The sequence below is a fragment of the Acomys russatus genome, chromosome 1 (assembly GCF_903995435.1).
Source record: "Acomys russatus chromosome 1, mAcoRus1.1, whole genome shotgun sequence".
In the NCBI taxonomy this organism is placed as follows: domain Eukaryota; kingdom Metazoa; phylum Chordata; class Mammalia; order Rodentia; family Muridae; genus Acomys; species Acomys russatus.
Window position 1 is genome coordinate 80,614,124 of NC_067137.1, and position 231,100 is coordinate 80,845,223.

Here is a 231,100-nt window from a genome sequence, read left to right on the forward strand (position 1 = left end):
CCTGAAGGAACAGCATGCACATCAGCCCGTTCCATGAGAATGGCCAACTCTGACAACAGAAGAAATTATGACTCGTGTCTGGTACATCCATAGTTAACAGATCTGAGGGTAGGCATGCCATAGGGTTTCATCTTCCTGGAGGCTGGTGTGTCTTTCGGCAGGTGTCAAGACTCTGCCCTGCCCTGCAGAGTGCTGCTGGCACTTCTCCCTTGGAGGTTCTGGGTCTTCGGCATGTGTGATGTCTCTCGTGCTACCTGTTCCATGCTGTGTGAAGGGCAAGGCAGTCTTGTCTTCCAGCTGCAGGAAAAATAAGAAGGACTGCAGGTGTCTGCTCATGTTAGGTTGAGCAGCTAACGAAGGACAAGATTTAGAACCACAGAAAAGGAACAAAGAAAAATAGGAGCCGGGCGTGGTGGCGCACGCCTTTAATCCCAGCACTCGGAAGGCAGAGGCAGGCGGATCACTGTGAGTTCGAGGCCAGCCTGGTCTACAGAGTGAGTCCAGGATGGCCAAGGCTACACAGAGAAACCCTGTCTCGAAAAAAAAAAAAAAGAAAGAAAGAAAAATAGGTGGAAGAGGGTTGCTACACTACAGGTGTACACACTCTCTGACTTATGATAATTTATGATTTTTTTCAACATTATGATGGTAGGAAACAATAGGGACAGAGTAAAGATTATATTCCAGATCTTGAACTTGGATCTTTTCCCAGACTACTGATGCTGTAGGGGTCTGTTTTGGGATGCCAGGCTGCAGTGAGCCACAGCGCTGAGTCAGCTGATAACAACTGGTATAGAACATCTGTTCTAAAGAAGACAGCCCGATGGCCATCTTATCAGCCTCCTAAAAGTATGTCTTTCTTTTCATTTTTAAATGGAAAGAAATTTTACATCATGCGTGTGTGCATGTACATGCATGTGTGTATGAATGCATGCCTGTGTGGCATGACCTTCAGGGCAAGGAAAACTTGTAGGAGTCGGTTCTCTCTTTCTACCATGCTATCCTGAGGGGTTGAATTCAGGTTCCACTGAACCCCAGTAGCCTAAATATGTAAGACAGATTCAAAAAACAATAATTCATGAATCTGGAGGGCCAGAGCCAATGTGTTTAGCAAATATTCAATATACGTTAACTACAAGTATTGGCTTCTAACTCTCTCATCAAAAACAGATAAAAAATATTGATTAAAGTGTCCTTAATTCTACAAAGGATCATTTTCACTGTGTTACAGACAAACTTTTCTGACCATGTCCTATTTTGACTTTCTCATAAGAAACCTTGCTGCAAACTTAAAAGTGTCAAGCTTCAGAAAAGCTGCATTTGATCTAAAAATATACCATAAAGCCATATCTGGTGAGTCTTTCCATTTGTAAGCATTTAAGTGATCTGCATGGTCCAGACTTTAAAATAATACATAGCCCTCACAACTCATTACATCGTGTTGGTAAGGCTTGTGAGACAGCTTTGAGTCATCTCTGCCCGTGAAAAGGTTTTGATCATATATCCTTTCTGAGAAAGGCTGTTCACTGGGGAGCACTCGGATCTCTACCTTCTGCTTTGACTCTCAGAGTTCCACATTAGTCTTTGCTGTGAAAACCAGCCAGGTTCAACCCAATGCATACTAGCCCATGTGTCTGCACAGCTGAGCCAGTGCTATGCTTCTCTTTCTTTGCCTTGGGGAAAAAAATGGCAGTAAAAACTTTTGATAGGAAATACAGCCTTCTAACAAAGTTGGAAGTGCACAGTGCAGTACTGCGAAGCAAAGGCATGGCCGTGGGCTGCGGAGCTCATGATCCTAGCTAGAGCAGGATAGTCTGACTCATGGAAAGCATCTCCATGTGCCCTCTTCATCCAAGCATGGACAAGCATCAACCGCTCTATTTCTAGGACTTCGTCTGTTTTAGTCAGATATACCTTAGACTTATGTAATATTTCTCCTTCTGTGGCTGGCTTATTTCACTAGCAAAACACCTTCATGATTCAACCATATTTTTGCATATGGCAGGACTTCCTTTTTTAAGGATGAATGATAGCTTATGTAGGCATATATATGATATATGTACTGCATTTCTTTTTACATCTGTATAGTTACATTTCCTCATTGTCATGACAAATACCAGATAAAAGCAACCCAAGGAAGGGTTTTCTTCAGCTCACAGTTTGAAGGGATACAGTACTTTTAGGCAAGGCAATGGGAATGTGAGGTAGGTAGCTGGTCATGTGGACTCAGCCGCGAGGAAGAACGCAGAGAGATGAAGGCTGCTGCTTTACTGGCTTCCTCACTTGTCTCAGCTAAATCTCTCTGGAACCATGCTCATAGACACATGCCATGGTGTGTCTCCTGGGTGACTTCAAATGCAGCTACATTGACAGTGAAGATTAACTATCACAACATTCCTTCACCAATGGACATTTAGGTTGCTTCATCATCTTAATTATGAGCAATACTACAGTGATCATGGGAGTACAGATATCTTTCAGATTATCCTCTCAACATTAGAAAATAATACTCAGAAGTAGTAGAGTCCTGTGTTTGTTTTTGAGGCCCCTCCATACTGCCCCCCATAGTATGTATAATGGGTCACCATTTTACACCTCAGTCAACAATGTCAAGTTGTTCCAGCTTCTCTACATCCTTTCCAAAATGTGTTATGAATCTTTGTACCCTTCTATTGATCTATTTGATGATTTTTATGATCATCCTACGAGTTGTAAAGTGATATGATCTTACCATGTAATCCCAGCTGGTCTAAAACTTGTGTTCTTCTCACCTCAGCCTCTTGGGTGTTAGAATCACAGCCTAGTTTATTACGATTTTGATTTGCATTTTCCTTTTTTATTTTCACTTTCCTAATGATGAGTGATGTTGAGCATCCCATCACATACCTGCTGAGCGTTTGTGCATCTTTTATGTGTCTTCTTCTTCTTCTTCTTCTTCTTCTTCTTCTTCTTCTTCTTCTTCTTCTTCTTCTTCTTCTTCTTCTTCTTCTTGAAACAGAGTTGGAGTTTATTAAGAGACTCTTAATGTACATTTTATGCACTAGGGTAAAGAGAAAGGACAGTAAAAATAGAAATAAAAATAAAAAAAGAGAAAGGACAGTATTCAAGGAAGCAGTAAGACATACCTGAGAACATGGGTGTGGACCTCTCACAGGAGAGCCATGTTGGTTTTTAATTGAGATGTTTGTATATGTTGGATATTAATTTCCATCAGATGTATGATGCAAACTCCATTCTCCACTCAGTGTGCTTTCTTCCTATTTGATTAATTGTCTTTGCTGTGTGAAAGCCTTTTATTTCCTTTCCCTTCCCTCCCCTTTTCCTCCCTCCATCTCTCCCTTCCTCCTTTCTTTCCTGCCCCCTTTTCTCTCTCTCCTCCACTTTCACTGAAATATTCACCAATGTCCTCCAGATATAGATGTAGGTATTGGAGTCTCCTTTGTGGTCACAGAACAACACCAACGAGAGATGTCTGTGTCGTCTTTAAACTCCACCCCATGCAGGGAGAACTCACACCTTCTCTCCGTGTTCTGAATGTGTTCATCTCTACTTTTGGTAATTGAAGTTATGGCTTTCCATAAGGCTGTGTTTAGAAACCTCATACCCGTTTTGCTTGGTAATGCCCTAAATACAAACAATAGCAGTCATTGGTGAGAAAATGGAGAAACTGGAAGCTTTGTTCCTTATTGGTAAGAATGCAAAATGAGCAGCTGCTATCGAAACAGCATTACAATTGGGGGGAAAAAGTTGAAAACAAAATTACTCAGTAGCCCAGCAATTCCACTTCTGGGTAGAATTTTGAAACAATCAAAAGTATAATCTTAAAGAGATATGTGTAAATCTATGACTTCAGCAGCATTATTCATAATAGGTAAAAGGCAGAAGTAATCCAAGGATCCAGAAAAATATGGTATGTGCACATGGTGAAATAGTATTTAGGTCTAAAAAGAAATGCAATTCTGATGACACATGCCGTACTGTGCACGGAGCTTGCATACGTTATACTCAGTGAAGTAAGCCAGATGCAAGGGCCAAGTGTTGTATCTTCTTCTACAAGTATCAAATGTGGCCAACCTAATATAAACAGAAAATATTAACATAACAAATGAGAGTTGACAGGGTCTGGTAGTAGGAATGGTAAGTTATTGTTTAATGTATGTAGAATTTTAGTTTGAGAAGATGAAAAGTTCCTGAGTATGGTCACACAAAAATGTAAACATCCTTAAACATCACAGAAATATACATTTAGCAATGGTTAAGGCAACGGCTCTCAGTCTGTGCTACAACTAAAAATTTAGGGCCGGAGAGATGGCTCAGAGGTTAAAAGCATTGGCTGCTCTTCCAAATGTTCTGAGTTCAATCCCCAGCAACCACATGGTAGCTCACAACCATCTATAGTGAGATCTGGTGTGCAGAAGTACATGCAGGCAGAACACTGTATACATAATAAATAAATATATAAAAATAAATAAACAAAAAAATTTTAAAACAAGCCAGGTATGGTGGCGCATGCCTGTAACCCCAGCACTCAGGGAGGTAGAGGCCTACCTCAAAGATGATGAGCATCCAAGAACCTCCTTATGGAGATGGCTTCAAATGTGGCAAACCAACCACTGAGCAAAATGTCCTCATTTCTGCTACAGATAGAATTCTGCCTTAAAATGGGCAAGCTTGGATCCAGGTAGAGTCGACAGCCAAACTCTGTCATGACAGGGTAAGCAAATCCTCAATAGCTCCTGCCTTGCAAATATGTCTGTCAGATATATTGGACCAGAAGGCTGAAGATGATGCTCCAATGCTATAGAGAGTTTTGGGTGACCATTCAGGCAGCAAACTGTCATTTTTTAGTTTGGAAGCTGCTAACCTGCACTCCTGGTATACTCAGGTAATTAAAATTTATTCCTTCTCAAGGTTCTGATGGGGTTGAAGACCAGATAGTTTAGTCTTACAATTAAGCTTAGTTGTTTAAGGGTTAAGATGTTTTTAGGTCTAGATAGATATTTTAAGTTGATAGAGATGAGATATGATAGATATTGAGTTACATTCAGAATTTTAGACTCACCAATATAGGAAATATGTTTTCTTCAAGTTTGCCAAATACAAACAGCCAAATCACTATGAACAGCCGGGCGTGGTGGCGCACGCCTTTAATCCCAGCACTCGAGAGGCAGAGGCAGGCGGATCGCTGTGAGTTCGAGGCCATCCTGGTCTACAAAGTGAGTCCAGGATGGCCAAGGCTACACAGAGAAACCCTGTCTCGAAAAACCAAAAAAAAAAAAAAAAAAAATCACTATGAACATAACATTTATATAATTCCTGATTGTTTTGTTGTTCTTCTTGCTATATGTAGTTTATTTTATTTATGTGTAGTAATATAAATATGTGTAAAAAAATAAATATAATAAAAAATTTAGAAAGAGGATAAGCCAGGTATGGTGGTGCACATCTGTAATCCCAGCACTCAAGGAGGCAGAGGCAGACTATCTCTGTGAGTTCGAGACCAGCCTGGTCCAGGACAGCCAAGGCTACACAGAGAAACACCATCTCAAAAAAACAAACCAACCAAACAGATAAACAAAACATGTTTGCAAAGCCTACTCTCACTCTGCTTCTCATTGAAATAGTCTTATCTTGTAGTTACGAGTTTTGTAATGTTTTCCCCCTAGAAGACACCAATGTATGTCATTCAGTCATTGGTTTTTAGACAGGGTTCCTCTGTGTTGCCTTGGCTGTCCTGGACTTGTTTTGTAGACCAGGCTATCTCTGAACTCACAGAGACCCTCCTGCCTCTGCCTCCCTGAGTGCTGGGATCAATGGCCTGCACCACCACACCAGGCTCAGTGTGCATTTATTACTAGCAGACACGGGGTGAACACTAACACATCGTTTCCCTTATCTCACACAGCGAGCACAGGAGGCGGGTCCAGTTATGATCTGCATATCAGAGATGAGTGATAATGACCTTAAAAGCCCAGCTAGCAAAGCTGATAGTTTCCTGTGCACTCTTAAAGAGAGACACAGTTTGTAGCAGAAAAGACTGGGCTATGTGATAGAGATATGGTCCATCTGCTTCTAGACATCTAAGAGTTTTAGAGTAAATGGGCCACAGGATGGCTGTGTCTTATTCCCTCCTTAGAAAACCATGGATGGGCACAGTTCTCCTCTCGTGTGGTATGGGCGCTATAAGTTTGCCCCAGAACCTGGAATCATCTCGTCCTGAGGGCTGAGAGCTGCATGTGAAGAAATGCATAGAATTCCTGCTTTATATCCAAACACAAGGTCTGAGGCCCACTAGAAAAACCCCTGCTCAACTTTTGCCACTTGGATCTGTGCTTGATACTCACTCTGTGGAAGCCTTCCTGTTAGCTCCCTGACCTTGATGACTCTACCTCTTTTATGACAACTCAGTTTGAAGGACATATAATAGTAGAATCCACACTTCAAATATTTGTTTTGGCCAGAGAGACAAAATAACTATGGACGGTCCTGTTGCTTTACAAGTCTACCTAGAGGGCCCGCCAAGCCATTGGCAAGAGACTCGGGTCTTGCCGGCTCCTGAGAGTTGAGAGGTGTCCTCATCTTAGCAATTAACTTGAGCTCTTGAATCTGGAAAAGCACTAGATGGTGTTATCAGGTGAGCAATGGTTTGTTGATGGTAAACAAGTTCAATTATTTCCATAGTGGATTATTCTGGTACTCAACAGCAATATGCTGGTTGGTGTGGTGTGGTGTGTGTGTGTGTGTGTGTGTGTGTGTGTGTGTGTGTCTGTGTGTGTCTGTGTGTCTGCAGGTACATGTAAATGTGGAGGCCAGAAGACATCTTCTGATGTCATCCCCCTTGAGTTTTGTTGACCCACCAATTGTGCTAGACTAGGTGGCAAGGAGCCCCAGGGATCGCCCTATCCCTGCCTTCCCGGCATTGATCAAAAGCTCATGCTAGCATGGCCAGCGTTTTTCTGTAGGTCCTAGGGATTGAACTTTGACCCTCATGCTGTGAGGCAAGCACTGTACCTACTGAGCCATCTCCCTGGCCCTGCAATATGCTCATTTGATTTGAAGAGCATGGTACAATTGTCAGTTTTGTTTTACTGCCTCCTAGGGAAGATCTGTGTCCTGTTCTTCCCTCTCCATCCCAGTGTACAGCTCAGAGTCTTGGCAGCGAGTAGGCAGAGCTGATTGCCTGAGTGAGTGCATGCTCTGTTCAAAGATGTGTCAGTTCTGTGATGAAGCCTGCTCCTGTTGGCAGAGAGCACACTGCCAGGGCGAATCCCCAGATGCCCCTTTTCAGTAACATGGGGTCCCACCTACCTGTGCCTCTCTGTTTTCTATACTTCATACTCTGATGAAGTATAGCTCTGAACATGGTGATCTAGACTGCCCAGGTATAGACTATCTTGCAAGAGAAACCTGTGAAGATCACCAAAGGACAAAGGGCCACCACCTTGGGTCCCAAAGGTGGCCTATCACCATCAAGGATGGGGATTTTGGTGGCACACACGTAGAATCTCAGAGCTTGGGGGAATGAGGGGGAGATTGTGTGTTCCAGGCCAGCAAGCTACAGAGGGAGATCTTATTTCACAAGCAAGACAGAAGAGGGAGGGCAGGGGAGTCTGTGCTAAAACCCTTTGTGTGACTCCAAAGTTGACCTGTAATGCCGTCTTGGGAAGAGGAGTGTGAAAACCCTCCTCAGTCCTTCAGGAGTCAATTGTTCCCCTTTCGTTCCTTCATATATACTCAAGCTTATCGTTGTATGGAAGAAGACATGGAGGACCAAGTTAGCAAAGCTGTATCTTAGTTATGAAGTTAGTTTAGGCCTAGAATGGATACCTAGGCTCTTGACTCTACGTGACCACATCAACCTCCACTCACAAGCCCCCTTCCTCACAGTCCCCTTCCTGGAGGCCCTCACTCTTATTTTAACTACAATTTATAGACCCCTTACCTCCCAGGTACGGTGCCCTCCCACGTCTCTTATTTAATCCCAGCAGCTTTATGAAGCCAATACAATTATCGTCAGTACATCACAGGAGACTCAACTAAAGTTCAGAGAGGCCAAACAGCCGATGGCCTATAACTGGCTCTAGGTTCAGTATCCCACACTTTTCCACATGGCCCAGCATCCCCACAACTGCCTCGCTTCCCCCATAGTTCCCATTCCTCGGCAGAATACATGTTACAGGGCTTGCATTTTAACCTACTGACAACAGATTAAAAATCAAACACAAAAACTCTGAGTATTAGCCTAAGCATCACAGGTTAGGTGCTTAAATGCCAGTTTATTTTCATTTGATTCTGGAGTCTAGATGTCTGAGGTTGCAGGGTCCTTGCGTGTAGCTTTTCCTACCCTCTACACGGCTTTCTCGTCCCTGAGTCCCTTAATACAGCTTGTAACCTCATCTTTTCTTCTTCTGAGGGTATCAGCCATATGGAGTTAAGGCCTAATTGTGTTTAATTTAGTTGCATCTTTAGAAACTCATCTCCAAATATCATCAAATTCTAGGTATTAGGCATGTGAACTGGGGTTGGGGTGGACCTCGGCCCATAGTGGCCTGATATGTTGCCTTTCCTCTTAGCCTTTTTATTTCTACAGAGGTCTTTTAGATGCTGAGTCCTAAAGGATTGGTCTGCTGTGGTATGTTGCACACTGAGTTGCTGGGGTAGGTGCCGTTGATCGGATGTGGGAAGAGATGGGTTGAATGAGGGTTTTCTCAGGAAGACCCTATCGTTCTGTTTATAAATCCTCTTTTGTCATAAAACCCAGAGCCAGAGAGCCTCCAGTTGCACTCTGGAAGTTTCCTGGAATGAAGTAAGGTCCAGGCCAGGATCTAGACACAGTCCGTATGAGTGGGCGTTAAGTGCTCACCACCTGGAGCACACAGTGTGAGGAGTCCATGAGGAGCTGAGGAGGAAGCCTGTGGGCTACAAAGCCACTTGGGTTTCTCTGCTTCTGGGTAATGTGGCATTTTACACAGTGGCCCCATTGTTCCAAACAGAATGGGAGCCAAACTCCTGTCCCAAGGAAGAATGGGTACCTCTCCCTTATCCTTAACTTTCTGGCTCTGTCCCCTTCTCTGCCTACCTTGGCATTTGAACCTGCTCTTCAGGTGAAATGAGTTGGTGCAGATAGTGTGTCTTACTTGATGTGCTCCTGGGTCAGACAGGTGTCTGCTCAGGGATGGATGTAAACGACGCCTGGTGTTTCCCTTTCTCCTCACCACAACTAATCACCCACAAAGCCCCGCCTGTAATCTCTCTTGAAGAAGATCTGGGTTAAAGCTATTACTTCTTGTTTATGCCAAAATCTAAGAGGGCAAAACATTGAAGATGACGATGTTCCTCTCCAACTTTCGTATCTCACCCCAGCCGCCCTGCTGGATTTGCAAGACTCATCCAAGGAGCTTGATGTGGCTGAACCCTAACATTCTTCCTTCTGTAGAGTCAGGGCTAGTCTTACATGTAGCACTGGCTGTGAGTCTTGCATGGAAATATTCTTGACATGATGCAGCTGATCTGGCGCGGCTGCCTCTCTCCTGCATGACGGACTGCTGGGTGTCTTGTCTCTTGAGACAATGAGGTGTGGAAGCCTGTGGTTGCCATGCACTGGGTGCAGGACTCTCTTCAAAGGAGCCCTCTTGGAGCAAGTCTAGGCTTTATTCAGAGAGCTTAACTGCTCCTGAAAGCAGGTCAGAGCTTGAGTGAGAGGGTGGGTCCAAGAAGGGAGGCTCCACACATTTGTTTTTGATCTTCAGAACACACCAGATGGACTTGCGATATCTTGGGATCTGTTAGTGAGTGTTCTTATCAGGAGGCCAGAGGATGGTGCCAGAACCTTGTGTGCTGGGTTGTGCTGAAGAGAGAGGTTTTCTTCTGTGGCTTGGGAGACTGGGGCCTGCTTTCTACTCTGAGCAAGGCCCATGTACACAGAGGCAGAGGGTTACATTGGTCTGTGAGTCCTGCTATTTCCTTCATAGGTCTTAGGCCCCATAGCTAGCTAAGAATCTATCTAATGTTGTCTCTTCTCCCTTCCTTCCTTCCTTCCCTTTTCTCTTCCTCTCTTCCAAAGAGAGAGTGACAGAGAGAGTTCCCTTTCTCTTCTCAAAGACGTAACAAAAAAAAAAAAAAGACACTTCTAAATGAAAAGATGAGACCACAGTGAGCCTTATGGCCTACCTCATGTGACACCCTTTTCTGTGCGGCATTTTGGAGATCCAAAAACCCTTTGTTGGGTCATGAATTTAATACATTACTAATTCAGGACACCTTGGGAGAATAAACACTATATCATTTTCACATACTTGAGCTATAAATTTTACATTCTAGAACTTTCTCAGGCACACATACAATACCAAATACATTACTAGCTTTTAATTAACCTGAACTATTTATTCATGGAACCAAGAAGAATTTTTTTTACATGATTCACAGCCATCTGGTTTCATGCAGGAAATGAGATATTTGGCAAATATCTTTCGTTTCATTTGCCAATAAATTCTACCCCTCTCCCTGCACTAAGAAATTAGACATGTGCTCAGTGGCCTCTGACCCATGAGATCTTACATAGTTATCATCTGTAGCCTTGTGGTATCCGTGTTGCCACAACCACTAAACACAGCTGCCTGTGTTAATGACTCGGAGCCATCTGTGCAGGGTTGTGTGTCTGACACCCATGCCACAGGCCTGTGGACAAGCCATTGTAGCGCTTGACTTACAAAATAGCATCCTGTTCAGCAGAGTGACTTTCCAGGTAGAAGTGACTTCCCACCCTTCTGGACAGTAAAACTTAGGTGAGTCATGAGATCCTGCATTGGGGGAGTCTCTAGACCCAGTGAGTCATCCAGCCAGTGTGACAAGGTGGACATTGACGTGTGATTTGGCAAGTCACAGGAGCCTTACTAATCACTTAGCCTGAACCATTTCTCTTGTGTGTTGACCCAATGTCCTGCCGGAAATGTGCAAGGTGAACTTTTATGTATCCCTCTAGTAAAAACCCAGGAACATGGAGCATCCGGGAAGGAGATAGGTGCTTTGTCTTATGCTGTGACTCTCCCTTGATTATTCTATGTGAGCTGTCACAGAGGTTGGCTTGGGGCCTCAAGATCTGGACAGTGAGGAGCTACAAGGATATCAAAGATAGTACTTTCTGTATCAGAAGAGTCTCAAGCACGGATCCAGGCAGCCTGCCCAAGAAGGCATAGACAAAGCTAGACAAAGCTCCGCATACATAAATCAGGAAGGACTCTTCAGGGAAAAAGATACCTTCAAATAGAGGACCTGAGTGCCCACTTGGCCCAGAGAGAGTTGCAAGTTATAGGGTACAACTGCGGCCCCTCATTATGGGCATTATAGTGTGAAAGAGAAGTCAAAATCAAGAAGTAACTCCACGTAACCTCCCTGTGAGCCCAAATACACACACACACACACACACACACACACACACACACACACACACACACACACAGAGGCAGGTCTATTATCTAGAGCTCCAAACAAGTGACTGGAAATTTCCCAGAGTCTGAAAATTCTTGTGAAGTGTATGATGTGTGTGGTGGATAGCAAGGATGGTTTGTGGGGGAGAAAATGCCTTTTACCTAGAAATCCTTCTTCTCCTGTCTTCAAAAAAAAAGGAGCCTAGGGCCAATGGGATAGCTTACCTGATAAAGGGACCTGCCATCAAGGCTGATGACCGGAGCTCAGTTTCCCATCCCCACACGATGGAAGGAGATTACTGGCTCCTGAAAGTTGTCCCCTGACCTCCACATGCTTGCCATGGCACACGAGTACCCCCTCATACACACACTCATAAAAATCAATTAAGATATAATATAGTAGATTGTATTTTGTACTTGATGTGTTAGTGATGGTCCTCTGAGGGATTACTGGCAGTTAGCGGTTGTTGGGGATGCAGTGTGATTTTCCGCATTGGTGTAGCCATTGATATGTTCCCTTGACTTCAGCAAATAACTTCCTACCCATTCTCAGGCAAGAAACTCAAATTAAATTCACTGGGTCACGCACAAAAGGAAGTCGTGAAAGTAGAGGGGGATTTGCCAAGAATATGAGTGTCATAGGACAGGGAGGGCAACATGGAGGGTGGGAGTAAAAATGGCTAAAATTCATTCTATAAATGCATAAAAGTGTTTCTAAAAATTTTGAGTATGGAGTCATGGAGAGTTTAGACACAAGAGGATTCGGTATTTCTTTCCCCCTAAGATAAAAAGGGAAATGTCATTAGGACAAAGTGTGTGTGTTTCAACTTGGACACATTATAAAATTCTAAAGATAGAATTCTCCCTTGGTTTTAAAGCCGATTAGGCACATATCTTAAAGACCATTCACTTAAAGCTTTAATCCATTTCCTTGGTTTGGTCATGGGGAAGTGGATATGTGTTAAAATTATCAGGGCCTTCAGTTTAACTCTGCCCCATTCATATTCCTGGGGGAGGCTGGTGTTCATTGTGCAATACCCAAGAAAATAGCCATGTGCTTTAGCCAAGAAAACTGCCTTTCTTCAGTTCTGTACTTGGAGGCAGAATGTTCCCAGCAACTTATGGTTATGCATAAAAATGGTGGATGTGCATAATAACAAATTTTCAAAGAAAATTCCCCAATCATCTTCATTAATATGAATATTAAGCATATTAATATACTAACTGCCAATTAAAATGGGCAACAAACTTTGTATGTGTGCATATATAGTACGCATTTAAATATCAGGAGAGGTGTTTTTATAAAAGGGTCTGAAGAAACTCTGATAACTTGTCTTTTGAACAGAATCACACTGATCATTCCTATTTATTACCTTTGTAGTTTCAGACAATTGTTCTGTTGTGTGCTCTGGAAGCATGTATGATGGAAGACTGGGAATTGGACTCTCCACCAGGAATGGTAAATACATAATGTGCTAACTGGTCTCTGGGTTTTCTTGGGTCAGAACCATCCTTCCTGCTGCAGCCAGAGCCTCCAAGACCTAGGTTTGCTCACCCTCTGTCTCAGAAAAATCTCAGTTTATAGACTAGTGCCCAAGTTCTCAGAGCAGCTTCTAAGTCTCTCCATGATCTGGCCCCAGCCCAATCTTCAGATCTGTTTCCCACACACTTCTTTGTCCCTGCCCTAGAAGGCACACCCTAGACTTGCAGGGAGCTGCTCTTTCCGCCAAGGGCCAAGCTCTTGCCCTTCACACCTACAGTGCTTATATGCTGTCTTCTTCCTGACCCAGCCCCAACCTTATCTCTACTTTTAGAATTGCTGCTCTTTTCTTCACTTGTGGTATCTGGGGGCTTTTTTGTGCCTTCTGCCTTCCACAACATCCCAGCAGCTCTTCTTTTTCCCATACGTTGGTCGATTCTGGCAATCACATATATCCCCCCATGCTGTTGTGCCAGGCTCTTTCAGGGAAAGGCTGCAGGGCATTCATCTTTCATCTCTCTCTTTTATTTTTAAAGATTTATTTATATATTTATTTATTGTATATGAGTGCTTTATCTGCAGAAGAGGGCATCAGATCACATCAAAGGTGGTTGTGAGCCACCATGTGGTTGCTCGGAATTGAACTCAGGACCTCTGGAAGAGCAGGCGGCGCTCTTAACCTCTAAGCCATCTCTCCAGCCCCCATCTTTCACCTCTTGAAATGACATGAAAACATAGGTTGAATATCCCTTGTCAGAAATGCCTGGGTCCAGAACTGTTTCAGAGCTCACTTTCCCACCCCCAGATTTTGGAAAATTGTCATATAAGTAATGAACTACCTTGAGGATGGGACTCTGGTCAAATCACAAATTTTATTTCTGTTTACTATATAACTTCTGCCCAGTCTTAATGGAGGTATACAATACATTTTCATGCATGAGTATTCTGACAAAACATGTCATGTGACGTCGTGTGTCTCACTTGTGGCGTCACATCAAAGCTCACAGTTTTGATTTTGGAGCAACGTAGCTTTAATTTTTTTGTTTTGTTTTGTTTTGGTTTAGTTTGGTTTTAGTTTTTGTTTAGAAATGCTCAGCTGTAGTTGGTACATAATAAATGTTAAATTGTTATTTGCTGCCATCGGCATGTGCTAAATATTTCAAGAGCCTCATAATGCCTGGGAAAACGCACTAGACTAGATTAAGTTCAAGATTCTGGTCTGACTTGGAAAAAATATCTGATCATCAAAGAGTAGTTTACAAAAGGCAACATTATTATTTTTGAGTGTGAGCCATGTCTGAGCCAGGCTGTCACATATTGCCCTTCCTATAATTGGTCCCAATGAGTGACTAGAACTCACTACATCACAATAGCCTCTCCAGGGATCCTCTGTGCTTCCAATCAGCCAAGTTACCAATACAAACGCAGCTGCTACTAAAGCCTCTACCTAAGGAAATAGTTTATTTACTGTTTTGATTCCAATTTTTACTAAATTTGGATGATAAACCTTATCCTAGCTATTGTCAAACTGGTGGAACTGAGATAAGTAAAGGGAGATGCTCCAACACAGCCAGGCAAGTGTGGCGGACGGTGAAGGACCCACTATTCTCCCATTGCAAACCATTTGTATCTTGGACAGCTTTCAAAGTTTTTCAGTATGGTAGCACTTATGCTCCATTTCAAAACTGCTGGCACAAACAAAACTGCTGGCACACCTAACAGTAAAATGAAAAAAAAAAAAAAAAGTGATCTTTCGAGTAAAGGTGTAAGTGAGCAGTTGCTGTAATTTTTTTTTCCCCACATTAGGTAGTGAGCAGAGCTTAGACATTTACAGAAGCTGGCTCATGTGAGATGCATAAAACACATGCCTACCTTTTGTGCTTATACAAATACTGCCGGTAGCAGCTAACATTCAATAAATGTCTACTGTGTGCTTGGCAGGCTTCTAACTATTCTGTATTTATTAAATCATTCCATTTGATAATGTAATTCATCTCCTATTAAAATTTAAATGCTATGGAATTACCATTTTTGTTTTAAATATGAAGTGACAGGTACATAAAAGTTGAGTGACCTGCCTGTAGCCACGCAGCTGTTAGGTGACAGAGCCACAATGCAGTATAGATGAACAACAGAGACTGAGTGAGGTACAGTGAAAACCCTGTGGCCTGGTGACACTGTGGACTAATAAAGGAATGAGATACGTGAACAAAATTCTTGAGGGTACAAGTGACGGGAAACCGGAAATGGATGCAAATGAAGGCAGCAAAAGCTCTTCAGGAAGAAGTAGCTGCTGGCTCATGGGTTGAAGAACACTGCATGACGAACACACCCCCCCCCCCCCCCCCCCCCCCCCCCCCCCTCCCGGCTCCATCCCCAGCACTGCTGCTAGGTAAATTGAAACAGGCCCAAGAAGGAACCGCAGGTCTGGAAGGAATAGGACAGGTGGTGGGACTGGCAAGGGAGGAACCAGGCAGGTGGCACTATAGCAGTGAACCATGGCCTTTTGGGAACGACCTTGGTTCTGTAATTCTGTGCCACATTGCCATTCTCATGTGTGACAATTTACCTTCTTTGGAGTAAGAACATGGGCTATGGCCTCTTGAGAAGTACGAAGGTATAGAGCTGAGCCTCACACATGCCAAATGGGTGCTCAGTTACTGCCAGAGAAATGAGCATCTATTCTACAGTTAACCCAGGGGCCCCAGAAGGAGGTGCAAGGATCAGTATTTTCAGAAGTCATTCTGAAAGGTCCCCGAAGGCAATTTCCAAGAAAAACACCAAGTTCAGTTGTCATATCACATCCTCAGTTAAGCTTGAATGTTGACTCAGTTAAGTTCAAGTCAAGTCAACACTCTGGGCCCCAGGGGTTACAGGATGACATGTCTGTCCTTTGAAAGGAGAAGGAAATAAGAACTCATAACATTGGTCAGTGCCCTCACCCAATTTTGACAAGGCCTCAGGCACGATCTCAGATGGCCTGGGCCCTCCATTCTGAACTTTTCACACTTGAACAGGCTTTCAGAACTTAAGTCTATCCCTTGACTCTTCTGGCATGAATGGCTGAAGAGAATGGGCCTTTCCAGTTGTCCATGACAGCTTTAGTGAAACTGAGACTTGCAATAGTTTACTGGTATTCACTATCAACCATGTGACTTAATAGGTTGCGGTTTTTTTTGTTTTGTTTTGTTTTGTTTCTTTTCAATTCAACCTCCCCAGTCTTTCTATAACTTGCAATCTATTTGTAGAGGGACTAAGAACTCTTTGGTACTTTGTTGGTGTATGCATTGCTTCATTAAGTTCTCTAATTACAGCAAACCTGCAGCAGTACAAATAGGTCTGGGAACAAACACAGCTGATTCTTGGTGAGTGCAAAGCTTAGCTCGTGGGAGTGTGTGGGTTAACATCTGGAAGGTGAGTACTCATCATGACACTGTCAAACAAGTGCATGGAAAAGATGCAGAGTTAGTTGACCCAGAGGCCACCGAAGCATCCTAGGGTTTTTTTTTTTTTAACCTCTAAAGAGCTTCCTCTATACAGTAATTTATTGGACCAATTTCCCATGTTGGACATCTAAGCACCCCATGTCTACCTCATTGTTAAAGTAACATAGCATTCAGTACCCATGCAGGTAAATCATCAGGCACCTTCGTAATTATTCTCAGTCTTGGAGTGACAGGATAAAATTATATACATTTTAAAAGACATTTTCAAATTGCTCTCCAGAAAGGTTTCCCTGGGCTTGGTATTTTAAAACACAATTTAAAATAACAAGAGGCCTTTTTGAATAGGCAGTCTAATTAAACAGCCAACTCCATTTTTCCTGCATGTGGTAAGAATTTAAGTTCACCCACCCACCCAACAGTGATTTCACCTCTTTTTAGGCATGGTTGGAAAACACCTCCCTTTTGTTTTCTGTGACAATAGCAACAGTTCCCACAGAATTTATTTTTTCATCTAGTAATTCAATCCATTTGGTTTTAGGATGTGGCTAGGAAAAATGAGCCAAAAATTCAAGAGGAAGGCAACTTGCTTCTTATGCCGTGTATGTGGTCCAACTTTGGGTTTGGCCACTGCAGTTGCCATGGTTTACGAGGTTGTGTTGTAGCAACAAGGTCCTCAAGCATCAGTGTGTGAAATGTGAGGTCCCTCTGTGAGGAACATTCTGATCTCTGTGAGGGAAAGGCTCAGGTCAGATGGTGTCCTGGACCCGCTCTCAGGAATGCCCATTCTACTCCAAGCTCCAGCCAAGAGCAAAACAGTCATCCATTTCTCTGAAGAGTTTTTCCATCATTTGGAACTTCCCGGGGTGGGAGTTCAATGTGCTAAGGTTGACAGGGTGTGGATGAGGGACACTTGGACACAGAGTTTAAAGTAAAGTGAAATCACAGGATCTTGATGGATTTGGAGCAACTGCGTCCCTCTGCCTTCTTCCTGCCTATTTGGGATGAAAAGGAAAGTGCCTGTAGGAGCTGACCTTATGCCCTTTGGCAGCCATCAGGACTTGAAATGGCTACAGGGAGAAGGACGATGGAGGGAGTGCTGGAAACGGTACTGAAATCTCGACTTCCCCCAGGCTACACATCTGGGCAGCTGGAGCAAAAGAGAAAAGCCACCTGACTGGGACAAAAATGAAGGAATCAGAGACACCAGGAAAGTCCCTGAGCAATAGAATGAGGTCCAGGTAAACTCGGGCAAGATGGCACAGCCTGACCTTGTCTGTGTAGGTGAATCCTGCTCATTAAAAACAAAAAACAAAACAAAACAAAAACTGGGGTGAAATGAGATGTTCTGATTTAAAGAGGGCATCCAAAGGTGACAATGGGACATACAGATTTTTTTGTTCCTAAAAAAAAAATTGTTCAAGTCTTAGAGAAGTGAGAGCAGTTGGGGTCAAAAAATGTCTGGCTAGGCAACCTACTCTTTCTGCCCACGGGGAGAGGACAGGAAGGATGCGGGGACCCTATCCCATGTCTCTCCAAAATGCTAAGAGGGACTTGATATTCCCCAGAAGAAATTCACTTTGGGGAAGAGCACATGATCATGTGAAAACTTTTTCAAAATCGAAGTTACACAATAACCAAATATATGTTTATAAAACCAACACTGAGACCATCCAGTTGTGTTAAGAAAAGCTATTTATCATCATGTATGAAGTTCTGAGGTCTTCATTGTTGCCCTGACTCCAGTGTCGGTCAAGATCTAGTTGTTCATTAGTGTTTCACTTTATTGTTAAAGCTTTGTCCTCTAGGGAAAGGTCTTGCTACTTAACTAAGAGTGACCACAGTCTTAGCATCTTCCTGCCTTAGCCATCTGAGTCCTAGGATCACAGGTGTGCCCACCTGGTCCATAAGCACTTAAATTTTATTTTAAAGATTGATTTATTATTATATGTGTGAGTGGTTTGCCTGCATGTGTGTGCACCATGTGCACGCAGTGCCTGCAGAGGGCGGTGAAGACACAGGAACTGGAGTTACAGACCATTATGAGCCAATGTGTGAGTGCTGGGAACTGAACCCAGGTCCTTTTGTAACTGCTGAGCCATGTATTGTTCCAGCCCTAAGAAGCACTAAATCTTAACAGAGCTGATATTTACCATTATTTTCTTTGTGGTTTGGGCTTTTATTTCTTACTTGAAAGTAATTTTCTTTTTGTTGTTGTTTTTTGTTTGTTTGTTTGTTTTGTTTGTTTTTTGGTTTTTTTGAGACAGGGTTTCTCTGTGTAGCCTTGGATGTACTGGACTCACTTTGTAGACCAGGCTGACCTTGAACTCACAGTGATCTTCCTGCCTCTGCCTCCCGAGTGCTGGGATTAAAAGTGTGCACCAAAAGTAATTTTCTAATGATTATCCCTAATTTATTTATTTCTTTAAATGTCACACTTCATTTCCCCCTTAAGTTTTTAATCTATCAGAATTAAGTTTTATGTAAGTCCTTAAGTAGAGAAAACATTTCATTTGTTTTCTTTATGGACAGCCAATTGTCCCACTGCCATTTTTCTTTTCACACATGTGCAGGTGTGTGTGTGTGTGTGTGTGTGTGTGTGTGTGTGTGTTGTATGGGTGTTGAAATGAGGGCCTTGAATGTTCTGGACAGCTATATTGACACTGAGCTATGTCCCCAGGCCCTTCAGCAAAGTTTTTAAAAGTTCGTTCTTTGCTGTCAAAGTGTCCTCTCTGCCACAACCCACATAGATGCTCTCTGTTCTGTTCATCCCAGAACTACACACCAGTGGTTAAGGCAACACGCTAGATAGTAAAATTCTCTACAACCACTGAGATGAATCCTGGCTCAGCAATTCAGGATTACCCTTACTCCTTCCCCAGGCATTGTAAATACAGCATGGCTGATTATGTACACACACCAAGGTGGAAATGGGGGAGGGGAAAACCTCTTTCAATTTCAATTTGCATTGTGTTGAGTTCATCAACTCTAGGAGACATTGCCCTTTACAACTTTGAGTGAACTAATCCATAGCAAAACCTAGCTGCACATGCACTTGTTTATTTTTTGTAATGGAATGTCATTTTCCCTATGAAATCCATGTACATTTTTCTCAAATATATTGCTTTTATTTTTTCTTTAATCTCCTTTTGGAACATTTTCTCAGAGCTGTTTCTGACTGTGTGTGTAGATGGGAGTTAAGGCTAGAGGACGTCGGCTATCATCCCCCAGGTGACAGCCATTTTTACTTCAGAGGCAGGGCCTCTCACTGGCCTGGAATTTACCTAGTAGTTTAAACTGACTGTCTGACTGAGGCCCAGGGATCTACCTACTCCTTCATTCATTCATTCGTTCATTCATTCCTAGAAAGGATCTCTCACAGGCCTAGAACTCTTCAAGTAGGCTTACTACCTGCCTGTTGCTCCCTCCTTAACTCTGGAATAGTTACACAAACTCTGCCACCACACTCAGCTTTGTTTTGTTGCCTTTTTGTCTGTTGGTTGGTTAATGGGTGTCAATTGTCTTTTTAAGCTAACATAGGTTCCAGGGATTGAACCCAGGTCCTTGAGCTTGCCGTACACTCTACTGACTGAGCTTTCTCCTTCCGTCTTCCTCAGTGGTTATTTCTTTAATATTTTCCCTTTTTTCTTTACTGTTCTTAAGGCTTGGGTTTCTATGAGTCTGCCTTTTAGACTATTTTATACAGCTTTTGACTTCTCTTGTAAAGTTTCTGTATACCATATTGTAGGTTATTTCCGATCTCTCAATATACTACTTCTCTTTTTAGCTCTTTCAAACCATTGGCATAGTTATGTTTCTATCTCTCGCTTTTTCTCATTGCAATCCTTTTATAGTTTCTTGTGGGACTTAGAAACTGGGGGGAGGGTGAGGGGGTAAATGGTGATGGATCCCACACAGACTCCAGGGAATCAGACTCAGAGATGCAGTGTATATGCCTTTAAAAGGGCCAATCAGACCAATGCTAGCCTCAAGCATCAATAGCAATCAATCAGGTTGGTGTAGCTAGGAGGAAATGTGAGTGGGGTGGGGCAGGGGATGGGGGCGGGGAAGGGGGGTAAGGAAGCAAGGTCACCTCAGGAGACTTTCGTAAAGAAGGGGAAGCAATCACCACCCTAGCCTTGGATCCATTTTGAGACTTCACTGGTGTGCTAGGGGGGCCCTAGCAGACCAACACTGTGTGCAGTGGCTCAGGGTAGGTCGAGGAGCCTTGGGAGCCGCTGATGCTTTACTTGCCTTTCTCTGTGGGCCTCTAAAAGGCTTATCTCAACACTCCCCACAGTTTCTTCCTTGTAATCCTTTCATCGTCTTCTGCTCATATTTTCAAAGAACAATCTTTTATGTCTTTGAATTACAAAGTTTGTGTGTGTGTGTGTGTGTGTGTGTGTGTGTGTGTGTGTGTACAATAATTGCATTATCTAAGTATCATCACTACTTTTTAGTCTTCTTTCTTATGACTTTACTGGAGGCCGTTATACTATTTGGCGAGATGTTTTTCAATACGAGCTCCTATTTGGTAAGTTTTTTAAAGATTCATTTTTGTTATTTTGAATTATGTGTGTATGCCTACATGTGTGGGTATGCACACGTGTGTTGGAGTGCTGGTAGAAGCCGGAGCTGGACTCACAGGTGGCTGTGAGTCACCAGCTGCAAGAGAGCAATATACGCTCTTAGCCACTGAGCCACCTCTCCTATATTTGGAAAGGTTTTAATGGTTTCAAACATAGAGAACATTGTTTGTTCTTGCTGGGTTACCAGGTTACTAAAAACCTCAAATATTTTAAACCACGTATTCCCATTGAGAGCCTTAGGTAGCAAAAAGTCACACAAATTGTAACCGATGGTTAAGAAACCAAGAGAATATTTTCCCGACTGTCCTCACAGCTGCCGAGAGGTTTACATTCCACAGGGAAAGACGTAGGCTTCTGGCCCCTCAGGAGGCCTGGAGCCCTTGTAAGCTGTTATGGGGACCTCTCTCTAGCCTTCTGTCCGGGTGTTTCCTTCCTGTGCACTCAGTAGTCAGGAAGCTCCCAGTTCCACCCCACTTGCAAGCTAACCCAGTGCTTCCTACTCTGCCCAACTCTTGTCTTATTAGCTCTGTTTGCTTCAGAGCACGTCTTAGCTTCTAAACAGCTAGTTTAGCTGCAAACCAGAAAAGACACCGAGAAAATGTTTCAGTCAGGATATCCCATCAGTTAGAACAATCTCTAGCTCATTGTTTGGGGAAATGAGTATCAAATTCACTCCTTTAACTTAGGCTTCGGTCCTGGTTAAGAGGCAGATGCTGAGGCTTGTGTGCGGTCATGAAGCAGCGCGCCTTCCAGCGTGATCTTAAGACAATCTCAGAGAAAGTCAGCTGCGTGTTGTCAGTGCCAGCCAGCCAGCCAAGTAACCAACGTGGGTCCCTCTCTCTAACTTCGTAACTTCAAATCTCAGAGGAAGGGAGGGAGGGAGGATTTGTATTAAGCATTCCAAATGGAGAGGCGTGTTTTGCCAAATCATTGTCTGTCCCTTATGCTTTTGTATGCATTTATTTCAGGTACTTTTCTGAACTAAAACTTTCTAACACCAAAGACTTAAGAACCCACGGTATCTAGAGGAAAAAAGTTTTCAGATGACGGCAAACAAACAAACAAAGGCTTTCCTGAGTCCTGCAGTTGGAGATGCTTCCTCCATTCTTATCTTCACCCCTTCTTTAGTCTGTCTCAATAAGGTTTACATTGTATTACTACTGGGTCTTCTGGTGACTATGCAAAAAAATTATATACGTGTGAGTATATACTATACATATATTATAATGAATTGATTATTCTGTATATGTTAATACAGGAAATTATTATGGCAGCAGTTTTCTTTAACCAGCTAGTTTCCCAATGATTGACACAGAGAGACTATGATTTATTATTAAGCTGTAAGCACTATGCTGGGCAGATTCTGAGCCATTCTAATCCTACTACCTTTAAAACCCACATATAAGCCAATCACTTGCCAATCTGATGACTCCCGGGGCTGCTTCTGCTCTGTCAGTCTGTCCTCACGGCACATGTCCCTTGACCTCATGCTTCTAGCCCATCCCATCCAGCCGAGGAGCTACCTTCCTCCTTCTCTTCCCTCTCCTTTCCATCTCCTCATGGTCTCCTGACTCCAAGCCTTGGAATCTAAAGTCCACTTACCTCTCTTTTGCCTAGTCACAGGCTTCAGCATCTTTATTAACCAATCAGGGACATTGGGGAGCATCAGTTCAACATACATAACAATGCCCATGGCAGGGCAACAACCAGATCTCAGAGCACTGAAATCAGCATCTGAAAACACAATGAACAAGACTCTCATTTGTGTGTGTGTGTGTGTGTGTGTGTGTGTGTGTGTGTGTGTGTGTGTGAGAGAGAGAGAGAGAGAGAGAGAGAGAGAGAGAGAGAGAGAGAGAGAGAGTGATTAGCCCTTTAGTCTCTTACAGAGAAACCTGGGATCCTTAAAAGGGTTAAATGATTAAATGTCTTCTACATAGGTTAAAATTTAAAAAGAAAACTTTATAGAAATATGCTTGAACATAATTCTAATTATTCTGACAGGATGTAGTCTTTAAAATTGCTTTATTAGCTTAAAGATTTGCATATTTTAAAACTTTCTGTCCTATATAAAAATAATTTTATTATCCTTTTCATAAAAGTCAAATCTGCATGTGCTAAATGTTGAATATGGGAAGATATGATCAAAAGGTTTAAGAAGAAATTAACCCCAAGGCCATCATCACTCTGAGAAAACTGTGGTCAAACATGTCCATATAGACCATGTGGGCATATAATTATATCTTTATGTGCAATATCATTTTCTTTTTGCAAACATTGTCTTGCAAAAGCAGGAGTATTTGTTCATGTTGTCTTTAGGTTATCATCACAGTTAGCTATGCTTCTATTTCTACCCTTGTAAACGCAATTCTAGAAATTATCTCACACAGCACCAGCTACTAGTTGGTTGGTTCCTTATTCTTTCAACAAATGTTTCTCATCCATCTTGTCTTGCCTGTGACCACCCTCTTAAGAAGTCAACCATTGACTTTCCAGAAAGGGTAGCCATTAAAACATTCATGTTTTCACCATTAGACTCCCCGCCTCCTTTCTCTAACATCTTCTGGGTAAGGAGTAAGATGAAGTCCCAAAGCAGCCAGCATGTGGCCTGGCAACTGCAGTAAGTCAATATACAATAAAGACAGAGAGAGCTCAGAAAGTTCCATCTCAAAGAATTTGAAGCCTGTCGTGGTAGTACACACCTTCAATGCCAACACTCAAGAGGCAGAGGCAAGCAGATCTCTATGAGTTCAAGGCCAGCCTGGTCTACAGAACAAGTTCCAGAACAGCCAGAGCTACAGAGAGAAACCCTGTCTCAGAAGAGAAAAAAATAATCAGAAATACTCAGATAAAAAGACAGCAGCAGGTGCCAAACTGAAAAGTCTTTTGATGGTGCAAGACCACAGAAGCTACAGAGGACCAAGTCTACAGCACATTCACAAAAGGAACATCCAATAGAAGGATAAGACAAGGAGAGAGGGAACTGTGGTGGAATCTATGATGATGGAGGGATGCAGGAAGAAGCAATTGGTAGGAAGCAGCTGAGTTAGGCTGTGCTAGAGCAGAGGACGGAATCCAGACACTCAGTCTGCTGGCCCCTCCCTTGAGTCACCTTCCTCTTGGATTGGGAATGACCCACTTCTGCCATCTCCGTAAATAATCTGTGTATCTTATGATGCTATGTAATTCATCTACTCATAGTTTAAGTGACTCTTCACTTCCCCAAGCCTGAAGAACCAAAATAGCACAATTATTTGATTGTTTAGACTTGAGTTACTTAAAGTATGTGTGTGTGTGTGTGTGTGTGTGTGTGTGTGTGTGTGTGTGTGTGTGTGTTGGTTTTAGCTATATAGGTGATTTTTGTGTATATGGAAACTTTTTGTTTAAGTTTCTTATTTGTAATTTCATTGCAACATGACTAGGAAGAGTGACCTACACTAGTTGCAGTGTTTGGAATCTGAGGGGTTTTTGTAGCTATGAATAGTGGAGACCTCCACACACCAAAAAAAAAAAAAAAAGGATTCTCAGTGTAAAGGCAGGCCATTTCATGGTGTTAATAATATATTAAGTAGTATTGTGTAAATGTATCTTTATTTTTGGCTTCCTAGTCCACTAGGAATTAAGAAGTGGCCTAGAGAAGTCCCCTCAGATCATCCACTTTCCTATGCTTCGAGTCATTTCTTCATATAGTTTGATATGATTCATTTTTGAAAGTGTTACTTTTCAGGGGCTGGAGAGATGGCCCAGAGGTTAAGAGCATTGGCTGCTCTTCCAAAGGTCCTGAGTTCAATTCCCAGCAACCACATGGCAGCTCACAACCATCTATAATGAAATCTGGTACCCTCTTCTGTCGTGCAGGTGTACATGTAGGCAAAACACTGTACACATAATAAATACATCTATTTTAAAAGTGTTAATTTTCTATCTAATGTCAATCAATTGCCTTGACAGCCTGTATGTAATGCTAATATAGCCACCTGCTTTCTTTTTGTGTGTCTTTTATGTCTTTAGTCATCCTTTTATTTTTAACTGTTCTGAATTATATACATGTACACACAAACACACATCTGTCTTGGTTGGTGGTAGGCATTAAATCTAGGGCTGTATACATGTAACGCAAGTATAAAGATTTTTGTGAATATTTATGTTTGAGCCCGTGTCAACGTTTCTGGGATTAGTAGACCCAATTCTGTCATCATCTTGCCATCTCCAAGGTTTTCTTCCTGTTTCCTGTGCTGTTGCTGCATGTGGCTGAGTGGTTTCCTGTTTTGTTAGATGTGGCCACAAGATTCCCTTCCTTTGTAATCAGGTGTGCTCCGGTCCTGAGTTCTCGCTAATAGGATGTGGCGAGAGTCAACTTTGTCATTTCCTACATGCTCCCATTTGCTCTTTTCAGATGGTGTGCCAATGCCCAGGGAGCCTTGGAAATCACAGGCGAAGGCAGAGCTCATCAATCTGAACTACCATGAGAAGTGGAGCTAATGATTGCGTTAGATGAGAGAGAGACTCAAGCAGTGTTGCTTGCTAACCAGCAGCTACTCTGCTGTCATTTGAGTCAGTACAAGACAAGTCAGGAAAAGAGAGTCCTGGATAATAACAACAACAAAAACAACAAACTACACTCCTAGCAGCTGGGGGCCTGGGCAGCCAGGAGACTGATGCTGAAGAGCGAGGGACGACAGCCCATTATCTGTAGGCACAAAATGGGGAACCTGTTACCAGGGACCTTTTCATGGTGGAAAGAATGCTTACTGTGCTCTGGTTCTCTGGGGAGAGTAGGACGGAAGAAGGTTTATACTGCACGTGGGCGGACAGGCCTGTGTTTGGCAAGGTGTTAGGAAGAGCTATAGCTGGAACTGTCTGGCTCAAAAGCAGAAATGAAACAAAACAGAATCCAAAACTTCGGAGCTCAGGCAGCTGGGAAGCTGACTAGCCCCAGTGCCCAAGCAACTGGAAAGTGGGGTTGGGGAGAATTGAGCAGTCGAGGCCTTCGAGACTCTGTTCCCAAGCACAACACTCATTATGGGTGTGACCTTCTTGCCCAGGCTGCTCAATGACCACTGACCAGTTTAAAGGGAACAAAAGGGACTGAGTGGGGGAAAAAAGAGAATTAGACTCAAGAATTATGTCTAGGGGAAAAAAAAATAGGGTATAGCTCAGGGCACAGGAATTTTCTGGAAGCTATCAAGGGTTTGGAGAGAACTGTGCATCTGAGGACTTTGTTGCTATTGGAAACCTCTCTGACCTTAAACCTTTTGGACACATGTGACACCACATTGTGTCATGATACAGCAATCTGGGAAGAATGGCTGAAGACATTCCTGCTACATTCTTGGCAGGGTTGTTGCATGAAAGGTCAAGCTCTGAGTATCATTTGCCTAAACACCTGGAGGACCCCACAGCATGGGGTAGCTTACTCTCACAGGCTTCTCTTGGATCCCAGCTGTGTGGTTGTCTGACTTTTAGTAGGGAGACATAAACATTTGTACATTTGTACAACTCAAATAGGGTACAAGTAGCTAATCAAAGAAACTACTCTATCCATGTCTGCTTTAGTGGACCTGTGAGTTTCCTGGGGTCACTTGTGGGCATGTGTGAGGGTTGTTTACGACATTGATGACTCAAAGGCAGTGGCATCACTGAGACGCCCATCCAAGCATAGATGACAAATCCAAAAGCTGTGACCCTGAAGTTCCTCCCACAACGTACAGGCAGCTTGACAGGTCAGGTTGGGAGTTTCCTTTCCCCAGTAGTCTTAACTGCTTCTTCAACTTTGGATGGGAAGGGGTGGGGCTTGCAAGGCTTGTAAATTCAGGCACTTCCTGAGACTTGGGAGTTGTTCCTTGCTGAGTTTTAAGGAGCCTATCTCTGAGCTAGAAAGTTTCAATTCAGAGGAAGTGGCTAACCACATGAGAAGTTTCTGAACAGTGAGGCTGATCTGCAACAAGAAAGAGGTGCCAGGGTAACAGCTTCTCAATCATGTCGCTCTCTTTAACCCCAAACCTTACCCCTTCAAACTTGGCAGTACTGCTAAAGTTCCTAAGATACCCCCTGGCTTCTTATTTGAAGACCTGGTCTTGCTGTGTAGTCCTGGGTGGCTTGGAACTTGCAGCAATCCCCCTGCTTCTGCCTCGTTGAGTGTTGGGGTTACATACATGCCCACCATGCCCAGCCTCCCCTTACTTTTCGAAGAAATATCTACATTTTATGGACATCATTTAGGCATCGTAATATAATTTACTCATTTTGGTTCTACATGATCATCACAAAGCTGAAATTGTTTCCTGAATTAATTCAAGGTCTGCTGACATGCATAGCTCTGTTTGTTGTTTTACTAAGTGGCCTTTGAAGCTGTTTTCCCTCACTCATCATTAGCATCAGCTGCAGTGATTTATTGAGCACTCATTATGTTATATGCCAAGGATGGCAAGTGCTATTTAGGGAGTTATATTTACACTCCTTCCTTCTATCTCCTATGCTATACTTAGAACAAAACTTAACATAGTATCTATTAAAATTCATAAATGAAGTACATAGAAAAATCAATGGATATAAATAATGACAAAGTCTATGAAGTGAGAGAGGACAGGAAGAGTCCACTCAATTAAAGTGGTCTGGGAAGAATTGCCCCAGGGCAGCTTACATCGAGCCAGTTGTTGCAATAAAATAGAGTTGTGAGAGTAAAAAAAGGGGGGGGTACCATGAGGCCTCCCCTTTTCTGAGGAGAAAGGGAGGACAGAGGATTGTGGGTAAGGGAGGTAGGTATGCGAGAGGGACTGGGAGGAGAAAAGGGAGGGGAAATTTCAATTGGGATGTAAAGTAAATAAACAGTAGAAAGAAAGGAGACGAAGGGTGTTCCATGTGTGACTCTTTTCATCTCATATTTTGGCAGTATTTTCAGAGGTATGAAATTGAGCAGGTTTTCAACCATAGTGCTTGGTAGCTCAACATCTCTGGAAAGAACAGTCACCCCATGGAGTAAGTGGGCATTAACATAATACAAGCATTTTCTTCTGGGCTCCTAATGGACATTCCCCTGGTCTTTTAAAGTTGGGCACAGCCACATGGTTTGCCCCGTCCAAGAAGATATGAGCAGAAGTGTATGGGCCATTTCTTGGGACATGGTTTAAGGGCAAGTGCACAGTTCCCACACTTTCCCCGCCCCCCTCTGGCATACACACTCAGAAGGTCAGGATGAGATGACATCTTTGTCAGCCTGTCCCTGAGCAGGATGGCCAGCAGAATTGTGTGCCAACCTGCTTTGGATGAACCTTGGACCTCTGTTGCTCAAGGCCACTGGCGTTCTGGGGTTGCTGCACTTCTTCCTGGCTTAGCATACAAGTCTCCGGATAGAGAGACTTGCAGGATGAAGATCAGTGGTCTCTAAGGTGGACCACCTCCTTCCTACATCATCAGTAAGTCTCCAGTCTTCCAGTTCCCACAGGCTGTTTCCACGGCTGGAGTGCGTGGCTGTGGTAGGGTGAAAGAGCCCTGAGCCAGCATGGTCCCCACCATGGAGGGGGCGTCACTTACCTCTGGTGTAGCATCTCTCACATGTGGCCTTTGAGATGTGCACTCTTCTGTGTGGAGAGTTAAACTAGGCTCAGCAGCCTCTGCCTGGTGGAGGGGCTGAGCTCCTGATATTACCTACTTCTCTTTGTACTTCAACATTCCATCATCTCTGCTTCACAGACAACTAACCCTGCCCCACCACTTCTCACTGCCACCACTGCCCAGGTTGATATACTCCTGTCTCTAGACTTCTTGCTGTGTCCCCGAACTCACGATGGCTCAGAGATTAGCTTTCCCCCATCTCACTGGACCAAGCAGGATTCTGAGTATCCTTGCTTTACTGCCTCAGCTTTTTCACCTGTTTCCTGTTTATCTTAGTTTTTTCTTCTCTCATCATTCTTACTAGACAGTTCTGAAGGGTTTAATAAGAAGGTTGCATACATCTGGAGAGCTGGCCTGTTCTGTGTAAATACATATCTAGCACTCTCCTGAGACTTGATATCAGAACGTTATAAAAAAATATATAATAAAATATGGGCTGGAGAAATAGCTCAGTCATAAACCTCTTGCCTCGTAGCCACAAAGACCTGAGTTCAGTTCCCAGAAGGCATGCAAAAACAAAGTCAAGTGTGCTTTGGTTCACATGCCTGACTGTGGTAGGAGTACAAAGCCAGCAGAACGAAGTGGATCCCTGGGACTGGCTGGCCAATCAGCTTGGCAACCAAGTGACTTCCAGTTGGTTAAGAGACCCTGCCTCAAAAAACAATGGGCAGCACCTCAGGAATGACATCAAGGTTGTCTTCTGGCCTCCATGTGTACATTTGCATGCACATGTACCCACAAGCACACACACACACGTACAGAGTGTAAAATATGTAATCTTTGAGTAGAAAGGGCTTAAATATCCTTAGAGAAAGAGCTTGCATATGTGAACTAATGAGTAGCGGCATACTATATATAGCATTATGTTTATAATGATAAATTCTATGCCAAGTGATTCAGACAGTTATAAAGTCAGGAGTAGCAGAGTTCAACCCATAGAGTACCTAATATTTGATAAGCTTTATAGCCGTTTTGGAGGAAAAGGTGGCGGTGTTCCCTTTCTCATATTATAGTATATGAGAGAGCAATGGCCAAGCCGCACAGAAGAACTATGAAAATAGACTTATCTCCGATGTTGGGCAGATGAGCCTCCTGCACATGCAGATGCAGACAAAGTATTGAGTGAGGCTGGGCCCCTCTGCTTCTGTAAGACTCCTTAAGAGCAGGAGTGCACAAGGGAAAGAACCAATTATCTCATGTCCCGAATCTGTATTACTGGAGAAGAGGCTCTTGGGTCCCATGGAGCTCCAGTTAAGAGGCAGATATAGGTGGGTTGATGTGAGTACTGGGAACTGAACTTTGGTCCTCTGCAAGAGCAGTGTGTGATCTTAACTGCTAAGAGCAGGAAAGGAGAGAGGCTCTTAAGACTGCAGATGCCCTGGGAATCCCAGGATGTGCATCAGACTTTGCCTCTGCGTGGCGACCCAAATACACTGAGGAAATGGCCTCACCTTCAAGGCTATGTGACTTGGGGTGCACAGTCTTCTTCAGGCTGCACTGCAGAGCCACACCCCCGCACACTTCCCTGTGGTTTGATCGTCTAGGCAGCGGTTCTCAACTTTCCTAATGCTGCAAAGCTTTAATACACTTCCCCAACCATAAAAGTATTTCCATCGCTACCTCATAACTGTAATTTTGCTACTGTTATGAGTCATGATATACATACCTGTGTTTCCCAACGGTCTCAGATGACCCCTGTGAAAGGGTCATTTGACCCTCCGAGGGGTTGTGACCCACAGGTTGAGAACCACTGGCCTGGGCTGTTTCGAAGAGGAATGTCTGCTTCTCCTTCTTGCAGAGTTGGTGTGTGTTATGCTATTCTTTAGGAACAACTAAGCGTGCTTATAAGAAAAGACTGTGCTCCAGATCCTAGATCCAGAAAGAAGCAAGTGAGAAAGGACAGCTTTCACCACACAACTGGCCTCTCTGAGCTGTTAAGGTAGCTGTAGATTTCCACACAACTCCCTTCCATACCTGTTCTCTGGTCACTCCTGGGAGAACCAAAGGCCAGCATTTCCTGTGGACATGTGGCACATGTCAGCTTGGCAGGACTAGTTTTTGGTTTGGTTTGGTTTTGTTCGGTTGGTTGTTGGTTTTTCAAGACAGGGTCTCTCTGTGTAGCCCTGGCTGTCCTGGACTCACTTTGTAGACCAGGCTGGCTTTGTACTCACAGAGATCTGCCTGCCTCTGCCTTCCAAGTGCTGGGATTAAAGGTGTGCACCACCATGCCCGGCTGGCAGGACTAGTGCTCCTTAGCTGCTAGGGCATTTTTTTTCTGTGGCTCTACCCTTTGTCCTCACTGGAGGGGAGCTCGGTGCTTCTGTCTGATCTTATTCCAGGCTCTGGTCTCAATCCTTCTCTTATTACCTCAGGTTTTTCCAGCTCTTTAACGTCCATCACCTGGATCCTGCTCCTCGGCTCGTGAGTTGGAACCCCTGAGGGGTCCCAGGATTAATTTTTCACACCAGAATTCCCTGTTTCTTTCAGGTTTCTGTGCCCTGTGTGCCCATATATTGTCCATTCCTCCTTTTGGCTAGTCGGTTGCATATTTTTTCCCCATCCCTTCGATGCAGGCTCATGTCCTATGCTCCTATCTTCCTTGCATATCATCCTGATAGCTCCTGGTACACACTGGCCCCTCATCTATAGTATGTCCCAAACTCATCTCTCTTTTTCCTGGCTCTGATTCCATCTTCACTCCTCTTTCAGGCCTCAAGGTCTTTGTCGTGTATCTTAGTGATGCATGGATTCACAAGTGATACATGGAAGCGCATAGCCACTAAAGGAGGTAAGGTACATGAGTAGAAAAGGCATGCCAGGCACTGGGAAGTATGGAATTAAACAAGTAAAAATATAGGGTTTAGAATCACTGTAGGCTCCTGCCAGTGAAGGCTTGCCTAGTCAGAGCTTCTATTACCTTCCTCTTTGGACCCTCGACTATCAATGAAGACCTTAGCTGCAAGGCCAGTGTCAAGAAGGATGGGGTTCAATATGCAGTTTTATGTCCTCCTGTTTTATTTCACTGTCTTTATCTTAGAGCTGACAGCAAAATTAGAGAGATCAACGTGACCACAAGAAAACTGAGTCTTGAAAATTTGGATCTGGATTGTGTTTAGCCCACTGAAGTATGGAATAATTACCACTTCTTTTTTGCGGGGGGGTCAACTTTCTTCTCTTCCTGGATATTAAGGCCTAAGTTACTACTCAAATTATAAAATGACATTTTTATTAGGAAGGTTAAAATAGTTGCTTTCTAAGACCTGGCTGGTATGTATCTTTTTTTCCCTTGGGGCTGAGAATCTTTCATAACAGTGCTTATAGCGGCATGGAAAATAAGCTTACCTCACGGGCTAGAACCAGTTTGGTTTCCTAGGACCTATAACACTGAAGTCAAATGTCCTGATTTATGAATAAAGCAACAGATGCTGGAGGGGAGAGTAAGACTTGTGTGTTCTTTGATTTGATCAGGGTATGGTTATCAGGCCCTTTGCTAAGCACTGGGGAAAATGGATCCAGAAAAGAAAGGAACAACTTGGCTCCATGTATCTAATACTTATGTGAAGAAGAAAGAGATTAATTGCAAAGATAGGGTGAGTCTTAGGATAGGGGAGGTACTAAGCATACCAGGACTGGGCCATGAAAGAGAAGAGAACACAACCCTACAAAGTGATATTTTTTTTTTATCTCCATTCTTATTTGTGCACAAAATAAGACTTAGAAAACTAATTTGTCCAGGATCCCACAGCGGAAGAAGAACAAAATTTGCAGAATTAGAATTCTTCCCTGAGATAGTCCTACTTCAGGTCTCCTGATCCTGCACTGTGACGCTGAATCAGACATTAGCACACACCAGCCAACAGTGTGCACAAGTCAGCACGTGGCTAACTCAGAAGGGGTCAGCTGGTGGCTCCAACCTTGGCTGTATATGTGGGGAGCCAGGTAACGTGTGCCCAACTGTAATTGAGAACCATTGTGAGCAAATGACTCTTGGACCTCCACCACGCCCTCTCCTAGTTCTGAATTCCTGCATCTGTCTACCAACATCCATTCATCTCAAACTGCCCATTACATGTCAGATACCCAGGGCTGGGAGCTTGAGTAAGCAGCTCCTTAGGTTGTAAAATCTCTGACTTAGGGGCTCTATTGAAGACTCCTACCTTAATTAGTGAACGTTATTATCACTGTGATATGCACCTGCCAGAGGCAACTGAGGGGAGATGTGTACTCGGCTCACACTCTCAGAGACAGAGAACAGGGTCTGTCACAGAAGTGAGGAGACTTAGGGACTGACATAGCTTGGTCAGTAGCAGTGAGGACTTGTGGTGATGGCTTCTCAGGAAGCAAAGAGGGCTAGACAGGGACTTGGGGTGACCTATGGCCCTCAAAAGCCTGCCTCTAGTTAGTAGTCAAGGTCTGCCAGCAAGGCCTCTAGCTTGAATTCCAGGTGCCAAGCCTATATCTTTGTAACAACCATACAAACATATCACCCATCGAGGACCAAGTGTTTAAACACCAGGGCCCATGGGGACCATTTCACATCCAAACCACAGTGCTAGCAAATGGCTCTCCTCTGCCCTAACACTTGATATAACACTCAAGACCCTGGGCCTCCAGTCACCGTCTGTTGGTGTAATGCATCAGTCCCCAACCTGTGAGTCAAGACCCTAAAGGGATATTTACATTACAATTTGTAACAGTAGAAAATTTATAGTTATGAGGTAGCAATGAAAAGAATGTTATGCTAGAGGCCACCACAACATGAAGAACTGTATTAGCGGGTTGCAGCGTCAGGAAGGTTGAGACCCACTCTTGTAGTAAGATGAAGTGTGTGGGATTGTGGGACAGTAGTGGGGGATAAATATTAGTGGTTAGAAGATGCACTGTGGTGGATTAATGATGGCCACAAATTCTTTGGTGACTCTGTCACTAAGAGGTGGGACTTTGGTCTCTTCCTTGGAGATCTAGAAAATCCGATATTAGCCAGTGGAGAACTGCCAGGTGCAACAGTGGGACAACGGGGGGCTTCCCTAAAAGGAAGGGCAGTTTTTTTTACCAGCTTCTAGGGTTCTAAACTATACCAGCAAGAAGCCTGGTACACAAGAAGACAATGGGGAGACACTACGTGGCAGGAGGGCATGGGGAGAGCCTGAACATGGGCTCTTATTACTCTGTCAAGGCACAGAAAATGGACCCTCCCAAACAATCCAGATGCCACCACCAAGTGATCAGAATTGACACTACACAGAGAAGAGTTTCCTTGCTCCAATTCGTCTCTCAGAACTGTGAGGTCCACAAATGGCACTGTTAGCTGTTAGGGGCTGTGGTCCCAAGGAAAACACCTTCATTGCTCAGCCTCCCATTTCACATTCGGTAGTTTTGTGGATTTTGTTCCTTTGTTTTGTTTTGTTCTTCAAAACAGGATTTCTCTGCGTACTAGCCCTGCCTGTCCTGGAATTCACTTTGTAGACCATGCTGGCCTCATATTCACAGAGGTCTGCCTGCTTCTGCCTCCCAAGTACTGGGACTAAAGGCATGTGCTACCACCACCTGGCTGTTTTGTGGATTTTTTATGAAATCCAGATCTGGATTGAGCCTCAGCAGCTTTGCCTTTGCACCCAGATCTGACAGCAGTGCCTCCACGGCCTTGAGCAAGTGCTACCTCTTTTCCTAGTCTTATTTTTGACATTTGCAAAATGAGACTGTTACGCTAAACCTTTGAGCTCCCTTCCACTGTGGGATTTTGTGACAGTCAGCATGATGGTATGCTCATTAGTAAGTACCAATGAATGAGGATATTTTCTCAGAAAGCATAGAACATATCCATCTCCTCTTGAATCTTGCTGTCTTGGTCCAGATTCTGACCCAACACTCAGGAGTGCATGGCTTTGTGCAACATTCTCAAGGACCTCACTTCCTCGGTAGGCAAGTCTATGTGAATGCACACAGCTTAAGAGGAAAAGGAGAGAGAGACAGAGAAAAAGAGAGACAAAGAGAGAGAGGCAGAGAGAGACGCAGAGACAGAGACAAAGAGACAGAGAAACAGAGAGAGAGACAGACACAGAGAGAGACGGAAAGAGAGATACAGAGAGAGAGAAACAGAGACAGACAGAGAAACAAAGAGAAAGAGACAGAGAGACAGTGAAACAGAGAGAGAGACAGACAGACAGACAGACAGACAGAGAAACAGACAGAGAGACAGAGAGAGATATGAAGCAGAGCTTAGCACCCACCCTTTCATTGCATAAAACTCTTGAGCTGCATGAGGACGGGCAAAGGATGCTCAGGGCCATGCCTCTTTCTGGTGGATTTAGAGTAATGAAATTCATCATGTGTAAGTTTGGATTTGCAGCTCAGTAACAAATCCATCTGTGAGATGTTCAAAATTTATCCACTTGGCCTTAGTGACATGTCCAAGGCAGAAAGAAAGCGTTCTTTGTGTGGAAAGCTGAGATCTGCACTGTCCCAGGACTGTAAATATAGCTGCTCACTTCCTGAAACTCCAGTTAGTCCCTGGTGACCTTTCCCAAAGTATTTGTTTTCTGGTTTCCATTAATAGCTCGGGCCCTAAGTCACTGCTGTTGACAATGTACATAACAGTGCCTTGAAAGCTGGTCCGCTGCAGCCCAGTATGCCTTGGAACTGTTTGTTCAAGCCTTTAGCTTTAAAATTGAAATGCATCCTTGTGCAGAAGTTCACAGGGTCCTAGCAGCTCAAAGTCAAGCTCCTAACATACCATGGCGAATCATCAAAAGGACAGTCGCTCAACTCCCCCAACCCCCAACCCTGCCTAAACCAAAGCCCAGGAAGAGCATTCCTCTAATCTTTCCTCAATACAAGAAGCAGCAAAACGTGACCCGGATGGTGTTTCCTACCCTTGGGTGGCAGCTGCTAGAATGCGACCCTGCCACCTGAATTCAAGGGACCTTTTATTTCCAGCTGCTCAAGGCAAGCCACAAGGCTTGAAGGATGCTTGGGATGCGGCTTCCCGGAACTGAGGACACAAAGAATTCATGGTGTGGCTGCTCTAGAGCAAAAAGCCTCTGTGTGTGTGTGTGTGTGTGTGTGTGTGCGCGCACGCGCGTGTGTGTGTGTAGAAGCCAGCACATGTGTGTTCATGAGAGTATATACATGCCCTGGTCTCTTCTAAAAGTATTCTTTAAAATGACCATTTTTTTTTTGAGACAATTGAAGTTATTGTTTTCAACATCTAATCCAGAGAAGAGTGTCAGAAGGGCTCACTGGGCACTGAGCCATCATTCCTGTGGTTGGCTAAGTTCAGTGAGAAAATTCTAGAATTCAAGAAGGAGCCTGTGCTTTTCTTATTAATTTTTAAGCCATTGTCCCTGATAAGAGATTTTTCAAAGCTTGCAAATAGGAAATGGACACTCCAGCTGGGTCTCTTTCCAAAGACGACTCCTTATTTCTCTCAGTGTTGAGCAATTGGGGTATGGCACGGGCTCTAAACAGAAGTTGTTTTTCCATGAAACATTCAAAATGGATTTTCAATTTGTCCTCTCTCTCTACAAAAGGAAAAGAGGCCCACAATATCACCTGGCATAGACCAGGGGAGGTTTGAAAGATTCTGATTCCCCTGAAGTCAGAGATGCCACCACACACCCGGAAGGTCTTTGCATGTGACCAGTGCTTGCATACATACATGGTACCTCTTTCAAACCAGCCTCTCCAGGAAAAGTGAACTTGAGTTTATGGTTCATGGTCCACAGCTGAAACATCATGGTTTTACGTGACATAAACAAGATATTGGGTAGTCTCTGATGCCAGCAAGAGCTGTGCTTGGCTATTCCCTCTTTATCTATGACCACGCTACAGGTGGATTTGTAAACATTTAGGAGTAAGGAGGAGCTTAGAGTCTATCCCTTTCTTTTAATCCCACGTAAGTAAAAATACAGGCTGCAGGTGAATAGGATGGACTTTGAGTGTTGAGCTAGAGTTCTCAGTGGTGAGGAATTGTGGCTTAAAAATGCCAGCCTGGTGAGGATGTTGCAGGGCTGTACCATCTAAATAAGACACGCAATATGTTACTTACTTTCCTTCTAGCCTGTGAGGATATAAACAAAGGAAGATATTTCATTACTTAACTTGATAACTGCACTAAAATAACAGACCAAATAATAGCCATTTTAACTGAGGGGAAATGAAAGAAGGTAAGATGTGACAGGAAAAAACTATATATATATATATATATATATATATATATATATATTATATATTATACATATATATATATATATATATATATATATATATATATATATATATGTCATTGTTGTTCAAATTCACCCAGTTCTTACTGATCTATTACTGAAAAGACAGAGTGACACAAAAAGGAGGCTTGGTGGACCCAGTCCAGCTCTATTTCCGACATGAACACATTCCCACAAATGGTGCTTAATATGAGGGTCCCCTAAGCAGTACTTACAATTTACAAGATTGATTTCTCCTGCTGAAGAGCTATTAAATGCGATTCATTCAAACAAAACTCCAGGAGAGTCCACCTCCCTTTTGCAAACAGAAAAGTAGAGGAACTAACAACAGTCTGGGACAGCAAATCACCAGGCATGATGTCACTTGGCTTTGACCTTTGTTGAGTGTTGAGTTGAAAGACTTCTCCCAATGTGAGAGATGAAGTCCAAAATCCAAAGGCAAAGACACTCAGGGCCTGTGTTAAGGGCTAACTTGGTGATTTCTTCATAACACGCAAGCTTTACTCTTAAGCATTTGTAAAAATGGTTTTTATTGACACAGGAAACCTAAAAATAACCAAGCCTTTGAATACTTAGATTACAGAGCCTGCTCAGACTACCAACAAAACTGCAGGATGGAGGTCTCAAACAACCTCCAAGGGAAATGGAAGTCTGTCTGTCCAGTGTGCTTGGTACACACATAGGGCCCAGAAGACTTTCAGGACTGAGACTTCCATGTCTGCAACTCACTTGAGTCAGGGCCCATCCTGGGGCACAATCTGAAGGACCTGAACCCCTTCATTGCCAGAGTCTGTGTGGATAGATGAGGATTCACAAGAAATGGTAGAAAGATGAGCCTTAAAGCCAGGTGTGGTGGCACATGCCTGTAATCCCAGCACACTGGGAGGCAGAAGCAGGCGGATCATTGTGAGTTTGAGGCCAGGCTGGTCTATAAAGTGAGTCTAGGACAGCCAAGGCAACACAGAGAAACCATCTGGGGTGGGGGGAGGTGGAGAAAGAAAGAAAGAAAAATGAGCCTTAATGTAGGAAAGTTGTTCACATTCATAGTTATAGAAATGCAATACTGAGATATTTCATTACTGGATCAGCAGGCAAATACTACTTCTTATAACACATTCTGTTTGTAATGTTGAGGATGAGTGACACTCAAGTGCATTATCTGTAGGAATTTAAACTGGAGTGATCTTGCTAGAGTGAAATCTGTGTCTTGCAAAATTTTGGAGGAACCTCCCGTTTGGCTCAGTAACCTCACTTTAGAAGTCTGATCCAGCGTGGTGGTGCATGCCATTAATCCCAGCACTCAGGAGGCAGAGGCAGGGAGATCTCTGTGAGTTCAAGGCCAGCCTGGCCTACAAAGCAAGTCCAGGACAGCCAAGGCTACACAGAGAGACCCTGTCTCTAGAAACAAAAGAAGAAGTCCTATCCAGAAAATACATCCAATGGTACGAAAGTGCATGTACATGAAGTTGCTTGTGGAAACACTGCTTATAATTGCAAAACATGGCAAACAATAGAAGATGCCTAAGTTAGCGATGGCTCGTCTGTGTAAGGAATGCTATGTAGGTAAAATGAAAAGCGGAGTGAGGAATATCTATGAAGTAACAGGTGCTGGCTTTGCAGTATATAGTGTTGTAAAAACACAAAATGCAAAGGACATGTACAGTAGGCTTCCTTTTAGGTAAGAAAATAGAGACTGTTAAAGGCATCTGTGTGCATAGGTTCATTGGTATGCATAATATACAAGAAATAAACTTCCTGGTGACTTGCAGGATGTATAAGAAAACAGAATGGGGAGAATGGGAAGTGAGAACCGAGCACTACGCACAAAGCACAGGCAGCACTTCTTCTCTGAACATGCTGAACTACAGTCATCTGTTTGTTCAACTAGAAGAATGTCTCACAGAACTGCCTTTCTCTTGCTGTGATAAAACACTCTGGCCAAAAGCAACTTAGAGGAGGAAAGAGTGTTTCATCTTATACTCCCAGGTCACAGTCCATCACGGAGGGAAGTCAGGGCCGGAACTCAAGACAGGCACCTGAAAGCAGGCCATGAAGCGTTACCTCTGTCCGGTGATCTTTCCCACAACCAGGGAAGTACAGCTATGGAGGGTGCTGCTTGCTAGCCCATTCAGGCTCATGCTGAGCCAGCTTTCTTATATGGTATAGTCTGTCCAGGGATGCTAAGCCAGCTTTCTTATATGGTGTAGTCTGTCCAGGGAATGGTGGCACCTATAGTGGTCTGGTACCTCCTACATAGTTAATAAGCAAGACACTGTCTCACAGATATGCCCACAAAGAAACCTGAGAAAGATAAAGTCACTCAGTTGAGACTTTTTGTTTCCTTCCTGGTGAGCCTAAGCTCAAGTAGACATTTAATGCTAATGAGGACACTCTCTCTTTCCAGGAATCATTTAAATTGAAATGGTGAGCAGGGAGAATTCACAATAGAACAAAATGGCAAGGACTAACTGATGAGATTCTGAGGGATATGCTAAAGACCTTCGCAAAAAGATCTATGTAAAAATACTATGGTATCTCTCACATGTTGGTGAATGTATGTCTTGGGGAATTTGGTTTAGCAATTCTGAACCTGCCTTCTTGTTTGGCAACTAGACTTGAAAAGATAAGAAAAACACTGTGAATAATGAAAGCCACATTTCTCAAGCACAAGAAAGAAATGACGATGTAAGAAGAGAGAGGAAGCTGGGCGTGGTGGCACATGCCTGGAATCCCAGGACTCTGGGAGGCAGAGACAGGCAGATCACTGTGAGTTTGAGGTCAGCCTGGTCTACAAAGCAAGTTCAGGACAGCCAAGGCTATACAGAGAAACCTTGTTTTGAAAACCGATAGAGAGAGAGAGGGAGAGAGAGAGGGAGAGAGAGAGAGGGAGAGAGAGAGAGAGAGAGAGAGAGAGAGAGAGAGAGAGAGAGAGAGAGAGAACAAGAATAGGTAGATGATAGATAGATAGATAGATAGATAGATAGATATGGATGGATGGGTGGATGGATGGGATGTGTCAGCATAGCTCAGGACTCTTGTTCTGTGTATGTAGACGAGATAAAGGCTGGTCGACAGCCAGTGGCTCCTTCAATGTGTTCATTGGGTCAAAGGTTTTGTAAAACTACAAAAGCAACAGCTTTTAATCACACTTGTCTGGGATCACCACTCTGTTTTGCCCTCCAGCACATGTCACTTTATGTCACATGTCCTAGAAAAGGCTGTCAGGATTTTTGAGCTCCAGTTCAGTAGAAGTTGGTTGAGTTTATTAAGGTGTATTCCATGGTCCCTTCTGTATAGTATTAAATCATCTCTCACTTAACCAGAGAGGGAAATCTTTGAGAAACACTCCAGCTGTCCACTTAAGTGTCCTAAGTTTTTATTCTTAGGGAACACCCCAAAAATGACCAGTTGTATAAGCATCAGCTCCTAAAAATTTGATTCTATTAACAGACGATTACTACTAATGTTTGAGGGGAGAGCTACTTAGAAATGTTAGAGTAAGAAACTAAGTGGGAGGGGGGCGGGGATACCCACTTAATTAATGTAAACAAAAGACAAAAGATGTAATGTGTAGATTAAAATCCACCAAACTTTAGATCCTAAAGCCATCAGTTATATAGATGTATTTATGATAATTGGTGTCAGTTGTAATGACCTTGAGTTATGGAGAAATACTTAAGTTATTGGATGTGTGCCATCAAAAATGCACAGAAATATGTAGGTCATTCACTTTTGGAGCTGTTTAGTGTTTGGAATAAAAATGCTGTCCCTGTATATCTAAAGAAATCTTCATTGACCCAGAAATCATGCCTAATAACAATGATTATGCAAAGGTTTAGATAGCCTGGATTTGACTCAGATTCGGACAGGTGGAGCTTGAAGAATGGATTGTATTCTTAATCTAAGAATCAGGGTAGTGTGTTGGATCTTTCTGTTGAATCAGACTTCCCTTGACCTCAAGCTGGCTCTAGATTTTTACAGCAATTTTCTCAGGCAACAGTTACCAGCAAAGCAGGCCACTCTCAGAAAGTGCTGAAGAGCTAAGATGTCTCATTAGAGATGCACTACTGAGTCAGAGTAGTGTTGGGGGTGTGCTATGGGTCATTGGGAGAGCAACAGAGCAAGAAAGAGAGTGAGACAAAGTTAACGTGTATTGGGTACGTACAGTTTGCTAAGCGCTGTGCCAACCATTACTGCATGCTAAGTGCGCACCTGACTTAACCGTCTCAGTAGCTTATTAGTCCTGTTCTACACATGGTGAACCTGGGGTCCATATAAGGTTACATGATTCATTCGTGCTCAGAGAGCTTCTCACCCTAGCTCCATAACAATCTTAGCTTTGGGTCCTTCCCATGAAGAGGCTGACATATTATAAATCTTTAGGCCTTTTTGGCCTCTACTCACTTAATACTGGTTGTGGCGCCCGATTCCTGTATGTGGCAGCCAAACTACTTTAGCTATTGTCAATGTCCCTGGTAGGGGTACAAGGGGACCCTCTTTGATTGAGAGCCTTGCTTACCAGCAGACAGGGATTCTGCCTCCATTCCTATTCCTTTTGCCAATGGCTTTGTCTCTATTGTACCTCTTGCAGCCATGTTGGTGTTCACAGGGCACTGCAGGCCTTGCTTAGCACTCCACAGTGGGAGCCAGACACCAGGAGACTACTTCGTCACTACTCACAGTCCTACTCTCTGATGCTTGAGTCAACGGTAGCTCAGCCCCCTCCTGGAGAACTCTGTGTCCTATCAAAACTCCACAACTCTCTGTGTAACCCAAAGCATCTCCCTAGTCAGGTCCCCATTTCACTGGACACGACTCCAGGAGACTGGGGTATGCAATTGTGGCTGTCTCCTAGTTTTGAGGAAGATGATGGGGTCTTCACTTTTTATCTTTCCATCTTCTTAAATTGTATTTTGGCTTTACAAGAGGAGCTTGGATGGCAATAACTCTGTCCTTTGATCTTCACCACCTAGGCACTCCAAGGCAGTTTAACCTCCATGGCAGAGGCAGAGCTAAGAAGAAAGCATGTTTCAACATACGCTAGGTGTGCTTTGCTATCCCCGTCTCTCCTGCACCAGGATGTGATGAAAGCCAAACTGACTGCACAGACCTCTTTTTAGGACCACGGCATCTCAGAAAAGCACACTAAACATCTTGTGGGAATAATGTAAGATAATGATGTAAACTTATCTTGAAAACTGTCATAAACACAGTGATATTAAATGTGCCTGATAATTACATACGATTTAATGGCATAATTAATCTCTTCTATCTCTACCTACTCTCTTCTCTTTGCGCACCTTTTCCAAACATCTTATCATCAGACATGCCACGGGGCGGAGGTAGGGTGCCTTTTTCTTGGTGTACCATCCGTTTCCATATGCTTTGTCCAGAAAGCATATTAAATGCTTCTCATATATTTAAATGTCTTTAAAGCATTTGTGGATGATGGTGGCCGCAACACTTCTTATACTATTTAGCACCAATCTTAGTGGAATCTTTTAAGTGGAACTAGGATGTGGGCCTGGACTAGCTAGCTCTTCCTTCCCTCTTCTTCTCTCCCTTCTCTGTTCCTCCTTAATTCTCTCTTCTTCTCCTTTCTCTCTTTTCTCCCTTCCTTCCTCCAACTCCACTCCCCCATACACACGTAGACACACACATACACACACACACACAAACAGCTGCCTCTTTTTTTTTTCAAAGTCATTTCAAAGGTTTTGAATTCTGTATCTTGAGAAATAATAATTTCAGTAATTGCCCAGCACGGTGCTAATTATACGAGGCCTCCAGAGGAGCCGCTAATCTTGAGATTTACACATAATAGACTAAATGGCCTCATGAGCTTTCCTATCTCAGATTTCACTCTGGAAGCTCCTAAGGTCTCTCTGCCTTTGTTTGCCTTAAGTTTTACTGTCTTGTAGTTGTTAGACGATTCTCTCTCACAGTCCCCCCATTTTCTCCCCCGCCCCCCAACAAATAGAATAAGCTCCTTGGGGCAGGAGCTATGCCTCATGGGTTTATACCATTCTAGGAATTGCTTGACAAATGTTTGTTGACACACTTGACATGTTGACTCTCCAAGGTCACCTCACCACCACTGATGGTTCAACATCAGTGGTCACTACTTCCTCTTCAGGGCAGTGTTCTTCATGGTGAATACATACCTGAACTTTTTAGAGTAGCCATTTTGTTATAACAGACAATATTTTGTTGTTTTGTTCTTGTTCTTGTTCTTGTTTAACATTAGAAAAACCTCAGCAAAATAAATCAACAAGATAATGCATGTTTTATGGAGCTCTGGAGCAGTGGTTCTCACCTTGTGGGTCGAGGCCCCTTTGGTGGGGTCTCATATCAAATACCCTGCAGATCAGATGTTTACATTACAACTCAGAACAACAGCAAAGTTACAGTTATGAAGTGGCAACGAAATAACAATATGAGGAACCGTATTTAAGGGTCACAGCATTAGAAAGGTTGAGAACCACTGCCCTGGGGTATAAAATAGGTAATTCGCCTGCATCTCCCTATGTGCTCTGATGTTTTCTGAGGTCATTTCTGCTAGAGGAATCCGCAAATGGCTTTAAGGGTTCCTCACCATGCTCAGTGAAACTGAGGTGGGGACCCGACTAGCCCAGAGACCTCAGTCCAATGCCCACTGTCTGCCAAAGGCTTAGCCCCTTCCTCCCACCCTTGGCCTCTTCTAAGAAATGAAGGTGTGTTCTCTGTCATTCAATCAAACTTCCATCTCTGACATGCCATGACACCCCAAGGTTGGAGCAAACGATCCTCATCACATCGTGTGTCTTCACAGGCAAGAATACAGAGGAAGACAAAACATCTACTAACAAGCAGATTTTTCTCTAACTTCTAGCCTCCCCCAATGCCCACCTCGACCCCAATCTTTCTATTTTTGTTCTCTGAGTGTCGAGATGGGTGTGACTCATCTGTGATACACCAAAAGACGAGGCAGCACACAAATCAAACCTTCCATTCTCCTTTGGCATATGGCAAGCTTTGTGGCTGCCAGATACCCATGCAGCAAAACTTGTTGCTGCAGAAAACCAAGGCTTACCTTGGCCAGCTTTTGCTGGATGTGATGTCTTCTGGGTGTGGCCACCAGCAGGATGTCTCCTTGTGTGGATTTGGTCCCTTGTCTATCAACATCCCCATACAAAAGACTTTGCTCCACGTCGTGCAAAGCAGCCTCCTCTTTAAAAATAAATACTGAAGCACTTCTTCGGAGGTCTCTGTGGATGCCAGAACCAAGGCTGTCTTCCACTAACAGGGAGATTGGGCAAAGGTGATCGCTTTGTGTGGAGGAAATCTGATGCATGTGTTTGGGGTGGGTGGAGAGGAGGGAATTATCCCCCTTTGAGTTGTGACTTTTATCTAACAGAATGTTTTTGTTTGTTTGGTTGGTTGGTTTGTTGGTTTTTTGGGGGGTTTTTTTGGTTTTTTGGGGGGGGTTGTTTTGTTATTCTGCTCAGTCTTGGCCTTGCTGGCAAGAAATCTGGTGATAAGCCTGTTGCTCTGAAAACCTGAGATTATTTCCTGAGATTCTCCTCCTGCGTCTGGAAAGCAAAGATGAACCCTAGCTCCTGGACACATCAGGAGCTGTTTATCCAGGGCTGACACAGCAGGAAATCAGGCTGCTTCTTCTGCTCGGTTTGCCCTTTCCTGTTTTCCAGGGGATAGCTGAGGCAATGCGGTTGTCAGCACTGTGCATGGTCAGTCATCTGCTGCAAAGCCAACTCACAGTTAAGGGGCTGACGAATAGTGCGAGAGGTGTCGGAATTGGCGATCCTGACCTATCTTGGTTCAGTAGCACAAACGTCCTACCTGCCTCATGTAGTGATGGCACAGTGAGGGAGCTGGCAGCCTAGTGGCCTTGGCGAGGTGTCACTGAGCTCTAAACTGGCTTCCTCACTTCTCACAGCACACGCCGCCCTCTGTGCAGCTGTCAGGATGCAGAGTCACTATTGCTCTTGAAAGCTCCTGGTTGTCCACTGTTGCTTTCTATAAAACTCACATCCTATGCCATCCCCATATGGCCAAAGATACAGGAGCGCCATAGAACTAGATGGTCCTTTTCCACACTTCCAGATGCCCCATGCTTGAAAACTTGTCAGAGGTAATGTGATGCTCACTGAAATACACCAGGTCACTGCGATCATCTGTTCATGATTTTTTTTTTTTTTAAAGTGGACCAGAAATAAATGGAAAGTGTCCATCCATCTGTTGACCACTAGGTGAATCTCCGCACAGGTTTGTTCCTGCTGAGGAAAGCTGGACATCTATGTAAGGCTGAAGACTGGACGGTTTCCTCCCACCAGCAGCCTTTTGCTCTGTCCTGGATTGTGTTGGTGCTACCAGCCCCCTGGAGACTCACAACCCACTCCCCGGGCCTGAAGACCATTTTCTCGCCTCCTCCCTGTTGTCATCAAAGCTAGTGGTTGGGTTTGGGTTGTGAGGTCCAGGTCCTTCTGTTGTCACCTCATACCTGAGTCATGTCCCCTGCTCAGTTTAGTCTCCATGAGGAGAGTAGTGTTTCTTTTTGTGCTGCTAATAGGTAGGTGTGGTTGTCTGAATGAGAATGGCCCCCAAGGGCTCAGTTATTTGAGTGCTTAGTATCAGAGATTGGGAGGTATGGCCTTGTTGGAGTGGGTGTGGCCTTGATGGGGGAAGTGTGCCACTGGGAGTGGGGCTTTGAGGTTTCAGGGGAGGCCCATGCCAGTCCCTCCCTCCCTCTCTCTCTCTCTCTCTCGCCTCTCCTCTCTTCCTCCTCTCTCTCCTCTCCTCTCCTCCTCCTCTCTCTCATCTCTTCCTCTCTCTCTCCTCCTCTCCTCTCTCTCTCTCTCTCCTCGCTCCTCACTCTCTCTCTCTCTCTCTCTCTCTCTCTCTCTCTCTCTCTCTCTTTTTCTCTCTCTGCCTAAGGATCAGGATGTAGCTCTCAGCGACTTTTCCAGAACTGTACTTGCCTGCTCTCTGCCATCCTGCTTCCCACTATGTTGGTTTTGTTTTTTGTTGTTGGTTTTTTGGGGGATTTTTGGTTTTTTGAGACAGGGTTTCTCTGTGTAGTCTTGGCTGTCCTAGACTCACTTTGTAGACCAGGCTGGCCTCGAACTCACAGCGATCCACCTGCCTCTGCCTCTCGAGTGCTGTACTGGGATTAAAAGCGTGCGCCACCATGCCCAGCCCCACTATGATGATAATGGACTAAGTCCCTGAAATTGCCTCGGTCATGGTGCCTCTTCAATTAGCTATCCATTGTATTTTGCAGGAAACCAAGATGAAGGGATATAACTCTAGAATCTCTTTAGACACATACTAGCATCTTATTGAGACGTCTTACTATTGTTTTTAAATTATCAGTATTATCAGTATGCCCAGCTAACAATCAATTAAGATTCAGACACTTGTTATATTTTAAAATAGCCTTAGTTAACCTGGGGCAGGGCAGATATCAATCCTCTAAACTACCTCTCATAGTGGGGCAGGCATGGGATCCCTGTCTCAATCCCATGCCATCTACTTCTAACAACTTCTATCAAGCTACCTCCCATCCATAATCCCAAATACTTGCTAATGTTCTTCATCTGGGCCAAATCTCTATCCATGCCAGCCATATGTTTCTCTTCCATCTAACCCATGGCGGCCTTCCTCTCCTCTCTTCTCGAGACCCTCCTCTTCTTCTCGTGGAAGTCTTCCTTCTTGCCCGGGAATCTTAGCCACATCTCTATCTCCTCTGCCCTGCCCTGATGGGATGGCCTTTTATTAACCAAAAGGTGGGTCACTGAGACAGCAAGCAGCAATTAGCATCAAAATACATTAGACCTTACCATACCATATATACTAAAGAAAAGGGAAAAAAATCATGTTTTCCCATAATATAAATGCTATGAACTGATAATAAAAATACAAATCTAGTAAACTGTCCAGTATTGTAATGCTCTCCTTTATCCATAACTAACTCCATAAATATTTCAGTCATTCTGGTGATGATGCCAGCTAATAATTCTTGCATTTTATATACACTAGGAATGTGTGTGTGTGTGTGTGTGTGTGTGTGTGTGTGTGTGTGTGTGTGTGTGTGTGTGTCCTCATTTGATCCTTACAGTAGCCCAGGTGGCAGGTAGTATCATCAGGTCCCTTTTATACCTGAAGGGTCAGAAGCACGGTGAGTATAGCAGTGTCATTTGGTTGCTATGTTCCTTTAGCAGAACAATAATGTTCTGTTTTCTTCTAGGCCTGTGGCCCATAGAGTCTCAGGGTCTTGGCTACCTGAGCAGTGTCAGGCATCAGTTCCAATCAGAGAGTGGTTGGTTATTCCCACGTCTGAGCCACTAATGCAGCTGAATGTCATGCAGGCGGGTCACCACTGTAGACTAGAGGGTTTGTATCTGGGGTTTGCATTTACCTTTCTCCTCTGGTAGCATACAGAACACCTTCCAGAATCATGAACACTAACCAGTAAGGCTAACAGCTTTAGGTAGAGATCACCTCAGCTTCTCTGTGTTCAGTGAGATACATAAATATTGTCTTCAGCAATAGGGCCTTGCTGTCAGTTTGTAGAGTTTGATTCTCACCACAATAACTAAGCTGAGGAGTAGCAGAATTAAATCCCAAAGTTGGAAGCCAGGCACAGTGACGTATGCCTTTAATCCCAGCACTTGGGAGGCAGAAGCAGGTGGATTACTGTGAGTTCAAGGCCAGCCTGGTCTACAAAGCGAGTCCAGGACAGGCAAGGCTACACAGAAAAACCCTGTCTGAAGAAAAAAGAAGAAGAAGAAAGAAAAAAAGAATCAAACCTAGGATGACTGGTTCTAAAGTCTATTCTTAACTTTCACAGTTATAGATGTCAGCCATGGCCCTAACATTATGGTGTGAGCTGTAAAAGGCAGCCAGCATTGTTAGTAATAAGTTTATATTTTCTAGAAAAAAAAAAAAAACATGATGTACATATCAGCTGAACTGTAGGTGGGGGTGACAACAGAGGAGGGGAACAAAGGAATGACTAAGGTTGTTTTCTGTGTGTTCATGGCTCTTGGCTCAATTTTGGGGAAAACTTTATGAATGAAAGAAGGTTAAATATGCTTGAAGATGTATGATAGTCATGGAACCTAACAGAGAATATAAGGGAGCGACACAGGGCAGTGCAATAGCTGCAGAGGTGTCCGCCCTGCTTTCTTGCACGCACGTACCTGAAGACGTTGAGGCAGCCTGCATCAGGTCCCAGCGTTCATAGCGCATCCGAAGGAAATGGGTTCCGAATCTACACAACGTATTTATCATTTTACTTATTCCTTCAGAAATGGGAATCAACATCTAGCTGCCATACATATACTGGTGCCACACAGTCTAGGTGTCGACAGATGTCAACAAGCAACAGTGACTGTAGAGAAGGGAATCACCGTGCATTAAACCGCTCTCTGTGATGGGCAAACACCATGCCGAATCCTGGCAACCTAGGGTCTTCTAATATTTTATAATGTTCTATATGGCTGGGTAAAATGAAGTTGGAGATCTAGAACTCAAAGGGAATTCTTTGCAGATTGACTCTCATTACATCTCCTGTGCTGGGGACTACAAAAGCATTGATGAACCAAGGGTACACAGGGGCCACGAGGAGTAACAGCAAGGTCCTATTAGGGTATAGGGAGAGGAGGGGGGCCCTGTATCAGGGTCACCTTCCTAGGCTAGGACTGCACATAGGTCCCTGAGGTCCTCAGAAACCACAGAGTTATATTCTAAGGGGACCTATTCAGCCTTGATGCTCCCCACATGCAGCTGCTTTTGCTCACAAAACGTTCTTCCGGGAAGTGCAGAGCTCCAGCCTGAACATCAAGAAGAAGCTGTACTTACTGGGTGCAGACAGGAGAGATGCCCGTTGCCGCCGTTCGCTTTTTCTTACTGTGATAAACACCGTGATGAAATGATGAAAAGCAACTTGGCGCCAGGAGAAGGGTTTATGTGACTTAGACATCCATGGCACAGGACATCATGGGGAGAAGTCTGGGCAGAAATTCAAGCAGGAGCTGGAACAGAAACCATAGAGGAAGGCTGCTTGCTACCGGCTTGCTCTCAGGCTGCTTTTCTTATATAGGCTAGGCCCTGCCTAGGGATGGTTTCACCCACAGTGGGCTGGACCATCCTATCAAAAGGGGGGAAAGAAAAGCAAAACAAGAAATTGTTTCGTAGACAGGCCAATCTGATAAGGCAATTTTTCAGCTGAGGTTCCTTCTCTCCTTGTGTGTCAAGTTGACAGTCAAGAATAGCCATCAAAATGCTCCGTTGCTGTCTGCTGCCTGAGCATGCCTCAGGACTCTCCATGCACTGTAGGCCCCTTTTCTGAGTGCCCTATCTGGAGCACCACCCAAAAACACAGCAAGACAGACATGCAGATCATGTCTTATTGGGACCCCCAAGCTGAAGAGGTAAGGAGGGCTGGCATCCTGCCCACGAAATATACTCACAGCACTGAGTGCCGCTGCTATGCATGGCAAGCAAGGTATTCTCATTTGGGAAAAAAAAAAAAAACACGACCACAGCTGGCTGCAGCCCCTCATCTCCAGCTCTGCTTCCTGCTGCCTAAGTCTTGCTTTTCTCTCTGGATCCAGAGCTAGTGATGTGCCCTTTGTTTCGTTCACCGCTCGTTGCTATCCTCCAGTCTCAGACAACCGTTCCTTCCCTTCTTTCCCAGTGCGTCTTGCTTATAGCCACTTAATACTTACCGTGGTCTAACTGGTTTCATTGTTGCTTTGGTGGGCACATAACACTAGCCTGGCAGGTGTGCGCTGCCTTGAAAGCATTGTTGTCTTGGTTTTTCTGCCTCTTGGTGTTGTCATGGTGAAGCCAGCTTCATTCTGCTGCCACTCACTTGAAGGTAATGGTTATTTTGGCTGCTTTAAATATGATCTCTCCCATCTTGGCATTTATACTCTCACTATGATACATTGCTTTCAGAGCCATTTGTTTTGTCTATTTGGAATTTAAAAAAAATAATAATTGATGTTTGAAAAAATCCTCAGTGATTATCTCTTTGAACATTGCTTCTTCATCATTCCCTAAAGAATTTCATTTTAGATCCCCCCAATTAAATGCATGGCAGAAATTCTCAATTCTTACTTATCTTCTGTTTGATTTGGCCAATAAAAACAAACAAAACCAACTTTCCGTTGTTTTCTATGTCTAGGTTGCATGCTGAATAACTCATTTGCCACCATGTTCCAGTTTACTGGCTTGTATTTTTAGGTGTCTAACTCTACACGTTAAATCTGTAAGCTCCTTGAAGAGAGGTGCTCAATCTACTTCATTTCCAGTGTCTCATCATTAGCCAATGACTGATAAGCATTTGCTACACTGAATTGGCTGGAGCTTGTTAAGCTCTTCTTTCCGTGTAACTAAAAGTGGAAATGTCTTCTTAAAAACAAACTGGTTGTCCATTGACAAGGAAAGAAGATTTGTGTGTACCATAATTACATACAGCCCTGGTTAGCCTCTCTATCTGTTGTCTGTCAAAGGGTAGCTAGCATAGACCAAGGAGAAGCCTGTGGCAGGTGTGCTTAACAACCACCGCCAAGCCTCTATTGCAAATAAACTTTCAAATGTCACCTGACTTATGCAGTGAAAATTGGGGCAGGAAACAAGACACGGTGCCAAACTACAGACGGAGGCAAAGAGCCCACTTCTGATCTGCATTACCTCACCCAGCTTGATGTCGGTATTAATCTTCACACACTCTCTTAGAAGAATAAGGAAAGTGGTTTGGTGTAGGTATTAATCTTCACACACTCTCTTAGAAGAATAAGGAAAGTGGTTTGGTGAGTCTCTGAAAACCTGTTCAGGCTAGTTGTGGTTTCTCAGCCCAGGGACAAGAGTAGGCAAAAATGGGGTAGAAATGCCGAATTCTATTCACTAATGGCAGCATCCTACCTCTCCCGTCTCCTCAGAACAAAGATGTGTATCCACTGTCCGTTGGCTAACGAGCACAGGCAAGTTCTCATCCAGAACAAATAGTCCCAACTTCACAAGGCTTATAGCAGCATCCTGTCATGTGTTTGGTAAGGAGGAAAGTGACAGATGGAAGGGTGTGTCTTTTCCTGTGTGGCTTGCAATAATTCTTCAGAGGGAGGTTCCTGGGGAGAGATGCACAATCCATTCTTTAAAGCAGTTCTACAGAGGAGTCTATGATGTCATTGCGCTGTTGAGGTCCTGCCCGAAGCCACAGGAAATTCAGTGTGCCGTGGTCTCCTCTTCCCAGCTTATGTGAATGTTGGGCTAGTCCACAATGTCTCTGCATCAGCGCTGCTATCCAGCAGTTCCAAAGCCACAGAGAAATATCTTGCCCATGTTGATGAGAAGGATTGGAAATGGATCCACAGCCCCTGTCTTGGGTCCTAGAGTGAAGCATGCTGGATAATATTTCAGGGTTCCCAAAGAGGCTGGCTAAGTTCTTCTGATTACACTATTGAAACTAACTTCCTTAGTATTGATAAGTATGTATTCAAAGCCTAGAGTAGTGGTCTCCGGCAGAGCCAAACATCATAGGCTGACGAAGTGTCCAACCCTGAAGTCAGGAACAGGAGCTGAATCCAAGCTGAGTAAAGTGGACTCACAGCTGGACAAGTGTCCAGGTGCCATGGGACCCCCCAGCTCTTGGGTCAGCACACAGGAACATATGGCAAGAACAATGGTGGCTTCCTCTTCCTAGAAATCTGTTGTTGCTGCTACTCCTGGTGTCAGTGAGTTCCGGGCCTCTAGAGAAAACTAAACCCTTGAGGCGTTAAAATTCATAACGCTGTTGACATTTAAGACCTTTTGAGGGTTTTGTGTGTGTGTGTGTGTGTGTGTGTGTGTGTGTGTGTGTGTGTGTGTTGTGTGCAATCATACCAGTGGCCAAAATTCAATATGCTTATCAAATAGAATCTTTCAGCCCAAGACCTTGAGACTCATTATCACAGAAGTAAGAATTCAATGAGCCACCAGTGATGGAAATGCAGGTTTAAAGATGATAATGTCATTACTGTCCCACAGTTCTTTAAGGAAATTATATAGAAAAGGAAATTTGAAATAAGGCTCTTTGATTTTCAAAAACCAAAGTAGAAATTGCAGTGTGATGACTTAGCTATTAGATAGAAATCGAGTCAGGAAATAAGAGCAGACAGAATTCTTTGTTCGGGAGAATTTCTTTCTTACACTAAATGCTACAGGGCACCCAAGTTGATGAGGACAGATGGGATGTGGGGCTTCACAAGGCAAGGATGTAGAGAGCCTCTCACAGCAAGAACAGTCCTCCGAGTCACAGACAAGATGACCATCCAATCCCATGAGGGTGGCCACTGCTTCACCAGGGACCGTAGGGGAAACCCTCTGAGTGCCTTGCTGCCTAGAGGCCAGGCTGTCCTGGGGAGAGGTGAGGGTGAGTTGAGAACATGGAGACTGAGTAGAACGCAAGACCACGCATCTTGGCCTCACAAGGAAGGGAAGAACACACAGTGGAGGGCAAAGCGTTGAGGCCAGGCCAGAGGTCAAAGGGAGAGATAACAAACTGGGTGGGCATAGGAAAACAGCAAAATATTACGGTGACTGCTGGGTAGTAGAGAGACCCTAGCTGACACTTTAAGGAAATAATCAATTAAATGCCCACACCTGTGGCATTTAACAGCGCCCATACAAGCTGGTGAAAATTCAGTAAATCAAAGGTCAGGAAAGAAACAGATGTGACTATGTTTGAGAAGTTATCAAATTATTTCCATCAGTATCATGTTTTCAGACTCAGTCAGGCTAAAGAGAAGTTTTTCACTAGTTGAGAGGCTGGGACAGAAAAGCGATGAGAAAGCTATGTCACACATTGAGCTAGATTGAGTTAAAAATCAAGGTGGGGGTGGGGGGGTGTCATTCTAAGCCAATCTTTAGCCATTTGCTATGAGAGGAAATAGCCAAAGGCACCCTTCTCTGCCCATGCCAGTTGGTGGACAAAGCCAGAGAGCCCCAGGACGCTTACAGTAGAGCGGCAATGCCACCACAGCCCAGCTCCATGGGCACAAGAAAAAGCCAGGGCCTTTCATTAATTCTTCATATTTTGATCATCAACTTGGAATACCTTTCAGAATGCTTTGTAATATCCCTGGCGGTCCTGGAACTCACTCTGTGGACGAGGCTGGCCTTGAACCCACAGAGATCTGCCTGTTTCTGCCGCTAGGGTGCGGAGATTGCAAAAGCAGCATGCTTCCTTTAAAATACAGCTGGGGATGGGGCCTGGAGAAATGGCTCAGAGATTAAGAGCATTGGCTGTTCTTCCAAAGGTCCTGAGTTCAATTCCCAGCAGCCACACGAAGGCTCACCACTATGATGAGATCCAGTGCCCTCTTCTGTACATACATACAGGCAGAACACTACATACATAATAAATAAATAAATCTTAAAAAACAAAAAACACTGGGTGGTGCAGTAAGTATAGCAGTAAGTAACATGGAACTAGGGCCATTGTTGAGAGCGGTGGCTTCTGGCCATCTTATCTTTAAGCAATTTCATTGTGGCTTCCAGAATGAAGAGAAAGAGGATAGAGACACCAGAAGATGGGACGTGGACCTTGGATTCTGCAGCTTGTTGCCCTGGCAACAGCTGCCCCATCTGAGGCCTTCTCCTTTGCCATGACAGTATTGATCGTCTCCTCTAGGTCCTGCACTCAGATGCTCAGGCCTGGGACACTCTGAGTCCCCAGAAAGATGGGCTATTGAACCTGGATCCCTTTCCAGCTGTACGAGCCTCAACCCCAAGCTCCAGAGACTTCAGGAGCCATGACTACAGGGCTGCAAAGGAGGTTTTGAAATGATAGGCTATAATATGGCTGCCCTCCTGTCCTTTGTTAAGTTCTTGAGATTAGAAAGTGAAGACACTGAGGGCAAACTGCAACATGGGACATGTGTCAGAAGGTCGCTAGTGACACAGGTCATTCATTTTAGCTAATAAATTAAGAATCGGGAACTTCAAAACCCTATTCAATGAACAGGGCTCTGCATTTCCCTAACCACAGTCTCAGAACAATTAGCAATCTCAGGAGACAGATAAAGATAGAACACAAGTGAACAGTGGTTGAGTAATTTAGAAAAGATCAGGTTAAATCAAGTAGCTAGGGTTTTGGGGAGGGGGGTTGGTTTTGTTTTGTTGCTGCAGGAATTTTTAAGGGTTTGTATATGCTGAAAAGGCACTGGAAACACCAAGGAGCTGTGGAATGTGAGTTCTGAACTAGTGGGTCAGGGACCTGTCTTTCAACAATCAGGCCAGGTTGTGCAGCCATTGTGGCTATATCCAGAATCAAATTCTTAAAATCCGGTCTTTGAGCCAGGCATGGTGGCACACGACACCTTTAATCTCAGCACTTGGGAGGCGGAGGCAGGTGGATCTCTGTGAGTTCAAGGCCAGTATGGTCTACAAAGCGAGTCTAGGACAGCGAGGGGGGTAACATAGAGAAACCCTGTCTCGAAAGCCTAAAAAAAAAAAAGAAAGAAAGAAAACAAAGCAAAAACAAAACAAAAACATGGTCTTTGAAGGAAAAATTTTATAAACTTGAATCTTCTTCCTCCTCCTCCTCTTCCCCTCCTCCTCCTCCTCCTCCCCTCCTCTTCCTCTTCCCCTCTTCCTCCTCCTCTTCCCCTCCTCCTCCTCTTACTTCTATGTCTGTGCTGGCTGGTTTTGTGTCAACAGGCTGGAGTTGCCTGAAAAGAGGGAGCCTCAATTGATAAAATGCTTCCATAAAATCTGGCTTAGGGCATTTCTTTTGTGGGGGTGGGGCTGGGGGTGAGGGTTGAAACAGGGTTTCTCTTTGTAGCCTTGGCTGGTTTTTAAACTTTCTCTGTAGACCAGGCTGGCTTTGAACTCAGAGATCACCTGCTTCTGCCTCCCTGAGTGCTGGGATTAAAGGCATGCACCACCACCACCACTGGGCTGTAGGGCATTTCTTAGTTATTGATTGTGGATGGTGCCATCCTTGGGTTGATGGTCCTGGGTTCTCTAAGAAAGCAGGCTGACCAAGCCATGGTAAGCAAGGCAGTAAGCAGCACCCTTCCATGGCCTCTGCATCAGCTCCTGCCTCCAGGTTGCTGCCGTGTTTGAGTTTATGTCCTTGCTTCCTTCAGGGATGGATTACACTGTGGAAGTAAAAGCCAAATAAACCCTTTCCTCTCCAGGTTGCTTTGGTCAAGATGTTTGATAACATCAGTAGAAACCCTAATTAAGACACTATCCTTGACAGCTATGCCACATTTTCAGCTCTGAGTTTTATTTCACCAATCTCAAGATCTTAGATGAGTGACTTGTTTGTTTGTTTGTTTGTTTGTTTGTTTCTAGACAGGGTTTCTCTGTGTAGCCTTGCCTGTCCTGGACTCAGTTTGTAAACCAGGCTGGCCTCAAACTCACAAAGTTCCACCTGCCTCTGCCTCCTGAGGGCTAGGATTACAGGCATGTGTCACCACGCCCTGCTGCGACTTAACTTCCTTAGACAGGCTTAGGTGCAGGGTTCTCAAAGCAGCGGACCCCCAAAAGGCAGCTGCTTCAAGAATTGGCCAACTCAGAGCCAAGGGGCATTAGATTCAAGAGAGTGAGACGTATGACAAAGATTTGAGAATGACAAGAGCAAACATGGAATCTTGCTGTGCAAGGTGGCAGGGACCAGCTTCAGCAAGGCGAGCTCTCTGTTGCCAAGGTCAGGCCTCCTTCTAAGAGCTGAAGCAACACAGTGATGGAGAGTTTGAGCTCAGAGCCTGCAGAAGCCTGATTGCCAGAGGGAGATTGGAGATCAGAATTTGGAGGACTGTCTACTCAGGTCTGATGTGCTTGCCGCTTTCTGGAGTTACCAGAGACCAGCTGGGGCAGGGGTGTGCTGTGCCTGCAGAAGTGAATGGACAACAAAGAGGGGAGTGGTCTTTCCCATCTAGACCCTGAGAAAGGCTTTGAAAGCACTTTTGGTTGTCTCTGTGTGTGATTCTTACCTCCTGGATCTTTACGCCCAGAAAATCTTTCTTTCTAGAACCATCATTCATTCCTAGACAGGGCTCAAGTCTGGCCTGATGTGGAATATCACTTTTATTTATGTGGTGCCTTCACAGCACAAACTTGTCATCAAAAGCGCCTTTATCAGGAGTCCTGGTTATCACTTGGGAGCTAGAGAAAATAGAGCTCTAAAGATTCTTAGGGGAAAAAGAAATCTTTGTCACCCTCTTCCCCTAGTGCTCCCTGAGAACCCATCTCTATTTTTCTAACTTTGGAGAGAAGTGTCCACTGGTTCTTAGGCCTCTCAACTTACCTTTGTGTCATTTCTTTTTTTTCTTTTTTTTTTTTTTTCTTAAATGTTGCCTGGCTTTTTGTTGGACCTTAATGCCTAAATAATAGAAACTGGGTTAGACTCCCAAAGCTGCTCCATCACCTTTATCTTCCCACTGTATCTGAGGACCAGTGGCTAGCCAGATGGGTGCTGAGACGAGTCAGACAAGGGAGACAGGACTGGCTTCAGTCTGATACCCTCCTCTGGCTCCTAGAGTCAGGGAGTGTGCCAGGAGACAGGGCTTCTGCATCCAGGCGATTCAGGCAACATGCCCTCTGGGTCCTTCTTCATTTCACTCCTGTCTGGGATTGAGATGGTGTGTGTATTCCCCAGGGTGCTTGTCCCCACCCACCAGTCTCCCTATTGTTCCTCAGCCTTCTCCTGACCATGCACCTCCAGCCATTCCTCATGGGCCTGCTGACCTCTTCCTCCCCGTCCATCTTACTATATGGGGGTTCACGCTGGGTTTCATTCTTGGCAAGCAAGGAGTGGGACATCCTGCTGAAAGGGTGCCTTGCCCCATGCTAAAAAGCAGCACAGGGACCACCGGGGTTAATCAAGGAAGTCAGCTTCCAAAGGGCCCAGGAATTCATCTACAAATAATTCCCATGTATAGGGGAAATGTTTCAGTAACAAAAGACATGCTCACTAATCATATACTTGTATAATATGGAATCCATACTTCGGCATAAAATACTAGAAACTTAGCAGAGAGCTGACTTCCTAGCCCCATCCTACTTCTAGGAGGCTGTGTGGTCGGACATGTGTTGCTTCACCTCGCTAGACAACAACTGTCCAATTACCTGTTTCCATAATGAGAAGGTCTAATCTCTCCATGTAGCTTATTACCCACTTTATAACCACAGTTGCCTGAAAAAAAAGTAATAACCCTGCCAAAATGAACAAACAAAGTTTCTTTGGACCCTTCACAGTAAGGGAAATGACGGGTGATGCCCTCACTTAAGAGAGTCTGCTACAATAATCACTGAAACCTGTCGGGGGCGGAGGGAGGGCAACAAAGAAAACAAAAAATAAATAATCAGCTGTAGGATGATTAGGGGAAAACAAACAAAATACCTTTGAAAGTATTGTATATGAAAAGCATGTTCTAGAAATGGTGATCCCCCTGTAATACCAGTTCCTTGCTCTCTACCACATCAGTAGAGCTCTGAGGATCTCACTGTTTTCCATTTGTAGCTAATTGTGAGGCCAAGAGTCAGAGAAATCCCTGCCCCCTGCAGTGAGCCCTCCAGAACACCCACTATTCCACATTCTCATTGCCAGGCTGTGCAGGACTGGCCGCAGTGGTACACTCCTGTAATCCCAGCACTCAGGGGGTAGGGGTAGGGTGTAGCAGGGTAGGGGTAGGGTGTGGAGGGGTAGGGTGTGGAGGGGTAGGCGGCAGAGGCAGGCGGATCCCTGTGAGTTGGAAGCCAGCCTGGTCTACAAAGTGAGTCCAGGACAGCCAAGGCCACACAGAGAGACCCTGTCTCAAAAGAAAAGAAAACCAAAAGACAGAAAGACAGACCCGAGCATGCAGTAGATTCAGGGTGTAAGGGAATGAGACGGTCAGGCCTCCCAGTCTTTGACTGATGGGGAGCTAGATTGTCCTTTATGGGGTTTCCAGCAGGGCCCATCGCTGTTTTATCGCTGTTTTATAAAAGCCTCTTGCACAGAAGGGCTGCTGAGAGTGCTTGTTAGAGAACAGCAGCTGGAGACCACGCCTACCTCCCACCTGAGTGGGTCCACCAGCTGCTCAGGTGGGACAAATGGACCAAGCTATGAATTAGCAAGTTCATCTGGAAGTGGTTTAAACAGACCTATAGAACTCAGCCGACCCAGCTCTCTGCCAGTTTATGCTGGGGTTGTTTGTTTACCAACCCCTTCTGGAGGCCTTGGAATGTGGAGCAGATAGAGTAGGTGAAAAGCAGACGCGCATTCCAGGGGGATGATGTGCCGCCTTTGTTTCCAAGGCTCAGCTCCTCGCGCTGACCTCCCCTGTGTGGTAAGCTGTCATTTTTAATAAGTTTTGAAGAATGGAGTCGTGTAGTGTTTGGATGACCCAAGAGGTTGGTTACTCACTGTCTGTCTCTCATCCATGGCCTCTGCCCCATCTCCCCTCACCCCGGCTCAGGTCTCTTATCTGTGCAGGAAAATGTTTGCCAAATGACTGATTAGAGTCTCAGCTTTGCATTTTTTAGAGATGATCCTGATAGCATTTTCACAGCTTCCATGAAAGGTCTGCAGAGACTATCTTATCTCCTGGCTTTCCTCGGCTATTAGCGAAGCTGCATATAATCCCCTAAGTTTTGGGTGAGTTTTAAGTGGGTTAAAGCCTTTGAAGTTTAGGAGATAGTTCTTCCTGGGTCTCTCTCAAGTCAGTGAATACCACACAACTATCTTTGCAGACCATTAGTGCCGTGATTCCAGAACCAACTGAGGGATTGATTATTTACCACGAGGGAAGCTTGGCAGATAAGCAAGGTGAAAATGAAACGCTGAAAGGGAACCTGGACTGTGTCCTGGATTGGATCCTGAGTTTTGGTCTGAGCTGGACTAAAGGCTGGACCACACAACAACTGGATGTTGACGGCACAACCACCTGTCTGTTCATCAGCCACGGCGCAGCGGCTAAACTGCCCAGGGCTAGAGATGCACACAGGAGGTGTGTCTTTACCCTAGCTCACTGAACTGGGGTGGAGGCTATGACTTTGTGGCTTGCCTTGCCCGAGAGAATGAGGATGTGTCTTCAGTCAGCCAGGGTGGCAGAGGTTTTCTGGTTTAGCGTTAGCATCCCTCCTTCAGCATCGCAGGTTATAGGGTATCTAAGATGCTCCTGCAGTGCTAAACAGAGTGGATACGGATGCCGCTCCGTGGCTGTCCTGGGAAGCCCACTCTCTGCTGAAAACAATGTAAGTCAAATTAATACACACAACCCACAAACATCCTCACTTGAGAACCTCAGAGCCCGATGCTGTTCAGCATCTCCAGGGCATCACACTAGACTGGGAAAAAGCAAAATAAGAATGAGATGAAGTGGTTGTGCCCACTGCACACACTTCATTTATACACCATAGTGACCACCAGAGGAAACAGTGCTTCTTGGCAATATCTCAACGTCCTTAGTGTTCCAAGGGTTTTCATTGTTTCTGTTTGTTTTTCCTGTTTCCTGTCACCTCTCTCCTGTTCTTCTGGGACTCAGGAAGCTGATGCCGGCAGACCTCAGCACACCTTGAAGCCATGGGCCCTCTCCTCTTCCACTAGCTCTTCACCTTCCTGGCGCTGACGCCGGCTCTTGCTTCTGTGTGGTCAGCTCTGTAGATTCCAACACTGGGCTCCTTGTGGACTGGCACAGAGCTAAGATGGTCCCCGGGCACTCATGTTTTCTCGACTCTTCCCAGCAGGATTACATGATGTTCTTAAGTAGTTTCCATTGTTGCTTCCCTACTCTCTTCTGTAATCCTACCTAAAAAGCAATTGAAGACTAATACTTTTTATGTCTCAGCCAACGTTAGTCATTAGTCTTGCTCCTAGCTTAAAGAGCCTTGGCTTAAAAAAAAAAAAAAAAAAAAAAACCTTGGCTTTCCTTTAGCAGAATTCAGAAATGGCGCTCTCTCTCTCTCTCTCTCTCTCTCTCTCTCTCTCTCTCTTTCTCTTTCATTAGAGATTAGGTCATGAGAATCTTTCCCAGTCATTAAAATTTATTCATATATACTGTATCCATTATCCACTAAACACTTACTGAACAGCCACCATGTGTTAGAAACAATAGCAAGTATTGAAGATTAGAAACCAGACTGAATGTTAAAGGTATATGAATTAATTGTACCCTTGTTTAATTATAATGGTGAGTGCTACAAAGGAAACACATGTGGACCATGAGAGGAAAGAGTGTGTGTGTGTGTGTGGTATGTGTGTATGTGTGTATGTATGTGTGTGTGTGTGGTGTGTGTGTATATGTGGGGTGTGTGTGTGTGTGTGTGTATGTGGTGTGTGTGTGTGTGTGTGTGTGTGTAGTGTGTGTATGTGGTGTGTGTGTGTGTGTGTGATATAGTCTGACCCTGAACACCCTGTATTTGCTTTGTGTGTCCTCTATTTTTGAACTGTTTCCAATCTATGGCTATTTTCAGTAAATCTTGAGTTAGCATTTCTGGCACAGGTAATGTTATTTCTTTAAGGGGGATATTCTATACTGTAATTGATGATGTCCTCTCTGTTTTGATATTGCTTCTTAAGTAATTCATAAAAGGTGTAATTAATGAGTCAAGGATGAAGTCTTTGTAGAAAGGCAGCTTTTGACTTGGATACTGAAAACTAGGTCGCCTTCTAGCTGCTCCCACGGTGACCATGCATGACATGAGCAAACCATGGAGGCAGGAGAGTATGGAGATACATTTTAGGAATTGCAGGGACTGTAAACTTCTTGCATTAAAAAAAAAAAGTAAGGCTGATCATGGTGGTACACACCTTTAGTCCCAGCACTTGGGAGACAGAGGCAGCAAATTTCTGTGAGTTCAGGGCCAGCCTGGTCTACAAAGTGAGTCCAGGACAGCCAAAGCTACACAGAGAAACCTTGTCTCAAAAGCAAACACAAAAAATTAAAAACAAAATTCTGAACTAGCTCAAAATGTTGTTTTCCTCCTGAGATGTTAACCAAGGGTATGAGATGAGTACTGAGGAGCAAATATTTAAAAGGAAAAAGGTTTTAAGCTAGGAGCCCTCCAGCAGGTGCTTTTGTCATGAGAAACTGGTGGGATATGCGCATTCTCGCTGGGGACACATGTTCTGAAGTTGAGTCACAGCGTCTGTCCATACCTTTCCCAGAAAAGCCAAGCACACTCACTGTCGCAGTCACAGCTGCATCATTTGAAGACTTTCTGTGAAAATTCTTGGTCCAGAAATTAGAATCAGCTTGCTGTTTTATTTCTGCTTCTATGCTTTAGGGAGTGCCCCTTGCACCTGCTTGTAATCCGACACCATCACCCTTAGCATTAGTATTAGTTGCTAACAATGCCAATTGTTTCTTCCCAGAGGAAGTAATAAAAAGTGCCTCAAAATAATAATAATAATAATAACCTTCCCTCTCTAAAATGGTCCAGCAGTTATGCCCTTAAATCTTTGCTATGGATTAAAAGGATGCACATCCACTGGGTTCATTCATACCCTAATAATAAAGGCTAGAACCATCCGAATGTTTGACGTAATGAAGAAAGCTCACTGAAGCCATGTGGCTAATAGCTGACTGTCATCTAGCACCATGCCAGGCAGAAAATAGAAGGAGCTGAGAAATAGTCTTTTGTAAGTGTGTCTTCTGGTGTCCTTCAAAATACAAACCTGGCTCAGAAGATCTTAGTCATAATACTGTCACATGACCAACAGGTGAAAATCTTATTTTTCAAAAATCTTGGCCCATGCCAATTTGCTGGCCAATGTAAGAATCAAACCTCTCTTAACTCACCATCTCTCCCTCTGCCCCCACCCCCACCCCTCTCTCTCTCCATTTTTCAAGACAGGCTTTCTCTGTTGTAGCTTTGTCTGTCCTGGACTCACTTTGTAGAGCAGGCTGGCTTTGAACTCACAGAGATCCAGCTGCTTCTGCCTCCCAAGTGCTGGGATTACAGGTATGCCCCACCAAGCCCTACAGTATTTTTTTCTCTTTTTTAAAATATATTTTATTAATTTATTCATATTACATCTCAATGGTTATCTCATCCCTTGTATCCTCCCATTCCTCCCTCCCTCCCATTTTCCCCTTACTCCCTCCCCTCTGACTGTGACTGAGGGGGACTTCCTCCCCCTATATATGTTCATAGGGTATCAAGTCTCTTCTTGGTAGCCTGCTATCCTTCCTGTGAGTGCCACTAAGTCTCCCCATCCAGGAGACATGGTCAAATATGGGGCACCAGAGTTTGTGTGAAAGTGCCAAGGACAATACGTGCAGTAAACTTCAAACCCCTACGCAGATCTAGCCAATGGTCAGGACATTCTCCACAGTTGACTTTCACACGAACTCTGGTGCCCCATATTTTTCTCTTTTTAAGTGAAAAGAAAATAGGGAAAGTGATAAGTTGGGGGGGAGATTCTGACGTCAGGCTGCCTAGGTGTGAGTCCTAGACTCCACACTTTGCTAGCCTGTGAACTGGCCTGAGTGACTTCCCTATTAGTTTCCTCACCTACATATTGGTAAGAGAAATTCTATAGGAGACTGGCATACCATGCCCAGCACAGAGCACAGGAATTGCCAGTGTTAGCCTACCACACGCCCAAAGAATTCCATTAGGAAGGAAACGTTCAAGGAAGGAAGAGAGGAAGAAGGGAAGGAAAGAAAAAAAAAAGGAAGAGGAAGAGCAGGAAGTAGAGCGAGAAGGAGGGTGGGGAGGGGAGGGGAGGAAAGATCACAAAGCCATAGCCTTGCAGATGACTTACTCCTGTGGACTCTATAGAAGAACACAGGGTGTGGATTTGAACACTGGGTCTGGCTGTGCGCCCCCGACAGTCATGTGGCAACACTCACCCTCAGGACATTTTCTCTTCAGCCAGATAGATGATGTCAAGAACTCATGCCTCCAGCAGCTTTGATTGCAAATGTCCATGTGAAAAGGCAGAGACCTTGTAAGCAGGAAAGACCATGTTGGTGAAAGGTCTTCACAGCTTTCCTTTAGTCTGTGCCTGGGGGAACAGGTTCTGAGGGTGCTGGATTCCACCTAAGTTTGGGGACTGGGCTCCCACTTGGCATGGTCATGTGTGGAGAGGTTTCTGTTGAGAGCAGAGGGGCAATGCTCACCCACATTGTTCATGGGGGTCAGTAGTATCTTAGTTAGGGTTTCTGATGTTCATATAAAACATCATGACCAAACGCGACTTAAAGAGGAAAAGCGTTAGTTCATCTAACCTTCCATCTTGAAAGCAGTCAGAGCAGGAACTCAAGGCAGGAACCTGGAGGCAGGAGCTGATGCAGAGGCCATGGAGGGGTGCTGCTTACTGGTTTGGTCCCCATGCCTTGTTCAACCTACTTTCTTATAGACCACCTGAGCCTACCAGACCAGGGGTGGCAGCACCCCCAGTGAGCTGGGCCCTCTCACAGCAACCAAGAAGGTGCCCTACAGGTGTGCCCATGGGTCATTTTTTCAGAGGGAATTCCCTCAATTGAGGTTCCATTTCCCAAGTGTCAAGTTGGCAAACACAGGCCAGCACAAATTGGGGTGCTGGGGAGGTTGAGGGGTGGGGTGGGTGGGTGGGACATGTCCAGAATTGCCTCCTCAAAACAAAGTGACTACAGAGGGGCAAAAGCTTCATCTCCCAATGCTTTGTACCTGCTTCTCAGTGTAACCTCATGAATATAAAAATCTGAGGGATTGTAAGACATCTGTCTGTCTGTCTTTGTTTACTTCCTTATATGCAAGGAGTGTGGGTCGGGGATTGTAGAGATGGAAGAGTAGTCTGCTCTTCCGAGGGTCCCAAGTTTGGTTCCCAGCACCCACACCAGGTGGCTCACATCCTCCCTTAACTCTAGATCCAAAGCGTTTGACCTTCTCAGGCACCTCCCACATACACGTGCACAAAACTATACACACACACACACATACACACACATACACTTAAAAATTAAAAATAAATATCTTAAAATGAAAAAGAGGAAAATACCTGAAATGAAATGAGCTAAAAATCTAGAGGCCAAAAATTCTAGTCCTATCTGTGCCATGACTTGTCATTTGACACTGGGCAATGTGACTTAATCCCTTGGTGGCTTCCCTCTCTTGTCCAGCATTCAGTACGACCTCACTAGCTAATTGTATTCATATACTGCAGCCATAGTCTGCTTCTGGGGCTCCATGGCTGGTGCTAAGCTGGGAACAAATAAAGGACATCTTTTGCTCCAGCATTACAATTAGATCCACTAGGGAGGAAAGTTTCGTCTTCCCGATGGGTTCTCTCAATCCTCATTCATTACGCAGTATTAACTTACTGATGTGGAAAATATTTGTTTCTTCAGCTTCTAAAGGGCAGGCTGTTTCCACATTCAAAATAAGTGTCCAGATAAAACCCACGGGAATGGTCCTGGGAGGCTGTACGTGGAAATAGGCAGTGGTTGCTGGCAATGCCAGAAACTCTTCAGTGTGTACCAGTGGGAATCGGCAGTGAGCAGTCTCCATAAGGGCACAGGCTTAGTTCATCCATCCTCAGTCTTCATGGAGGATACACTGTGCTGTTCCCAAGCAGCCAGCTACACATGAAATTACAGCTGTTGAGTTTCTCTTGAGATTTTTGTGTGTTTGGCTTGCTTTTGTTTTTGTTTGTTTGTTTGTTTGTTTTTGTTTTTGTTTGTTTGTTTGTTTGTTTTTAGACAGTGTTGATATACCCAGGCTAGTCTTGAACTTGTAATCCTCCTGCCTTTACCTTCCAAATGCTGGGATTGCAGGCATGCAGCGATTTCTGGGTTTTTAGATAGAGCACAGTTACATTTACCTCTGTCCCAATCAAATGCCTCAACTGACCGTGCAGCAATAAAATGTTTGTAAACCCAGCACAGTAAGCACAGAAGCAGCCAAAGAGGGGAAAGGGCAGACTTTAAGGAGATAGGAAACAGATGAAGAAGTTCTTAATGGGCGAGACATGTGCTGAAGTCGGCTAACTTAGTCTGGATAATTTGAGAAAGACTCGAGAGTTGAAGAATCAGCTACTTTCTAATGTAATTTGGGGCAGGAATTGGCAAGGTGGCAAAAAAAATGTCCCCATATCCTGGTCAATGAGAGGCCTCCATCATAGCTATAAGTGGGTGTGTCCCACTCAGGAAGTGTCATGGAGGCTCAGGACCAGGACCATCAGGGAAGTGGGACTGTTGAAGCAGAGCTTCAGTTGCTGGTAAGGTAGTGGCTCTGTGCCTAGGAAGACAGCAGCTGGCTGGCTGTAAAGGCTTTCTTTCTGCCCTGAGCTAGAACACTGGCTGCAGGAGGTTGCAGGATTCCCCTCTGCAGAAACAGGCACACCCTAAGAGAAATGACCTACAAACACTCAATTTCAAGGGTATCTTAGATGATGTGATGAGTAATCTTGACTATACCTGAAATCAACTGATAACCAAGCATCTGGGTGTGCCTGTAAGGAATTGCCTTGATTGGATTATTTGAGTTCATAAGATCCACCCTAAATCCAGGCCACACCTTCTGGCTGTCACCTACATAAAGGGGCCGGAAGAAGGAAGTTTGTGCCTTTGCCTGCTTGCTCTCACTCTTGCTGGCAAGTTCACCCATCCTGCTCCTAAGGGATTATTTCACTGGTGTTAGAACCTACTTCTTCAGGATTCTAATATGAACTGAAAACCAGCTGGGGCATCCAGCCTCATAGACTGAACAATTACTGGATTCTTGGCTTTTCCATTGTTTTATAGCCTGGCTGTAGCCTGTCAGCTACTCTAGTAAATCCCCTTTTAACATACAGATTTATTCTATTGATTCTGTTCCTCTAGAGAGCCATGACTAATACAACAGCAAGTGAGGAAACACACCCAAGAGTAAGCTCTAGTCAGCCAAGACCTGCCAGAGATGAAGAGCAAAACTCCATATCAAGGCAGGAACTGAGTTAAACAGCCATATAATCTCAAAGGAAAGAGAGACAGTGTGGATGAAAACAAGAAGAGGAACGGGGTTAATACTGTCAGTAGATCAACACAGATGGGTCATGAAATTAAAAACAAAAAAAGCTAATTTCAAGTCTACCAGTTTGTTTTCTTCTCATTTTTCTTGGGTTTTGTTCATTTCTTTTTTGAGAAAAATATTTAAGCTGGTTCTCTGGACTATAATTGAAGGGTAATAACTGTAACTGATGAGTTTTGACCTTTGAACTCATGAAATCCTGGTGGCAATTGGCAAATGTGCATTTCTTTCAGTCTCTTCACATTGTTTTGTTAAACTCCAGGTGGCCATGGGTTGTTTTCTGAAAGTATAGATTAACTTTTACTGTACATAATCTAAATAAATGTGATCATACAATAAGAAGTCTTTGGCAGGGTGAGGTTCTTACTCTGATATCAGGATAGAATTAGAGTCACTGGAGGCCAAGATGTGAGGAGATTGTGGGGATTTCATAGACAGATAAGACATACTTTATTCACTATAAGCCAACTCTGCTAGGCAGGTAGGCACCCACAGACACTCAGGCATGTGCCAGCATACACACACCACATATAGTAGGCACTGGCACACACATAGACCGGAACACAAGCCTACACACACACACACACCTACACACACATACACACAGAGAGGCATGATTTTGAAGGCAAAGCTTCATGACGCAGACGTCAAGGCTATATTTATGCTAAACCCACACGCAAGAGGCATTTGGCCAGAAGCAGTAAGTAATGGAGTACACCACTGCTGACTTTTGGGTTCTCTGAACAGCTGCTGTCAGCCATTTGGGGGCTGATATAGACCCTGGATAGCCAATGGCAGCCATTTTGGATGTCTATATCATCCCCACGTTGTCTGAACATAAATTGGCCCATCTGACCCTAGTTCCCTACATAGGGTCTTACATTTTTCTTTCACTCAGCATGATGATTTTGAGACATTATGATATTGTCTTATGTTTATATTTTTTAAGTATACAAATATGAATATCAGTGTCATGTTTTGTTTAATTGCTTGATATTGCACAGATATACCACTGTTTGCTCACAAGCATTTAGGTTTTTCCTAGTTTGAGATGATAGCAAAAAAATGTTGAAAAGAAAGAATATGCCTTCATGTGGGCCCATCTTTTTATTTGGTTTTGCTAAATATAAGACCAATCCAAGACTTTCTTAGAGGCCCGGGTGAAAGGACAAAGGCAACTTTAGTTCTGTGTCCTTGTCCAGCATGATTTGGCAAGGTCTGTGTGGTGCTGGAGTTAATGTCTTATTGGACCCAACTCTTCCCCCTAGGCTGTGGTAATCAGTCCTTAGGATGATGAGTCCTTAAGGCCTGGGGTGCCCTGTGTCCTCTTTGCCAGTATTGTCTAGCTTAGGTCTCTGTTGGCCCTGCAAATAGTACATATGGTGCTGTGTTTCTTACTAAACGTCGCATAGGCGATCAGCTTTGGCAAGACCTGCTGGTCCAGCTAGTGCTCTTGCCTTCTTTCCTTCTTGTCTTCTCTGTTTCTCATCCCCAGTTCTCCCACTTGACACCACGCCCTTTAGGACACTTATTCCTGCTGGTTTGAGATGGCACAAAATGGATAGCTTGACCTTTGTCATTGCTTGGTATTATTCCATTGTACAGACATACCACAACGTATTTACGCATTCACAGGTTGATGAGCATCTAGGTTATATCTAATTTTGGACAAGAATAAAAAATGTTGAAAAGAAAGCATATATGTACCCCAGCATGAGGGCGCATGCCTATAATCCCAGCACTCATGAGGCAGAGGCAGGCGGATCTCTGTGATTTTGAGGCCAGCCTGGTCTACAAAGGGAGTTTAGGATAGCCAAGGCTACACAGAGAAACTCTGTCTCAGAAAAAAGAAAGAAAGAAAGGAAAAGAAAAGAAAAGAAAAGTGGGCCTATATGGAAACATATTTGCTTTCTTTCTTTCCTTCTTTTTAAAGATGTATTTATTTAGTATTATGTATACAGTGCTCTGCCTGCGTATACACCTGCAGGCCAGAAAAGGGTATCAGATCACACTACAGATGGTTGTGAGCTACCATGTGGTTGCTGGGAATTGAACTCAGGACCTCTGGAATAGCAATCAGTGCTCTCACCCTCTAAGCCATCTCTCCAGCACCCCCCTTCACCTTTTTTTTTTTTTTTTTTTTTTTTTTTTGTAAATATAAAGATGGAGGGGCTGGTTGTATGGTAGATGTTTGCAAGCAATGATCAAGTTTTTCTAGAGTGTGTGTAGCATTTTACACTTATCAGCAGTATGGGAGAGTCCCAGTTACCCCACATCTTCACCCCAGTATTACATATATTGGGATGATGATGATGATAATGATGATGGTGATGATGGTGATGATTATAGTCATTCTGTAATTTGTGTAACCTTTTTATAAGCCTTTACTGCTATTTCATTTTCCTGGTAGCTAATTAATGATATTTAGGGGTTTTCCATGTGTTTCTTCAGTATATATATATATATATATAAAATGTTTTGTATTCTTCTGAATATTTCTGAATTCAATTTGCTGGTACCTTGATGGGAACGTCTCACTCTGTTCATGAAGATTGCTGGTCTGCCAAATCCTTTTGTGATGTTTCTGTTGGATTAGGGTGATGCTGGCCTCCTATAGTGAGCTGCAGCAAGCTCTCTCTTCTACTCTGACTCTTTTCCTATGCTTATGGAGTTTACTCAACTGTCCAATACAGTGATCTTTGAAGCATTATTTTCTTATTTTTAGAATACATATATTAAATTAAAGTATAATTATATCATCCCCCCTCTCCTTCCTCCAACCCTTTCAAAGTCCTGACCTCCCTTGTATATATATTCCTAAAGATATAAGTACAACTGACTTGATCCTTACAAATTTACCTGTACACATATGATTTCAGGGACCAAGTTGTATTTTAGTAACCGATTTGAGGGTTCTTCCCTGGGGAATACTATTATATTATAAAAATCTCTGTATATCTTGGAATATATTTCTACTGTGAATATTTGACAGAAGTCACCAGGAAGGTTTCCTGCACTGGAGTTCCATCTGGGAAGGTGTTTGATAATTCAGCTATTTAGATTTTCTATTTCTCATATCAAATTTGATACTTTTTTCAAGAATTTTCACATAATGTTCAGGTTTTTTAGCATACCTTTTTATCCTTTAGCTGTTTACAGGGCTTATGTTGGTGGCGGCCCCTTTTTCATTCCTCATATTGGTGACATATAGTTTCTTTCAATCTAGTTTAAGGATTTGTGTGTTTTGTCAATTTTTTAAAAATTAGTTTTTCTCTTTTATCTGTTGAGTGTTTACTTTGTTGATTCCTGCTCTCATTTTTAATCATCCTCTGATTTAAATGTTTTTGAATAATGCACATGTTGAAACTATTTTAATGGCTTCTACACATTTTGATCCAATACACTTTATTTTCATTCAGTTCAAAATATTTTTTAGCTTTGCTAGGGATTTTTTTTTTTTTTTGTCATATAAATTATTTTTTTAAAATCTTGTTGAATTTCTGGCTATTTGGGGGTTGAGTAGATGTCATACTGATACTGATTTCTTGTTTAATTCAATTGTGACCACACCAAAAAAAACCATTATATTTTTTCAATTCCTTAAAATTTGTTGACTTGTTGTCAGGCAACGGTGGCATGTGCCTTTGATCCCAGCACTCTGGAGGCAGAGGCAGGTGGATCTTTGGTTTTGAGGCCAGCCTGGTCTACAGATCAAGTTCCAGGACAATTAGGACTACATACGGGACCCGGTCTTGGGGGCAAAAAAATTTTTAAGAATGTTGGCTTGTTTTATTGTCTGTCATGTGATCTGTCCTTTTCAGCAGGCCAGTGTGTGCTTGGAGGGGTGGCATTCAGCAACTGTCGAGCACTGTGCTCATGGTACCAGTGAGGGACTGATGGTGTCCTTCAAATCATCTACGTTTATGCAGATATTCTATCAAGATTTTTTATGAATTGCCTCTCAATAAGGATGCTAAAAGTATCTCCTGATATAACTGTGGAATTCTTTCTTTTCTTCCCTAGCGCTCTCAAGTTTTTCTATGAGTATTTGTAGACTCCAGTAAAGTCACTGTATCTTCCTGATGAATTACTTCTTTTGCCATTATAAAGTTCCCAGTTGTCGTTTTAAAAGAACATTCAGTGCTCTTGGAAAAAGGACACTATGACATGACTATATGTCACAGAGGGTTCTGAGGGTATGGCCAAGACTTCTTTCAGCATGTGGGACAAGAAAGAAAACAGCAGTGACAGGAAGTGGTACATGGATGATGAGCACCCAAAGCATTGCTCTAGGAAGGCCAGCATTCAATTAGTATTAGGAAGGTGGCAGCAGCAGTGTCTGTGTGTGTGTGTGTGTGTGTGTGTGTGTGTGTGTGTGTGTGTGTGAGAGAGAGAGAGAGAGAGAGAGAGAGAGAGAGAGAGAGAGAGAGGAAGGAGGGGGTGATGGAGAAGGAAAAAGTAGAGGGTAGAGGAGGAAAAAGAGGAGGAGAGAGGGCAGGAGGGGGAATAAAACAGAAGAGAAGTTATCCCCCAAAATGAGAGTATTTTATGTGCGTGTAGAACAGCTTACCAGATTCAAAGAACCTATAGGACCCAGGATGGTGAAGGCTGAGAGCTACACTGTGAGAGTTCAGAGTATAGGTCCCAGGGACTCCTTTGCCTTGGCTCCCAAGAACAGACAAGATCTCCCCGTTTTCCATTCGCCTCTTCATCTTTAGCTCACTGGATTCAGCCTCACAGGGAGGCTGCTCTCCTGGGAAGACTCTGGAGCGATGTTCACCTCACCTGCTTGCCTTTTTGCTTCCTGTGAGTGAGTTTCTGAACCGCCCTTTGACTCTGGTACCAGGCACCAAGAATCTTTGTTTAGCCCCTTCAGCAAGTTAATCCCCAAGGCTGTGTGTTGTTAAGTTTGTCGGCCAGTTTTAATTGAGGATAATGTGAGTATGTGCTCGCGTTTCCTCGGGAGCACCTTTGTCCTTACGCGCAATAAGACCTAGTGGTTACCTCTGCAACACTTATTAGTTGATACCCTGGAGCGGTTTGGGAAATAATTTTCGAATGAGGTATAATGAGTTCAGCTAGTTTGGAAGGCATCCAAATGAGGCCAACAGAAAAGGTACTGGGAAAGACACCAGGGCCCCACTTACACCCCTGAGAGTCCATTGCTCACCTCTCCCAACTTGGTCATGATGCATGGTCTCCACTGGGGCTATGTCAGCTTCGGGAACAGACTGGGCTTGGCCTGAAATCATGTTTCTATATGTCTCTTTTTCCTACCCCCATTCTAGTTGTCACTCTACTCGATTTAATAGACCCCCAGAACAGGCTGGTCACCACAGTTTCTAAAACCCATGTGGCCACCCTGGCCTTGGCGCCTCCTCTACTGCTGAAATTGTGTGCAAACTTGGCAGACCGTGTTTTTCCAGGATCATGGATTCTGGCTCACCTGGGACTGTCTGGGCAGAAAGCAGAGGACCCTGTTCTTCCTGCTTCGCAGCCCCTGCTGAGGACAGCCGGGCAGGTTGAAACAGCGCCTTTCATTTGAAGTCACCGGAGCCTCATGAACAAGTGTTCTTGTTGTTTCTGGACTGATGCCCAGGTGTGGGCCCAAGCCGTTGGCTCCCGTACCGAGAACTTTCCTCCTTCCTAGAGAAATGCTCTCTCTGCCTACCCGATTTTCTCAGTCCTAGGCACACATGTGGGCCAGGAACATCTTTGTTTCTAATTTATCACTAAAGACTGATGATAGTCATGGTATGATTTTAATGTCTTCTTGACTTTTTTATTTTTTGTTTTTGTTTTTAACCAAGAAGCCTTAAAGTTATTATGCAATTTCTCTTTGTCTAAAGCCACTGTAGGGTTCTCACAGTGATGACTCAAATCAAGGATTACTCGGAATCCTTTTTGTCAATCCCAGTTAACACCAAACACAGCATCTACCAGGTGCTGGGCACCAAGACCCAATGAACCCTCGACTTTAAAGATGAGAAACCCAGCACTCGGGAGGCAGAGGCAGGCAGATCGCTGTGAGTTTGAGGCCAGCCCAGTCGACAAAGTGAGTCCAGGACAGCCAAGGCTACACAGAGAAACCCTGTCTCGAAAAACAAACAAACAAACAAAAAACCCTGGCCTAGAGAGTCTAACTCACTGTAAGCTTTACAGAAACATATCCAGGTGGGGTCTGAGTGCATTTCTCCCCAGTCACTGTACCACTGTGTCTCACAGAGGGAAGAATTAGGGTACTGACCAATGACTGCGCCCCAGAAAGCACATGGCAGAGAGCCGTCAGCAAGTATACCCGAGCCGGGTCTGCATTTTGACAATATGGAAGCACTTAAATTTCATTCCAATTCAGGAAAATGCTGGAGCCAGTTTGTTATCAGAGTGACAAGACAAAAGGAGCCTTGGCAGTCTGTACCCTTAAACGTCTCAAGGGACAAAACAGATACACACAGTTAAATACTGCTAACATTTCTAGAAATGTATATTCCAGAGAAGTGGGGAAAGTGGTGACGAAGTTACTGTAGGGCCAGTCGGAACGTGAACTCGGAGGACTGGGCATACATTTGAAATCAGCAGTGCTGGTTAGGTGCAGAGGTTTAGTGGAGAAAAGTGGACTTGACTTTGCCCTTAAAGTGTCAAGACTTGCATTCAGAGGAAGGAAGAAAGAAAATCTAAGTAGAAGAAACCGTGAGCTATGGTAGAGGATGAGTTTGGGGGTTTGGGAAGGCTGAGTTGGGAAGGGCTGACTGCAATGTAGGAATATAGCTCAGATGGGGAAGAGCGGAGGGGGGTGTGAAGGGTGTCTTGAACCTTATATTTTCCAGCTTAAGAGTTAGAATGGAGACATTAGGAAGCTACAAATACATGGAAGAGATAGCTACACAGTTGATATCTTTTGGACCTGGTATAGCTCATTTTGTTTCTATTGAATGACTGTGACTTTAGTTTATATTAACTCTATACTAACAATACACCCCAGAGCTAGGCTCTATTACCTCTTCAGCAACAGAGCCGTATTCCACTTGCCCAGATTTTCCCCTGAGCTGAAGGAAAGCCATCTCTGGAAAGTAAGTTTGCTCAGTACTCAAAGTCAAGGGAACTGGATGATCTCAAGAAACTGAGTCATCAGTTATGATCACCTCCACTTCCAAGATAAGATTGTTCCTGACAAGAGAGTGGCAACGCTTGCTTCGACCGGCCAGAACCTGTTATCCGGCTTGGAAAGCGATAGAGACATACTTACAGGTTCGTGTTCTCTTTGCCTAGATTCCAAGCTGACTGCATTCACACTGTTAGTTCCAGCTAGAGGCTGATGCAGTTGGTTATAAGCTGATTTGCATAAACAGCATTCCACCAGAGCATGCACATGGCTCAAGCTGTCTCTTGACCAGGTATGAGGTCCGTTCGTGTTTCTGCTGGAGGAACAAGTTGCTCTTGCTGTGGCGCCGAGAGACACACTATCAGGAGCAGCTTTGCTGGAGTTGGAGTCCGTCCATTCTAAGATGATAATATTTCCAGTTTCAGAGAATGTTCTCGTGCTCAGGATCCTGGAGAGGGGTAACCACTGTGGGACCCTGTCATTGTCTTCACTCTTAATATCTAACATGATTCACCATGGTGCTATTAGACGTTCTACATTATCTCTCTTTTTTAAAGCTATGTGTGGAACCAGGAAATCTGTTTCCCTTTATGTTGAATTTAAAGTATAGGTATGTTATAGATGATCTCTGTCATCTTAGCTTCTGGTATTTATTGATTTTTGGTTGGTTGGTTGGTTGGTTGGTTTGGTTTTGGTTTGGTTTGGTTTTTGGTTTTTCGAGACAGGGTCTCTCTGTGTAGCCTTGGCTGTCCTGGACTTGCCTTGTAGACCAGGTTGGCCCTGAACTCACAGTGATCTACCTGCCTCTGCCTCCCGAGTGTTAGGATTAAAGGCATGAGTCACCACACCTGGTCCTGTTTTGTTTTTCAAGACAGGGTTTCTCTGTGTAGCCCTGGCTGTGCTGTCTTGGACTCAATTTGTAGACCACAAAGATCTGCCTGCCTCTGCCTCCTTGAGTGCGGCGATTACAGGCATGTATCACCTCACCCAGCTCAGTGTTTAATGTTCTTACTGATAGATTTAAGTCAAGAAGACAGGTGACAACTGAAATACAAAGATTTTTGACAAGATATCCAAGAAACACCAAAACAGAATGAGAAGAAGTAAAATAAGAACAGGTGACCTAAGACACAAATCTGTTTCACATCTCACATTTGGGATCAAATCAAAACCATGTTTACATCCACTACAATGGAGAAAGGCCATGTCACACAGTGAGGTCCAAGGGACTGTCTACGGTGCAGCTGTTAACAGGGTGAACTGAGAGCCATGGTCTTGCAAGTCCATACCACATACCCCTACTCTCTGAACCAGAGAAGCTCAATGGTGCTGAAAGATAGGGGGACCCTGGACCCATTGTTTACACCCTGCCAGGTCATTGTATAGACGGCCTTGATCCTGACCTGGCCTGAGCAGTAAGTAGCCCAGTGAGGAACAGACTGTCTTCTGAGCTAACTGGAACAAAATTCAGAGTCAATCGCCTCACCCTGCCCCGCTGTCTCCCTCTCCACCTCTATCCGGAGACTCCGGCTTCTCAACCACAGCAAGCAGGAGGCAGATGAAGACAAGATGAGTGCTACCCTTTGAACTGGCTTGCTGTGTAAGGAAGATGCTGTGTATGGGAGATGCTGTGTAACGAAGAGAGCCATGATAAGGCACGGGTGTGTCCTCCTATACACCACTGTAAACGTCAGCAGCAGGGTGTCTCTCACCCCGCCCCCAGCCCCCATAGCTCACAATTCACTGCTAAAACCCCAACCGCATGGGCAGATACATGAGCTAGACAGGCATATTGTCGAGTCTGAGAGCGCAGGCAGGGGGATGCCTCTTGTGCTCTGCTTTCCTCAGCGCTCTCTGAACATATGTTTCTCTTTTCTAGTAGGAATTGGCGGGGGATGCTCGAATGGCCCTGGAAGATGAATAACTCCAGAAGAGGGGAAAAGAGGTCTTTACCAAGGCGGCATGGTATCTCTGTAAGTAAACTTGTCCAGGAAAGGGTCCATCTCATCATGTGTAGTTTCATATCTCCAAGATGATTGACAGGCCGGCCAGGAGAAGAGTGGCACCCCCCCCCCCCCAGACCACGAGAGCAGAAAGGAAAAGTGACACTGGCAGAAGCAGCCACAGCAGACTCCATGCCACAGTGAGAGGCCAACCTGTATCAAAAGAGCCAAGACAATGCCGTGTGGACGAGAGAGAACATCCACGGGAATTACGTGCGTTCCTAAGGAATAACCTGCACAGGGTGCAGGGAACAAAGGCCAGAAACAGTAGAAGATGGCTGAGCCGAAGACCACCCGAGAGAAAGCTAAAATGGCCGGAGTCCCATAGAGGCATGTCTTATCGTGTGTTGAGGTTTCGTGTTAAAGTATCCTTGAGGCAGCTAAGCAGAAACAAGCCGTTTACCAACAGAGCTACTGATGGCTGCTAAAACACCACTGTAAGAAACAGGATTATACTTGAGAATTTCAGATTTACCGACACTGTTAGTGTGCAGCGGCTTGGAAACGCATTTTCAGATTACAAGCACAACACACAGAGGGAGGGGGGAGACAGAGACAGACAGACAGACAGACAGACAGAGACAGACAAACAGAGACAGTCAAAGAGTAGAGAAATGCCTTTCAATGATCACTGGACTCTACATAAAATATAAAGTAAGTATTGCAAAAGTTCCTAAGCAATACATCAAAAGCTAATGTATACTATGGAAAATGGGGTTGACTTAGGTCTGAGGAATTAAAATTACACACAAAGAAATTGATAAGTAAGGATAAAGAAGTGTATCCCAAGTCTCCCATAATGAGCTGCCATTATTTTTGATAATTAAGGAAAAAATACGAAATGTTACCAATTACCAAGAAATACTGTTTTTTCTAAAGTGTTTTTTTGGTTTGAAAACATCTTATCTCTAAACTGAAATTACCACAGGGTCAGACGGAAATGTGTCTGGCTTTAGCTGGCAGTGAAAGAATCCCAATAAAGCGAGGCTGTAAGACACTGCATGAAGAAGCTGGAGAGACGGAGCGGTGGTTAAAGCACTCACTGCTGTTTCAGAAGACCCATTTTCAGTTCCAAGCACCCATACTGGTGCCTCACAACTGCCTGTCACTCCAGTTCCAGGAGATCCAACGCCCTCTTCTGGCCTCTGAGAGTATCTGCATGCACATTGCGCACATGCCTGCAACTCAGCAGCACATGCATACATATAAAACAAATAGCCCGTAAACATGTTTAAAAGAAGACCAAAGAAACAAGGTACATAAACGCTTTTCTTGTTTCTCATCTGCTCTTTTTGATAGGTTAGAAAAATTCTTAGCATCAGTGGAGTGAGCATTACTCAGGGGAAAGTCAAGGCAGGATGGAATATGTTTTCTCAGCTGACGTGTCAGTTTACAGCTGTCTGTTCTTTAGTGCTTATGGGTTTGCTTGGGAACTCATGAGCTATAGTTGAGCCAAGGTAGGAATTCTGAAATAGAACGCTTCTCCTTTATGACTTTGGCCTTTAATGATGCTTTGAGTTGAAGTGGGGCGAGGGGAGAATCTCACAAATTCTTGCTTGTGGAAGGTTAAGTATGGGAGAGAAAATCTAAATCACAACCCTTTCCCTCCTTTATGGCTATGCTACGATAGTTGTCTTCTTTTGAATTTATATCTCTACTTACCTTGGATGTTAAAGGGGAAAATGTATTGGAAGAGATCTGAATTCCTTCAGATTTCTAATATTGTGCTACAAAAATTTGGCTACTTCTTAGAAAATCTTGTTGGCCAGTGACCTCTGCCCCTGCCCAGTGACCTTCCTAAAATGCCGCTTAATTCATTAATAGTTGCCGATGATTCTGTGGCTTTTCATCTTAAACATTTTAAGTGCATCTGGAGAGTAACTCCGAATCACACAGGGGAATGTATAGATTATTATTTCTCACAAACTGTCCATCACTGTGCTCCACAGGATTGCCCTGTAAGGCATTCCTGTGCTCATTTGACAAATGTGGCAACTCCTGCAGGGTAAGAGTTTTAAGAGATGTATGATACCTCTGTGTGTGTGTGTGTGTGTGTGTGTGTGTGTGTGTGTGTGTGTGTCTCAGAATAACTTCCGGTAGCCTCACTCCCCCAATCCCAGAAACACAGAGCAGTGGTGAAGCTTTGTCTCTGTTCTCAGTGGCGAGCTAATTAGGTAACACATGGGGTAACCAAATAGCAAACAGGTGTTACCCTGGATGCATTGTTTCCCCTGGGCCTGTGTTTCTCCATCTGTAGAAATAATAAAGCTGCCTTTCCCAAGAAAGCCTGACACATAGGATGTGTTCCAGAGAAGTTGGCTCATCATGCCAGTTAGGCCTATTGTTACCTATTTGTACACATAATAAGAAAGAAGTGGCCAGTGCATGAGTGACCAGTGCATGTTGAAGAGGTACAAGCAGTTTGTTTATAGAGCTTAGATGTGAGCTGGGCTTTTTGTTAGGTAAAACGCAACTAGTCAGAGACCTGGCAAGAAAGAGGCCATCTGAGATGGGAATGACAGTTTCAGGCGCTCTGTCTGAAATGACAGTTTCACCCTCTGGAGTGAAGATAACAGCCCCGCCGTCCTTTGGGAGTGGGTGGTCCTTTCTGGGAAAGAAAAGCGAGTAGTCAGGGCACAGTGAGACCACAGATGCTTTACATGTCAGGCAAGGGAGTTTAGACACACTCGATGGGCTCAACAATGCATTGTCTGTACTTGGTTGAAGGAATGATGGGCCCGAGAAGAGTAAGTAGTGGGATGCAGGCTGGTGGGCAGGAGGCCCAAGTCAGGGAGGCTAGAGCGAGGGCTGTGGCAGCGGCGAAGCTGAGCTGTAATCAGAGGCTGGCAAGCAGACTGGGGGAAGAGACAGGGCCAACTTACTGTCAAGGCCTTGGAACGTTGCAGAGCAGTGAGAGAACACAGTTGCGTTTGGGAACTGGTGCCATGGTTTATAAACACAGTTGACACAGATACGTGGATTTATGTAACAATCGAAGCTGCATAATTGAAAAGTCACTGAAAATCTGAAGCCATTGTCTATGGCCAAGCAGAAAACCAAGACGAGCAATTGAGGGGAAAAAAATGTTGAGAAGAGTCAATCCTCTTGTGTATTCATACAGTTGTGTTTCTGTTATGCATGCATCTTAGCGTTTCTACTGCTGTGATGAAACACAGTGACCAAAGCAAACTTAGGTTTGTTTTGCTTCCAGGGAACAGTCCATCACTGGGGAGGGGGGAGGAGTCAGGGCAAGAAGTGAGGCACAGGGCATGGAGGGGTGCTGCCTACTGGCCTGCCCCTCGTGACTTACTCACTCTGCTTTCTTATATACCATACCCTAGGACCACCTTCCCTGGAAACCACTACCCACAATGGGCTGGGCGCTCCCACAATTAATCAGTAATTAAGAAAAAGCACCACAGGCTTTCCCACAGGTTAATCTAGGGGAGGCATTTTCTCAGCTGAGGTTTTCTCTCCCTAAATGACTCTACCTTGTGTCAAGTTGGCATAACCTAGCCAGCGTAGCAATTTTTTGCCTGCTGTGTAGAAAACTGCCAAACGCTGGTTGAAAAGAATAGAACCGTAATGGCCTACTTGCCTATGTTTGTCCTCCAGTGGTCTTTATAGTACTGGAGGGGAGAGTGGCATCACATTTATATAAAGGAACTCTGGCCATGGCCTGGCGTCCTTCTAGACAAATCTTATTAGAATCACATGTGGCCCAGCATGAGTTCCTGTGCCTCCTTGCTTTAGTTTTTCCTTTATAAAGCAGAACTACCTCTATCTTACAATGTGAGGCTAAAATGTGTTCGTGTGTGTGTGTGTGTGTGTGTGTGTGTGTGTGTGTGTGTGTGTGTGTTGGGGGAGTCATCTGGTGGTGGTAAGGTTGTAGTTCACTTTCCTCCAGGAAATAAAAACCTTATAATGCATTGTCCAGCAAATGATTTCCTACCCAACATGCTGAGTGCATAGCTATCATGATTAATTCCTAGGCCAATTGTGGTGGCACATACCTCAAATCCCAGCACTCTGGAGGCAGAGGCTGGTGGATCTTTGTGACTCACCTGATCAATAGAATAAGTTCCAGGCCAGCTGGGACTACATAGTGAGACCTTGTGTCAAAAACAAACAAAAAGCCAAAGAGAACCACAGAGAAAATATCTTTATTTTTGAAGGTCTGGGTGATGCCGCTTATACGGAGGGTCTGCAGTTTCACCCATTTCCCTGCAGATGATATAATTCCGGTCTTTCTTACCCATTCGTCTGTGGATAGCCATCTACACGGATCCTGTGGCTTGGTCATTATGAACAGTGCTGAATAAAGATGGATGTCTCTGTGATGTGCTGATTTACGGCTCTTTGGGTATATACTTAGAAGTGGTACAGCTGAGTCATGTGCAAGTTTGCTTTTCATTTTTTTTTTTTTTTTTAAAGAAACCTCTGTGCTGATGTCCATGGCCATGGTACGTATTGGTGAACATCCCTGGCAGCCGTGAATACGGGTTCCTTTCTCTCTCACATTCTGACCAGCTTTTGCTGTTGTTTTCTTGCTTCTAGCCATTCTGACTAGGGTGAGAGGGCAGCTCCGTGCAGTTTTGATTTGGTTTCCCCTGCTGGATAAGGATGTTGAACACTGCTATGTGGTTACCAGCCATTTGCACTTCTTCATCTGAGAATGGCTGGTCAGGCCCATGGTACATTTATTGATTGGATAATTTTTCACTCATCTGTAGAATCTACTGGGGAAAGTTAACAAAGAGGCACATGAAGTTAAAAGGGGGCCTCTAGGAATGTGGAAAGGGTATGATATAAGGGGAAAGGGCTATAAGAAAGAGTAAAAAAGGAAAGAATATGAGCAAAGTGCATTATATTAATATATGTAAATGTCATGAAGCCCATATGCGAATAAAAAATTAAAATAAATAATAAAAAGTAGCTTCTGTGAATCCAAATGTAAAACATTGAAGGCAAGGAGCCTGTATCATCCTTTCAGGCTAAGAGGCCTCACATTCAGGAAGTGGATCAGCAGTCATGTGTTCATCATTTTATGAAAGTCATGCTATGCGGGTTGCAATCTTACAACTACAACAGAAAAAGGGTAAAAGTGCCAAGTACCTATCATTTGCAAAAGTGCTCTCCTCAGAACGTGTTTCCTTTGAGCAACCAAGGCTGGCTTCTACTATACTTCTTGGGCTGTGGAAACCTAAGACCCGAGGCTCCCCAAAGTGGCCAGTATGGTTGGAGCAGCACTGTCCGAGGGTAGTCCAGGTCTTTTGACCAGGAAGTGTAAGTGTGCATGCTGGCACATGGGCTGTCCAAATGCTTTCTGGAGTGAGCCATTCAGTCAAGAAATCAGTAACAGCTTTGAGCATATGTGAGCAGGCGCTTTTGTTTTTTTATTTCAGGAACTGGCCTTAATTTGTATCATGTTTTATTTTGTTTATCCAACTTGTGTTTTATGATTTATAATTGCATTTTCCTTCTGGGTCTACAGAAGGCAGGCAGTATGGTGATGAGAACATCAAAGAGTTGGAAGTTTCAGAGACTAGAAAACAGATCCTATCAATGTAGGGAAAACCAAAAAAGCTATGCCTAGCCAAAGCTGAGAACCCAACTTGATAAGTGTTTGACAAAAGAGATGCTTCCCCCAATGGAATGATCTGACTTTACCTACTTTGGTCTTGAATCCAGATATTCCCTGGTGCAGACACACATACAACAATAGCTAGGAAAGGAGGAATTAACAGCTTCCACTGAGCTGTGCATATCAAAAACCACACACTACAGAGAGGCACAAGTGCATGAGAGCCAGCAGTTGAACATTTAGTGTATTTCTTTGGCATAGTTGTATTAAATACATGGGAGCTTTGAACCCTTAACTACATTACACACACACACACACATGCACGCACACAGAGAAACATTCATATACACACATGCACACACACACACACACACACACACTTTGGGAACTTTACATAATGTATTTTAATCACATTTATCCTCCCCTTCCCCAACTCCTCCTAGATCCACCAACCCTCTCCCTACCCATTTAACTTCGTGTCCTCGTTTTTAAAAACATCCATTGAGTGCATCTGTGCTGCCCATATATTCCTGAGTGTATAGGAACTGGAGCGTGGTCAACATACCAGGAGCCACACCCTTAAAGAAAACTGACTTTCCCCCACAGCTGTCAGTTGCCAATAGCTCCTCAGCTTGGAATGATCTTCCTCCATGGGTCTCCTTTGGGTGGGGGTGAGTGTGCAGATTTGTGTAGGGTTCCATCTTTGCTTCCTGAAACTGCACCTGTAGTTTTCTCTAAATTTCTTTGGAGGAATCAAGATGACTAAGATGTACTAACAATAATCAATGCCCATACCAGTAAGAAGAGAGCAATGTACTTTGAATAATTAGTTTTATAACACGAGAAAGACTGCCATGTGAAATAGTTCTATTTACAGTTCTACTTAGTTGTGTGTGAAATGTGCTCTCATAGACTCTTTTTTGTGACGATAACTATTAATGTCTCCTTTTTCTGTTTTGTTTGTTTTTTTCAAGCCAAGATGATTCCCTAGGGAAAGGAGAGTAGAGGCCATACCCATGCAAACGTCTAGACTGAGAATAAGAAAACCTGGCTTCTCTACCTGCCACTAAAGATGTGTTGAATATATAATCCTCACATAATTACTTAATGTCTGTCAACTAGTTTGTTAATTGGGCTGGTAGAGATAATAATGCCCAACTTGGTTCTGGAGAGATGGTTCAGTGAGTGGTGCTGGCCACCAGGCCTGACAACTTGAGTTAAGTTCCTGAGACTCACCTGGAGGGAGAGAAAACAGACTCCTCAGATATCCTCAGACCTCTACTCATACGTACATACAGACACAGACACACACACACACACACACACACACACACACACACAGTAAAATGTGAAAATAATGCCCAATCTGCCTAGAGGATGATGCAGATGGATCTCTTTGAGTTTGTGGCCAGCCAGAGCTAGTTCAAGGACAGCCAAAGCCACACAAAGAACACTTTGTCTTGAAAATCCAAGCCCAAAATGAAGGAGGAGGAGGAGGAGGAGGGGAAGGGAGGGAGGAGGGAGAGGAGGAGGAGGTTAGTGCTGAGGTCAGTGGCATCTACTCTACAGATAACTCCGGGACCCAGCCTTGGTCTGATTCCCCAACAGTTTGCCCCTTCCTCAGCTCTGGCTTAATCATGTCCCAGCACCTCCATGCCTTGCCATGAGCTATATAAACTACACATACACTGTGTGAGGTTTTCTGTCTTAGCATAGTATCCTTCCTAAGAACAGGCATCTAACCCAACCCAGGAAACTGAATAATAGTACAATTTCATCTAAAGTTTGGTTAAAGGGCTTTGGGGGGCTATGATCAGTTTACTAGGGCTTCTACAACCCCCAAGCTCATCACAAATTAAGCAGCTTAAATCGGTAATTCTTATGATTCTGAGAGCTCCAAGTATAAAATAATTTTCCAGTGGAGTCATGGTCCTTCTGAAGGGTGTTGTGAAGGAGCCTCCCTTGTTTCTCCTGATGTTTTCCATCTGTCCATGTTGTCCCTTGCATGTGTCTATGTCAGTCTAACCTCAGACTATGTCATCTCTGTGTTACACACCCCAAGTTACTTGCTATAATTATTCCCGCCTGGGCTGCTTCTGTTCCATCAGGCCAGCCCTAATGGCCACATGCTCATAGTCCACACCCACATGCTCATAGTCCACACTGCCCTATGGCGACTTCCTTCTCTCTTGCTTCCTCTCTTCCTCCTACATCTTTTCTCTCCTCACTCCTCATGCCTCCCATCTCATTCCTAGGCCCGGGAACCTAAGCCCAGCCTACTTCTCTTCTGCCCAGTTACAGGCCCCTAGCTAATTTTATTAACCAACCAACTTTAAATTGGGGAGCAAGGTTTACACAACATCACTTGGTGTATGTGAGAATGTGCTCATCTGCACTGCAACCAGATCTTGGGAGCCAGCACTGAGCATTAGAATACATAGCACCAAACCAACCCCCAACATCCCTGGGCCTCTGCATTTCTTATATTTTCTAACTTAGCTAATAACATCTTAACTAATTACATATACTAGACCCTATGGTTATGTTATGAGGTTCTAGGACAGTGGTTCTCAACCTTCCTAATGTTGCACCTTCTTAATACAGTTCCTCTTGTGGTGACCCCCCCCATCATAAAATTATTTTGTTGTTACTTCATAACTGTAATTTTGCTATGGTTAGGAATTGTAATGTAAATCTGTCTTCTCCAATGGACTTACGTGACCCCTGTGAAGGGTCATTGGACCCCAAAGGGTCACAACCCATAGGTGGAGAACCACTATTCTAGCGGCATACAGGATTTGAGAGGACACTATTGAGCCTTCCACGGGAGAATTTAGACACTGTGTGAGTACTCTTGAGAAACCTTAGATCAAGTTTTCTCTAGTTTTAGATGCAATACCTGGGGCCATCCCTTGGCCCATTCATTCCTGCAACTGGACTCTGGCCCCAAAATGCTTTGTCACTCTTCATCAACCACCTAAAATAAACCTGGGGTTCCTTGGACTCACACCTAGTCCTCACTCCCCCCATCAACTGCCAGCACAGTCCCTCTTAAATATATCTTGGATTTCTCACATGTCTTGGTCCCCATGGCCAGTTCCAGTTATAGCGTTGTTTGCTGAGATGCTGTAAAAGGCTTGAAGGCTCCTGACTCTGACCTTGTCTTCCATTCCCAGTCATTTTATTGCTGTTGAGGAGACTTTATGGATGAAAACCTGTTCCACATCCCCCACTGATGATCCTACAGTGACTAAGTCCACCTCCCAGCTGACTTCTACCCGTGTACTTACACTCAAGGTCTGCAACTTCCCTGAGTTTGCCCCACTCTTCCTAACACCCGTGCCCCGGCACATATTACTCATTTCTGACACACTATGCTTTTTGAGCCAAGCCAGCTTGTATCTAGTCTCTTTGCAGATTCATTTCAAGCACTGTTGAGGTCACTTCTGCCTGAGGTGTATCACATCAGCATGCATTTTTACCCTCCTTATGATCATGGCCAGGTAGTTTAATCCTTGGTTCTCTTGTCAGTCTTCCCACTCTGATTCCTCAGTATTTTAGGAACCTACATCTCAGATATCAAGCACAGTGCCAGAAAAATAGCAGATTTATTGAAGGCTTGTATAGTGAGCAAAACGAAGTCTTCTTGTTTGTTTGTTTGTTTGTGACAAAGTTTCTCTGTGTAGCCTTGGCTATCATGGAGTTCACTCTGTAGAACAGGCTGGCCTCACACTCAACAGAGATCCGCCTGCCTCTGCCTTCAGAGTGCTGGGATTAAAGGCATACACCACCACTGAGCAGCTAAAGTCTTCTTGATAAGAGTGTTAAATTAGAAATTGGCCAATGTATGGCTCATTCAGAGGCAGTGTGATTCCTCTTTAAGATGTCTAATCTCTGTACTTTAGTATTCCATGTGTGATTTTTTTAGGATATACTGTGGCATAACCAGGCTTTTGGCTATTTGGTGGGTTCCTTTTTCTACCACCAACCTCCACCTTTATTCCACCCTACCGACTCCCAAACACTAGGTAGGAGAGAAAGGTTAGAGGGGGAGAGGGGCGGGCAATGATGTCGTTATAGTACTTCCTGCTGAGTAGGGCCCTTGAGTTCCTTGGGGCAGGGTTGCTCTTTGCTGTCATGATATCCAATTTCTTCTACTCATCTCTTTGTGCAGGACCACTTGACAAACTATGACAAACCGCAACAAATGCAACCAGCAGTATCCACCCACCACCACCAGCAGCAGCAGCAGCAGCAGCAGCAGCAGCAGCCAACAAGGACAACGACAGCAGCACCACCATAGCAGCTGCTGTCAAGGCTCTGGCATTTATTTACCCTCTCAAGAGTCCCCAGAATTCCAATGGTCATACACTTGCAGAAACTAGCTGGCAAAATCACACCTCTGCTAGAGCACCAGAAAATCATAGCATCCTGCTGTGGACAATCTTAAGCAGTACCATATTGTACACCTGAGATAAAAAAAAAAATTATCTTTTAAACAAACAAACCAAAAAACCATATTCCTATAACATTTCTCACTGCTCTGTGGTCCTGTCACCCTTTGATAGCAATCATGGAACAAGGGCATGGCTCAACTTGAAATATTCATTCCCATGTTTTAATATATCTCCTTATTTCTTTTAGTGGCTGCTTTTTTTTTTTTTTTAACTAAAATAAAAATACCTTTTGACCAATTAACTTGCTGAAGTGAAGCAATCTGAGCCCAGAACCTCTCACAGCAGGAAACATCTAGAATGCACACTGTAGCTGAAGCAGACAGATTTCCAAGGGGCATGTCAGCCCTCTTGTTAGGAGCTGCCTCTCCATCCCACATGTGGTTCTCTGGCCAGCCTGCCCTCTGCAGTTCTGTATGTGTAAATCTAGCCACTTTCTTCCAGGGAGTCTGGGTTGATGAGGAGGGCATCTGGCTCCTGAGTGATAGTGTGTAGACAACTCTGCCCCAAGCAGTCCCTTGTTTCCGTGACGTCTGTGTACTCATGTCACCGCTGGTATTGCAGATACACAGAGGAAAAAAAGACTACCCTAGTTCCCAAAGGAAGAAAATTTCATTTGTGGATCCCCGTGGGTGCTTACAAAATGTGAACACCATTTGTGGTCAGTTCAGAGCTTCATCTTTAGGCATGGTCACGGGTTGCTTACTTAAAGAGTGATGATAAAAATGGGAGAGAGATGGCTCAGCAGTTAAGACCAATCTTGTGTTGTGTTCCAGAGGACCTGGGTTCAATTCTAAGCATCCACATGGTGGCTCACAGTCACTCATAACTCACTTCCATGGGATCTGAAGCCCATTAATTTTGAAAAAAGCAAGTGATGGTACAGATACCTGTCCTCATATTGCAGATGCTGGTTATTCTTTTTACATCATTAACACCATTGTCATGGCAACAATAATTTTTTTATCTTGTAACCCTTAAAAATGATGAAATATTACTTTAAAGGCATGAAAACATACTCCACTCATGGTAATAAGAGCATGCACACGTGTGTGTGTGTGTGTGTGTGTGTGTGTGTGTGTGTGTGTGTGTGAAACAAACCCATTTTTTATTTTTTAAGTCCTGGTGAAATGTTCTGGAGACAGTAGCATGGACACTCCCAGGCATTTGTCACAAATGCAAATTCTTAGGCCCCACCCAAACCTACTAAACCAGAACACTGGGTGGGATCAGCACCTGTGAGCATGGCCTCTGCGCCTCTGATGGGCATTCCAGCAGAAGACTGGCTGCCTCTGTGCTGTGTTCTGCTTTACTTTGCTTTTGCTGCTGTACATAGTATCCTTGGGCCCTGGTATTGACCTATAATACCATTACAACTGGCATAAATTTCCAGTAAATCAACCGCTTATGTTTTAGATAAAGACTTTGATGCCGAGGCTTCTAGCTCATTGTATTCACACATGCTTTTCATTTACAAAACACTGTGAGATTAAAAGCTGAAAAAGTATGTCTCCCCCTGCCCCAAGTACTCTGACTGTATGCAAAAAACCTCTTAGTGCAAAGGCATGCAATATCCCACGGCTTTTCAGATGCTGGGCATACGGGTTCCTTGGGTGTCTTATTAAAACGCACGACTGGCCTCGGGCCGGGTTCATACATTTCCAGCCAGCTCTAGGCTGTCCCTGCTGCTCTGTGGACCACGCTTTTGAACCTCCAGTCGCTCCAATATTATTCATGGCAATTGGGAAGGTCAAGTCACGGGGATTTCCAATGTGACACTTCTCCTCCAACACTGTCTTGATTTTTAACAAAGAACTATATTCAGAAAAAAGAAAAAAAAGGAAAGAATTTTGAAATCTTTCTTTAGCATTGGCCTTACCTGTTCCTCCTCTCTCTCTACGTGCAGACCAAGCCTTTAAAAACATTTCCAAGAATGGCTCAAAAAGAAACACATGTGTTGGCCCTGTAAGCCCACTGAAACTGGTGGCATTGGGGCTACAAATGTTTAAAAGCAGCCGCATGAGAGGTAGAGGCTGGAGGAAAGGATTCACACGGGCTGCCTTTCACCCGTGTATCAAACATCTAACTAGGTGGATTTAAGGAGTTAAGTGATACATTGTTGAAACACATGTACGCTCACGCGCACACAAACACACACACACACACACACACACACACACACACACACACACACACACACACACACACACACACACACACACACACACACACTGGCTTTGGTTATGACTATATCCAAGCCTTCAAATAACATTCTCAAAACTTGCTCTCATACCATGCTCCGATTGAGCTTTTTTGGCCAAGTGGATATAAACTACAATCATCTGGGAAGAGAAGCTCCAATTGAGGAAACGCCTCCTCAGACTGCCTACCGGTGAGTCTGTGCGGCACTCGCTTGATTCATGTTTGACATCCTGTTAATCCCGCCAGGTGAGAATAAGTGCACGACTGTAAATTTTGAGCCAAATTTGAAGCAAGCTTTATTAAATACTGACCAGGACATGGACACCGGCCTCGTCTATACCCAGGATTTCAAGGGTACGGCACCAAAGCACATTAGTCAGAGGCTCATAAAGGCAAAACCCACAAGGCTACGTACTTCCTGTCTTTGTCCAATCAGGGGCAAGCATACATCCTGACGTTCTTCCTGCCTATGTACCTCATGCCTATGTGTGAGCAAGCATGTCCTGTGCAGTTAGGGCAACCAAGCGTCTTTACAGAAGCAAAATCACGTGGCTTGTTATTTTACATGATCAACAGCCCCCAGCATTTCAGGAAGTTATCTGCTGCCGTTGGGCAAGTGGGGCTTACAGGTTAGAGGCATTTCTGTTTTATAACTCTTGAGCACAGTAATTTAAATTTAAAACTTAATGTTAGCCATCACAGTGGGCCGACCCAGCCTACAGAGGGCAGTGCCATGACTGGGCAGGTTGTTTTGAGTTGCATAAGAAAGAAGGCTGAGCATGCCAGGAGTAGCAAGTCAGTAAGCAGCACCCTACTGTGCTCTCTGCTCCAGTTTCTGCCTCCAGGTTCCCTCCTTGCTTTCTTCTCAGTGATGGACTGTTACCTGGAAGTGTAAGAAAATAAACCCTTTCCTCCCCAAGTTGCTTTTGCTAGCGGTGTTTATCACAGCAATTAAAAAACAGAACAAAACAAAACAAAAACTAAGACATACCACTGCCCAAGCTCTGATTTCCTCTATAGCGGCTTTATCTGCAGTCTCTCTTCTCCCAAGACTGAACTATCAGCTCTAGGTTCTGCCTCTATGATCAGCAATCACTGCAGGAAAAAAAAAAAATTTTTTTTTTTTAAATTTTCTCAGCAAATGCTTCAGAACCCCACCTCTGAATTTGCTGGCCTTGGCCACCTGCATACTTGTAAAAATGTCTAGGAGTGGTAATAATCTCACCAAACAAGTAGAGGAAAGGGTGATGCCCCAGTGAAAAATTAATATTTCAATGCAAGAACAGCAGGGATGGATGGGTGCCAAAGCGAGAGATTGGTGTGGTTTCTGTGATCTTCACGCCCACTATTTACTTTTGGTTGCGAGCCTATCCTTTAACGCTTGAGCCCTTCAAGCCCACTCTTAACATTGCATTTCTTTGGACGTCGGGTTACATGGATTTAGGCAGAGTCACATAGATCATGACCAACAGAGCCAAGATTTCCTAATTTCTTCTTTATGGGTCTTTCCTCTCTCCTGTTGCCTTCTTGGAATCCATCACTCAATCAGACGTGGAGCCTGGGTAATATTTGCCTTTTTTTTTTAATGTTGTCTTTAATGATGTGTTCCACCCACCGTATTCAACTTAAAGCAACTCTAATACCTCATCTATCATCTTTGACTCTCCTTCAGTGACCGCCTGGAGTAAGAAAACCACATTCCTTCGGTGATAGTAACCCTCACTACGCCTTAGCTCTTTGGGGAAACAAGTCAAAGCTTGACAAAGTGTAGCTTGCCTATCTACTTGGAAGGACTCTGAGCCACAGCCTAGCGATCCCATGAGCAAGGTAGGTACCCTATGTGCGGAGAAGCTGGGACCCGCCCCTCTATCCTCTGTGGTGTATTTTTACCCTACAGCTTGATTAATAGTCTAGTCCAGGTCTCCCCTTGCGGGTGGCATGTTGCTCTCTCAACTTTCCCAGGCCCAGTGATATCCCCGTGGACAGGTAGAGGCATGCATAAAAAATCTGGAGGCCTGCCCAAAGAGCATGTCTGCAGTTTGCAACGGGGCAATGTAGCAATTACATGAGTAATATAGTGGCAAGTTTTCTATGAGAAAGCAAAGCCGGGAAAGGAGGGACTTCCTCCTGGGAGGAAGGGTGTTGGGTAAACTAACTCTTGCCTCGGAAGCCCATTTCCCCCCTCTCTCTCCCAGATTGAACCTTTATCTCTCTAAACATTTTTTTTTTTTTTTTGCTTTTTTTGTTTTGTTTTGTTTGTTTGTTTGTTTTTAATTCCTTCTCTCTGGTACTCAATAAGCCATGGAGAGGAAAGAGAAAGAAATGACTAGAAGTTTACAGTCTGCTTACTCATAGCAACTGAAAATTTTCTTAGGTTCTGGTTCCGAGGGAGGGAGCTGAAGAACTCACCCAGGTGTCTGACGCGTTGAGAGCAGCGGCCAGGCTCCTGGTGGCTCCTGGAGCAGGTAGGACAAAAGTGGCTTATTCTTATGTTTTGCTTTGCACAAAGGATAGTCTGAGGACAGACTGAATGCTAAGTGCCAGAGTACAGATACAGTCAGATGACCAAAGAGTGTAAGCACGGTGGCTTCCTCCTGTGAAACACCAGCCGAGGAGAAGATCGCTTATTCTGCTGAGACCCTCTGGGCCACAAGTCTTCTCTGGACAGTTGTCCAATGTTGCAGGCCCAGCAGGCAAGACAGTAAGGAGCTCACATTTTAATGAACTGGTGCCTGTGTTTTCTGAACTTTTCTCATGTGTGTGTGTGTGTGTGTGTGTGTGTGTGTGTGTGTGTGTCCTGTCTGTGGGCACACGCACCGTTGTGAAGAACACTCTGACAATCACAGATGCTAATCTGAGCAAGCCGCACTTAATGTGTGCTTTTATAAAAGCCCAACAATGGCTTCTTGTAAGACACTACCATCTGTTCCCAAGAAGGAATCTGAGAGTCTGAGAAACACTAAGTAGGTGACGGTTCCATTAGCATCAGTTACAGGCTCAGCCCTCTGGGTCACAAAAGATATCGACACATTTTGGGTCCGTGCGCCTCTTTGTAAGGAATGTAACTCTGCGAAAGCAGGTGGCAGGCCATAAAACAAATGCGATGAGATGTTGCAGGGTTTGTCAGAACCAGGTCCCAAGTGCTGTAAAAGGAAAATATGATGCGTGGCTGAGAGGAGGAAGTAACAAAGAGAAGGTGGGGAAAAACAAAATGGAATTCGGGAGACTTTTCAGGTCTCCTTTTCCAAGGCAAACTAAGTAAGCTTCCGAGTCAGCAACCAGGCAATTATCTCTCAGATAAGATATTTTAAAATCTCATCCTCATGCCACTGTTTTGTAGTGGCTGCTGTTGGCCGTTGTATGAGACTGGGTGGGGGTGGGGAGAGGAGACAGCTGGCATACAGGGCTCCAAAAAGATGCCCAGTGCCCACGTCACTCAGGGAGCACATACACTAAAACTGGAACCGGGCAGAGGAGATTAGCACTGCCTTTGCACAAGGATGACACGCAAAGGAAGGCTGCTTCCTCTGTAAATGCTATCCAGGGCCTTCTGGGTTTTAGACACTGGGTTAAACCCTCCACTATGTATCTCTGTCTCCGTGTATCTATCTGCCTGTCTCCTATTTCTCTTTAGTAACTCCTACCTACCTCTTATGACTGTGACCAACAAAACTGCAGCGACAGTCTGGGTGCAGTTGTGGGAAGGAAGTTGGCTTGCACTGTCCAGGTAGGAATGGCATCTGATGAAAAGTGATAGCAGCCCCCAGCCTTGGCTCAAGCTTTCTTAAAGTCCAGTTCTTGGTGGCCAGGCGATAGTGAGCGCTCTGCCATTGGACTTACATAGTGACCGTGAGCGCCACGTTTCCTGGGAAAGAACATTGTTCCTTGTCTGAAAAGGAGGGACAAGGCAGGGAAGGCACTGCCCTGTGTCCCAAGACCCTCTTTCTGAAAAGATTCTTTTCTGGTGTCGACTTAAGGTCCTTCTTTCCCGTTTTGGGTCATATCTGAATGCTTCTGGACTGAAGCAAGCATGGACCTTTCAGCCACTGCAGGCTGGAATGTCAGCTACATCTGCTGCAGACCAAGAGGCAAGCAAGGTTGAAAGGCATGACCATGACCTTGTTCCCAGCATGCACTCTTCCTTCTGACTCCTTCCCTCTATCTGTCTCCCCTCTTGCTTTGCTGTATCATTCCCTACTGGGGTGGGGGGTAGTCCCCACTTTGTCACTGGCAATCCCTCAGCTCTGCCTGTCTTCCAGCTCATGCTGAGCAGACGTCTTTCCCAAGGCTGTAAGACCCTGATTTTGTGTGTACTTTACAATACGCTTGTGAGGCAGAGACTACCAATACCTGACGTTGTGAAAAGAAAAGAAACTGAGTCTTGCACCTGCTCCACTGCAGCCTGTGATGAGAGACAGTTGAGCTGAGCCTGAGAGCTGCCCAGGAGAAGATAGTAAAGACCCCTGAGGAAGGGCAGAGGCTGACGCCATCCCAGCCTGCTCAGCTCCTTTGTCGTCCATGAAGCCTCAGAAAAGGTCTGCTAGAAGCCACCAGGGAGACCAAAGGACTCACTCCACCGCCTGTGGTGACTTTTCTCCACGGTGGTCTGTCATGTCTGCCTTTGAGGCCCAACATTTATCTTGGTCTCATTAATGAAGAAGCACTGTGCAACCTGCTCTGTGCTTGCTATTGAAGGCCCACATGGGTTCCTCAGGGATGGGATGGGGGTTTCTGCTTGGCCAGTGCTGGGAGTTCCAGAGACAAGCTCCAGCCTTCAAAGGTCAGGTTTCCCAATGCCTGTTTGTCTCTTCTCTTGACTTTCAGCCTGTATGTTTAACCCCTTGAAGGCCCACGGGACTCTGTCCTATTAAGTTCCACTTACCGCTCCCGTCCATCAACTGATGGAGATAATCTCCATGAAGAACTCAAGAAGGAAGTCCCCGGGCTGCTTAGCCTTCAACTCCACGTGATACTAACAACGGCCTGGGCTCACTCGAGAGGCGCGCACTCACATCCTGAAGCCCTTCCTGCTTCCAATTCGTAGTCAAGTCTTCCGGGGTGTAGGTTTTTGTCTCCCATGGCTAGAGATGTCAGGGAAAAGCTCGTGCTTGTCTCAGTACCAAGGCCTTGCCTGTTGTTCCTCACCCCAAGCATCCACCTCCTTCACCGTCTTAGAAACTGTGGTTATTGTGGGACTTGGAATGAATTAGTGAAATATAACCAGCTTTGATATTTGTCCTTAACTTTACATTTCAAAGGTTTTTTTTTTTTTTTTTTTTGCTGTGATGTTGTTGTTTTTGTTGTTGTTGTTGTTTTAAAGAATGAGAGAATTGGAGATTTGAACAGAAAACTAGAGGAGATTAGTAGAAACTAGATAGTAGAGACCCATGAGAAGGGGCAGAGACCGATGCCATCCCAGCTACTGAGTACCTACTGTGAGCCGAGCCCTCTATAGACTCTTTACATACAAAGCAGCACTTCACCCTGGCAGAAGCAGGCAGAGTAGAAGGACTGGAGGCAGAGGTAGGCTAGTCAGTGTGGGGACAGTGGAGTGCAAGTGTAGATCACAGTCAACGCTCAGAGTCAAACCTGCCTCTCCTACGGTGCCTTGATTAGAAACAGCTTCTCGGTGGACAGGGTCCTCAGCTGGCTTGTCTCAGTCTGCACACTCCTGACATATAGATCCAGGTTACTTGCTTGGTGGATGAGAAAGCTGAGAGTCAGGCACTTCCGGTCTGATGGAAACGATAGCACCGGTTCCCCCTAACGCATCTCGAGCACAGCTGGTTTCCCGGGGAAACTGTGTGTGCGTGAACAATTTTAACCTTCTGGATTCTGGTTAACAATAATCTCTTCATATAGCTTTTGGGTTTTTCCAACCTTGATCTCAGCAATGTGCTCACTCTACGTGCTGTACTTTATATACTATATTTGTTCATTTGTTCTACATTTATTGGCGTTTCCTGAATTCCCTTCAGGGTCATTCTCCATTGAGTTGGACTCTCTTTGTAGTGCATGTGCGTTCCTCAAACATGCTTTACATTCCTTATAGCCTGGACAGACTGACAGCTTTCCAAATAGCTTAGTTTGCTTCTACTTATAGTGATAATCCATATTTTACTCAGCTCTCTCTTCTCCTTTTAACATAGACAAGAAAAGCCCAACCGCACCTTCAATAGTTTTCTCTGAAATGCCCTCAGCCAAATACCCACTCAAAATCTAAGTCCCACCAAACACTGCAACTGAACAAGTTAGCTGAGTTCTTTGCCCATTCATAACACTCATGAGAACGGCCTCTGACATTCCTATTTCCACCTAGAAGGGAACGGTCTCAGTTAGAGTGTCTATTGCTATGAGTAGACACCACACCATGACCAAGGGAACTCTTATAAAGGAAAGCTTGTAATTGGGGCTGGCTTACAGTTTCAGAGGTTTAGTCCATTGATGTCATAGTGGGGAACATGGCAGCATGCAGGCAGACATGGTGCTGGAGAGGAACTGAGAGTTCTGTATCTGAATCTTCAGGCAGCAGGAAGAGAGGGAGACGCTATGCCTGCCTTGAGCATCTGAGACCTCAAAGCCCACCCCCAGTGACACACTTCCTCCAACAAAGCCATACCTATTCCAACAAGACCACAGCACTTAATGGTGCCACTCCCCATGAGCCTATGGGGGGGGGGCGTTTTCATTCAAATGACCACAGGAAGTTTGCCTTTCAGCATAGCCTGTCTAACCCTGATGATTTCTTCTAGATCCTGCTTCCAAATTAAGCCATATACCTGACATACAATAAGACAGAGGCAAGCTTCCTGAATAGACACCTCCATTCTGAAGGGGAAAGAGAAGCTGCAGCAGGGGCAGCTGGTCCATAGTGATTCTCAAATCTGTCTAGACATACGTCGTCAGGTGCTCCTACCCAAGGCAGGCCTGGTTCCTTGAACAAATCCTGGCTCTGCACTTGGCTCATCACCTGAGTTCTTTATTCCACATTCTAAGATGTCATTGGTGGAAGAAGTGGCTTTTGTCTGCCGACCCATAGCACTCTCAGTGTGATTCCTGAGAGTGGAGAGGAGTCAAGACGTTTCCTGTCAGGTTAACCTGTCGCTGCAGCCTAGTATGACATCTTTGACATTGTTGTAGAATTTCTACATCCCCTACCATGCTGTGCATTCCACAAAGTTTGTACTCACAATGCTTTTGGGACAGGTCTCTCTGTACTAGCATTGGTCAAGGAAAGTATGCAGATCACAGATCGGAGCCACACAGGCATGTTTTAAAACTCTGATTACTACTTTGTGTAAGAATGTGTATGAGCACATGCATACACACACACACACACACACACACAGACACACACACATATGCTCATGTGCACAATTCTAGAAACTCAGCCCAGGCCCTTGCTAGGCAAGCACTCTTACCATTGAATTGTATCCCACAACCCCCATGACATTTTATATTTTTGGTTGTAAGCCTAGCCTTTAATGGCTGAGCCATCTCTCCAGCCCAACATTTTTAAAAGCAATTATAGTAATATATTTTTCCCTTAACCCAATGTGTCTAATATATCATTTCAACAAGAAATCAACATAAACATTATTAGTATACTCTGTGGGTTTTTAAAATTATATTACATTTTAAGACGCCAATGTTTATTTTTCACTTTGCCTCTCAGTGTAGGCTAGCCACCCTTCAACTGCCCAGCTTCATGGAGCTAAAGGTTGGCACATTGGACAGACTGCTCTAGACTACTTAGGATGGTCTTGGGTATCGACTTCAGCAGCTCACTCCTGGGGTTGAGTAGGTCTCATCAACCCTTCTTCAAGTTTTCCAGGTGTATGTGTGTGGGGAAGGGCCTCACAGCCTCAGTCTCCAAGCACTGTTGCCATGACGTCATCCCTTGTATTGGGGATCTTTAGCTGGCTGGAAGAAATCAATACGGAGACCAACTTTGTCTTCTAGCAGCGTGTCCTGAGCCCTCCTTGATCTCCCTTTTAGACAGTCCCACAGATTTATTGTGCAGTTTATTATGATGATTTTGTAAACTATGACGGATGATAGTTTTGCTAGGTGTCTCCCTAATAAGGATTTCTCTTTTCCTGGTCTCCCATAATCCTCCCCTACCCTCCCTCTGCCCGCCAGCTGGTTCTGAGGCCAATGGCACCTGTCGTAGATCCTTGGCACTACAGCACTCATTCACTGATTTTTGTCTTAGTGACCAGTCACAGATCAACAAACAGTTACATTAGTGACTTCAAACAACTATTTATAGTGACTGGCTCGTTTAACCCCTGCTGTCACTAGCCAGGCTTATTGTGTAGCTTCTTTAGGCTGGAAGGCCCACGGAGGGGCCTCTCACTTTCCTGTAAGAACAGAGGCCTGGTGTGTGAGCGATTACAAAGACTATTGGCAGTTCCTCTGGCCCCATTGGCCCACATGTGTCACATGATCAAGCCTAGTGTCAGACACAGGGGCAGGGAAGAGCCCTGGTAGAATCTTCCAGTCTCTCTCTTACAGATGCGTTACACATTACTCACGATATCTAATATAAAGCTTTTTTTTTTTTTTTTTTCAGTACAGGCAGCTTCAGACACAGACACCCGAATCCCATTCCAAAGCTGCTGTAGCATGCGCATGCGCATGTGGACTAGCCGCAGTCCGCAGGAACAGAGCTAAGCAGATGGGAGGCTTGCTGGTGATGTGACGAGTGACTTGGAATCACCGTGCAGTTGCTAATCCAGACTGTTCCCACCTACTTTTCATGCCTCGCTGTCAGTTGATAGTGTAGGATACGTGAGTGTAGCATGTAGCACAGGACTCTACCCCTCACAGAGGCGCCCCGCCCTCCCTCGGCTCACTCTCCGCAATGACAGCTGAGCACATTGCTTTTCTGTGATAGAAAAAGCAGTCACTTAGTATTAACGGGCAAGTGAGGGAAGAAAGAGGAATTGAGTTCCAGCGCCCAGGTTTCCTCCTCACATTTCATGTTGGAAGTTCCAGGGCGTGATGGAATATCAGACTCTCCATATAAAAGAACCCTGCTAAGATTTGTTCAGCATTTGTTAGGTGTCAGAAACTGCATAAAAGGTTTCAACAATTTCTGCTTGTTAACTTCTCAAGGCAGTCTATTACAGAGGAAGAAACAAGGCACAGAGAAACTGGTTAACTACCTGAGGTCACACAGCAAACCTGCATTCCCATCCCACAGCTGCCGACAGCATGCAGTGAGAGCAAAGGAGACAATGACACCAGATAAAGGAAGGCTTGGAGGGCATGGCTGCTGCAGGGAGCAGGCCACCTTATAGATTCTTTTCAAAAGTTTGATCCTTTAGGCTTTCCGTACAACGTTTTTCTAAGACCCTGACTTCCATCTGGGGAACTGTTCTCTAATCAACCCCGCCTGCCTCCTCTTTCTTCTAGTTTATTTCACTTGAGTCTCATATCTGAACTGAGCTTGCAAAGTCGAAAACATCCTAATGTGTTGTGGAAATAATGGATTGGTGACCCTGAGCCTGCCTGGAGAGCATGCTGCGTCTAGGACGGCCTCTGCAGGGTTCCCGCCACTCTGGGAGAGAACCCACAACACCGGATGGAAATGGAACGGTTCTCTTATTACACATCAGGATTGATGATACGTGAAAGAGCCAGGCTTGCGCGAGAGGAAAAGAAGCCTCTGGCGTTCACTACTAAGTCTTTTCAAACCTTCCCTAATGCTTAGGCGGTTTCGCCAGGTACAGGGCACAAGTGGGCAAGATGTAAATTCAGGTGTGAGAATATAGTGTAGCGTACGTGCAGAGGGAACCGTTTGGATGAAGCAAGGCCTGGGTGGCTCCATCATTTTAGATTCACTCTTATTTGTCTGAACACAGCCAAGCCAAGTCATGCAGCACAGACTGTCTTAGTCCACTTTTGTTACTGTAATGAAATACCCGCACCAGAATAACTTTATAAAGAAGCGAGGTTTATTCAGATCACCATTTGGGGAATTCGCGAGCGTGGCCCTGGCTTTGGCTGAGCTCTGGTGTGGGCTCATGGCTGTCACATCATGGCAGAAGCACAGGTGGTGAGCCGAGAGCATGGAGCGAAGTGAGAAGCAAGAGAGAGATTCAGTCCCTCTGATTACCTGGAGGTGTGCACTCCCAACAACCCAAACTCCTCCCACGAGGACTCACTCGGGGGTCCCACAACCACTGGAGGACCAAACCCCCAGCACAGGATCCTCTGGAGAAGACAAAGCTTTTCGCTGCCACAGCAAAGGCTCTGGGGAAGCTGGCTGGCTAACCAGGGTGGCTGGCTGGTACCAAGCAGGCTCCTCTTTCTCTTTTCATTGCATAAATCACCAAACGGTGTGGGCTTTAGCATCGTGCTACATATTGAATAAGAGGCTGCAAATAGAAACTCTGAATCTGTTCGTGCCATCTCCTTCTGTCTTGTTTGGAGTGTTTAGATCATTTCCGGTCAGTGCCTTGGGCATTTATAGCCAGAAGCGCTTCAGAGCAGTAGTTACCATTTCTCTGGTGTAACTTCACTTTAGTAAGAGAAGCCATATAGTCCCGTCTTCCACGTTATCTTATCCGTGGGGTTGTGACACATTCTCTGTGTCACCTTTCTATGCAGCTCAGATTCCTAATTTTCCAACTTACATCTAATTAAACCCATATTTGTGAAGGGGAAGGCCATGCAGGCTGCTGAAGTGCATCTCTCATGAGCCTTCATACCATCTTAATTAGATGACTTCCTTTCTAGCCAAATTCTTATGCAAATGACATGGGTTTTCTTCTCTTTACTTTGGCTTTCGGGGGAACCTCCATGGAGACACATTCTTGACAGACTGACAGCAAACAGAGGCATCTACTCTGAAGCAGAATGTGTGGGCAACTCTCCTACTGGAGTCTCCGTAGGGCCAGGTAGTAGCCAGGCATCTCTCCTTTGTCCCTTCAGAGAGAGATGGTCTAACAAGAGCGTGGACAGGCATGAAAGAAGCCCGTGCTATTTTGAGTGAGGCCACAGTAGAGGTGTTCACAGTCTGGAGGTGAGCTGCAATGTCAGCTACTGAAAAAACAGCAGCTGAGAGCTGTCAGTCAACCACTGTTTTCAGCACCACACTCAACGCAATTTTCTTTTTCGATAAAGATTTATTAGGCTGTTGGAAAGAACAGAGCGGACTATGCTTGCCCAAATTTGTTTTTACAATGTTTCTATTTAAATTTAGTCAGTGGCTGCCAGATGCCTTAATTGAGTCACTCAAATCCTAGCTGAGAAGCCGATGGGCCAGTGGCACCTGCAGCCATGCCTCTCCTTCCTCTTGGGTCCTGTGGCTTAACCCTGCTCTGGGAGCCTGTTCGCTGATGAAGCTCAGTCTTATGGCTCAGACTGAAGCCAGGAATCCTTCTGCAGGTGGCTGACACATCTCTAGGAGGCAAAACACCCTCCTAGAGTCAGCGCTGAGTGTTTGCCATGCACAGGACAGTTCATTATGCTAACTAAAATATTTTTACCTTTTTAATTTTTATTTCTTGATATTATAATGTAATTACACCATTCCCCCTTCTGTTTATCTTTTCAACCCTCTCCATATCTATCCTTGCTCTCTTTCAAATCCATAGCCTCTTATTTCATTAATTGCTAAAAAACATTTATTATGTATTTACAATAGAGTAAATATTTTACTTTTTTACATGAATTGGCTATGCGTGGTCCATTTCTTTTTGTTTGTTTGTTTGTGTTTGTTGAGACAGAGTTTCTCTGTGTAGCCCAGGCTGTCCTGGAACTGGCTCTGTAGACCAGGCTGGCCTGACACTCAGATCCTCCTACCTCTGCTTCCTAAGAGCTGAGGTTAAAGGCATGTACCACTCCACCTGATTGGTCTGTTCTTTTTCTAGGCACTTCTAAGAGAAGGAAAAGGATTCAGAGGTCAGAGACAGACAAAGACAAAGGCTGTGCCTAGAATATAATTCACTAAGCCTGGATTAAGGCATAACTGCCTGTGGAAGCTGGCATGTAGCCGCAGAACTTTTGGTAGATTCTGAGTGGCAGCTAACTCCCTTGTCTGTGTATAGCCCCCTGAGTCTCCCCCAGAATCCCAAATGTATATTTAGTTTCCTTTGTAGGTATCCACTGAAGCCCAGTTGGTTCTCTAAAAGCCGCTAGTTCATGCATAACACACACATACATACACACACACACACACACACACACACACACACATACACACACACCTGTCTTCCACAGCCTCAGTCACCCTCTTCCTCGTCTCCTTAAACTTCTCGTTTCCCTACTAGTCACCACCCCCACAGACTGCACCTCATGTTTCGCTGCTCCCCACTGCCCCACTCTCCTCCCCACTCTGTCCCACACTGGCAGTCTCTGGCAGTCTCTCTTTCTCTTGTTTTTCCTGACTCCATCTCTCTCTCTTTTCCTCAATAACTCCTCCATACAACTGCCAAAACTAACTCTGCGGACCTCAAGCTGATGAACTCTCTGTTCCAAGCCTTGGGTCCTAGTTAGGACTCTGTTACTGTGACAAACACCATGACCAAAGGTAACTTGGGGAAGGATTTACTGGCCTTACACACCCCAGTCACAGTCCATCACTGAGGGAAGTCAAGGCAGGAACTCAAACAGGGCAAGGGCTTGGAGATAGGAACTCACGCAGAGCCATGGAGGAGTGTTGCTTACCTGCTTGCTCTCTGTGGCTCACTCAGCCTGCTTTCTTATACCACCCAGGACAAGGTGGCCCAAGGCTAGCACCGCCCACAGTGGGCTGGACCCTCCCACATCAATAATTAATCAAGAAAATACTCCCATAGACTTACCCACAGACCAACTGGATAGAAGAGTTTTCTCAATTGAGATTCCTTTTTCCCAGATGACTCTAGCTTGTGTCAAGTTGACAAAAAGAAAACACACACACACACACACACACACACACACACACAAACACCAAAACACCGCACACTCTGCCTCCAGTACTCTGTTGCAGCTACAGCAAAAGTCTAAACTCTCTGGTGTGCTCTGTAGAACCATTCTTCATCAGATCTTATTTAGCCATCAACCCCATTACCTTCCCTCAAAGCTCAAGCCTTAGCGGCTTTGCTGAGTGTGTTAAGTATAGTTCCGCACTCCACTCTCCGCCATTCCATAAAGCAGTCATGGTCATTTTCTCCTTCTCCAAGCTCCCTCTGCAGCCCCCAGGGACTGACCCCCAGTCACTCCCCACAAAGCAGCTCCTGTGGCTGTGGTAGCATATTGAGAGCAGTGCCTGCTCACAGGCGGTATTCCATCAATGTTTATGGTTGCAGGAGAGGAGCGGGAATGAAATAAGGGCTCCAGGAGATGATGGAAGACACCAGAAAAGAGGCAAGAAAATACGGAACACCAGGTTAAAACAGCAAATATGATGTGTCAGAACCATCAGAGCAGAAAGGGCTGAGGGAACTTATAATGTCTGTGCTGAGGAGGGAGGACTCATGATGTCTGTGCTGAGGAGGGAGGACTCATGATGCCTATGCTGAGGTGGAAGGACTCATAATGCCTGTGCTGAGGTGGGAGGATTCATGATGCCTGTGCTGAGGTGGGAGGATTCATGATGCCTGTGCTGAGGTGGAAGGACTCATCATGACTGTGCTGAGGTGGGAGGACTCTTGATGCCTGTGCTGAGGTGGGAGGACTCATGATGCCTGTGCTGAGGTGGGAGGACTCATGATACCTGTGCTGAGGTGGGAGGACTCATGATGCCTATGCTGAGGTGGGAGGACTCATGATGCCTGTGTTGAGGAGGGAGGATTCATGATGCCTGTGCTGAGGTGGGAGGACTCATGATGCTTGTGCTGAAGAAGGAGGACCACAGCAGCAATGTTTTCTGGGGGCGGGGGGTGGGGGGTGCTGGATGCTGGCAGGGAGTTTGCATAGAGGAATTTTGACATGATGCATCAAAGCGTTTAAAAGAATGACAGCATTTGAACCTGGCACTTATCTTGGGAAGAATTCCTCTAAAAGAAAGCATCTAACCAGTATTTAGTGGTGTTTATATAAAGAGTTTAGTTTATATCAACAGTAACCTAGTAACACAGGCAATGCCCAACTACAGGCAATTGATTAAATAAACTAAGCACATTTTTGCTCTGTTAACCAGTCATCAAAAGTTATAATACAGATATACATTTAGAAGCATGGAAGAGTAATATTTATGATATAGAAGAATATATATGTATAAATATATGTACATATACATATATATATATATGATTTCACTTAAAAGTAGCAGCATAGAAAAAGCCTAAGGAATATATACTATAATGTTACCAATATTATTACAAGCTTGTGGTGGTTTTTTACCCTTTTATTTTCTGAATTTTTGAGATTATAAAATATTACTTACATAACGAGAGAGGAGGGAGGGAGGGAGGGATGGAAGGAGGGAGGCAGGGGAGCACCAGCCTATGAGGCTGTTTCCATTAGGGGAAAAAGCAGAGACAGCACAAGTCATAGCCACCTGGCTGTCTCATCCAGAATACCAGTACCCAGCTTCGCAGTAGCCTCAGGGCAGCCTGGCTGATGTGGACACTTAGGGCAGCAGAGAGATAGTGATGCTCAGTACTTCTAAAATCCTAGCTAGTCAAGGATCCGTATGGGGACATTTGAAAGATACTAGGGGCTATAGCAACTGGTGACCCTGAATAATTCGTGACCATAGGTCTTTTCAAAATTCTACTATAAACGAAAATCATTTAAAGATGTCTCTGAGAGACATCAGTGTGTCTGAGCTCACATAGAGTGAGGCAGCTGATGGCAGCTCCAAAGACTGGTGACCTCTTCTTCCCCCGCTAGCTTGCCCACCAACGCAGTCAGCTCATAAAGCCTGCTAGTTTCCACTCGGTTTGAAGTACTGCAGAATGTTTGTTGAAAACACAACCCAGGGGAAGGCAAAAGGAGCAAGCTGGCATTGCATGAACAGTGCTGAGGGAAGGTCCAGATGTGTAGCTCCACACTGCCTCTGGATCATTCTGTAAACCTGGAGGCCAGACATGAAGCAAAGAGACTCCCTTGGTGCTGAGAGCAGGCACTTTGCCCTCCAAGCCATTCTATATAGCCCACTGCCAGCCATGAGAGGCACCGCATCTTCCACTATTCCTGTCCCTATGGTGTGCCCACGTGAACTCCATCTCGGGACACTAGAGCCACACTCCATGCCCCTTGGTTCCTCCGCCCTACTAGCAACTGTCACTGTGGCTAGAAAAAGCTACTATCTTGAGGAGGTAGGTAGAGAGCACCCAGCCTGCTCTGTGCTCCCACGCACATAGCCTGCTGGGTAACCCACACTGGCCCTGCCTAGTGCCACACACTACATCCTCCCCGACCTCTTGCCTCTTCATGTGCTCTTCCACCCCGCTTTGGCTGCTCGGACTCATAAATCTAGATGCTCCCAGAAGCTGGCAGCAGCAGCAGTTTAGCCAATCTGTCCCCAGAGCAAATTGCCTGGGAATTCTGCCAGCACCTAAGGAAAACCTGGCCTGTGAGGAAGGAACGAAGCGCTCTCGCTCCTAACCACAGAGGACACATCCATGGATCCCTGTCCTTTTCCCACAGGTCTTCACTCTCAGATCCCCCCTTGTTCCGAAGCCTGCTAGAGTGGGGAGCAAAGACTCGAACAGGTAGTATAGGCTACTGTCCAAATCACAGGGAAAAGTCAAGTAAATGGTCCGAAATAATGGCCCAAGTTTTTAAAAGGCATTACTAGATAGAACAGATGAGAGATAATGAACCAGTCTGTCTGGGAAGCTTATTGCAACCCACTGTGGACACTCCATTCCCCGCTCCCCGTCCCCGCCCACTTCCCAAAACAAATAGTCCTCTGAGTTACATCTTAAAGCAAACTATAATTAAATCCTCTTGCCTACAAGGTTGATTTCTCTGTGATGTTTCTGAGCTAGTTTTATTTTTTCCCTGCCTCAACTTGTCCTTTCACTTAGGCCTTTCTCTCTCTCTTCCCACCGCATTCTTTAGACCTGGTTTTTCCTCTTACTTGCCCATATTCCTGATTGAAACCGTGAACTGAGGCTGGCAGCCGTCATATGACTACAGAAGACCAAGACTTAACAGGTTTTTTTAAAAAGTCCTTTGAAAAAGCCAAGGTGGCCAAGGTGGAGAGATGACTCAGTGGTTAGTGCATCCTGCTCCTCCAGAGGGCCTACGTTTGTTTCCCAACACCCAGATCAGTTGGCTCACAACCACTTGTAATTCCAGCTCCAGGAAATTCTGATTCCTTTTGTTCTCTGCCGGAATGCATGTATGTGCACACACATACATACACATTTTTTTTTAAGTCAAGTATAGATGAGGGATATCCTTCTAGTAATAAATCCAAGAAGTAAAAACTTTCACATACTGTCTACCATTATTCTAAATGTTTGTGTAATCCCTTGTCTGGAGTTGTCTCTGGGGGTAGTTTACAGGGCATAAAAGAAACTCAAAACCAGGATTTTCTTCCTCCCTCCCTTCTTTTTTTTTTTTTTTTTTTCTTTCCTGCTCTTAATTATTTTCTTCCATCAGGCTTGATTCTAAATTACAAATTTTAATGGGGAAAGAATAAAATATTCTAGAAGGATGAAGATTGGCCACCAGTAACAATATACATGTGTGTAAACCCCAAGGATAGTCCACGTGGAGATGCTCCAAAATAATTTTTCCAAACCAGAGCAACATGGAAGCTATGCACTAGAAGTGCTTCAGTTGGTTTCCTTCCTTCCTTCCTTCTTTCTCTCTTTCCTTCTTTCTATTTTTTTTTTTTTTTCCTGAGACACGGTTTCTCTATGTAGCCGTGGCTATCCTGGACTAGCTTTGTAGACCAGGCTGGCCTTGAACTCACAGCAGTCTGCCTGCCTCTGCCTCCCAAGTGCTGGGATTAAAGGAATGTGCCACCATGACCAGCCTCAGCTGGTTTTGTTTAGTTCAGAAAAGTCAAATGTCATTTTAAATCCCTGCTGCTCAGTCTGTCCCAGCACCAAACTCATCACGCAATTAATTCTACCAGCTCTGTGAGGACTTTAGGGCTTGGAGAGGTCCTTCCTGCCATGAGGCTGGCTGATAAAAGAGCATCATAGAGGCTAACACCCTCAGGCAAAGCATAAAGCTCCTCATCATGGAAATTCTGCAGAGTAAAAGATTTCAAATTGGGGGTGTGTGGTCATTCCTTGGCAGCACTTTCTGTCAGCTTTAGAAGGCACAATTGGCCTGTGTGAGAGATCCGAGGAGCCTGTCTGTCACTATTTTATAGGTGGAAAAACTGAAACAAAAAGATGTTAAGGTTTTTGGAACAAGAAAGAATAGCTAAAGTGGGATTTGTGTGGCACATTACAGTTTACAGTGTAGACATCTTCTTTTCCCAGTCATAGCACTTCACAGTGTGTGTTTGCGTAGGGATCACATGATCCTCTCCATCACTTTGGTCCTCTTCTGCACAGGCCTAGAAATGAGGAGCCTTCCATCTGGGGCCTCACCTCTGCGGTAAGTCAGTCTTTGAAAACTAGCCGTAGCATCCTTTAAGTTCCCCACCTTTAAAGAGCTGCCCAGCGCTGGGGTGGTAGACAGTCATTAGGCATTCTAAAATGGTGTGTGTTGTGGCAATTTAATTAGTGTTTATAAAGTACTGAGAGATCCTCAGATGAAAGGTGCTCAACCAAAAACCAATTATTCCAGGGCCCTTCCCACGGTCCTGCTTCAGATTTGAAGGCCAAAGTGAGAGGAGCCGAGTCGGAGTCTGGGAAGGCCAGGAAACGAATTTAAGCTGTGGGACCTAGACCTGTTGAGCAGAGTGAAGGTTTATTTTTGGTTGCTGGAAAGCTGCTGTGAATCACAGCATCCTCAGGAGACAATGTCCTATCATCCATCAAGCCAGCCGCTGGGGAATTTTCTGCCTCAGCAACTCCTTGTCCTCCAAGCTTTGCTCTGATAGCTGGTGTAATATTTCATTTCTCTTCCCCCCACCTCCTCCCAAAGATGGTTCAAAAGAACTGAAGTATTTCGACAACACAAATTGTTGGGATTGAGTAGCTGTGGTGGGGGGAGGGGTGCAGCTAGAATACCTTGTGTGACTGCTCTCTTCTCCCATTGTATTACCCATTACACTCTGGCCATGAGGATGGAAAATAAGCAAAGACTGAGGCTCAATAATGAGACCGCTGTAGCCCCCTGATATTCAGGGGGCTGCCGTCTTCACAGCTGCAGTGTGTCCGGGGATTGACCATGGTGTTTAGAAGGGTCTGTTTAAAGATGAACGGGGCCAGGCACTGTGGCCCACACCTGTAATCCTAGTACTCAGGAGGCAGAAGCAGGTGGGTCTCTTTGAGTTTGAGGCCAGCCTGGTCTACAAGGTGAGTCCAGGAGAGCCAAGGCTACACAGAGAAACCCTGTTTCAGAAACCAATCAAACAATCAATATGGGAAGCTTTCCACCGATGATCTTTCCAAGTAGGAGCATCTTAAAGAAGGATCTTTAGGCAAGGCTCTCCCAAAGAGTCCCAAAGTGACTATTATTAGGACCACCTGAGAGGACTTAGGATCCTGCAGCCAGAGGCTGCATTTTAATCCACTTCCCAGGGTTCTCTGCATTGGACCAGTCCCCTGACTGACTCTGTGATAAAACTGGTCTGAAGTGAAGGTTTGGTCCAAACGACCAGTTCTGGTTTTCTGAAGAGAGAGGGGTCAATGTTCACAGCTGGCAGCTTAGGTCCCTGCTGCCTCGATTAAGAAAATTTTACAAGTCAGTAATCAGGGGCACCAAGAGACTGATTCCCCTGGCCCCTCCTCTTCTTCAGTCCATACTCCTGTAAAGTACTGAGCACCCAGTAAGACTGCCCTGTGCCCGACTTCTTATTGCTGTGGCGTTAAGGTCTGCAATGTAAGGTGGTTCTGTGAGTGGCTCAAGACAAATTCCTATATCCAAGGGTACCTGGAACTCATCTGACCAGTGAGTGCTCTTGGCGACGCCCTGGACCTTCACATTCTTAAACTAGGATTTAAATATCATTAGGATCTCTGCTGCCTCAGGCCCAGCTTTGTTTACCATCCAGCTTTATCAGCTGGGGCTTGAACTTGGCTCAGGCCCCTTTGGAACTCTACCTTGTGAGCCTTTTGTGCTTTCCGTGCTCACCTCGTCTCATCGCACCTGATCAAGACTTGTCTCCAGTGGAAGCCCTGAGCCTCTTAAGGCAAATAGCATGTCTGCTTTCCTAGTTCCCACACCTGTAGGACCTAAGTAATGGAACACCGACTGACCATGGGATGTCATGGGCGTCACAGATATATCTCTCCCAAGCTCTGGGGATTTTATTTGTGACTTAGAGAAAGTTAATTCTTACATTGCTGGGCCCAGATAGCATGCTACGTGTCTAATGTCTCACCTTGCGCCACCACATGCCTGATGTCACTGTTATCACCCCCTCGCGTCACTCCTTGTCTCATAGCCAGTTTAGATGAAGGGTCTCCCAAGGAGACCACAACTAGGGAAGAGGCAGCAGCCTCAAAATTCTCCCCTGACCCTAGCACATTCTTCAAAAGTGACCTTTCTTTTGAAATGTTTAAGACAAAGTGTTAGTGTGGTCAGTTTTTAACACTATGATAAGAAAGACAGGAAGCAGATGAGATACATGATAAATAAAGAGGATATCCTGGGTAATGCCTTTCAATTTGTTTTTTAACTTGTTTTCTCAATTGATGGTAGAGGTGTTCCAATCCAGTCTCAGTTCCTGGATTTATTAAGGCACAGCGGTGTGCCCAACCCCATCCTCAAGCTATGACACCATTTTCCTGGATTGTATTGTGAGATTGAAGTAAATGGAAACCAATCACAGGTTGGTTTGTGCACCCCATTCCTCAGGGGTCCAGTTCTTATAAATTATCTACTCCTTGATTCCAAGTTTCAGGAAACCATACCACCCATCTCTGTTCCCATTACCCAGATCATAGGTCTCTTTGGTACCTGTCCTGTCTCGGCTGATTCCAGAACACAGCTGAGCCCTCCGCTACTGCTCAGACCTTCCTCCAGTCGTAGGAACTCATTCTCTATCACCAGTTACACACACTTCCTACCTCTGACCTTCAAAATAGCGGACGCTCAAAGGCTGGACTCCATGTGCGTGCTTGGCTTGCTGCAGGCAAGAGCATCCTGGTCTGCGGACTTCTGCTGTTCCCTTGACCTACCTCCCACCGCCTGCCTTGCCCCTCAGTGGCAGCTTTGCTCTTCCTTGCTACATGGCTTGGCAGTGTCCAGCTGTAGCCGGGACACCACCTGCAGAGAATAAACAGTCGACGTTACAGAAAGAACATCTTCAGGAGGCGGGAAAATGAGCCGCTGCAAGGTTCCCAAGGCAATCTGTCCATTGGCTGCCCAAAGCTGTACTGAGGATATCCACCTGGGAGGCTGGATTTCTACCACTGAATACTAGACTCTGTGTATGTCAATTCGTAAGTTGCTGGGGTCAGATAAAATGCTGTGTGTCTACCATCTCATCTTGCGCCACCACATGCAGCGTGCTCAGTAACATGGCCTGATGTCAGCGTTAACCAGTAAAAGTTGACTCAGAAGAAAGCCAGCTGCTAATACAAATAGACTATGAGAAATTTCAGCAAAGTGAGGTTTAAGGGGTTCAAGCTGCTGTGTGGTGTTTACAATCATTATGCAAAAAGGTTTCTAAGGTAGTATGGGGTACGCTCTAGCTTGATTCTGTTCTAGTCCCCAGTCCTAAACATGTTTGACTAATCTGAGGTTTTACTTGTCTCTGGGCCCTGTGTCAGAGGCGTGATTATACGAGGTAGTGTAGAGGTTATGGCAAGTGCCAACAAGGTTGATGGAGGAACCCGGGTGTTTCTTTTCCTGTGAAAAAAATGTGTCCACTGGTTGGCCCCTTGCCTGGAATCCCATTTTTAAATGAGTAGACACAACTATTATAGATCCCAAGAGCCCCTTTAAAACAAACAAACAAAAAACAACATGTTCCACTCGCGCTGATAGATTCTCCATTCGCAGGGATTTCTTTCTTCCAGTTAGCTTAGCTATCCGGGCAATTAGACACAAGACATGTTCATATTCATTGGGGACCAGTGAGAGGAAGGAATGCTTGCATGCATTGACTAAAGTGAGCAGCGCACTTAACACAAAGGCAGCAGAAATGAGAAGGAGCTGGGGCAATGAGAAGCCAAAACAGTAAAAATGGCATCTCCCGTGACGCCTGCAGAGAGAACACTGAGGGTGTGTGTGTGTGTGTGTGTGTGTGTGTGTGTGTGTGTGTGTGTGTGTGTGTGTGTCTTGGTTGGTTTAAGAGGACAGAGGAGGTGAATTCTTAATTTGTATTTATCTATATTTACAACTCTTTAGAACTCTGTCATCTTGGAAATGTTTTTTAAAGGAAAAAAGAAAGTGCTTATACTTCCCTAAAAACAGGCAAAATGAACTAATTCTTTACATCAGATACATTTGAAAAGCTCAGGGCGTAAAACTCCTTTTGGTTTTTTTGTTTTGTTTTGTTTTTTTGTTTGGTTGGTTGTTTTTTTTTTTTTTTTTTTTTTTTTTTTTTGGTTTTTGGTTTTTGGTTTGTTTTGATTGGCACATGGAAGAAAATGTTCCAAATTTAACATTTAAAGGGAGCAAAGTATCCGATTGTACAAATGGTTTGACAGGATGGAGAGTCCCTGAGCAAAGGAAGATAAATGCGTTTATAATGGCATTCTAATCTCCTCCGTTGGAAACATCCTCTTGCCTCCTTCAGTTAAGTTGAGAGATGGTGATGTCAACCTAGAACTTGGCCAGGTGACCACCAAGTACCCCGATTTAAAGGATCTTATCAATTTGGCACCGAATCATAATGCCAATCTCAATTCTGTCCTTACAGACGGATGTTCTAATATGGTATTATGAACTTTGTAGTTTGCTTTAGCTATTATTTGTTATTTTTTTTTTTTAATGCCCAAAATTTAGACCTGGGACATAGCAGGGGTGACTAAGGTAACAATCCATAATTGGTAAACTCCTCCTCGGAATTACACCTTCCAATGATTTGTTTTAAAGGTTGGCCACCTGGTTTGGCTGTTTCCATACATAGAAAACAGCTCTCCTCTGAGGAGTTTGCTGGAAGACAGGCTGGGAGCAGTAAAGACTCCCAGTCCAACCAGTTGGAATCGAGGCTCCAAGTTCTTTCCGTTCAGAGAATGCTCCTCACGCCACACAGATACAAAGGTCCCTAATGCAGCACTAATGAAAAGAGCTGTTTTTCTTTCAAGCAGCTATTATAAAATCCAATAAGAATATGAAAATATACTGTTTAAGCAATAGAACTTTAATTGTATTTTTCTCAACCATAGCTGTCTAACACAGAAAGAAAGACAGTTCTCAAGTACAATTTTGTGGCACCCATTCTAGACCAGCTTGAGTTTTTATTCTTTAGGACTTGATTTCAAAGCTTACCGTCCCACCACCAGCAGAGGCAGAAGCAAACGTATTTCATCTTTGGCAGAGCAAGGAGCAGCTATCCACCGCTATTTTCAGGGCCATGACCAGGTCTCTGGTGAAAGTCTGTTCTGAAGATGCAAGCAGCTTCTCCAGAAAGTCTGGTGTGATAACTTGTAGATTGCAGCCAGTAGTGGCACATTTAATTCCATCACTAGGGAGGCAGAGGCAGGAGGATCTTTGAATTTGAGACTACAGCAAATTCTGGGACAGCCGGGACCACACAGAGAAACCCTATTTCTCTCTCTTTTTTTTTTTTTTAATAATTATTTATTATTATGTGTGCAGTGCTCTGGCTGTATATACACCTGCAGGCCAGAAGAGGGCATTTGATCACATTATAGATGGTTATAAGCCACCATGTGGTTGTTGGGAATTGAACTCAGGACCTCTGGAGGAGCAGTCAGTAAGTACCCTTAACCTCTGGGCCATCTCTCCAGCCTGAGAAATCCTATTTCAAATAAATAAATAAATATGTTTTTAAAAGGACAGAAAACTTGTGGATTGCACCATTTCATCTTGGTCCTTAGAGAATAAAGTGAGGGTTATGAGTAACCCCATAACCCCCCCTGTACCCCCAATTCAGGTTTGCAGTTTCCAAGTACCATTAGTCCAGTGAACATGACATAGACAGCATTCATATGTGACCAAGCCAAGGAGCTCTTTCAGGACAAGTATGACATTAGAAGTATGACATAAAATGGTATGTCTAATGTGGTATTATAAGAGAAAAACATAACTGGGCATGGTGGCACACGTCTTTAATAGCAGCACTTGGGAGGCAGAGGCAGGCACATCTCTGTGAGTTCAAGGCGAGTCCAGAAAGACAAGGCTACGCAGAGAAACTCTCTCTGGGGGAGGGAGAGAGAAACATCATCTCAGCATGTTCAGCTGGCCCTTTAAAAACTGGGCTTGCAGAGAAAAAGGGTTTTAAGAGTTTGCAGCCCTATGGCCTCCGACATCCTTATCTCCATAGACAAAGAAGATGTCAAAACCGTATCTGACAATATTTTTCTTTAAGTTGATGCAGAGTGTACCATGAAGATATTCTATAGTGAGAATATTTTATCTTACCTCAAAGTACAGCAGAAGGACATTATTTAAGAATCAAGGGAGAGCTGGGCGTGGTGGCGCACACCTTTAATCCCAGCACTCGGGAGGCAGAGGCAGGCGGATCACTGTGAGTTCGAGGTCAGCCTGGTCTACAAAGCAAGTCCAGGACAGCCAAGGCTACACAGAGAAACCCTGTCTCGAAAAATCCAAAAAAAAAAAAAAAGAATCAAGGGAGAAAGAGAACCACAGACTTAGATGTCTACTTCCGTCCTTGACAGCTCATATGTAAAGGAGTCCCCCTCCCAGGACCATGAAGCCTGTATGGCGGGAGAGGTGGCCCAGGCTCAGCAGTTAAGAGCACTGTCTGCTCATCCAGATGACTCAGGTTCAATTCCTGGTGCCCACACGGTGGCTCACCATCTGTAACTCCAGTTCCAGGGAATCTGACACCCTCCTCTGGCCTCCTCAGTCACTAGGCATGCATGTAGTCATAGACCTGCATGCGCACAAAATACCTATACACATAAATTAGTAAATTTATGGGCCCAGCTGGCTCACTTTGTATCAAGTAGATGTGAAATCAGGGTCAGGCACGTACGACTCAGAACTTCACCACCAGCTTCATAGAAAAGACCCTCAGTATATCCACACTGCTCAAAGCTTCCTCTCCAGGGTGGAAATGTGTGTAGACTTGTTCCGTGGACTGTATTAGACACCAGTGGTTGTAATAATGACCCACCTTCTTTGTATTAATAGTTTTCTCTCTAATGCAACCTAAGGAGAAAGTGTCTTTCCTGTGACCCTTATCATTTCTGAGATCCCGAACATTTTTCTCCCATCTTGGGAAATTTTAACTAGCATGAGTCAAAAATTACACATGCCTTACCCTGACTTCCTGTCTGGGCGGAGCCTGGGAGATTTGATTACCTCATTGCCACCATAGCGTTGTTTCCCCCTGGTTAACTGTGGCTATTTGGCTATATAGTTCCTGTTACAGAAAAATGCTCTAAGGAGACAGGCATGTGGTCATGTGGGTCTGAAGGAGACAAACACCTTCAGAATGACTCAAGTTAGCCGCCCCTCTGGCACATCAGTCACGGCGGGCACACGATCGCTCATGTGTGAAGCCCCGGTTAACAGATAACAGCCAGAGGAATGAGTGCCTTAGGCCTGTCCTCAAGGTGCTCACTGTTGCACTAACAACCAACTGGAAGAGTTGACACACCCTAGAGATATCCTGCATCTCTAACTCAGTGCGTGGGATATGGTACAGTTAGAATGATTTGCTGCAAGAAATGAACAAAATATGCTCTGTCTGGATTCTGAGTCAGAACAAAGTCACTGGGTCCCGACTTTGACAGCCGAAGAAGAGGCCTGGGCCTAGGACGTAGGAGCCTCCTGTTGCTGATGAAATCCAGAACAACCCCAGTTTTGAAATTACTCCCTCCACTGCAAAAAGAAACGTATGGTGACCCCTTGCACTACAATAAGATGGTGTTGCTGGCGCATCTAGCATAGAAAAGACTTTCTCTGCAGGAGAAACCCTTGGAGAGAGAGAGCTATATAAAGGGAATGAATTCCAGATGGCAAAGGTTGGGAGGTGTTTGTCACTGACAGATATTTGGTTAGTAAGCATGGGGGACTCTGCCTCAAAACCTTTATTAATTGTTATGAAATAGGCCACGTGATTCTCCCTGGCACTGAACAGTAGAAACGTTCAGTGTATTTATTCACAAAGCTTACTTGTAAAGTTAGCCCCACCACACATGAAGGAATGCTCCTTCAAAAGCTCCTGCCCCAGGAACGATGTCATTAATAAGATGAAAAGGCAAACTACATAATGAAGGAAAAAAAAATACTGCTGATATATCGATCAAGGGGTTTTTCCCAAGGTGTAGAAAGGATGCTTAGAACTAAATCATATAAAGAACTAATAAGCTATTTTAAACGTGGGCAAAAAGAACTAGACACATACTTCACCAAAAGAAGCCATGTGAGTGACCAATAAGCACATGAAAAAATGCCCAGCCTCATTAGTCATCATGGAAACACAAATTATATAGCACAATGAAGTATCACTATTCACCCACAGAAACAGCTAAAATGAGAAAAGATGTCCGTCCACCGCTACTCTCAGGCACTGCTACGGGCAGCTGAAATGGTGCGGCCATTTGGGAAAATGGTAGGCAGTGCCTTTAGGAGGTTACACAAGTGTTTCCTTGTGACCCAACACTTCCACTCAATGTATTTTATTCAGAAAAAGAATTAAAATACATATAGGCAAAAAAATTTAAACATGAATATTCACATGAGCTTTGTTCTTTGTAGCCCCAAACTAGAAACAACCAAGATGTCTATCAACGAATGAATGAATATACAATGCATGATATATTTGTGCAATGAAATTAAGGCCAGCATTTTAAATGAGCGAACTGTTCATATAGACAACGCGGATGGATTTCAGAAACATTATGCTGATCAAAGACTAGATGAAAAATAGACTAAAAGACTGAATATTTATGATGGCCAAAAAAAGACACATAGTGGTTAGGAGTACAGACTGCTCTTGCAGACACCCTGAGTTCAGTTTCCTGCACCCACATCAGGCGGCGTTCAGATGCCTGGAACTCCGACTTCAGGGGCCTGACACGCTGGTCTCCACAGGCACTTACACTTCTGTGCACATATCCACCCATGGGGGGTAAGGGTGGGGAGAAAGAGTTTAAAATAAACAAATCATTTAGAAAAAAATGCATACTTCGTAACAGGAAGTGAATGTGTGGATGTAGATGGGGCAGTGACATAACAAAAGGGTTCAAGAGAACTCTTCAGGACAGTGCGACAGTCTGTGTGTTAACTGCGGATATGGACAGTGCAACAGTCTGTGTGTTAACTGTGGATATGGACAGTGCAACAGTCTGTGTGTTAACTGTGGATATGGACAGTGCGACAGTCTGTGTGTTAACTGTGGATATGGACAGTGCGACAGTCTGTGTGTTAACTGTGGATATGGACAGTGCAACAGTCTGTGTGTTAACTGTGGATATGGACAGTGCGACAGTCTGTGTGTTAACTGTGGATATGGACAGTGCAACAGTCTGTGTGTTAACTGTGGATATGGACAGTGCAACAGTCTGTGTGTTAACTGTGGATATGGACAGTGCGACAGTCTGTGTATTAACTGTGGATATGGACAGTGCGACAGTCTGTGTGTTAACTGTGGATATGGACAGTGCAACAGTCTGTGTGTTAACTGTGGATATGGACAGTGCGACAGTCTGTGTGTTAACTGTGGATATGGACAGTGCAACAGTCTGTGTGTTAACTGTGGATATGGACAGTGCAACAGTCTGTGTGTTAACTGTGGATATGGACAGTGCAACAGTCTGTGTGTTAACTGTGGATATGGACAGTGCGACAGTCTGTGTGTTAACTGTGGATATGGACAGTGCAAAGTCCTGTGTGTTAACTGTGGTATGGACAGTGCGACAGTCTGTGGTGTTACTTGTGGATATGGACAGTGCGACAGTCGTGTGTTAACTGTGGATATGGACAGTGCAACAGTCCTGTGTGTTAACTGTGGATATGGACAGTGCGGCAGTCTGTGTGTTAACTGTGGATATGGAAATGCGACACTTGTGTGTTAACTGTGGATATGGACAGGCGACAGTCTGTGTGTTAACTGTGGATACAGTCTGTGTTGTTATGTGGATAGGACATGGCAACAGTCTGTGTGTGCACGGTGGATATGGACAGTGCGGCAGTCGTGTGTTTAACTGTGGAGATGGACAGTCGACAGTCTGTTTGTTAACTGTGGATTATGGACAGTGCGACAGTCCCTGTTGTTAAACTGTGGGATATGGACAGTGTGACAGTCTGTGTGTTAACTGTGGATATGGACAGTGTGACAGTCTGTGTGTTAACTGTGGATATGGACAGTGTGACAGTCTGTGTGTTAACTGTGGATATGGACATGCGACAGTCTGTGTGTGTTAACTGTGGATATGGACAGTGCGACAGTCTGTGTGTTAACTGTGGATATGGACAGTGCGACAGTCTGTGTGTTAACTGTGGATATGGACAGTGCGACAGTCTGTGTGTTAACTGTGGATATGACAGTGCGACAGTCTGTGTGTTAACTGTGGATATGGACAGTGCGACAGTCTGTGTGTTAACTGTGGATATGGACAGTGCGACAGTCTGTGTGTTAACTGTGGATATGGACAGTGCGACAGTCTGTGTGTTAACTGTGGATATGGACAGTGTGACAGTCTGTGTGTTAACTGTGGATATGGACAGTGTGACAGTCTGTGTGTTAACTGTGGATATGGACAGTGCGACAGTCTGTGTGTTAACTGTGGATATGGACAGTGCAACAGTCTGTGTGTTAACTGTGGATATGGACAGTGCAACAGTCTGTGTGTTAACTGTGGATATGGACAGTGCGACAGTCTGTGTGTTAACTGTGGATATGGACAGTGCAACAGTCTGTGTGTTAACTGTGGATATGGACAGTGCGACAGTCTGTGTGTTAACTGTGGATATGGACAGTGCAACAGTCTGTGTGTTAACTGTGGATATGGACAGTGTGACAGTCTGTGTGTTAACTGCGGATATGGACAGTGCAACAGTCTGTGTGTTAACTGTGGATATGGACAGTGCAACAGTCTGTGTGTTAACTGTGGATATGGACAGTGCGACAGTCTGTGTGTTAACTGCAGATATGGACAGTGCAACAGTCTGTGTGTTAACTGTGGATATGGACAGTGTGACAGTCTGTGTGTTAACTGTGGATATGGACAGTGCGACAGTCTGTGTGTTAACTGTGGATATGGACAGTGCAACAGTCTGTGTGTTAACTGTGGATATGGACAGTGTGACAGTCTGTGTGTTAACTGCGGATATGGACAGTGCGACAGTCTGTGTGTTAACTGTGGATATGGACAGTGCAACAGTCTGTGTGTTAACTGTGGATATGGACAGTGTGACAGTCTGTGTGTTAACTGCGGATATGGAGAGCGACAGTCTGTGTATTAACTGCAGATATGGACAGCGACAGTCTGTGTGTTAACTGCGGATATGGACAGTGCGACAATCTGTGTATTAACTGTGGATATGGACAGTGTGACAGTCTGTGTATTAACTGTGGATATGGACAGTGTGACAGTCTGTGTATTAACTGTGGATATGGTTACACAGATGCATTTAATTATCAGATTGGTTTTTGCGAGCACGTCAGTGTACTAAAGCTCCAGCATAGAAGTGCTTCTGTCACACACAATGGCCTTTAGGGTGTTTTCATTATAACAGAATGTAAAGCACTAAAGGGAGACAGAAGTGCATGGGTCGGAGGAAATGCTGCCTTCGCATGCAACCCCCTCCCCACCATCTGCCCTCCCCCTCCCCCCACAGGTGTTCTATCCCAAATAAGAGTAAATACAAAACCTCTTGCCAAGAAGTACCTCTTAGCTCCAGGCAAAAGAAGTCATGCAAAGAACAGATTTTTATTACTTTAATTACATGGTTTTTTTTTTTTTTTTTTTTTTTTTTTTTTTTTGGAGGTGGGGGGTTACACGCATTTGAATGAAGGTGCCCTTTGGAGGCCAGGGTTATGACTGACCCCTTGGAGCTGGGGTTAGAGGAGGTTATGAGTTGCCTGGCCCGTGTGCTGGAACGAAACGCAAGCCCTGTGCTAGAGAAACCATGTGCCTAAGCGCTGAGCCATCTCTCTCTCCAGCCCAAAGCTGAGAAGGTAAATTTTCCCTAATAGGACACTGTGATCTGATGAATTAACCTCGAAAGGCTGTCAACTTCAGCGACTCACCCTGTGCTCTTCAGAGACAGTCTTGGTCGAGCTCGCTCCCTTTCTTTTCTGTGACGTATGGCCAGGACAGAGACAGCAGCTTATGTCCCCTCCACTCCCGCTTCTGACTTCGTGGCTGATAAATCGGAAGTTTACTATATATTGTGGTGGGTCAGCTCTTTCTTATTTCGGCCCTAAAAAAAAATTTTGTTTCTCGACTTTTCTCTAACTTATGAAGATGAATTTGTAAAAAGCACAAGTTATATTTATGTCTCATAAATTCTTAGCTTTGCAAAAATCATAGTTGTGGCTGCATCTGGCATAAGCCCACATACTTGCATCGTGTTTTCCCTGAGCTGTGCCGAGAACTCACTTAAAATGCAGTGGAAAATGTGGGATAGAGGAGGAACACTATTAACTGCAGTGATCATCATAAATGTACCAGGAATAAAGGTCACTCACATGACTCACCTATGAAAACAAAGATGCAGTTCTTAATTTAGTCATCCCTTGGGGGTGTTATTTAGCAGAATTTTAAAGGTGGTTTAAGCACAGCTCTCAGTGATTCATAAAAGAGCATACATCAAATAATAAGTGGATTCTTATGTAAAATGACTTCTTTCTAAATAACAGCTAATCCACTGGGTTTTGGTTTTTTGGGTTTTTTGGGGGGGGTTGTTGTTGTTGTTGTTTTGTTTGTTTTTGCTTTTTTGTTTTTTGCCTCAAATTCTCTGGGTTATGAATGGCACACAAACAGTGCCATACTTAGTTGCACACCTCCCAGATGGTTATTTTTATGTGAACACAGAAACCTAAAGGGCAGGGACAGGAGTAAAATCATAAAACGAGTGGCAATTTAAAGTCAGCCTTTGCAATCCAGCTTCCGATTTCTCCGGTAGCTTTGTGTTGAAGCTGCTGTCCATCAAGTAGCTGCTATAACCCCGCCCCCACCCCACCCCCAGCCTGAGGCACTGGGCTTTAGGGGAGTAATGCCATAATGGGAAGCGCTCTAGGAAATGGGCGTGAATTTAAAATCCAGTCACATGTAGCTACACATGTCAGCAACAGCATCACACAGTTTCTCTCTCTCTCTCTCTCTCTCTCTCTCTCTCTCTCTCTCTCTCTCTCTCTCTCTCTCTGTCTCTCTCTCTCTCTCTCTCTCTGCTCCTCCTCTCTCGCTTCTGTCTCGCTGTCTCTCTCCTCTCGCTCCTCTCACCTCCTCTGCTCCCTCTCTCTCTCTCTGTCCCCCTCCCTCTCCTCTCTCTCTCTCTCTCTGTCTCTCTCTCTTTGGACAAATTTGCACAAGGGTCTCCATTTGGGGATTTGCTGAGAGTGCTGAGCGTCCTCCTCAGTTTAAAATGCTTCTTATGTTGGAACCGGCTCAACAATTCGAGCAAATTAGATTTGGCCTGGAGGACTCGGACCAAAAAGGGGCACAGCTTCCGGCAAAGTGAAGCCAGACAGATGCTAAAAACACAGCATGCAACATAAATTTTAACGGGTAGTACTTGCACCAGCAGAGGGTGTGGAGATGGGCATAGCACCTGTGCAGAGATTACCTGCGGATTCTCCTGAGCGGCTCAGCTCACAGAAATGGAAGCACTAGGCCTGGTCTACAGAGGGAAACAAAGCTATAATTATCTCTGGGAATCAGGGTCACAATTTTTAAATGTCTGGATTAAATTTCCAACAATTAAGGCATGCAAACTGACAACCATGAAAAATAACATTTAAACAAAATGTATGTTGTACAAGTTGACAATTTAGCTACTTAAAGACAAAACAAAACAGAAATGTACACACAAACATGCACACTGTGGTTCTGGAGAGATAGCTCAACCATTAAAAGCATGTGCTGCTTTTTTTTTTTTTTTTTAATGTGTTTATTTTATGTGCATTGGTGGTTTGCCTGCGTATATATCTGTGTGAGCATATCAGATCTTGGAGTTACAGACAGTTTTGCGCTGCTATGTGGGTGCTGAGAATCGAACCCAGGTCCTCTGGAAGAGCAGTCAGTTCTCTTAACCACTGAGCCGTCTCTCCAGGCCCCGCATGTGCTGCTCACAACTGCCTAGAATTCCAGCTCCAGAGGAGCTTATGCCTCTGGCTTCCAAGAACACCTGTACTCATGTGTGCATACCCACACACAGATATACACATAATTAGAAATAGAATAAAAATGTAAAAACCTGGACTCCAAACCCAGGCCTCTGAGCTCCGTGGCTTCCTTCTCTTAATGAGAAGACGATATGACAATGGCCTTGCTGTTCTAAGTTTCTTCATCTGTAATTTGGGGGTGAAAATGCAACTATGGTATGGGGACTTCAGTACTACAAAGTGGCGTTTTCCCGGTTTGCCATACTTCCTTCAGGGAGAGGGCTGCTCCCTCCAGAGAGATCCATTTCATTCTGCACTGCTCTCTGCCACTGTCGCTCATCTGTCACCACAGAGATTATGGAACAGGGAGACTTTTACTTCCTTTTCTTCTTTGTATTTTATTTTAAAGTTTATAATCGAGACTAGATAGTAGATAAATATAAATTTTTGAAAAGTGTATAGAGAACAGAAAATGACTCTCAGATTTGGGTTCAAAGACCTTCATCTGCTCACATGGTAGTTCACACTTTGTTCCTGAATTGTAAATCCCAGCACATAAGGCCCTGGTCAGACCCTCTTCCTCTTGCCTGGTCCTTCTGCATCATGACCCTGAGCTTATCCTCTGTTTCTCCTTGAATATAACACATATCTACACTCCCCAGCACTTGTTCCAAAGGCAAAGCCGCACAATGGATGAGACGTGTTACTGTACATTCTAGGGCAAGGCCACTTGTGTCACTCGGGAAGTTCTTTGGGAGACAGGACCCACCCTCCGGCTCTTTAGAAGGGCACAATGAATACATGCATGTTGTAACCTACATGAAAAGGGTGAGCCAGGGGCCCCATGGGAGACCCAAGGTGGATCTGGAAGAAGGCTCAGGAGGTAACATTAGTTGGGAATCTACAGGACAGCAGCAGTGAGCTGTGACATTTTTTGTAAGTCTGAGAAGGAAGCCACAGGTGCATCTCCATTCTTGACCTGTGCTTAGCCAGGGCTGCCCTTCGCTTGACCAGCACGGCACTCTACAGAGTGAACTCTGTGCTTAAATATCAGCCTCGGCTCATCTCACAGACAAACACGGAGTTCCTGACAGGCTTGCTTAGATTCTCTTCCAAAGGAGAGAGGAGACTGTCCCCTGCTCTGCCTCTTCCTCATCAGTCATCTTATATTCAGGACTTCCACCTGTCACCATTTCTTTGTCTGGAAGCTTTATTCTCTGGTCTCTAGACTTCACTTTGTCCCCATTTTGTAAATAACAAATGTCAGGGATTCGTGTGCCCAGGAAGCATTCTGCAACTAGTAGCTGGCAAAAGTTGAACCGGCTAGATGCAGCTCCCCGTCCTTTGGCTGAGTTGACTCTGAGGCATCCCCCTTCCCAGAAAAAACACTCCAGTTTCCCACAATAGCAGCCACTTGATCTTCCCTTCTCTGTCTCACTCTCCCAAGCCCCAAACAGTGTTTTCTTTACCTGCCAAATCGATCTCCTACTGACACTTTGCCCTGGTGTCTGTTCCAAGGGAATCCATCCTGACTCATGCACAAAAGCCAACTGCAAACAAATAAAAGGCTACCTCTCATATGGTACTTATTTTGGTGCCCATCTTGTTCCTATCTTGTCTCCTCTGTTTCCACACTAGGATCCATCTCGGGGTTCAGACACTGTGCCCCAAGCCATGGAGCCTCTCCTCCAATCATAGGGCTTCAGGGGCATGCCTTCTGTGGCTCCCTTTTCTGTCTCCAAGACCTAAGTCAACGCTTACTAAGTTATTTTCCTGTGGACTTTGCCATCCTCCTGTGGGACAAAGCCTCGGGACAAAGGTGTAAAAGACAAAAGTAGAGGAGCCAAGAAATGATGCTCTGGGAGAAGAGGAGGGACATGGGACTCCAGTGCCTGAGTGAGCCTGGGTGTTGTAGCACTCCAACATCTCTGCTTCTCAGTGGGAGTTAAATAACACTCACCACAAACTAAGCTGGGAAAGAGCTTTGAAACTTTCAAAAGAATCTGTACCGTTAAAATAGGAGCCACTGTCCTACCATTTAAAATGATCTCATCGGCAAAGGCCATGCATTAATCATCACAGCAGAGATTTTTATATTCTCGGAACATCTCCCGGCTGAAAGCATCACCATGGTTTATAAACATAATTCCTCGCGACATCATCCAGATCAGTCCTTGCCATGAATGAGTAAACCAAGGCCTGAAATGGCTAAACAGTCTGTCTCGAAGCCTCCAGAGCTAAAGGCCAAGGACAGGTGACCACTGGGCAAGAGGAAAATCAAGAGAGAGAGAGAGAGAGCGAGCTGTGTAAATATTTGGGTAGATGGGACAAATAGAGCAGAGATGCAGGTGTGTCCGGAAGCTCTCTCCCTCCCTTCCTCTCCCTGCTCTTCAGAGAAGTGGCCTGTGCCTCCCAACAGGGTCTCTAGAAAAACCTCCATGGGAGAAGAACTTTCATAAATTATGGAAACCCTTAGAAAATATTTAACAGCTGCTTTGTGCTCAGGGGGTGACATTTTGCATTCCAAAGAGCGCTTTCAGGTAGACCCATATGTTCACGCTCCTCATAGTAAGAACAAGGGGGAGGTGCCTGCAGCATTACGGGAGACAGAGGGCTGAGGGGTAGTTTTAGCATCCCTCCTTACAGTGCCTTGTCCCTTTCCCCCATCTTCTTTGCACGCACGATAGAAGTCCTGTAGAGCCCCGGACAAGCCACAGAGCAGCGGCTGCCAGTTCCTCCTGTGGGTATTGGTGAGTGGTCAGTAGATCGTGGCCAACTGGTCACCTACAGGATGAGTAGGAGTGATCTGTATTTCTCCGGCTGTTCAATGAAAAGACCCTGTCTCAAAAAATAAGGTGAAACAATTGAGGAAGAAACCCCTGTCCTACACACACACACACACACACACACACACACACTCACATACATACATACATACATGTGCACAGACATACATAAAACTAACAAACATGTTACATTCATAACTACTACATGACAAACAGCACAAAGAATCAAAGAACTATGTCTCCAGTATTTAGGTGTCTGCAAAGCTCCTCACAGGCTGGGGTTCTCAAGTGGAGGCTGTCGCACAGTCTATTGTCTCACCGTGCCTCAGCAACGTAACAAGTACATTGGCCAATCTGAAAGATACTCGCGCGTCAACAGATTAGCTGCGGCTGTAAGGTAGGGAAAGTTTCAAAGAATCAAGAATCGGGTGCTGTCTGTTTACCAGCAGATGACTGAGTAGCTGTCAGAATCTCCTGTCTTTCTTTCTCTGGGGCTTTCTGCAAGAAGTCATTAAATACATCCACTCAGGTTTATATCTTGTCTAAATGTAGCATTTATCATAAATATTTTGACAAAGTAAAGTATATGTTGGCAGAGAACCATTGCATCTAATTTACCAGCTTTACAAGTAGATTTTCTCATTCTCTTGAGGCTTTGCCTGTGTCCGCATTTGTATGTGTGCTACACCGTCTTTGTATCAGTAAAATCTATTATAAATATGGGCTTTTATTTTGATTGTGTCTGGGGACCTTGTGATGTTTTTATGTCAGCAATTGAGGTCAGTGCCTAAGACATGCTCTCATACCCCACTCCCAGGCTCTTCTCTGAACGCCCGCTGCTCGCACAGCCGCCACAGCCTATGAGTTTCATCAGTTCCAGTCGGTGGAAGGGTTGCCGTACAGCACAATTTACACTAGCAACACTGTACTTTGTGTATTTATTGCATAATTTGCTGGGTCTAAAGACATCATTCACATATAAATTACTGCCAAAATGGATCAGCTCCAGGATAGGGCATGCCTGTTGCTGTGCAGTCACTCACAGAACCACTCTCCCCACTCTTTCTCTGTCTCTTTGGGTGGATTCACTGAGATGTCCTCAGCCTGACCCAAGCTTCTCTTTCAGGTAGGGGAGCTGCTGTCTGCAGCCCCACATCCTTTACTGTGGCTGTCTGCTGGGACTTGCTCTTTGCTTTGTTCATATCTTGTCTTCTAAGTCTGGCCATCACTGCACCGTTGCCTAGAATAACTCCATTCTTCTCTTTGCCTGTCCTATTGATCAGGCACAATAGTAGCTCTTTCTTTGCCTTCAGGAAGTTCTCCATGTTTCTGAAACCTAGTATGATCCTTTGTGGGGGGTAACCTTCACCTGGAGATTACATGACATTTGGGTTTATGGGGGATGCACATGTGTGTGTGGGTTTGTGTGTGTGTGTTTGTGTGTGTGTGTGTGTGTGTGTGTGTGTGTGTGTGTATGTGTGTGTTTATATCTTACCCCATCTACATGAATTTATCCCCTAACAGTGGAGACTTCCTGTTCTTTCATCTGTATCATCTTAGAGCCTTGGTATGTAATCAACGAATTGTTACCACCTACTTCTTAACAATGACTGCACAGCCACGGCAATTAATCCAAAGTTTACTTTCTTCACAGTTAGCCTATAAATAGGTTATTTATTTCCAGGAAGTTTTTACTTTTGAGCATTTCAGGTTGAAAAAAAAAACATCACTATCATTCACATTTGCATAAGATCTGTCACCCCTGACTTTCAGCACTGAAAATAACAAAATGACTCAACAGTGGCAGTGGTGGGAAACAGAGTTCAGACTCACGCTATCCTAAAGGCCCCTCAGTTTCCTCTAGAATCCCAGGTAGCTGGGCCTTGCTCTTAGTAGGATCCTTATAAATGGTGTTCAGAGGGCCACAGCACTGCTATGAGTCACCTCGGAAAATGTTTGTTTCTCAAATACTTCTGAAATGATTTTACACAACAAACAGTAACTCGTGCCTCCTTCACATGTGCCAAGTGCTTGGGTTGTGAAATTTCCCAGCCGTCTTGATCTTACCTATGCTCAACTCCATGAAAAAGAGAAAATGGTTCAGAAACCTCACCATGCCAGGTATTGGACAAGGACAAGGATGGCATACGTTTTAACCGTGCTGCAAAAAGGTGTGGCATTCTCTCTGGGGAAGGGCAGGCCCAAGGCTGGCAGCAGCTCTGAAAAGGGCCTTGGCAATTGTTTATAGTGTTTGTAATGACTGATTTCTTAGAGTGGTATAATTCACAGAAGATTTGCCTTAAAAAAAACAAAAACAAAAAAAAAACACGGTCCTAGTCTACATTGCCAGGCCCAGGTCAGCCAAGCCTGTGTAGTAAGACTCTGTCTCCAAACAAACAAACAAAAACCACTGGCTACAAACAGGCTCCATAATATAGTGGGATGAATTGTCCCAAATAGCATAAATTATTTCTCCCAAGGCCATTAGCCCATAGTCTGAGCAACATGCTGGCATGTTTACGAGAGACTGGTGCATGCAGGTCACGGCTGCCTCTGCTCTAAGTGCCTGACCTAATACCACGTCTCCTCAAGTTAGGACCTCAGAAGCCATCTGCCTGGCTTATCATACAGCGTCAGTCCCACCAGCCGATGTCCTGGGCTCTGGGGACTGTTGCAGGTCTTCAAGTTGCCTGCTCTTTCCTAGACTGTAACCCGTCTTTACTTCCTCCATGACTTCACTTTCTGAGGATGCCACTCCCAGCTCTGTCCACACCTCCTGTGTGCTTCTAACTGCGCACAGGCACTCTCCTCTCAATTGCATTTTCCCTTGTGTGTGCCTTTCTCAGTGTAGATCCTTTAGCTCTGTCCACTGTAGTGAGACCAATAGGAGTAAAAGGTTATGAAAAGCAAAATGAAGGCTCCTGAGCAGGAAGGGGAAGAGCCCACCGCACGACTTGAGGTTGAGTGGATACTGTCCCGGGTGGGGCAACTCTTCCGGCTCCTTGCACATGAGAGGAGGGTGGGTGGGGATGCGCTAGGAACTCACCCAGTGTCTTATTCTGTCTGCCTGCAGGGACCTGTCCACACAGGGCAGCTGGCTCCAGATCACAGTTCACTCTAAAGGCTCCTACACGGGTTATATGCTCTTTCGAACTTCATGCTTAACCAAGTAGCTCCCAAGCAGCTGCTGCCCGGCCCACACCACCTCTTCAGAAAGGAGGGCTTTTCCTCCCTCTAGCTCTGATGGTATGGAAGTTAGTGACCAGTCTTTGAAGCTTAGTCACCGCAGTGGTGTATGATTGGGCAGCAAACTGTTTCTTGTGATGAGTGGAGGTTTGTGGAAAAGGGTGCAGATGCTGGCTTCTGGGAGCTTCTTCCCTGAGGTATGATTTGAAATGCATGTCTTGTTTGGTTTTGTTTTTAAAACCCTTTCTAGTTTCCTACTCCAGATATGGATCAAGTCTGTGCAAATAGCACTGTCGCCATACAGTAGTCTCTCTGTTGAGTTTGCCTTCTAGAACATTCAGCTTGAAGAGGTTATCAGTGTTGCTGTCCTAATTCTAAAACAGGGGGTTATGATTTTCAGAATGGGTGAATAACCTCTCTGTCATGAGAAAAATCAATATCGGCCACCACAGGAAGTGGGGCGGGAGGGGAGCGGCTACACAAAGGGCCACACTCCAGCTGAGCAGCAGGGTCAGGTGTGTGACCTGAAAAGTTGTGTTTCCCTGGTTGTTTGATGAGTTGAACAGGGGAACAAGACTCCAGATAAGACTAGGAGCTTGTGCCAGGTGCTCTCCAGAGAGAGAGAGAGGCAGAGAGAGAGAGAGAGAGAGAGAGAGAGAGAGAGAGAGAGAGAGAGAGAGAGAGAAATTTTCTCCAAAAAGGAAAGTAAAGACCTCACGGCAGAGGTCCAGAGGAACAGTGGGGGTGTACACACATGGTGAGGAAAGCTTATCTGTGCCCCACTGCAAAGGTCTAACATCATCAGGAAAGATTCTCATCCAAAATCTGGAGAGCTGGAGGAAAGGAAAACATATTTTAATCTCTCAATTAGGATCAGGGAAATCCATTTCCTCTATGATGTACAGTGCCTGACAGTCAGTATCCACTAGCTCTCTCTAGCTCCATTTGTGGGCTGTGTGTGTGTGTGTGCGCGTGTGCGTGTGGGTGCGGTGAATAAGAGCCTATTGAAATATTATTTACATACTCTAAATCCACCCCTTTAAGCTCTCAGAAATGCAGTGGTTCTAGCGTACTCACAGATGAGGACAGCCATCACACAGTCCCTTTCTAGAGCACACACAACACCAAAATGAAGCTCCTACCTCTTGACCATACGTGCCCACAACTCCTTCCCTAAGCAGCTGGCTGCTCTATCTATAGATTAGCCCGTTCTGACCTGTGTGGCCCTTGGCGACTCACATCTTTCATTTGGCTAAACAACCAAGGGTCATCCATGCTGCAGCAAGAGATGTCTAGGCTGTTTTCACTGTTTTCTTATTAATGTAGCTCGGGTCACTTACAGACACATCTTTGTGTGGACATACGCTTTCAATTATCTCAGGGTGAAATTGCGAGGGTGTATGGAAACTGTGTTTCACCTTTTGAGGAACTGCCAAAATTATTTTTCACAGTGGCTACACTACTTGACCATCTCACCAGCAGAATGCAAGGGGTCCAGTTTGTCCCCATCCTTGTCAACACTAATTATTCTCTGGCTTTTGGTTTCAAGCAATCTGACGGGTGCAGAGTGGTAGGCAGCTAGCTCTCTGTGGTTTTGACTTCTACTTCCACTGGAATCAGTGGCATTGAACTCACTGGGCCTTTGCAGGGCTCACCTGGAGAAAGGTGTACTCAAATGCTGTGTCTTTATTTATAGGCAATCATTTCTCTATGTGTTATGTGTGTGTGTGTGTGAAGGACATTCATGCAGCAGTTAGAGGACCACCTTCCATATGGACCTATCTTCTTTGAGATCAGGTCTCTTTATTGGTCACCACTGTATATAAACCAGAGGAGCTTCTCACGAGCATCACAAAATTCTCTCACCTTAACCTCACTGGGATTACAATGCACACCACGGTGCCCAGCTTTACAAGGGCTCTGGGGATTTGAACTAAGGCCCTCATGCTTGCATGGTAGGCACCTTTACCTGTGAGATCACTTTCTGGGCACCTTTAGGCCATATTTGTTAAGTGTTTAGAAGAAGCGTTTTACTTTATAACTTTGACCATTCATAAACTAACCTAGAAATTCTGAGGAGAGCACAGGATATGCTGCTATGATATAAATAACTGTTGATTTTGCTGGAGGAGTTTTTAGCTTAAAATAGACTAGTTTTGAGAACAACTTTTAAGTTCACAGCAAAATGGAGAGACGGTATATACTGCCAGTGTGTCCACACACGCACAGCACCACTGCTTCCAACCATCCTCCAAAACTGTGAAGCATTTGTTAAAGCCAGTGAGCTACCCTGGCGGATTATTATCAAAAGTCCCCAAGACCATAATGACAAGCATCTCTCCTCAAAGCATCATACATAGTAGGTCACTGCCCCAAAAGCCCTGTTTCTATCTGCCCATCCCTCCCTTTCCCAGTCTCTGATCTTTCCTCTGTCTCTGTACTTTGACCTTCCCACATATGATCCCTAACACGTTCACATTTAATCTTTTCATTTAGAAATATGCAATTAAATTCCCTCCGTGTCTTTTTGTATGTCAATAGCTCATTTCCTATTAGTGCTGAATAATATCCGTTGTGTGAATATACCACAGTTTATCTACTCCCTTGCTGGAGGGTGTCTTTGCTAAAATATATTGTTCAAGTTTTTGTTTTGGTTTGGTTTTGGTTTTTGGTTTTTCAAGATAGGGTTTCTCTGTGTAGCTCTGGCTGTCCTGGAACTCGCTTTGTAGCCCAGGCCGTTCTTGAACTCAGAGATCTACTTGCCAGAGTACTGGGACTAAAGATGCCATTGCCTGGCTTTATTCAAGTTTTTGTGCAGACTTGTCTTCAGTTCACTTGGGTGAAGATCAAATACTGTGCTTGCTGGGTACCTGTTGAGGTTATGCTTACTTTTGTTTTTAAAAAAAAAAAAAAAAAAAAAATCATCAAACTGGCTTCCAAAGTGCTGTCGCATTTTGCACTCCACCTCCCTCCCTCATCTCCAGCCATCAGCCATAACAGTTCTCAGGGGCTTCACAACCTCATCAGCATTTTCTGTCATTTTGCATCTTGGCCATTCTAAGTCTTGGGTGGAGAATCATTGTTGCTTTACTTGATAGTTCCTCAGTGGTGTGCAACTGTCTATCTTCCAGCTACCATTTGCGTCTTCTCAGGTCGAGGTGTCTGCTCAGCGCTTCGCCTATTTTTTAAAACCGGGATGTTCACTTCTTCTTGCTGTGTTGGAAGAGTTCCTGGTACATTCTGGATAAGTCTTTGAGCACACACAGATAGGTCTCCTGTAAATATTTTCTTCCCATCTGCGGCTTGTCTTCTCCTCCTTTGATGGTGTATTTTACAGGGCAGAAGTGTTCATCTCTGTGGAATCCAGCACATCAACTACTTTTCATGCCTTTGATGTTGACCCTCAGAGGTCATCAGCACAGCCAAGGTCATCTAGGTTTTCTCTTATCATGCAGGAGTTTTGTACTTATGGCCTTTACATTTTGGGTTGATGGTCCATTTGGAGTTAACTCTTGCAAAGTGTCTCTGCTTGTGAGCTTTGCTTACTTTCTTTTCTTTTCTTTCTTTTTTTTTTTTTTTTTTTTTTTTTTTCTTTAATTGTTGAATTTACTCTGTGCTCTGGCCTTGTCTCTGAGCTGCCTTCCAGTCTAATAATATTCTCTTCTCTTCTGTGGAATGTGTTGTTGTTGACCATGTGCTTTGAAGTATAGACTTCTGATGACACTCAATTTTCCATTTTGTCCTTTGTCTCTTGTGTTCTCATCATAGCTAAGAAGCCATTGCCTGACCCAAGGTCATCAAGCTTTACCCTCACATGGCTCCTCTGAAAGTCTTGACTTTTGCACCTCAACCAGCTCTTTATATTTTTGAGATGAGTCTTGCTTGTGACATGAGATAGAGGCAGCTTCAGGCTCTTGTGTGTGGATACCCAGGTGTGCTGGCACAGTCAGGCTCTTGTGTGTGGATACCCAGGTGTGCTGGCACAGTCAGGCTCTGTGTGTGGATACCCAGGTGTGCTGGCACAGTCAGGCTCTTGTGTGTGGATACCCAGGTGTGCTGGCACAGTCAGGCTCTTGTGTGTGGATACCCAGGTGTGCTGGCACAGTCAGGCTCTTGTGTGTGGATACCCAGGTGTGCTGGCACAGTCAGGCTCTTGTGTGTGGATACCCAGGTGTGCTGGCACAGTCAGGCTCTTGTGTGTGGATACCCAGGTGTGCTGGCACAGTCAGGCTCTTGTGTGTGGATACCCAGGTGTGCTGGCACAGTCAGGCTCTTGTGTGTGGATACCCAGGTGTGCTGGCACAGTCAGGCTCTTGTGTGTGGATACCCAGGTGTGCTGGCACAGTTTTGGGAAATCTATTCTTTAGCTGTCTTGGTGCTTGCATCAAAAGCCCCATTATCAATGACAGTGGCAGCGCTGTCTGTTTCTGGGGTGGCAGCGCTGTCTGTTTCTGGGGTGGTAGTGGTGTCTGTTTCTGGAGTGGCAGCGCTGTCTGTTTCTGGAGTGGCAGCACTGTCTGTTTCTGGAGTGGCAGCGCTGTCTGTTTCTGAGGTGACAGTGCTGCCTGTTTCTGGGGTGGTAGTGGTGTCTGTTTCTGGGATGGCAGTGGCATCTGTTTTGGGGGTGACAGTGGTGTCTTGTTTCTGGGGTGGCAGTGGTGTCTGTTTCTGGAGTGGTGGTGCTCTGTTTCTCGGGTGCCAATGGTGTCTGTTTCTGGGGTGGCAGTGCTGTCTGTTTCTGGCATGGCAGTGCTGTCTCTTTCTGGGGTGGCAGTGCTGTCTCTTTCTGGGGTGGCAGTGCTGTCTGTTTCTGGGATGGCAGTGCTGTCTCTTTCTGGGGTGCCAATGATGTCTGTTTCTGTGGCGGCAGTGTTGTCTGTTTCTGGGATGGCAATGCTGTCTGTTTTTGGGGTGGCAGTGCTGTCTCTTTCTGGGGTGGCAGTGGTGTCTGTTTCTGGGGTGGCAGTGGTGTCTGTTTCTGGGGTGGTAGTGGTGTCTGTTTCTGGAGTGGCAGTGCTGCCTCATTGAGCTGGCTGCTCACCCTCCACCCATCAGGAGAGCATCTGAATTCCTCCAGCTTCTTGCAAAGTCTGAAGTTGGGAAGTCTGTCTTCTTTATTTTTCATTTTCAGCACCATTTTGACTAAGTCCCATGTGTTTCCATGTGCATTTTGGGGTCAACCTGCCAATCTCTGCAGAACTAATTTGGAATGTTGATGCAGGTTGTTGAATGCATGGTCTCAGAGTGATGCAGCTTAAAGCTTCCAGTTAACAACAACAACAACAACAACAACAACAACAACAACAACAACAATAATAATAATAATAATAAAAGCTTCCATTTCACAAGCACCAGCTGCTTCATTTAGATATCTAAAGTTCTCTCAATGACGTTCTTCTGTGGTTTTCAATATGTAGGACTTGGATTTCTTTGGTTAATTTTGCTCCCCGTGAGCATTTGGTTCTTTTTGATGCTGTTATAAATGAAATTGTTTTCTTAATTTTTAAATATTTATTTGCTACTGTATAGCTATAGAATTGACTTTTGAACATTGATCACTCCCTGTCCTCCCCCTGCTCTCCCTGTTCTCCCTCTTTACCTCTCCCTCTCTTATTCTGTATATCCTCTTCCCTCATCTTCTCTTACTCTCTCCTGCTCTTTTTCCCTCTCATTCCCCCTCCACCCCTATTACTTCCTCTCTCATTCTCCCTCTTTCTTACCCTTTCTCCCTCCTTCTCTCCTTCTTTGTACCACTTCCCTCCATGTCTCCGGCTTGTCTAATGTGCTAAGCTGCCGCCGTTGGCACTGGATCTCACCAATGCAGCTCCCTCTGGCTGGATCCCTCCTCCCCTGTGAAATCTTCCAACTCACCCTTCAGCTCCATTACAATGGCTGCCACTATGTCAGTCCATAAGTGTCCTGGTCTTTGAGCAACTGTGGTACGCTTTCTCCTCAATGGCTTGCCTTCCCTCAGCCCCTCGTCTGTGCCACCCATTGGCTAGGGTTGAAGCTATACGTTTTTTGCCCATTTTTCCTCGCTATAATTCTCGTCACCTACCCAGCACAGAGAATTCTCAACAAAGAATGCATTGACTGAAAGACTAGCACTTGGGGAAAACAGCCGTCGTTAAGAACTCCAAGGGTGTGTGTAGGTGGGGCACATACCACCTACATAACCAATCTGGCCTCCCTCAGCTGCATTACATTCCAGAATGGAATGTGAGCATCTTGGGAGAACAGAGGCATGGAGAACCAGGCCAGTAACTCTTCTTTTGTTGTTGTTTCTCTACCAAAACTCCCTGCCTGAGGGTGGGAAAGTCAGAGAGAAAATTTCAGTTCCCTGAATCATCTGTAAATGAATAAACTCTGCCTGACTCCTTTTGCTTTCACCTGTCCCGAGGTACAGCTGACTTACCGTAGAGGAAAGGTGTAAAGACTCAGGATTTTTCTTGCCAAATTCTTCCACTCTAACAAATAGGGAAATTCCTGTCCAACCGTCACGGTGAGCAGCGAGAAAAATGTCCCCTTGGAACACTGGCAGAAGACACACTCTGTACACTGGCTCTCCCCAAGGAATGTCTAGAGCCTTCCAACGCTGCTCTTACCTGGGGGTCTTCATCCATCTCTGTAACCATGGACAGGATTTTGGGTTTTGTTAGTTAGAACTTTCTGAAAAGCCTAGCTTCTACTCTGGTGTGCAGCTGGCAGGACAAAGCCCAGAAAATCAGGAGGAAGGTTAGAGGCTGTAGACAGAGGGAAGAATAACCAGGGCCCCGAAAATGGACCCAGGCGGAGATAGGCTCCAGCTTTCCTGGTGTGGGGTGAACCCCTGTCCAGTCTGGGAACCCCCGCCTCCCAGCTGTCAGGCCACCAGAAAGGGGCATGGGGGATATTTTCATAGTGAGCTAGGCTTAGCCATCCTTTCTGAACTGGGCTTTGCTGGTGGGTGTGTTGGGACCTTTAGACACACAGAGCAGTGTACTGTGAGACTGGAACACTGTCGTGTAGCATCTCCGTCCTACACTGCAGTCTCTGTCACCTAGCACCAGGCCTGGTTCAGAGTGGGGCTCCACGGGAAGGGCGGACCATTTGAATGAGATGATGTATTTTAGCTTTGCCCTCCCCTAACTGAGTGAGCTCTTTCCTGTTTTTGTAAGTTACCGGCCCCCCAGGCCGGTCCTTCCTTCCTTATCTTCTAAGCCAAAGGGTGCAAATGTCCACAGCCCTTAACTCTCAGTTGCTGAGGGCAAATGAGTTCGTGAGTCAGGAATGAACTCTGTGAATAAATAAATCAAGGCATTATTTCACTGTTGTAATGAGCAGAGTAAAGAATGCCTTTTCGACATGCAAACATAGCTTAGTCAGGATCCCCATAACACCCAAGGCTGCACCTGATAACCAGAACCCAGTGACGTCACTGTCTCAAGATAACCAGACACAGTCCTACAACCCCATGGGTGCCCACTGGACAGTGTATAAGCAGAGACTGAGAGCAATGCTCTGCTCTGCACATCTGCAGAGACGCCACCTTGATCTGTACTGTAGCTGAAGAGTCTCCCCCTGGATCCTGACCCTCAAATCACCCACTTTTGTTAGAGACTGGACCTGACCTTCAGCTAGGATAAGTTGCAGGGGTAAGCAGCACTGGGGAGATAGGCTTAAGACAGTAGTTAAGGCTTTAGAGTGTAAACATTGTGTGAAGATCCTCAACATAATAAAATATGTATCTACTTTCTTGCTCGATACAACTGCCAATAAGAATTAAAGGAAGGTGATTCTGAAATGAAAACACGTAGCTTACTGTGTATGGTTTCGAAACACCTTGTTAAAGGAAATGCCGGGAGTTTACATTGGAACAAACCTGGAAGAGGCCGTTGTAAAGCCCCAGTCCTCACCCTGCTGCTTTGTTAGCCCTGTGGAAAGAAAGAGCCTGCTAGGACTGCCCACTCTGGTTTTGGGGTGTGGAGAGGTGTTGTTTTGGTTTTTGGGGGGTTCTGAGTGGGATTTGGTTTTGTTTTATTGAGGCATTATGTCAAAATACTTCTCTATTTAAAAGGGAGGAAACTGCTTCAGCAAACCTCTCTAAAGCCAGTAGTGCCGTGCATGGTGTCTTGGACCATGGGTTTCTCAGAAGTCCTAGGCACATTTCCAATTGCTTCCTATCAAAACTGCCTCTAAGTGGAGCAGACCTCTGAGTCAGGGTGATTTCTTTGTTAAGTTTGTTACAAACTTAGATCTCTGGTGAGTCAAGACCACTAGACCTGGATTTTTCTGCCTAAACTTCCTGTGCCTTGGGAGTGTTCCCAATTACCCAGGTGCTATTTTGGTTCCTCACGTATTCAGTGAGCATGGGTTTAGACCTCTCACATTCTCCGAAGAGGCAGGAGAGGGTTGGAAGCTCAGGCAGCTCCCATTGGGGTGAAGGGACTATCCCCCCACATTAAAATGCTTGAAAGTCTCAAAGAGAGACCCTGAGGGCCAAACAAGGAGAGAGGATGGAAGGAGAAGGCAGCAGGGAAATGTCCTCACAGCAAACTCAGAGGTCAGATGAGACCCACTATTAAGATGCAGAACCTCGTGCCTGGTTTCTGGCTGTGAAGAAGAAAGCAATAGAAAGAAAAATGCTGAAAACACGAACAAGAAGAGAGGACTCATAGCAAGGGCATGGGAGAGATTAACCTTGACCAGAGAATGGAACCGTGGCGTCAGGTATCGCAGGGGAAGAGTTTTGAGTGGGGAGTACACTTATGTAACCAGGCCCTGCAGAAATGTCATTTTCTGTCCCTTAGCAGCTCTTCAAGCTAAGAAGCAGGAGCTTTGAAAGGGACCAAGTGACGCCTCTTACACATTCTCTTTGCTGAAATATATGCTGTGGTTTTTTTGTTTGTTTGTTTTTGTTTGTTTGTTTTTTACTATGGAAAGAACTTAAGAACAATGTTAATTCCTCTCAGAAGTGTGCTCCCAAGACACTCGCATCAATCCCCAGGCACTAAGCATGCTCCTAGGACCCATACCAGGTACTTCAAAAAGAGTCTCTTTTGCCAGGCGTGGCGGCGCACGCCTTTAATCCCAGCATTCAGGAGGCAGAGGCAGGCAGATCACTGTAAATTCAAGGCCAGCCTGGTCTACAAAGTGAGTCTAAGACAGCCAAGGCTACATGGAGAAACCCTGTCTCGAAAAACAAAAAGAAAGAAAGAAAGAAAGAAAGAAAGAAAGAAAGAAAGAAAGAAAGAAAGAAAGTTGATCTTAGAAACTGTTGTTTCTTTTATTTGGGCGAAAATAAATGCAGCATAAAATTCACAATATTAACAATTTTGAAGTACAAATTCAGTGACATTTTATATATTCACAGTGTTTTACAACAATCATCACAGTCCAGCTGTAAAACATCTAATAATTTTAGAAGACAGCACTACATCCACTAAGCCTTATCGCTCATTGTTGCCCTGTCTCCCTACAGTCCTGGCAAGCACACACTGACTTTAACTATGCATCAGCGTGCTCATTCTGGATTGGGTGGTAGCACGTGTGTGGTTGGTGTGTGTGGGACAGAGGGGTGATGCTGGAAGTCTTCCTCAATTGCTCTCCACGTTACTTCATGGGCTGGGGGTGTCTCTCCCTGAACACAGCTCACTTAACTCACTGGCTTTTCCGGGAGATCCCAACTTCTTCACCTCACGTGCACTGACATTACAGCAGCCCACCATGCCTCCTGTCTTAGCTGAGGTTTCTATTGCTGCGATGAAATACCATGACCAAAAGCAAGTTGGGAAGGAGAAGGTTTATTGGACCTACACTTCAACAGTCCATCAGTGTCCTGAAGGAAGCCTGATCAGGACCTCAAACAGGGAACGAACCGGGAACCTGGAGGCAGGAGCTGATGCGGAGGCCATGGAGGGTGCTGCTTGCTGGCTTGCTCCCATGGCTTGCTCAGCCTGCTTTCTTTTCTTTCTTTCTTCCTTCTTTTTTTTTTTTTTTTTTTATGATGTGGTTTGTTTTTGTTTTTGTTTTGTTTTTCTGAGACACGGTTTCTCTGTGTAACCTTAGCTGTCCTGGACTCACTTTGTAGGCAAGGCTGGCCTTGAACTCACAGAGATCAGCCTGCCTCTGCCTCCCAAGTGCTGGGACTAAAGGTGCGTGCCACCACTGCCCGGCTTGAAGGCATTTTCTTTATTGAGGGTCTCTCCTCTCAGATGACTTTAGCTGCGGTCAAGTTGATGTAAAGCTACCCAGCACACCTACCCAGCTTAAAAAAAAAAAAAGATTTGTTTATTTATCATATATACACAGTGTTTTGCCTGCATGTACACCAGAAGATGGCACCAGATCTAATTATAGATGGTTGTGAGCCACCATGTGGTTGCTGGGAATTGAACTCAGGACCTTTGGAAGAAAGCAGCCAGTGCTCTCAACCTCTGAGCCATCCCTCCAGCCCCTCTACCCAGCTTTTATGTGGGTACTAGAGATCTGAACTCGGGTCACACACATGCATGCCAAGTGTTTATCCACTGACCACCTTCACAGCCCCGTTACACATTTCCCCCTAACAACAGAATCATGTATGAGAATATGACAGGGTACAGCTCCATTCGCTTAGTGTGTTCTCAAGATTTCTTCCTAAGCATCCTCCATCAGTGTCTGCTCCCTTTTCAGTGTACAGTTTGATAGATCACGTTTCATTCATCGGGTCATAAGATGACAGAGGTGTGTCTGTTTCTGTGATCATCTGTACACAAGTTTCCATCTGAGTACTTGTTTGCTGTTCTTTTGAATACATATCGAGAAATGTACCTGCAATCACATGATAATTCTGGCCTTAACTTATCAGCAAGCTGCCAAACTTCCATGTAGAGTGCTTGCACTGTTTCCATCGCCACTTGAAGTTCACCCTCTCTACACCCCGCCTGTTCTTTCTGGGCTTCCTGATTTGTCCTGTTTTCCAAGGGATGCTGCTTAGTTGCGGCTCTGATTTGCATTCTCAAATGAGTATTGGCACTGAGCTTCTCTCCATGTCCTTGTGGGTCTTCTGTAGATCTTTGGGAAAACATGCATGCTTTTTCCAACAGTACATTCTGCTCAGGTGCATGCTCTGTGTGTGTGCACATTTGGGGGTGGATGGAAAGTCATGTGCACTGAGCTATACCCACAACTCCATTAACACTTTTTATTTTGAGATAGGGAGCGTCTCACTAAACTGTCCAAGCCAGCCTTGCTCTTACTCTGTAGGCAAGACAGGTCTTGAACTTGAGTTGTTTGTTTATTTGTTTGTTTGTTTTTTGCCTTACCTTCCTGGGTAGCTAGATGATAAGCCTAGGCCACTAGGCCAGACTCCGCATTCATTTTTTTTCCTGGGTTATTTGTCTTTGGTTTTTGAATTATAGAAGTTCTGTGTTGTTCTGAATATTAGATTCCTGGCAGGACTATAACTTGCAAATATTTTCTTCTGCTCTAAGTTATTTTCAGTGTACGTCCTTCATTCCCCATCCCTTCCTTCCCTCTGTGCTTCCTCCTCCCTCTCTTGTTATTTTTAGTGGAAGGGTTGAAATCAGGTCTTCATGCTGGACAAATAAGTCTCCCACTGGGCCACACCCTGGTCTATCTCTGTCCTGTGTCCTGAACTGAGCAGAAGCTCTTCATTTTGATGCGGTCTAATTTCTCTGCCTTTTGTTGGTTGTGGGAAAGCGCTTGGGTGTAGTAGATTCTGAATTTTATGATTATTATTGTCACAGTCAGACAGACAGTATTGTCCAACATCTGTCTGCTAAGAATGGCATGCTCCTCAGGCAGGTTGAAGAATAACCCTTAACCACAGCTGTTCTGATTTCAGAATATTTGCATGTAAATGATGAGGCGGCTTGGGGACATGGCATCCATGTGTAAATGCGAAAATTCATTGATTTTTTTTCCTTGACCTGAAATGCATACCCTGAAGGTCATTTTACCACCTGTATTTTGACTATGAGTTGTCATGTGAGTCACACTAAATGTGAGCCTCCCTATAGGAGGCATCACTTCAACACTCAAAAAGGTTTGCAATTTGGGGTATTTGGGGGCTTGAGTCTTTGGATTAGAATTGTTCCCCTCGGTTCGGCTGCTTTAAATCTGGCTATCTCAGAGTATCAGAGAAACCTGATACATCTTACTGGCTTGGTTGGTTGGTTTGGTTTCTGCCCCCAAGCAAAACTCTGTATTTATTAGCTGAGTATTGATCTTTAATTTGGGTTATAAATAGCATTCGTGAATTACTTAGAAGGGTTAAAGCCAAACAGGACTCCAAGAGTAGCAACTGTCTGGCAGCCACTGTTCTCACTGTGGTTAATTAAGGCATAGAAACAGTTATATAATGTGCTGCCCACATTGATTTCACTCACCTGGAGTGTATCGAGCTGCTACCAAATGCTAGAGAACATGCCAGGAACTAACAGGAAGGCGTGAGCCACGGTCACAGGGATCTCGCAGACTTGCCTGGATATTAGCTCAGCTCGAGAAGAGAGAGGGCCAAACAACAGGGAAGAGAAGAAGTTCCAAGTGCTGTGGGGCTGTGAAAGAAAAAAAGAGGCATTTTCCACATGGGAATTCCGTGAGCCGACTTACATCTTTGAAATAGGGTTCTGGCAGCGGGAGGAATGGGGCACGTGGTCAAGAATGGGGCAGCAGATTCTCACATACCCTGTGGTTCAGCCCTGAGAAATATTCTAAACCTTTCAAGTTTGGGCTTAAGGTAAGTTTCCATAAACACTTGTAACCAAGGTTTCAGACATATATAACATTCTTCCATGCATAGATTTAGCAAAAACACGGGCAGTCTCATCTCTACTCCCACATCACCCTTGCCAGACATTTTGAAGTAAATTGCACATACGATATTAATTTGTCAGTAAATGCTTCATTATGTGACTCCTGCAAATAGGAGTGCTCTGAAAACATAGCTCACTGTTATTATTCTACATAAATTTAATAATGTCTTAATACCATTGGTGCTTTAAAACCTCAAGGATACATGGTCAGGTGTGGTGGCGCACACCTTTAGTCCCAGAACTAGGAAGACAGAGACAGGCAGGTCTCTGTGAGTTTGAGGCCAGCCTGGTCTACAGAGTGAGTTCCAGGACAGCCAGAGCTATATAGAGAGATCCTATCTCAAACAACATTAAAAAAAAAAAAAAAAAAAAAAACTTGGGAATTTACATAAATGTTAATATTTAAAATTCTATCTTATTTTCCTGTGGAGAATTTTTTTCTTCAATGCCTTTGTCAGGAGATATAGAGGCCACTAAGTTTCCTCAAAACTAAAATGATGCTTCGTACAGAACAAAGCAGCTTCCAGACCACATTAGATGTAGTTCTTCAGTTACGTATATTTTGCAAAGAAGCTTCTTTACTGTTACATATTTACAGCAAACAATGTGTATAAATGGGGCTCTTGAGAAACTTCTCCTTGAGATGTTTCATTCGATAATAATTCCATGCATCGTGTGGCACTATGAGTGTTCACTGTGCTTGGGCTGCGTGCCCACTCTCTGGTGAACTCTGTAAAGACATCATCACCTAATGTTACAGTTGTTATCATTTTTGCTTTGTTGGGGCTCGGAATGCAATAATAAACACCCCATTTGTGAGCCAAAAAAAAAAAAAAAAAGCTTGCTGGGTAGTGCACACCTTTAATCCCAGCACTTGGGGAGGCAGAGGCAGGCAGATCGCTGTGAGTTCAAGGCCAGCCTGGTCTACAATACGAGTCCAGGACAACCAAGGCTACACAGAGAAACCCTGTCTTGAAAAACAAAACAAAACAAAACAAAAAAGGCTTTGCAGTGAAGACTGCAAGAGGGGATGGGGGAAAATTAGTTATAATGTACTTAACTTTCTATAGTAAGGGAATCCTTGGCAATGGTATTAAATCCATTGATTGTAACTTGGTGTCTTTCATTGGCTCTAAACACACATAAATTTCTTAAACCTCTTGGAAAGGCTTATGTAAGATTAAGGAACATGGCAAGTTATGAATTACTGTAAAATTTGGAGTCCAACCGTGCTCATAGATCTGTTAACTGGGGCTCCAGTTTCTAATTCATTCCTCCACTTTTCATTTACGACGCCAGACGTGCACTGGCCAGGATTACGTTCGGAACATCCTGTGGCAGGAGGAGCTGGTGACTGTTGCTCAGCGAGGTTGGTGTATGTCATACTTAATAATGGATCTTAACACACAACACGGAGGCAATCTAACCTTTCTTTTAGCATGACGTCTGTTTTAATGGAGCACATGTGTTAGCTGCCTTTGCAGTGCCATGTGTTTTCATCAAATGATGTAGTGTAAAGCCTGACCAGAGATTGGAAAGGAGCCCAGGAGTCAGACTGTGGGCTCAAGGCCTGGACACTCCTCCGTTCACAGTGCTGGATTGGGGCAAACTGCGTGGCTGCCCTGGGGCGTGTGTTCCCGTAGTGATATACAGAAGTCAGCTCTACCTGTTTCTAAGAGCTGATTGTTAGATGAGAAAAAACCTGGAGAGCCAGTGTTTAAACTGTTGGCTGCTCAAAGTCCAACGTGGAGCTTTTTATACCTCAGAGTTTGGCAAACCCTGTACATAACAGTCCTTCTACTGGCCCAGAGCAGATTTCACCACCACACCCTGCCTGCGAACTAAGTTTAAGGACAATAAGCTGGTTCATGTGAACCCTGTTGCCCAGTACAGTCCTCCTTTGTGTCTGTGTAAGATGAGTTCCAGGATCCCCCCCGGATACCACAACCCACGGGTGTCCAAATTCCTGATACAAAATGATGTAATGTTTGTATGTGGTCTCTACACGCCCCCCCCCCCCCAGTGTACTCCTGGTCATCTCTGGTCCAATTATTATGCCTACTGCACTGTAGGAAAATGTTGTTTAGTATTGTATAGGGCATAACGAGGAGGAAAACTTAGAGCACGTTCAATACAGATAGAAGGCCTGTCGCCCGGATAATGTTGAGCCTCCGCTGGTGAGTCTACCACTGTGAGCGCGTGGACATGAATGGTCTGCTGTGTTGCCCAGATAGACAGCGCATGATAAACGCTGCCCCAACAGCAAGAGGATTACGGCCACCAGAGCAGATACAGATAACTCTTACTTATTGTCAGATCAGTACATTATCTATGCCTCAGAGATTTGCTTTTCTCCCATTTGACCTCCCTGATAACAAAACAGCAAATAAGTATAGACACACAGACCCACATGCATGCACACACACTTAATAATAATAAATAGGTAAGCAAGTGGAGAAAGTCTAATCAGCTCATTACACCATTCACTAGTGACTTAGTGTCTTAATCCTCGGGAAATATACAAGGGAAGAGGGCGATAAAAGGATATTCATTGTGAAAAGCATCAAAGCAGAGGTTTCTATCTGAACCATTTATTTTACTATGTTTTCTTCAAGATGATATATTGGTATTTTATTATAAATATCAATAACAAGATAATAAAGAATTTTGAATACTTGGTGGCAAAATATGAATATTTTAGATTTCTATGACAAAAACCGATCTATTTCTGATCCAAATTATCTTAAGTATAAAGGGGACTTACTGGCTCATGGAAATTCTGGCCCTAAGGGTTGGGGTTCAGTGCAGTTTTGAATACGTCTTGACTCAGGCTCTTAGCAGTTCCTCAGTCCTGAGAACTCTGCCTTTTATTAGAAAAAGCCATCTCCCATCCATATTGGCCATCCACCAGGAAAAAAAGAAGTGACTTTTCCTACAGTCCCCACAATATTTCTAAAGTCTTTCTGCTTAAACTGACATCGGCTACACGCTTGACTCGTGCTTAGAATCATACAGTGTAGGAAACTCACTGCATGAAAACCCTGGGGCTGAGGCTGATATAATAACTCTAGAAAGATGAAGGGAAGGGCTGGGGGCATAGTTCTGTGGTGGTGAACTTGCCTAGCATTAGCAAGGCCCAGGGTTCTGTCTCCATCTCTATGGAGGAGGAGGAGATGAAAGGGATGCTATGCAAAACCAAAACCAATTGTTCGGGAATTGTTGCTGATGGTAGGCCAGGTACACCCATGGGGCAGAAGCTTGTGGCTTTCTCTTTGAACAAAGTTCTGATAAAACCTTCTGAGGTTGTATTCCAGCCCTGGGCACTTTTGATGTCATCAAAGACCTTAGTCATTAAAAAAAAAAAAAAAAAAAAATAGAGAGAGAGATGGTATCTGTACAGAGAAGTGATTTAAGAATCTCAGGTAGCAGAGGGCTAGATAAACGATTCACAACAGCCAAAAAATTCCAACCTTTCCTGTCATGAAGATTTCACACTGAAGGAAATAGCAAAATATTCTTGGTGTGTTCTCAGTACCATTCTCCTTAACCAAGAACTAGAACTCCACAGTGCGGGGAGTGTCGAAAGTTTGGAAACGGTAATATTGTCAAAAGAGAAAGAGTTTGTTTAAAACAGAACAAAGCAAAACTACTGCATTATATAACAGCAACAAACCTGTTGGAGTTGAGAAATCCCACAGAGTATTTGGCCATCAATTTATTTTAGAATTTCATTCCAGGAAAGTCAGTTCTAACTCCCATGTTATGGAGCGCTTAAAATACTTACACCAGGTGTGGGGGAGGGAAAGCACACACCACGCTCTGCCCCAGAACCACAGCCACTGACAGGTTACATAATTCTGCCTAATGCGGCATTGGAAGCTCTGGGCTTCTCTTCCAGGAAATAGAGGCTTCTCTTTGCTTACAAGTTTTCTGGGTCCAAGCCGGATGTCATTCTTATCCCTACTCCTCTCCTAGAAGCCACAAGCTTTCCTCCGTGAGTCAGAGTTTAAGATGCAGCCCTTTCTGGTTTGTATCATGTACGCACTCTGAAACAGGCTTAGAGAGGCACCCGATGATTCATAGCCTGGCCCCATGTGCCCTAGCCTAACACAGCCAATCTGGCATTGTCTATAGAGGACTCTATAGCGTTTATTTGCATGGCCCCATTTAAGGAAGGCATTCTTCTCTCCCCATGTAAACTTCATGCTTTGCATCCAAATGTAATTAAATTTAAAAAAAAAAAAAAACTTGTGATACCCTCTCCCCTTTGTGATAGTTACTTTTATTTCCACCATGAAATGTGACATCTGAACAATCTCCTGACCATTGCCAAAGGGACATCCAGTGTAAGAAGGAGAGTTATTTTGTTTCTAAAGAGGTACATCTGTCTGTAAGCACTTTGGAGGGAGAGTGGCATAGTTCCCAAGGATTTTGACATTAGCTAGATATTGGGACTCCTGAGTCCTTTTTTTGTGTGTGTGTGTAAATAAACAGAACTGCATACTAACCCAGAGCACCTGAGCAATGTCACATGACATTCATGTTGGCATGTGCAGAAATCCTATCGAAGAGATGTGGGAATTATATCTCAATAAAAGCTAGAATGTGCAGCCGCATCCAACAATGGGAGCAGTGATTCTTCCTGAGGATTCATGGGGCTTAGATGTGAATTCCTGCCATCTGACGAAATGCCATTAAAACTGTGTCATCAAAGGGCAGGCACCACTTGAAGACAGAAAAAGAGGTTGAGGAGAGCTTGTCACATGGAACGGAGACTGACTTCTTCAGTTCCCCACACCACAGAAAACCTGCACACGGTGCTGAACATCTGAATCTGTGACCCTCCCTGCCCCCCCCCCCCACCCCTGCCCAATACCAGGAAGGTGGATGCAGCCAGCCAGCCAGCCAGCCAGCCAGCCAGCTTCAGTGACAGACTTTTTCAAAACAGAAGGTGCAGAGAGAGAGAGAGAGAAACCAGATGTCAGTCTTTGGCCTCCACGTGTACACACATATATGCATGTGCATACACTGGAACAGGTACATGTGGAACACACATGAACAAACAAGTAAATAAAATCCGGAGCAATTAAAAAGACGTTGCCAATTGAGAGTGGTCATGACTGTTAAACACTGCCACACAGCTGGCACCTGGCCCTGTTTTCCTCCTGGAGCCTTTTAAATGGAAAGTTGGGGATTTATTCCCCATCACCCAGCAGCCGCTCCAGAGCGTCTGCAGGACACAGCGCATGCGCGTGCTCACGATGGCTACCTGACACGACCTGGCCGGCTTAGGAAGACGAGCTCTGGGCCCTTATCCTCCCTCTGAAGTGTTCCTGACTCTGCGCCTTGCTGAAACCACGTTGTGCCCTTCTTGAGAGATAACTGAAGAACATCTGAGACAGAAGTCCGGACGGGAGCTCTCAGCTTTGGGAAGGGGACTCGTGGAGAAGACTGGAGATAAACATAAACGAGCTATAGGCTGAAGCACTTCTGGGGAACTGGGTCCCAAATAAACAGTCGCGGGGGGGGGAGGGGGGGGCTGGTTAACGCTTGAATTGAAAAGAAGAGACTAGAGAGCAGTATTAGAGGCGGGCAGTGGTGGTGCACGCCTTTAATCCCAGCACTCAGGAAGAAGAAGCCATCGGATTTCTGTGAGTTTGAGGCCAGCATGGTCTACAAATTGAGTCCAGGACAGCCAAGGCTACTCAGAGAAACCTTGTTTTGAAAATCCAGAGACAGACAGGGAGACAGAGACAGACAGACAGACAGACAGACAGACACGCATAGAGAGGGAGAGAGAGAGACAGAGACAGAGAGAGATTGGTATTGGGCCCTAATATTGCTTAGATAGGCTTGTTTAATTTCATGATGTAGTTGAATCCAAGTCAGGCCAAAAGTCTTATTTTAGAAATTGATGGTCTATTTCCAGGCCTCGAACAGTCTTTGGGGCCAGGTTTATGGTGCAGATGGCCATGAATTCCAAAAAAGAACAGCAACGAGCAGCTTGTCTTCTCTGAACTCCTCTGGCCTTATTCCCTGCACTGCCAGGTCCTTTTCTGCTGCCTGTGTCCCATCTCCCCAGCTAGAATACTCTACTTTTAGAGGTGAGGACACCTGAAACGTTGGCTTTCCTGCACCAGTTACACATTCGCTGGCCTGAACCAGCATCACTATGGTGCCAGAGCCATATCTGCTGCTAGTGCTGAGAGCCACAGGACAGCATGAAGTTTACCCTGGAGAACAATCTGTTTCTTCCATCCGTCTCGCCTCCAAATCACAGTTGCTTCGGGGAATTCGAGAGGTGTCAGCTATTTGCACTCCTTGTACTGTGCTCAGCACGTTGTTTAAACTAGAGCCAATTGAAAGTCTATGAATATGGAGCAGTCATGGCTTCTCTGACATTTTGATGAAAATGGCATTTGTGTTTATATGTCCCCACTCCCTCAGATGTTCTTCCCCTTGGCAAATGAACAATGTCCATCTCGCAGAAAATGACAGTCTATTATAATTCCAGCTCAAGATTCCTAAAAGGGCAGGACACAGTGGGGCACCTCCGTAATCCCAGCACTCCACTGGGGAGGTGGAGGCAGAAAGAGCTCAAGGTCATTTTCTACCACAGAGTGAGTCTGAGGCTAGCCTAGGCTTCGTGAGATCATGTCTCAAAATCAAACAAAAACATCCCCTGTCCTCCCTCTCAAAAAACAAAAACAAAACCCTCTGGATTCCTAAAATGATGCTTAAAAGCAGTGTTGAAATCAGAAAACTTGGTTCTGTATTTCAACTCTTTCTTGTTCTCCTTGCATGACCCTGGTGATTTTCATGATGACTGTGGAATACATTGTGATATCACTGGAGTCATGTTCAGTCTCCCAGTTTCTGCACTGTGATGTGTAAAAATATCACACACTTGACACACTTGGCATATTAGAGATTCACAAACTGATTGTTTTTAATTCTTTCCTCTAGTCCTACGACTATCCACAGAGGCACAGCTCACTTCCCTGTGCAGGACCTCCTTGTGGCCAGATGTTCTTTAGGAATGTGTGTGTACATGTGTAAGCATGTGCATCATACATGTGGAGGCCAGATGGCTTCCTCAGTTACCCTCTACCCTATCTTTCTGACACAGTATCTCTAACTGTCTTATTGGGATTTCTATCATCGTGACAACGCACCATGATGAAAAGCAACGTGGTAAAGAACTGGTCGATTTTGACTTCCAGTTCCTCATCACAGTCTACCACTGAGAAAAGTCAGGACAGGAACTCAAGCAGGGCAGGAACCGGGAGGCAGGAGCTGAGGTACATGCCATGAAGGGATGCTGCTTACTGGCTTACTCCTCATGGCTTGCTCAGCCTGCGTTCTTATAGAACCCAGGACCACCAACCCAGGGATAGCACCACAGTGATCTTCAATCATCAATCAATCATCAATAAAGAAAACACACCACAGACTTGCCCACAGGCCAATCTATGGAAGCATTTTCTCACTTGAGGGTCCCTCTTCCAAAATGACTCTAGCTTGCATCAATCGTACATGAAACTAGCCAGCACACTCACTGAGCCTAGAGCTCACTGGTCCTAAACTTTGGACCCTCCTGTTTTCATCCTTCCAGTGCTGGGATTACAGACTCATGCCACTGCACCCTGCTCCTTTAGCAGATGCTGAGGACCAAACTTAGGTCCTTGAGCTTGTGAGCCAAGCACTTACCACCCCTCAGCCATAGTGGAGTGACTTTGTTTATCCTTTGTCACAATGATCTGAAGGCAAGATCCATCAGCCGGGTAGACTGTCTTCCAGCACCAGAACTGTTTCTGCCTTTCTCTGACCTCCACATCTTAGGCCAGGGCCTGACTACCTACTCCCAAGAAACAACGCTGCCCCATCTCAAATGGTAACTGAATGGGTAAGAAATTATCAGAATCCACAAAGTTTTGGTTTTGAGCCTCAAGTACTTTGAAGCATTTTTTGAAAGCACATGCAACTTTTGTAAATAACTTTCTTGAAAGATAATGTAGGGAGTCTGTAAGTTTCTTGTAGGAGAAAGGTTGACCTAAAATTCAGAGGATTAGAAGAAAACTAAAAATCAGACACAATTATGTCAAACACAGAGAGAGCAACTATTTGGCATTTTGGTGAACAGATTCTGAATCTTTTTCTAAATGAACATACACTATAAGAAGTATACCGTATAAGCATAAATAAATGCATATATTATAAAGCAATTAATATGTCATGGGATGCCTGTTACGTTATTTTAAGTCTATGTATACATATAGACCTTGCTTTGGCTTTTGTTCTTGTTTATAGACAGGGTTTCACTGTGTTCTGGCTGACCTAGAGCCAGTCTTAAACTCACAAAGGTCCCACCTAGGACTAAGTATGTGCCTTTCTGCCCATATGTGTGTTCCTCTTTACCCTTAACTGTTATGTACTCAGAAAATATTGGAAATAGTTCATATACACCCCAGATGGAATGCTTTCATTGTTTTATAAGCTTCTATTTATCTGACAATTCCCCATGCTATTGAATTAAAACCCATTGTTTGAACAAGGCGAAGCCTGGACTATGGTTTAGGGTATAGTGATGCATAATTAATGTGTGTAATCTATGAGTAAACACATCCTAATGTGTTGTGTTGTAAATTTTAAATTTTCTCATTGGTTTCCTATAAATGGGGTAAGTTCGATGATACGTCATTGTCAAGGCTGACAGGTGGGTCTTCACTGGCATCATCTGGTGGCCTCCTCTCTTCAGTGTCTTCATAATGAACCACCAACCTGATGCGGGTATCCTGTTTCCACACTGCCATCTAACAAGTATTTCCCCTTGTGTAATTCTGAGTTCCTGGGTGCAGTGTTTTCAGGGTAAGAGAAGCCATGCGAGGATGGCAAATGCCTTTGGATCTCTGCCAGTGTGCACAGACCTTGGTGGCTCTAGGGGACAAACAGAGATTCCACGTGTGCAGTTCACTGGGCATGAGGCAGCTATAAACTTGCTGGGATCTTTCTGCAGGCTCCTAGCACCCACCTGCTTCCTAAAGGAAGCCACTGTTGAATTCCTTCCAAGTCTCAATGTTAGGCCCTGGGGAACAAGATCTCAAAGAAACAACTGTTGGATGATGGAGATGAAAGTCCTGGTGCTGAAGTGTTGGTAGCTAACTTATTTTAAAAGGGAAAGCCATGCAAGCCAAGCAAAATTCACCCAAGAACATCGTGCCTCTGGGATAGACCAGGAAGAGAGATCTCAGGGATCTGAACACCAGGTGTGAGCTTGCTTTGCCATGAACCAGGGGCACAGACTACCAGTCTCCCAGACCCAGATCCTCAGTGACCCCTATAGGAAGTCATGGGTCCACAGACATCAATTCTGCTGGGTGATTATCATTAGGGCAGTTCAAAGAGAAGATGGTCATTAGCAAGTGGACAGATATTGTCAGTAACTTCTTTTTTCCACAAAGATCTCCTGAAATAAACTGAAAACCCTCCAATTTATCATCTCTTAGAACTCCCAAAGTCTCTGCCCTCTCTTAAGATAACAACTGTCATCAACTGGCAAATCTTAAATGATGGGAAATATCCTTTAGATAATAATATTAATAGCATCTTCATGACGGTTATTAAAATATATTCTTTCCTACAAGTTTCCCTCAGCTGCAGAATGGGAACAGGACTTTAATCACATTGGATTACATCAAGATGAAAGCAAGATACTGTCAGCTCCTTGCTAATCAACAGCAAAAAGAAACAAGACATCTTTTTTTACAGCTTCAATTATTTATGAAGGAAGCCGACTGCTAGTCACTCTCAATGATTTAGCATCAACAAGTATTAGGGATGGCTGAAGAATGAAGGCTGACATAGTCACTACCCAGGAAACTTTTAATTTAAATTTAAAAGACAGAGAGTAATAAATAAAACAGCCATAAGAAAGAGGCTTGGGGAAGATGTGTCCCCAAGTAAGGTTATAGTCAATGAAGTGGCTGCTTTGGGAACATTGCATATATCCGACTCGGCCTCCAGTCGGGAGTTGGTAGGGTTCCCTCAGGGACTGTTGGGTTTCAGGTCAATTGGATTCTGATACATATTCCATGACACCATGGTAGAGCAGGATCAGCACTCAGGGAGCGTTCAGGGATTCACCTCTTGGGGGACCTAGGAGATATTAAGAGCCAGTCTCTAGGAAGGGTGTTTGAATGTGAACTTTTGTGGGTTCTGCACAGCCACACAGAATTCTGCTAGTGTGAGGCAGGAAGGTATGCTCTCCAATAGCTAACCACCAAACTGAGTGTGAGTAAGTAGGTATCCATGGTGAGGCCTTGGCCACCCCTAGCCCATGCCCTCAAAGGTCTCAGGAATCCTGGGTGTCTTATGTGATTCCAGGCACTGCCTGGGGGAGTTGGATGGGTTTGTGGCTGGGTATTATTGAACACTTTCTCTTTGAGATGATGTGTCTGATGATTAGATTATTTTTTGCTTGTTTGGTTGGTTGTTTTTTTTTTTTTTTTTTTTTCCCTAAACCCCATCCATTCCTCTAAGACATCTTCAGTATATATAATAGACCAAATCCCAGCCTAGAGACATGAACAGGACATCTGTCTGCTTTGTTGTCACCATTACCAAGTACCTGACAAAAACTACTTAAGAGATAAAGATTTGCCTTGCTCATGGTTTCAAAGGGCTTCCTGACTACCTATGGTTGAGCAAAAGAACATGCCAGGGGTAGAGGTTTGTGCATGAGAAGCAAGGAAGAGATTGGAGACCAGGTACAACCTCAAGTCATGCCCCCAGTGACCTTCTTCCTTCCCTAGAGCATGTCCCCTAAAGTTTCTGCCACCTTCCAAGATAGCACTGGCCTCTGGGGACCAGGCATTGAACACATAAGCCTGTGAGACACATTTCATATTCAAATCATGACTGACAATGGCCACACATGAGATCCTCCTGCCCTGGAAGAGCTCACTGTCTTCTGGAGAGTGGGACTAAGCATTTCTGCAGATGGGGAATACGTATAATTGGGATAGGAGCTCAGGACTAGACAAGTATTTCATGCCCACTCTTCAGGGTCTCTCAACCTCACTTCTTAGACAGTCCCTGAAGTGACATCTCGGGGCCAGCAGCTTTGGTCAGCTGCTCAGAGGTATAATTTCACAGCCCTCATCCTCAGCCCATAACCATGCCATGCTTGCTGCCCCAGGCCTCACTGATGCGAAAGTCTGAGAATCTGGACAAAACTCACAATTATCCACCCTGGAGGTGGCAGGGCTGGATGAATTCAAACCCATGGGGGTCACCTTTCTCCTGTGTACCAAGGCTCATAAATCAGTGCTTCTTCCTTTTAGTCTCTGAGTGGGAAGTGCCAAGGTGCTTTCAACAGACCCCTCAAAATGTCTCTGAGGGGTGGAGCATTGGTTACCAAACTGTACTTACACTGCCCGCCCCACGACCCCCACCCCACCCTCATCCCTGTGTCCCCCACCCCCGGCTCTGCCACTCTGCTTTATGAGTTGATCCCCAATAAACCCCCTTAGTGTAAGCTTTCCTCAGGCTCCTCAGAGGCCCTGCTCTATTTAAAATATAAAGGTTCCAAAAAGGAGCCAGGCACGGTGGTTTTCAGCTGTCACGCCTGCACTAGGGAGGCAGAGGGACCGTGAGGAATTCAAGTCCATTCTCAGCTACACAATGAGTTTGAAGCCAGCCTGAGCTACATGAGGCCCTGCCTCCCTAAAACAAATATTCTAAGAATGTACGTGTGCACAGGTATGCTCATACACACACACACACACACACACACACACACACACACACACACACACACACACGAGAAAACTCAATCTTAGACGTTTGTGTGCTGCATGCACGCATGTGATTGTGGAGGCCAGAGGTCAACTTTGGGTGTCATTCTTGAGGCTCTGTCCTTTTTTTTTTTTTTTTTAAGACAGGCTCTTGCTGGCCTGGGGCTTGCTGATTAGACCAAGCACGCCTGTCTCCATCTCTCTAGCGCTGAGATCGTGAGTGTATACAGCCCTAGCACGCTTTCTTCCATAGGTTCTGGGGATCCAGCTCGGGTCTTCATGAATACACAGCAAAATCTCCTGAGTGAGCCATTTCTTCCCTTTTAAGAGAATCACAGTTTTACTTGATACACACCTCTCAGGGAGGGGAAGGATATATATATAGTCTTTCTGGTTGAAACCATTTCATTTATCAGTGCCTGATTCGGAGGTGACCATACCATACAGTGAGGACTGCTGGAGGTTCCTAGAAATTTGTTTTTCTTATTCCCTAGGATTGATGGTGCCTAGCTGTGTGCCTAGCCCTGGTCAGTTATCTTGTCATCGGGAGGGTATATGGTCGAAAGGCAAGGCCTGCACGCTGAGATAGCACAGCAGGAAACGCGAAGGAAGGTTTGACTATACTCTCCTTGTGGTTCTGAGTTGAGCTTTAGAGGTTTTCTTGAACTACTGTTTATTTTGAGCTGCATTGTCTGTTACCATGAAATGGCCGTGCCCCCTGAGGGCCAGAACTTGATGCTACAGCTGAAAGCCCCAGCCCTGAGTCTCCTGCCAGAGATTAGACAAAGCAAGATTTTCTATCTGTTTCCAAGAGAGAGAATCTCCTATGGTCTTCCTTTCCTGGCGGCTCTTTCTAACGTTTTGGCTTTGAAATATTGCGCATAACAAAAAAGAAAGAGAGGAAAGGATTGCAGTTCACCAAAAGGATGAGGGGCGGGGCTTGTTCCTGTGCATCAGGAAAGACGCGAGAGCAAGCTTCCACCTGAACATCAAATTTGCACCCTAATGCCTCATTAGCAACAAGTACAACTACTGCCCAGGTGTTGGTCTCAGAGATGCGGATGGTTCTAGAACAGGGGTAGAAAATGCACACGGTTAACCAGAACATCCTATAAAGCTGAACAGTAAGAAAGTACTAAAATAAAACAAGAGCAAAAGCAGCCCCCTGGAGTGTCAAAGAGACAAAGGTGCCAACTGAGGGCGCTCCCGGTGGCTGAGCCTGTCACATGAGAGAAAACAAATAAAGCCATCTTTGGATTATAACCTAAAACATGAAATTAATATCTAAGACGCTATATCTTAGGTTCCATAAATGCACAGTTTGTTAAATAAATAAACAAACCAGGCGGGAGGAACCAATTTTGCTTTAAAATTCCCTTAGTTGATGCAGAGTCTCTACCTCAAGGAGATGGTGCTTAGGTTCCCATTTTTCCTGTGAGGACTGTCAATAGCGAGCGTAGGAGAGAATGGGGGACTATGTTTACAGTGGGTGAACATTGCAAACACAATGCAAACACTGATCCAGCCAGGGGTCAAGATCAACATGTCTATTCTTGGAATGCTCTGATGAAAGAATCACCCGCAGAGTCTGTGATTGCCCCTGAATCAATAACCACAGCCTACTCACAAGGAAAACAGCAGACAAGCCCCAACCCCCACCCCACACCCCCCTATACCCCCTCCCCCTCACCCTGCTTTCCACAGCGTGCTTTTCTAGGACTGCTCAAATGATTATGAAGGCCATTCAAAGTAAAGTCCAAGAAACAGTCACAGCCAGCAGCAGGCTTAGGTCATGCAACAGATGATGATAGTTAGTGTAGCATCTTGGCGGGGACGGGGGAGCAGAGCAATAGATAAAAATTAAGGCATCTGAAAAGGTCTTAACCCGGGTAACTAATTACGTTTGTTACTTTTCATGTTGCTGTGACTGTGATTACCTGACAGAAAAGAAAAAAAAAAAAAAACTAAGAGAAGAAAGATTTATTTTGGCTTACAGTTTCAGAGGATATGGTCTATCAGGACAGGCAAGGCATGGAGGTAGGAGTACAGCCAAATCTGTTTATAGCACAGTAGATTGAAGCTGACTCCAAGCTCCTGAGATCTCTCTCGAGCACACACCAAGTGACTGAGCGACTTCCTCTATCTGGCTCCGCTTCTAAAGCAGTGGTTCTCAACCCCTTTGGGATGGAATGACCCTTTCACAGGGGCTGCCAGAGACCATAGACTATAGGAAAACACAGATATTTATGTTACGATTCATAACGGTGGCAAAATTACAGTTAGAAAGTATTAAAAAACCAATTTTATATTTGGGGGTCATCACAACATAAGGAACTGTATTAAAGGGTCGCAGCTTAGGAGGGTTGAAAATCACTGCTTAAAGTCTTCCCTGTCTACAAAAAGAAGCCAAAGGCTAGGGAGTGAGCATCTAAAACTCAAGCCTAAGGGGGAAGAATCCAGACTCAATCTGTAACATGAATTTGAACTCTTATCTGTTTGTTCATTCAGATGAATGGGGCAGCAGTGTGGGAACTTAGGCACCACCCTATGGCCACTACTTGGCAAAACTGACTCTTTGAGTTTTCTGGTGGAACCTGTGATCTTCAGATGCATGTTGGGAAATATCTAATTTTTCTGGAAGCTATGCCAACCCAATCTAAATAATATGGAAATTTAATGTTTTGAATAATAGCAATTAATGTATATGCATACATATACAATTCAGTCCAGGCCAAATTGAAACCAAATGTTACGTTTTAACTATTCTTGCTTCAGTAAATATCTAATGATTGCCTACTATGTGCCAAGAAATACTTCAACCACAAGCGTTTTGTTTTCACAGCTGCGGGTGAAAGAATTGCCTTCAGAGCCAACTAATCCCAAGTACTTCCAAGTTCATAGCTTTCCTTAGACCCCAATACAGGCTGAAAAGGCAACTGAAAACTAGTACTGGCGTATTAAAAGAAAAATGTCCAGTTGGTGCTGCTCTTAGCTTAATTACACACTGGGTTCTGTTTGCTTCCTATGTAACCTCTGGGCTCCTTGGGTGATTTGCTCAGAGGATGGAGGAGAGCAACACAGCAGCAATTCATATCTACTCCTGCTTTGATGTGGTCATCTGTACACACCTCAGCTACTCAAAAGCACCTCCAAAGCCAGCGCTAAGTGTTATTTACCTTTCCCTCTCCTGTGTAAATACCAAAGGCTGGCGTGCACACGTTCAATACAGTTGATGAATGAATTAAACACAGTTTGCTGTTGGTACTTCTATGACCTAACAAGGCTTTGCTTAGAAAGCAACACGCCATGGCCACTGTTGTATCCCTCTTCCTGCAAACGCCAGTGGTAAAATATAGGAAGTTTTTGTCAAGCTCAACAGATCTGTGTAATTGAATGCACAGTATTCTTTTTTGTTTGTTTGTTTGTTTGTTTTTGTTTTCTCATCAAGTGTCATAGCACCATTCACCTTGTAGAACTGTACGTGGCAAATAAGTGAAAGTTTTAGTGATCAATAAAATTGTCTAAGTTAAGCTCTGGAGTCGAAGACTCTGAGGAAATTTGGCCAAAAGTATTACAAACCTCTGGCTCAATCAAGTTTGTCTTTCTCTTGTTTCTGATCCTTTTAGGCATTTAGAACAAGTTCTTGAGAGAAGGAGAAAGGAAATGTGGGAACAAGAGTTACGAGTCCTGTTCCAATGGAAATTTAGTGCACAGTTTTATACAGACTCCCCTATTTGTTGGCTGTTTACCTCACTTGTGATGCAGCTTTGTCACTAACGCCTGCCTCATGGCCGCGCAGCTCTGTCCTAGGCTTCGCCTGTCCCCTCCACCACAGTCACACAGCTCTAGCTGAAAAGTGTTAGTTTCCAAATCCAGATCTGAGTCTTATCTAATTTTTAAAATTAAATTGAAGGGTTAGTTTTCAAAACTTCCTAGCCAGACAGTGGTGGCACACATCTTTAGTCCCAGCACTTGGGAGGCAGGGGCAGGCAGATATCTTTGAGTTTTAGGCCAGCCTGGTCTACAGAATGAGTCCAGGACAGCCATGGCTACACAGAGAAACTCTACTTTGAAAAAAAAAAATTGAGGCGGTTAAGGGGACGTAACTCAGAGGGTAAGAGAGCCTGGGAAATAAACAGGAGAATAAATACCTCAGCCAGTTGTGACCACACATGTAATCCAGTGCTGTGTGGCATAGAGACAGGAGGATCACTGCAGTCTGTTGGCCACCAACCCAACTCCTGGTTCAGTAAGAGGGGCTGTGTCCGTATACAGTAGGACATACTGTGTCCTCCTTTGCTTCCACACATGTGCACAGGTGTGCATACACAGGAGTATACACATGTATACACATTTACACACATACATACACAAACTCACACACAGGAAAAGGAAACTTAAATGGGGGCTGGGCATGCAGCTTCGTGGGAGAGTGCCGACCTAGCATGCACAGGATCCACCTTTATCTGCAGCTCTGAAAACAATAAATGAGAAAATGAGTAAGAAAATATGTGATAAGGGAAATAAAGTGGGACTCCTCAAGACGGTCACAGTCCACACCCTTTATAACACATTATACTCAGTACATACAATTTTGCTATTTGTTGACCTAAAGATAACCATTATCAATCGCTTATAACATAGTGATAACATAAACTTTGAATGTGATTAATTATTTGAAAAATTTGACCCTCTTCCAAAATGAGAATTTTTAATTAATATATATATATATATATTTTTTTTTTTTTTAATTTTTTTTTTTTTTCTTTTCATCTGGAAGAGAAGTGTTCTGGTTGTGGCAGTGTGTTTAGGGTTTTTGTTTTTGTTTTGCAGTTGGCATTGTTTTGTTTGAATCTTGTTGGTTTTGTATTTGAATGAGCTTCCTTCTGTACCAATCCTGTCACGTGTAGCAATCTTCAGGCTCTTCTCCATTAACCCTCATCTCGTCTCAGGCTTTCTTTGATTTGCACAGTTCACTTTTCCACCTTTTCCTGGGTTTCCTGCTCTCAGATCCTACAAACTCAGAGCCTCCAACTATATTGCTGTGAGCACTTCCCACCTTTATCCATGTCTACCTTTCTCTCCTCCTGTCCTCACTGGTCCCTTTCTCTGTCTACCATTCTCCCGAGCTGACAGGACAAGTAAATGGGTCATAGACACCGATGTGAGCACTTTTCTAAGAGGCAAGTCTAAACACATTTGTGTTCACAGGCAGAAACAGACTTGAGGACTTAACACAGCCATTCCTAGACTCAACTTAAGTCTTTACTTTGTAAACACTGACCTAATTTATGAATTTTCTGTCCTTTCTCTTTTACGACATCTCTTTCAGGGTGTGTGTGTGTGTGTGTGTGTGTGTGTGTGTGTGTGTGTGTTTTAGTTTTTTGAGACAGGGTCTCCCTGTATAGCCTTGCCTGTCCTGGACTCATTTTGAAGACCAGGCTGGCCTTGAACTCACAGCAATTCCCCTGCCTCTGGCTCCTGAGTGCTGAGATTAAAGGCATGCCCCACAACACCCAGCTTCAGTCTTTATATTTTGAAGTTCTTCTATTCTGGGACTATGTCTTATAGCCATTGCATATCTCCACGCCAGCACCAGCACTCCGCAATACATCTATTAACACACAACACAAGCACTGGTCTATATTTTGCATCATTTCTGCCTGCACCACAGTCTAGGTGGGAAGGAAGAGAGATGCCCTGTTGCCATAAAATGAATATCACCAAAGCAACATTAAGTGAAAATTTATATTTACTTAAATTTCCTTTGATAAGAACCCTTAAAACAAAAGTGCTTATATCAGTGTCCTATATGACAAACTATGCTTTGAGCAGCATGGTAAGAGTCAGAAACATGAATGTGTCAGTGAGGGAGGGCAGCAGCAGCGTGGAGGTGGGCGTGCCGGAGCAGCGTGTGAATGTGGGTTTTCTCCGCATTCCTCTCCTTCGCACTGATCCTTCTGGTTTGGGGTTTAGGCTGAAGTTTGTAGGATCCTCTCAGAAGCAGAACCCCCCCCCCCCCCGCATCACCCGACTCTGACTTCCTGCTCTGTGGATTCCTATAGTTCCCAGGTTTACTCTCGGTCTTTCCTTAGAGAAAATTTCCAGTCTAGTGTGTTTTACTATTAGGAATAAAATAATTTGATGTTCACATTTTGGGTTTTTTTTTTTTTTTTGTTTATCTTATTTCGCTTTTTCAGACAGCCATGGCTGTCCTGGAACTCACTCTGGAGACCAGGCTGGCTTTGAACTCACTGCGATCCACCTGCCTCTGCCTCCCAAGTGCTGGGATTAAAGGCATGTGCCACTACTGCCTAGCTGAGTGAAATGAGTTTTAGATAGCCGAAATCTATGAAGTTTATCTTAACCCCTTCTCTTCACCTTCAGCCCTTGAGTTAGGAACTCACCACCACCATGAGAAACAACGGTTTGTTTAAGACTGAGTCATTTTCTGAGTCCAGAGTTCTTGCCTTCTGAATCTAGAAAATGCTTTTTGATGAAGTCACCCTGCAGGGAGTTTTTGCACCAGCTTCCTGTCTGAGATGCAGGAGACTCTGATGAATTCAGCCCATGGCCAAAGAGGAACAAAAATCACCATGGCTGTGATTCCTTTCCGAATGTGACAACATTATTTTCAGACTGTCAATATAGGCATTTTTCAAGTTGAAGACTAGAATAAGAGAATGAAGAAGAGAAACAAATCAATTAGAAGGTCCCTTCAAGCCTGGTGGTCATGGCGTACGTCTTTAATCCCAGCACTCAGGAGGCAGAGGGAGGTGGATCGCTGTGAATTCGAGGCCAGCCTGGTCTACAGAGTGAGTCCCAGGACAGGCATGGCTACACAGAGAAACCCTGTCTCAAAAAAGGAGAAGGAGGAGAAGAAGAAGAAGAAGAAGAAGAAGAAGAAGAAGAAGAAGAAGAAGAAGAAGAAGAAGAAGAAGAAGAAGATCCCCCCTTCGACACTGGGAAGGGCCTCCTTTATCCTAATGCCTGCTGTAGCCCAGCACTGGGAACAGATTATAAATGGCCAGTGTTGAGAGAATGAGGGAGAAAAGTACCTTTAGCGGGAAGGGGAGGCCGAGTCTGCAACTGCGTGTCCGAGTAAGAGAACTGTAGACCGATAGCAGGTGACTTATGAGCAAAGATTATATTGAAATTGACAGCAGGCTGGGATGGCTTCTCAGGACTACCACCTGGCACTGTTGACACCGTGAGCTTTAGAAAAATAGTTTTGAACTGAAGAACTCTCACCCCCAGCCAAGAAGGTTTCCACATTAATGGATTTGTAAATATTTTCAGTGAAAATGATGGTCAGGGGTTTGTGAAAGGTATTTGTGATCCTTCCAGGCTATTTCAATTACGTTTTGTTTTAAATAATGACATGATTCATTTAGAAGAGAAAAATCTAGCAAAGACTCATTTATAATCTTATCCAAAATGAAATATATATATGTCATATACATGAGATATATATCATATGCAAATGTATATATGATATATAAAGAGATAGATATATAGTTTATCTTTCTCAGAAAAATCTGATCTCATAGGATACCAATATTAAGCAATTTTATTTTTTGTTTAATATATATTTATACATATTAATATATATTAATATATGTACATATAAATCTACTTTTCACATATAAGACACAACAAGGAATTTTGGTCTTTCTGAGTCTGGCTGATTTTAGGTAGCCTAATAATCTTCCATCCATTTTTATATAAATGTCATTATTTCATTTATCTTTGCAGCTGCATAAACCTCATTGTGGATATGTATCACATTTTCAATATCCATTCATCTAGTGACATAGATTCTAGGCTGAGATCTTGCCAGTCATGAAACGTGCACCAAGTGTCTCTGTAGCGTGTTAATGTTGAGTCCTTTGGATATACGTTCGGGAGTTGTATAGCTGCATCATACGGTGATAATTCTTCTTAATTTTTTGAGGAACCACCAATCTGATCTCTGTATTGGCTCCACTAGTTTACATTCCATCAGCAAAGTATAACTATTTTCCCCCACACCCCCACCAGCATCTGTTGTCATTTGCTTGGTAGATGAGTCATTCTGGCTGGCATAAAATCAACAAAGAAACTGCAAAGTTAATCTATATATTATCTATATATTATAGGTCAAAATGTTCACATGCAGCATATACAGAACACATTCTTCTCAGTAGCCGGCAGAACATTCTCTAAAACAGATCACGTTCTAGATCGCAAAGCAAGTCTTTTCTTTTCTTTTTCTTGGTTTTTTGAGACAGGGTCTCTCTGTGTAGCCTTGGCTGTCCTGGACTCACTTTGTAGACCAGGCTGGCCTCGAACTCACAGCGATCCACCTGCCTCTGCCTCCCGAGTGCTGGGATTAAATGTGTATGCCACCACACCCAGCCACAAAGCAAGTCTTAACAACTACCAAAAAAGAAAATTTTTTATTAAATATTTTTACATATGCATTTATATTATTACACATATATACAATAAACTACCTACAGCAAGAAGAACCACAAAACAATCAGGAATTATGTAAATGTTACATTCATAGTGATTTGGCTATTTGTATTTGGCAGCCTTGAAGAAAACATCTTTCCTATCTTGGTGAGTCTAAAATTCTGAATGTAAATCACATCTATCAGAAAATAATTTCTTATATCATATCAAATTATAGTGAAATAAATCTCAGAGTCAAAAGTATGAAAAATCATAGATAGGCATGTACGTAGAAAGTGGACAATACACTCTTGGCCAGGCATTCTGGCACATGCTTTTAATCCCAGCACTAGAATCTCTGTGAGTTTGAGGCCAGCGTGGTAAACAAAGTGAGTCCAAGACAGCCAAGGCTACACAGAGAGACCCTGTCTCGAAAACAAAACAAAACAAAATAAAAATAAATAAATAAAGTAAGTAAGTTTGGATGATTGCAGTAATAGTTACTTGGGCAATATAACAACGTATCCCTAAATTTGATGACACAATGCAATCTTCCCCCCACCCCTGGATTCTTTGAGTCAGAAATTCAGAAGGGACACAGTAAGGGAAGAAATGACCTTGAGGCTTCCTTCTGCTGTGCTGGGCAGTGGGTGGTAATGACTGTAGGCAGTAGGTCTAATAGTGCTGATGACTAAAGTGACAGAGCAGCGAGACCTCTTCCATGGTGGCCAGCTGGCCCCGTGGTGAGCATCCTGAGAGAACCAATAAGGAGCTTCATGGCCTCCTGTCCTAGCTTCTTGGGGCATCATTAGTTGCTTACAGCTCAGAGTCAAGGGGAGGAGTCAAACACCCCACCCCTCAGTGAGTCAAAGAATTTTAATATATCCTTTAAATGTGTTTTAAAGCTTCCTCCGTGCTATGAACAACCAGAGCCATGATAACAAAAAGGCTATTGTAGTTGTCATGCAATTTTGATTAAATGTATATCTGAGTAGCTAATGAGGAATAAGAAGTAAAACAGTATATTGGAAAGTCTGTGACAATGCTGAATGCTGTTAAAAGTGCTTAACAAACTTGAGCATGAAAAATTCCAGCAGTAGTCACTGAAAATAACATTTAATAGCTGCATATTTAGAGATATTTAAGACAACCTTATTTTCAAAGATCTCATGATATTTAACTGCAAGGTCATAAGTCATTGACTTACTAGTTTCTAGCCACCTGTACTTCCTGAAGACACCAATTAAGAACTTATACTAAGGAACTGTTGATCTTGGGGACATAACAATATGCAGATTTCATTCAAAATAACTTTTTTGACTACCTGTTCTACTCTTTGCTCACGGTCACTTTATGCCTCACTGAGGAGGTTATGATGATTAAGATTGTCAAGTTGACAGGAAGTAGACTCACCATGGAAACAAGCCTCTCTCTGAGCATGCCTGAGGAAGAACTCCCATACAGGTGGGGGTAACATCACTCCATGGGCGGGGGCCTAAGACTAAACAGAAAAGGGAAAAGAGAGCTGAGCACAAGCATTCGTCTGTTTCTGCTTCCTGACTGTGGCTGGGCTGTGAGGCCCTGCTTCACTCTCCCGCCACCACACTTCCCTCAGGGTGGACTCTATGGTCCATGAACTGCGAGGAGCCAAAATAAATACTGCCTTTGTTAAGTTGCCTTCATCCGGTATCTTATCATAGTAACTAACAATGTCAGGAACTCAAGATCTTATTTCCTCCCTTGGTTCTCGTCGTGTTTCCCAGCCTGCTTGAGTCTTCTCTGCAGTGTACTCAAATATGTCACCATGTAAACATTTAGGATCCTAGTCTCGGGAGCCTCGTGGGCTGCGCACTGGAGAATGCACTGGGGCTGCTGTCTCTGTCCTTTGAGACACATGATGTAGGCTTGTCTCTAGTGCCCAGTTTCTTCTTCTAGGGGTGAATTTGGGTAGAAACATGTGTAACCCCATTCTGGACAAAATCGCCTTTTGATGGTTTTCAAATGTTGCGATGAAAAAGAAATTGGCTTCAGTGAGAAAAGAGGAAACAGGAGAAGAGCGTGGATGTAGGGAGATTCCATGGCCGCCACTTGAATGTGGAGCGCTGGGGTCACAAAGAAAGCAGACCAAGGACAAAGTTGACAGGGAGAGACTAGGGCAACAAGCGGTCGGAATAATGGGCTGTTTAAAAGATACGATTTACAAGTTGCTGGAGGAAAACAGAGCAGCTTTGGAGAGAGGCTTCAAGGTCTCTGCGAAAGGCCCTCAGGGCAGCAACCTTCTCTCAAGGGGGAAAAAAAAGCATGCAAATGTTTAAATAAGCCGTTCACTTATTATCAAGAGTGACTCCACTTGCATGTAGGAACGTGTGTTCCCCCAAATCAGATGTCCCGTGACTTATAGGAAGATGTTATCAGCATGAGTGATATTTTCCTAATACAAGAAAAGGTATCTGTGTGATATCGGAAGAGAAATTGTCTTTCAAGAACTACTCACAATCCCCTCCCTGTGAGTGCTTCCCGTGGCCGACGACCAGGCTCGCTTCCCTTCCGTTTGCGCAGCCTGTAAAGTCTTGAGTGAAAGCTTCCGTGGGAAGCGGTTATCACTCAGGTCCTCATTATTCCAAAGGCTGACCTTTGCTTGGCTCCTTAGACGGCAGTGCCCGCGGCCTCCTCCCTTTGTTCTGCACACACAGAGGAGGTGGCACCAAGGAAGATGAAAGGTTTGCCTCCGATGCCTGGCATGGCTTCTGATGCCTGGCATGACAAGTAGTCTGGCAACTTTCAGAACTATGCAAATAGAATGGCCAAGTTACCGTATTTTTCCTAAACCGAAATGCCCCCCTCACAGGATGCTGTTATACTTTGAAGCAAATGTGATCCGTACTTACTGTAGCCCATTTAGACAGCTGTAATTGATGGTCCTGCGGAGCTTAAAGATTCTGTGCGTAGGAAGCAAAATGAGCCTAGCAAATTCAAATACCAGGAAGTGGTGGGGGCTGGGGGGAGCTAGGCCCTCCCTTCTAGACCGACTAGAATATTTTTGAAGGGTTATTTGTAAATATATAAAAAGGAACAGTCCTTTGCACTTTCAGTCTTCCAAAATGAGGAAAGGATTCCAATGGTAGCAGTGGTAGAAGTTGGCCTTGTTTGGTTTGGATGAATCACTGAGAACTGATTATGTGGCAGGAAGTTCTCTCTCCATTAGCAAGGAAGGGAGAAGAGAGAGCTGAGCCAGCAGCCAGAGCTCTAGAGACTGCCTACCTTAGGTGGGAGTCATGTAGAAGGTTCGGTATTGCCTTGAGAAGACTGACTCCTTTTGTTTCTGGCACATTCCTTTTTGTGATAGGCACTTCCTTAGTGGCTTTGAGTTAGGTAGCAGCCATTGTGGTGGGGGGGGGGGACTCAGTTGATCTTCATTTAATTCCTGGTTTGGGGTTCTTGGTTCAAATAAGCAGTGCTATCTGGCACCAAAGGGTGTGTTCACTGAGTTCCAGTTGGCTAAGTGTACTGATCATTACTCGTCTCTAAGTGGTAACAGCGACTGTTCTGAAACAACGATATGCAGAGTTCATATTTTACATGGGATCTAAATTTGAAGTTATTCTAAATAAATGCCTGAATTCTACAGATCAATGCTCCTAAATATATTGTCTTTCTTTAAGTAGCTCAAAATAAATGGCACTAATACTGTGCAATTATTTGCAGACCTTATTTACATAAATTAAAATGAAATCCTCTTAAATATACAATAATTAGTTATCTTGCATTAATGTGTCAGAGTGATGGATATTCATTTTACCTTAACTTTATGGTCTTCAAACTGAGAATCAAAGAGTTGAGAAAACAACATTACTATGTCTTGACCAATTATTTTAAAAGAGAAAAAGAACGGAACATAATGGGATGCAGTGGGTGGAGTGAATGGAATTGCATTACACAGAGTAAAATGTAAAATATCAGGATGCATTCTGTCAAGCTTAACACTGTCCCAAATAATTTTAATTTCAGTGTATGTGTGTGTGTGTGTGTGTGTGTGTGTGTGTGTGTGTGTGAGGGAGAGAGACAGAGAGAGAGAGAGAGAGAGACAGAGACAGAGACAGAGACAGAGACAGAGACACAGAGACACAGAGACCTATATATTCTCTTTCTTTGGACACTCTCTAATATTTGCCTACTTGACCAGAGTCTCAAGTCTCCTCTGCCTGAGAGTTCAGTTACTCCAGTGCATGTGGCACCAAGAGTGCCATCCAAATCTTCCTCCACCAACTCCCCCAGTTGTCAAGCTACAGCAAACTTGGTTGTTATGACTAATCTCAGTTGTCAACTGGACGAAGCCTAAAGTCATCTGGAAAATACGTTTATGGGCATTCTTGTGGAAGTTACCTTGATTAGATAACGAGATAGGAAGATTTGCCCACTGTGAGTGGCACTGTCCCTAGGCTGGTAAAGGGCAATGAGCTGAGCACAAGCATGCATCTGTCTCTGCTTCCTGTTTGGATGCATTGTGGCCAGCAACCCAGACTCTTACTGATCTGACTTCCCAGCAATGAGAAATTAGAACTTACAACCTCAAACTAGGAGCCAAAATAAATGCTTTGTCTCTTAAATTGTTTTTACCACAGCAACAGCAGAAGTATCTAAGACCATGACCAACAACAATATTCCAGAACACACTACCTTTCCATTAGAACAAATACACCCATGAAAACACTATATTTCTACCATGCCTTTTACAACAGTGTTTGGCTGATACATACTAATGTCCATGTTCTGATTAACAAACATATAAAAATAAAATAAAGGATTTTAATGTAGATACGTACTCTAGAGAAATGTCTTCAACTCTATCCTTTTTATTGAGAGAGAGAGAGAGAGAGAGAGAGAGAGAGAGCACAGATCAGGACACTCATGCAGAAGACAGAGGGCAACTTGCAAGAGTCAGTTCTTTTTTCTACCATGTGGGTCTTGGGGATCAAACTCAGGCCATCTAGCTTGGTGGCAAGTGCCTTTACCCATTGGGTCATCTCACTGGCTTTTCAACTATATCTTTCAAGACACATGGGATCTCATCCTAATATGGTTTTTGCTAACATTTGAGAATGTACACACACACACACACACACACACACACACACACACACACACACACACACAATATTTGCATGCATTCACATTTGGAAATATTTACCATTAAAAATCCAACTTTATATACATGTTTATATTTGCTAAATGTCTGGAAGCATAGACATCAAAATGTTAACTGCATGGGCTTGTGGGTAGTGGAGACTTGGTGGTCTCATCTTGTCATATAGTTATCCCATAATAAAAACTTACTACTTTCGAAGGAACAAAGAGAGTGGAAGAAAAGGACTATAGAGCTCAGTGGGCAGCACCTCCCTCAACTCCCTAAGACTTACAAGGATTGACTTCCACTCTAATTAACAGGCTGCTGTACTTGATTGACATCAGCTGCTCCTGACCCTTATTCTTACCACATATGCCCTTCCTTCATGAGTCCTTCTCGCAACCCTACTTTGCAATTGAACCTTCTTCTGGCCTCGTTAGGGCAAGGTTATCTTTGAGATTAAAAAAAAAAAATTTTAAATCAAAACAGATGTATATCTTCACTCTTAAACAACTCAAATGTTTCATTTAATATTATAAGTTTTTCATTCTGAGACTTGCAAGTTGCACACACACAGAGACACACACGCTCACACACACACACACACACACACACACACATACACTCACACTCACACACCACTTTATGGCTCCAAACAGAAAAAGAAAACCTTATCTATAAACTAGGAGAAAAAACGGGTACTAGAGAGACTTAGAGATGATGGAGTTTTTAATAACCAGGGCTGAAAGGGGATCTCATAACCAGCAAGCCTACTAGCAGATTTCAGGGTCCTACTGCAAGGAGAACAGCTGTGATGGCGAAACCAGCTGCACAAGCTCCAGGCTGGACAGAGATAGCCAAGGTCAAGGACTACACAGCAATTTTTAAATCCAAGCAAGCTGGCCTCCCTTGATTGCAGGCACCTCTACCTGAGAAAATAATAGGTTCCATCTTTGGGGAGGCATAGGAGGGCTGAGACAGAGTCCACTGAGCGAGAGCAAAGCACATACTGGGATGGCCCCATGCACCAATGTGTGGCTGTTGGGAGAGTCACTTTACATCTCACACATAGCAATGCCTTCGTGCATGTGTTCTGTACATTTCCTGAGAACAGACATTAAGGAAGCGATTGCCCACATTGTTTTCATATAAACATGCCTACTTTTACGGGGCATAAGGATATTTTACATGTAGAATTTCAAATATAGAGAGAAACTCTGTTTAAAAGAAACTCTTTATAGACTGGGAGCTTTTCTGGAAAATACAGTGGACGACCTCAATCTAGCTGCTTTGCCAACCCAAATTTTCTCACCTAAAATTGTCTCCTTGAATTAAATGAACTGAAAAAAGAGTTAGTGGCAAGCCCCCATCCTTCCTGTAAACACAGCTGGGTGCCCTGCCGTTGCAGAATATGCATTTTTAAAGTATGATCCACGATGTACTTTCAGAACAAAAAGCTAAATTCTGCATGTGTATTGTCCATGATGTTTTCTCTTTAGACCAAGTACAGTGTCTTATCAGGTGTTGCGTTCTATGGGTAAGGTGTTTGCAGAAGGAGGCTGAGAGAGCAGGACCTCTTGAATGAACCAATTGCAGTGGAACATGTACCACGTCTTCCACTGGGCAGAAGACTCTGTTTATGTATAGAAAACATCAATGATCCAAATGCCCACAGGGGCCAGACCATACTCATGGTCAGAGCATGTTGGAAGGGGAGCCATGGGCAAGGAACGGGGGAGCCAAGGGCTGCTGATGATGGCCAGGTGATTGTCAGGGTATCTTTTATTTTATTTATTTTTTTAAAGATGTATTTATTATTTATACAGCATTCTGCTTGTATGTGTGCCTGTGCCCCCAGAAGAGGGCACCAGATCTCATTACAGATGGTTGTGAGCCACCATGTGGTTGCTGGGAATTGAACTCAGGACCTTTAGAAAAACAGACAGTGCTCTTAACCTCTGAGCCATCTCTCCAGCCCTTATTTTATTTTATTTTATTTTGGGGTTTTGGTGTTTGGTTTTTGTTTTGTTTTTCGAGATGGAGTTTCTCTGTATAATAGTCCTAGCTGTCCTGGAACTCTCTTTGTAGACCAGGCTGGCCTCCAACTCACAGAGATCCACCGGCCCCTGTCTCCCTGTTCTGGGACTAAAGGCGTGCACTACCCACCATCCCTGGCTTCAGAGTTTCTTTTTATTCATTAGTTTGTTGAGACAAGGTCTCACTGTGACTTCTAGGCTGGCCTGGATCTCTGGGATACCCCACCTCCAAGTGCAGCAATTACAGATTGTGTTACCATGCTCAAGTCAAATAATTTTTATTTCCGGGTGCTGGGGATCAAACCCAGGCCCTTGCACCCTGTAGATGATAGCTAGGTGCTTCATCCAATGAGCCATAAGCCTAGTCTATCTACCTTTTAAAAGAAAACTTGAATCTCAAGGTGTTTTGGTTTTTGAGACAAGGTCTCATGCGACTCAACTCAAACTCACTATGCATCTAAGGATGACCTTAAACTTATGATTCTCCTGCCTCTGCCTCTCAAGTGCTAGGATTACATGCATGTACCACCACATCCGGTTCATATGGGAGCAAACTCAGTACTCTATGCGTGTCAAGCAAGTACTCTACCAACTGAGCTACACCCCCTCGATTCATAAGCTTACAACTTTTAATGTAAAATCTCCCAATGTATTAATATGCACAACTAATATAAATTTGTTTAAAACCTTGCCACTGAAGATCAAGCCAAAAATGCCTTTAGTCTACAGGTGCACTAGGCTTCTATAACAACGTTTAATGCCTGATAGCAAATTGTTTAAGCCGGTACCTTTGCTATCTAAATAAAACACGAGGACCACCCATGTTTTATGCACCCATGTTTTGTGCACCTCTTCATCTTTGTCCTCATCATTTCTGGATGAAAGCAGTCCTTTGAGAGCATGCACCTCTAAGGTCTTAGTGTGCACTCTGCTCTTTCTTCCTTTGTTTCCAAACATTTCACACTTGCAACTTTCTGTTCAGTCTTTGGTATTCATGCTGAGCAAGACTCGTGTTGAATAGTTCTTTTAGAGCCATCTTAAAGTTTAATGCATGTTTGTAGTTGTTGGGTTTTTTTTTTTTTTTCCAATAAAGACAAAAGAAAACAGCCTTTGCTGCCATACCAATACAGCTATACTTGGGATGAGTTTAGCATCTTAAAGTTGTCAAGTGACTAGCCCAGGCAAGCTAACAAGACAAAGTCTATGGGCCCCTTGCCATGACTAGCTAATGAGCAGCAGCTTGCCATAAATTTTTACAGAGAAAGCACTTGGCAAATATGGGTACAGGTTCATCATGTTTTTCTAAGATGAAGATGTCATAGGTTATATTTAGTCCCAAAGAAGAGATGGGCTCTGCCCCCGTTTCAAGCCTTGAATGTGAAAGAGAAATTTTCTGAGCCAACTCCTGTCTGCAAGAAACTGTGTTGATTTAGACATTTAAAAAATGAAATTCTGTGCTAGAGATATGACTCAATAGTTAAGCATACTTGGTGTACCAAGAAGAGACTTGATACCCTATGAGCATATACAGGGGGAGGAAGTCCCCCTCAGTCACAGTCATAGGGGAGGAGAGTAAGGGGAAAATGGGAGGGAGGGTGGAATGGGAGAATACAAGGGAGGGGATAACCATTGAGATGTAATATGAATAAATTAATTTTTTTTAAAAAGAGTACTTGGTGTGTAGGTGTGAGGAGGACCTGAGTTCAGATCCTCAGCACCCACTTTAAAAAGCTAGACTTGGAGCCAGGCGTGGTGGCACACTCCTTTAATCCCAGCACTCAGGAGGCAGAGGCAGGTGGATCTCTGTGAGTTCAAGGCCAGCCTGGTCTACAAAGTGAGTCCAGGACAGCCAAGGCTATACAGAGAAACTCTGTCTCAAAAAACAAAAAAAAGAAAAAAAAGCTAGACTTGACCTCATACACCTGTAATCCCAACACTATAGTTAGGGGAGGGCAGAGACAGTAGAATAAATCACTGGGGTATACCAGTTAGCCGATTCTGAGAGAAGACCCTATGTCAAGAAAACAAGGTGGAGATAATAGAAGAAGACACTCAACATCCTCCCCCAGCCTTCACATGTACTGGTACACACTCATGTGGATGCATACACACACACACACACACACACACACACACACACACACACACACACACATAACTTATTTTAATATTGTCAGTAGTAAAACCAGTTTCATAACATAGGCAAACAAAACCTGGATCATAATAGACCTTAATTAACATTGCTTAGAACATTGTGTTGTAACTGTGATATTTTGCCGCTTTCTATTCAATAGAATTGATTATTCAATCACAAGAAAAAAAACTCCTTTTTAACCTTTTAAGATGTAATTGCATCTTTTTCATCTACAAATGGGTTTAAGTTGTTAATAGAAACCGATGTAGAATATAACTTATCTATCCTTATTAAGGTGTTTATTCTGTTACTATCAAAAACAGAGTTACTATCAACTGTCACAATAATGAAATTGATTTTCTTTTCTTGATAATCTCTATCTTTCTCTCAACAGCTTTGGATCCATCTATTTTCCCATGAACATTCTTCCAGCTGAAAACTTGCCAAATTTTATCAGGTAAGATATATTAAATGTGAAACTATAAGTTTAATGTTAAAAATAACCACAAGTTTATAAAAACCCAAAGATGGTATCAGCCATGGAGAGAGAAATCTAGAACACAAACTGAGAAAAACAAACCACATACTTCCAACCACCTGTAATTCAGGGGATGTGTCCTTGAGACTGAGGGATGGGTTCCAGTTGCTGAAATGTTCATCATACAAGCGTGAGGACTTGGGTTCAGCTGCTTCCCAGTGCACATGTAAAATTCTGGCATGGTAACATATATCTCTAATGCCAGCACTGAGTGGAGTAGAGACAGACAGGTCTCTGGAGCTCACTGGCCATGACAGGCTCAGTGAAAGGCCCAAAAAATAAGAAAAAATAATGTGATGAGCAATCAAGGAAGATACTGGCTATCAACAACAACCACACACACACACACACACACACACACACACACGCACACGCACATGCACACACACACACACACACACACACACACACGCATACACACACACGCACATGCACACACACACATACACACACACACACACGCACACACACACACACGCACACACACACACACACATACACACACGCATACACACACACACACGCACATGCACACACACACATACACACACACACACACGCATACACACACACACACACACACACACACACACACACACACACACACACACACCACTTAATTAAATGTGGGTCCCAGCCCAGCATGCTAGTACCACCTGAGAGCTTATGAGAGAAGCACATCTCCAGCTCTTCATTGTACTTTAGCAAAAGTCCCAGGTAATTTGGATGCACATCCAGATTTTTGTTGTTGTTTTGTTTTTAAGACAGGCTTTCTCTGTGTAGCCTTGGCTGGCCAGGACTAACTTTGTAAACCAGGCTGGCCCAGAACTCGCAGAGATCTGTCTGCCTCTGCATCTCCGAGTGCTGGGATTACAGGTGTGCACCATCGCTCCTGGCTGCATAACCAGTTTTATTTATTTATTTATTTATTTATTTATTTATTTATTTATTTATTATTATGTATACAGTGCTCTGCCTACATATATACCCGCAGGCCAGAAGAGGACATCAGATTGCATAACCAGTTTTAAGAGCTGGCTTTACATTGGCTTCGTGAACCACGGGAACAGAATTTTCCCCCTATGACTGATAGAATGTGTGGGTCTAGATGTTTCTCGTTCCTTTCTTCTCTTCATTGCCTTTTTTTCCCTTCAAATTAATCCATTGTACGTCTAGCAAGCTAAAGTTTGCATTCATAAAATCATACTGTGCCCTACCTTTTTTGGAAACTTACGCGTTATCTGAGACTTTAACAAAACTAGGATCTCGTTGAAGCTGTCGACTAATGTCTGATTTCAACTCATTATTTGTTTTGAGAAGCAGAGTAGTCACAGGCGGCATACCTGTAACTGGTACCAAACTTCTAACCCTGATACCCAAATGAATTAAAACTTTCACGTGGGCTAGAACTGCTCGCTTGTCGCTTTTGACATCATTTGCAAAGGGCTGTGCTGTTCAAATATGATCTTGTTGCCCCGGGATACTTAGAACGCGCTGGAGCCTTCTAGGATACCCAGAACTGCAAACTCGGGCACCCAGTGTGGACGGGTGCCAGCAGCCAAATCACCGCCTAACACAGCATGACTTGGTGCATCCCTGAGGACGGCTGCGAAGTGCCTGTTCTTCTCAAGGGCAATTTATATGACAATGCCATGTCTCTCAAATGATGGCTAAATGCTGACAGGGACCTTTACTTGAGATGATCGCTCTTTCACTAATACAGGAATGCAAGGATAGTTTGGGGGTTAACATGCTTATTCCACAAGATCACATACCTAGCACCCACATGAAAGCTAGGCATAGAGGCGTGGGTCTGTAACCCCATTGCTGGAAACAGGCAGATACTAGGCTCAATAAGAGACCCTGTCTCAAAAAACGAGGTAGAGAATGACAGAGGAAGGCACCCAGCATTGACCTCTGACCTTCACATACGCATGCGTGGTGAGCACACCTGTCCAAAAATGTACACACAGGCACATACACATATACACCAGACACATATACACACATGCGAAGCACATGATGTCTTCTCCGGATCATGCATGTGTCTTACACAAGTCTTCCTTAGCTTCTCTACGCCTCAGGTCCCTCACTTACAAAATGGAGATAGCAGGGCCCATGTTTTAGGAGTGTCCTGAGATATGTTAGGCTAACCAGAGGCACCTGTGACAGTAACAACCTTCGTAAATTCTAGCCACAGTTGCGTCAGCTACTTTTCTCACTGATATGACGAAACATGGCGGAAATAACTTGAGGGAGCGAGGGTTATTTGGACCCCAAGTTTCCAAGGGTAGAATAGACTGTGGGAGGGAAGGCACAGTGACTAGCACGGCTTAGTTGTGGCAGAGAGAGCTTATTGTGCCATCTGTTCACATCTTGATAGGCCAAGAAACAGAAAGAAAAAAAAAATAGAGTAAAAATAGGGTCCTCCAAATCAACTCCCAATGACCCGCCTCTGCCAGGACCTCTCAAGTCAGTGCTGCCAGCCAGAACCCACGAGCTCAAACACCTGAGGCTAGGAGAGTTGTTTCTGACATCATCCAAAACAGTGATTTCCGATCATTTCATTAGCCAGGCGTGATGGCTCACGCCTGTAATCCCAGCACTCAGGGAGGCAGAAGCAGGCGGATCTCTGCAAGTTCGAGGCCAGCTTGGTCTACAAAGCAAATCCAGGACAGCTAAGGCTACCCAGAGAAACCCTATCTCAAAAAACAATAATAATAATAATAACAATAATAATAATAATAATAATAAGTGTTTAAAAGATTACTTCACTAATAGAATTACACATCTTACATTTTAACAAAGACCTGTGGAAGCACATGTGGGAAAGGTGAAGTGGCTCCCTGGGATAGTTCACTACCTCTTCTTGGTGTTACTCCCTTGTTCCCTGCTACTCTCAGCCATCATGCACAGCCTGTCTTGATGCCAGCAGGGCATGGATTGGCAACTTCAGCCTCTCTAATGTCGACCTAGCCTTGGAGCAAAATCCAAAAGGCCATCTGGATGACTGACGCAGGCATCAGAAGATCAAAGGAACAGAAAAGGACCTTGGAGGATGCTCCGTCTTCCTAGCCTCCTAGATTATGCTGGGAAGGCACACTTTTCATCCTAGCTAGATGAATGCCAGAGGAGGCTTGGGTGAGAAAGGGGCCACATGGAGCCGGAAATTATGACAAGAGGGGTAGGTAAAAACGCTAGGATTAAAGAGATGGCCTATAACAAGAGCTTTCAGAGTTTGAGTTAGTGACAGAGTAAAATGAGAACCATCTGGAGCCAGGATTTAGTTTGCTGGGCAGAAATGCAGTTTTTAAGTTGCCCTGTTGAAACATTTACTCTGTGAGGACTTATTAAAAGCAAATGCCTATGGTGGCTGAAAGGAGAATGCACTGAACCCAGAATGCCAAGGTCTTTGAAGGAACTGCCTTAAAGAGCTTCTACTTCCCACCAGTGGAGCTCAACGCTGGCTCCTCAGACACATTCTTCGGTTCCATTTTAATGGAACAGCTTACAAACCTGTCTGCAATTTCACAGACAGTTCTTAGAAAGAGAGAGAATTTGTTCATATTCTTTGTTTGTTTGTTTGTTTTTGTTTTTGTTTTTGTTTTTTGGGTTTTTTTGTGTTTGTTTTTGTTTTTTTGTTTTTTTGGTTTTTTTGGTTTTGTTGTTGTTGCTGTTGTTGTTGTCCATATTCTTAAGTTATATGATTCCTTTGTGGTCAACCTCACCCTCCACCCCACCTCTCCACTCCACCCCACACACATACATGCACACAAAAGCATCTAAGAGAAGGGCCTTGCATAGATGTCGGCCCCTGGTCTTATTGTGGGCACGATGGCATAAATGGATAGAGCGATTGGCTTTTCATTTCTGGGAAAGGTTCAGCTGCCCTTGCCTGTGCTGTGACTAGGGTTCCAGCCCAGACAGACAGAGAAGCCAGTGATTGGGAGTCATTTAAACCCCAAGTGTTTAACATGTTTGAGTCTTTAGTGGACTTCCTCATTGTGCTATAACCAGCCACACACTGAAGGAAAGAGGTGTTCCAGAACAGTGTCTGGTGATGGTCGCATTATGAGGAGGGCCCCCGATGCCGGGATCCTACTGAGCCTTGATCAGTCCCGCCAGTCAGACAAAGGAGATTGAGGGGAAGGGAGAGAGGAGGAAAGAGAGGTGACAAAAGACAGAGGAGCAATCTCGTGGTAAATGAGCTAGGCCAGAGATGCAATCCTCCCTCAGCAACTGACTCTTCTTCTCTACTAGCTTCTAAGAAAGTAAACATCAACGAAGCCCCAGCTCAGGGAAGGCATCAGAAGGAATGTGATATTAGCATGAGCAATGGCTATGAAATTCTGCCAGGTACTAAATCCCCAAGAGGGGTGCTATACGGAGGCAGCCTCATGCTGGTCTGTTGTGCTCAAGTAATAATAAAGATGATTCCAGCGTCTTTACCACCACGCACCAGCTATTAGGGGCCAAATACTGAGTGCCTTCACCTCAAAGGAGGCAGATCGGCTCCTGCCAAGACCAGGCTTCTCTAAACAAAACCAGAGGCACCGTGTATGCATCAGAACACAGGCCTGCTTGTCTCTTACCAAGTCATTGTTATAGTCCACCTACTTAAAAAAAAAAATTGTTTCAAATTAAAGCATGTCTTTGAGCTAACAGGTTACATAGAATCATTAGGCACCTTGTGAGTTAATGGTTTCTTCATGCAAGAGCCACTTTTGAACAGGACCTTTAAGCCAGGTGTAGCGGCACATGCCTCTAAGTAACACCAGCACTCAGGAGGCAGAAGGATCATGAATTCAAAATTGGATGGACTTTTGCTTAAAAAAAAAAAAAAAAAAAGCTATCCTTGGCAGGAAGTGCTGGCACACACCTTTACACCTTTAGTCATCACTCAAAAGGCAGAGGCAGGTGGATCTTTATAAGTTCAAGGCCAGCATGGTTGACAGAATGAGTTCCAAGACAGCCACAGCTACCTAGAGAAATCCTATCTCAGGGGAAGAAAACAAAAAACCAAAAAAAAAAAAAAAAAAAAAAACCCAGCAACTTCATTTTCAAATGTCTATGCATTTTATAATTTTAAAATACAGTGTAAACATGCTGCTTTTATGTCAGACCAATTTGGGCCCTTTTAAATCACAGCACAAAGTCTACAAAACAGTCTCTCCTGCCCACAGAGACAATGTTCCACCTGTCAATCACAAAAGCTACCAAGAATAGATGTACCGATTCTGTTTTAGTCCTTGGGGTGGCTTAAATTTGAATTTCTTCAAAAATTCAATTGGCTGTGTGACTCTATTTTAGATTATCCCTTAACTTGGTTAACTAAGTCTAGACACAGCCTAAGATGGGAGTAAGAAAAAAGGCAAATTCTACCTTATCTGCTGGTATGAAATGAAATGTCTTTGTAAAACACCAGGCTGTGAATATAAAGGTGGCTTTGTCTGCTCCAACAGTATCCTGGCCTTGGGCTGCCTTCCGGAGGGGCCCACCTGACCCCAGCTTCCCCTGCAGGTGCTCTGCCCAGGCCCTGGAATTTCCTTCCCAGAGGCTCCTGGGGCAAGGCCTTTAAAAGCAGGCTTGATTCCTTCCTGGGCTCGCTGGGTGCCTAGCAAGCTGTTTCCATTTTGAGTTTTTTTGCAGAACTTTAAGCCTTCTGCTCACAAAATGTTTTCTTTGTGAAGCCCTCGGAGATCATTTTTCTTCTTCCTCACATCGGCAGGAGCACAAAGCTTCCTCATGATTTCTTAATGGGATTCAGCTGCCCAAACTGCAGCGCTTTCAGCTGTACTTCAGAATCCGCTCTGTCTTTGCCTCATTTTTTCTCTTGCAGATGCCTAGAGCGCTCCTTTCCCCTGTCCTTCCCCCACTCCTCTCCCTCCCAGCAATCCCCCCCACCCCAACCCCACCCCACCCCGCATGGACTCTTGCACATGCCCTGCATCTCCCCAAACCTGTCGGTAAATGTTACCAAACGCAGGTTGAGACACTCTGGTCATAGCCGCACAGTCTTTAGAGTCCTCGGTCTGCACAGGCAGTGTCATGGTACAATACCTTGGTTCACAGTAGGGCAGGGCTGAAGCTCCTACACACTCACTCAGGAAAATACTCCTAACTGCTGCCAAGCATCGGTTCTGACTGGGCCTTTCTTTTCTCCTGTGGCATTCAGGAAGCACTGACAGCTGCCATGAACTGATCCCTCCCAGAAGGAACAAAGGAGAGCAGACATTGTAGGCAGCGGAGCTAGAGGCACTGGTTAGAAGAGTCATCTTGGATAGAAGCGATTAAAACCATTCCAACTGGAAAAAAGTGAAAAGCCATCCCTAAGCTCATGGCACAAAACAAACAAACAAACAAAAAACAAAACACACACACACACACACAAAAAAAAAAAAAACAATAGGTTAACACCAGCCCCGTGGCTCTCGCCATTTGAAATTTCCCCTCAGTCATGTTTTACCTCCAACAGTCATTCTGACTGACCATCGCCATCAAATACAACTAGGCTGCTGCTGTCAATTTAACTGAGGCTCCATGGGTATTGATGCATGTCAGAAAGGTCCCAAGCCCTTGAGTAAGCAGAAAGTCTTCTCTAAGAAACTCATGTCCAAGTCGGGCGTGGTGGCACACGCCTTTAATCCCAGCACTCAGGAGGCAGAGGCAGGCAGATCGTTGTAAGTTCGAGGCCAGCCTGAACTACAAAGTGAGTCCAGGACAGCCAAGACTAACACAGAGAGGTCCTGTCTCGAAAACCAAAAAGAAAAGATAAGAGAAGAAACTCATATACTCATGTGCCAAGGACACACAGAGAAACCTTGTCTTGAAAAACCTAAAAAATAGCCAGGTGGTGGTGGTTCATGCCTTTAATCCCAGCACTCGGGAGGCAGAGACAGGCAGATCTCTGTGAGTTCGAGACCAGCCTGGTCTACAAAGCAAGTCTAGGACAGCCAAGACTACACAGAGAACCCCTGTCTCAAACACACACTCAAAAGAAAGAAAGAGAAAGAAAGAAAGAAAACCAATAAATAGAAAGAAAGAAGGAAAGAAAGGAAAGAAACTCATGTACTGGTAAACACAGACATAAAATATGTTAATGTGATCATTGCTAGAGAAGCTAATTGCTATCTTAGTCCTCTGGGAGTGTATAAGATGGAGCAATTTACTCTGCATGGAGAGCCGAGGCGGAGGTGCCTGTAACCTGGGAGTTTAGAGAGAAACCAGAAGTTGGTCAGGCTGAGTCCAGCACCATGGTTCAGTACTCGGGCGGTGGGACTAGCTGGCTTGGTCCAAGTCTGACCCCATCCCATGACTTCCTAACCACAGACCCTGCTTAGTTCCTTGATGTTTTGAGACCTCAGTTTCCTCATCTGGTGTAAAACTCACAGGTCCTGCCTCTCAGGTTCACCAGAAGAACTGGGTTAAGACACATAGGTCCCAAATAGCTCCCGTCCAGTGACTAATCACCCAAGAAGCAGCAGCCATTGTCGTTGTTATGGTTTTGTCACTGAGGAGGCATACAGGAAAGAGATCCAGGGGACTCTGAGAGCTGTAGTGCCTGTCTGAGCCTAAGAGATGGCTAGCAGCTTCATTAGCCATTTTAACAACACTGAAGTTACCGCATACCTTCAGATCAAAGACTCTTGGCATATGTAATTGCACTTATTTCTCAAAACAATCCTGAGACTCGAGATGATTTGCATTGGGATATTAATAACACCATAATGAACATGTATTAAGTGAGAAATGGGCAATAGACGAGCTACGTAAGAGAACATAATATTTACCACCCAAAGAGGAGGCAGAAGGCAAAGGGATTACAAAGTGGTGGATTGAAGCCACTGCCCAGCCCAGGCGTGATCTTGCTTTCTTTGATTGTATCTGCTTTAGTTTATTTTGTGTTTCTCTGCCCCTGTGTCCTCGGAGTAGAGGAAACCCCTTCCGGTTTGCTCACGTTCCATCACTCGTACCCAGCCCTGAAGACATTTCAGTTTAGGATGGGTGTGTGATGACTGCTGAGCCTAGCCAGAAGATGTTCGGACACCGGGCTCTGTGCTCGGACCTTTGGGCCCATGATGCTCAGAACTTCCTGAACCAAGAGTAATTAGTCCCAATTTACAGGTGAGTCTCAGGAAATGGTAAGGAGGGTAGGGCAGAGCCACGGAAGCAGGGAGTTACAGGGCAGAGCCTGAGACTCATTTGCCTAGCGTGGGGTAAGGTTGGGTGGAAGAGGCTGGATGACCTTGAAAGCCAACGTGAGGAATCTGAGTGTGGCTACGGGAAGCTGACAAATGACAGGGCTTCTTTCCTCCCGTGTGGCCTAATGAAAACCACAACAAATACAGGCTGCTGCAAGCCTTGCACATTCCTCCTAAGGGGAGATGACAGGTGTGGCCGCACAGTTCAGAAAGGACCCTGCTCTTTCAGCAGACTGAAAACTATCTACCAAAAACATGGGGGAGCAATCCTCCCTAATAAATATTGATCCCTCCTCATATAGAAACTATTTTTAGGGCTGGAGAGATGGTTCAGAGGGTAAGAGCACTGACTGCTCTTCCAGATGTCCTGAGTTCAATTCCCAGCAGCCACCTGGTGGCTCACAACCATCTACAATGTGATCTGGTGCTGTCTTCTGGCGTGTAAGTGTACAAGCAGACAGAGCATTGTATACACAATAAATAAATAAATCTTTAAGAAAATTTTTAAAGGTTTATTTATCTTTATTTTATGTGTATGGGTGTTTTGTTTGCATATATGTCTGTGCTCCTTATGTGTGACTAGCGCCATTAAAGGCTAGAAGGTGTCAGGTCCTCTGGAACAGTCTCTATTTGAGTACTGAGAATTGAACTTGGGTCTTCTAGCCAGTACTCTTAGCCACAGAGCTGTCTCTCAGTACCAGAAAAAAACTATTTTTAATAACTGCTCACTATCCTTGTGTGCCAGTCCTGGCCATTTGACTAATGTTTGTGATGCACGGTAGAGTGCCCTCAAAGAAGAAGTCCCTTAACATGTGTGTATATATGTATGTATCTGTATTGGGGGTGCACACGTTTATGAATATATAAGTGGAGGCCAAAGGACAACTTCAGGTACGGTTCTTCAGGAACCATCCTTGTGTTTTGAGAGACAAAGTCTCTTATTGGCCTGGAACCCACCAAGCAGGCTAGACTGCCTGGCCCGAGAAGGATGGCCTGTTTCTGTCTTCCTAGCACTGGGATTTGAAGCATGCACAATCCCAATTAGATAGATAGATAGATAGATAGATAGATAGATAGATAGATAGATAGAGATATAGATAGATAGATTATTCCTTGTTGTGTGCATGTACATGTGCCACAGTGCACTTATGGAGGTCACAGGACAATTTGTTGAAATCATTTCTGGGCAGCAAACTGAAGCCAACAAGCTTGAGGGTAACCACCATTACCCGCAGAGCTGATTCAGTAGCTCGTGTCCATCATTTATCCACATGAGTTTTGAGGATACAACCCAGGTGCCCATGTTTGCACAGCAAGCAACTCAGCTCCACCCTTAGCTTTTGTTTGTTTATTTGTTTTCCCATCTGTTTTGTTTGTGTGAATGGTCTCTCTGTATAGCCCTGGCTGTTATGTTCCAAGCTGGCCTTGAACTCAGAAATCTGCCTGTCTCTGTCTCTCCAAAGTGTGGGGATTATAGGCGTGCTCCACTATGCCCAGCATTAACCTCTAATTCTAAGAACGTTTCTGTAATTCTGCTCCTGCTCGCCTCTCCACCTTCATATGACTACATTCCTCCATGTAGCCCAGTCCCGGCCCAGACTGTTCTCTGCCAGCACGGAGCTTTCTGTAGAAACCAAAGCACTCTGTACCCACCATCATCCTAAAGTGTGACAGTTGCTCTAAGAAACAACTGCTCTAAAGACTGTGTCTGTCTGGACTTGACCATAAGCTCCAAGAAAGTAACAGTTCTGCCTTCTTCTCCACAGAGTCCTGTGCACCCAGCACCACAGCACAACCAATGCTCAGGAACTTTGTCAGATGAATGATTAAATGATTAATGAGGGGACAATGTTCTGACTCCATGTTTCAACCTGTTGCTGCCCTGGGTCTTCCTTCCAGGTTGCTCACTCTGTCCACCTGATCCGAGGCCTCCACCAATGACTTGATCGTCGATTTCCAGATCTGTTTCTCAAACTAATGTGTCCACATCTCACGTCTAACCTAACACATGCATTAATCACTTGTTTTCTGTCTGTGCCCTGGGGTTCATCCTTCACCAAAAGCCATTGTTACCTCACCACCACTACCACCAAAACTCATGGCTATTACCAGTGAAATAGTTCAGAAACTCATGGTTGGTTCTGTTATTTCCTTTTCAAATCCAACACATACATGTGAATGGAGTGGCCTGGAAAGAGAGACAGGGAAGGGAACATAACAGGTGCTTTATTCAATAGCAGCGTCTGGAGCAGTGGGGAGGTATGTATGCATGCAACTTGTGTGTTAGTGACATAGCAACTCACAACTACAGGTGCTCTGCCTAAGGCCCACAGAAGGAACAGCATGGGAGGGCCACAGTATCAGCCAGTGAAAGCCCTGAGTTGGCCAGTGGAGCTGGAGGGGCTCAGAGGTGCTCTGCCCAGCAGGCCAGACTTAGAGGTCACTTATCAATGGTGAGAATTATTTTAGCAGCCTGATTGCTGACACCTACGGTCAATCCAGATTTTCCAATCCCTGTGCAAGGCACATTCCGAAGATGGTCTCAATTATTTCTGACATCATCCCATAGCCTTGGAAACTTACTATTCTTGTTTTGCAGGGAAGGAAACCAAGGCACAGGGAGACTAAGTAGCTTGTACAAGATTACCCAGTAAGTGGTGGAGCCAGGAATTGAACCCAAGAATCTCAACATTAGAATTTCACCCATAGATGAATGCTTCAAAGGCTACCCAATGAATAATAACCCCTCAGTAGAAGCAACACAGAACATTTTATTTCCCAATGTGATTTTCACAGCCTTGGGCCACCACACACAGCTGAGCAGGCATTGCACTACACAATGCTGGAGAATATTCTCCACACAGCATGGTGGGTGTCAACCGCGGGCCTCCTCGATCTCCACATATGCCGCGAAATGCATTTACAAATGTACAAACCTGAGGAAGGTACAACATGTTGGGGAATATCTTCAACTATCCTTCCTCTTTCTCCATTACACATTCTGTAAGGCCCCTTAAATGCCTTCCTTTTTTACACCTTTTAATTAATAGGAAGACTAGGTGCTCTTTATTAATGAAGATCTAAATGCTGGGTTTCTGCTGTGACTAAAAAGGGGAAATGTAGAAATGATCAATTGGTAGCCACAGGACCATAAAAGACAGTTATCTTTCCCAAAAGGTGGTTCCCTAAGTCTCTCTGTAGCCCCCCCCCCCAAGCCACCATCCTTCCATTTCAACTACCCCGTGTCATTTAGCTTGCCATAGTTCTCCCAAATATGCCTTCAGCCCCACGACTTGGTTTGCATAAACACTTCTTCTTGCTCTCTCTTCCATCTTTCTTACTCACACCTAGATTTACACACTCACACAAACACCTGAAGCAGAAGCAGTGGTGACCAAGATGAGGGGGTCATCCCCACACCTGAGAAACCTCCATCCACTTCCTCTCCTCCCCAAGTGAAGAAGGGCATCTGCTTTGGATGTTCTGCTAGCTTCTGTCTTTATCAAGCAAACAGAAGTTTGAACTGCCTACAACCAAACCAACCTATGGCAGAGATTTCTCCATCAGTCAATACTTGTCTCCAACACATCCACCTGTCCTCTGGATTCATTTTGTGAGGAAACAGGAAAAGGTCCCTCTAATGCTCAGTGGGTTTTTCTTCAGAGGCTTGTCTGGCCTATACCATCATACTCCATTGTGTCTCCTGGTTTCAGAGAGTCTGAGTGGCACCAGGGAGAAGCTGGTTAAGCAAATAGATCTTATATTTCACTGGAGCCTATTGATGTGTTTGGCCTAAACCCAAGCACTGTGCACAAGTGAAAATACTTTCATTCCCAGAGACATACAAGAGCAAATCAGTGACCCACAAGTGGAGGATGACTCTGGTAGAACCCCTCTGCTGAGCACACAAGTCCCTGATGGTCATGCATGCTCTGTGCATGCTCGTTGATACACTGGAAGCTCTCTCAGCGCAAGAGCCCCAGCATAGGGCTCCAAACACATGTGTTATTGTGCTAAACACACTGACCAATGAGAAAGGAACCTTGGGGCTTGTTTCTGTTTTGTTGGAGGGTTATGTTGTCTTGCTTTGGAGATGTACTCCAGGCAGGTCCAGTGACTTTGTCCTCAGAATGGTAAAAGCGTTGACTCACTGATGACTACACTGAAGGAATGAAGTTTTTAGATGACCTTGTCTTCCATGCCATCAGCACTCAAGAAAATAATTGTATGCCCAGCGTTGGTCCATGATTACCTAGAAATTTTTTCTGAATTTTCATCTCAGAAATTGTAAGCAGAACATCCCAAGGCTCTGATTCCCACATCCCTTGTAAAGTCTACACAAAATCCAACGCATCACCTTGTTTCGTTGCTGTGGCAAGATTTGATCTGTGTTACCTGTGAGACTGGCTTGCCAAAGAGAACTGGCTTATCAAGCCATGTGTGACCGGAGGCTCACAGCACACGTGGTCATTAGGCTTTGAATGGAATGAGGTGCTGGATGTCACCACCCTCTTCCTGTCCACCTTAACATTGGTGCTCAGTTTGAATTGTTGGTGAGAAATTCAACAGAACCGGGGAATGTTTCTTGCAAAGCATTTCCTATAGGGCGTGGCTGCTTAGAGGGCAGGTGCCTTGCTCAGCTTTCATGAAATGCCCCCTTTGTGTTCTAGTGAGAGGCTCGGGGTAAAACCCAAACAATAAATCCCAAGTATATTTGTTGTACAAAGTAAAATGGGACAAAAGAATAGCATTGATAAAATGAGAACATTTTCTCATTTTGTCCGCATGTATATTAGCCATCTTCTCTTTCTTGTAATAACTTCTCACCATAATTGCACTCATATGCTTTTTCAAAGCATTTTTCTTTTTTTATGCATTGAGTTATATAAAGTTGTTTCAGTAGACCCAATAGTTTCATTCCCAACTCTGACAATCTGAGCTATAAAGATTTATGAAGAAACCTAGATTATAAAGGAACCGGAAGCTCCAGCTGCAGGGACTATCCCAGTGGTTTATATCATAGCCTTGTTTGCCAAACCAAAATGGCTTCACTCCCAGCATGCCATGAAGGTCCTCAGGCCTCAGCTGCAACAAGTTGATTTAATTGGCCCACATCATCTGGCACCCAATCACCAGGGCTTCAACCCACTACCCACTGTGTTTCAGATCTGTTTCTGGGGACTGTCATATGAACTTGGTGCCCTCTTCTAGTGGAGGGGTCTCTTACTAATGTGAAACAAACTCATAGAATTTTTGTTTTGTTTTATTCTTTTTAAGATGGGGCCCTGGCTATTTGTAGACCAGGCTGGCCTCAAACTCAGAGAACCACCTGCCTCTGCTTCCAGAGTGCTGGAATTAAAGGCATGTACCACCACTGCCCAATATACAAACTCCTAGGTTTTAAAATTAGGCATTTGTAGCAAGGGACAGTGGCATATGCCAGATGTCTCTGCTGCTTAGAAGGCTAATAGCATGAACTCAAGAATTCCAGGAAGAACAAAAAGGCTGTCTCAAAACAAAACCAAAACAATGTTGAAGACATTCGGTAAGGAAGGACAACATTTAAAGTTTTAGGTCTGAGCTAGGTGTGGTGGCCCGTCTTTAATCCCAGCACTTGGGAGGCAGAGGCAGGGGGATCACTGTGAGTTCAAGGCCATCCTGGTCTACAAAGTGAGTCTAGGACAGCCAAGGCTACACAGAGAAACCCTGTCTCAAAAATACATACATACATACATACATATATACATACATACATACATACATACATACATACATAAAGTTTTAGGTCTGTTACTAAGGGAATCTACAAAATGTTCAGCATTCCTGCTTTTACATTTTTGTGGTTGTTTTCCTATCTTCTGGATAGTCACAAAAATAAATGTGGTTTTCTTCCCAAAGAGTTGAAAAACACACTGTGTAAGCAGCATAGATGGATGCTTCCTATTAACTAACTTTCCTGTAAATTGGAAATGCCAAATATACAGAGTACGTCTCTGCAAAATGAGTTGCAGTGCAGTATCAGTACTTAGGAACTGAGCCTACCACCATGGGGAGTATGTGTTAAGACAACTGGCTATGTCTGAGTTCTTCTTCCAGAGTGACCTTCTGCCAGCTCTTGTTGCTGCTGTTTCTCCTTTAATCATTTGATAAACATGCAATTCACCCAAAGCTTGTGTTAAGCATCAGCCCTTTTTTTTTTTTTTTCCTAAGTCAGGAAGTAGAAAAGGTGTGAAAGGGTGAAAATTCTTGCTATTTACTAGATATGACAATGTCTACATGTACAAAGCACTGTGTTTCTAAAGACGTGTCTAAATTATGTGCAATTCAGTTGTAATAAATGATACTTATATAACATTCATGGTATAGCCAAAGCTCTTTTCGATGCTTGGTGTTCACTATTTTGTGTGTGTCCCTTCACAGCAATCTTACCAAGTGGCCACTGTTATGATCCCATCTTACACAAAATGAAACAGGCATAGAGAAAGTCAGCTAACCTTTACAGAGAAGCTACTAACCGCATAGCAGGGTCTCAAGTCCAGGTGACTGGTTGCCAGGCCCAGGCTCTTTGGCCATTGTCTACTGCAAATGAACATTTTCTGTAAATTTAAAATATTGTATTCTTAGGTAATTTTGGGCAGAGGCTCACTGAAAGTCATGGTTCATGACTAGAACCTGAACAATGACGTAAACTTATCCCAGGAAGAAGGAAGAGGGTCTTGTGGGAAGCAAGACTAGCAACAGAAAAGCTGGGGTTAGGAAATCCAGCCCTCAGGAGGCAGAGGCAGGCAGATCACTGTGAGTTCGAGGCCAGCCTGGTCTACAAAGCGAGTCCAGGACAGCCAAAGCTAACACGGAGAGACCCTGTCTCAAAAAAAGAAAAACAAAAAAGGAAATGAAGCTAGCATGAGAGAGAGACTATGAGAAAACCTTTAGACAGAGCCTTGAGCCCTTGAGTTAAACATTCAAACAAATCCATAGATCCATAGGCAGGCGTATCAGCAGGGGGCGGACTCATTCATGAACTGTATTGTTCAACGCTGAAGGGAACCTACGAAAGCACCAGCCCCAAGCCCCCCTCTTCTATTCGTAGAGCCTAAAGATAGAGTGGGCTGAGAAGACTCCAGCATCCCTCACCTAAGACAGCTAGAAAAGAGCACAGTTCTTCTGACTCATCCCTGCAGAACTGTTTACAACCTTCTGAGCTACAGCGGAAGGTCAGGGGTAGAGGCATCGACTATCAGAGGGAGATTGTGGCAAGGTGACCTGTGAGGTATTACTGCAAACCCCAGGCAAAGCACAAGAAACCTGAGATCAGTGAAAAAGGCAGCATTTTCCAGAAAGGATTACAAGAGCTTTGATGAAACATCAATAATAAAAGAAAGGGCCAAGGCGTCCCCAACCTGGCAAGCTTTGAGAGAAATCGAGAAATTGGGGAAAAGTGTCACTTGGGCATAAAAGTCATCAGCCTGTAAGAGGGAGTGACTTTATTATAGTTAGCTCTGATACTTTCTGTCATGTGATAAGTAGATTTCAAGGTATTCTGTGATTTTTCCCTTTAAGTAGTTGCCACCATAGACAGCATGTACGCAATTCTTTGCCAACACTAAGAGAAGGAATTCAGACCAGTTTTCTCACCATTCATTTTCTGCTCCTCCTTGGTTATGGCAGTTTGAACTCTACATTTGCAAGCTAGTGGGCCCCCTAAGAAGTAATGCCTAATAGACAGAGGTTAAGGCTTTGAGGATATCCCCTTAAAAGGTGGGCATCGGGGCGCAGTGTCTTCCTCTGCCTCTGTTTCCTTTTCAGTAGATTTCTTCACCATGGCTTGAATAGGTCTCAATTGTCATTCACCCTCTCCATGATGTGCTATACCACCACAAGCCCAAAGCCATAGGGGCCAAGTAACTGCACTGAAACCTCCAAAGCCATGAGCCAAAATAAGCCTTTTTTCTTTTTACGTTGATTGCCTCAGCTATTTCGTTACAGTAATGGAAGCTGACCAACACACTAATCTTTCCTTTGGGGGTTTCTTCACTGCTCCTCGGCCTATACATGATTATTTCCCCCAAGCCTGGACTCTATAGTGGTAAAGGTGTAAAGTGCTGAAGGCAAATTACTTCATTTGGAATCCTGGTCCTCAACTCTTCATTTAAATAGCTCCGGAAATCTTGCTTATCTTCTTGTGGCTTACTTTACCAAACCACAAGCTAAGGTGATCAGTAGTTACCATCTAAAAGTGAGGCGAATTTTAAGTGACTTAAAATGCAAAAAGACTAGTGTTTACACCTGCTGGGTGTGGTGGCCTAATGCTTTTAATCTTAGTATCGAGGAACCAAAGGAAGGTGGATTTCTGTGAGTTTGAGACCAGCATGGTCTACATAGTGAGTTTCCGGTCAGCTAGGACTACATAGTGAGACCTTGTCTCTCAAACAACAACAATGACAATGACAACAACAAAAGACTAACATTTGTGTCTAGCAAATATCTAGCTGTGCGGTTCCAACTCCACAATTCCCATCTGTGCTGTTGTGGGTTCAGAATGTTTCCTCTCATGGAAGCCTGGAAAGGCAGTCTTTCTTTTCCCCAGCATGCTGTCCCTGTAGCCATGATTGTAACATTAATACATTCTCTTTACCCCAGGGGTCCCCTTCAACTTCTCCAGAAAATGTGTCCTAGGCTCCCTGGCTGCTCACTCCATCCAAGCTCTTTACCAGTAAACTAGCACACGCTCGCGCGCGTGCGCGCGCACACACACACGCACACACACACACACACACACACATGAAAATATGACCTAAATCTGTAACCAGAGGGATTTTTTAAATACAACTTTGTGGCCTCAAATTGTGACTAGGCCACCTAAGTTTTAAAACTAAAAACACTCAAAGGAAACAGCCGGTCCCACGTGGAGTTAGCCTAGCTGTGTTTCAAAGGAAAGCAGTTCCTACTGACAGGCCTGGGAAAGGACAGAAAACTAAGACTTGAGAGACAGGGAGATTCTCAGTTGCTGTTTATGGACTATGTGACTTAACATCAAGATCATTATCTCAGTGTCCTCGCCATAAGCCAGGAATGCTAGCTGTCATAAGGATTAGAGTTTGGAAAGCTCTGGAACACACAGTCCCTGACACTCGGGGAGAGCTCACAGAGCTCTGGCTCTTTCTGCTGTTGCTACTGTTATTGTTGTAGTCATAACCCCACTTTCCACACAAGTGTAACCGGTGTGCTTATTTCCATATCCTTAAGAAAACAACAGAAAAGCCATTGCGGGTGACAAGTACACCTGATGTCTGAAAAGGTTCTTCAGCAAAGTTGTGAGGTCTTGGTTTGGGCTCCAGTCATTTGACCAATGTGTTGCAGGTGATACCCAGTAACAGAAAATTCCAGAGGAGGCAGTGTTCCCACAGTCTCAGTGTTTTATCTGTCATCACAGATATTAGCTGTTTAAGTTGAAGTGGGGCCACTGGGCAAGAATCCCATCACCCACTTGAGACCAGGGGCTTCAGTGCTGTCAGACCCCCAAGCTATTACAAGACCTCTCATCATCTCTATGAGGCTGGGAGTCCATACCGTGGGACACCGAGATATTGCAGGATGCACTCTTTGAGGAGACTCAACAACTACCACAATGTCCCAAGTTGATAGTGAGGCCACTGGCTGCCTTATTTTTCTATAATAACAATAGCATAGGTGTTGCCCCTGCTTTTAGGCTGTTTAAAACCTCTCTATGGTATTTAAATAACTTTGCTGTGAAAACATACAGCCATTGGTTTTATCTAAAGATGCATTTTTAAAAGATGAGACAACTTTTCTGCAGCTATAAACAAGGAATCCTTGGTACTCCTGATCCCTGTGGGCACTGTGCAAAGGACACCAGCTTGAACCCTGTCCTTGTTCCAGGAGGTAACCTTGAGGGCCCTTCACATTGATATTAGCTGCAGTGACATCCTTACCCTTCCTCAATTGCAGCAGAACAAAGTGAGGCTTAGGTTTTATCTGGTGGCTACAAACTCCTTCTGGGAGACAGAGGCTGGTGGAGCAAAGAGTCCAGCTGACTGCTTCACCCCAGATTTCTTTATCAGTTATTATATTCTCTGGCATTGTAATAAAGTGGTGGTGGTGGTGGTGCTGCTGCTGCTGCTGCTGCTGATGATGATGATGATATTACCCCTTCTAATTTGGTTTTAGACATTTTAAAAGATGGATTTCCATTGGCTCTTAACAAAACTAGCATAAGGAAGCTGAAAATTAGAATAAAATGCTCTGTAGCCTCTATTAATTATATAACAAAAAATTCAAAATTAGAAATACAAGGAGAAAAGGCAGATAGATCACTGTGAGTTCGAGGCCAGCCTGTTCTACAAACCAAGCCCAGGACAGCCAGGGTGACACAGAAAAACCCTGTCTCAAAGAATAAAACACACACAAAAAAAAAAAAAAAGAAAAAGAAAAGAAATACAAGGAGAAAAAACACCCCCCATGACCAGACCATCACCATCTCTCCCTCTCTCTCTCTCTCTCTCTCTCTCTCTCTCTCTCTCTCTCTCTCTCTCTCTCACTCACACACACACACACACACACACACACACACACACACACACACACACACAGAGTCTCTTTTAGGATTTGCAAGAATGAGTCCCAATGGGGGATTATAGCTTCCCCCTGAAGACACAGTGATGTGAGTGGCTGGAAATCTCCCAAAATGAGAGCCTCAGATCCCCTAAAGTTATTATCACCAAAGGCTGCTCTCAGCTCCAACTCTGATAAGCCTTTGGCTATTCCTGTCAGTTCTCAAGAGGGTTCTGGCTACTTCAAACAGTAAAGAATTCAATCAAAGAAGCTTAGAGATTCTAGAAGACCAGAGATGCAGCCTCAAAACATATCTTGGGAACAATAGAAACTCACAAAGTCTTACACCACATAGAAAGCTTGGCTCTGGGATATGAGGTGATGTCACCTCTGGGACCATGCATCATAGCTGGTACCATCATTTCTGACAACGGATGTCACTCTTGCTGGAAAGAACCCTGAAGTGTGCAGGCTTCCTTGATTTCTCACTTGGCTTTCCATCACACAGGTGAGAATGTGTCCAACCCCAGGAAAGAAGTCAGATCACAGAGATCCAGAAAGTGAAATCACTCACCTCCCTTCCCGTTACGCTCTCCCTAATCCATTCTATTCAGAATCAAGTATGAAAAATGCATTGTTTGTATTTTTTTTTTTTTTAAGTTTTGAATCTTAAAACTGGAGTTAAAGGCATGCACCACCATGCCAGCTTAAGTTTCAAATCTTTACAATGCTATTAATTCCATTTTCAGATGGGAAAGTCAATTTTGGGAGAAGTTCTGTGACTTCAGAAAGTTATACGGAAAGAGAGTGTCTATTACTGTGTGTGGGTTTTTTCTCTGGGTTTTTTTTTTTTTTTCTTTTTTTTTTTTTCTTGGTTGGTTGGTTTGGGTTTTGTTTGTTTGTTTGTTTGTTTGTTTGTTTTTCAAGACAGGGTTTCTCTGTGTAGCCTTGGTTGGCATGGACTCATTTTGTAGACCAGGCTGGCCTAGAACTCACAGAGATCTACCTGCCTCTGCCTCCCAAGTGCTGGGATTACAGGCATGCACAACCACACCTGGCCTGTGTGTGTGTGTTTTAAAACATCACTGCTTAGGTGGGCATGGTGGGAATTCTAGAAGGGAAAATTCCTTGCTTCTCACTCTGCTATGTCCATTATCTAGTCCTTATTGTAAAGCTTGTAAATCCTGACGAAAGTCTAAGTCTCCCAGAGCGGGAAGAGCCTTGAGGTCCCCCATCCTGAAAGATCTGGTTTATGGGGTAGCATTCCTCAGTGAGGTGAAAGAACAGACACAGGTCAGTGTCCCCCACCCCACCCCCCAGTACTAACAGCTGTGTTGCAGCTTTTAATTTAGAAGAGGTGATTGTGGGGCAGCCTGCTTCCAGCCTCAATCCTTCAAGCACCTAGTATCAGCAAGCATAAGAGGATTTTGCAGACTAAAAAGTGCCCTCAGCAGGCAGTGTGTGGAGCAATCAAGGACAGACAGCTCTACTCAGAACTGGGTCTCAGTACAGGTTGTGCCACAGCTGACGTATAACCTCGCAGAACCCATAAACCTCTTGGAGCCTATGTCAAGATGAGGGAGAAAGCTGGGCGTGGTGGTGCACACCTGTAATCCCAGCACTCTGTGTAGCCCTGGAACTTGCTCTGTAGACCAGGCCTGGCCTCGAACTCCGAGATCAGCCATCACACCCAGCTGGAAAGTGGACTTTTTTATTTTGTTGCCATTTTTACTCTCATATCAGCCCTCCCGCCAGTCTAGCCATCTCTTTCTTCCTAACATGACAACATCCTTTCACTGGCACCCTTCACACTGGGAAGAAGTTTAATTAATCGTTATAGAGTTACCAGAGACTAGTTACTGAAAATAGCTTATGATATCCTGCTAACTTAAGGGGAACAGGAGATATAATTATAGATTTATGGTCACAATATTGCAAAAAAAAAAAAAAAATTCAAGTCTGAATATAAAGACAATCCATGTCTTCCATAGGACAAGTGGGCAAGTGTCTTAGGTGTCAAGCATTTTTTAAAGGACACTTAGTGTCCAGCATTATAGTTCACATTTAATTTACTTCCATTCATTAGCTGAGTTGCTGCACAAAGCAAAACTTGACAGCAGTGTACTCAGTCCACAAATCGCCATGAAATGACAAATGTAACGCCATGATCCTTGACCAGTCACGCCTGGTTTCCCAGGCTCTCTGTGACTGGTCAACTCATGCACAGACAGCAAAGGATGAGGTTATGTAGCTTTCTGATCTCTCAGTGATGTACCCACAGGATGTGATTTCGAATGTATGACACCAAGAGGAAATTGGTCAGCAATGATGAAAGTGCAGCCAAGAAATAAAAAGTAGTAACAGTTGAAAGAATATGGTTGACAGTTGGCTGAGTTATCAAAGAAATACCTGACCATGGGACTAATAAGAAACTCCTTGAGAAACTATTTTCATTTTTGTTAATTACTTTCCAGTGTTAAGAGTGTTTAATTAGCCGGTGTGGTGGCACTGGGAGGCAGAGGCAGGCGGATGTCTATGAGTTCGAGGCCAGACTGGTCTGCAGAGCAAGTTCCAGGACAGCCAGGGCTATTACATAGAGAAACCTTGTCTTGAAAATTTTTTAAAAAAGAAAAAAGAAAAGAAAAAGAACTGCAGCTGACTCTTAATTAGTTCCTCTAAAATTACCATATTTTAAAATACTCAGAGATTAGCACACATTACTTTTATGACCTGGAAGAAAATGTTATTTAAAAACAGCAAGTTGGGCTTGGCGGCACACACCTGTAATCCCAGTACTTGGGAAGCAGAGGCAGGCAGATTGCTGTGAGTTCGAGGCCAACCCGGTCTACAAAGCGAGTCCAGGACAGCCAAGGCTACACAGAAAAACCCTGTCTCAAAAAAGAAAAAGAAAGGCTGGGTGGTGGTGGTGCATGCCTTTTATCCCAGCACTCAGGAGGCAGAGGCAGGTGGATCGCTGTGAGTTTGAGGCCAGCCTGGACTACAAAGCAAGTCCAGAACAGCCAAGGCTACACAGAGAAGAAACCCTGTCTCAAAAAACCAAAAAAGAAAATACAGAAAAAAGAAAAAGAAAAAAAGCAACAAAACCCCCACACACTTGGTCTAAACATCTGCTCCCTTAAAAGCTGAAGGACCCTTTGGCTTTTGATGCTGTTCATTCAGGTCCTCCTACCAAAGCAAGAATAAGATGCTTTTTTTGCTTACAGCCCTATAAATGTTTTTGAGTCATTGTCTATAATCTTACAACATTATCTTCTCATACACAGGGTATGCAGGTACCCTCTCTCCCAACCTTGAAGCCCTGTATGCTTCATGCATCATGAGGGTTCAGTAAATCTTTAGCCCATCTCTCAAAAGGCTGTCATCAGCTGCTAAGAGAAATAAATAGCCAAAGGGTCAAGGGATATACCAGCTGACATTGGAACACAGTTTAGTCAACTATGTGTTAAATGACCTAAGCAGTCTACATATTTAATTAAAATTTTATTTCTTTTCTTCAAATGACATAATTATTGAGACTCTAGAAAGCTCTGAATCATGGTGGGCACATTCTCTGGTTTCCATAGTAACCGTAATACAGCCTCACAACCATAACATGTTTCTCTGGTTCTTAGCTAATGGGGTCACATTTCTTACCCAAATATACAGGTCCAGACAGAGTTATGATTATTACATAAGCTACAATTTCTACTTATTAACTATTATTCATTTTTAATTAACAGGCTATCTTACAGATAATTTTTTTAAAAAACACATGTCCTTTGTTAAAAATATATGAAGGACAGTGAAAGCAAAAATAGAAATTCCTTATGGAGCCCAACACTTATTTTTAGTAGAATGAAATTCAGTTTTATTATGATACAGGGAAGACTAAATAAGCCATCAGGTAGGGGAGACTCTGTGTAGCCCCTCAAAATAACAGGAAACAAAGGTGGCATAAAAATCTTAGGAATAGGGGCTGGGGAGATGGCTCAGAGGATAAGAGCACTAGCTATTCTTCCAAAGGTCCTGAGTTCAATTCCCAGCAACCACATGATGGCTCATAACCATCTATACATGAGATCTGGTCCTCTTCTAACATTCAGGCAGAATACTGGATAAATATTAAATAAATATTTTTTTTAGCCGGGTGTGGTGGCGCACTCCTTTAATCCCAGCACTCGGGAGGCAGAGGCAGGCGGATCGCTGTGAGTTCGAGGCCAGCCTGGTCTATACAGTGAGTCCAGGATGGCCAAGGCTACACAGAGAAATCCTGTCTCGAAAAAAAAAAATTATTTTTTTTAAAAAACCCTCAGGAATACACCTTCTTACCACAATGCAATCATTGGCGTTTTTTTCACATTTAAGTTTCAAAGATATAATAAATGCAGACCGGGCAGTGGTGGCACACTTCTTTAATCCCAACACTTGGGAAGCAGAGGCAGGCAGATCACTGTGAGTTTGAGGTCAGGCTGGTCTACAAAGTGAGTCCAGAACAGCCAAGATAACACAGAGAAATCCTGTCTTTACAAAAAAAAAAAAAAAGTAATAAATGCAATAAGTCACTTGAACCATCAAAAGCATATATACCAAGCCAAAACACAAAAGCACTCAGGTTCACAAGGTGCAGGCCACAGCCCAGCCTGAGGCACCCTGAAGTGGAGGGAGGAGTCTCAAGGGCACCATCTTACCTCTTTACCACGCCCGCTGCAGAGGCCAAAAGATCAGAGCATGTGAGGCTGAGAGCTGCTGCCCCTGCAATTCAAGCTACCTACACTGGATGTCCTCAGATGAGGAACCTTTTTCATGACTTTGTATCCAGTGAAAGACTAAAAGAGCTTCTCAAGTCCAGTGCTAGATCGGCTTCACCCATCCCAGAGTCCCCTACTCATGCCTGTCCAGCACAGACGACATGCTGAGGCCTCAGGACACAGAGGCAAAGCAGATGGACTGGCTGTTTAACTTGACTCCGGACTAACACGAGTGGCCATGTCACATTGTTTTGTCTCTCGGTTTAGTACACAGTGAGAACCATGTAGTAGTTTTCCCTCAACCACCTTTTTATTTTTAACGGTATCCTGAAGAGTTGCATGGCACCGGACGGTCCCCAGCTCAGTGTGGCATTAGTGACCTTATGTCCCTGTTTTCACTCACACAGGAAGATGCATTTGACAAGGAGAGCAGGGTAGACCTCTACACCCCATCCACAGCTCAGGAAGTGTCTCCTTTCTGATGTAGAGGGTGTTTGTAGGTGTATGTAGCCTCCAGTCCAGTCTTCCCTGTACAGGAGTGTGTGGGAGCAGAGACACATCATTCCCAGAAAGTTGAGCTAGTCTCACCCAGCTCTTTAGCAAACAGGTCTCTCCTTGCCAGCTCCCTCAATTGTACCTGTGACAAGGAGCGAGCAACTGACTGCTAATGGAGTCGTGCCAGTACCACAAGCAAGCAGGCGGCTGCTGCTGCTCACACGTTCTTGTCCCCTGAATGTTACTTCAGATGCAGGGCCTGGGCCTTTTGAGACTGCAGTGAGCACAGGATTGTGTCTGACGAGTGAGCTCTCACTCTGTCACAGCAAATCCAGTTTTGAGTCTTTCCATGCGCTATTCTTTATATGTTTCATCTCAAAGAGAAAGTCTAGATCTTCCTACTTCTGGGTACCAGAGCAAGCAATTGTCTCATACTTCAATGACAAAATCAGAACATGGTAACTATATGTAGGTGTGTGTGTGTGTGTGTGTGTGTGTGTGTGTGTGTATAACATTTATAGTTCTTGTTTTCAAGAGAAAAGTACTCAAACTTTCTGAACCAAAGATCAGAGAAAATAGCTTGGCGTGTGTGAGGTGCGATGCCAGGGTGGGTTACTGATGGGACCTAGGTGCAGTTAAGCCAGTTCTCATACTTCCAGAGACAGTCTAAGAGGAGGAGATGAACATCCTTCCATCCCATTCATTCCTGGGTAGGAAAATGTCCCCAGTGCAAGGCTGGCCTCTGGACTAAAACACCAGGAAAAGAATACAAGTGTTTAAAGAGGGTAAGCCCATACAACATGACAGCTCTCAGAAATGCCAGGAGGATACCCTCTATCCCATGGAGAGGATGGCTAATATGGGTGAATTTTAGATCCTAATAGATCAATTACCTGCTATAGACCGGAAAGTATTATTAGCTTTGCCATACGGTTAACGACTGTGGCTCGTTACATTTCTCGGTAAACAACAGCTTGCCTTCCTCAGATTCTGAGGCAACAATGGGTCTTCTCATTCTGCTTTGCACACTAAAATATTGCCAGTGGCTCATTAATGACATTCTAGGCCGAATGGAAGCCCGCAATCTTCAATTTGCATTCCCTCTTCTTCGGAATATATTGGGTTTTATGAATTTTGGATCCTGCTTGTGGGAAGATGTTTTACTTTGACTGTTGCTAAAATCATAGCTGCGCACTGATTCCCACAGCTGTGAAATACTGCGAGTCTTGTCTCTTGCAAAACTAGCATTCCTGTTCATGTTCTCGCTCTAGCCCTTTTATTCAAAAGCCGAGATGGCAAGAGGTGAGCCGGGACATGAGTGTTGCTTATTGTTTTTCTGTCTTATTTTGCCACAGAGATTCTCAACCCACATGTCACAATGAACTATGAAGCTTTGTGGAGGGGATGGGGGAGGGAGAGAGAGAGGGAGGGAGAGAGAGAGAGAGAGAGAGAGAGAGAGAGAGAGAGAGAGAGAGAGTTGTGTATTTCCACAGTGGCTCTGACAAGTGGACAGAATCAAGAGCCATCGCTCCAGTGGTTTGAGTTAGGGAGCTATGGGAGATTGAAGCTGGAAGTGGTTCCAACTCTATTGTAAACTGATCTGTGCGATGTATTGTCCAATCAAATTATCTGATGAGAATATTCTGTGCACTGTTCTCTCTGTTTGCTCCACTCGCCACCTTGAAGATTAGAAGAGCTATGCTCCTTCTAAAGTATCCTCATGGCTGGAGGCACAAAGGGTCAAAGATAAGGACTTTCAATGTGCTTCTTTATTTTTTTTTAAATTTATTTATTTTTATTTTAGCTGAAGTTTCAGACAGTTGTGAGCTGCCATGTGGGTGCTGGGAATTGAACCCGGGTCCTTTGGAAAAACAGGCAGTGCTCTTAACCACTGACCCATCTCTCCAGCCCCCAATGTGCTTCTTTATACAAGGGTAGAAATGTTTGTATCCTGAGGGTCGGGGCAAATAACAGGATCTGGTGGACACCCACTGTGGTTTCCAGGCTCTTGTGTCCCAGTTCGAGGAAGTGGAAAGGAACACAGGGATAGTGGTTAAAAGCAGAGAGAGTTTCTTTCTTTCTTTTAATTAACTTAATTATTTATTATTATGTATACAGTGCTGTGCCTGCATGTACACCTGCAGGCCAGAAGAGGGCATCAGATCACATTACAGATGGTTGTAAGCCACCATGTGGTTGCTAGGAATTGAACTCAGGTCCTCTGGAAGAGCAGCCAGTGCCCTTAACCTCTGAGCCATCTCTCCAGCCCCAGTTTCTTATGCAATTCCAGAAATATAATAGACTGTGGATAGAAGAAAAGACTATACACCAACGGCCCTGTGCTCAGCTGATTGTGACCTTTATAGGTAGAGCAGGCTTTTCTCTGTCACCCTTTGGCCTTGGTGGGGGGGGGGAGGAAATTTCCAACCCAGTTTCTTTTCTATGCTGATTCTGACCTCATGCTCTACCCTACCCTCCTGCAGCAGAGTTCTGAGCCACGCTGGCACCTCTGGGTTCTTTTTGTGAACACAGCTTCCCATGTGGGCAGGCTGGCAGATGAGACAGTTCCCCCTGAGCAGAGCCCCACCGCCCTGGTACAAAGGGTCACGGGCCCAGCAAGGGCAGTGAGAATACAGACAGCCCAACAGAAATTCCTTGTCTCACAAAAGAAAATGTAGAACTCAAGTGTGGTGGGCATCCCTTTAATCTCAGTACAGGGAGGCAGGGCCAGGTAACCTGGATCTCTGCGAGTTTCAGGTTAGCCTGATCTACACAACAAGTTGCAGAACCACCAAGCATACATAGAGATACCTACCCTGTCTCCAAGAGGAGAAAGAAAATGCAAAGATACAATACCTTGCCATGTGTGTCTCGCCATATAATCAAGGTCATGCATGCAGGCTTCTCTGGTTGGATTTGTTACACAGTGCTTGCCCCTCAGGAAAATGATGTGTGTGTGTGTATGTGTGTGTGTGTGTGTGTGTGTGTATGAGCATTTTTGAAAGAGTCTAATGCAATGTGTAGCAGACACCATTGTTCATGAGGCAGCAGCACCTGTGTGATATGTATTTTCATCCACATATTGTTCCTGTCATGTAATAAATTCAGCAACAGGAATCATCTAACATGTCCAAGGCCTCAACCAGGCAATGGGGAAGCTGGGTGGTGTTGACGGCACAAAGCCTGTCATGGGAAAGGTTAGCTTATATTTATAAAGACTGGGTTTGTACACGCACCCAGCACTAGAGTACAGGGAAGAATGAAGCACACCACCCCATGGTTAAATGAATGCTCTGTCTTTTTAGGATAAGGAGATTGACCCTGGCAGAAGACAATCAGTAGAGGCTATCTGGAGGAGGTAGTGTCTGCCTCTGATGTGAAAGGTTAAATAGTACTTAGACAGCACTGAGCCGATGAAAAGGGCAAGCTGGGGCAACTTTCCATGCAAAGAGAGCAGGCAAGAACACAGGCACGGGATGGAAAAAACGAGGCCTCACGGGTGGCAGGTTTGGCTACAACACAGGAGACCTACAAAGGAGAGACGGCTCTCCCCGTGCTAGGGGCGCCACGCTGGACAATGGCTGACTCTCTCTAAACCCTGGTTTCCCCAGCTGTAGAATGGTGACGCCGGCTAATTTAAAGGACTGTGTAAGGAGCAGGTGAGCTCAAGCATGTGAGGTAATTAGAACATTCTGTGTATACAGTAAGATGCACAGCCGAAAGATTAGTGAGAGAAGAAATCCCAAAACAAGTTTCAAGGAAGCCCTGTTCTAAGTGTGTACTGCTCAGGTCAGCAGTGAGAAACGTTTTTTGGAAGAAACAGACCTGGGGACAGAGATGATTCTGAAAGCAGACAGCTGCCCCCTTCTCCCAGTTTTGTTTGCTTGTTTGTTTGTTTGTTTGTTTGTTTTTAATACCGAATTTGAAGAAAGAACAAGAAGCCATTTTCCACTACCCTGGCTTTCTCTCCAACAGAAAAATCCCCCCATTTTCAATTTCCTTGAAAATGAAAAGATTAAAAAGAGAAATGAGAGAAAATAGCTTTGCTGTATAGGGGAAAGAACAAAAAGCAATCGGCTAAGCGAGCCAAATCAACCGACCCCAGCCAGAAATCACATTTTCAACTGCTGGAGAGACCGAGACCGCAGTGACCCCAGAGTCAAACCTCCGTGTACACTGCGCATGCTTAGTGCAGAGGCGCACTGAGAACAGCCCAGATCCAGACCCAGTGGGTGATAGGGTTGAAGTCAGGCTCTGCCAACCCCTTTGTCACCTGCCACTTCTCTGAAACAGCACAACCTCCTCTACCGCTCGGGCTGGCCGTCTCCCTCAGTGGCCAGGTCCCGAAGGATGGCACCTTCCCAGGTTAAATTCTTTTTCTCAGATGCAGACAGAGGGCAGTGTTTTAGAAGTCCTCTGACCTCTCCACGCTCGGTGCTCTCTGAGTAGTGTGGTACCAAACAAGGGTCCCAGGTCCTGCAGGTCTGGATGGAGAGCCGGTAATCTCCACCTTCCTTTCAGCATCCTGGGGTCAAACCATCTCCAACCATATAAGCCAGGCTCCTAAAGAGTCATCAGAAGGCTTGAAATCATAAATATGAACCTCTGTACACATGAATCCAAGGTGGCACTGTTGCTCTTCCCAGCTTTAAATGCTACAACATTCTCATTTCTCCCAAAAAGCTACAGAAAACAGTTGTGTTTCTCCCCTTTTACAGAAAGTCCTCCTTCGAACTGCCAAGGGGAACCAGTGCGGTGACCCCAGACAATTCCTACAGTAGACGGCAAAGACATACAGAAGCCTGGGGGCTTACATTTTTTTTTCTCCATTTAGTACCATATTTCAGAAGAACATGAGTAATTGGGACATAATTTAGTTATCAACGGGAATCACAATACTCTCTCGCCACTGACTTCAGAAATCATCTGCCTCTTGCTGAGTGTGACAGGCAAGGTGGGGAAGGCTGCCATGGATGTAGAATTACAATTGCCAAAGACAGAGAGTTTTCTGTTGATGTTTAGCACACTGGCTCTGGGTCTTCCTCAAGCCCCTGGTGCTTGGTTTAGAGTGGAGGGGGGGGAGCGGGGAGGGTAGTAATAGCTGAAAGCTATTTAGCCCACTATGGCTAAATAACAATCTCAACATGAAGCCTTTATTTTATGTCTCTGCAACTTAGAATTTAAGGCAGCAATTTTATCTATGACGTCTAAGCCCAGAATTTATTTTTAGCTTTTTCACAAAGAAAATTGTACTCTACTTTGCCTGACAACATAAGAAGGGGAAAAAAATGTTTTTAAGAATATAGATTTTAATTAGCTAAGCAATTTGCCTTTCTCTGAACCATCAAACCTTGGCCATGGCCAAAGGCATAGAGCCAGAGGCAATGAAACTATGGTCATATGCAGGGAGCAATGTCAAGGGCTTACAGCAGACTGCAGTTGCCAAAAGTTTGGTTGGTAATTTGCATATTATTTTAATGACCTATTAGCACTTTGCTTTGAAATGAAAATTGAGTGATTAGAGAAAAGCTATCTGGCAGCCATTTTTAGAACGGAGATAAGGTGTGTATTCAGCTCTGGCTTCCAGAAGGAACTGGGATGCAGAGATGTTGGTCTTCAAGCCAGGCCCCGGGGTTTCTCTGGACCTCACTCCTAGTATCCTAGTACCCCCCAGCAAGGAACTGTCAAGGCTGGAGAAAGCTGGGTGGCTCAAAGCCCTCAGGTGGACGCCCTGGGATCCCCCGGGGCTACCTTTCCCTGCCAATTTAGCTTACCGCCCCCCTCTCCCAGGGTGAGCAGATCTTTGCGGAAGCTCCAGATCAGCCGCCCACCCCACCCCACCTCTCCCCATCCAAGGGATCCTGCCAGCGCTCCCAGGTTCTGTCCTTCACATGCGCATTCTGGTCAGAGCTTTACAAATTGCTGCAAATTTGTTAAAAGATTTAAGAACTGCCTCCAAGCTTGGGTTGCTGCTTAATGAAAAAAAAAAAAAAGCATTTCCCTTTGATCATTTATGCACATGTAAAGCCATGAAATAGGGACACTTGGATAAAAGTAATGGGCCCCTGAGGATGTTGTAAAGCCATTATCCACAATACTGAAGTCTACTTCACTTTATCTCTGTATGTTAATGTCTTTTGAAAAGGAAGAAATTATTTGCTCACTTTAAGATTCTGAAAAAGTTAGTCACTAAAAAGTGCTAGAGTAAAGAGAAAAATTGCTCCCACTCTCCTCCAGAGCAATGAAGCTGTCCTCCATAGAGTCATCATGGGGGCTTCCTGCCAGTGACAAGGCCAGTAGGGTACCTTTCCCCATCACCCCGTCTTCCCTAAGCGGAGTTAGCATCTCTGCCCACTATTCACCTTCCAAGGTCCTCCCCTGATGCATGTCATCTAAAGGCCACTTTTCTTTTTCCGAGAGGAAAACTACTGTGGAAGACATTGTTATCAGACTTAGGGTTACAGGGTGTGTACCCCAACAAGCCAGATACAGCCATCTAATCTCTATAAGCCAATTAAAACAGACATTAGTAGTGGAGAGCAGAGAAAGGAGATATGTTCAATGCGACCACACTGAGAAGAAGGACAACAGGAGAGTTAGGTTCAAACCGACTCTTGGAGATATGCATAACTAAGTAGTCTGGCCCAGAGGTGGTCCCCACCCACCATTGTCTCAGCTTGAGGCTCACCTGCAAGGTCATCTAACAAGTTGTAAATCTTTCTCCAGAAGACAGGTTCCTCCTCTGGCTGCCCCCTGGGCTTCAGGCTTTCCTTCTCCCACAGAGAGAGGAAGAAAGAAGGGCACAAGAGTCTCTTTAGACGATATCCATTCCTGCCAGGCAGGGCAGTCACAAGAGGACACCATTATAGGCACCAGTTTCCCTGATACTGTATATGCTGAACATTGCAGCTTTTTGATGGTACCTATTACCCCTTAAGTTGGGGCTGTGAAGCAAGAGTGACCCCCTGTAGGCCAGTGTGCAGAGAACTGTCCCAGATTGGCTTGCTCGAAGGCAATGAGCAACAAGACTATCTTAATTTGGACTTTCTGTTTAGTTTAATCTTTTTGGTTTTGTTTTGTTTTGCTTTGTTTTATGAGACAGGGTTTCTTTGTGTAACCCTGGTTGTCCTAGAACTAGCTCTGTAGACCAAGATGGCCTCCAACTCAGAGATTCGCTTGCCCCTGCCTCCCTAGTGCTGGGATTGAGGAAATGTGCCAACACCTCCCAGCTGTGATTTGAACTTTTAATTTCCTTTATATCACTATTGTTCTGCCTTCTCATTAAATACTTGGCAGAGGAATTTTCTTAGCCTTCTTAACGAGCTTTAAAGCATCAAAATCACCTTCCTGAAGGAACAGCTGGCTAGCCTGTGCTGAGGCAGGAAGGGAGGGAGGGAGGACGGAAGGGAAGCAATGGTCAGAAGGTCTACATGGATGTAATAAGGAAGGTCTTCGGAGGGGAACTTTAGCAAGAGTTTATAGTAGTCAAGAAGTTTGCAAACCTCTTGTGTGAGAAGCACCAGGAGCCCAAAGTTGACCTAAGACTCGTCAGCTTCAGCGTGGGCTGGTGAGAGAAAGATTACTTTGGGGGAGGCATTGGAGTCAATCACAGTGTGTTCAACATATTTTCCAGCTTAAGTAACTAGCATGGTATGGAGTATTTTCACAGGATAACTGTAACTAGAGGAAAATATTGGATATGATTGGAAAAGGGATAAAGAGAGGCACTAAAAAACACTTAGAAAATTAAGAGAATAGATATTAAAAGTGCCAGAGATTGGGGAGGGAGGTCTGTCGAATACTGTACACCTTCAACAGACACCAAGGCACACCCCCGGGTAGGGGAGCCTCAATTAGAAGCTCTGCAATGCACCGCGTTCTTTTGGATCCCCTTGTTCACTATGCTCTACAGGGGATGCTGTTCTGATAGCCCGTTTCTACATTTTGGTTCTACCAGGACCATCCCATAACTAAAGTCTCTTAATATTTTCAGCTATTTCCTTCCACCTTTCCTGACACACGAAGACAGCTCAGCCCTTGATACTACATCCTGGACATGTCAGTGACCCCCATGAGCTGTGATCTCGAGCTGTGTGAAGAGTAGATTGAAAGTTAACCGAAACTACCGCGTCTTCACCGCTGCCCATCTACACAATTGCTATGTGTGTGCTCTTTGTAAATATGGTTTTTTGTTGTTGTTGTTGTTGTTGTTTTGGTTTTGGTTTTGGTTTTTCGAGACAGGGTTTCTCTGTGTATCCTTGGCCATCCTGGACTCACTTTGTAGACCAGGCTGGCCTCGAACTCACAGCGATCCGCCTGCCTCTGCCTCCCGAGCGCTGGGATTAAAGGCGTGCGCCACCACGGCCGGCTGTAAATATGGTTTTTACATATATTCTTTGCATTGTCCTATTTACTCCAGTCCAGTCTTAAGATGGATTTATCTAGGCAGCCATTGCTGCATCACACAAAGCAGACACGTCATTCTCCTAATGGTTGATACAGGCATCATGCCTGAAATACCTTGGGTCTGTGTCATTACACTGCCATGTCTTACCACAAAAGGTATGTTGTTCTACTTAAATATCCCTCCTGAGGATGTGAAGGGAGGAGCTACACCTTAAGAAGTGTGACTATCAGACTTAGGGTGTCACAACCTATGCCCAAAGTCAGGTCCAGGCACTCATGCTCAATAAGCCAATAGAAGGGGCCAACTTAAACATGGAAAGTAGGAAAAGGAGATTTATTCAATGTGGCTACATTGGGAAGAAAGAGAAAGAGACCCAGAAACCCCTCAAGTGCATCTTTGGGGTCCTGAAGTGAGATGAAAGCTTAAATAGAGGGCCAAGAATGTGTAAGATAAACAGATCTGGTTCAGGTGTGGTCCTGCCTACCATGGTCCATCATTGTCTGGGTTTCAGTCATATCCTGTAAAGTGGGTTTGGTTAGATGTTATAACTATGTGAGCCCTCATTTAAGAAGATACATGTCCCCTTGGGCTGCCCTTTTCCTTCTCCCAGCTAGAGATTTCTAGGGAAATTCCCCTTTCTTTGGGGTCCATGGTTTCAATAGTCTAATAGTCAGAATGAGAGACATGAGTGTGTCTTTAGAGCATATTCATTTAAAGCTGGGCGTGGTGGCACACACCTGTAATCCCAGCACTCAGAGACAGGGGCAGGTGGATCTTCATGAGTTCTAGGCCAGTCTGGTCTACAAAGGGAGTCCAAGAAAGCCAAGGCTACACAGAGAAACCCTGTCTCAAAAAAAAAAAAAAAATTCATTTGGCCAGGCCTGTGACAGTGTCACTTTCCATTTATAGAAAAGTCACCCAGTAGACCAAGATGGTACAGGATTATCTTCCTATGGGATCTGGAATATGGTATTTTGATAGCTTGGTCCCCTCTATAATTTGAGATAGTATGTATACCTTGAATGTAACATTTATCCATCTTGAGACTCATTGAAGAGGAATGCAAGTAGATTTAGCAATTATCACTTTATTCAGGCAGGAGGAGAGCCCTTCTGTCCCAAGATTTCTCACTTTCTTTTTTTTTTTTTTTTTTTTTTTTTTTTTTTTTTTTTTTTTTTTCTTCAAGACAGGGTTTCTCTGTATAGTCTTGCCTGTCCTGGACTCACTGTAGACCAGGCTGGCCTCGAACTCACAGCGATCCACCAGCCTCTTCCTCCCAAATGCTGGGATTAAAGGCGTGTGTCACCACACCCCCACCCCTCTGCAGTGACTATTAATCACCCACATTCCATGCCATTGACTGGAGAGTCAGAAGAATTATTGTCAATTGAAAATTGATGGCTTAGTCAGAAGTCACTGAGACTAGAGAAAGCCTGTTCTCCGTTGGGTGGGGGAAGGATTCTGTGCCTGACCCCTGAATCCTCCTTGGTGCTTCAAGGTCATCAGAAAGGTGAGTTAAGAATGTAGCATCCAGGCTGGAGAGATGGCTCAGTGGTTGAGAGCACTCACTGCTCTTCTGCAGGTCGTGAATTCAATTTCCAGGACCCACAGGACAGCTCACGACTGTCTCACATCTTCTTGTGTGCAGACATACATGCACACAAAGTATCCATATACATTAAATCATCTAATAAATAAGTAAATCCTTTTTTTTTCTAATGTAGTATCAATGGGCATGGTGGCTCGCTCACTCCTTTAATCTCAGCACTCAGGGAGGCAGAGACAGGTGGATAGCTTTGAGTTCAAGCTTGGTCTACAAAGTGAAAGGGAGTTCAGGACAGCTAAGGCTACACAGAGAAACCCTGTCTCCAAAAAAACCAAACCAAAAAAAAAAAAAAAAAAAAAGGATTGTAGCATTAGGGGCTAGAGAGATAGCTAAGAGTACTGACTGCTCTTCTAGGGGACCCAGGTTCAAGTCCCAACACCCACATGGCACCTCACACCTGACTGTATATAAAATATAAAATAAATAAATGTTTAATTTTTTAAAAAGAGAGTATGTAGCATCAATTTTTCAAACAACTTGGCAGCTCCTCCTTGGAATACTGGCCCAGAGAAAGAAAGGTCTTTTGATTACACACACACACACACACACACACACACACACACACAGGCATTCTGTCATTACACATCCATACACAAGTGTTCACATAGCCATACACATTCATAATTTATTCACAAAACACACACACTATACAAATGCAGCTATACAGATTTAAATACCTACATAGCCACACAAAGACAAGTGAAACAAGTTACATGTTTTACCTCACCCTCACATTCACATATACACGCATATGCACAAACCCATCTCTACCCTCCCTCCCCCAACTTCCCTCCCCAAACTTCTGTTTTATTGGCGCTCTGGCCTTGAGCTAGAATGCATGATCACCGCCCCAGGCTGTCGATTATCCCCTTCCTAATATCTTTAGGATTGGGTGTCTCCAATTAGTGCTGAAAAAACCGGAAGCCTGCGGTGACCGGAAGTAAGAGGGTAGGGGTGCCAGGAAGGAGCTGACTTCTCTGTGTTGTCTCTGGAAATGTTAGATCAAACGATTTCTTCAGTCTTTTCTTCCTCAAACAGCCTGCGAAACTGGCTGTCTTTGTACCTCATGGTAGAACGTCAACTCCACATCTACTTTAATATGGTCGTGGCCACGGAGATCAAAGAATGAACCCGGCCCGTCTAATCTTGACAGACATGGCAATGAGTGGGCACGCCTTCCACATTATAATCTCGTCCTCAAATTTCTTTGGTTTGGTTTTACTGATTTCACTACCCACTGATGCATGTTTATCTTAGTATTGTGACATTTTCAAAATTATAGGGAACCCCTGTAAGAAAGAGGCTACTGTGATCCGTCTTCAATAAGTGGTGCGTTTAGTGTTCAACTGGGTCACAGGGAGTCGGCAGGAGATGCTAGATCTCCATCTCGCTCTCGCTCTTCCCCTCCCCCTCCCTCTCCAGCTCTCCCTTAGCTGGCTCTACGGAAAGTTGCATCTGTTTCGTGCCTCTCAGAAAAGAGGGACAGTCTCAAGTCTGGAAGTGTTCATTGGATGAGTCTTTATGTGCCGGCCACTGAGAGGAGGCCTTTGGGAAGGGAGCAAGTCTTGGCCTATGAGAAGAGAGACAGGAAATGATAGGTTTACTCTAAAAGAGAGTCTGCCTCCAAATCAGCAAGCAAGCCACGTTTGCCTTTTCTCCACACTGGTGTCTGTTTCTGCAGAATTGCGTCTTAAAAGCTGCTTCGCTTTCACTAGTCCCTTTAATTTGTTATCTTATTTCCAACAAATCCCAAAGCCTGCCCCCTCCCTCCCTCCACACCATTCCGTGCTCATAGGAGAGCACTGTTGGTGGTTCGCAGACAGCAAATGTGGGCTGCACGGTTCTTTCGTGACAGAAACGATAGGCTACTACATGCGCTGTCTTACGCTCGCACGCCTTTCCCCTCACTTAAGCCTGTGTCTGAAAGGGCTTTCTGCTAAGTGCCTTTTACATAAGGCAAGTCCCTGGCCCTCTAGGCAGGGCCTTTCCCTCACTCCCGCCCAGTGCCACGACGCTGTGCTTGTGGTCCTGTCCCAGCCCCTAATTCCTGGTCGCAACCTCCGCCTTTCCCATCTTCCAGTCATTGTGCCTGCCCTCTCTGCAGTGTCTGGGCTCCCGCCTGTCTGCTGTGGCCAAAAGAGGAAAGCAGACTCCCACTGTAATTATTTGAGGTTCTGGGTAGTTGTGTGTGCATGTGTGTGTGTGTGTGTGTGTGTGTGTGTGTGTGTGTGTGTGTGTGTGTATGTCCGCGTGCATCAGATCTGGTAACAGAAAACAGAAGAAAACCATTACGCCCCAAACCCAACTATTTACTCTCCCGCAGAGGGTTTTCGGGGCAAGGGGGGGGGGGAACTGTGACTGCATAGTCTGGAAGGGAGAGCTGGCATCCTGGCTGGGAGCCTTGATCTTCAGAGAAGCTGGGAGCCCTGGCTGGGTGAGCTCCAGGAAAACAGAACTCACAGGAAGCTTGGCCTGAACTCCTGTGCCAGGGAGGGTAGCCCAGCATCAAGACAACACAGACACAATCAGATTCTTCTCAAATCCAAGGTCCATGAACAGCCTTTTGTCTGCAGTCTCTTTGGACAGATAGCTCTGCCTGTAGAGCTTTCTTGGCATCCAGCAAATTTATATGGTATCCATCTGCATAAGGATTCATTAGTGTTCTGTTTTGTTTCCTGTACATCCATTCCAAGAATAAACATTCATTTGCGAACTAGACACAGTGAGATATTAATAACTAATAGACTAATTATACCAATGTGCTATAATGAAAACGTAATTTAAAACATAGGAATGGTTTCTTTGGGGGATTTTCCACTTAGTATTTTTGGACCATGGTTTTCCTTTTAGGCTACTGAAACTTTGGAAAGTAAAGCCACTAATAAAGGGAGATCACTGTTGTGATGATAATCTTAGCTACCTTATGGTCTTGTGAAGCTTCGCGAGAGAACGCAGGAGCAGTACAGACGCCGCACTTGTTAAACAGTGGTCCCCAAACACCAACCAATAAGTGGCTTCCTCCTCCACCTTCTTTTTCTCAGACTTCTTGCATCTGTCTGTAGGTCTATCTTTTCCTTCCTCGGGTGGGATGCTGGGAACCCCCTGCTGCCTCCCTTGCCTAGCCCTTCCCTGGGTGGAGGTCTTTTCCTAAAATACCAAAGCTGCTTATAGTCAATCTTCCTGCAAGCCTTAGTTCAGTTAGGGTGTACCCTCACTCACTCGCTCGTGTGCCCGCCCTTCATTCCTTCGGCAGATATGTGCAGCAACTATTATGTACTGAACACCGGAGAACTGAAGGGGAAGAAAGAGGCTGAGTTACTGCTGGGAAGGAGCTCAGGCTACCAGGGGTCAGAGACAGGTCAATGAGCTATTGTAGTGCAGGGGGCTCAAAGATCCTCAGGTCCAGTGGCTTCTCTGCTCTCTACGTCGCTCCAACACTAGTTTCCCTACCTCCTATTGACTATTTATGTTCTTTTATATTATAGTTTTTATTTCTCGGTAGCCTTTCTATTCTCTGGTTGTTCTCTTTAAGAATATTCATCTCGGAGAACCCAACAACCCGAGATCGGTTCCCAGTGTCCTCTTTGGCTAATCACAATGCTCTCCAAGCCTTGATTCAGTGCTTGCAATCCCTCAGAAACTCAGGGAAAAAAAAAAACAAAAAACAAAAACGGAAAAACAAGAATAGTCATCTCTTAAAATATGTGAAAGAATCAGCCATGAATGTATATTTTAAGCAGGAAAGCTCCTAGGAACCTGATCAGGAAGCCTGGCCTTGAATAGCCCAGCCTTGTAATGCTGTGCAGTGTGTAGGATCCACGGAGCCAACTGTTAGCTGTGGCTGATAAGTGCAGTCACGTTGCTGTCTGCCAGGTCCTCAGGGGTGGTTTGGAGTAGAAAGAGCGGAGATCGGTGCTGTCTGGATTCCGCAGACCGGAAGAGAGCAGCCCAAGCGCAAGGACAGCACTGGGCTGTTGAACATGCGCAGTTTACAGCATGCGATGTCTCAGGAAGCAGTGGAGGACAACACGGAGGAGGGGGCAAAGGGCCAGAGAAAGAGGCAATGTGGTTCTGCTGTGTGACTGAGCTCTAAAGGACAGAAGGGGATTCACCAAGGAGGGAAAGGTTTCAAAGTAATAGCCTGGGAGTGGCCTGGGAGCATGTGTTCCATCATAGTAGTACTGAAGAGTTTACAGTGTACTGTGTGTTGAGACTGGTGAGAGAATGTGGGACTAGAATTCAGGTTTTTGGATTTTGGGGTTTTTTTTGGGGGGGGGTTGTTGTTGGTGGTGGTTGGTTGGTTTTGCTTTTTGAGACAAGGTTTCTCTGTGTAATAGCCCTGACTCTCCTAAACAGGCTTTGTAGACCAGGCTGGCCTCGAACTCACAGAGATCCACTGCCTTTGCCTCCCCTAGGGCTGGGATCGCAGATATGCACCACTGAGCCCAGACATAATAAAAATTTTACGAAATTTTTAGAATCATTTTTTCACTGGCCAACACCATCTCCCTGTATCATGTTCTATTCTATTTTGTTTTGTTTTGTTTTGTTTTGTTTTTTTGAGACAGGATTTCTCTGTGTAGCCTTAGCTGTCCTGGACTCACTTTGTAGACCAGGATTAAAGGTATATGTCACCACCACCACCCAGCAAAATTGAATTTCTATATTATTTTGTTGTTGTTTTGCTAACAGCAGTTCAAGTGCAGACCCAGTACTTCTGAGTTCTTGGCCTCTTATTCAGGGGATTAAAACAAAAATTCATAGAGACTTGGCCAAAGTAACAAGGGAACTCTATTCAAAGTGAAGTGACAGAAAGAACAGATTACAATGCAAGAGAGTGGGGTCACCTGAGAGTGCTCAAGGGCCTAAGTCACTTTTTCTGGGACTGTAAAGGAGGAGGGGCTTCTTGCCACAGGATATAGTTTGGATAGTTCTTTATTTTGATTGACAGATTAGGTAATAGTGACTTATCAACTATGTACATTTGTCCCTTCCTGCAATGCATCTGATTTTAATCATGTGTACACCTGACCCTGAATAGACTTAAGATGGTGAATAGGGAATCCTCTCTGCAGTTGCATGGAGGACCCAGTTTCGCCTTACTGAGCATGCACCCAAGGGAACTCAGATGGACCCCTCCACTCTTCTACATCAGAGGAGCACAACGGAATAGGATCTGCCTAAGTTTGATTGTTGCCAGGGGAAGAGATAGCTATTTCATGGCTTACAGAGGGATGTGCATGCTGGCGGGGGTCCTATGTTAGGGCGCTAGGTGTCTTGTTCAGAGTGGAGTATGTATGCTGCCAAGTGCATTATTGTTATAAGAGGGGTATGTGCATATAAACCGAAGCAGGATCCCAGTATACTAAAGTAGTTCCTGTGCTTGCCTGCCTCAATTTTGTCTAATTTTCCCAGAACTCCTCCTCATGGAAATGCGTGGAATGGTCTGGTAGGAAGAACTCTGTCACTGGAGACAGGACTGCAAAAACAACTTTGGACTTGTTTGTGACTGTGACTCAATTCCTTCCATGGCTCTTGAACATGATGGAATCACCAGGGGATTCCATTTGTAGCAGAGGGTGCAACTGGAACTCTAGGATCTTGGAGACTTTCCCAAGCCTTTCTAAGGTGTAGCCATGGTGGAAAGCCACCATTTTTCTCACTGTATGTGCACATGAATCACCTGTGTATCTCATTAAATGCAGATTTGGATCTGGTAGGCTGAGGCTAGGGCCCAAGTGTCTGCCTAGCTAACAGGCGCCCAGGAAATGCATCCTGGGATCTAGTATGGCTCCACCTGAGGAGCAGAGGAGGAGGGGTCGCTGAGCTCCGTTTGGTTGTTCACGAGATCAGGTGGCTGGATCCTGTACCCTTAGCTATCAGTCGCTCTACTACTCAGCACTGTGATAGGAGTGGCTGGCAGGCTACTACAGCTGTGAGCAGTGCCACTAGTGATGGTACAGTTATCATGGCGGAAGGCTTGTGTCAGAAAGCCAAGAGTCATAAAAAGAGTTCCACCAGGTGTGGTGGCGCACGCCTTTAATCCCAGCAGTCAGGAGGCAGAGGCAGGCGGATCTCTGTGAGTTGGAGGCCAGCCTGGTCTCCAGAGCTCCTGTAGTAGCACATACCTATAATCCCAAACTTGGGAGGCGGACAGGAGGGGTATGAGTTTGAGGCTAGCCTGGCCTACGTAGTGAGTCCCTGTCTCAAAACAAAAACTGAACTAAACCCAACTAGACAATGTCAGGTGAAATTTTATATGACTACAAAGTGTTCTCCGACATAATGCACAGAACAAAATGAGAATTACATCAACAATGATCTTTTTAAAAAGATTTGTTTAAGTGTGTGTGTGTGTGTGTGTGTGTCTGTCTGTCTGTCTGCCTGTACTCACATGTGTGGGTGTGAGAGAAAGCACGAAAAAGGTGTTGGAGCCCCTGGAACTAGAGTTACAACTGACTGTGAGCCATCTGCTCTCCAGTGACACTATGGTGATCTTTTTTGTTTGTTTGTTTGATTGGTTTATTTTGGTTTTTTGTTTTGTTTTGTTTTGGTTTGGTTTGGTTTTTTGAGACAGGGTTTCTCTGTGTAGCCTTGGCTGTCTAGACTCACTTTGTAGACCAGGCTGGCCTCGAACTCACAGAGATCCACCTGCCTCTGCCTCCTAAGTGCTGGGATTAAAGGCGTGTGCCACCACACCCAGCTTTTGACACTATGGTGATCTTGATAGCAGTATTCTCTTTATTTTTATTTATTTATTTATTTTGTTTGTTTGTTTGTTTTTTGAGACAGTGTTTCTCTGTGTAGCCTTGGCTGTCCTGGACTCCCTTTGTAGACCAGGCTGGCCTCGAAATCACAGTGATCCGCCTGCCTCTGCCTCCCCAGTGCTAGGATTAAAGGCATGCACCACCATACCCAGCATATTTTTATGATTGTCAAGCACTTCAAAAATCCATAGCCACTTACTTCTGTGACACACAAAATATTTCCAGAAAAAAAATGCCTAAAAATCAAGTAAATGTTTTTCTTTCATATACCCAATTTTATGTTTATATTCACCCTTATTTCCTATTTGAATAAATATAGCTAGTGTAAATATCTCTTCTTAGCAGATAACTCAAAAGAGACAGCAGGCAAGCACTGAGGGTGGCTCTACCCCCATGTGTATTGTATGCTCCTAAAGAGATGAGAAGGACAAAGACTCCCCAAGGTTCCTCCAAACTCAAACTTGCTAAGTTAGAGAGCTGTATTCTGGGAAGCTCTGTATAGGGCATTGTCTACCTAGAATTTCTCTAGCCGCCAAATAATCCCCACCAGTCCTTGGCCATCTACTAGGCAACAAGGACAAGAAGTCGCAAATACATTCAACACTGTGACACGTGTGCCACAATGGAGAAGCAAGTCCCAAGCCGGCTGCTGTGGAAATGGAGCTAGAGTGAGATAGCGCAGGGAGGGAGAGGCATTCCAGCGAGTGTGCACAGGTTCATAGGCTTAGAGGCATGAAGACAGTCTGGGTTAAGATGGCTGGTGCCCACAACAGGAAACAAGTGGCACGGGACCAGGACAGAGGCCAGTTATGAAGAAACATTTTGGCTACTATGAAGGGCTTAGTACTTATGGTTTGAGCCTTAGTAGATTGAATAGTAAACTAAATTTGTGATTGCTTTAAATTAACTTTAACAGCAGGGAGGGAGATGATGTGAAGGAAGAGAGGGGAATTGGTAGATTATAGCGATAATCCAAGCACTGGTGACAATGAGATGCAAAAGGGTGTACTGAGAGACGGCGAGATCCTAATGAGTGTTTGCACATTGGGTGTGGCATGCAGTGGAGAGGGGAGGAAGCCATAGATGGCTGTGACCCAGATAAAAAATGCAAGGGGAGCAGGATTAGGGAGAGAGCTGCTGAATTATTCAACACTTAGATGGCGAAACCAGAAAGGTGGACCCAGCAGATCCTCGCTACATAATACTCCTAAATCTAGGAAATGAGCGAGTTCAGAACCCATGTGCAAGTGGTCAGCTGACAGATGGGTGGATCACGCTCTTCCTCTGAACGACCTGCAACATCAGCATAGCCTGCGGTCACAGTGACCTGGTACTGAACTACATCAGAAACCCACCAAGTCTTCGTGACTAAGTCATCATCCACAGGCTGAGGTGTGGTTCTGTTCCTCCTCAAAAGACCCTCCTTTCTTCAAGAAAAAGTGTCCTTTGCAGTTCAAATGAAAGCAGTGGATCAGTGCCCTCCTATAGAAATTCAATGTGGTTCGAGGCCAGCCTGGTCTACAAAGCGAGTCCAGGACAGACAAGGCTACACAGAGAAACCCTGTCTCAAAAAAAAACAAAAAAACAAAACAAAAAAACAAAAAAAAAAAAAAAGAAAGAAAAAGAAAGAAAGAAAGATAGAAGGAAAGAAGGAAAGAAAGAAAGAAAGAAATTCAATATGAGCTACATGTCTGGCTTCAGCTTTTCTAATTGCCATATATATTTTCAAAGTAAAAAGGAGGAGGCAAAATCCATTTTAGTAATAATTGCAGTCCAATAAATACAAAATATAATTTTGTTTTTAATCAAAAGAATTTAATCAATAAAGTCAGGCATGGCAGCTCACCTCTTTAATCCCAGCACTCAGAAGGCAGAAGCAGGCAGATAGATCACTGTGAGTTCAAGGCTAGCCTGCTCTACAAAGTGAGTCCAGCTAGGGTTACACAGAGAAACCCTGACTTGGAAAAAAAAGAAAGAAGGAAAGAAAAGAACCTTGGCTTCTGGGGCCCTGTTTTTAGAGTCCGATTCTGGAAATAGATTGCTTCCTTCAGCACCGCGAGACTTCCTGTTTAATATCTTGCTCACATAAGATGTGAAACGATGTACTCTATGTAACAGTCAGAACTCATCCTTGCACATAGAAAAAGGATTAAACAAATCTTTTTGTTTTGCAGCCCGACAGTGAGCCATCTACTCTAAAAGATGGATTTTCTAGGAGACACTGCAGAATTAGTTTGTTAACTCTGCGGAGAGTGTTTCCAGGCTGGACAGAAGCAAAGAGTTATGCGCAAATATTTCCTGGATGGATAACTTTAAATAGAAGTTTTGTTTTTGGTTTTCCATATAGGGTTTCTTTGTGTAGCCCTGGCTGCCCTGAACTCACTTTGTAGACCAGCCTGGCCTGGAACTCACAGTGATCCACCTGCCTCTGCATCCCAAGTGCTAGGATTATAGGTGTTCACCACCAACCACACCAGGCCTTAAATAGAATTTTTATTTCAGCGATTTCTTTTCATTGAACTTGGCCACTTCCTCTCCCCCATGTGTTCTTTATGTACATATTTCAGAGACATGCTGTAAAACCCTATTCCCTTCCTAGACCCCACATATGGGTCCTTCAAAGAGTGCCCCCTCTGAAGAGCACTTCTCTGTGAGTCTTAGATGGAATTCTTTTTAGAGGCAGTGTCACGTTGTATGGGAAAGAGTGGCCTTTCCTGTAACAGGCCTGTTGGGATGGTTCAGTGTGGTCTTTCATAATTATAGAGCTGCGACAACAGTCTAAGGGTCATCAGCATATTTCCAAGGCTTCTAAATCAAGGGCGTGTGGTTAATTGCTCACAGGTGTTTTCTGCTGCTTATGAATACACACATTCTTGAGTTTCATAAAATTTTGGCAGGAAGAGGGGCCCAGGGCTCAGGAGTTTCTTAGATGCAGTCAGCTAACTAATCAAATGACAAAGAGGTTTCTCTCCTCCCTTGAGACCCTAAGCATGTGAAGTGCTACTGAGAACAGACATGCGCATGTAAAGAAATGTGTAAAAGGAAAAGAGCAGAAACAGGAAGTTTTCAGCACAGGGCTGTTCGTTGTTGTGGCCCAGCCTATACCCTCACTGCCTGGTGGAGACTGGTCAGCACGTGGAAGTGGTGTTGAATTTTAAGGTGAAGCAGATTGTGTCCAGGCAAGAATTCTAATTTCTTTTTTTTTTTTTTTCTTTTTTGGTTTTTCGAGACAGGGTTTCTCTGTGTAGCCTTGGCCATCCTGGACTCACTTCGTAGACCAGGCTGGCCTCGAACTCACAGCGATCCGCCTGCCTCTGCCTCCCGATTGCTGGGATTAAAGGCGTGCGCCACCACGCCCGGCAAGAATTCTAATTTCTAAGGCCATAAAGTACACACCATCTTGTTGGTTCTTCCTTCTTCTGACAACTGCTGGTCATTCTGGGGGCGATGGCCTTGGGGAGGACAGAAATGCTAATGAGAGGAATTCTGTGTTAAATTTATGTAGAAGTTTGTCTTTTAAAAGTAAATGTGCCAGCCAGGCGTGGTGGGGCATGCAATTAATCCTAGCACTAAGAAGGCAGGGGCAAGCGGATTGCCGAGAGTTCAGGGCTAGCCTAGTCTACAAAGTAGCGTCCAGGACAGCCAAGGATACACAGTCAGAGAAACCGTGTCTCGGACGAAAAAAAAAATAGTAAATGTGCCATTTTCTTGTGACATGGTATTAAAAAAAAAGTCCCTCGCAACTTCTGCAGCAGTAATTTGTGTGAATTAGAGTATGCAAGAGGGAAGAAATGAAGCTCACTTGTTGCTAGGCAGAGCACATCATTCTGTTCAGGCAGAGAATTGTCCTTGCCATTCTGCTCAACAAGCATAGACTGAACACCCACAGTGAGGCAGGTAGCGATGTCAACTAAGATGAAGATGGCATGGCTCCTGCTGTCAGGAAGCATCATACACTTGAGGAAGAAGGAAAACTGAATAGAGAACCCAACTTCGGGTGCCAAGTGCTGGGGAAGAGGCAAGCTCTGGGAACGCGTTAAGACTTCACCCAGTTATGGAAGTGTAGGATGCCGGGAGAAGGCAAGCTGGAGCTGAAAGAGCAGGGAAGGAACAGACAGAAGTGCAGCAGGAGACAGAGGTGGAAATGACAAACTCAAGGATGGAGGAGACGTTAGCTTACTTACCATCTGAGGGGAGAGACTCTGCCCTGAAGGGAAGGTTCAATACTGGGAAGACTTGGGTAAAAGAGCATGCTGGGGAGTTGTTCATGACAGGTGGAGCTCTAACACTGGGAGGAAGGGAAGCAGGCGACACAGACTATAGAACAATCTGGAGAGGATCTGGAGTGAGGGGCTGTGCTTTATGCCATACATCTTCAGCTGAATTATAAAGTGTTGTTGTTTGTTGAAATGTAGTCCTCAGTTATAAACTGAAATTATCTTGGGATTTTTATTTTTTTATTTTTTCCCCCGAGACAGGTCTTTCTGTGTTAGCCTTGGCTGTCCTGGACTGCTTTGTAGACCAGGCTAGTCTTGAACTCACAGAGATCTGCCTGCCTCTGCCTCCCAAGTGCTGGGATTAAAGGTGTGTGTCACCACGCCCAGCTATTTTGTGATCTTAAAAAAAAAAAAAGAAAGAAAGAAAGAAAGAAAAAAGAAAACAAACAAAAAAAGAAAACAAAAAACAGTGCTTGGGCCACAGGGCAAAGGCCAGGAAGCCTGAGGGGTTTTGTTGTTGTTGTTGTTTCTTTGGTCTTTGTTCATTTGTTTTGAGACAGGGTTTTTCTGTGTAGTAAATAACCCTTGCTGTCCTTGACTCACTTTGTAGACCAGACTGGCCTTGAACTCACAGAGATCCACTTGCCTCTGCCTCCCAAGTGCTGGGATTACAGGAGTGAGTCACTGTGCCCAGCCAATAACCTGAGTTTTATCCCCAGGATCTATATGAGAAGCAGAGAACTGACTCCTGTGAGCTCTCCTCAGAACTCTACACACAAATATAATTTAAAAAAAAAAAAAAAAAAAAAAAGATGTTTAGATCTGATGCCAGTGGATTCAATTCAGTTTACCTTAGAGAACAACCTGAGAGAACTTTTTAAGGCTTTGCGGTGATTTGACCAAGAGGCTACTACTGATTTAGACTTTAGGGAATAGGAGTGCAACAGAGGTTTGCATCACTGCTGAGGGAGGTGGGCAATGAGAAAAAGAACTGTACCTAGGCACAGCAGACTATGAGTCCCCCTCCAGGACATAGTAGGTGTTGAGAAAACAAATTTGTAAGAGCCCCAATCTGCAAGGGCTATTTTCCCCCACAGTAGCAATATTCTACCAATAGGGAGCCCACCAAGTGGGCTTTGTTGGTTACTAAGGCAGTGAGTGGCAGAACAGAACATACACTCAGGGGTAAAAAGGCATAAGTGACAGCGCAAGTCATTTCCGTTCAGTCTAGGCCCATTCAGAAACGATGAGACAGGATACTGCCCAGGCCAACCCCGCCGTAATCCCATCTCTGTGCTAGTAGATGTCCTGGTAAACAGGACACTGGTCAGAAAGACAAGCAAGTAAACAAGCCGCAAAGAAACCAGCTACCCCACTCCCTGTGTTATTAGCTGCTGAATAGCCTCAAGGCGGCTGTGTGTACCTACTCTAAGTATGTATGGTGTTGTAACGTCAAACACTGTGCAGTGTCCTCGCCTCCTTTGGGTCATGAAATAAAACATCAGGACCTGTTTATGACGGGCATGACTTTCCCAAGTGTCACAGAAGCCACACTCAAAGCGTAGGAGGGCTGTGTGATAGCCCCCTTGCGTTCCTGGGGACGGGCTCACCGCTTGTAACTAAGGCAGTGACCTCCTTTTGAACAGCTTCGCATGTACACAGTGAGCCATTGTGCGAGCAGAAGTCCCTGCCCGCCACACACGTTTTGACCTACCTTTGGAATGTGAGAACGCTGGCCTTATGTATGACAGCCCGACGGAAGAGTGGCTCTTGGAGGTTTCAGGACTGAGCAGCAGGCAGATTGAGGAGAAAAGACGCTGGAAGATCAGAAGTAGGAGTCGGTAGAGAGGAAACGGCTGGTGAAGACAAGCCAGCAGTTAGTCCATAACCTGGCGTCTTGCGCAATATGGGAAACCTGAGTGTGCAACGTGCAGTGTGTCAGCAGCACACCTCAGTGGGATAACCAGCAGGAACATGCGTCGTAACGTGAAATGGCTTTAACTCCACCTACTGCTGCAGGTGTGCTGGAGACCCTGGGCTAGCTAGCTAAGCTCTCCATACCTCTAACTTACTGTCTGTAAAAAAAAAAAAAAAAAAAAAAAAAAAAGGGAAAAATAGCCTGGAGTGGTGGCGCACGCCTTTAATCGCAATGCTTGGGGGTCAGAGGCAGGTGGATTTTTATGAGTTTGAGGCTAGCCTGGTCTACATAGTAAGTTCCAGGACAGTCATGGCTATGTCTCAAAAACAAATAAGCACCAATATGAATAAATATACCATTGCCTACTTTATAGAGTTGTTGGAAGATTAAATGAGTAAATAAAACTGGAGCAATCCTGACACATAAGAACAGCATAATGGCCGGGCGTGGTGGCCGGGCGTGGTGGCGCACGCCTTTAATCCCAGCACTCGGGAGGCAGAGGCAGGTGGATCGCTGTGAGTTTGAGGCCAGCCTGGTCTACAAAGTGAGTCCAGGATGGCCAAGGCTACACAGAGAAACCCTGTCTCGAAAAACAAAAACAAACAAACAAAAAAAGAACAGCATAATGAGGGCTGGAGAGATGGCTCGGAGGTTAAGAGCACTGGCTGCTTTCCCAAAAGTGCTGAGTTCAATTCTCAGCAACCACATGGTGGTTCACAACCATCTATAATGTGATCTAATGCCCTCTTCTAGCCTGCAAGTGTACGGGCTGGCAGAGCACTGTCTACATAATAAATACATCTTAAAAAAACAACATAATCAACAGAAAGGATTTTGAATACTTCAGACATACATAAAGAAACTGTTCAAAGTTAGGCAAGATGGCGCACGCTTGTGATCCCAGCACTCAGAGGCAAGTGGATCCCTGTGAGTTTGAGGCCAGCCTGGTCTACAAAGCAATTCCAGGACAGCCAAGGATACACAAAGAAACCCTATCTCAAAAAACAAACAAAAACAAAGAAAAGAAAAATTAGCCAGGCGTTGGTGGTGCATGTCTTTAATCCCAGCACTCGGGAGGCAGAAGCAGGGGGATCACTGTGAGTTTGAGGCCAGCCTGGTCTACAAAATGAGTCCAGGACAGTCAAGGCTACACAGAGGAACCCTGTCTCGAAAAAACAAAACAAAAACAAAATAGAAAGAAAGAAAAAGGAAACAAAGAAAGAAAAGAAAAAAATTTTTTTCAGGAGCTAGGAATGGTGACACACACTTTTGATCCCAGCACTTGGGAGGCAGAGGCAGGCAGATCTCAGTGAATTCGAGCCAGCCTGGTCTACAGAGATCTACCTGCTTCTGCTTCCCCAAGTGTTTGGATTATAGGTGCCTGCCACCAGGCCTGGCTTTAAGAGTTGTTTGTTTGTTTGTTTGTTTGGAGACAAGGTTTCTCTGTATAGCCTTGACTGTCCTGGACTTGCTTTGTATACTATGATGGCCTCAAACTCACAGCGATCCACCTGCCTCTGCCTCCCAAGTGCTGGGAATAAAGGCGTGCACCACCACCGCTTAGCAAGAGTTCTTAAGAGAGGACCAAGGTGTTGTGTTTGAGAGTAACAGTTACATTCTCTGTGTTCTATTATATGGCCTTTAATAGCTTGGGTGCAAGACTTCTCTGGAAATTTACATTTCATTAAGACCTGGGGATGGGGGGCTGGAGAGATGGCTCAGAGGTTAGGAGCACTGACTGCTCTTCCAAAGGTCATGAGTTCAAATCCCAGCAACCACATGTTGGCTCACAACCATCTATAATGAGATCTGTATACATAATAAATAAATATTAAAAAAAAAAAAAAAAAAAAAAAAAGACCTGGGGATGGGGCCTGGAGAGATGGCTCAGAGGTTAAGAGCACTGACTGCTCTTCCAGAGGATCCAGGTTCAATTCCTAGCACCACATGGCAGCTCACACTGTAACTCCAAGATCTGACACCCACAGACATACATGCAGGCAACACACCAATGCACATAAAATAAAAATAAATAAAGTATATATTTTTAAAAGGTCTGAGGATAGAAAGAAACCTGTATTTTTCTAAGGTTGGGTACGGTCCAGGATGAAAGTTAAAAGGCCAAGGCGGCTGGGGTTCGGCAAGCCTGGGGAGACTTGGAAAGTGATTTAGATCTACATTCAGGAAATCTGGAAGCAGGGGTCCATTTGTTTATGCCTTCCTCAAACGCCTCATCTGGTCGTTGTGAGCAACACAGACTAGAAAGTGACAAGTACAGAAGCCGGTACCTGATCGGGTGGCTGTGGGTCAGTGGCCCACTGACTCAGTGGTGGCTTAGGACTAGACAGAGTCAAAGCACATTTTGGAATTGGAAATGGCAGGTCTCTGAGCCGGCTGAGTAAGATGAACGTTGAGGGGAATTCTGGGCTTTGGAGTCACACCTCAGAAGAAGACACTTGTCTGGCATGTGCAAGGTGCTGGATTCTGATCCCAGGACTGGAGAGAAAGGGGAGGGGGGAGAATCAAGTGGAGGTAATGACACCCAGGCATCTAGTCTGAGGTGCAGGGTAGATGGTGCTATGGCTGACTGGAATACTGAAGTGTACAGGAGGAACAGATTGGCTAGAGAGATGATACTGTGGTATCTACTTTTAGAATCATGTAATCAAAATGGAAGTAATTTTGTCCCATTACATTCTGTAAAACATTATAGCATAATTACAAATGTATTTTACAACAAATTGACAGTTACCTCCGTTGTGAAACGTATATGTATGTGCATACATGCATGTATACTTACATATGCATCTGCGATATTAAAGAAGTCCAGATGATTCTTGGATTCCCTGTGCATAAGGAATTTCAAATAAGACAAAATCTCAACAGATCCTCTGGCGGCTTTAGGTTGCCTTGGTTAGTTAAGCTCCGTTTGAACCTGCTATTCCGTATACAACAGATATTTCTCATGGCATAAGTTTCACACTAACTGGTCTTGATTCAATAAAATAAAGAGTCTTCCTGTGTTTACATTAAAACAGGTATTTGTACCTGTGTAGGAATTAAGCAATAAGAACAAATACTTATTTTCATTTAAACCACAGGAGGCCAGAGCTGAGCACGTGACAAGCAACAGTGTCCCTTACACAAGCATTTGATGTAGAAGGGTGTTTATGAAATACCAAGCTGGAATTCAAGGTGTAAAGGAGAAAGAAGAGGACAGGAGAGGGGAGGAGGGGGAGGGGGGAGGGGAGGGGAGGGAGGGAGAGTAGGAGAGGGGAGGGGAGGGGAGGGGAGGAGAGGAGGGGAGGGGAGGGGAGGGGCGGAGAGTAGGGAGAGGGAGAGGGGAGGGGAGGGGAGGAGGGGAGGAGGGGAGGGGGAGAGGAGAGAGGAGAGGGGAGGGGAGGGAGGGGGGGAGGGGAGGGGAGGGAGGAGAGGAGGAGAGGGGAGGGGGGGGAGGGAGGAGAGGAGAGGAGAGATGGGAGGGGAGGAGAGGAGAGGAGAGGAGAGGAGAGGGGAGGAGAGGGGAGGAGAGGGGAGGAGAGGGGAGGGGAGGGGAGGGGAGGGGAGGAGAGTAGGAGAGGGGAGGGGAGGGGAGGGGAGGGGAGGAGAGGAGAGAGAGGAGGAGAGGAGAGGAGAGGGGAGGGGAGGAGAGGAGAGGAGAGGAGAGGAGAGGAGAGGAGAGGGGAGGGGAGGGGAGGGGAGGGGAGGAGAGGAGAGGAGAGGAGAGGAGAGGGGAGGGGAGGAACGGAGAGGAGAGGAGAGGAGAGGAGAGGAGAGGAGAGGAGAGGAGAAAACAAACATCTCAGATTTCCCCTCTAATAAATCTGAGGCTACTGGGCGCTTACCTTTATTCCCAGCACTTGGGAGCCAGAGGCAGGTGGATCTCTGTAAGTTCTAGATCAGCCTGAACCCGGATTCATCCAGATGTTTGGGAAGCTTCCTAGCAGCTGACCCTACCAAAGCTATGTCAGGTACTTTATAAATCTTCTGGAATATCTGGATTCCATGTGTTTTCTTTGGGGGTTTAATATTACTCTGTTTTTTGTTTTGTTTTGTTTTAAGTTGGAAAGTGAAAAGATGAGCTTGAGACTAATAGCCAAGGCATTTCCCCGTGATGACTATCCACATTGTCCAATAACAAGCACTTTCCCCTGCAGTCAGTAGTACCTTCCATGTTCTCCCTTTCAGTGTGACCAGCTCCTCCTGATAGGCTATTCACCTTTATGAGCCCCCAGGTCCCTTGTTTGCTAAAATGAAGCAACTGAATTAAATGGTCTATGTGGGATTTCTTCACGAGGTATCTTTCTGCAACTTCAGCGCTCTCCGGGAATGAGGAGTTCAAACCCCATGGGAACTGGCTTGACCGCTCCGTGGAGGTCATCCAAACCTGACTTCCGCCCAGTTTGGTCTGGCCGCTGCACTTTTAAATTGGCCTGGGAACGTCTCTGAAAGTTACAACTGGATGAAATAAATCCATCATGGGCAGCTAATTAGCAGGAAGAGCAATGCCAGCAATAGCTTACCAACGGAGCTCTGTGAGGATGTAGGGAAATGATCCTCCCCAGACCTCAAGAAAACTTCCACGGATTTGGCACAGGCATGGGGGCTGGGTGCCAGCATGAAGGGCAGAGGGGTGATGACTGAGCCTCTTTCTCTGAGAAAGTATGATTCCCAAGCGTGCCCCAAGTGAGGGAGGTCTGACTGCCCTGTACCCTTCTGTTCAGAAGGAAGTTAAGTTATGGACTCGCAAGATGCAGTTCCTCCAGCCTGTTACCCACAACCATCATATCCCTTAACTCCTAGGGATGTTCTCCTGGGAACCTCCCCCTCCATGAGCCTTTTCCTGCTGGATATTTTCCTCCTCACTGAGTAGTCCTGTCCCAAGACAGAATAATATCCAGCCCAATACTTCTGCTGCCGTGATGGGCCTGAGTTGTCTTCCAGGGCCCCCGTGTCTGAAGAGTTAATGACTGCAGTCCTACAGAGGACCTATAGACCCAGGTCCTCAAGCCATGCGGCAGACATGTGTTTGGTTGTTGGCACAAACTTTTGGGAGCTGAGCAGTGCACCCACACATATCTTCAAGCCCTGATGCTTCTGGAGATAGCCTCCAAGACAGAAATAGGAACTAAACGCGGCTCCCAAGCCAGCTGCCTTGCCAGAGTGTGCTGATGGAATCAACTGTTTGCTGCTATGGGGCTGTCACATCACCACATTCCAGGGCTGCAGTATAATTTACTTTAAACGCAAAGTGGCATTTAACCACGCCGCTGTTTATGTGTCCAAATCAGCATTCAAAGGAAGCTGCCTTTTAAGCCTTAACTTTTTGAAGTTACCTCAACACCACATGTGACTTTGGCAGCCCAGTTATTTACGCTCGAGGGGGTGACTCAAAGGCTGTAAGTGCGGAGTTGTGCGTGTAGCCTCTACGAGGGGACTGCCCTGCCTCTCTCACTGACCCAACTCCTCATGCGGCCACAGCCTTGCTGCCTTGTTGCTCTGCCTGCCTTCTTCTCATGGTGCTGAGAGGCTCCTGTGCCACCCACCAAGGCCAAGTTGCTGCCGGATCAACTTCTCCAGTGCCACAGAACATCCAGAGGGCCTGTTTCACCCAAATGAGCTTCTGAAGAGACCTGAATGTCTGGTTGCCCTACCCTAAAGGCTGTTCCAGAAGATGGGCAGAGCCTCCTGAGAGGACACACAGGAAGCTAACTCTACTGGGTTAGCTGCTATTCCTCACGATGTCCAGGATCTCTAAGTGAAAGAAGCCATCCCCAGCAATGACTGGTTTCAAACCACTGGTTTAAATGTATGTAATTTGCAAACAGTGACTTTTAAGAGTATAGAAAAACATAAGGATCCTCCTTGCAACCCACTGTAAGTAGGTCAATACGACAACCCCCACTCTAAGGTTGGGAAACAGAATCTGTGAGACACAGCTAGGGCAGAAAGACAGCGTAGGTGCTAAAGTTAGAAGTGAAAAAGCTTCTGTCCTGGGTCAAGCTCACATGGTCACAGAGGAGACCAATGCAAAGAGGGTTGACCATATCATGCGTCAGGTAAACCAGGACTGCTCTTTAGAACACAGCAGGAATTATTGGCCACAACTAACAAGTGCAGCTCATCTGGCAACCAATGCTTAGCGCTTCTACTGCAACCTTTGCCAATGGGAGCACTTCTGGGTGACTCGTGAGGTCAGTGGAACCATATAGCTCTGAGAGAATTCTGAGTGCTGTGCTAGCCAGGACTGTGGAGTAGGAAAGGTACGGAAGGATTGCAGTCAGGAAGCTTTTTTTTTTTTTTTTAAGTTTTTCAAGACAAGGTTTCTCTGTGTATCCTTGGCTATCCTGGAATCACTCTGTAGACCAGGCTGGCCTCGAACTCACAGAGATCCGCCTGCCTCTGCCTCCTGAGTGCTGAGATTAAAGGTGTGAGCCACCACTGCCCAGCTCAGGAAGCATTCTTATAGAAGCATTTCCATCTTTGACAAAGTCTCACATCGCCAAGGTTTTAGTAACCTTTTGGATTTCATTCATTGTCCTACGGGTTTATTCACTTGGTGGCTCTTTTTGCATGTGTGTCTTTACTCTTCTTCCTAGAAATCAATTTGGGGCTAGAGAGATGGTTCAGTGGTTAAGAGCACTTGCTGCGCCAGGCTGTGGTAGCACACACCTTTAACCTCAGCACCTGGGAGTCAGAGGCAGGTGGATTTCCATGAGTATGAGGCCAGCCTGGACTACAGAGTAAGTTCAGGACAGACAGGGCTGTTACATAGAAAAACCTCGAACTCACCGCGATCCACCTGCCTCTGCCTCCCGAGTGCTGGAATTAAAGGCATACACCACCACAGCCCGGCATTTCTAGTTTTTAGTATTGCTACCTTCCTAATAGTGAGATGACTAGTTAAGAAAGTGCAAGTCTCTACTTTCTCTCCCTCTCTCCCTCCCCACCCTGTGTGTGTGTGTGTGTATGTGTGTGTGTGTGTGTGTGTGTGTGTGTGTGTGTGTGTTCTGCTTCTATGTCTTTCATTAAATGAACTGTGCTAGGCTTTATTTAGCAAGTGGATCAGAGCATCATCTGCAGTGGCTTTCTACTGCCCAGTAGCCCATAGGGATGTTTTTTTACTTGCCCTTAAAAACATCAGTGCTGAGATAGCTAAACATCAGCATCAAATATTTCACACTCCACAAGTTAGTAAACTGATTGTTTTTTTGTGTGTTTTTTTTTTTAATCCAAATTGGAGCTAAGGGAGGCTGGAAATTTTGTCTGGGATCCTAACTTGCCTATTTAATACCATCTTAAATGATGATTCAGTCCAATCTTGTACAAATTTAAAGCTGTATAATTAAACACATTAGGAAGCTTTTAAATGATCTCAGTAGAAGGAAAAAATTATAATGATAATAAAAGTTTCATTGTGCCACTTGAAACCTAGAAAGACAGTCACCATTAGCTCCCCTGTTAGATAGAAGGGCCACCATTGTCATGATTATAACACACGATCATTGACTGCTTTCTCTGTCTCAGGCATAATGTGAGGTTGAAGGAAATGTCACCAGCAAAATGGGTAGTTAGAATCTGTATGTGTTGGTGGCAGAAAGGGGAGGACCTTCATCTTTCTTAGTTAGCAATGAACTCAGGAGGGCCTGAATAATTTCTACTGTTTGCAATTTTAGAGATTCCATGAGACAAAAACTGAAAACAGAACCCAGTGTCTCTAGTATTTCTAAACCTATTATTTGTCCCATGGCCCTTTTGAAATTCTCCTTTCCTTTCTTTTCTTTTTTTAAATGATGGTTTGGCCTTTAATCCCAGCACTCAGGAGGCAGAGGCAGACGGATCTCTGTGAGTGCGAGGCCAGCCTGGTCTACAAAGAGAGTCCAGACCAACCAAGGCTACACAGAGAGACCCTGATTTGAAAAACCAAAAAAAGAAAAGAAAAGAAGCATATTCTAGACAGCAGAAAGCAGTGTCTGTACAACTCTTGCCAGAGTTATGATTAAATATGTATACACATGCATTTAGATTTTCATTGCTTGTATACTATGTATTGCTATAGCCTTCATATCGTTTAGCCCCGCAGGACAAACCTCAGCCCTCCAGCCAGGAGGCTGTATACAATGTTCATTGCTCCTTACAGGTCTTTGTAAAACAGTCTCCTCCAAACCTTGCCTTCTTTAGGTCCTTGGCAGCACCCCATTATATACAGAAGCTCTGTGAGAATCCACTCATGCTCACCGTGGTCACATCTGATTCCCTGGCAGTTACGTTCAGAATCAGTCCTTACAGAATTCAATACTACTCTTGTCTCCTCTCGTCTTGACTAAGCTATGAGACCTCAAAGAACAAGGCCCATGTCTTATTCTTTTTTTTTTTCTTTTCGTTTTTTGAGACAGGGTTTCTCTGTCTGTCCTGGACTCTTTGTAGACCAGGCTGGGCCTTGAGCTATAGCGACCCGCCTGCCTCTGCCTCCCGCATGCTGGGACCACTCAGCTCCATGTCTTATTCTTTGGAATGGTCCCGTCCTGGGTTTTCACTTGGCACTAACAATGCAAGATAAATATTTGTGTGTCCACTCCTTGGTGCTACTCCAAGGCCTGATGAGGGGGAAGATAACCCAGTGGAAAGAAAGAACAGGAATTTTGCATCCAACAGAACTTTTCAACCTCCATGGCCACTGTTTTCTTTACTGTTGCCATGGTTATAGGCACTAGGATTCTCAAATAAGAAGGGAAAGGCACAGTCTGTCCTTCTATAGAGAGGTTCTGGACCAAACGGCAGCTGTTTATGCACCAAGGTCTAGAAGATAATTACCCTCTTGTGTACTAGCTTGCCAAATAGATTAACGCGGCTTTAAGGTATTTCTTACTCAGGGAAATGAAAAATATGGTGTCACATTATTTGAACTCAGAGGGAGAGAATCAGAGGAGGGAAACAGGGAAGGCTGCACACTGCAGCAGGCTTACCTGTGTGACGTTTTCTCTTCCTCAGGGAAGGCTGCACACTGCAGCAGGCTTACCTGTGTGACGTTTTCTCTTCCTCAGGGAAGGCTGCACACTGCAGCAGGCTTACCTGTGTGACATTTTCTCTTCCTCAGGGAAGGCTGCACACTGCGGCAGGCTTACCTGTGTGACATTTTCTCTTCCTCAGGGAAGGCTGCACACTGTGGCAGGCTTACCTGTGTGGCGTTTTCTCTTCCTTAGCTCCGGATGAGAGTTTTCTGCACAGTGACAGTTAGCACCAGCCACATCTTCATAAGAAAAGGTTTCCAAGCAACTTGTTCTGTCAATCACTCTCTCACCCAAGCTACTCTGGTCTGATGTCAAATTTAGGACAAATAACTTTAAGACACATCAACAGGTTTTTTTGGTTTGTTTTTCCTGAGACAGAGTTTCTCTGTCTAGGCTGGCCTGGGACTCACAGAGATCCTCCTGCCTCTGTCTCCCGAGTGCTGAGATCAAAGGGGTATCTTAAAGGAATTTGCAATGTAATGATTTACTTTGAGTCAAATGACCCATTTTGGCTACTTAGAATCTATGCAGAGATGTGCTATGTGATATTGGTCTTCTTTTCCAATTCTTTATCTTTCTGCAGTGGGACAGACCCCAAAACCTTTGAATTAAACCTAAGCCAAACAAAGCTGTTTCTTTACTGATTCTAATTACCCGATATCCTGAACACAAATGGTCCTTTTCTTTTCAGCTGCACCAGTGATTTCAAGCAGAGAGAAAGTCTGGAGTATTCTGGTTGACTTGAGCGCCTACAGCTGGACACGGTGAGTACACTGCTTAAGATAGTCTGAAGAACTGGAGGGCAGTTGGTGATGTGCTAAGCTGGGGGGTAGGAGCTGGGGAGAGGATATGGCCGAGGACGGAGCTCTACAAAGAACCACCTTGCTGCCTACTGTTCCACATCTGTTTGTCCCCTCGTGTTCTCCCATCTACAATGAGGGTGACTATTTTGTAAGGATGTTTGTCGTTGTGAGCGTTGGTTAGACGCATTGCGTACTGACAAAGGGCAACGGCTTTAGGATCAGAAAGACCTGGCCTTGAATCTGGTTGTGTTATCAGCTGCCACCATGAGCACAGAACTTCTTTTAGGTCTCGTTTCTCTCATCTATAAAATGGGAATAATCCTTATACCTACTGAATAGGGTCTTTGTGAGGATTAAGCAAGGTCCTGGGGCCATCATAACTGCTTGATAATTTCCAAAGTACTATATTCCTTATGGTAAAGGAATCACATGATTCAAAATCCCATTTATCCCAGGTAGGCTTGCGGGACCTTTTCAACTTTAAGTAGGTTTTAAGTAGGCTTCATTTGTCTGCCAAATGGGCCAATCTTTAGATGACTCACACACTCTCTAACTATTCCTTACATGCCTTTGGAACTGCACCCATGTGGGCTGGGAATGTTGCTCAGCGGTAGAGCACTTACCTCGCGTGTACAAGGCCTCAGCTTCGATCCCCAGCACAGCAAACAAACAAAACAGCCAGCCCTGCACCCATCAGTGCTGTGTGTAACTATCCACACTGCTGGAGCTCAGGCTCTCTGAACAACCGTTCTTGGAAGGACTGAGACTGGGCAGGGCCTGGTGGCACACGCCTCTAATCCCATCATTCTGGAGGGGGGCAGGAAGGTCTCCTGTGTGAGCTGGGGGGCATCCAGAGCTTCATAGTGAGACCCTGACTCAAAATGACCAAAAAGAACCAAAAAACAAAAAACAAAACTGAGACTGGATGAAATTCTAACAAGGCATTATTAATCAAGTCCCGAGATAGATTTCATTCACTGTTCTTTGAAATTCTCAGCCACATTTATTTCCTGCTGTAACATTAGTCACAAAGGAATAGTTCCAGCTCCTTAGGTATGTGCTTGTAAAATCTAGAGGGACACTTCCTAAGCTTCAAATGTGGCACATTTAAAAGGACTGAGCCATGTCAGAGGATCGCTCCAGATAGGACATCCAGGTGCACTGGTGACTGAGGAGCAATAGATGAAAAAGCCTGGACCATAGGAGACCATTACAAATCAAGCCAAGTCCAAAGTAGGAAAGGGCAGATAGAGGCCGTAAGGCCAAGGCAGGAAATAGCAGTGGCACGTGTTGGGTACCGGTACTCAAAAAGCAGGCCAGATGACACCTGCCCTGGCATCTCCACCTCTGATATTGAGGAACAGAAGCAGCTTCCGGCTGGCTCCCTGTGTCCCTGTGTCCTTCTTTTTGGCTTAGCTATTACAGCTTGCTTCTCTGCTCTGCCCGCCGCCCTGTGCATCACTCAGTCTAAAGGCTGCAGCACTGGCGCACGTTACCTGCAGAGATAGAGAACGGCCACAAGACCAAGACTATCCGTTTCCAGGGAGACCATGAGATTCTATGCTACCCTGACTGCTACATTGGAGAAAGAGAACATTATGAATTATAAAGTAGTAAGACATTCTGAACAACTGCAAGTATAATTGTAATGTCATAAACGTTATACATTTGTGTTCTAGGGACAATTTAGAGTTGTATAGTCATCACCACAACCCAGCTTAGGAACAATTCAACATCCCCCAGATAAGTCGCAAGACTGTTTTCCGGTCAGTCCTGTCTCTTATCCCAAGACACAGGCAGCCTCTAATATATTTTCTGTTTCCATTGATTTTTCCATTTGATGGAGTCGTAGTTTTGTCTTGTATTTCTCCTTTATTTCACTGAGTACGGTGGCTTTAACATTCATCCATGAAGTGTCAGTCGTCTGTTCTTTTTCTTCTGAATAAGTTCCCTTTCCCTGCTCCAAGCTGTTTGCAACTGACATTGTTAATGATGCTGCTAGGAATACTCATTCAAGTCGGGTGTGGTGGCGCACGCCTGTAATCCCAGCACTCGGGAGGCAGAGGCAGGCAGATCTCTGTGAGTTTGAGGCCAGCCTGGTCTACAAAGTGAGTCCAGGACAGCCAGGGCTACACAGAAAAACCCTCTCTCAGAAAAAAGAATATGCATTCAAGTTGGGTGGTGGTGGCGGCACATGCCTTTGATCACAGCGATCTATAGGCAGAAACAGGCAGATTTCTGAATTCAAGGCCAGCCTGGTCTGGAGTTCCAGTATATCCAGGGTTACACAGAAAAACCCTATCTCAAAAAAAAAAAAAAAAAAAGAAAAGAAAAAGAAAAAGAAAAAAGAAAAGAAAGAAAAGAAAAGAAAAAGAGAAAACCCAAATGAAGAAAGAAAAGAAGGGACCTAAGAAAGGCTCATACACATATACACATCTTGGAGTAGATATGTTTTCGTTTCTCTTCATTCCCAAGAGCAGAATGGCTGGTGAGATCATAAGTTTAACTTGTTAAGAAACTGCCAAGTTGCTTTCTGGAATGAAAAGAATTCTGCATTCCCACTAGCCTTGTGTGAGGGTTCCAGTTGCTCCGTATCCTTGCAAGTCTTAGTGTCTGTGTTTTGTTTAGTTTTGTTTTTTTCAAGACATGTCCTTGGCTGTCCTGTTCCAGGCTGGCATCAAACTCACAGAGATCCAGCGGCCTCTGCTTTCGGAGTGCTGGGATCAAAGGCCTGCACCACCCAGCAAGTCTGTCTTTTTGAAGATACTCACCCTATAGATCATAAGCACTGCATAGTGACACACATCTGCTCAGTAACTTGAAGAACAGGTAGAAAAGCTATGCTTAGTCAGATACTCAAAGGAAAAAAACCTAGAACTTGTGGCAGATGCTGATCAGGGTGCTGGAAGCTGGTCTCCTTCCCGGAGCCAACGGGGCAGTTGCTTCTCTATGTAAGGCCTGCTCTCTTCCCACAAACTGAGATAGGTCCCTTTAGGATAAGCCTCTCATAGCCTGTGTTGTTATTTCAAAGAAAACAAACAGAATCAAGGAAACAGATTATCCTTGATTTTCTTCTCAAATGCTGGGATTGGATGAAAGTTTTACATGGGTGGGGGTCCAGAGGAGAGAGCAAATAACTCAGTGTTCATTAACTGCCTATGCGCTGCATCAGAGAAGATCATTTCCACATCCTTAAGATAGTTTTATAGAGCCAGGTGTGGTGGAGCAGGCCTGTAATTCCAGGAGGCAGAAGCAGCCAGATCACTGTGAGTTCGAGGACACCCTGGTCCAGGGCAGCCAAGATAACACAGAGAAACTTTCAAAAAAAAAAAAAAAAAAAAGATTGTTTTATAATCATCCTTTTACAAGTGAAGAGACACAAGCACAGAGAGGTTAGGTAAATCACAAAAGGTCACACCGATAATGCTTGAAGCTAAACTTAAATCCTGCACCACTGAGTTCCTGGCTGGGGTTTCACGACACAAAGAACAAACAAACAAAGCAGGACACCCTGAGGATCAGGGCGATTTTAATGGAAAGCACATGTAAATGCCAACTATTATCCCTCCTGTATGCAGCAATTATCCACTCTCCTCTGCCGGGAGTTCAAGACCCAGGGAGACCGGAAGTGCAGCCGGCAGCTCCAGGAGGACCGTGGGGGAGTGGGATCCCTGCTTGCTGAGAAGGCTGTTCCTTTTCTCTCAGCTAAGAAAAGATTGTTCATTCTGAGTGCTTGCCTAGTTAGTACAGAGAAAAAGCCACAGAGTCATTTTTACCACCCAAGGTGAGAAACAGAGAGGCTCCAGAATTAAACTGGTACATTCTTTTGAGTAATAGTTCTGCTTCCCCTCGGGTAAGAGGAATTTTTACTGATGTCACCGCCACCCACCACCACCTGGCATCTCTGTGTGGTGGTTCTAGAAGAGGGGACGCTGTGCATGGAAGAAGTCGTACTTCCCCCTCTCTGGGGCGAGTTACGGTGTGTAGGCTGTCTAGCTCCACTGGCTCCCTTCTTCCTTACAGAGCCAAGTCAGGGGGTTGTTCATACTTAGCTTGGGATTGTGAGACAAGACACAGAAGATGAGACTATGAGTAATAATAGGCCAGGAAGTGGCCTTTTCTTGTTATTGCAGCCAACACAGATTCTGTAATTGAGGATTATTTGAATGTCTACCAATTAAGTCTTTAGATTTTAGGGCTTTATATTTAAGTCCCAACCCTGGCCGAGCCTTGTTACCTGCCTCATCTTATGTACTTAATAGCTCTTAGCTATTAAGAGCTACAAAACTACTGGCTACCACCTGAGGCCCGAGGGTAAGAGGAAGGACTGGAGACAAACTTCCGAACTGTTCTGCTGAAGCAGTTGTTGTTGTGAAGTTGATAAAGGCAGTGGTGTGGCATAGGTCAACCTGTGCCCAAACTGTGCTCCAAGAGAGGCTCTGTGTGGCTGAGGCAGCCCAAACTCCATTACAAGTTTGAGGAACACTGAGTGAATGTCTCTGTTGAGTGCACATCCTTGATCATCGAACCTTCTCTCCAGACCCCATGATGAAGTTTTATAAATGCTCATTTATTAGTTCCAAATCTAAGAATTCACTGGTGCTCAGGCTGAGGGAGTCTGCCATCCTCTTATTCTCTCTCTTTTTCTCCTTCTCCTTCTCTCCCACTGCCTTGCCACACTTCCATGGTCTTGTGGTTGGGAACGCCGAGGGAGGAAGCTCCAGCCGGTTACTGGCTTTATACCCTCTCGAGGCATCACAGTCCGGGCACAAAGCAGTGACATCAGTGTGTGAACTAGACGTGATGTACCAAGAAGCCCTTCTATTACCCAGATGCACAGAGTGTGGCAGGGTGCAGATGCCAGCTCAAAGATCAACCATCTCACTAAGCAAGTAGATTTAACATGGCTTGTTACCGCTGATTAGTTCTGATGTGTTTGCTGCTGGTAAAACAAACACAGCTGCATGTCTCCGAATTAAAAAATGAGAAAGTGAGTAATTATTTGCCTTAATTAGAAGGTAACCATAGAATTATAATAAAAAGCAATGCTGTGGTTTTTTACAAGTAAACCATGTTAAATCAAATGGTACAAGTAATAACTGTAATCAATTTCCACATATGTACCTAAACACCAAGCTCCTGAGAGGGAATCAGACTGCCTGAAACCAACAGCAAAGTGGTTATGTATTCCACAGGCAGCAAGACTGTCGACCTTCAGAAGTGGCATTGACACACCTTCTTAAGGTTTTGCTTTCTTGCTTTTTCAACACAAGGTTTCTCTGTGCAGCCTTGGCTGTCCTGGACTCACTCTGTAGACCAGGCTGGCCTCGAACTCACAGCGATCCTCCTACCTCTGCTTCCCAAGTGCACCTTCTTAAGTTTTACATTGCTTCCCCCGCCCCATTTTATATTGATACATCCTTAAATGGACATAGGATGGACAGAGAAATTCAGCACATGCAATCTGTGCTATGAGTTCAATCTTTTTTCTTTTTTCTTTTTTTTTTTTTTTTCTTTTCGAGACAGGGTTTCTCTGTTTAACAGCTCTGGCTGTCCTGGAACTTGCTCTGTAGACCAGGCTGGCCTCAAACTTACGGAGATCCGCCTGCCTCTGCCTCCCAAGTGCTGGGATTACAGGCATGCGCCACCACCACCCAGCTGAGTTCAATCTTTTATCTCCTTAAATTTCCATTTTTATGAAACGTCAGACAAAGCAGAAGACTTAGAGACTAGGTTGCATGGGCCCTGGGCACAGCCACCATTGCCACAAGAGGAAAGCCCAAAGAATGAAGCGAAGAGCACGCCTAAGCATGACAGCACGTATGGCCTGTGCAGAGTGGGTTATAAGAGTTAGCACTTAAGCCAGGCGGTGGTGGTGGCACACGCCTTTAATCCCAGTACTTGGGAGGCAGAGGCAGGCGGATCTCTGTGAGTTTGAATCCAGCCTGAACTACGAAGAGATTTCAGGACAGCCATGGTTATACAGAGAAACCCTGTCTTGAAAAACAACAAAAAACAAAGCAAACAAAAACTAAACAAAAAGAGTTAGCACTGTGGCCTATGCCACATATGCTTAGTATTATTTAATATATGTATGTGGGCTGTGTGGGCTTGCCCACACTTGAATGAATACACAACGACACTGAATATACAAGAACGTTTCATACCATAAAATAATGCATAACTGTTTCTTTAAAGTGTCTGTCACTTGCCACCCCCGGAAGTCATACGGTTTACCACATATAGACTTCTTACTGCACGTGGGAGACATCAGCCTAACTTAAGTGAAGCAAGGATGAATACACACTCAGCCCCTTTGCTAAGAGGGGTGAGTGGCAGAAAGGCTCCCCTCAAGGGAAACGACTATGCTGTGCTGCTGTTGCCTGGCCTGTACCTAGCATGACGTCTCAACCATATTTGACATGCGATGAGTATCTCTTTGAATAAATGAATGAAAGTTTATCATATCTCTGAATTATCTCTATCCCCCTATTCCCCAAACTAATTATTTGTCAAGGTGAAGGCTTTAATCAAAGCTCTTAGCCTAAGAAAATTAAATTGCTGGGCCTGGCCCCTTTTGTAGGAAATGCAAAGCTCATGAAATTCAAATGCCCATGAGAAATCCAAACACATTTCATTTACCTTTTTTTTTTCTCTTTTCTTAAAAACAAAGGAATTTTTAAAATGATTAATTTATTAGCTTTTAGCAAATGCAAATAAACAAACAAAACCCTAGAGGAAAAAAAAAAAAGTAGAAAATCCTCTCTCCTGGGTGTGGATGTAACTTGTAATTTAGTGTAGCTAAAAGAAGGCCGTCAGGAAAACCAGGCACAGGCCCCAGCACAGTGGTGTCTCTAACCCAGTAAAGCCACTTAATTGCTTTTCATGTACAAAATGAAAATGTTAGCTTAGATTATCTCCAAGTTTTTTTCAGGCTTGAAGACAGTTTCCCACTGTCACTCCAGCAGGGGTGAAC

At 44.6% G+C, this 231,100-nt stretch overlaps 1 long non-coding RNA gene and 1 other non-coding gene across 2 annotated transcripts; both read left to right on the forward strand.

Annotated features, from left to right (window-relative positions):
- The first annotated feature begins 89,336 nt into the window (after positions 1 to 89,336).
- On the forward strand, positions 89,337 to 224,089 carry LOC127190290 (uncharacterized). The gene is made up of 3 exons (XR_007830770.1): positions 89,337 to 89,558; positions 167,236 to 167,298; positions 224,013 to 224,089. It is a non-coding gene; the product is annotated as an uncharacterized LOC127190290 (long non-coding RNA).
- On the forward strand, positions 90,517 to 90,628 carry LOC127197010 (U6 spliceosomal RNA). The gene has a single exon (XR_007831580.1). It is a non-coding gene; the product is annotated as a U6 spliceosomal RNA (small nuclear RNA).
- Positions 224,090 to 231,100: the final 7,011 nt, after the last annotated feature.